Source organism: Peromyscus eremicus, chromosome 20, assembly GCF_949786415.1.
Source record: "Peromyscus eremicus chromosome 20, PerEre_H2_v1, whole genome shotgun sequence".
NCBI classification, from domain to species: domain Eukaryota; kingdom Metazoa; phylum Chordata; class Mammalia; order Rodentia; family Cricetidae; genus Peromyscus; species Peromyscus eremicus.
Window position 1 is genome coordinate 30,817,925 of NC_081436.1, and position 288,358 is coordinate 31,106,282.

General features: G+C 40.6%; 1 protein-coding gene across 1 annotated transcript; it reads left to right on the forward strand.

Moving 5' to 3' along the window:
- The first annotated feature begins 18,947 nt into the window (after positions 1-18,947).
- On the forward strand, positions 18,948-228,354 carry Fam135b (family with sequence similarity 135 member B). Its single transcript, XM_059246982.1, has 20 exons — positions 18,948-19,106; positions 54,128-54,223; positions 110,494-110,573; positions 139,578-139,717; positions 144,711-144,781; positions 149,583-149,756; positions 155,311-155,437; positions 182,813-182,966; positions 185,200-185,249; positions 194,037-194,192; positions 194,947-195,020; positions 201,062-201,216; positions 204,965-206,972; positions 209,545-209,711; positions 212,237-212,328; positions 215,331-215,428; positions 216,747-216,898; positions 220,464-220,574; positions 222,173-222,286; positions 227,970-228,354. Exons 2-20 carry the CDS (start codon positions 54,147-54,149, stop codon positions 228,173-228,175), a joined length of 4,206 nt encoding a protein of 1,401 aa, XP_059102965.1. The 5' UTR covers positions 18,948-19,106; positions 54,128-54,146; the 3' UTR covers positions 228,176-228,354.
- Positions 228,355-288,358: the final 60,004 nt, after the last annotated feature.

Sequence of the window (288,358 nt, forward strand, 5' to 3'; positions counted from 1 at the left end):
GTGCTCTGCCCCTCCTTTAGTATGAGACATCACCATTCACAAAAGCCAGGGATCCTTTGATTACTCCAGTATCCTTTGAAGTCCAGCAGGCTGCCTCCTGTGATGCGATGTGGGTTAGTGTGTGATGTACTTCCCACGTATAGAGAGAAGCTTGCTTGTGATTCAACAAAGACCATTGTCAGCTGTAACAGAATTTAAGGAGTTATTGTTACATACTCCTTGTTCATGGTAATCTGTCATTATTTTACCTTCCCCATCCCCATACTCTTGTCTTCCTTTTCTCACGTCCTATACCTGTTCCTCTTGACTTCCTACTATTATCATGCCTTCTTGAGCCTCCCTTGCTTTTGCGTCATTGTGTGTCCACACATATGTGTCTTTATGTATCTACATGCATGCTAGGGTTCACAAATGAAAGAAAACTTGATATTTATTCCAAGTCTCTGATTTATTTCTACTAACATGATGACCTCCAGTTCTACCTATTTTCCAGAGCATAATTTCATTCTTTTTTTTCATGGCTGCATAAAGATCTAATTTGTATACATTCTCTTTATCAGTTCACCTGTTGATGGACACCTAGGTCAATTCCAGGACTTGGCTCTGCAAATAGGGTGCAGTGAGCAGGTATGTGCAAATGTCTCTGTGGTAGGTTGGAGTATCATCCCTAGGGTATATCAGAAATGGAATAGCTGGGTCACACGATAATTGTAGTTTTAATTTGTTGAGAAACCTGCACACTGATTTCCATAGTGGCTGGATTGTTTTACATCCCTAACAGCAGTGTATAAGGTTTTTTCTTTTCTTTTTTTTTCTGCAACTTCAGCAGTATTTTTTTTTGCTTTTATATATTTTTATTTTTTCTTTGAAATTTTTATAAATGCATAAAATATATCTTGATTAAATCCATGCCTACTCATCCTCCAAAACCTCCTCCTCTCCCCTCAATACATCTCCTTCTCAGCTTCATGCCCATATACATGCAAAACCCATTGATTCAGATTAGTGCTGCACCTGCAGGTATTTGCACTGTTTTCTTGATAATCACTTCCTTGACAGGGGTGAGGTGGAATCTTACTGTAGTTTTTATTTTTCATTTCTGTGATGACTGGTGAAGTTGAAGAGTTTTCCCTATGTTTATGGCTATTTGTCCTCCATCTTTTGAAAACTGTTCATTCATTAGCCTGGTAAGTGGTTGTGTTTTCTAGGTCTGTGGTATTTATTTATTTATCTCGAGCATGGGATTTGGGAATCAGCATGTCAGGGCTTCTGTGTGATTAGCTATGTGACCCTCAGTCTTCAGTCACTGTTCGATGTGCTGTGATCTCCCCTCATACCAACCCATGCTGTTCATTGTGAGATGATAACGGATAATTTGTGCGAGAAGATCTGTAACATGGGAAAACAGTGTCTTTGTGCTGGGACCTTAGCAAAGATTTTTAAGTATCTGTGTACTGGAGCCTGTGCCTTGCAAAGTTCTCCCTGAATAAATGGAGGCTTCAGATGGGCAGGAAATAATGCAATTTCCGAGGAAGTTAATTGCTATCTGTGTTTCCTGGGGTCTAATGGCCCGGTGAGAGAGTCCTGAGCCATGCTAATGTGATGATCCAGGCATTTGTTCAGGTACCAATTATGAACAGAAGTCACATGTGTCACTGTCAACCTGTTTGGAGAGCAAACCACCTCTCCCCACTCAAAAAGTTGCCATGGCAATGGCAGGGCAAAGAATCATCTCAACAAAAGGCATGAAACAGGAGTGAACTGCAGCCACAGGAGCCTAGGGTTAACCACTGAGCACTGTATTAACAACTACAGGGGGTTTTAACACTGGTTTTGTGCCCAGCATCAGCCTAGGCTCAGGCTGGAGGGAAAGAAGCCATGAACCCTAGGCTCAAAAGATTGCCTTTTCACAAGGCTTGTCATAGCTGGCAGCAGGTTTCTTCATAGGAGAAATGATCAAACATTTGGGCCGCTCATGGCAATGAGTCTGAGTTGATGACAGCTGTTGGTAATGTTAGAAGAATCTTCTGGGTTCTTCTTGGGCCTTATGTCTTGCTTCTCCTTTTTCTCACCCATGTAGAACTGTCAGTATTACGTGTTGTATGTAACTGTCACCAAAAAAAATTGAATTGTTATTTATTTAATTTTAGTTTTTAGTTGTATGACTGGATTCTTTTTAATTAAAAAAAAAAAGTTCTCGGATGATCTCACCCATGTGTGAAAAGCATGCTGATTGCACTCACATCCACTTCCTTACCACCCCTGCCCATGGCCCTCTCTTAAGTTTAATACTCTCGGCACTATGCTATTTGCCTTAAATGCATATGGCTCTTCTGTCTCTACTCCAAGGACAAGACCTTACATTTCTTCTCTGTTGACTCTAGGCCACATCCTGAGCATCAAGTCTTCGGATATTTCTGTAGGTGTATTAACTTCTACATTTTTGTCCAGTTTTGATCCTTACCTTCAGCCCTTTGTGTGCAGTATCCCTTTGCTTCAGTATTTAGCATCATCTCATAATGACATATCTCGCCCTACCTGACTGTTTTCCCCATAACTTACCCCTGATCAATTTTCCCAGTGGATGACAATGGCCAAGCAATTCAGAAATATCTGCCATCCTCTTTCCTCATCTGAACCCTCAGGGAGTGTAATGGTTTGGCCCTCAGAGCAGCCTACATTCTGTAAGTCTTATCACTTCATTTGGTGCCACCCTGGTCCCAACCACCAGCACCCTCTACTTGCTTCCTTGTAATAGTCTTTTAATGAGCGTTCTTCATTCCATTTTGGCTCATCTACATTCTGTTATCTCTCCTGCAGTGAAAGGCATCTCTTAAAATGCAAATGAGATCATGTTGTGTCTCTGCTCAGAACCTTCCAGGGCCCATACTTGAACCTAATTAGGTTTCATTACCTGCCAAAACCCAGTACTCTACAAGGTCTAAATGATTTGGACTCTGCTGTCTCTTGCACCCCATTTCCTGCCCCTCTGTTACCTTCAGTCAGCTGGTTTTAGCCATGCCTGCTCTATGAGTAGTTCTTTTAAAAAAATGTCCTGCTAGGGCTTTTCTGTTTCTCTTATTTCTCCCTATAAACTTCTGTAGGTGACCAAAGGACCCACTCTTACTGATTCTATTCCCTACTTAAATACCCCATTCATTGTGTTCTTCCTGAATTTTCTCTAAAATTCCCTCTTCTCCCCACCTTGCTCCCAGCATCCTTTGTCCTGCTTGTTTCATTAAAACTGTCATAGTTGGGAGGAAGTACAGTGCAGTGTGTGTGTGTGTGTGTGTGTGTGTGTGTGTATGTGTGTGTGTGTGTTGCAGGTAGGATAACATGAGAGAAATATGGACAAGGTATAATGATACATATATATATATATATATATATATATACATCATACGCAAATATATATAATGCAAATGTCATAATGAAGTCTATTAGTGCATATATAAAAAAAGTCTTTAATATAGTCTGAAATGGTATTACCATGTTTCCCTGGACAGGAACCTATGAGGCCTGGAAGTGTGTCTGGTTCACTCCATGTTTAAAGATGGTGCTGCATACATAAAAAAGTCTTTAATATAGTCTGAAATGGTATTACCATGTTTCCCTGGACAGGAACCTATGAGGCCTGGAAATGTGTCTGTTTCACTCCATGTTTAAAGATGGTGCTGTTATATGGTAGAAGCCCCATACATGTTTCATAAATAAGCAAAGCTTCTGTTAGCTTGCATGCATGTTGCTGCTTTATGGGTGTTGATTGTTATACCCAACTCACAGACCAGAGTTCTAGTATATTCTTCATGACATATCTCACATGTTGCCTGCTTCAGCAACACTTCTTAACCTACTGGAGAGATAACCTGCCCTTCCTTGATCCCTTAACTTCAGTCACCATTCTCCCATGGTATATAATGCTATGCTTGACTTTCTCACATAGTTGTTCCTGGATTCCACAGGGAAGATATAAATGGTCTTATTTGTGTGTAATCTTGGTGTCTAGAACAGAATGTTATAAATGTTCAACATGTGCGTGAAAATAGAGTTTTAGTGACAGATATATGTTTCCTATGAAGAAGCAACTTTTTAATATCTTTATCAATAAATTAGAATTATGGGGAAAATCCCAAACAATCTATTTTGAAAACATATGAGGAGAGGAAATAAGAAATCAGGAGTTAAAAGACTGCAGTAAAATGTCTAAATTGTCAACTATACTATATAAACTAATTTTGTAACCCAGGCAATTATAATTGAAGTTGACTGTAGCAAAACCCAGTGATTTATTTGAGTCTATGTTCCCGCAGTTAGTACAATGCCTAGAAGATGTGTATTTGATGCTTACTTGATAATTTTTAATAATTATAATTAATTATCTTTTTTTGCTTTAAGTAGCTAGTTCATGTCCAGATAAATTTAACTTTTTAAAATATAGTATCTTTCTGTGATTAAAAAACTTTTTAAAACATTCTTTCTTCATTCCTTTTCACTTTGACATCTGAGGGATATCAAGGCTGTGTAGTGCCTTTTCATTTACTGGGAATTTATTATGAGTATGTTTTTTATTATGTGATTGAACATAGTTACATAGATTCTAAATCTAGATCAATGTAGTCTCATTTTACTATTGACAGCTTTCAAAGGGTAGATCCCAATTTCTTCTGATGTTGAGCATTTTTAATCATATCCTAGATTTTGTGAATACCATGTTTTGAGATTATTTTATTTTCCTCATCCAATTAGAGTTGTAGTTGATTGCTGTTGAGCACTGGTTATTTCTGGTCTTGTGGGAGTGGACAGTTAACTTAGTTGAAGTCAAATAAAAACTGCTGTACAATAGTTTTCTCTTATTTGTTTTTCTTTTGCACAAGCAATACAATTTCGTTGCATGAGTCATGAAGTCACTAAAATCTCGGGAACATCTGCTAGAGTAGGTGAGTATATTCTAGTGAATACACAGGCATGCTTGTGTAACCCATGGGCTTTAGGCATTGTGTCATCTTCACCCTCACATTCACCTAGCTCAATCCTAATTATCTTCAACACCCTCAGCATCTTTCCATCCCCATGCTATTAGGAGGCTCATCTCTCAGCTGTCCCAGGATTCTACCAAGTTCTGATCATTCACCCTTAACCATCTTCTTTGGAGTTTGCCTTCATATACATGATCTGGATTCAAGAGATGTGTTCAGTATCTGTACAAAGAACATGTTCTTTTGGAGTCTTTTCTGTGTTCCTCCTTCACTTTGAAGATGTTTCTTGGTCTTTGGGATTTTGTCTTTTTTAGTAATTGTTCCACGCCTCATGATAAGGCCACACAAAGATTAACTTACTGTATTACTTCCCTGACTCTGAAAAAGTCAGTTCTCCTTGAGAACCTGTCTGCTCTTTTCTACATTGCCTTGCCTTCAAAGAGGTGTCTTTGAGTTGAATCCTAGAAGGAGCTCACACAGTCATACTGGAAATTAATTTCAATAGAACAATGTGGGATGTCCTTGAGCCCTGGTAAGGGTGAGTCCTTCTACCCTGTGATCTGTAAATACATTTAAACAGTCTAGACTCAGTAATATGGTCATAAATACATGCAGCTATTGTAGCATGGTTTAGAAAGATTGTTTTTTAATAATGGCAACCAATCATTGTGAAGACCCTAATATTAATAACTGCCACGTCTGAGATATTATGTATCACTAACAAAATGAATACTTATCCGCCATGAGGTATAGATTAATAGGTACTTCTGTAGAGATAAGGACTGGAAACCAAGAAGGTTTAGGAATGAAATAATTACTTACTTATGTCTTGTGGTCTTCTCTAATGCCTGCTTTATTTTCAGAGTAGAAAGCAAGGGGACAGGTAGTGAAGGAGGGATCAGTATGATAAGATGGGAGAGCTGGCCAGTCTTACAGGGAGTGGGAAGAAGGGGTGTTGTGAAGCACATCAAGGTAGCACAGTCCACAGAAATGTTTGGACACAGTAGGGCTTTACTTTGTATACAAATTTGAAATATACAGAGAGTGTTTCTGGGGTAACATTTCTTTGCCTGACTAAGCTATAGTCAATTCTGGAACTTTCTCCTGGCCCTTGTATACAGTCCCTTATAAAATATAGATTATTAAAATCCCTCAAATTCCATTTTATGACCCTGGATACTTAATTTATTTATTCTTTTTTTAAAAGTCTTTAAAATTAAAATATAATTATATCATTTTCTCTTCTTCCTTTTACTCTATTCAAATAACCCTATGTACCTCCCCTTGCTCTCTCAAATTCATGACCTCTATTTCTTTGATTGTGTATGTATGTATGTATGTATGTATATCTCCACACCTGGGCTATCAATGCTCCCCCTAATAGCCATAGATTATCTAACAAAATCCCAACTCCAAGCATTATAAGCCACCTTTTGAGTTGTTGGTAAGGGTGGGCCAAGGGACACCTCAAACTTTATAGTCTATTGCTGTTACCGTTGGTTTACAGAAGAGAGATGGAAGGTGAGTCCATGTTACTGAAGACACCATGCACCTCAGACATAGGACCCGAGGAGCCCAAGCTGGAGATGTTCTGAAAACCTTACCCTTGATAAGGGTTTTTCATTCTGTCTTCTCTCGAGTGATTTCTGTTCACCCTCTTCAGGAAGAAACCTGTTGTGCCTATTTATCTAGGATATCCTATTCTTGATGGTCCTTCTCAGTAAATGTCTCCCTTCTTCCTGACTCTGCTCCTAGTCCACAGATCCCTGTTTGTTTGTGTCGTACTCAGAATGGCGTTTGATTTATATTGTAGTCCCTGTCTCCTGTCAACAATGGTTCAGAAAACATTTTTTAAAACTACTTTATTATCTCTTCCTGATATTTTCCTTCATGATAACTCTCAGAAATGTACCCAAATGTGATTTATAGATTTTGAAGCAACCATCATTTAGCTGGTATTTCAAGGGCCAAAAAAAATTTCTTTATCCCTACTTAATCTTTGCTGTTTTATTCCAATGTCTAACACTGCCCCCTGTTTTCACTGAAGCAGCAGTCAAACTCCCTGCAGTCCCTGAGAGACTCGTCCTTAAGTGGGCATCACGGTGTTTTCCCCTAATGAAAGGCAAGAAATTCCAGGAGCTCCACTCTGCTCAAGAGATCCTTGAGGAATAACTGTAAAAAAATGCTGTTGTAATAAAACTTCACATTCAAATTGCCTCTTATTCTTAGGGTGTCAAAGTGCTTTATCAACATGAATTGCTAGAAACCTTTTAGGTTAATTAAAATGAACAGGTTTCCTAGACACAGAAGGCAACTGCATTTATATTTGGGGGTGTTTCTCCAGGTGAGCAAATTGAAGCACAAACAAGTCCTTTGACTAATCAGAGACATTCTAAGAACCGGTGAATTCAGCGTTACCATGCAAACAAATTGCCAAATCCCATTGCTCTTCTGAATAATAATGATTATAATTTTGTGGTTCATAAGTACAGGCATTCATAGGCTTATTTGTGCTACCATTTATTCAATGGCTGCAGGCAGTTGTGTGTTGTGCTTGGCACCTGGCTCACAGCCGAGCATTGTTTCCTTACAAGGACACTGCAATGCAGGTTTTATATTTTCTTTATGCTGCAGTGGTGTAGGTTTTATCTTCACTTGACAGCCCAGGAAACCAAAGCTTAAGGAAGTTGAGTAGCTTGCCAGCTGTGTGACTCTAGCAAGTGCCAGAGCTGGGATGGCAATCTAAGTTTGAGAACTAGCCGTCCACATCATTCTCTACCAACTGCATTGCCTGTTCCTTCTCTATTTCTACACTCCCAGACAATGTAACACATCCCCACCAGAAATAGAAGGTGCGTTGCAGACCTAAGGATTTAGAATTGGAGTTATACAATGGCAGGAAGAGGAGCTGAAGCCAGGCTGCTGGTGGAAGTCGGAACATGGAGTGGAGGTGGGGGCTTGCAAATCAAGCCAAGGCATTTGGATTTTTCTCTTCGTATGTCATCCTGCTTATCAATATTCATGCAGCGCTCAGAGAACCAATTAGTAAGGGAAGGAAATTTTGCTCTCTAAGGATATAATGCAACTGTTACTACAGTAAAGACATTACCACATTTATTCTCACAGCAACCCTCTCAGGTAAATCCTCCTATTCATTTCACAGACCATGAAATTAAGACTTAGGAAGGTTAAGAGATTTGTGTAAGGTTGTGTAGCCCATAAAAATGCCATCATATCATTGAACTCCAATGGCTTGTCCTATCGTCTTCACAATCTTTGACAGCCATGTACTAGTCAGACTGGCCACATCAGGCTACACTGAATGCTTCCTCCTTTGCTTGACTGCTACCCATGGATTTCACATCACTTCCTGGTCCTTTAGCTAAGTCAAGTGTAGGATTCCTGTTCACTTTGAGCATGCCATTGGCAAGTTTGCATTTAAAGACTATTGTGATTTTCCAAATGGTCAGACCCCTAGCATACAAGAGCTTCTGGTATATACATACATAATATATATATATATATATATATATATATATATATATATATAATCATTGGGTGTAGCTTTGTTAGAGAAAGTTTTGCTCAGATTTAAGCCTAGACAGGGGTACTTCTTTAATTATGTAATTAATGTGGCATTAATAGAATTGTTGATGATGTTCTGATTATCTTATGGTGCCTAGGATCGATTTTGAAGTCTGAAGGATGTGTGCTATCATTGCATCCTGCAGGACTGTGCCCTGAGCACAGTGACTGTCCACTGGCAAAGTAAGCATGTGTGTTGATTCATACTGTCCATCTGGAAAGAATATGCTTTTACAAATATTCGTACAGAATTAACCACTTCTACATTGTGAGGGAGCCCTCATGTTGTAACAAAATTCACATTCAAGTTGTTTAGGGGTGTTTTCCAGGGAAATGAGAGACATGGGCATGAAAGTGTGACCTCTGCACCCATTCATGAGCCTTGTAGCTACCAACTTGTTTCCTAATCATTGCCTCTTTTTCCAAGTCCAGGTTCTCTTATTACTGATTTATCATGTGTGTTGCTTATTTCTATGCTTGCCCTCTGCCACAAAAGATAAATATTATCTATTGTGTTCCCTGAATGGCACCTTGCATGAAAGGGAAGGTGTCATGTCCTTACTGACACAGTATTATAAAGTGAATACATAGAAACCCCCATCACAACAGGGCACACAGGTTGTCACAGATGGTGGAGGGATGAGTCAGAGAATACAAGATTGTAGAAAACTGAAATATCTCTAATCAGCAAGGAAAGCAGAGCAAGATAGTTTTGAAATGCATGTTGAATCCCGAGCCCTAATCTTAAGCTCAGGGTTTCAAACTGTTTATTCAGTTCTATTGAGCAATCCGATTTGAAATCTCCACAAAAATTTTTAAGCAAAATGAGGGCATGATAAACAAAACAAAACAAAAACAAACACACCTGTAATTTAGAAACATCACATTAAGAGCAAGCCAGAGGCCTGTGTGTGCTCGGATTCATTTAGTTTGAAAAGCTTATTTGGGACATAATTTTTTAAGATATTTTGAGCATAAGTGATAGTATCATTGAAACATACATAGAAAGTTTTAAAACTCTGAAGTATTTATAGATATTGCTGCCACGTTTGAAAACATTGAGAAATATTATTACATATTGATAAAAAGTATAGTTTGGCATAATGAAATTATTCCCTGTAATACAATAGTAATAACAGGACACACAACAGTGTATCTGCGGGCAACACAACTGTCAGAGCTTTGGTTTCTTGGTCAGCAAGATGAAGAAAATGCTGTAAGCCTCAGTTGTGCTTGGGGGTCTCAGAGACAGGATATGTGGTGGGTTGTCTAGCGTAAAGCCTGGTACATAATTTAGCTTTACTGGGGAGACTGAAAGTGTCCCCTTACCAAGGGGAAAAGAATAGATTTGTACCATAAGATGTTTGTGACAGGTGCCAGGCAGGTAGTTCTTCTCTGCCCATGTCTGACTTGTGTCAATGTTTGAACAATGCTAGCATGGGTCCCTATGTCCTTGGACCATGACCTTCAGAGCAACCAGCTGTGTGTTTATCCTTTTCTCACATATATTCTAAAGGGTCAGAGGGAATTAGCTTTCAGCAATTAAAACAAGGGTCCTAAGATGACAATAGACAGCAAAGAACACGACTGGTTCATGTTCTTTAAGCCATCTGTAAATGAGATTTTAAAAAAAGAAGAAGAAAATACTCATTTGGAGTCAATCTGTCTGCTATCATTTTTTTTTTTTTTTTTTTTTTTTTACATTGTAACCAAGAAAGCCGAGCAGGGTTGATGGCAGCAAAGGATTTAGTGTGTAGCACACTTAAGTGGAATCCTAGCTTCATCTGACCACCGGCTATGACACTCTGGATCAATAAACTGCTACGTGAGTCTCAGGTTCCTGTTCTACAAAATAGGAATACTTGCATCTGCCTTGCCTTTGAAGCGAGGATGGAATACATAAAAAATACCACCTTAATTTTTTTGAACTTCACTAATTATTCTCACTCTCCCCAAAAAGGAAGGTTCAGAATTGAATAAATCAAAGCAGTTTCAGAGACAACAGTAGAGTCATATTTAGGCAGCAATTGATTTTTTTTCTTGGATAAGAAAAATTATACATCTGCTTCTAAAATATGAAGAGTGGTGGCTGTGATTCATGCACACATGATTCACGGAGAAATCTGGAGCTGAAACGCAGTGAAACTAATAATATTCCACCCCTGTGACTACAGCTTGCCTAAGCTTAGAATGTGTACCCGGAGTCAGGGCTGTCATCCCCAGGACAAGTGCTGTCTTGATTTAGCAACAGCGGTACAAGCAGAGAAGATTGATTTCCCCGTAGCACACTTCCCAAAGATGGGTGCATCTGCACCAGCTGCAGCAATCCTCTTTTTCACCCCTTAGAGAGTTTTCATCTGCAGAACCAGGATAGCAGGTTCTCACTAGTGTCTCCATCTCTATCATCATTTTCAACAAACCCATTCTTTCTCTTCTCACTAGTTTGAACCTACATTTTTGGGCAGAGGTCCACGATTTGGTTGATAATTGTCATCGACATGAGCATCAAGGAGACTCAGGCAGAGTCCTGACAGTGTCATCCTCTCACTACCTAATCTTTACTTGACCTGTCTCAACGTAAATTCTCTCACCAACAAAATAGTTTACAACTACTTCATCCTATTGTATAAGGATTATATATACACACACGTACAATACACAGTACATGAAATAAAATTGCCATCCATACTTGCTCTTTAATTGCTCTTTATTGTTGGAAAATGACACCTAATTTTGTTGGCACCTGCTAGGCACTCGATGTGTTTATCATTTATCTTTTGTTACAAGTGCATGGTGACTGTTCTCCTCCTTCATGTTTCACCTTTCTCTCTGACATCATCTTTTGCCCGTTAGAATCTTCTCAGAAATGATTACTGCATAGGTAAATGCTACAATATCACTCTTGTTCATGCATCTTTCTGTTGGATAACTGAAGGGTTGCAGAACTATCAAGGCTTTCTAGGAAATCATCACCTTGAATGAACTGAAGAACTGTAGCTATAGCCTCCTGCTAACCACGCTGACTTCAGTGGGCACCCTGCATTATTGCCCTGTGCACACACTGTGCTAGACATTGTCATGGTATATGTGAGTGTGACCTCTGCTGTCACTGAACTCACAGAGTTCACATCCCAATCCACCTACAACTATATCCTTGCCAGAATTAGAAAAGTGCAAAGACAGGTTGGGAAATAGAAGTTTCATGAATCAGGAAAGGTATATATTTGGAGGATATCTTATCCTGGAAAGAACCAGGACACCAGCCAAGGTGGTGGTGGCTATTTTTCTTCTTTCAGTGAGTTTACACAGAAGGGCTCTGTGAGTGTGCAGGTGAGTAACTGAGTGAATCTTTGAGGTTCCATTTAGTTTTCAACGTCTAACAGTTGTATCAGCTGGAGGTGAACACAAATCTCTGTGTAACCCTGTGCTCTACATGAAATTACACCACACAATGTCTTCTACTCCTTCACTCCCAGTGCTTTCCAGATTTGGATAATTGGAATAGCATGGCCATTTCAATGACAGCCGCTCTTTGTGGGGCTTCTCTCAGAGTAGGGCAAATTGTCCCTTAAGGGATTCTGTCAGGTAGCTGCTATTATATCCTCTTTAGGAGAAGGAAGGGGGCTCAGAGAAGTACAGCATCCTGTATACAGACACATGGTTGACGACAAAGCAGATCTTTCAGAGCTATGAAACACAGTCAGTCCTCACCAATGTAATCTAGTAGTTGTTTCTAAAGATGTCTGTAATAATATTTCCAGGGTCTTCTCACATGGCCTCTACAAAGTGGCCTGATATCCCACTGAGAGGCAGAGCCTTTCTTTAGTCCTCGGAAGCTGTACCACCTCTGTCACATGGCTTGAAGAGCAGACCATGGCAAGAATGATGCTTTTATTTTTCAAAGGCTGGAGCTCCAGCATCTTCTCTTCTTCCTGGATTTTGTTTTCTCAGAGGCCAGTGTGATCTGGAACTCTGAGTACCCAGGTTTGGGGGGTGGCGTATTGGTAGAGATTTATTCAATCGCTCACATTCTAAATCTGACCTGGAGTTACCACATGAGTTCTTAAATTTTTTTAGCAATAGTTTTACCAATTCTTTCAGAATTTCATACAGCGAGTTATTAACTTCTTGCTTTCTTACAAACATGAGAAGAGTCAATCAGTTCCTATTTTCAGCCACCCAGGTTCAGGGTTAGTGTGTGCATCATTAGATACTTGGGGTGCATACTAAACATTCTAAATAACCATGCCATATTCGTCAGACCTTTGGAAGAACTGTAAGCCTAGGACCCTCCTGGGTATAGCTCATAGGAAATGATTAATAAGTACCAACACATGTTATCAGATGGAAAAGTACCCAGCATTCAGGAGCAGGCTATCAAGCAGGAAGGAGCACCAGCTTGGTGCAGAACCAGCTGTCTAGAAGAGCAGCAGGGGCAAGGAAGAAAGCAAAGGAATCAAGTGCCATGCACAAGTGAAAAATCCACACTATTATCAGACCTTATGTTGAAGATTCCACCTCGGTTTGAACCTTGTGATTCTTGGGTCTTATCAAAATCACTGGGGAGGTTGTGAGGAGTCTTCTTTTTTTGTATCACCTGGGATTTATCTTCTCAGACTTGAGGTTCATCTTCTCAGTTTCCTCTCCACTAGGGTGGTTTGGCAGGGTTTCTGAAAGAGACCTTTAGCAGATGGCAAAACCACAAACACCACTCCTTCAAACACACACAAACAAAAACGACTCTAGGACATAAAGCTCCTAAGGACAGATCTCTTTTGCCAACACTGCTTATTTGATCTCTGCTCTGGCCTGGATAATAACACCCTCCTCTCTGCTCCTCCTTGCAAGCTGCTGCTGTAACCAGGCTTAATACAAAACATAATCGTCAAATTGGATTTGCAGGCAGTCATTAGCATAAGCCGCAGCTTGTGTAATTGTCATCAGAGAACCAGAGTGCTGTGAGCAAAGCGGCAAGGCAGTGCTTGGAGGTCCTCAGCTTCCCCGTTTCTTCTGTCATCAGCAAATGGTTGTTTCCGTTCTTGAGGTACCAGGGTGCAGCAAGAACAGAGACTGTCATGTCATGCAGACATCTCTGGTATTTTCCTCTAGTAGAAATGGCTCCAAACTTCTAGTCCACAAGAGTGGCAGAAATGCGATGGGAATGAAAGCCACTTTAAGGGAGCTCTGTTGGCCATCTGTAATATGCACCCTGGTATTCTTCTAAAGCAGAAGAGAAAGGTGTTGATAAAGCATGGTCCCGTCCTTGTGTCGCACATAGACTAGACTAATATAAACACACAGAGCAGTGAGTTCTAGCACAGAGCACAGATGATGCCAGGCTAATTATCTTTTCCTGAGCATGAGTCAGACTACCATGACCTCAATAACTAGTTCTAATGCCCAGTATACTTCTTAAAGTCCCAGTGTTCTTCATTCATAGCGTTTACCACAGCTAGAGACTGCATTTTCAAGTGATGCATGTTCTTCTCCACACTGTAATCTGTAGAAGAGCAAAAAACATGGCTTGTTAATCACCACTGAGTCAAGTCCTGGAGCTTTTCCTTCTGCCTCTTGCATCGTATGTCCTTGGTTGAATGAAATAGTCCATACAAGGCCCAAAGAAAGCTTCCTAGAGAACAGGATACTTGAATTGTGTTTTGAAAGATGGACAGATAGATGTATCAAAAATAGCAAGAATAAAAACAAGTTTGAAAATAATAACACCTTAAAAGAAAAGTAATGCCCTCACTTGCCATTTGTGGATTTGGTATACTTCCCACTCAAGTTCATGCATCTGGACCTTTAAGGGGGTAAATTTTGTAGAGTAAAGAGCCTGGCATAAAAGTACTAAGGATCTGTGGATTTTAAGCTCAGTTCCCATCACTATTTGCTATGTCTTTGAGTACACTGCTTGACTTCTATGGATGCATTGGATAGCAGCTACAGATGTTACTCTGAGTTATTTGCCTATTTAATGATTCCTATGTTAGCATACACAGGGTCTACCCAGATTTATATAGACCTCTCTGCTTTGGTTCCCTACACCCTATCATAAATGGATGCTATATCTGTGTGTATTCTACTGCAGGCCAATGATTTTCAATGCCTGGTTTTGAACCCCAAGCCATCCAATTCCCAACTGTGTGGGTAGACTTAAGCCACAGTCAACTATTTCCTTGTCCTGATTTGAAAATAGGATATTACTATCAAACTTCCATGGCTCGTGCCAATTTGTTTCCTCACTTGGATATCCCAAAATTAAAAGTGCATCCAAATTGTTTCAGAAATTATGAGATCTCAAGTTCATATAAAATATTTATACCAGAGCTTGCCACGTCATTGATCCCTACTTGATGGAAGTCTCTTATGGTAGTGCTGTTACAGCTGTTAGGGAAATAGACAAAGCATAATAGGATTTAAAGAGAGGATTCTGAGGAGTTTGCATTGTTACAGGCTTTGAAAAAATAGGTGTTTCGGACAGGTTGCTAGGGAAGGAATATCAAGCATATGGAACAATCTGGATTGAGAGACGTAGCAACACATGGAGTGCTTCAGGTAGGTTTAGCTGGTTCTAGTAGGGACAAAATGGACACCATGAGTGCAGTGATGTATCAGTGGAAATGTAGGAAATGATCAGAGCAGAATGCACCATCTATTCTGATACCATGATTTCTAGGTCTAGATTATCATCATTGTGTTATGGGATACATACATACAAGTCTGGATTTAGCAGATATTGCCACATTGAACAGTAGGATGATCACATCTTAAAGTGAAAGCGTTGATCCAACTTACTATTTGCTCATTCACTTACACTCACTCACTACTTATTCATTCATTAATTCACTCAGTTACTCATTCATGCACTAACTCTTTTACTCATTCACTCACTCAGTCATTTGCTGTCACACACTTATCCACTCACTCACACACTGACTTACTGGTTGTAGAATATTAAAGATGTGTTACATTCTTTTATGCTGTGGAATATTTGTTTAATGATACAAAGATGTGTTGTATTCTTTTATGTTGCATTTGTTTAACTCTGTGAAACTATGTTACTTTGCCTGTCTAAAATACCTGATTGGTCTAATAAAGAGCTGAACAGCAGGTAGGCAGGAGAGGAGTAGGCGGGGCTACCAGGCAGAGAGAATAAATAGAAGGAAGAAGGTGAAAAAAGGAGAAGAGGAGGAGGACATCAGGGGCCAGCCATCCACCTACACAGACAGACTTCTTACATGGAGTAAGAAGTAAAGAAAGGCATATGGAATAGAGAAAGATAAAAGCCCAGAGGCAAAAGGTAGATGGGATAATTTAAGTTAAGAAAAGCTGACTAGAAACTAAGCCAACCTAAGGCCAGGTATTTATAAATAATAACAAGTCTCTGTATTTATTTGGGAGTTGGATGGTGGGCCCCTCAAAGAGCCAAAGAACAGAGAGTAAAAACAAAACAGAACAACTACACATACTAACTCCTTTACTCCTTCACTCACTGTGAATGACTTCCTCACTCACTGATTTCCTCACTCACTCATTCACTCACTAACTCACTCACTGTCACACACTAAATCACTCTCTCACTCACTGTCTCTCATTCACAAATTCACCCACTCTCACTCATTCATCAACATGGTGCAGATCAATATTGTTAAATTAATAACAATTCATTGTTATTTTCATAACCCTTTTGTCCAAGTGAACCTCACAATTGTCACTTCACAAATTGAGACTTAAAATACTGTTTACAATTTTAAATTGTATTATATTAAGTTAAATGCAAGTATACAATGTATTTTGAGTTTATGCTTTCTCCACTGATCTTTGCCTCATCGTTCCCTCTCCCATTAGTTCCTTTTGAACACCTAGATGGTTTTGTTCTTATGTTTTCATCTATCTCTCTACATATACACACACACACACACATATGTATGTATGTATGTATGTATGTATGTATGTATGTATCTATAGAGTCCAGAACCCCCAAAAGGGAGAGAAAACGAGACCTTTTTTTTCTTTTTGAGACTTAATGATATTGACTCAATCATATATTTACATAATATGATCATGTCCATTTGCACATATTTTCCTTCAAATGACAATATTGTTTTTCTTTGGGGCTGGGAAATATTCTGCTGTGTATATTAACCACCTTTTTTGTATCCATTACTCCATCGGTGGACACCTAGGTTGGTTCCATAACTTATCTATTGTGACTAGTATTGCCACAACAATGATGTAAAAGCATCTCTGCTATGTGTTGACTTGGAGTTGTTTAGGCCACTTGTGTGTCATCAGTTAAGAACTGTCTAATTCTATTAGTCCATTTATTGACTGTGGGGTTTTTTTGGTGTATAGTTTTGGAGTGGTTTGTATATGCTAGATATTAATTCTCTGTTAGGTAAATACCAGGGGTGGTATATCAAGGTCATAGGGCAGACTGATTTTTTTAAATGTTTTATTATTTTGAATAGACTAGTTTATATTTCCACCAGCAGTGTAGAAAGTGGCTTTTTTGTAAACATTCTTACCAATGTTTATTATTGTTTTCTTGATGGCTGCCATTCTGACTGATGTGAAATGGTAGCTCAATGTAGTTTTTACTTGCCTTTCTCGGATGTAGAGGGTTTTCATATTCATTGGTCACTTGTGTGTCATCAATTAAGAACTGTCTACTCATTTCATTAACTCATTTATTGACTGTGGTTTTTATTTTATTTTTTGGTGTATAGTTTTTAGAGTGATTTGTGTATGGTAGATATTAATCTTCTGTCAAATGTGCAGCTAGCAAAAATTTTTAGGCTGTCTCTTCACTTTTTTTTCCTTTGCTGTGAAGAAGACTTTTAGTTTCATGAAATCTCTGTAGTCAATTGTTGGCTCTGTTTTCTGAGCAGCTGGAGTCCCATTCAGAAAGTACCTGAAGCATTTTCCCCCTATCGGTTTTTAGAGTTTCAGAGCTTGTATGACTGGAATTTAAATGCTCCCATTCAAATACAATTTGTTTCAAGATAAAAGAAGAATTTTGAAGAAATCAAATTGAAGGACATACCTCAGCTGACACATCATTAATGCTGTGGAAGAAATTAATGTTTTATTATAATAATTATTATAAAACACACATTTATGAGCTGGATATAGTGACTCATGCCTGTAATTCCAGCATTTAGAAGCTTGAGGAAGGAAGATTGTCACAATTTTGATGCCAGTCTGAGCTATATATCAAGGATAGCCTGGGCTACGGAGTGATAGTTTGTCTCAAAATAAAACAAAACAAGAAAATGTATATATATGTATATGATCTTGAAAAAGTTTCCCAAGCACAAAGACTTGTTTATCCAAGCCTTAGATCTAGATTCAGAAGACCATCCACATCCCAGGATCCCACCATGCTTCTTTCCATTCACCTTCATATATTAACAGTTACTCTCTTGGTACCCAATAGCATAGATTACTTTGACCTGGTTTTGAATAGATCCATGCAAATGTGACCAAGAAACATAGCTTCTTTCGTTACTGACTTTTAACTTTACATAAACATTATATTGCAATTGGTGCATATTGCTATGTAGAGACAGTCTAGAATAGTGCTATATATTCTACCATATCATGTCCAAAGCACGAATATGGTCCAAAGCACAATTCATCTGTACATTTTGATGAGATCTATGTAACTTCCAGCAGTGGAACGTTACAGGAAAGGATGGTGGCATTCGTATGCATGTCTTTCAGTCCATGTGTGCATGCACTTCTGTTGAGTACTATGAAGGGCTCAACTGTGGCACAGGGTTTGTGTATTCTGATTTTTACTAGACAATGCTTTTCCAACTTGGCTGTATTAGTTTTGACTGGAAATGCATAAATGTGGTGGTAGCTTCATATCTGCACCCCCACTTGGGGTTGTCTGTATTTTCTCTTGGCATCTTCATCATTGAGGCATCACATGTTATGATTTTAATTTGCATTTACCAGATGACAAATAGGGTTGAGCATTTTTCTTCATAACAATTGTTAGTTGTCACATAACATGGTGAGTTATCTGAGGCTTAGATTTTTCCCTACTATGCTTGTCTGTTCTAATACTCTCATGTTATTATGACTTTGATGGTGCATGTGAAACCTTTTACCTTTGCCTGGCTTTAGGTCCTAGCACAGGACCTGACAAAGCAGCTGCTAGAACTGTTTCAGGGACCACCACTGAGGAAGAAAGAAATAAAGCTCCGGGAAGAGAGGTGGGGCCCTCTGTAACTATATCTGTTTTCTGTCTACTTTGGAGGTTGCCTTAGGCTAAGCTCACACTTCAGTCCTTATAGTGCATAAACAGTTCCAAATGGAATGTTTGATGCGGCCAATGAGTGAGGGTTTTGTGAACAATGGGCATTCTAATAAAGCCTCTCTGGGGAACACCACCAAGGGCTAGACCTGTACTTTCTCTGGATGTCTTTATGGATACCTGAAGATGCTCTGCCCCTCCTTGCTCCCTACCCACTTCGTGATGATGAGACACCCTGCTCAGATGCTAACCTTGCCAGTGGCACTTAATATTTCCAAGTAAGTGCTGGTGACTGAAATGCTATACCCAAAATAAGTGTTTGGGGATCAAGTCCCGACTCTCATTGATCCTGTTTGAATCTTGGTCAGATTACTTGTAGTGTGAGACCCTCCCATCTGTACTGATAGAGATATGCCATCCACCTTCAAGGCCATCATAAGGCTTGAGTGTGTCCACACAGATAAAATTCTCTGGGGGTGCTCCCAGATACTGTGAGAGCAGCCACTCAGTGCTGGCTCTTGAATTCAGTATCGACTTTTGAAAGATGGAGTTTCAAAATTAGTAAGAGAATAATGATTACAATATTATTAGCCCAATATGACTTTGAGATGCCTTGTGACAGCCACATTTTGATGAGGACAGTGAAGTAGAAGATGGTATCTGAACACTGCAGAGGTTTGATTGTATCTATGCACTGAAAACCACCTAAGAAACTCATGACGTTCACTCTGATGCCTGTCTTACAGGGTATCACAGGTTCCAATTGCAGAAAACACTTTGGAAATGGAATGCTAAATACCCTTTCCCATGTTTCTTATTTTACTTATCATTGTACTTATTTAGTTACTAAGTATCCAATAAGTCAAAGCAGTGAAGTCAAGGGGAGGATTTTGTGGTTAGACATACATAAATATGAATCTTGGTACTATATTGATTCCTACCTGAGAATGTCAGGACAAGTTATTTAGTCAAATAGAGCCATGATTTTCTAATATAGACATGGAAAATATTTCATAAATATTTCTAAATAGTGCATATAAATTGTTTAGTATAATTTTTTAAATGTAGGGAATCATTTCATAAAGATAGATCTTACAAAAAATAACCATTTTGTGTATATCAATGAGGTAGAAATGAAAATGAAATTGAAGATAAATATGTCTGTATGTCTGTCTTCCTAAATACAAAGTGTGATTGCTGAGAGTAGAAATCATGTTTGGTTGGCAGTACAATATCTCCAGTGCCTAAGGAAATGCCTGCCACAGTTGGTGCCTCATAATTTATTTACAAATGAGTAAACAAACGAGACTTATATATGAAACATATAACCTACTTTGTGAAGAGAAAGGGGAGAGACAGGCAAAAACAATAACCAAAGAAGACAAAAAGGGAGACATCCAGGCATACCGTCATATGAGTGCATGGAGTAACAAGGACCAACTATGGTCTGACTATATTACAGGTATCATGTGCGAGGAAGTCACTTGTACTCAGAAGGTGACTGCATGAATACCTTGTTATGAAAATTAAATGTTCAGGCACCCTAGGGAACTTGCCCAGGATCACACAGCCATCATGCATCAGGTCTGTTGGATCTACGTTCAAAGGTTCTCATCTCTCCACTGTCCTGTTCTTCTTGTCTTAGTTATTTACTCTAGAATTATGAAGGGTGATAACGGGACTGTGTTATGGCTATTCTGCATCTTACAAGCTGAGTTGAAGTTGATGAGGAATAGCAGAGAGAGCTTTGCAGCCTGGGAAAAAGGTTGAAGCTTCTATATAGCTGCGTCAGGAGAAGGAAGAGGCTGGGAAATACAGTGAAGCCAGATGGAGGGACCTTGAATGTCATCACTGGAAACTGGACTTCAGTTTCTGAAAACTGGGAAGCCAGTGGAAATGTCTGATGAGAGAAAAGATGCAGTAATATTTCCAAAGAGGTGTCCACTAAGACATTTGTGATCGGAGCAAATGAAGTTAATATTTCCATTGCTTTCATCCTGGGACTTTGGAGGAGTAATAGACTTCCTTGGGGCAGGAGGGGAGGAGATGTCACAGACCCTGAAATAGCACTTCATGCTATTCAATTATCTCTTATTCCTTTTTCTTCAACCACTTAAATCTCTTAAGATATAAAAAGCAATGCCCAGTTCTTCTTAGGAGGACTCCCGGGAGGGGGAGGAAGGATGGTATGTACACAGGAGGCTTCACACAGGCTGTGAGGTGCAGTTCTGTGTTCAGGGCTGTCACCTCTCTCCCCGGGGTCTCAGTTTCAAAACTATAAATTGAAAGAGCTGACCTGGAAGGTTCCTTCTTCAGCAAAGTTTCTATAATTAAATCTTTCATCATTGTCACCAGCAGCAGCTAAACTTGGATCTGGAGGAGCACCTTGGGACAACCAGGGTCAGCTCCACATCTGGGGAGTCGAGCTTACTCATTGCATACCTGTAGTAGCTTGGGTAATGAGGCTGTTTTCTGTGCTCATGGCGGCATAGTTCAGTAATCCAGAATTAGGAAAATGTAGCTCTTTACTTGTTCTTTACTTGTATGGAAACCTCACTTCTACTCTACCGTCTAGATAAGAGATGAAAACAGTACAACCAGTTTCTCCTTGTCCTTTTTTTTTTGTGCATGTGTGTGAGTTTTTAGTTAAGGAACACATGAGTAAAGATGAGGACCAAGAAAGAGTGCAGTCCTGTCCCTGACCATGTACAACTTCAGAAGCACACTTAAATTCCATCACTGTTTGCAATGACCGTTAAAGGTTGAATCCAGGGCCTCATGTGTGTTAGATAAGAGTTCTTCCATCACTGAGCTACACTCTGCTCCACTTCACACCTTCTCATGGAGTCATTGGTGTCTCAGTCCTTATCCTGTGGTTTCTGTTTCCAGCTCCCTGCTGCCTTTAAGATCTTTTGATAGGACATCAGTTGGTGCTGGTGGGAATAGTAATGGGGTTCCCATATTTGGGGTGTGTATATGTGTGTGCATGCACATGCATGCGCACAGACATTTGTGTATGTGTGTGTGTGTGTGCAGGTATGTATGTGTGTACATGTTTCTATTTGTATGCATGTGTGTGCATGTATGTATGTGTGTACATGTGTCTATGTGTATGTTATGTGTGTATGCATGTGTGCATGCATTGAGGTTTATCGGTGCCTTGCATTATCAAATATCCCAGACACCCTCCAGTCTTTCGAAGTCATTGATTTTTAGACTTTTCTAAAACTGCAGAACATTGAGTGTCTCATGTTCTTGCTCATGAAAGTAGAATCAGCTCTGTGAATGGGGATGTTGGCAGGAGAAAGGTTGAGGGGAGTGGCACATACTTCCCAGCTGGTTTTCCCAGATTTGCTCTGTGTGAGTTACCTTGTCACTCTGATGAGCTCTTTGAAGCTTCATGAGGTGGGCTGGATGGTTTGCTGAACTGCACCAATGACACGAAACTCGGGCTGAGCATGGACCTAACAGAATGAGCATGTGGTTTTTTTCTGACCACTTCCCCTTCCAACACAGAAGTGAATGGATGTCAGACTCAGATTAAAATTGTTAGCACTAGGTTCATGAGACAATTAGGTTTACCATTCTTCTTCCTTTATTGGATTCACTCATTCATTCAGGGAGAGTCGTTCAGCTCTTTGGAAGAAGTGTGAACACAGTGAGACCTGCCCAGGTGAGTTCAGTGTTGTTAAGAAAAATGAGTAAATTAAAGGCTCTCATGTGTGCAGGGGCCTTCATAACACACACAACAGCAGTGGAGGGGTCAGAGGGAAGATTTCCTCTATTATTGGATACCATATCCCTTAAGTCATACTATTAAGTATACATGATCATTAACCAGATGATGGGAAGCTTTTCAAAGCAAAGGCAAATACTTAAAAGTACAAAACAGGGAGACAGGGAGACTCTGAGGTGAGAAGGAATGGTGTAACATTAAATCCACGTAAAGGAAAGACAGAAGAAATTATAAATGTGGGAGAGGGGAGAGACAGAGAGAAAGAGATGGAAATTTCCCTTAACATGATTCAAAACTTGTTAAATGAGCAACTGATTTGTGTCTTCCATTCTGCTATGTTCCCAGGTGGAAAGTGAGAGGCTATAAAAATAAATAAATATAGATAGATATAGATATAAACAGAGAGAGAGACAGAGACAGAGACAGAGAGACAGAGAAAGACAGAGACAGAGAAAGAGACAGAGAGAGACACACAGAGAGATGTTATAAATGTTCAAACTAAAAAAGAAGATACTGCAACAGTTACCCAGCCCAAGAGAGCAGGAACTTGATAGTTGCCACTGACTGAGTGCCTCTGATGTATCTGTTGGACCTGTACTTCCAAGCTCATAGACTATCTAAGAGACAGAGTCTGAGATGGAGCCTTATATGAACACAATCCTGGATGTTGTGTTCCTAAGAAGCAAGAGTCAGGATCAGGGAGCAGAGATCCAAAGAAGAAAGAGTTCATGCAGGCATCATCCAGGTGGGGGCCATCTCAATGGCTCTTGGCCACACATCCCTGCAGGTGGACCAGTACCTGGTGAGAGGAATAAGATGAATCTCAGGACATCACTTCCAGCTGCCATGGAAGAGGAAAGTTTATATTCATCCTTTCTCCTTGTGGCCAAAGATTTGCTCCATAATAACTTGACTCCTTTGGATGTCCATGGGGAGAGGAAAGCAGATTGGAGGACAGGGCTGTGGGCTGGGACAGAGGCAAGATGGGACTGGGATCCACATGCATGGGGTGCCTGGGGCCCAATAGTTTCTCACTGTGAACGCTAGAATCAGAACCAGGTGAGGGTGCAGGGCTATAGAACTGTGCCCCAGACATACTCAGTATGCTAAGTGCTAGTTATCTCTGTGCCTGAGCAAACTACCAATAGTGTCAGCAGCTTCAGAGCAAGACCACCCGTGACTGAGAAGTTTTGGTATTGGTGTGGTTAAATCAGATGATCTGGTCCAATCTGCCATTAAGGGGTGTTTTGACTGGGATCTTGTTGAGGAAGATCCACATCCAGGTCTCTCCAATTGTTAGCAGGATTCAGTTAAAGCAGGCCATTACCCCAAATCCTCCCTTGTTTTCTTTCTATACCACAGCTTACAAAATGACACCTGATTGTTTTTCCTTTTAATATCAGAACCAACAAAAGACAGCAAGCAAGGTAGAAGCAGAATGCTTGTATGCTCTCTTATCTCAGGAGAGGATTACACACAGACTCCTCTACTGGGTTAGGGTCAGTGGGGCCATCTCAGAGTCAGCTTACCACAGCACCCTGCATCATTCTGTAACTATCAAAGTTCTAGGGCAGGGCCTTCTTAGGCTACTAAGATCACCTCTTGTCTTTTCAACTCCCTCCCTTTTTTTTTCTTTTTTCTTGAGTTCTTCTGGATAGCATCTGAGCCCCACATACAGAGAAGTAAGTACCTGATACTTCCTCCATCCGCCATGCACATGGAGATAGCTATGTGTAGTACTCAGGAGCTTCTGGCCATAATCCTTGTGCTGCAGAGACTTCCATGGTCACCACCAGCACAAAATACCATACAGCACCACTAGGCTGGGAAGGGCAGGCTTGAAGGTCAGTGGGGGCTGTGGAGAAGGCTTCTGGGTTTATGTCGACTTTGCACTGAGTTTTTCACTGAGAGTGGAATCTGAGTGCTCGAGAGCAGAAGCCTGGGACATCAGACTTCAAATGTGGGGTTCCAGCAGTGCCCTTTCCTGCCCCAGGGCTTGGGATAAATGACGAGTCTCCTTGTACCTTGCTTTCCTCATCTTTGATAAGGAACATCTTTCTTTGTGGAGGGGAGTTGAGGAGGGTAGGGCTAAGCACAAGGTCTGATGCATGGTGGGTGCCATGGCCAGGTTCTCTATCACTATTACTTGAAGATAGGCATTTCATCTTCCAGGAAAAACAGGAAATTCCTTATCAGTAAGTACCATGACATTTTAAGACCTAGCAGAGCAGCATAAATCCTAGGAACAAAGGCTCAAGTCTGTCTGGATGTTCCAGGTACCCCAGGCAGCAGGTGTCTTAGATCCCAGTGATTTAGCTGTGGAGCCTTAGCTGTTCCTTCTCATGTCGCTCCTTTTCTATTTTCTGTGCATAAGAGCTCTATTTCCCGAGAAAAGGACTGTACTCCTCACACTTTCCCAGAGACAGAGACACAGGATACAAATGCTAACTGTTAGTGACTGGTTATCCTGGATACATTGTGCAGGTCTGTGGGGAGCATGTTTCCCAAGTCCACCCAGCACAAGTTCCCAGAATGCTGGCTTGTCTTGAGAAGACCCATCACTTAAGCCCCACGATTCTCAGAAATGATGGGACAAGCTTGCCACTGTGGCTCTGCCCTGAGACATATTATTCACGCGTAGCATCTCTGACTTGTCAGTTACATTCATCACCTGACTCCAAAGAAAGGAAATACAGTGGCATAGCATCTCTACAGGAAAACACTGCACTAAACAGCAGGGCCATCCTTTGTTGTTCCAGGCCTGGGCTGCAGGAGTGCGGATGGGTTAAAGGCTGTTTCCACTGCTATTGTCAGGGAGTAAAAATGTAGATTGGACACACACCTGAGACTGGCGTTTGGCTCAGAGCCTGGGCCAGTCAACAGATAGGTTCCTCTCTCCAGTTTGTAGGTGTCTCTGGGGAGATCAATAGAATGCTGTGTGCCTACTATGTGGATTCATATGATACATATAGTTACACTTCTACTGTCTTTAACATAGGATTGTGATGGAGGCAGCTAAGACTCAGAACATTTTAATGATTTTCTCAGAGTGACAGAGCTGTCAGATCAGCCTTTCTTAGAGTATAGCAGGGACTATGGGGCAAGTGATGTCCTACATAATAATACTTCCATGATCAGAGAAGGCCATGCTGAATCCTGTTCTAGGTCTGCTTGTAGTGTCATCTAGGGAAATGACATGCCAAGAGTTCTGAGAAGCTCTGCAATCCCAAAATTGATTCAATCTAATATGTCCCAAGTCTAGTTGAGCATAACAACCCTTTTTATTTTTACAATGATAAATTATATTTTAGCACATCTAACACATCAGATTTACATTATAAATAAGTGCTGTTCAGTCAGGGGGTCCTTGGGGCTGTGCTTGGACCCCATCGTATGGATTTCCAAGTTGTTCATTAACATGTTGTTTGTGGAATCTGTCAGAGGCCTCAAAGTAGTTGTTGGTTCCTTTCCTGTAAAGTCACCATCTGTAGAAAATAAGCTGGAATTAGAAAGGTGGTCTTCATGCTAATACTTCTCATGCATGGTGGGTGTTTGGAATAAAACACAAGACCATGAGGACTGTGGTTGTTAAACATCAGGGGAGTAAGTCACTTCCCCTGAGACAGGAATGAGCCTGTGTGTAGCCCAAAGAGAAAGATCCTGGCTAGCCTTTGAAGGCAGGGAGCTCCCTGACGTGGACAGCTTTTCGCAAGGACTAGATAGCAGGCACGAAGACGCTAAAGGGGATCCCACAGCTTACAAGGCTGCTCCCTCTACATGGTGCTGCCGGGAGTGGGTGTCTGACCTACTTGTTCTTCACTCATCTCCCCTCCTCCTCCCATTCTTCCCTTCCTCCCACGTGCTTCCAGTGGAGGTGGGTGGAGGGTGAGATTGGGATAAACTAGGCAGGTCCTGGGGCATGGCTCATGGGAATGGCACCCAGTCTCTGTTTCTAAGCTGACCCCGAGTGCTTTACCCTTCTGCAGTCATCACAGAACAGTCTGCAGGGCACTGAGCCCAGGAGGGTTCCAGGTCGGGGCAGAAGTATCTGTCCTGTACATCCTTGCCTTGGACACATACTTTCCGCACCCAGCTTGCCTTAGTCCATTTAGTGTGGCTATGACTGAATACACAGACCACATAAGTGATAAACAAAAGGGATCTCTTCAGTTCACACAGTTCGAGAGCCTGTGCAAGCCAGGTGCTGCGTTTTTCAAGAGTCTTCCTGATATGTTATAATATGGCAGAGAATTTCACATGGTGAAACAGGAAGAGTCTACAAACGTGGGTCTCTCGTCTTCCAAACCCTCTCATCCCATTTTAGTCTTCACTTCCACTAGTGTATCAGGTCCGAATTACGTCTAAAGGCCCCACCTCCAGAGGCCACCATAAGCAATGTTGGGGATTATGTTTCCAGCACATGAACTTTGGGTGACACATGGAAGCTGTGACATCATCTGAGCCGTGGCTTCCCTGAGGTGCTAGGAGCAATCCTAGCCAAGTTCTGCTTGTTTCTGGTACAAAGTCCAGCACTGAGAGCCGGCTCCCTCAGCACCCACTTGACCTGTGCCGGGTTGTTATACAGTGCTACACATGCTGCAGGCGCTCTAGAGAACAGATAGGAGCGGAAACTAAGTGATGGAAAGACGGCTTTGCTCAGAGCAGCACTAATGGAAGCGCTCATGCTTTGGGGAAGCAATGGAGAGTGTACTTGTGAATGAATGATTCACTTAAAGGAGAAATTAAAAGTGTGTGTTTACCCAGATGATTTCAAGTGACGGTGATGGATGTTGACACCTCTTTATAACCTTGCCAAGAGTACCTCTTTGCTTCCAAGGGAGACCAAAGACTCCTTCTGAGATGATGGGCTCTCCTTTTGTTTCCATGTGATGTGCTCCGGAGCTGGGGTTGGTTTAATCTGACATGACTATTTTGGTCAGAAGTTTTGACATGAATGTAAGTGTGCACCAGGAACCTGCGTCAATCACTTGAAAATTATTTGTCATCCCAGGGAGTTATTAAGTGCTGGTGATAGCTGATTCTTTTGTCCAAGAGGCATTTACTGTAGACTCAGTGTGCTGGCATTGTTCTAGACAGTTCTGTTACAGAAGGAAAACCATTTTGTTTAGTTTTTTTTTAGGCATCAGTATTTTCCCCCAAAGGAGCTGTTGCAGAGACCCCCTGCCTCTCATCTATGAAGTCCACAGAAAGGATGTGGCAATGGAATGCTGAGGTTCCATGCTCCTAATGAAGTATACCCCAGGGCAGCATTTCTCAAACTGTGGGTCACAACCCCTTTGTCAAACCTTTAGAGCCCCAAATATTTGATTCATAACAGTAGCAAAATTACATTTATGAAGTAGCAACAAAAAGAATTTTATGGTTGGGGAATCACCACAACATATGAAAGGGTGAGAGCCTTAGGAAGGTAAGAACCACTTAGGGCCTAAGGGAAGCCCCTGATCTGTGGCCTGGGGCTTAAGGAGCAACCTAGGAACCTTGTGTTCTGCAGAGAGTTATTGGGTAGGGATGGGAGCTTAGTCCTACTTTATATGGATTGGATTTGAACACCACTCCGTCTCCCTAATAACTAAATCCCCTGTCAGAGCTTTCATTGTGGTGTTTGTCAAAGAAGATCACCAATAATGTACTTGGTATAGCACAGAGTATAAGAGGATCATGTGGTGTGTTAGTCAAGCCCAAGTGCTTCTGAAATAGAATGGGGATGGGATGAACAATTCTGCTGGGAACCTAGACCTTGACTGACACTATGCCAGGGAAATAAGCTCCAATTTAAAGCTGCTATACAACAAGAACCCCTGTTATAAATACGTTAGTTGGGAGAATGGGGTTGATATTCACAAGCAAGTTACCACTATGGAACAAGTTTTCATTTAGACTCCTGGGTATCTGTATTTAAGTTCAACTGGCAACTTTCTTCTAGTTAATCTTTGAGCAACAACCTGTCAGAGAATGTACCAATTGCATGTTAGGGGAAAGGGAGGCTTGGATTGGAGATATATAAATCTGGGTTTTAAGCAAAGGCATTCTTCATTACCTTCTCTTATTATCTGCCAGCTCCCTTATTAATGGATTCTACACACGTCTTTCTATCATAGGTTTAAAACCATGGCTTCAACGTGCTGTCTTAAAAGAAATGAATGCCTCTCACTTTGTGGAATATATTTTACACATTCTCTGCTCGCTATCAATCCCTTTCCTTACCCACACGAGCTTCTGGCTACATTTTCTCCATATTAGATATGTCCAAGTTAGAATTTATTGATAATTTTACACAACCTGAACTCACTTGGGATGAGGGAACCTCAATAGATGATTTGTGTTAATCAGATTGGCCTATAGCCATATCTGTGAGAGACTGTCTTGACTGATGACTGATGTGGAAAGGTCTACTGCACTGAGGGGTCATCATCCCTGGGCAGATATGCCTAGATTTTATAAGAAAGTTATCTGAGCAAGCCAGTGGGCTTACAAGCATCCTTCTCCCATGGTACCTGCTACAGGTCTTTGTTCTGAGTCCTTTGCCTCACATAGATCAATGATAGAATGTGACCTAGAAGTGTAAGATGCAATAAATTCTTTCCTCCCCTAGTTTGCTTTTGATCATGGTGTTTATCACAGCAACAGAATGGAAGAAAGTAGGACAAAATCTGTGTTCCACTCAGGTTGAGTTGAAGTTGTATAAGCTAAACCTCTTTCCCTGGGGTTACTGAGTATGGATGGTCTTTGTTCATATCTGTGTCTCACTCTTATGAGCACAGTGCACCTGCCCTCAGTTTTCTGGGCCTGCAGAGAGATGAAGGGAGGTAATTTTTTGACTTATAAATTGAGCAGATTTGTACGAAATCATCCATAGAAACCCTGCTATTTTTAACAGCATCCTTTTGACTACAGACACACTTAAATCTCCTTGAAAATCCATTCAGTAATCACTTTCTCCTCTGGGTTTTTTTCTCGAATGGGGTCAGAAGGAGACCTGCCACGTGTTAGATACCATGCTGGGAGCTCATACAGTGGACCACGATACACTGGGCTCTGATGAGTGCGGGGTTGTACAACATCCCTTTTCACAAAGGCATGAAACAAATTGTCCCAGGGTCAGTGGGCCATGAATAGAAAAGCCAGCATACAGAACCATTGCCTCCTCTGAATTTGCATTATTGGGGTGTAAGACCGAAAAGGCAGCTGAAGTTCACATTCAGGTGAGCTCTCAGTGCCCTGTGCAAGTATCACTTTTTCAGGTGGTAAGGATAGATCTAGTGTTCCCATGGCACAGTTACCACTGTGGCTAAACAGAAGAGCCCACATGGGGGAAAAGAATCTTTTCTTCTAGGCACAGCAGGCTATGAAGGGCAAGAAGTTGTGGAATCTTATTTTCTGAGGTTGGAAGACTGAAGCATGGCTGGTCTGCATAGGAAAAGTATTGCAGGGACATGAACTTTCAACTTTGAACGCCTGTAGTTCTGTCAATGGGAAAGAACTTTGATCTGTGGAGTCTGAGCCAGGTTATAGAAAACAATGGCAGGGCAGTCTTGAATTCAGAACCAAGATGTAACATGAAATGATGGTAACTAGTTCTTTGAGGAATTAACAGCAGAATACTAATTTTACTGAGCTTTGAGATATGAGTCCTTGTTAGTTTTATTTTTTCCTTCTGTTGTGATAAAACACCCAGGCAAAAGCAACTTAATGGAAAGAATTTGCCTGGTTCATTTCCATCATGGTGGGAAGGCAAAAGCCTCAAGAGCTTGAACCAGTTCATCCAATCACATCTACAGTCCAAAGGTAGGAACGGATAAATTCAGGCTGATGCTTAGCTCCCTTAGTTCATGCATACAGTGCAAGATCCTACTCAGAAAAAGGGGCCACTCACAATGGGTGGGTCTTCCCACCTCAAAGAACAGATCAAGACAATACCCCACAGGCATGCCCTTGATATTCCAGGTTCTGCCAACTATCACAGTGTATGACAGGAAGCAACACAAACATGATGATGCACATTGCATTTTAAGGGGAGATGAATTCACAAAATTATATTAACCATGTTTAAATGCACAATGTATTGATATTTAGCATAGCTGCAAGGTTTTGCCATTCTGCCCTCTAGCTCCCGATCATTTTCATCATTTCATATGGAAACTCATACCCATGAAGTGATGCCTTTGTTTGCTTTCCTATCGCTGTGATAAAACACTGACCAAAAGCAACTTGGCGAGGAAAGGGTTCATTTGTCTTACATATCCCAGGTCACAGTCACTGAAGGAAGCCAAGGCAGGAACTCAAGCAGGGCAAGAACTGTGTCCAAGTCTAATTCCAAGGCCAGGAAGCAGAATAAAGTAAACCCTTTCCTTGCATAGATAGGTAAACTGAGGCACATATACAGAAAACATGACATAGCTTCACTCCAAGAAATCCCAAGGATTAGGATTATATCTCCAATATCTCTTTTGAAAGACATAAACAAATAATTGTTTGAATTTGTTGAACATGAATGTCCTGGTTTCCTTTCTTGTCAGTGTGATAAAAATGTCTTGACAAAAGCAGTTTGATGTAGGAATTTTTATTTTACTTGGCTCACAGCTCCAGCTTACAGTCTTTCTTTTCAGGGAAGTCAAGGCAGGAACAAAAGTAACTGATCACATGCATCATCAAGAGCAGAAAGTGGATACATGCATGCATGCTCACACTTCTTGGCTTTTTCTCTCCTCTTTATACAATTCAGAAACTAAACACAGAGAATGATTCCACCTGCTTTTAGGCTGGTTTTTCCACATCAATCAACACAATCAAGACAATCCCCCACAGACATGGCATGTCTCAATGCCAGCCTGATCCAGACAGTCCCTCATTGATACTCTCTTCCCAGGTAGTTCTAGTCTATGTCAGGGTGACCAGGCTACCATTTACAAAGGGCTATAACCTATGATTGTGTTAGACATTTTATTCATTGTTGTAATCATCACAGACATGAACAGAGCAACTTTTAGTTTCATTTTGATTTCAGGTAATCAAAATAAAGGGCTGTGATGTTATCAAATCTCCCTGACATATCTGTTAAGCAATAGCAAACTGCTTAAAAGCTAGACTTTAGGAGTATGGAACCTTTTCTCCTTGGTGTCCCCATGGTGTAGGTAGAGCTTTTTCCTTATGTAAGGATTCAGAGCCAAGCATTTCATTTGGCTCATATGTGTTCAAGAAACAGTTGTACATGAGACAGACTCATAGGGATGTCCACCTGGGACCTGAAATGAAACTTGGGTGTGGTAGGCTTTCTTTTTGGTCACCATCCAGCTCCCAAATCATGACATGGAGACATCTTATGAGTTATGAATGCCCGGCCTTATCTTATGCTTGTCATGCTAGCTCTTATAACTTAACTTGTTTCTCTTCATCTATGTTTTGCCTTGGGGCTTTTTACCTTTCTTTCCTTCTGTATATCTTGTTTTCACTGCTTCTCCTGTCTGTCTGTCTGTCTGGCAGTTGCCTGGCTTCTGGCCCCTGGCATGTCCCTTTTTTTCCCCCTCATTTTCTCCTCCTTCTTCTCTTGAGCATAAATTTCTCTTCCTACTTATTTTCTCTGCTCTCCAGCCCTGCCTATCCCTCTCCTGCCTAGTTATTGGCTGTCCAACTTTTTATTAGCCCAATCAGGTGTCTTAGGCAACAGGGTGAAACAAATGCAACACACCTTTACAGTATTAACAAGGCAGCATAAACAAATGTAACACACCTTCGCATACTTAAAGTAATATTGCACAACACTTGGGTCTGAACCCTGTATCTCTGAGAGTTTGGATGAAGGTATCAAGACTGCCCAGGTGGTCAGTAGCAGAGCATAGATGTAAGCCGGGTATTCCTGACCCCCACTTTCCCCCTTTTCCAGAGTTCTTTTGGCTTTCTGACATTCCATGTTGGCTCAAAGATGAACACATTTGCAATGCAAAATAGAAGACCTTTGGGCTACCCTGGCAGGTGCATCTCTGAGCTGTGTTTCTTCTATTTTGAGGCTGGCACATCTGTGAGGTATTTCTCAGAGATGCACATGCTGTGAAAGGGGCTAGGGAGCAGAGATAATGGCAGGGCTGTGTAGGCAAATTTATTGTGTAAGTGGTGACATTAAATATAATTAATGTAACTGCCATCTCATTAGGTAAATCACTCTTGGGTTCAGGACATATTTTTCATATAGGCTAAAGCTACAAGGAGGAAGGGGAAGCATTAACTTGGTATACTGGCAACATGCCACTGGGCCAGTCAGGGGTTAGCTTTAAAAGGGCAGTGTAAAGGGATAGAAGCAGAGGTCAAGACGCAGGAAGCAAGTGGCCTAATAGTATCTATAAAATAATTGGCCTTGGTTGGCTATGTGTTCATTCCCTTTCCTTTTAATGTTTCAATATATGTCCTGATATGATTGCTTCCTTGTGTGTGCAGCGTGAGAGCCTTGGCTCCCAGCACTGCTGCTTTCTTGGACAGATCGGAGTTGAGGTCTATCTCCTGTGGTCAGTAGCAGTGGATTCTGGGACATCATGGCCAGTGTGAACCTGTATCTCTCACTGTCCTTTATTCTTCCCAGAACTCTGATATACCCATCTAAACCCAAACAGTTGCTATAGTTCACAAATGAGGATTTATATGCTTCATGAATCATTGGTTACTTGTCCAAGGTCACAAAGTTAGAAGTGGAGAGGATTTATACTTGGATCTATTTCTAAAATGTTATTTATTCACGACAAATCCCTCAGAGGAGAAACTGGGCCTTATGATATACAGGAGAACTTCAGGGAGGGAGAGGAAAGTGGGCGTCTGTTTGGGAGTGCTCACCTCATAGTTCAAAAGGAGCTTCAGTGGTATTGGGTGCATGCAATTTATTCAGTGACTGCTCTAAATTGCCTCCTCCTTTCTTCCCTTTTGATTATTTTGTTCCTTCTTACTTTAGTGTGAATTACTCTAATTAGCTAATATCTTCACAGGTAGCAAAGTGCCACTTACACTTATGGTCTATAGAGTTCTTTGATGCAGGCCTGGAGAAGAAAGTAGGGAGAGGGATCTTAACTTCATGGGAGGGACTCCTGGGCTAGGGGCCAGGAGATTGATGAGCAGTTTTGCAAAGGCAATCATTATTCAAATGAGATAGTTACGTTCCAAGGCTTATTTGAATATGTGACATTCAACATGCAAGGTGTTTTCTTTGTGTTACTACGTTCTATTCAATTAAAGATTTAATGTTAGATTCCAGTGATGTCCTTCAGTCCTGCCTCTCCTGGATAGGTGTTAGTGTGAAGGCATGGAGTGAAAGTGCTAACTTGGAACTGTCTCCTGGCTCAGTGGGGAGCCAAGGTCATAGTCAGGCTGTTCTGGGTCTGTGTTTTGTGAGACTTTTCCTGGGAAACTTGGAGCAAATGTCTATTTACCCCAGATAGGGATCCAAGAAAAGTAGTAACTCTACCAATACTGAGCCTGGAGAAGCAATGAGTGGATTGGTGTTACTTACAGAAGCGTGGAAAACTCACAGGCAATTGCATCACTGAAAAACCCACCTCAGCACTGGTAATGACTCAGGAAAGCAGTATCCCCAAAGCTCCTTGCAGGCCAGTGAGTCTCTTCCAGGAACCTTGGCCGATCAGGGGATTACTCCTTGCCCTAGATGCTTTTCCATAACCTTGGGGAGGAGCCCATGAATCTTGTTAGTTTCTACTCCAGGCTTTGTGAGATTTGCTTGTGTCCTGGGTCTCCTTCCCTCCTCCCTTCATGAGAGAATGTTTCTTTCCAGATGAGGAGATCAAGACACAATCTAACTCCCTTTCTGATTTAGTGAGTGACCCTCAAGCAAACTGCTCAACTTCTATAGATGAGTAAAATGGTATGATGGTAGTACCTACCACCTTCAAACACTTGGAGGGCAACAGAATAATATAAAAACCTTAGACTTAATCTATTCAGGTGACAGTGCCCAGTATACCTCAGATAGGTTCTTTACTTGCAGTGGTTGTTCCTCAACTGATGGTTGGCAGTCTGGAAATGGTTCAAAAATTAATGCCTTACTAGCTCATCTGCTTAGTTTTAAGGAGCAGCTGGCCAAAGAATTCATCTTGAAGAAAAAGTAGGATCTTGTCTTGATAGAGATATTAGGTCTGAGCAGTGGATACTGTATGCAGAGCTGGGAAAGTAGGACTGTATCTGTGTTATGAAGTGGCTTCAGTGAGCTGGGACTAGCTGGATCTTTGTGAGCTGACAGGTGACCAGAAGATGAGAAATGGAGGGGATGGAGGAGAGATGGTGCTGGAGGAGGTTGAGGGAGACTTGTCCTGGAGGCTTCAAAGTCCTCATATGTAAAGTGGGAATCATGATATGTGTAGGCAATGATGCTCTTAGTAGTGGTGAGATAATCTGACATTTCACCAGTCCATGAGTGTCCAAGGCAAGAAATAAGGAGCCCATCATAGGAAGGATGAGACTTGTGTTTTAGAGCTGTAAGGAGAGAGGAGTAGGGTCACTCTTAGGCTTGTGAATGGTCTGCTGATGCCCCTAAACTCCTACCCTGCAAGTCTCCTTCTCAATCACTTGGAAGGTCAGGGAAAAAACCCATCATTGAGGTATGCTGCTTCCATATCTTCTTCTGTATTCTCTTTCATGATCTGTTTACACTGCAGAATAGTATAGAACCACACAGAAATGTTCAATGAATGACTGGCTACTCATTAGTGAGTGATAGGATATCGCTAGCTGTTATTTATACCATAAAACTTTCCATAAATATTTATTCTGCACCAACTCTCTGCTTTTAGAATAAAGTTATGATGAGTGGATAGATAAACTGCACCATACCCATCTACATTTGATTTTCAAAATATATATTGAGTATATTTTGCTTCAAATATGTCCCCAAGTTTGCATAATTAGATTGTTTTTGTTAGGTATTATAACCTTACTGGGGAACAAGTGAACTAAGGGTCAATCCAGCTGTATACCCCTGTGGCAATGAAAGGAATGGATGGCAACACACACAGGTGATAGGGGCAGTGAATATAATAACATACATGTTCATCCCGGCAGCTGCTTGCTGAGTCCTCCAAAGGTTAGTGTTGACTTGTCCAAGAAGAGAAGATACAAAATAGGACAGGAGGAAGGGCTTGTTTATGTTTTCTTTGTGTTAAGGGTGGAAATATATATGTGACAAAATTCATGTAGTTCAATAGTTTTGGGTGTTTTCATAATCATGGCAGTGACCACCACTTTCTAGTTCCAAGAAACTTCCAGAACCTCTGAAGGAGATCTCATATCCATAGACAGTCATTGCCCTTCATTGTTTCCCCAGTCTTTAGGTTCTGCTCTATTTCCTTCCTGTACAGATTTGCCTCAGTCTGCATCTTTCTTAGGAATGGAACCATAAAACATATTGTACAGTTGTGTATAGTTTCTTTCATTTAGCATCATGTTGTAAGGTTCATCCATATTTTAAAACTCCACTGCTTTCTGTAGCTAAATAATATTCTGCACATAAAGTCAAAAAAACTGTAATGGTTAGTTGTATGTCAACTTGACACAAGCTAGAATCATTCAGGAAGAGGGAACTTCATTTGAGAAAAATGCCCCCACCAGACAGGCCTGTGAGCAATACTATGTTGCATTTTCTTGATTTATGATTGATGTGGGAATGCCCAGCTCACAGTGGGCAGTAGCACCTCTGGGATGGTGGTCCTGGGCACTATAAGAAAGCAGACTGAGCAAACTATGGGGAGCAAGTCAATAAGTAGAACTCCTCATGGCCTCTGCATCAGTTCCTGCCTTAAGTCCCTGCTCTGACTTCCCTGAATGATGAGCTAATAAACTATAGGACAAAACAACCCTTTCTTCCCTAAGTTGCTTTTGATTGTGGTGTTTTATCACAGCACTAGAAATCCTAACTTAGACAACATGCAACCATGACTTCCTGACCAAGACCTGCATAAGATCATAAGCCAGACAAAGTCTAAGCATGGCAGAGGCAGGTACTAGTGAAATCCCACCCCAGCTGAGAGGCTTTTGGCACCTCATGGTTGCTGGGGAGGGAGAATCACATTCCTGCAGAGTTGTGCCTGAAAGGCTAGCCATGCTCTGGTAGATGACCCGAATACTGGCAGCATAAAGTGAACTAAATGGGTTTGAAAAAAAGAGACTACATGAAGTTGGGAAGGATAGTGGAGGAATTGGAAGGGAGGGAGATGGAGTAGATTAATCAAAACACATTATGCATGTAAGAAATTTGAAATTTTCAAACAATAAATAAATATGAGATTAAAGGAACAAAGGAAAACGATATTCTCTTGTGTATACGTGACGTGTCTATTCCAGCGATTCATCAGTTGATGAATCTTAGTTTTTTTCTTCCTTTGTCTATTGTGGATATTTTTGTGAACATTCACACATGAAGTTTTATTTGATCAACTGTTTCCATTTCTCTTCAGTAAATACTAGGCTTAGGATTGCGGGGTCACACGGCAATTCTTTGTTTAAGTCATTGAAGCTTTCAAACTGCTTTGCACATTGGTTGCATTGCTTTACATTTCCACAATCAATGGACAAGGGACCTTAGTGTCTCTACTTCCTTGTTAGAAATTATTATTTTTCAAATTTTCTAAAATGCATAGCTATACTGGTGGGTATAAAATCATGTTACTGTATCATTTTTATGTATGTATGTTGACAGGATATTTTTAAGAAGACTGTTACGTTCATATAAAAATATAGTGGAAGGGATAGAGATTTTTCCATTTCCTCTTTAACTCCACACTTGTATAATTTTCTTCATCATTAATAACTCCCCACATATTGATACAATGTGTTTAAATTATAGTTGTATATTGTTGTCATTATAATCTAAAATCCATGGCTTGCATTAGGGTTCATCTTCGATACTGTACGTTGAATGGATCTGGACAGATGAATAATGACACCCACCAACACTGATATCTTACTACCCTAAAAAATCTGTTACACTCTATCTGTTCATGGCTTGCTATCCCAAAACCCATGACAACCACTGAGGGTTTTTTTTTTTTTTGTTTGTTTGTTTTTCGAGACAGGGTTTCTCTGTGTAGCTTTGCATCTTTCCTGGAACTCACTTGGTAGCCCAGGCTGGCCTCGAACTCACAGAGATCCACCTGGCTCTGCCTCCCGAGTGCTGGGATTAAAGGCATGGGCCACCACCGCCCGGCAGAGTTTTTTTTTTTTTTACTTTCTACAATTTCACCTTTTACAGAATGTCATAGTTACAGTCACACAGTATATGCCCAGGTATGCCAGTGTCTTTCACTTAGTAAAAGACATGTAAGGTTTTTTCCAACGAACTTTCATGGGATGTGAGTCCATGTCTCTTTAGCTTTATATACCATCCCACTATCTGGATACATGAATGCTCATATAGCTTTTCACTGGCTGAAAGCTATCTTATTTGCCTCCAATTTTGCTTTAAATATCTGCATTAGGTTTTTTTTTTGCGAGGACAGTAGTTCTCAATTGTTGTGTATCTACCAAGGAACAATTGCTGGATCTTGTGGTAAGAGTATGTTGATTTCTGTATAAAACCACAGACCCTTTTCCAAAGTGACCTCATCATTTGCCAGGAATGGATGAGAGTTCCTCTTTCTCTCTCTCTCTACCTCCTCTCTAGCATTTGGTGATTTGGCGTTGTGGCTTTGGGCCACTGTGGTAGGTGCGCAGTGGTATGTCTTTGTCTTACTTTGCATTTCCTTGATGACACACAGTAAGGGATATGTTCTTCTCTGTGTGTCTTCTTTGCTGAGGTTTGTGTTCAGGTCTTTGGCCCTTTTTTAATTGGTGTATTTCACTTTGGTTTGAGTTGGCATCTCTCTAATGACTAAAGATGTTGGGCCTCTTTTCATGGACATGTTGGCCATCTGTGTTTCCTCTTTAGAGGACTTCAAATTTATTTAAAGTGTGATAGGAAGCCAACAGGATTTGGTGACTAGGAAATTCTATGATTTTATTTTCATATCAAAAGACCCTCTGACTTCCAGGTGGAGAATGAAAAAAATCAGGGACTACTTGTGAGTGTATTTTAGGAGCAGGGGTAGGAGGAAGTGTGCTGGGCTTTGGGAGATAGTGGTTCCCAACTTTGCCAATTTCTTTCTGGTACTGTTTCTGGGCACACATTGCCTCCCTGAGCCTCACCTACTACCTCTGAAGATAGCACCATCCTCTCAGGAGCAGATATAGTGGAAAGCTGAGTTGGGAGGACTAACTTGGGATGATTGTGCAGAAGGAGTCCTGAGAAGTGAATGCCTTCTCAGTAGCATCCAATCTTCAGTAGAAATCAGAAGTTTTGATTTATTATTTCTGTTGTGTTCTCTCTCTGCTGTGCTTCTGGCGGGTGATAAATGAACAGTTACAATAAAGTTGGGTAGATAGAAAGAGGTAGATTTACCAGAGATGAAGTGTATCTCCTGGCATTTACACAGGGCTGGGAGTAGGGGATACAGGTAGCAAAAACAAAAAGTGCTTGGGGGCTTAGGTCAAGTTCAGGTATGACGTTTCTGAAACAGAATTTAGCAAAGCTGATCTACTATTACATTTTTCTCTACCCATTTAGGCAACTCCATAGATCTATGCATCCGTGATGCTAATTACCATCATTTAGTTGGCCGCTTACCATTTTTAATCCCCATAGTTTAAATAACAGTATTGTTATTTAATTGTGTGTGTGTGTGTGTGTGTGTGTGTGTGTGTGTGTGTGTGTGTGTTAGGTTAAGTGGATGATGAGACTAGACTAAATCTTGAAGGACAATCTTCATTTCTTAAACCTCTTCACTTGTTCTTAGCCAGGATACAAGCACGTGATACTGTTAACCTCTTAAGGGAAGAGGAAATGACTGGGCTACTTCTGCAATCTTGAGACAGGATTCCTGAATATCTCCCTTATACCTTTGATCCATTCTACTGTGATGATCATCTAATATAGTACTTCCCTGTTTTGAGGTCTCCCTTACATCTTTTATACTGAGCTAAATTGCTTATACATCATGAGCTTTTAGTTAATATGAATATTTGCTGAATGACTGAGTAGATTCGTCATCACTTCATGCCCAGAAAAGAGGTCTATATAACCTCTCAGGGACATATATTGAAAAAGATTGTTTTTAAAAAGTAAAAGGCATAAGTTCATGATTAATTCACACCAAAAATAGGTTGATCATTGTCATTTTATAATGATTAATAGCTAAGTCAGTATGCAGTTTCCAACTTTAAGTTCATTCTGATTCACAGTTCAAGGAAACTCCCAAGATCTTTAAAGTTGGCATTTTTTTTTTCTACCTGCCTTTTTCTTTTCCTTTGAACCTTGCCCTTATCCGGAGGTCCCCTCCACACCTCTGACTCCTGTTTTCTGGTATGTTTATTATCTTCATTCTCCCCTGGCTAAAGAAACTGTGGCTCAGACCAAACGTTTGAGAGCCATGAATGAAGGCATGTATTAGCTGGGTTGTCTTAAGCAGCTGTGGCTGCCTGCCTCCCCTTACATATCCTCCCATAAAGGCATAAACATGTTCATGACGATCTGTTAGGTTGTAGTTTGAAGCTGGACTGAAATAATGTTTGAAGTATACAGTATCATGGGGATTGGCTGTTTCTTTGGCTAAAAACATGGCTCTTCTTAGCATCTGAGTTATCTGGGTTTGCTCCTTTGTTTTATTTTTATTTATTTATTATTTATTTATTTATTTATTTATTTATAACTCATCCCATTCTCTCCTTAGTGCACTCAACATTTATGATATACTATGTCTGTCCTTAGCCTTATGCCCTCCTCTGGGGACACAGTAGCTCAGGAACAAAGAGGGTTGCTCTTTTCCAGGACTGTAATTTTCTGGCAGGACATAGAAACCAAGCAAACAGTTAATTCTATAGAAAGATTGTGACTCCCCCAAACAACAAATCAAGGTGACAACATACTAGAGGACAAGAACTGGGAGCAGACAGAAATTTGGGGATATGGGCCTTAGATTAAGACCAGAGACACTTGAGAACCACCTTGGAGAAAGCCTCAGAGGCACAACCAAGGTTTGGTCCAAAGTATCGAGTACTATAATGCATACTTATAGAAATAAGTAATGTAACTCATGGAGAAAAAGGAATTGCAGATGGAATGTTAGGATCTTACCAATCCATTCCACAGCTGATGTGACGGTTTTCTGGGTAAGGACTGAGACTGTGTCTTCACTGCTCACTTCTGTGTAGTGCCTTGCCGTTCTGACCAGGCAGGAGACACTGATTCAGTAAACTGGAGTATTCAGGCTTCATGGACATTGCCTGAATCTCCTTCTTCCTTTTGGATGTACATATTTTTACAGATGGGGAAATTGAGTCCACAGTAGTAAGTGGCACACCAGAAAGTGCATTTTGGAGCTGGGATTTGAACCAAAGCTTGACTTGCTTTAAAGACTGTGAGTGGGGAGTCTAAGAAATAGAGTGGGTAATTAACATCTCTTTGCTCCAGGATTCTGAGTCTTCATCTGAAGAACCATTTATTCTGGGACTGAAAGAGTCTGTCGCCATCTCTGACATCAAGAAGACTGGGTGACAGTATAGTACAGTGGTTGGGATTAATGGAGATACCTTTTTGGTTTTTCTAATGAGTGAACTTTGTCCCACCTGTAATTTGGCCTGTTCCCTTTCACTATGGATGTGTCCAGGAGAAACTGATACCCATATTTACCCATGCTCCCTCTCTGTCTGCCTTCTTTCCTCTAGATATCTCTCCATGATCCTAGGGTAACTACTTGCCAAGATCATGGTGTAGATTGGATTTGGGAAGAAAATACTCACTCTAAAATGAAAATGAGATGGAGAGTTGGCTCAAGGGTTAAGTACTCTTGCTGCTCTTGTGAAAAATCTAGGTTCAATACCCAGTACCCACATAGTGGTTCTCAACCACCTCTAACTTCAGCTTCAGGAGACCTGACTCCCTCTTCTGACCTCTTTAGGCATCCAGCACACATGTGATATACAAGCATGCATAAAGACAAAATACCCTTACAAGTAAATTAAAATGAATATAAAATTTAAAGAGTAAAATGAAATCCCTCTATTTACTCTAAGAGGCCAATATTTCTAACCCTGATTGTGAAGATCATTACTTTTCCAAGTCACTATTTTTGTGTGTGTCTTTTGTCACAAACACAATGCTGACAATGATGGCTACCTCAAGTGTTTACTGTCTGTGTGATCCCAAACTGTTGACTTTAGATAGAAGTTATTTGGCTTTTCTCACAGTCCTGGCTGGAGAGGGTTATCGGCCACCATGCCCAGAGGAAAAAATTGAGAAGCAAATCCACCTGTGTATATTCAGTGGCTAGTAAAGAGCTGGGATTTGTGGTCATGGCAGTTTGGCAACCAACTGTCACTCCTTCTATACCAAGCCGCTATACAAATCAACAGTTGCTGTAGTTTTCCTTCCGAAAAGTAGAGGGAGTTGGGTTTATGTGTCTGTCCAAATTCCTCCAGCTTTGTTACCCCATGAGCCAACAATGGAAGCTTCAGGAGAGACCTGGACACTTAGACAAATGGAGTTTGTGTCCCTGAAGCAAGATGCCTGATGCACATTTGACACCAGCTCCAGTGAGTCCAGGGAAGACTGATTCTGTTTGGTCCCAGAAAATTACAGAATTCATTCCTGAGCATCCCCTCTAAATGGTTTCCATCCTTTGCTTCTGTTTCTTTGTGAGTGGAGCCTGCCTGGAAGTGTGTGAGCAGGCTGGAATGGAGGCCCGAGGATCTTGTGGGTGGTCAGCGTGGGAATGAAGTGATGCAGGCTGAGTCATGGAGCACTTACAAGGCTAATGACAGATGCTAAATGAAATGAGATCGCAAATCATTAAATCCAGGGCACAAGCAGAGCGCAACTGAAATGTCAGCTTCGCCTCATCAGTGAAGCCTGTGTCCTGCTTTCTTGTGATCAGACCCTCTACTTTTCATACTTCAGCAGTGGAAAGATCAGTGCGGCCCCTTTCCACAGTACACACATCAAGAGCCTCTACGTCCCTCTGTGGGACCCTCCCAGGCATATAGATTGTACTTGCCTTCTCTGCTGGGCATAGACATATGCACCGGACAAAATAAACTCATGGTTGAATTCTTTTGGACTCTCTTAAGGCCTATGTAGATGCAGGTTCAAAGTGAACAGTGATAATCTATATGTAATTGCCAAGAACAGTCAACTGGCTCATTTATTCACAAGTGCATTTTGTTTTGTTCTCCATCCCTTCTCTTGCCCATCCTAAGTACTACTCCAGACCTGTACTCTCCCATGATTCCTGGTAAATTTGGTAGTAGTCCTCTTTTTAACAGGTCTATGCTTCCATGTAGATGTGCCTTCACAGTATATGCTAGGATGAAGCTTGTGTTGGGGAGGGTGGTGCAGAGACATTCTGCGAAGGTGGAGAGGGCTTGCCAGGATAGGTAACCTATCAGAGAGAGAGGTGAAAGTTAGCCTTACCTTGCTGTCGATGATGGCTTGCCAAAAACACAGTGATATTCTGAGGAGATAAAGTGCTCAAGTGAAGAAGGTTGAAGAGGAATTTTTGCAGGTTGACTCTGAGGTTAGTAAAACAATGGAGGACTAAAACTGAAGTCCTTGGTTTTTATAATAAGGATTCATGTGTTTCGTGGAATAGATGCACACTGGTACCAGGGCTGGACCTGTGGCATAGGTGGGTCTGTCTGTGCAGCCTTACACACTATCATACTCTGAGGACCTAGATATTAAAGTTCCAGTCATGACTTTTCTCTCAGATGGCTGTGTGCCAACCTCTCAAGCTCCACAGCATATGAAGGGGCTGGCTCAGCTCTCCTTTTTCTGAGTTTTCTAAAACTTCTAAAGGTCTGAGTTCCTGGTGCAGCTCACTTCAGTTGCCTCACTTCCTGTTAGCAGTGGGGATTGGATGCTGTTGTGTTTCCTTTGTTTGATCTTTTTGAGTTCTTTGTGTGACCAAATGAAATCATGGATCTGAACACTTTGGCCGCCAAGAATGCTAAGGTTCTGGATTGGAAATCAAGAAGCAGGATTCCTGAGGAACTCTGAGCATACTGCTTGCATCCATGTATAAGGATGAGTAGATATGTGAGCCTAGGGTCCACTGAATTTCCTTAGTGTCTGAATAGTGAAGAGGAACTCAAAGGGTTAAATAAAGAAGCACCTATGTTAAGCCCGCTGACGTCTTCCTGTGATTCAACTTGAATTGGGTGCGCTGCAGTTATGCAAAGGAAATGCTTTGAAACATTTATAGCCATTAATGAATGCAGAACCTTAAAATTAGATGGTATGATATTCATAGACTCCCAAAGCTGTCAGGAAGCATAGAGGACGTCGACTTGAGGCTCGATCCTAAAGCAGGAATCCCCTCTTTAGCTTCTGGGGCAGACAGCAGCTGCTGATATTCTTCTGTAGACTGTAAATCTATGCCTTCAAGCAGGTGTGTCTGTCACCTTCTATTTCTGACATGGGTCATTTCTATCATTGCTTTCAGACACTCTCCATCAACCATAATGAATGTGGGTCTTGCTTAGCACCTCACTGCCCTGGGTTTCTTCAGGAAAGAAGGAAGAAACTTCTGTCTTCTCTAAGAGTCAGAGAGATGTGAAGTCGTCAGGCCCAGCTTCCCTGACTGTGACCTGGACACTTGGCATGCCTCTCTAGGTTCAGGGTCCTAGTCTCTGGGCCCAGCACACTACAAAGATCTTATTTGAGGATCTCATCTCTGCCCAGCACTCCTGGTGCTTCCGGCATCCATCCAATATATTCCTTTGGAAATTGAAGCTCATCTTCAATTATGCTCCAAAGTTATTACATAATGTATATTTAATTATTGTTAATTCTTCAAATATTATCACTATATACTATTTATTAAATAGCTATTATATACTATTGCTGAAAAATATGCATTAGTATTAATTTTCAAAAGCTAAAGTGTTGTCACATACGTATTATTCTTGTAGGATTTGGGATGAGGACAGCTGGGAGGTCCACAGCATGATGGAGGTAGCCTATGAGGTCAGAATGTGATCATTAGATTTGGCAAACTTGAAGCCACTGCAGTTTCTATGAAGACACGTTCTCTATGGGAAACTCACTCATGGGGAGCTTTGTGTATGTGTGCACCCACACACTTAGATGCCCCTGTGTGCATGTGTTTTAGTTTGCATCAGGAGCAATAAAGTTGTGCCTACTACAGTTCAAATGAAGAAGTGTCTCTCTCTGGGTCAAGATCTGTGGCTGTGACATCTCTGAACAGGGATTCCTTATCTTGGTTTCCTCAAAGCTTTGGCTTCAGTTTATGAATCACTAGCTTATGACCAAACTCTGAAATTGTATGGATCTCAGTGTTGAAATTTAAAGTGCTGTGTAAGATGAGGGGCCACAGGACCCTAGGAAACACAAACTTGGATCCTCCTATTTAAATTGGTTTAGGTATGAAAAATATATACAGTACATTTTGATTTCTGCCAAATAACACAAAGTCCTTAAGCATACAGGTCCTTAGTCCTTGACTGATTTGCTTAATGGATAAGCTTCTGAGTCCCAGGCTCTGACTTCTTTGGCACTTGCCACCAGTGAAGTCTTGAGGAAGTCTGCCAGATACAGGTAACTTATTGGTGGAAATAAATATGATTTCTCTCACACACAAAACTATTTTAGGTTTTTCTCCTCATACTGATTCAACATTTATTATTTGCCAAGCTACAAAACAGTTTGCAATGGGGGAAACCAAGTCATAAGGCAATGCCTCTACCCCTCAGATCTTAATTCCAAATCAGTCTCCTGCTGAGGGATTTGTCTTCTTCACTGTTAGGATAAGGCAAGCTGGTTTGCAGGTCACAGGCTTCAGTACTAAGATGCCCACTACATCTCTCTCTTCATGCCTATTTGATAGTACATGTCCCTAGATACTGCTATGCACTGTGAGATAATGCTTTTGTACACTGGTTTAATAAAATGCCTATTGACCAGTAGCCAGGCAGGAAGTATAGATAGGATAAGCAGACAAGGAAGAGGAAGGCTGAGTCAGGAGATACCAGCCCACCATCCAGGGAACAGCTTGTAATGACACACAGGTAAAGCCACAGAACATGTGGTGACATATAGATTAACAGAAATGAGCTGAATTTAAGTGTAAGAGCTAGTCAGTAGTAAGCCTGAGCTAATGACTGAGCAGTTTTAATTATTATATGCCTCTGCATGTTTAATTGGGTCTGAGCAGCTGCAGACCAGGCAGGACACAGGAAAACTTCCCACTACAGTGATGACTTGATTTATTCTCTGGTCTGTGTTTTCTAATGGCCTAAGGACCTCTGATCAGTCATTCTATATCTGTTTCTTCCTCCTTTCTAGAGCATCATCCCAGTGTGTTGAATAAAATCTGCCTCCTAACAGTTGGCCATTTACATTTGCTTATGACTGACCCTAAACAGCTGTCCTAACAGAGCAATGTAGGCCCATATTCCAAATGTGAACATGGAGGCTCAGAGATCTTAAAGGTCTCACCTATGGTTGGAAGTCACTGAGAGAGGTTGAGTTATCTTCTCTAGAGAATTAGGATCTATTAGAGGATTCTCCTCCTTAACGACGACGAACTTCTTATTGTCATTCATTTTTTTAATCTTTCTTTTATTTAAAAAATTTTCATACAGTATATTTTGATCATATTTCCCCCCTCACACAACTCTTCCCAGTACACCCACCCAACTTCATGTTCTTACTTTCTTCTAAAAAGAAACTTCAAACCCCAAACAAACAACAACAAAAGAAAACACACACACACACACACACACACACACACACATACACACACACACACACACAGACACATACTAACACACACAGACACAAAACACAACAAAAGGAAATACACACAGAGACACACAGAGACACACAGACACACACACACACACACACACACACACACACACACACACACACACCATTTTGTCCATTTTATGTTGGCCAACTCCTCCTGAGCCTGAGGTCTACCCTGGAGTGTGTTTGGTAAACCTATTCAGTGTCACTCCATGGAAGAAAACTGACTCCCCTCTGCCAGCTGCTATCAATTATAATAGCTTCTTGATTCAAGGTAGGACTTGTGTGTCTACTTCTCCTTCCTAATGATGTTTTGTCTGGTTGAAATTTGTGAAGGTTCTTTGTGTGCTGCTAGTCTCTGAATTCATATGTGCATCAACCCTATTGTGTCTGAAAGATGCTGCTTCCTTGCAGTCATCCACCATCTCTGGCTCTTACAATTTTTCCATCCCCTCTTCCACATAGACTCCTGAGCCTTGAGGGAAGGGGTGTGATAAAGATATCTTGCATAGGACTGAGTGATCTAAGGTCTGTTACTATCTGTATATTGTTGAGTTGTGTATCTTTGTGTACTTTATAATGCACTGCAAGAAGAAGCATCTCGGATGAGGTTTGAGCAATGCATTGATCTATGGGTATAGGTATATTTTGTTAGGAGTCATTTTATTGCTATGTTCTTTTACCAGAATAATAGTAATAGGTTTTCCCCTAGACTCATGATCTATCTAATCAAGTTCTTGGCTACTTTAGTAGTGTCAGGTATGGGTTCCATCTCATGGTGTAGGACTTAAATCCATTCAAAGAGTGGTTGGTTACTCATATTACATTTGTGCCACTGATGACCAGAGGTTATATTTTACTGGTAGGTCACTGTTGCAGCTCTAGTATCTAAATGAGATTGATGATTGTCTTTTATCCTCTAGTAGTGTATGTAGCAAAGTCATGGAAACAGTAGCTTTCACAATAACTTAAAAATATCTTTGGATAATTCTAACTGAGCAACGAAAGGCAAATGAATTAAAAACTTAGACCTTGAGGAAAAAAACTTATGAAAATGCCGGAAGATAGGAAGACCTCTCATACTCATAGATTGGTAGGATTAATGCTGTGAAATTGGATATCCTACCAAAAGCAATATATAGATTCAGTTAAATCCCCATCAAGATTCCAATATAATTCTTCAGCTAGATTGAAAGAATAAACTTAGACTTCATATGAACACACACACACACAAATACACACACACACACACACACACACACACACACACACACACACACACACAAATGAAGAGAACCATGATAGCTGAGTCAAGGCTAAATAATAAAATAACTGTTAGAAGTTACCACTTCTCCAGATTTCAAGTTGTATTTACAGAACTATAGTAATAGAAGCAATATGATACTGGCATAAAAACAGACACACTGATCAATAGGATAGAATTGAAGATCTGAACATAACTCCATGCACTTACAGACACCAGATATTTTTATAAGAAGGCAAAAGTATACACCGAAAAAAATTCAGTCTTCAACAAATGGTGCTGGTCATTTTCATTCTCAATGAGATCTTTTTCTGGGTATTGAGCAGATTCTTTCACAGTAGCCACGACATCTGGCAAGTTGTGATAGCACACTTCATTAGAATGACTGTGCCTGCTTGGAGTAATTCTCCTGGGGAGACAGAAGAGCATAGATTTCAGGGGTGGATGGCTGCAAATCATCTCTGTATGAACCAGAGACACAGGTTGCTGGTAACCATCTCTGCATGGAGTGCAGGTGCAGGTATCAGTGAACCATCTCTGCATGGAGTGAAGCAAAAGATTGGTCAGAACAATTTTTCCATGAAGTGCAGGTGGAGATGTCTAGGACCATCTCTGTATGAGGTACAGGGGCAGGTGTCAGGGAGATATCTTTGTCATTTATCTTATAGTTGAGTGACGTCAGCTTGTGCTGTCACAATGTTCTGAGTCCTAGTGTGTGGCTCTCTATTGCATTGCTGCACTGACCTTGAGTGACCATCCCTGTTCTCTCTCACTCTTCCATGCAGTATGAGAGGTGTTTGCCTATCTTTCTTTTTCTAGGTACTGTCTTTTTAGCACACTAATGCCATGTGCCCTTTTCATAGAGTAAATGTATGTAAAGGTCAAACATACTTTTTGTGTTAGTTTAAAATATCAAAGGCTGCACAACTTAAATATTACAATTTTGGAAGAAAACCATACTTGAATGGAAAGCATGCCCATTAAAGAAGTCTTCCCCAGGTAATATCTATTAAAGTGCTAGAATTATAATGCTTTAAAAATGTATGTATTGATTTTTAAATCAGATTTCCCAAGAAGGTAACTGAGAACATTTTAAAACATTGTTGGAAAATGTAAATCACTAATTATGTGTTTTACACATATTGTAAAAGTTTAAATAATCATGAACATTTAATTGTCATGGACTTCTGCATCCCAGGAGCCCCAGAACCTTGAAGCTAAAGCAATCTGGTTGTTTTGGAATGGATTGCATAAGAGACTTTTGAAATCCTGAAAACTACGTTGAAGAAAAATAAAAACAGTAATTTCTATAGCTAATTGAGTGCAATATGGTGGCAGTGGCTGAAACCCTTTTATGTATGACCCTCATTAGTCATGAGGACAACCCTTCTTGGCTGAGGACTCTTTCTTAGAACCCATACAAAGACGGGATCCTCAGAAACACTCACATTGTAGAAATGAAGAAGGGAGATTAAAGCTTAGACACAACACAGGAGTGAGGGTAGGAATCATCATGTCTTAAAAATAAGAAAATCATACCTATAAAATAGCTCTTATGTCACACTGAGGGCAAGGAGGAGCTACTGCATGGTTTTGGAAACTGATTTATGTTTTAGAAAGGTCCCCACTGTAGTGAGAGTGTGAGGGTATTCTAACAGGAGCATGGGCTGGGCCAGATGCTGTTACCCAGGAGGAAGAGATGATGCATGAAAAAGGGTGGTGACCACATTCCCAATGCAGCATGGTGGAGAGAAGGAGTTGGATTGGAGAAACTGAATTTAGTGAGAACTGAAAACCAAGTTTGATGGATAAAAGACTAATGTCCAGTTGCTTCCAAGATACCTAGGTAGACATTGACAATCTTGCCTAAATTAGGAATCCTTCAGATACTTCTGATCCAAGGATGGGATATTCTCTAGGCCCTATCTCTCATGGAAGGAGCTGCTGACCACAGTTGTGGAAGAAAGTGAATTCATTCTTCCACCGCCTCCCCATGTTGTTCAGTTTTCAAAACCTTTGACTATAGCCTCCTAGATAGTGATGACAAAAACCTAGAAGGAAATTTACAGGCACAAAAGAGATCAATGAAATCTAAAGACTAATATCAAAAGGAAGTGCAGATGAAGCACTCATAAGATGTAGTTACTCCTGGTGGTTTAAACTTTATGTTCTGAGGAGGCTTAGATGAACATGTTTCAACCTTCTCCCTCCTGTTAGGTAGATTATCTTGTTTATATGGAGAAGGGGGCTGAGGTTTACAAGTTGAATCAAATGGTAACATAAGTATATAAATCCTGGGCCACTTATCTACAAACCTCACACACACACACACACACACACACACGTGAACACTCCCATGTCTCACATACCCACTCAATCACAGAGACTCAGGTGCTGCCTGGATTGAATGCCTTTTACATAGCAGTGCGCTAATCTAGACTGTCTACATAACTCTAAAGGAAGGAGCTTGGGCCTGCAAAGAGAAGGTTTAATATTCTTTCTTTCAGGCACTTTCTTGTCTTTCTTTGGTTGTGCAAATAGGAAATTGATGCCTTCATCTGGTCTCTAGCTCCCCCCTTAGCTCCAGTTGGTATCAGGAGCGGATTCAGTGGCTGCAAACTTTACCATGCATGTTACTAGGTCTCTTCTGGTGTTGAGGAAATCTGGCTGTTTGACTCAAGAACCTGTATTTTACCTTTCAATTTCTAGATGGTTCTGTGGGATGGGCAGGGAGAAAAATATCAAGGAGAGATTTGCATTGGAGAGATCAGGTCTTCTGCCCTCTTCCTGAACAATGAAACCTCTCTGCAGCTCTGTGTTGCATATCCATGCCCCTCACTCTTCTCTTACCCTGCTGTGTAAGGTCAAACTGACCTCATGTAGGTGAAGACTGTCACTGATACTACCCAAGCCAGGACCAGGCAGTGAGTGAAATGGCAGGCATGAGGCCTTACATAGTGTGGAAGTATGTACCAAGACAAGTGTGCTGACTTCTAGTGATCTCAGATCGCAAAGACCTAATGATCCTCTGCTCTTTTTAAAGAGAGATTGGCATTGATTACCCTGGACAAAAGCTTAGCAAAGACTTCCTAACTCAAAGGTTAGTCCCTTAGACAGGCTCTGGGCCTCCTGTGAATATACCCTCCCTCTCCTTGAGCTCCCAGAGTCAAAAAACAATGGACACTATATCACCCTTTCTCAGTCTGTATTTTGAGCGAAGAATTTTCCTGTAAGCATTTTAATCATAGTGCTTGAGGATATAGCTTCCAGGAAATATGGTTTTAGAAATGAGCATGTAAGAATCAAATACAAAAGGATGTTTGCAGTCATGAATTATGGGAGGCATTGGTTATAGCAGGCATCACAGAGTTTGTGTGTTGTGTACAGGTGAGTGTGTGTATGCTGTCTAGGCATGTGTGGTGATTGTGTTTTATTATGGGTGTCTTTTATGTGTATGTGGAGTGTGAGTGGATGTGTTTTGGATGTGGTTATTAGTGTGTGTACTGGTTGTTGTGGGCATCTTATAAGTATCGTGGGTATTGTGTCATGTGTAGGCAAGTTTGTTTGCATACATTGTGTGTGTTTGTGTGATTGGTGAGTGTTGGATGTAGGTAAAGTGGGTTGTGTTGGCCGTGTGCCTTGTTACTGCTATGTGTATGCCATATGTATATTTTATGGTGTATCCAATAGTGTATTAAACCTTTAACATACTTTATCCCTACCAGCCACAAAGGATGCCTTACATGGCAAATGATCTCAATAGTCTGGATAAGTCATGTGGAAACTAAGGAACAGGAAGTTCAGCTATCATTCAATATTATGTGACTCATAATGGACTGGATTAACTCAGGTCTAGTCAACGCCAACCCTAGTGTCTGAGGTAGTGGTTTTCAAATGAGTGTGTATGTCAGAATTCCTGGAGGGTGGATGAACCTTTGAGTGAGTCCTCACCCAGTAGATCTAGGATAGGACTCAAAGTTGTTGCTTTCATCACTGAAGCTGAGGATCATGCTGAAAAGCTACCAGTTTAAGATCCTCATTAATTTTCAGATAGAAAGACCTGAGGAGAAGGTTGGAACTAAGGTAGATGGTTTTGGATTATTGAGCACAAATTTCATATTGCACAGTTAGACCCCTGAAAGACCAAAGTGGAAATTTAAGATGGATGTTTTAAAATTTGAGCTTAGCATCTTCATTTAGTGGCATTTGCTAGTTATAATTTATCACATGACATTAAGAAAAAGGCCCCCGTGTTTGTGTTTACAAATTCCAGAACTCTGACTTTATTAATATGTTCTTGATCATAGGATTGTAACCTGCACTTTCCACAGAAAAAAATCTTAGTATAGAATTCTCCAAGTATTAAATTTTTATACATATTTATTTCATACAGCTTATTGTCTCAGAAAACCTGCATATTAGTCCTGGAGCTAGAAAAGCAAGGTCTTTGGGATCCTGGGTCGTCACTGTTTCCAGAATGGTAGCAGTGTCTTGTGTGAATCTGAATGTGTAAAACCCTAGGCCTCATTTAACATGCACCAATCAATACTGGCATTGTCTCCCCCTCTCCTCCTTCTCCCTTTCCTTCTCCACCCACTCTCCACCCCTGCTACATATCTGGCTCCAGGGATCATAGATCCAGAGACACCGGGTAATTAAAAGCTGGCATCCACAATCAATGGGTCAGATGGCTGAGCCAACCCTGCAGGTTTGTGATCATCGAGATTGCACAGTGATAAAGAAATAGGAAGCGTGCAGTGCCCTTTTCAGTGTGATATGTGAATCACAGAGAGAGCTTTTTGACCTTTCCTGGACACATCTTAAGATTGGTGTTAAGAATGCAGGTTCTGACCCCAGCTGGTTCTATTGTGTTGGACAGGACCATAGCTCACTCTGCAGTGCCCAGCACAATGTGTAGGGTAGAAGTTCCAGGTTTTTGTATGAGAATTCAGACTTTCAGAGTTAATATAGATTGGTTACAAGAATGTGTGGCATTCTCCTGTGATATGCAGTCTTCTGCATTTTCAGAAATGTTTCCTGAAAGGGAGCCCTTGCCAGTACAGAGACACACAGTGAAAGCTTACTTAATTATGCATGGGGTACTGCTGTTTTGGGGAGCTGGCCTGGCATGACCCTGGACAGTTGGGCACTGAACCACAGAGAGAAAGAAAGAGAAAGAGAGAAAAAGAGAGAGGCCTTCATAGAAGACCCACATGTCCATCACCAGTGACAGCCATGAAAGCTTATGTGTCCTCTACTTTTATGTCTTCTGCTCTCAACCTTTCTCTCTTGCTGACAGGTCATATAAGATACCAATAACAGCTGGGTCACAGGTACATTGCAGTAATTACCTTCTATAATCTCCAGAATTCTACTGGGTAGGTGGCATCATCTCCATGACCCATCGTGGTAAACTGAACTTTTAAAAAATGAGGAGAGTTGCCAAAGGATGCAAAATTTTGTCCTGGGCTGCAAGAAAGAATTTCCTTCATCATTTTTCTTTATCTTAAGAAAAATAAGGATCTTTATCACAAATCATTGTTGTCAAAAAACAGGCTATAGAAAATATTGTATGTAACACTAAAATGTAACAGGTATTTTATTGATTTATTTTTTCCTTCTTTCAAATAGCTCACATCTAGTTGATTTTATGTACTCAAAAATCCAGTCTGCCTAGAGTCCTCTTCTTGATTTGTTTGCAATATCAGACGTGGACAGTTGTTATTTTGTTTCTTTCCAGGTGTCTTGCCCAATTTTTTTAAAATCAGCTTTTGCATCAATCTGTCAAACTGGGTTAGCATCTGGCTGTCACAGCACCCATGTGTTCTGCCACCGCTTCCGTCACCTCCATCTTCAGTATCTTCCGTATTGATGATGGAGTGACATTCAGTGATTATTACACATTATCAGTGCTGGCTAGCCTTTATTGGGAATTTGCTACATGCCAGGGTGTGCGCAAAATGAGCAGTGGGGCATGCTCACTTCATCTGCTCATCAGTTATCCAACCCCAATGCAGTTACCAGTCCACACCCACAGATGAAAGAACACGGAGGAGCAGGGGAGTTAAATGAGTTGCCTAAGGTTTCCTGTGAGATAGGAGGTGAATGCCTGGTAGTAATTAGGGGTATGTGGCCTCCACGTCATGGACAGATGAAAGGACATGGACCAGGACTCAGTTCCAGCCACAGCAGGTGCTAACCATATTGCATTCAGTAAGGCACTGTGTGTTTCTTTTTTTTTTTTTTTTCCCTGTAAGAAAAAACATTTGAATATACCATGAACTAGACACAGGTAGGTGCTCTACTGGTCCAGTAAGCCACATTTTCGTGTCCATCCAAGAATTGCTAAGTGTCTGGCTATTGATACCAGGCTGTCTATGTTTGACTGACTGAAGTCATCATAAGCAATTAATTTATTTCTTTGGTTTTTTTTTAGGTAATGAACCGAAAAGATCATGTCTGAAGTACAAGGAACAGTTGAGTTTTCTGTAGAGCTACACAAATTCTATAATGTGGATCTCTTTCAGAGAGGGTGAGTACACTTCAAACTCTCTCTCTCTCTCTCTCTCTCTCTCTCTCTCTCTCTCTCTCTCTCTCTCTGTGTGTGTGTGTGTGTGTGTGTGTGTGTGTCCATGTGTATGTGTGTGTGTGGTCAGGTGATAAGACATTTGGGATAAATGGAGAGCTTTCATTATTTTCCTGACCAATGGAAAATTCAAACTATGAGTTCATCTGAGAGTAAATTATTCATTGACTAAGAAGCCAATTTAGTTTTTCTCCCCCCTCATTTGCTTCTGCAACTCTTCTCATTTGTTGGTCTTTTCATAGCATTTTGAGTTATGGGAAGTGAGGTTTGATTGTGTAGTTCTGGTGAAAATGAATCTTATTCATAGTATTTGCTGGAGTCATCTCCCTAAACCACACAGTATAAAACTCATGACCAGACCTTTCAAAACCAGACACTGTGTTTTCAATCCTAATTAAAATACAATTGCTGCCATTATTTTGATAACTTAATCTGAATTTGGCATTTCAAATGCAGAATGTCCATGATTCCTTATGACAGACTTACACTCCAGAGTTACTGAATAATTAAAAAGTAAAACCCTTACATACATAAAGTGATGGATCACAGACCAGAGCTACCCATTCACAATGGTTGAAGCACTCTTCCCCACATTACTGGAAAGAAAACCAAGTCTCATAGAAGCTGGAGTTTTGTGTTCAAGTCCGCAGAACCAAAGGGTGTCCAGACACCTACCACTTTATTTTTACTGTGCAAGGACAGCAGCAGCAGCAACAACAAACCCACAGTGGCTTTGTACAACCACATTGAAATTATACCATGATTCTGGGGTTAATCAGTTTGGGCTTGACTTAGCTTTCGGGGGTAGTCTTTTACATGGTCCTAGGCCTGCCTAGTCTCAGAAAGACACTCTCAGGTCTGTGGCCATTGGATAGGAGGTTGTTGGTTCTTCTACCTGTGGCTCCCCATCATATGGCAAGCATCTAGAAGTGAGCATTGGAGTTGCACAAACTCCCTTTCCCCCGTTTTATACAAAAAGTATAAGTATCTCTGGTGTACAGGGTGATATTTATATATTTAAACATATATCATCAGATTACAACAACTGGCACCTCCTTTGCAGCAAGTATTTGCTACTTCTCAATATTGGGATCATTCCAAACCTTCTCTTCTAGTAACTTTGAAATGTGCAATTAATTGTTGTCAGGTAATTTTTCCAAATTATAAATATCATCCTAATATTAGAAGTAACTCCTTCTGTCCAGATGAATACTAGCATCCATCAGTTCTTTTCTTCTATGGCCTTTCTTAGGTTCTGGTAACCACTGGCCTTGTGCTGGCTACATTTACGTCAACTTGACACAAGCTAAAGTTGTGAGAAGAGGGAACTCAATTAAGAAAATGCCTCCACTCAGGTCAGAGGAGGTGGCCAGTTCAGTCTACATATTGCTATTTCTAGGAGTCTTAGCTGGGGTCATCCTTAGAGATTCCTGGAAGATTCCCTCGCACCAGGATTTTACCTGACCCCGAAATGCCTACCCCCACCTTTACAGTAGTCTCTTTCAGTAGTCTCCTCCTCTGTACCCTCCACCAACCTGATCTCTCATGTTCCCATCCACTCCCACCTTCAGTCTACTTACAAAATCTCTTCTAATTTCCCCTTCCTCAGGAGATCTGGGTGTCCTCCCCTCCATGAATTCTCCTTGGTATCTAGTCTCTCTGGGTCTGTGGATTATAGCATAGTTATCCTTTATTTTACAGCTAATATCTACTTATGTGTGAGTACATACCATGCTTGTCTTTATTGGTCTTGGTTACCATACTCAGGGTGATTATTTTTCTAGTTCCATCCATTTGCCTTCAAGTTTCCTGGTGTCCTTGTTTTTAAAAGCTCAGTAACACTCCATTGCATAGATGTACCACATTATCTTTATCTATTCCTTAGTTGAGGGACATCTAGATTGTTTCCATGTTCTGGCTATTACAAATAAAGCTGCTGTGTCTAACCCAGTTGTCCTAAGAGAGGCTTCAACCATCAACTGATGGAAACAGATGCAGTTCTACAGCCAAACACTAGGCGGAACTCAGAGAATCCTGCAAAAGGTCGGGGGGAGCAAGGATTATAGGAGCCAGAGGGGGCTAAGGGTACTACAAGAAAACCCACAGAATCAACTAACCTGAGCTGAGGATAAGGGCTCGAGGAGACACTCTGCATCTATGTTACAGTTTTGTAGCTTGGTCGTCTTACGGGACTCCTAACAGTGGGAGCAGGATCTGTCTCAGAGTTCTTTACTGGCTTTTTGGACCCTACTCCTCGTACTGGGTCACTTTGCCCAGCCTTAATACATGGGGAGGTGCTTAGTCTTACTGCAACTTGATATGCCACATTTTATCGATACTCATGGGAGACCTGCCCTTTCCTAAACAGAAATGGAAGAGTAGTGGATTGAAGGGTGGAAACAGGGGATTGTTGGGCGAGGGACTGGGAGGCGAGGAGGGAGGGGAAATTGCAGCTTGAATGTATACATAAATAAATTTATTTTTTAAAAAAGGAGACGCCTCCATAAGAGAGTGCTGTAGGCAAGCCTGTAGGGCATCTTCTTAATTAGAGATTGATGGAGAGAGATACCTCTGGGAAGATGGTCCCGGGTTCTATAAGAAAGCAAACTTTGCAAGCCATGAGGAGCAAATCAGTAAGGAGCACACCTCCGTGGCCTCTGTATCCGCTCCTGCCTCCAGATTCCTGCCATGCTTGAATTCCTGTCCTGAATTCCTTTTGTGATGAACTGTAATGTGGGAGAGTAATCCAAACAAATCCTTTCTTCTCTAAGTTGCTTTCGGTCATGGTGTTTCATCATATCATTAGTAACTAATATAATTCTGTTCTCTATTTCCATAAAATCATAATTTTCACTTCCATAAATAAGAAACAAAATGTACCATTTGTCTTTATGAGATTAATTTTACCCAATATAGTATCCTCCAAGCTCATCTGTGTCTATGGTTGAAAAATATATATGTGTGTGTATGTGTATATAAATATATATACATATATTATACTCATACATACAAACATATATATGTCAGTAATATATACTGTGATATATATTATATTTATTCAATCATCTCTTGATGGGCATATAGAATATCTAGATTAATTGAAAACAATGAATCATAACACTATCAGCTATATACTGATGGTTTTTCCTTTGTATATATACTCAAAGTGGGTTTCTAGATCATTCTATCATTTTATTTCTAGTTTTCTTGTAATCTCTATACAGCTTTCCATAATTATTGTACTATTCTATAATACTGTCAACATGTGTGATAGTCCCCTTTGTGAAAGTCCTTGCCAACATTTAAATGTTATTTTGATAATAGTTTTTCTAATTATGGTTAAATGAGATTTCCTTGTATTTTTAATGATCATTTACTTACTAATTAGTAACATTAAGCTGGTTTGTTTTTCAAATACTGTTGGTCATTTGGGTATCTTCTTTTGAGAAACATGTAATTAGGTCATTGGCTCAAACCTCTTGGTGCCCAGCCTTGGCATTTACATAACCTATTTTTTTGGTTTTTTTTTTTTTTTTTTTTTTTTTTCGAGACAGGGTTTCTCTGTGTAGCTTTGCGCCTTTCCTGGAACTCACTTGGTAGCCCAGGCTGGACTTGAACTCACAGAGATCCTCCTGGCTCTACCTCCCGAGTGCTGGGATTAAAGGCATGCGCCACCACCGCCCCTGCATAACCTATTTTTTTTTAATTTTTATTTTGCAATACAATTAAGTTCTACATATCAGCCACAGATTCCCTTGTTCTCCCCCCTCCCGCCCCCTCACCTTCCCCCCAGCCCGCCCCCCATTCCAATCTCCTCCAGGGCAAAACCTTCCCCACAGACTGAGATCAACCTGGTGGACTCAGTCCAGGTAGGTCCAGTCCCCTCCTCCCAGGCCGAGCCAAGGGACCCTGCATAGGCCCCAGGTATCAAACAGCCGACTCATGCAATGAGCACAGGACCCGGTGCCACTGAACCAATGGCTGAGGGGTCACCAACTGGATCAGGCCCTCTGAGTGGGTGAGACAGTTGATTGGCCTGATCTGTTTGGGAGGCATAACCTATTTTTAATGCCTCTGCTGGATAAAGGAAATCATAAGACCAGTATAGACTCAGGTCAGACACATAGACAAAAGCTGTCTTTGGGTGGAAGAACTTATGCACAGTTTTATAGTCAATCAGTGAAGTAAGAATGCAGTTTTAGAAATCAATTCCTTTGAGTACACCATGATCCTAACTTTTACAATTGTATGACTCCTGTATTTACATAATTTATTCCGTACTCTTTCCTTTCCTCTAACTTCTCCTATGGTACCCAACTTTTCTTCTTTGATATGTACATGTATTAAGGAATATTATATATATTCCTGTGTTGAATCATTATTCATTAGTGCTTGTATGAATATGTATATGTGTTTATGACTGGCTACTTGGGATTGGATAATCAGTTGTGGGTTCATCCTTGAGGAGTATTAATGCTCCCTCTCTCAACAGTTATGATTGCCTATTGCTCTAAATCTAGGAGTTGGGCCTTGTGATATTTCCCCCACTCACATTGGCATGTCAGCTGATGTCATTGTGCAGGTTTTGTTTACATGACTTTATTGTTGAGATTTTACAGATGCAACTTCCTTGTCATATAGGGAACACACTATCTCACAGGAGACATTGTTGATCTCTGCCTCTTACAATCTTTCCACCCCTTCTTCAGCAATGTTCCTTGAACGTTAGGCATTGGTCTATTGTAAATTATCAACTAAGGTTAGACATCTCATGCTTGGTTTTTCCCTGTATTTTGACCAGTAGTGGCTTTATGTAATGATCTGTGTCTGCTGCAAAAAGGATTCTTTGATGATGGTAAGAGCTACATTTATCTGTAGGTATAAATATTTAGAATGAAGTTAGAAGATATACTGGTTTAAGAAAGTGATAGCAGTAGGTTTCTTTTTTAGGATCCTTAACTTCACCAACCATGCTGGGTTTATAGTACAAGGTATGTGTCTTTTTTAGAGTGAGCCTTAAGTCCAATTAGACACATATCCCAAGATGTGTGTCACTACTGTACCTTGGAGGATATTTTTGTCATGCCAGTCATTGTTATGGCTCATAGGTTTTGCAGCTGGATAGGACCATTGATTGCCTTTGCAGCTGGCATAGCTCCTTCAAACCTCTTCTTGCTTAAAATGAAACATAGTAGGGCTGAATCCAGGCTCCACTCTTGCTTCTGTTGGGTTCATTGATGTTTCATTCATACTCTACTCTTCAAATTTTACATTTATGTGAAAAGGAAGCAGTTTTGCTAATGTCATCCTGGCATTAGACACTTTTCTATTTGTTACCAAGTATTCTTTACAGCTAGCTCTAGAAGTAAGTAGCACCATGTGAACTTTTCACACAGGCCTCTTTGGAGCTGTGAGTGGAAATATTATAGCCTTAGCACAGCCAAGTGGAATGGGGAACCTAAGATTCTCTAACTCACAATCATGCATTCTATTATATTTCTTAAGCCTGTTGTCTAAGATGTATACTTTCTTCCCAAAGTGTACAAGATAGATTATATTATTTATAGAGATTTTAGCCAAGGGTTGTAAATAAAAATGAACTACACTAATAATTGAGCTCTAGATTAAGTCTGAAGCCCTTACTTTGTTCCTGTGTCTAACAGTCCTCGGTCCTGTTCAACAGCTCAGGTGTCAATAACAATGAAAGATTCTCAGCACAGCCAGGCTAGTGATATGCTCATGGTGCAAGAAACCACAGTCATGACTATGTGGTTGGACATAGCCACAAACTGCATTCTAGTTTTAACTAAACTAACTCTCATGGAGTTCTAGAATTATGAACTATAGGATGATATTAGTAGTTGAATAATAGCAATACCAGGAAATGTCTGAACATTACTAATGCTACTTCTGGCAAAAGGTGGTTGATGTACACACTGAAATTTAAAATGACAGCCTAATCAGATCCAGCAATAAAGAGGCTGAGTTGGACTTATTTTAAAGATGATTTGATCTATAAACCCCTGAGGAATATTCATCACAGAGCTCATTCTAACTGTAAATTTACCTGGGGCTATTGACAGTTTTTTATGAAATAGTTACCATTACAAAGCCTTGTAGAACAATACATCCCAGGTATGAACAGACCTTTGTGAAGTTGTAAAGGGAGTTGAAAAATGAATATGAAAATCATAACTTCTTCAGGATATCTGGAATGTTCCTTTTATATTTGAATGTTTGGGAAATATTGTGTAGCCAAGCTCATCAAAAGAGGAAGGACTGTAGGAACCAGAAGAGGTTAAAAAAAACATAAGAAAACACACAGAATCAACTAGCCTGGACTCATAAGAACTCACAGAAACTGAACTGACAACCAGGGAGCCTGCATGGGACGGACCTAGGCCCTCTGCATATATGTTACAGTTGTGTAACATAGTCTTCTTGTGAGACTCCTAACAGTGAGAGCAGGAGCTGTCTCTAACTCTGATGCCTGCTTTGGGGACTCATTCCTCCTACTGAATTGCCTCATCCAGCCTTAATAGAAGAGAAGGAGCCTAGTCTCACTGCGACTTGATATACCTTGGCTGGCTGATATCTATGGGAGACCCACCTATATCTGAAGAGAAAGAGTGGAGGAGGAGCCGATGGGGGAAAGGGCAGAGGAATGGTGTGGAAGGAGGGAATTGGGAGGAGGGGAGGGAGGGGAAACTTTGGTTGGAAGTAAAATAAAAAAAGAAGCTAAATTATAACCAAAACCTGTAGAGCACATAATTTACATGCTGAATAAGAAGAAATAATGTTAGTAATATAATACCTATTTTAAATGATGGGTTATTGCAACCTCATCTTGTATTTGAACATGCTTTTTTATATTCTAGTTCATGCTCTATATAGTATAGTAATACTTATGTGAGATTATAGATATGCTTGATAAAGATATTCTTACTCATGAACATGCAAATCATTAAAACTTAGAGATCACTCATACACCAGAAGAGAAATTTTTAAATGAACTTTCAGTTCTGTTATTAAAAATATATCCTTTGACAAATTTTTACATATATATATATATATATATGTATATATATATATGATGTAATTTGCCTGCATATGTCACTCATTGCCCTCTCTCATCCCTTCACCAGTCTTGATGAACCCCTTCTTTCTCCTAACATATTCACTTGCTAATTTTGTGTCTTCTTTTTTTAATGACTTACAGTATTACTCAGGGTTAATTAGAGAAACAGAATTGATAGAATATATTTATCTCTATCATCTATATATCTCTATATCCATTTATCTATATGATCAATAATATCTATATATGATTTATCACAGTGGCTTACAGGGTCTGGTCCTACTATTCCAACAATGGCTGAGTCTCTACAGGAATTTCAAGAATCCAATAGTTGTTCAGTCCACCAGGCTGGATGTCTCAGCTGGTCTTCAGCAAAACAGAATCCTGAAGAAGCAGGATCTAATACCAGTGAGGGAATGAACTTGCTAGTGGGAGTGAGGGCATGTAGGCAAAATGAAAGAGCTTCCTTCTTCTCTGCCCTTCATATAGGCTGCTACCAGAAGGTGTGGCCCAGATTTAGGGTGAGTCTTTCTACCCCAAATGATCCAATTAAGAAAAATACCTCAGACATGCATGCCCAGCACCTTAAATTATAGTTAATTCTGGATGCAGTTAGACTGAAAACCAAGAATAGCCATTATAAACACTGAGTTTAATTAGAGTTGCTGGCATGAGCTGTATTTACAGAGGCATGAGCAATTAACCACTGTCTACACCACTGAAGAAAAAGACTCCCCCTCTCTTGGTACTGACAATCTTCAGTGAGAGGAAGGGACTCATGACTTACTCTCCCAACATCTATGATGAAATGTTGATAGCTCCATCTTGTACAAGTCTTGTGCAGGTAACCATAACTGCTGTAATTTCATTTTATGTTCAGAAGGCAAAATTTTACAACATTTCCACCTATTCTTTGTATTCCAAATTCTTTCTGTCCTTTCTTCCATAATGTTTACTCAGCCTTGGGTACGATGATATAGCTGTCCCATATAGGGTTGATCACTCCAAGTCACTTATTCTCACCTCTTTGAACTCTCACCAGTCTCTTTGTTAACTAGTATCTAGACTATGTGTAGAATAACTCTGTAGTGATGAACAATGTGGTCCCAAGAAGCCACGTCTTATGAAAATCCCAATGGCAAGTGTGGGATGCATCCCTAAGAGTTGTGGATCTTGGGGAAGGCAGAGGCTCCCAAACAATATAGTCTATTGATGTATTCTTAATTACTCACCAGAACTGAACAGAAAGCTTCCAGCACTTAATGCTAGCATATTTTGGTCTCCCGGAGTGCTAACATTTAGCCCCACTCTTCATATATAGATGAAGTCATGAGCGTATAATTAAAAGTATGAGAGTAGACAATAGTAAATATGTTTGTAGGTGGGTTTGGAAAAGTTTAAAGAAAAGGAATTACACCTTTAGAAAAATGAGCTTTAGAATCCATAATATTGGATCAACAATAAAACTCTAAAGTAGTGACCAGCAACCCCCTGGATTACTGCCTTCAGTGAGCTGCAGGCGGTCTGGGCATAATACCAATCAGAATTCTGCATCTGTTAGGAGAGTTTCTGATAGACATGATCCCTGAGGCTAATTAGTTGAGGATGTTTTTAGTGTGAATCCCAAAGGAGCCACACTTCTGGCAAAACTTCATGGAAGATGGATGGCTGCATCCCAAGCCTGGTGGGCAAGATGAGGCCCTAGGGTACCTTCCACACAAAAAAAATTAATGGATTTCTGCTGTCAGTAAGGATAATAGCAATGTTTGCTAAATGTGGTTGATTTGGAGAACAAGAATCAGTGATTAAATGATTCAATAAATACTGCACATGTGGTCACTAGGAGGGCCTGCCAGTCAGAGCTCCATCATTTAAACAACTTACAAAATCAAGTTAGAAAGCCTTTATCTTGGTTAACATATTTGGAAGCTTCAGTCCAAGATAAGTGAGCTCCAATGCCTTGGAACTGTAACAAAGTTGTAGATGACAGAAGAAGTATGTAATGGAGTAAAATCAGCCATTTCCAGGTGAAAAATAAAGAGGGATAGAGATAGAGACTATATATGATATATCATGTATATGATAGATATATAGAGACCAGATGTAGGGAGGATGGAGAGAGAGAATGAAAGGAAGGAATGGAGTGGGCAAAATGGAGGGTGGCCAGTAAATAGTCAGGTTCCAGTATCTCCCAAGGGTATTCTTCCAAGGATCCAAAGAAGGCCCAAGAGTCCTTATCAATGCCTCAACCATATCTCAATGGCAAAGAGCCAAGTCTTAACATGCAATTATTAAGTAGACATTCCTGATCCAAATCCTCTTCCAACTACCAAAGGTAAGGTGTGTGTGTGTGTGTGTGTGTGTGTGTGTGTGTGTGTGTGTGTGTGTAAGTATGAAAAAGTATTCACTCTACTACTAAAATATCAAAGTTTTAATTGTTCCATTACTGCTAAAAAGTCTTATTCCATAGTCTCTTTTGAGAGTCAAGGAAAACTTGAAATTCACAGGAAAACTGTCTACAGCTGTGCCAACTTGACAGTTTCCAACTGGTAAGATGGAGTTAAAGGATAAACACGGTAAACATTCCTATTTCAAAGTGGAAGAATAAGAAAATGAGGAACACAGGCTGTTATCCTTCTTGTTTCCTATCATTACTTGATAATGTTGTATGGCTAAAGACACTACATACTTTTGTTGCAAGGCACAGATGACTCAGTCTTGAACTGACTCAAAACTCTCCTCCTTGGTTACTTTTCATTATGCTGGAAGATGCTATTCATGTTGCTAAATAGAGAAAAGACACCAATAGTCTTCTTCAGAGATGGACTCTGCATGCTACAATACCAACCTGCCTGGTAAAATGTTCCAAATGGTGCAATAGTGTCCAAACTGTGTGAGGGTAACCACACTTCCTTGGTTGGATTTCAGGCCTGTTCCACAGGAGGAGATTCATACCTGGAACTGTAAAAATGGGTGAAAACCATTAGCTAGGGAAGTCACAGGCCCTGAGGGAGATATTATTGATGTCGTTTTTTATAAATTGTTGTGTTGTCAAACTGCCATCTAAATATTTATGCTTATTTCCATAGACCTGTGCTGCTCCCAACTTTCACCAGAGAAACTTCTTTTTGTAGTAGGTAGTGGTTAATGCAGGCACTCATTGCTGTTCAAGGTGCAAAGAATAAGCAACAGTGACTGTTCAGGTAGATATAAGACATCTATATCAGCTCTTCTTTCCTAAGACTTGGGGAACGTCAAGGAAGAGGGTGAGGGAGAAGGTAAGAGTTGGAAGATGGTAGAGAGAGCAGCAATTCAGGTTGTTGCCTGAGAATGGTCCCTGCTAACAGAGTTACTTGCTTCTAGCACATTCGTGTTTGAGGAGGGCTTTTCCAGTTCCAGAAAGAAGGATGTCTTTTGATGATGTTTGCTTTGAGCAAACACTTAACTTACATTTATCCGAAGTCCATATTGACTGAGGCAAATTCTCAAAGGAGAACGTGTCTTCACCATAGTCGACAAATATCACAAGGTGTCACACCCACTTGCGGCGCTAAGACTCCTGCTAACAAAAGGCAGACGTAGTCTACTGGGGATCTTGAATTTGGAAATCAGAACTGGATTTGAAGCCCTGCTCTGGCACCTAGGAGCTTAGAGGACTTTGGGGGTGTTTCTTTTGTTAAACAAACAAAACAAGGCAAAGGAAAAGACATGAAGCAGGAGGAGAACAGGTTTGGCCAGAGTGAAAGACACATGAGATAGGAGAGGAAGGAGGCTGTGAAAATGATCAGAGTATATTTTATAAATGTATGAATTGTCAAAGGAAAAAACACATAAAATATCCAAGGAAGGTCGGACTGGAGAGATGGCTCAGTGGTTAAAAACAATGGCCGCTCTTCCAGAAGACTCAATTTTGATTCCTAGCACCCATATGGTGGTTAACAACTATCTGTAATTCCAAATTCAGGGGAACCAGTGCCCTCCTCTGGCCCCAGTGAGCACCAGACATACATGTGGTTAACAGACATTCCTGTAGACAAGACATTCCTACATAAAGAAAACAAATGAACAAACACAAACATATGGAGTCTTTAAGACGGGAGGGAGAGTTAAAACAGGAGGGGAATAAGAGACGGTGATAGAACACATGTTACATTAAAGCAGAAAGAGGACCATCTGTAGAGAGGAAGGTCACATCAAGCAGAAACAGGGAAGTGGTGGGGGAGAGAAGTGGAGGCTGGATAAGAACAAAGAAGTATATTGACATGAGGATATGTGAAAATTTAATAATAAAACATGTAACTTTGTATGCTAGCTAAACAATATATATTGTATGTTATATTATATTATATGAAACCAATATCTCATAGCCTATAATAGCTAGCCTTCTCACCATGGCAAGCTGAAAATTACAGCAAAAAGAAAAAAGAATACACGCACTGAGCCAGCATGGTAGCCCATGTGTATACAATGTGGTTTATTCTCTTGTTTCTAGTCTGTCTGTAGTACCATTCAGGAAGGGACAAACCACAGGGTTATTGTGACATTCCGCTTTCCTGTTGAGAATCTTCTGTTCCTTTCACTTTTACTCCCTCACGTAGCTCTCAAATCTTGTGTAATTTTATCTTAAACTTCTTCTTAATTCTCAGAACATCTTTGTTTCTCTGATGCCTATATCCACCTTAAAAGTTCTACCCTAGGCAAGTTCTAGCTCAAATATATTTCTCAACCAATTTTTAATAACTGGTAATGGTTGTCATTTTCTTTTGATGCTAGTGTTTTAACCAATAATATATAATTTTTTTCATATTTTTGTTCTTTGAAAATTTCATGTATGTATACAATGTATCTTGATCATATGGACTCCAACTTCATCTCCCTTTCATTACTCTTCCAACCTCCACAGGGCCTTGCCATCTCATCACCCTTCGACCTTCATGTTCTTTTTTTCCTTCTCTCTGTCTCTGTCTCTGTCTCTGTCTCTCTCTCTCTCTAAATTTGGATATTTTTCCAACTAAATCATCAAGGGATAGTGACTCTCCCACAGAAACCATCAACTACCTATAGGAGTAGGGAATCAGGATATCCCCTGTTCCCAAATGCAGGAATTTTAACAGGCTTCATCTTGGGAGATCTTGTGCAGGTACCATAGCTGCTGTGAGTTCGTGAATGTGATAGTCATGTCACACCCAGAATAGACCATTTCCCAGCACTTCCCATAATGTATCAGCTCTTATATGCTATTCTTCCTTCTTTCTAGATGTTCCCTGAGCATTGTTGGAAGAGATGATTGACACAGATATTCCTATAGTTGAGAATTCACAGTTGTTTCTTCTCAGAACTTTGAACAGCAATGCCTCTCTGCATCAACCACTACCTACTAGAATAAAAAGCACTTTTGACCAAGGTTAGGAGAAGAACAAATCTATGGGTATAAATATAAATATAAATATTTATAAGGCAGTTTGACAACATGACCATTTAGGAAAAAGAAAAACGAAAAACAGTATCAGTAGATTCTCCCAGGGCCCATGCATTCCATAGATATGAGTTTTGGCCCCATTTGCAGGATTAGGCTTGAATGTGGAAGAGGCCTCAAGCCTTCAAACCATTTTGGTAGGTTGATACTACTATATTTAGCCATGGTTTCATAACCTATTATTATCCCTATATTCCTACTACTTAGCTGACTCATAAGATGTCTTTGGGGTACCTACATTCAGACAGTCATTGTTATATTTATTATGACATTATGTGTGGAAACACTACATGAAAAGATTGTGCCATGATTTTAAGATGTTTACCACGTAAAGAGACAGGCAAACACATACATGAAAATAAGCCTAGAGACCTGAAAAGTTGTCATCAAAACAGACATGAAGGGTACCAGGAATAGATGCAGGAATCCAATCTGTTGGCAGAGAGAAGCCATCATGAAATAAAATTGTATCAGACTGTCACTTGAAGGATGAGCAGGGTAGGTATCTCAGGGGACCTAATGAAGCAGGAGCAGAGGAGTTCTGATTTCAGGAAGACGAGCCTGCCCAAGACTAATGATTACAATTCATGAAGAAGGAAAGCAGGACATGGGTATTATGGAGGTGAAAGGACTTGCTTATGCACGAATTTTTATTTATTTATTTTTGACTCAGGCTATAGGATAGTGGGGAATGTTAGGGATGTTATGGGTAGCTTGTTTTCCTTTTGGTAACTGTAATTTTTTTTTTTTTTTTTTTTTTTTTTTTGGTTTTTGAGACAGGGTTTCTCTGTGTAGCTTTGCGCCTTTCCTGGAACTCACTTGGTAGCCCAGGCTGGCCTCGAACTCACAAAGATCCACCTGCCTCTGCCTCCCGAGTGCTGGGATTAAAGGCGTGTGCCACCACCGCCTGGCTGGTAACTGTAAAATTTTAAAAAGTGATATTCTGGTCTTGCCATCTTTAAGTATACCGGTCCCCAGTAATGCCTGGTGCACACAGGGAGTGAAGTACCGGCTTACATTTGATGAGTTTGAACTTTGTGTTGCTGTTTTTTTTTTTTCACCCTTTCAATTACAGATGGTATTATGTGGATCTTAATTAAATGGTGTTAGTACAGACAAGATGATTCCTAATTCCTCTCATACTGTTTAAACCACTGGTACTCAAAATGTGGTGCATGGGCTGCAATGCCACTGTTCCCTGAGCTCTTCTTTAAAAATGCAATTCATAGACTCTGTCTTAGACTTCCTAAGCCAGAGTCATAGGAAACCACAACCTAGCCTGGTCTCCAAGTATTTCTTTTTGGAATGGGCAGGGATATTGTTGCAAACCTATCTATGAAACCCTGGAAATACACTAGAATTGCCTGGAAAGCTGAAACTGGCCCCTCACCAGGGCAACTAAGCCCAACATTTCCACTGATCATTCATGTCAGGGTCCAGCCTTGGCTTGGGTTCAGGTCCTGAGATGGGGAAGGGGCGTCAGCGTGAAAAAGTGAATTGTCAGACCACCAGATGAGTTTCACACAAGTGGCTGGCCCCAAATAGCTCCAGTGATCTTTATTTATACGTCAAAAACAAGCATGTTTTTCCATACTAAAAGCAATTTTTCCCTTAACCTCTGACAAAACAAATAATGTCAGATATGTTTTTTTTTTCCAATTTTTACATCAAAACATCTTTAAAACAAAAGGAACACATCATTTTGTTAGCTTGGCCAAATATTGAGCCAGGTACATCCTGTCTTTGCAAAACTAAAAGGTGATAAACATAGGCACACATTTTCAAGAACAATAATATACTTCAAAACATATTTACAGAAATAGAATGATCAGCTTCCCATCCTGTCAGCACTGAATCAGAATAGCTCCTGGGTCTGAAGTGACAGCTGCATCCCTAGACCAGAAACCTGAGAAGCATCACCTCCCAAAGAATTTTAGGGGAAGATATTTGAGAAAAAAAATGGAGTTTCCTGGAGTGATCACATCTGTCCCATGTATGATTGACAAAATGACACTAAAATGACCAAGACAATCATTATTATGAGAGAGAAGAGAACATGTAGACCTTGCGATCCCGGCAGTATTCTGTGCTGTCCCAAAGTCCACTGGTCCTTGCCAAGTGAGATTGTCCCGTGGGCTTTTGCCTCATCTGGAGACCCGTTGGACAAGCACTCAGATACTGGTGTGAAACTCGACTGTACGGCACCCAACACATTCACGGTTTTTAAAGTTCTCAGGGCGAATCCTCAGATGACTGATTTGATTGGGATGTAATGAAGAGTCTGCTTGCCTTTCTTGCTATTCCCTCTGACCTGAAGATCCTGATGTTTCATCTCGCCAATGTCTTTGCATATCCTTCTGCTGTAGAAACTGCAGAGAGGCCTCAGCTTGCTTTCAGAATGGTGCTGGGCACAAGAAGGCAGCAGGAAAGGTCTCATTTCATAGAGAACAAAAGTGTTCTCTTGAGGAAATAATTTATATAGATAATAATAGAGGAATGTTTAATTACAAGACCTATCCTGTTCATATCTGTCAACCATCTATATACATTTCTAATCCACTTGTACCTGTAAGAGAGCAAAAACATTCACTTTTTTTTTTTTAATGTTTCAAGATGCTTGTTTTCAAAACAGATCACAACACTAAGCTTTTGGACATTCTGTTGTTGTATGAGTTCCAAATGCTTGCTCAGCATCTCAGGGGAATACTTAAGCATCCTGTTCAAAAGGTGAATAAAACTGCATATAACACAAATATTCAAAGTTTCCATGGAAACGTAAGCATGACCACTATCTCCTGGCTCTCTGAGAACATTGCTACATTTGTGCCAACTTCACTCTAGCAAAGATATTTTCAAAACTAGCAATAATTAAGCTAAATGCCTCCATACCAGAGCCCTCCATACCTCTTGAATGCAAGATAAACTTACAGGTAACAGTTACAAGAAAGGCAAACACTCATTTCTAATATTGACAACTGAGATGGGGCTATCATTCATTATTTAAAAGAAATTCAAACTTGCTTCTAAGTCTTAATTCTCAAAGGGTTTTAAAGCCCAACTGGTTTTCCTCCTGAGTGATGTTTTTTTCTCATTTGATGTTCAGATCCATCCCTTGTCTTCTCTTGACCCCTTCTCCTTCATCTCATTTTGAAGATGTCTCTTCAGAGGTTTCAGATGAATAGCTTTCACACAAAGGATGTATAATCAGTACTGTCAGGTCTGGTGTAGACGTTCAATTGCTCATAGCCCTGTCGGGATGGAAATCCCCTTTGAACAAATATACCTGCCACTTCTCTGCCCGAACTAAAATGCTGAGTTTATAGATCCAGTGATCCCTGGAAGAAAATGCCATCTTGTGTTTCTGCCTGATGTTTCCCACCGCTGCCTAATGCCCAGTGACAGCCAGTTCCCCTGTGAAATTAGCTAACTGGCCCTGATGTGCCTTAATAGACTCTGAAATACAATTATCTTTGCTTGCCAGAGATCAACTAATTGATTTGTCTGGTTTTGTCAGAAACAATCTTGTTTTAACTTCTTTTATTAATCTATATCGAGATTCTTTTCATTCTGTCCCATGCTTTTGAGAGGGTATGAGGATTGTACAGGGTTGGGAAAAATATTGAATACCCAAGTTTTCAGGAAAAATGGTAGAGCTAGGAGGAGCATGGAGGCGAACTGGAGTAAGTTCACAGGCCTTTGCACAGTAACATGCTGCACAAGCTTATTACTCTCTGCCCGTGGTCAGATACTCTGTGGAAGGGATGGATTTGATATTTCATTTCAGTCTGCTCTGTGATTTTCAGTTTAAGAAAAACAATGTATTTCCCCCATTTGGTTTACACCAGTTTGATTTAGGGTGTGTATTACTTGTTGCTAGGCACAAAGAGTATAGGTAAGTTTCATGATCTTTGAACTTTATTTTTGTTCAAATCACATAATTATTATTTTATAGTTTGATCGCCCTTCATGAAATGTCATTATTATCCCCATGAGGACTGACCTGATTTCAGTCTCTTGAGTCCTTATGCACATGGGCTTTGTGAATTATTTTTATAGCAAATCCACATGGATAATAATAATGTTCCAGGCCTGTTTTCCTCTTATTTGCCTTTTAATCTGTGACTTTGTGAGCCTGCTGCTTTGAGCCTTTTATCCTCTTAACCCCTGGTGAGGACACACTCAGCAGGTGTGGAAAGCAAAGACTTTTCCAGGGGACAAGTGTTGAACTGCAGGGCTAGAAGAATACAACTGGAGAGCTCAGAGCCACCCAGAGGGCCCAATTACCTCCTGGTGGGATCAAAGCAGAGCAGAATGCCGCAGGGCAATAGGGACCTTCCTAGTTCTCTCTCTAAAGAAAGGCCCTTGGTGAGCCTCACCCACGGTGTCTCTTTTAAACATTTTATTTTTATGTATTAATTGTGTATGTATGGCGTATGTGGGTATGTGCATGTGCCACAGCACATATTGGGAGGACAGAGGACAACTTGTAAGAATGAGTCTCTGTCATTGGGCGATCCCTGTGTCTTTCTTGGGGTCCTGATTTCCAGGTAGCCTCCCTGGTGATGTGAGTAGCAGTCCATCCTTGTTCCACATCTAGTATCCTGTTATGAGTGAGTACATACCATGTTTGTCTTTCTGAGTCTGGGATACCTCACTCAGGATGATTTTTTCTAGGTCCATCCATTTGTCTGCAAACCTCATGATGTCATTGTTTTTCTCTGCTGAGTAGTATTCCATTGTGTATATGTACCACATTTTGTTTATCCATTCTTCAGTTGAAGGGCATCTAGGTTGTTTCCATGTTCTGGCTATTACAAACAATGCTGATATGAACATAGCTGAACAAGTGCTCTTGCGGTGTGGTTGAGCATTCCTTGGGTATATGCCCAAGAGTGGTATAGCTGGATCTTGGGGGAGATGGATTCCCAATTTTCTAAGAAATCGCCATATTGATTTCCAAAGTGTGGGGGTAGTGAAGGGCGAGGGTCGAGGGAAAGAGAGCTTGGGTGAGTGGGAGATTCCAGCTGGATCAACAACAGAGAGGGAGAACAAGGAATAGGAGACCATGGTAAATGAAGACCACATGAGAATAGGAAGAAACAAAGTGCTAGAGAGGCCCACAGAAATCCACAAAGATACCCCCACAACAGACTGCTGGAAATGGTCGAGACACAGTCCGAATTGACCTACTCTGGTGATGGGATGGCCAAACACCCTAATTGTCGTGCTAGAAACCTCATCCAACTACTGAGGGATCTGGATGCAGAGATCATGACTAGGCCCCAGGTGGATCTCTGGGAGTCCAATTAGCGAGAATGAGGAGGGTTTATATGAGAGAGAATTGTTGAGACCAAGGTCGGATAAAGCACAGAGACAAATAGTCAAACAAACGGAAACACATGAAATATGAACCAATGGCTGAGGGGTCACCAACTGGATCAGGCCCTCTGAGTGGGTGAGACAGTTGATTGGCCTGATCTGTTTGGGAGGCATCCAGGCAGTGGCACTGGGTCCTGTGCTCATTGCATGAGTCGGCTGTTTGAAACCTGGGGCCTATGCAGGGTCGCTTGGCTCGGCCTGGGAGGAGGGGACTGGACCTACCTGGACTGAGTCCACCAGGTTGATCTCAGTCTGTGGGGAAGGCTTTGCCCTGGAGGAGATTGGAATGGGAGGCGGGCTGGGGGGAAGGTGAGGGGGGCGGGAGGGGGGAGAACAAGGGAATCTGTGCCTGTATGTAGAACTTAATTGTATTGCAAAATAAAAATTTAAAAAAAAAAAAAAAGAATGAGTCTCTCCTACTTTGTGGAGACAAGTCCTCTGTATTGTTTCTACGATGCTCTGCTGTGTATTCCAGGTTAGCTGGCCCATGAGTTTCCTGGTGATTCTCCTGTCTCTGCTCCCATCTCCAGTGCTCGATTACAGATGTGCACCACAGCATCTGGCTATTTACATGGGCCAAACTCAGGTTATCAGGTCATCAGGCTTGTGTGGCAAGTGCTTTTACCTGCTGAGCCATCTTGCCAGCACTCAACTAGGACTCTTAAGTAGAGTTAAAGGCATGTGGCCCTGAAGACAGTGAAGCTCACAAGAAAACATGTAATAAATGATAGTGTTGACTCCAGCTCCTCTATGCTCTACTAGCTGGGACCCATGCTCAAGCTTCTCTGGTTTGATTTTGTCTTTGCCCATCTTTATTAGATGCCAATGAATATTTATAAAGTTTACAGCAAAACGAAGGCCCTGGTTTTGCATAGCTAGCCAAGAGAGTCTTACCCACCAGTTGTTCCCATTGAATTTTGAACCAAGCATCTTCATCAGTGGAGTGTCAAGGGTGGAAACCCTGCTGGCCTGCTCAGGCTCTGAGTTTGGTTTTGTTCCAGCATGTAAAGCAGATGTTTCATACCCACAACTTTTCCTCAGAAAAAGACATTCTTGCCAGTGGAAAGCCCAACAACTTGATGTGAGTTCTCTTTTGTAGGAGAAATAGCATTTTCTGTTTTTTAATAGTCTTTGTCCTAAGGATTCTGGTCATAATGATGAGAAAGACCCAGCTGTGAATGGAAGTTTTTACAAGGTCCTATGGGAGAGAAAGAGAGATGAGAAAGACAGATATAAAATGGAAGTTTAAGCATGGATAAAATGTTGAAGGTGGATGGAGGTACCCAGTCACCCACAAGGAACTAGGACATGTTACTTGAATGAAAGATGCCGCTAGTCAGGCAAAAATGGAAGGGGACCTCAAGCCTTGAGAACACATTGTAAAAAGGGGTAGACATGGAAAGGGCCCAGGATCTTCTGAGCAATACTACCCTGCACAAGATTGTATACATGGCATACAAGATGGCATACAAGTGGGATTTTTGATAGAATTGAAGGGATAGGACTGGCCAGGTTGCGGGAGGATTGACTGTGATAGGCATGTGTGTCCTGCTTTGAGCTAGAAATTCATCTATGTAAGAGAGCTGCTTGATAGTGTGGATTACATAAATATCATGTTGAAGACAAAAACGATGACAGTTGGGGTGTGGACATGAGGAGGTAGGGACGACTCAGAGGGACAAGCTGAGGAATGCTGGGATAGTGGAATGAGAGAACTCGGGTTTTTCATTGTGCTGAGGGGGAAGAGTGAAGTCAGAACAGTTCTCTCCTGGGTGAATTGGACAATAAAGCTGAGGAGAAGGACCAGGTGGCAGCAGGAGCTGGTGTGAGTCCAGATGTCTTGTGGCAAAATAGCATTTGGGTGCCTGCTGGAATCTGGATGGAGATGCCTCAGTTTGTGGGCATTGCTGAGCCTAAGCAAATCATGCAGTGACTGTGGATCTAGTAAAGGCTTTACAAGCCAAGATCAGGTACCTGTACCTTCACTGCACCCACTCCTGAGATGTCATCAACAGACATTAGGCATTATGATTTTCATCTAAGAGCTAACATCACCTGTTTTCTCATGAGAGTCACAGCATGAATTCACAGATACGTGCCTCTAAAGCAAATCCTATTTATATTGTTGTTGATGAAGTTGGTGGTAAAGTCATACTCCAAAGAGAAAATTCATGACTTAACTGCATTTGAATTTGGGAACATTTGCAAATAGTCTAGACTAGACCTGTTGGGGTGGTGCAAAGAGAAACAGGATGAAGGAGTCATAGCAACCAAAGGATGCGGCAACAGAAAGAGTGAACATCTCTTGGCTCAGATGTTACAGAGTAAGAAAGAGATGGAGGACCAAAGATTTCTTGAATTTGTCTCAGGAAGTCAAGGCTAGCCTTTGTCAGAATACTTTGTTCAGAGTGAGAAACCAGATAATTCAAACTGTGCATACAGATGTGAACTGGTTCTGTGAAGGACGATCTCACCATGGACTGAGGAGGGCTGACATGCAAACTGGTTCTTACTACCTGTTAGGATCAGGACAAAGGTAGAGTTTATGGGAATAGTGTTTCATCTCATGGTGTCACTTCAGTGATGCTGAAATGGGAAGAGCTGCAGAGGATTCCTGGGGGAAGTGGACAAGCACACAAAGGAGCATGCACTCCACCTTCTGTTGGTGTTGTTGGGTATTTAAGATGGAATATATGGTTTGAGTGGATCCTCAAAGGTCCATATGTTAAAGGCATTATGTGTGTTAATTCTTTTTTGTAAACTTGATACTCAACTCCCTTCAATGGATGGAATCTCGATTGAAGAATTGTTTCATCATGTTGGTCTGTGGGTAAGTATGTGGGACTTATTTTTAAAATTGATAGCTGATGTAGAAAAACTTCACTCACTGTAGGTAGTACCATAATCCCTAGGTAGGTAGTCGTGGGCTGTATAAGAAAAGCAATTGAATGTGACCCTGGGAGCAATCCAGTAAGAAGTCTTCCTGTGTGGGGATTTCTGCTGCAAGCTCTTGCAGGGTTCCTGATTTGGCTTTCTCCCCTTGATAATGGACTGTAATCTGTAAGCCAAATAAACCTTTTCCTCCTGAAGCTACTTTTGGTCACAGTGTTTATTACAGCAACAGAGAGCAAATTAGAACAGGAGTCAACCGCAGTTGGTACTGCTGGTACTGCTGGATTTAGAGGAAGCTTTGAGAGGTAGAGTTTTAGGTCTTTGGTGGTGCACTCACTCACAAAGAGGATTTGGAGACTTAAGCCTGGCATGGCTTTTCTCTTTTGCTCCATGGATTCTGAGGTGAGCAATCTTCTGTCCCATGCAGTTCCCACCACTGCCATCTTGAACCCAGGCAATGGAGTCACTGAAACTCAGAATGGAGCCTCTGGAACTGTGATCCAAATATCTCTTTTCTCTTTTAAGTTGGTTGTCTCAATTTTTTATTAGAGTGAGAGAAAGCTGACTTGTCACAGTGTGCTTTAAGTAGGGGGTGGTGTGGTCATCCTTGGCCTAGAGTATAGTTGTCTGGAGACTGGAGAAGGGACTTTGATAGGTTGAGTCAGTGTCCATCTAGAGCATAGCAGTCACTCTTTGTTATGTTTAAATTTCTTTGTTGAGTGTGGTTACTTATGTAAGCTGGACTGGAATGATGATGAATACATCTACTGAAGAGTGTGAGAAAGAGGCCTCTTACAAGCTTCAGTTCCCACCAAGGAATGCCTTCTGAAAAGTTGTTTATGTTTGTAAGAAGCTTACTTTCTTCTGATTTCTCTTTCTATAACTTGGTGAGCAACAGGATCACCATAGGAAGCAATCTTGGAACAAAAACAGTGTGCTTAATTTATAGTTGAGAAAGCTTCTGGTACTCTCTTAATTCAGAGCAGTGGGGTTAAAATAAAAAACTAAAACAGATTGAGCAATGAAAATGAGGTATATTTGACGATAACCAAATAGGATTACCTTCTGTCTCTTCCCACTTTAATTGACATGAACCTTTAGATTTGGGACTTAAATGTTTGGAGACTACAGAAGAGGAAGAGGAAGAAGGAGAAGGAACAGGGAAAGAGTGTTTGAAAGGTTGGATGAAACCTGATTCATACATGCCTGGTTCCATGAACCATTTTTATTTACTGAATGCAGGGAACTATCTTGCTGATTTAAGACTGTATTGCTCTTGACACTTAAAGCAATGAAATGATATCTACTATTAAGTATTTCCAATATATATCCCATCCTTCAGCCAATCAATTTGCAAAGCTTCTTTATCCACACCCACAGATAGGCTCAGTTAACTATCATGAGGTTAAAGGCCATCTATGCGCCAGTGACTTCCCAGGTTTCATCATTAACTGAGCCTTCAAGTGGAAGAATTCTCTCAGGACCTCAGATTTCCTGATTGCTAATTGTGTCCTTTTCTCTTACAAACATGTCCCAAATTGGAATTCAGTTCCTCAAATGCAAGCTACAATTTCCTCTCTCCTCTCTTGGGCATTTCCTTGTAGCAGCATTTGCCATGGCATGTGTTCTCACTCTTCTCCCCGCCCCCTCTCTTCCTCTCTCTCTCTCCCTCTCCCAATTCCCACTCTCTGATTGTGTGTATGTGTGTGTGTGTGTGTGTGTGTGTGTGTGTGTGTGTGTGTGTGATTGTGTGTGTGTGTGTGCATGTGTGTGTGTGCACCTACTAACAGTTCTGAAGACCACATCAACAGGAGTGGTACCACCCTAATGTCCTCAGCTTTCCCATCAGCTTGATCTGTTTGTAAAAGGTGCACTGTATTAGATTTGCTTAGAGGGTTAGGGTGGTGGACACAATGTGTTTCTCTTGTCCAGATGCCTTCATATACTGAACACTGAAGACAAGAATGTTGACAGAGATGAATCAGTACTTTGTGTAACATACTCTAGTTTGTAGCTTTGAAATGAAAACATATCAAGTGAAGACAGAAAGGTTTGATCAGTGACTGGGACTTAGGCTATGGCATCACATTTTGTGTCCAGGACCTGTGCTAAGACTCTGAAGAATGCTAAATACTTGGACAAGTGACTATGCTTTTCCTCAGTCACAGCATAAAGGCAATGATAGATCTACCTAAGGGAGGATGTTTCTGAACAAGGGAGAAGTGTGTACACATTGTTATGTGGCTGTTATGTGCCCTCATCCTCCACTTGGCTTTTCTGCAGTGGGCGTGAGGGAACACCACCACCTGGTAGATTTGAGTGTCAGCTCTGTGTCCAATTACTATGAAGCCTGTGCTTTCTCACACATTTGAATTTAAGCCTCTGCTTGACTCATATGAGCATGCTCACAAACCTGCCTCCAGTGAGAGATTATCTGTCCATATCTACATATAATCCATCCCTCCATCTATCTGTCCATATGTCTATGTTTATGGCTTAAATGTGGAATGTACCTCATGCAATCATGTTTAGAGTGCCCTGAATCCAGCTTACAACACTATTTTGAAGGATGTGGAGCCTGGGTGGAAGTATGTCTCTATAGGCCAGTCTTTGAATGGATTTCATTTAGCTCTCTGCTTCCTGTCTGCTGCCATATGAACAAGCAGCTGTCTCCTTATACTTCCTCTGCCATGGGTTCCTCTATTGTTTCCTTCACTGCAAGGACCCCAAAACTGACACTGTGGACACAAGCAAATCCTTTATCCCTTAGATTCTCTTTTAGGTATTTTGTCACAACAGTGTAAAAGGTAACACATCCATATATATATACCCACCCATCCTGCCTCTCATCATGCTTCCATAAATAGCTCTGTAAAATGATGTGGAATTGGAAAGTAAAGAGGGAAGGAGGAAAGAAAAGGAAGTATCCAGACTGGGCGTATCCTCTGCTGTATCTTAGGGGTTGGCCAGCATTTTATCTACATCATATTGCCACAGGCTAGCTTTCCATCTTACACATGAGCAATCAGCATTCAACATACTTGAAATGAAGCTTTGCAGTCTACTCTATTAAGGGCTCAGGGCTCCATTCCATGTCAATCTCTCTTGAGGGATATGCCATTTTTCTTCTAATGCTTATCCATAAAGACCTCCAAACTTGGTTAGGCAGTCCCAAGTGAGGGAGTGTGGATATACTCCCTTTGCTTTTGTGGCAGCTATTTTGCAGACCTGTGAGTCCAGAGCAGGTTTGAGAAATGTCCATTTGGCCATATTGTGTTGGAGCCAAGTGATGGACTACTACTCTTCTCCAGAGTTCTGCAATTCTTCCACATATCAATGTCAGGCACCCAGGGAATGGGTTGATAAGTCTGAAAATTAAATCTGGCTGCTTGAGCCATGGTTGTGCTCTATGAGGAATGTTAAAGATGAAACAGAGCTATGAGTGCCCTCTTGTCATCAGCAAAGGCCTCCTGGGAGAGAAAGGCAGATGGGCTTTGATTCCTAGCACTAGGACATGACCTATAATGGGGTTGTCTTCTGTGTGCAGGGTTACTCTAAGCAAATATGAGTGTCCTCAATCTGGAGAAGATGGGGTTCTGATGGCTGCCATCCAGAAAAGCTACCTTTTCAGCAGGAAGATAGTGGTGGGAGACAGGGATCAGGTCAAAGTGTCCTATCATGATTGTTTTAAAGTTCATTTTTCTTTTATCAGGTTGACTCTTATAGAAAAGTCTAGTCTGTAATAGGTCTCAAGATGTTGTTATTAATTGAGGGAAAACCATGGAGGCTGACTCCCAGGCCATGGTGACTTTATTGGATATATTCTAACCAAGAGATAATAGCAGTAAAAATAGAGCAATAGTACTGCTTAAAGCCTATTGAGTGTTGCATACCATGCCTAATGATCTTCTAGAATTTTCTGCCTATTAAAGATGTATAGTGGTAGATCATCTTATATCAATTAACATAATCAAAACAACCCCCCCCCCCAAAGACAGGCCTCCCAATGTAAACAGTCTCTTGCTGAGATTCTTCCCAGGTGATTCCAGCTTGTATTAAGTTGACAAAGCTTGTCCTCTCGTGTAGAGAATGAGCCAGTTATGGAAACATGGACCACTGATCTCACAGGAGTTGGTGATCTGTGTTCTAAGGGTGGGTTGTGTCTTCTTTTATCTTCCCTCTAGGGAACATCTGTGCCACCAGTCTTGGCAGAGGAGTTCAAGGCTCATCAGACCTGTTCTGAAAGGTCCTCTTCCAGCATGAGTAGCCAGCTCCTCGTAGAACATGAGTCCCGGGGAAGAAAATTCATTAAACTTACTTTTCTCAGGAGACCACTACGTTTGAAGTGTCTGTTAGGACATAAAAGGCAGTTAATCACAGAAAAATGACAGCAGACTCCTAATTTAAACTGAGTACTCAGAAAAGGATTATTTGAGGCTGTAACATTGAAGAGGAGTCCTGAAGATTAATTAAAAGGTGGTCACGTGCAGGTGAGAGGAAAGAGGGCAAAGCAGATAGTACAGAAAGGAGGCTGCATGGCAGGAATAGCTGATATCAAAGAAGGAAGTAAAGCTATTGCCACTGCTACAAAGATGGGATGCTGCCAGATGAGGAACAGCCTCAGTGCTGCTATGGGATTATGGACCATTTTGCACTCAGCAGGCTGCCATGGAGAATCACTTTTGAAGTCATTCCTCCTATTTTACCCCTTGCCTTAATCATTTGTATTCTGTGCATTTTTTAAAATGTATAAATCCATTGAATAGCTCCTTCACTTGTTACTTTAATTACTTTCTAGTGTAATTGATGCATGTTGGAGCTTATCTAGAGGACATATGCAAGCTACTACACATGGTAGCAATGTAGTGAATAACATACCTGGAGAAATGGGGCCCTTGATGGTCTGGGATGTAAGAAGTGCCCTTGGATTTGTTGATTATTCCCAATCCTTCCTCCAAGTATAACTAACCTAATTGTCTGCCTCATTGTAGTAAAAGTTGAATTTTTTTTCCTGAGTGTTATGGTCTTCTGTTCTTCCACACTCACAGAAATCCTGATCTTAGAGCTCTACAGTTCTGTGTCCTCAGTACTATTTAAGTATCAGCACCCCATGGGATGACTCGCAGGGTCTTGCTTCAAGCTCAGTTAAACCTTCCTAACTCTGGTTGGAAAGGTGGCTGCCTCCAAGCTTCTAGACCAGTTTAGTATCAATATTCACTGCAGTTACCTTGTCTCTGCAATTCACATTTCTTCTTCCTGGAAGAAGTGTTAGGTGGTGATGTTTCTGACTAATCTTGGATACACTCTCTGGCTTTGGGGTAAAGAGAGAAGAGTAGTGGAGAGGAGGAGAAGAATCCAAGCAACAAGGCAGTCTACATTGCTGATGGTGAGGGCTGTGCATCTTGTTTCTTACATTTGATGATTCACTTTATCAGGTCTGAATAATTGTCCCCTAGCCAGTTAATGTGTGCATGATTAATTAGGCATGAAGCATTTGATTTCCATGAAGAAGTAAAAGATGTTGAGGAGACTCTGGACATTAAGCCATAAGAATCAGCATGTGCATACTGATAGAGTCTCCTGTCTTCAGCATCATATGAATTGTAAGGTACAACACCAAGGATGCCCTCCTGGCTCATCGACTGCTAACAAATATCCTAAAGGGGACATTTTAATATCATCACAGGGTCCCTTTGGTGCACCATGACATAAAACTGCAAATCCAGGGCACTTGAAAAACAAGTAGAGCAGGGCTTCACCAACCAATGAACAGCTACCTCTTGACAACTCTACATTCTAGGGCATGTCCAGTAGTGTATATGGTCCACCTGGCAATAAGACATTTATTCTGTTGAACAAAAAAATGTATATCCACTTAAATGAATTAGAAAAGTGAAGAACCAAAACAAACAAATAAAACCCAAAACAAAACAACCCAAACCAACAACAGCAAAAAAAAAAAACCACTAAATGTTCAAAAAGCATTACTAAACTTTTAGAAAACGTATGGTTGTTTACTGCATGAGTGGGGTTTATAAATGCCACTGTGAGCATGTAAAGCATAATTAGATTAAATTGTGCATATTGAGCTGTTTCTTCTGGTTGTTTACTAGTTCCTGGATGGATAGCTATTTTAAGGACTTTTGTAGACACTTTGGTAGTACAAAGTGTGCATGACATGCAAACTAAATGTACTGCCAGAACAAGGGTCTCTAGACTCTCCCTGCTACGATGGGTAATAAAAGAATGATGGATGTTAGAATCAAGGTGAACAGTCCAATTCTGACCACTGGACTTTCTTTACAGCTGAGTCATCTACTCACTCCACAACCAAGGGGAGTGGGACAATCTGCAAATATCAGTTAATAAAGCAAGTTCTTCCCAAATAGACACCACATGTTGGCTTAGGATAAGAAGATATTAATTTCTTAATATTATATCAGTCTTTTCACAATCTATGCTCTAAGGAGTTAGTTGGGTGTTAGGTATTGAGTTGAACTTTAGGACAGAAATATAAGGAACAAACATAGTTCATACCATGTCTGGACAGAGAAAGCTGTATAGAAAGTAGGGGGAATGATGTGATAACATTGGCTCCTAACAGTGGTGAGCACCAGATATTTAAACATCAGAAGTCAAACAATCTACACTCATTTGGAAGTTAGGGAAGAGATGCTTTCTAAAGAGTTCAAGACAGGAGCCTCGCGGGTGAGTGGCAGGAAGAGAGGTGAAAATGCAGGACAAGATGCCTTAGCACAAAGCTGCATTGCATCCCAGAAGCAGAGCACACAACTACCAGGTAGGGTGTAGGTTTTCATGCCAATGTCAAAAGAAAGACTGGCCCTACCCAAGAAAGACCTGGAAAGAGGCACAGTCCTCATGCAGAGCTCTATGAAATTATCTTTGTTCATGGAATGGGTTTAGAGGGAAATCCAGCATTGACATCCATGGCTGTTCCTGTATTGTTTTATATCATGATATTCTAAGTAAGTGGGTTTTTTTCCACCAACTATTTTAATTTTTGGTGAATGGCTGTTACTCTAAAATATAAAATCAGCCTAACTTCCTCTCTGTATGCCATTGTTTTCCCAATATCAGTTTCAAGCTGTGGTAGGGCAGCTTCTGCTTAGCTCCCATCCATATGGCACAGGATGCCCATCCCTATCTAATTAAAGGTCATCACACCATGCCATCTTCATAAAAAGACATCTCTAGTCAGCTTAAGAGCACTGCTGTCAACTTTGGGTATTGCTCAACAACATTTACTAGTGTTCAAAGGCTCTTGGGTCCCTGCACTGATACATTCTTTTCTCCTCCTTACCTTTACTATACTTTACACATCCACTTCTTTGACAGGTCCACCTCACCAATCATAGTTAGTGATATCATCTCCGTTGTCACCTGAATACAACAAGGATTAGAGAGGGCAAGTGTGCTCTCTGCAACCAGGTCTAGTTCGGATTTTTAGATCTACCATATCAACAGGTTGCCTTGTTTCACCTTCAATTTTATATTTGCCTTTTGTAGAATAGGATACATCCACTTAATGATACCCCTTGGAGTACTGCATCATGTAACTTATGTGATAGTGTCCATCAAGGTAATGATAAGATTATATCAAGTGTGAACATTTTTTCCCCTCAGAGACAAAATCCTCATTGGGCTTCTGAAAGTAGCAGCAATTTTGCACCTATGCACCAGAGGAAATTGTGGGCCTTACAAACTTGTCCATTGAATAGCAAGTGCACATCCAACACCATCCAGTCTCTTTCACAATACTTACATGTTCTTCTCTTCAACACAGATAACCAGTCTTGGACTAAGGCTACAGTGTATTATGGACTTCCAGGAATGAAATCTTTTAATTATTATTTTTTATTTTTTCAACAAAGCATGGCATATGAAGTTGAGGCAGCCCCGCCTCCCCCCTGCATCAAGGCCGAGCAAGGCATCCTACCATAGGGAATAGGTTCCAAAAAGCCAGCTGATGCACCAGGGACAGGTCCTGGTCCCACATTCAGGGGCCCCACAAACAGACCAGGTTACATAACTGTTACCAATATGCAAAGGGTCTAGGTTGGTCCCATGCAGGCCCTTTAGTGTTGGTCTAGAGTCTGTGAGCTCCCATGAGCTCTGATCAGCTGTCTCTGTGTGTTTCCTCATCATGACCTTGACTTCCCCTTGTTCATATAATGCCCCTCCCTCTCTTCAACTGGTCTCCTAGAGCTCTGCCCAGTGCTTGACTGTGGATCCATCTGCATCTGCTTTTGTCAGTTACTGGATGAAGGTTCTATGATGACAATTAGGGTAGTCACCAATCTGATTACAGGAGAAGGCCAGTTCAGATACCCTCTCCACTATTGCTAGGAATCTTAGCTGGGATCACCCTTGTGAATTCCTGGAAGTTTTCCTGGCACCAGATTTCTCCCTAACTCCATAATGGCTCCTTCCATCAAGATATCTCTTTCATTGCTCTCCCTCTCTTTCCTTTCCTCAACTGGACCATTCTGATCACTCATGTTCCCATCCCCCACTCCCTCCCTTATATTCCCAGCCCAAGTTTACCCTGGAGATCTCATCTATTTCCTGTTCACAGGATGATCCATGCATTCCTCTTAGGGTCCTCTTTGTTTCCTAGCTTCTCTGGGGCTGAGGATTGTAGCCTAGTTATCCTTTGCTTTACATCTAATATCCACTATGAGTGAGTACATACCATGTTTGTTGTTCTGGGTCTAGGTTGCCACACTCAGGATGATTTTTTTTTTCTAGTTCCATAGCCTTGGACTCAGAGACAGCATTCCAAGTACAAACCTACGCATGGGCACAGCTCTTCACAGGGCTTCCAAAAGCAGGAGAACAATCTTATGTGCTTCTTGAAAGAGGATTTTGGTGGTGCTGAGTTTGTGGAGTTATGTGGTCAGTCTCTTCCCTTTGGAATCTACTCAGAGAATCCCAGAGATACTAATTGACTTGCTTAAGGTCACAGGTGAATTGGTGGCAAGGGTGACCCCAGGAGGGTCCTCTGACTATAGCATAATATAGCTATCTTTTCTACAAGGACTGTCTCCTAATACCATACCAGGGACGCCTACAGATGCTGATGCTCTTCTTTAAGTTCTTAAAGGATCCTTGCCTACATTCTGTTGTATTGCTTTTATTCTAGCTTCAATTAGCCTTTTGTAGAAGTGGAAATGAAACAACAACAAAAAAATGAAAAATGAAAAACAACAAACAAACAGCCAAGCGGCTCATGCTACTACAGGTCTCCCATAGCAAAGATTTCATTACATGTGTTCTTTATTTTTCTTCGGCCTGAGGTTGTTGTTGCCTGACTGTGTGTCCTTCATTTGGGAAGACCATTCTGCCATGGAAGGTATGCTGCTCAAAGTCTGAAACACTTTGGTTTTAAATCCAGGTCTACCACTTCTTTGTTGTGTGACCCTGGGGAAGTGTTTTGACTTCACTGTGCCTCTTTCCTCATTGATAATTGATACAGACACCACTGCATAAATTATCTGGGATAATGAGAGCCAGAGTTTGCGGATGACAGATGTGAAACAGTATCTTCTGGATATGGCAGAATCTTTGAACTCATGATCTCACAGTTGATGTAAGTTGCCCGCATAAGACTTTCACGAGATCAAGTTAGTCAACATCCCTGCATGGGATGGGCAGGACTCATAGGCCCTACCTTAGCTGAGGAACTATTGACCCCTGATGACTAATGAGAGTGGTCCAATCATTTTTTTTCTTTGGTTCATGGCCCCAGGTAGGTTTCCTGTGCTTCTGTGGATGCTCCCAAACCCACGTGCACATAGGAAGCACTAATTGGATTCTATGGCTGACCACACCCCACACACACACACACATACACACCCCCCCACACACACACACAGAGAGAGAGAGAGAGAGAGAGAGAGAGAGAGAGAGAGAGAGAGAGAGAGAGAGAGAGAGATCAGTGAGAGAGTCTTGGTGGAATTGAAGAGGGGGAAATAGTAAACATAAACATAATCAATATACATTATATACAAGAAGAATGACATACTTGAAGAATAAATAAAAACATGTCTTAAAAAATAAATGAAGCTATTCTCTGTCACCCTGAAGACTGGAGAACTATTTTATTTATTGAAAAGTGTAAACTTGAGTCTCATATATTATTGATCAAAAACCCTCCAGATTCTCAATACCTTGTATGTGTGAGTCAGATGAGAAATGTGTGCCAGAGTGAATCTTGTTATAATAATGTGTTCACAATTGGAGATATTCATGCCAGGGACTGGATACTCTGGGGACTCTATGAAGTCTGGTAGTGTTTCCTGTCACCTATTGTGTGTTGCATGGGCTGAGCTAATGAGAGAAAAACGACTGCTTCCTTTTGACACACTTGTCTAGAACTTGAGAGAGTGCAGTTTCCAAGTCCTGCTCAGGAATCATGGAAAGAGAGGCCATAAGATAGTGAGGACAGAAGTGTTCCATTACATCTTGGCTGGATTAATCATCAGAGTAGAACCCAGGAAAGTCATATAAGCTTTGTGGGTCTCTGAGTTTCCTAAATTAGCAATGCTGGCCATGTTCAGGTGGCCTTAGAACATAAAAATAATGAGTCCTCATGGCTCAAGTGCTGTCATGTTACAATATTCTTCTCATGGACTACCAGGAGCCCAAATGGATAGGGTCTTCTCAGCTTTTATAGGACTTGGTGTTTGCTGTTCTAACAAATCAAGATTAGAGAGGGTATAGAGGTGGGTTATAATCACCAGAGACTGATCTCGTATCCCTGCAGCCAGAACCTTGAACTTATGACGTCTTTACTTCAGGTTACAATGAAAACTAACTAATGATAGGGATTGGCTACTTGTGCCTGGTGTAAAGCTGACAGACAGGGCTTCACTGTCAGGGAAATGTAGAGAGGGAGGGAGGGAGGAGAGAGAGAGAGATAGAGAGAGAGAGAGAGAGAGAGAGAGAGAGAGAGAGAGAGAGAGAGAGGAGAGAGAGAGGGAGGAGGGAGGGAGGGAGGGAGAGAGAGAGAGAGAGAGAGAGAGAGAGAGAGAGAGAGAGAGAGAGAGAGAGGAGAGAGAGAGGGAGGAGGGAGGGAGGGAGGGAGAGAGAGAGAGAGAGAGAGAGAGAGAGAGAGAGAGAGAGAGAGAGAGAGAGAGGAGAGAGAGAGAGAGAGAAGAAATACGTTCCCTTCTAAACATTTTGTAAACCCAGATTCAAGCTGACATTTTTATATTTGGTCCATCTTAGCTTTATGCAGTGGTGTCTGTCTCATGATTTTCAGTGTGTCTGTAGGGAATCAATCTGTTAAAACTCCTGACTGAGGTCTTTTCACACCAAGCCCAGGGCTTTTCCTGCATGGTCATAATGATCTTATTAGTCTAAGTGTGACTGAAGTGCCGTTGCTTTGCTGGGTGTTGCGCTGTGCTCTCACCTCTGTTGCCTTGTTAACCTCACAGTGAAACTGTGAGGTCCCTGCAACTCCCTGCAGCTGAGTGGCCCCAGAATTGCTTCCCTACCCTGCCCATCACTTCAACCAGTGTGCCGTTCTGCAGGATCATTAGCCTCATGGTGCATGGTGGTGTTTGGGTTCAAAGATCCTTCCTCCTTGTAATGAAAGAGTATACCTGTCAGTCACGTGCAGCTAAAGTCATTTTGTTATTCTGTGTGAACAACTTTCTGGAAATAAAAATTTGATGAAGTAATGGAAATTTTTATACATACTAGGATATCCATTGAAATGGACAGAATGGTTTCAGGCCATTCTGACTGATTTCATATTCACAGGAAATTAAGAGACTTGGGGAGGGGGAGCATGGGGGAAGATAGGCATGTGACAGTGGCACTTTCTCCTTAGAGGAGGAAAATTCTGGTGGAACTGAACAATGGCAAGGACATTCATTCATTTCTTTGTTACCTATTCACTCTCCCACCCATCAAGCAATCCATACAATTACCAAACAACCCTCCACCTATCCATCCATTCACCTACCCATGCTACAATTTATCTACCCATCCTCTACTCCATCCAAGATCTATCTAGCTATTAGTTTACATAGGTTTCAGTTGTAGCACATGTGTGAACTATGACTAGGTAATTAGCAAGTAATTTTGTCAGAATGTGTGCGTAAGCATGTATATATACATGTGTATATGTGTTTGTGAGTGTATGTAAGTATGTGATATATGAGTGTGTGTTTATGTGATTGTGTGTGTGGTACATGTTTATGTGAGTGTGTGTGTGTATGAGAGAGAGAGAGAGAGAGAGAGAGAGAGAGAGAGAGAGAGAAGAGAGAGAGAGAGAGAGAAAGAGAGAGAGAGAGAAGGGGAGGTTTAGGTCACCTTGCATTTTCAAAGTCCATTAGTCATATCTGTCCTTTCCATGTATACTATCACATACTTCTTGGAACATACACCAGGCAGGTAGGTATTATTGTCCATCTGTAATAAATGAGAAAACTGGTAGTCTTACAAGTTAAATGACATCCCTAGTTTGACACACCTGGTAGATGATGCAGCCAAAATCCAAAGGCCGTACCTTCCTGTCATCATGACTCTCTTTATTAGGATAATAATGATAACTGTCAATACAGCTAACAATTATCCAATTCTTAGTATATTCTGGAATATACTAAATCTTCTCAATAGCAGCCCCAGTCAAGCTTGCGATTTTGATTTGTTTATCTGCACGCACATTACATGAAGGAAATTATAGCTCATACCAGCTGAGCAGTTTTTCATCAGGTCATCTAGTAAAGCTGTTCGATTTCTGTTAGTGTCATTAATCTCTATGTTTATATCCATGGTGGAAGGTGTCTTTTGTCGTAGGTTTATATAGCAGTGCTACAGTAACTTTTGAGAAGGGAATAACTGCTTGCCCTTCCCCATTCCCCATCCTGTTCTCCATGCCCAGCTTGTCTGCATCTCCCCATACTGTTTCTTCACTTTAAAGGTGAGCCAAAATGGCATGTGAACTCTGTGCATACATCTGTGACATTAGTCCGGAGTAAGTCGGGTGAATTCATGCCTAAGGCTTTATAACATGGACACAATTTCATTACAGAGCATTCATTGCTGAAGCAGATCTCAATGTCTGTGGGCCAAAGTCTGCATTTTAGCACCAATGCCCTCTGGAGACTGTAGAAATAGTGAACACACTTGGATCCTTCTCCCTTAAGAGAGCATTCAGTAAGCAGCTGATGAAAACTGTTGACATTGAAAAGAACTCTTGCTCCAGCCTCCCTGCTCTTTCCATTGGTCTTGAGGTTTAAGGTAATGTTGCTACTTCATGAGATGAGATATGAGGTCTGTCTTTATCTCCCATGACTTTCTAATGACTTTCAACCTTATAACCTCTTCTACATTGGGCCAATCACACCTTTTTCTGAAGATATCATCACACTCTGTGTTAGCCTGGCCCTCTTCTCACCTTGACGGGAGCCTGGGATCCTTCTTATGCCACCAGTGCAGTCTATCTCTGTTTTGTGTTGAGCTTCATAAGGCAGAGTCACTTTATCACACACCCCATTGTTCTCATCTACTGCTCTATTGCTGTGTTCTCAGCATTGGTCACTTTATAGCTGAGCATGACTGCGTTCAATACCGTTCAATACAGAACTTGGAATGGCCTCTCCCATTACTCCATCATGACTTTGTAGTGTTTGGATTCTTCATGCAGTTTGAAGTCATTACTCTGTTCTGATGTCATTCAGCCAGGTTTCAAGATGCACAGATTGAGTACAACATTAAGAATCTCTTCGTAATTGAAGTTCCCAGTTGTGTGCTTGCATCCTGGTTCTTCTTGTGGAGTGCTGGTCTGTAAGGAAGATGCTTTCTGTTTTGGACCCCTGTTCCTTTCAAGCATAATGGCCTAACACTGAATACCATGTGGATATCATTCAGGTAGAATGTGAACCACATTCATTAAAACATCTGGAATGGTCCCTGTCACAGGCTGATTCTGAAGTATCTCTTCTTGTTGATATTTATGGAGTATCTGAAAGGTCAGCAACAATAAGCTCACCATGTTAGAGTTCCTATTGCTGCAACAAAACACCACGATCAAAAATCAAGTTGGGGAGGAACGGGTTTATTTGGCTGACACTTTCCCACTGAACATTGCTGTTCCACACCAAAGGAATTCAGGACAGGAATTCAAACAGGGCAGGATCCTGGAGGCAGGCGCTGATGCAGAGGCCATGGATGAGTGCTGCTTTCTGGCTTGCTCAGCCTGCTTTCTTATAAAACTCAGGACTACCAGCTCAGGGATGGCACCACCCACAATGGCCTGGTCTCTGCCCCATTGATCATGAATTGAAAAAAATGCCTTACAGCTGGATCTCATGGCAGCATTTCCTCAACTGAGGCTCCTCCTTCTCTGATGACTCTAGCTTGTGTCAAATTGACACAAAACCTACAAGTACACTCACTGATCTGTAAAATGACACATGTTTTGTTGTTATTTAATAGTCTGTGTGTATTCTAAAATTAAATCAAATCCAAATACAATGGGGTGAGGAAGTGAATGGTGGGACAAGAATAGTAGCTCTGAGTTCTAACACAGGCCCTGCAAATCTTTAAGGCATTCCTTCTCCTTTTTGTGCTTATCCCAGAAGCAACACATGAGTGTGTCTTGTGTTGTATAGGAATAAGTATAATTATAGTTTCTGCAGGAATTGGTACAGAAAGTGTCTCACACACAGTGCCAGGTGTTCAGTCTGTATTAGTTCATCTGTTGCTTAGAACAATTGATTTTTAATGTGAGAAAACCAATGCTCTGAGACACAACATGAATCACCCAAGGTCGTGTAGCATTAGTCACTGACAAATGCAATGTTCAACACGGGTCTGCGTGGGTCAATGTTGGAACCTTGGGTTCCATCAGGTGCTTTCATTTCATTCTTTGGAACCCTGTTGAAATATATGTGAGCTGTGTTTACGCCACAACCCCCATTGCACTTCCTGCTTGAAAATGGTTATGCATTCCAGATTTGTCAATTAAAAAATTGCTCTCTGCAGAGACCTCCATCACAGTATGAGATTGCAAGGCAGATTTTCTGGTCTTGAGGTTTTAAATTACCCGTGTCATCTCAAGCTGTGCAAGTTGCTTGAAGGTCTGCTTCTACCCAGGCTCATTTTGCTTTCATGATGAAATTTTTATTGAGGATTTCACACATGCATACAGTGTGTTTTGACAAATCAGCCCCCCTGCTCCCTCCTCTCCAATTCCTAACCTATCCCCCTTTTCATTTTTCTCTCCCAACTTCCTGTGATTTTTTTCATTTCTTTTAAAAACTGCTCTTGTAATTACTTGAAAATTTCATGTGCTTTATTTTGATCATATTCTCCCCCAATTTCTTACATATTAACCTCCATCCCCTGCCCACCATTCTGTATCTTCAGTTTTAAAACTCTAATTTTATTGAAACACTCAGTCCATTTAGTGATGCCTATGTGTGCAGTTGCGTGAAATCATCTACTGGAGCGTGGGTAGTCTCTTGGGGGCCACATCATGAGAGAAAACTGACTCTCCTGCTTTCCTTATTCATCAGTTGATACTAGTTCCTCAGACAAGTGCTAGAGTTCACAAGCGCCTCTTCCACCCAGGCTGGTGTTTTGGTTGGTTTGATTATGGGCAAGCCTTGTGCATGCGTTTGCAGGTGCCGTGAGCCATGCATTCATATGTGCCCCTGACTGCCATGTCCAGCAAATCCTGTTACAGTTCAGACGTTTACTCCCTCCTTTAAAATCTTCCAGCCTTCTCTTCCTCGAGGGTCCCCGAACCTGTCTCATTTCATCAACAGCACATGCCCAGAGGAATTCAGAAGTTTTCCTCTGAGGAGAAGCAAGCAGAATCTTTTGAGCAAGCATCATGTACCAGCATATTGGAGGGGAGAAGCGCTTACCTGAAAATATTGCCTCTCTGAAAGTGGATGGGGAGCAGCCACTTTCCCAGAGCAACATCAACAAATGCCCACTCACACAATTTAGAACTCCCATCTGCCTGACTCATTAGGTAGGAACAACAGGTCCCCCAGGCATTGGGAACAGAAACAGCAGAGGGAAGGGTGGGGTAGAAGGCTCTTTTCAATCTCCCAGCACTCATTTATATATGTTCACCCCAACGTTTTTTAAAGGGGGGAAGCTACTTAAAAATGCAACGATGCTCACCTAATAATCATCCTCTTCAGCCCTCTTTCCTTTTTATTTCCTAAATAGGTTTTAATTGAAATAGAATTACATCATTTTCTCCCTTTCTTTCCCCCCTCCGGTCCCTCCCAGGTACCTCCTTCTAACTGCTCCCCTGCCCCCCCCACTCTCAAGTTGATAGTTTCCTTTTCTTTATTACTGTTACATATGTGTGTGGTGTGTGTGCACAAACACATATATATGCACATATATATGCATACATATATAAACACACCACACACATATACACACACACCACACCACACACACACACACACACACACACACACACACACACACACACATGTGTTCCTGGTTGATGCAAGTTCCATGCAGGACCTACTTCTACAAACATACACATTTGTTTCAGCACGTAGTGGATTTGACGTGCAAGGCTAACAGTACTGATAATAATATCCACCATTTACTAAAACTCAGTTTTAATTTATTTCAACTTCTGTATCAGCTCTAAAAGTAATTGGTGATTATTTGCAAAAAAAAAAAAATCAGATAATCTCAAGTTGCCAGGAAAACTGAACAAAACACATGACCACTATCATTTGCAGTGGTTGTTTTAACTTTACATGAGTGAGAAAGGAGGTAAATGGTGAGTTTGCTTCAAGTATATCAACAAAAAGACACACATTGGGGATGGCCATTCTTTCTTCTACCTTATAGGAGAATTATCTCAAGAACCTAATGTGTATCACCGTATTTGATGATATTTTTTTCTGAGCAATAAAATATTTTTCCTAAAGGCCCAACAATGATTTTCTTAGACTTATTCTAGTTATTTACTCCATGTGAGTTTTGGATTTATTTTGACTAGAAGGATGTAGTGCTAGCCCTGATGAGGGAGGAGGAGCAGTGTTGTGCAGATAAATGTTCATAAATTGTTTCTTTAACAAAAAATAAAAGAAAAAGAATGTATAATGTATCCGTTTCCATGCTGTGTACCTCCTCCAACCACAGTCGATTTCAACATATCAACTTGAAGTCAAAGAGCGTGACATTGTGCACAATCAATACACTGCTGCCTGGTGAGGGGAAAGCCACTTAAAAATGCAATGACTGTGTTAATGGGCTCCTATAGACATCCAATTTAAAAACAACTGGATTGAACAAATGTTTATTTATTGCCAACAACTCAGATCTCCTGTTACTAGCTGTAAAGGTGGGCATGGAACTTAAATTTGTTGGTTGTTTTATTTCTTCCATTTTTTGTTAGTGGTGTGTGTGTGTGTGTGTGTGTGTGTGTGTGTGTGTGTGTGTGTGTTGTGCATATATGTATTATATGTATCTGTGTGCACACACTTGTTCATATATGTGCGGTAGTCAGAGGAGAAGAGAAAAGCAAGTGTTCTGCTCTATCATTCTGTGTCTTACTCTCTTAAAACTGCAGCTCACAGCCTGTGAATCAGGTTGGCTGGCCCTCCAGTCCTAGTCATCCTTTCTCTGTCCCGTGGAATTAAGGTTACAGATGTACTTGACTACAGCCAGATTTTATGTGGATTCTGGGACTCAAACTTGGGTCCTCAATATTTGCTCATTGAGCACTCTTACCCAATGAGTATTTTCCTCCCCAGCCCTTCTGTTCTTTATTCTTAAATGTGTTTTAAACTGAAATATAATTATATCACTTTGTCTCTTCCTTTTCCTCCTTCCAGCTCCTCCCAGGCATCTTCCCTTCCACTGCTCCCATGAACCTCTACTCAGTTGACAGTTTCCTTTTCTTCGTTAGTGTTACATATGTGCGTGCTCAAATATATAAGCACAACCTACAGAGTCTGTGTTTTGTTGTTTGTGTGTATTTGGTTTCAGAGCCTACCATTTTGCACTGGACAGCCCATAAAGAGGCTCATCCCTAGGAGAGGCTTATTCCCCCTTTTCTAGCCATCATTAGATGCCTGCAGTCTAGGGATGAGAGCCCATGAAATCTCCTCCTTCTATGTTAGTATTCCCAGTGATATTGCCATTTGTTCCAATATTGTTTATGCAGCCATTTCTAGAAGACACCATTTCAAAGCTTATTCCTAGTATTCTGGCTCTTACAATCTTTCTGCCCACCCTCTCGTCTACAATGTTCTATGAGCCATAGGTGCAGGAGTTGTGATGTAGATGTATTTATTGGAGTGGGCTTCCATGATTTGTTGATCTCAGCATTATATCCACTTGTGGTTCTCTGTGATGGTCCCCATTTGCTATAAAGACAAGTGTCTTTCATGCGGGGTAGTATCTATACTTACCTATGGGTATAAGAATAAGATTTAGAATATATAAGGAATTATGCTGGTCTAGTGGGGTGGTGGTAGTAGGTTCATTTTCCTACTATTTTTCTTTTATTAAAAATGATTTTTCACACTATATATTCTGATTACAGTTTCCCCTCCCCCAACTCCTCCAAGATCCTCACCATCTCCTGTGCCATCTGAATCCATACCCTTTTCTGTCTCTCATTAGAAAACAAACATGTATCTAAACAACAATAATAAAGTAAAATAGGTTCTTTTCTCATTAGTCCTGGAAAGCTGACTAGGTTGCCAACACCAGGCATGATTTTCTTCCTGTTGAGTGGGCCTTCAGTCCAATTAGACAGCTGTTGGCTGTCACCAACAAGTGAGTGCCACTTATTGTACCTTTATGTATGTCTTTCCATGCTGGTCATGGTCGTGATTCATAGATGTCATTTCTGGGTGGGATTGTTTAATTGCTTCCATCTCCTAGCAGCTTCCTTAGTATTTTCCAGTATTATGGAAGCCAGAAACGCAGGAAGGGGCTTTCAGGTCAGATCCAGCTAGAATCATCTGAGTCTAGTGTCCTAAATTGTGGTGTCTTAAGCAATAGGGGCCCACCCCCAGTCCCTAAGAGACAACTAAGGGTTACACCAATAGTCTATCTTGTTCTGGGTGTCACTTAAGCTATCCTGATGAACCATTCGAAAGGAGGTTCCTTGTGCCAGTTGCTGGGATGCTAGTGAGAAGCTCAGTCAACCCAAGTAGCTTAAATTCCATTAAGATCCACCACACACCACACACAAACACACCACACACACCACAGAGTGTATAATTTTAGGTAAATATAAAATAATATAATTTTGAAGCTTTATCAAACCATCTTGGTTTTTTTGTGCCTTGTTCCCCCTTTTCCATCTTTATTGACCTCCCCACTTCCTAGTTGAAGCCTTTTTCCTGCATTTTTTTTCCTTTGATTATCACTTCATACCACTTTTCTCCTCATAGCCTCTCAAAACCAACACCTCCCTTCTCGCACCTATGATACCTTATACTTTCTAGTTATGTTACATACTCACACATGAAAATTTGGAGTTAGTGACCTGCAGGGAGAGACACAGAACTAAGAAAGGGAATATACCAAAATAATAATAAAAAAATAAGAACCACTGCATTGAAGTTAGACTTTGTTTGAATCCTCACTCTATCACGATCCTGGGTAAACTGTCTAGATATATTGCATTTAAATTTTTTAGGATGTGAAATGAAGGAATAATCAAACCTTAGAGTCAGTGCAAGCATTAAATAAATTGGTACATGTGAATTGTGGGTAATGAAACTACTACAGAGGATGCAATCTAGTAATTGCAGCTAACCCTCTAAGCAACAAATCATGTGAGAAGAGGGGATACCGCAATGCAAATATTGAGAGGCAAATGAGACTAGAAAGCCCAGGAATGTGGAGAATTTCCAGTTTGGATGAATTTGTGGTGCACATGACGTTGTGTAGAGACCCTGTACCCTTTCCAATCCATTTAGCTTATTCAACATTAGTGTGTTTATGTGTGTATGGTGTATAATCAATTCTGATGAGAAGTTGACTATCATTCTTATTTTCCTTTTTTGTAGTATATAAAAGACTTTCCTGCTCTGAGGTTTTTATTTTTATTTATTTTATTTATGTCTATTTATTTGTTTTGTCTATTTGTGTACTTCCTCATTCATTGGAAGCTTTTGTTTATCAGTATAGAGTGTGAATGAGAAATGTCCCCTACAGACTCAAATATTTGAACACTTGGTCTCTAGTTTGTGGAAAGATTTGGGAACCTTGTGGAACTTCTAGGGGTGGAGCATTGCTGGAGGAAGAACATCACTGGAGGCAGGCTTTGGGAGCCCATAGCCCCTCCTCCATTCCATTTTCCTTTCTCTGCTGCCTGCTTATGGTTCCAGATGTAAACTACCAGCTTCCTGATCTTGCCATATGCTGCCAAGTCTTCCCTGCCATTATAGACTCTCCCTCCAGAACCACAAACCCCAATAATCTCTTCCTTCTGTAGTTTGCCCAGCAAACTTCCTTCTGTAGTTATGACAGCAGAAGTGATTGTTGTAATCAGTTATGTGCTTTATTATTACTCTCATTCTCTGTTTCTTCTGTTTGAGGTGCATAATGTTCTAGAATCCATGAGGTCATGGATGTCATCCTATTTGAATGTTTGGCTGCAATTCATTAAAATATTTTTGCCCTGTCAGCTCTTCTTTTCTTTTGTTTAATTGAAACTATTTTTTTTATACAATACAGTCTTATCACAGTTTCCCCTCCATCTTCTTCTCCTGGGTCCTCCCCACCTCCCCACTCTTCTAACTTCACATCTTCTTTCTCCTCTTAAGAAAAGTAACAAGAAAATAAACAATAATAAAACAAAGCAAGCAAACAAAGAAAAAGCACAAGAAATGCACACACACACACACACACACAAAAAAAAAAACCCATAAAACACAAAATCAGAAACCATAATATAAAAGCAAAAGACCAGTAAAGTTAGAGATGTTAAAGACACCCAGACAAAATAGTATGAGACAAAACATTTCCGGAAATACCTGTGAGTTTGTTTTGTGTTGGTCATCTACTGCTGGGCTTAGGGCCTCCCTTAAGTGTGGCTTGTACGCTCAGTGAAACTACATTAGAGAAACTAATTTTTTCTCTTTCTTGCAGATGACAGTTGGAGATAGCTTTTTGGTTATGGATGGGAGCTCAGATCCACTTCCCCGTCTCAGCACTGGAATTCCAGTTATATATGTATTGGCATGTTTCATGTTACCCGTCATCCCACTCCTCCACCTTGTCTCTCCACTCTTTCTCTTTTTCTTCCTCTCAACCTTTCTCTTACTTCTTTCTTCCTTCATTTTACTAACTTTCATCACAAAAATCTATTTACAAAGATTTTTCCACACTTTGTGATGTGTTGATATTAATTTATATTAAATTTTCAGTCTCTGTATCTTTTATTTTTGATAGTTTACCTGAAACCTTTGAATATCATTTTTTTAGTCATACCATTTAAGACCAGCTTCATCTTCTTCCATTTATATATATATATATCCTATTTAGAATTGCTCTTTATTTTGTGGAGGGGGGTTGGGGTTTAAACCCAGGGTCTCTAGAACAGAATACTTTGTGAGAAATAGCAGAATGCCCTGCTCTACCCAGAGGAAATAACTCACATTCTGAGTTCTCTATCAGTTTTCCAGTTATTCTTAAGGACGCTTCTCAGTTGTGTGAGATGAAGGGATAGAGGTTGCTATGATTCTCATACAAACTTGCTCACATAGGGATAGTCTTTGTAGGATATATTTAATAGGCTGTGACAGTGATATCCTTATAGGATCCTTGCCACGTGCAATCTCGTGAATTTATGATTTTAAAACCACATTCACAATATTGCATTATTTCAAATTAAAGAACTGAGTCTCTGTAAATTTGGAGTCATTAAAAACTTGAAACTATTGTCCCTCTTACTGAAATATCTATCACTCCCTTTTGTAGTTCATGTTGAGCAGACCCAGCTGTGAGACAGATATACTTACGTTTTCCAGCCACCTTGTGGACAGTAAGTTGACACAATGTATTGGGTTCTCATCAATGAGGCACCCACAAAAACATGATCACACAAGAATTTTGGCATCTGTATGAACAGACAGAACCGGAAGGGCAGTGGTTCTGTCTGTTGTCATAGGACAAGTGTATAGCCAGGTTCCTAAGTACATTCATTGAAGCATCTCTCTTCACTGTTATTATCATCATAACGAAAAATAAAAATGCCTCTTTATGCCTAAAATTTGACAGCCACCAGAAGCACTTAGTATTATAATCACTAACCCTGAGGACTAAAGGTACTTACTATCCTGGCTGTCCCTTTTACAGATGAGAAAGTCAAGCCGAATATTAGAGGTTTTACTCAAGGTCATAAAGACAGTGGCAAGGTTAACATCAGAGTTCACGCATCTGCCACAACTCTGTGCTATTGCAAGTCTACACAAAAGACATCTTCAGCCACATTGTCAGTCAGAGCATAGCAAAGATTCTCTACCATGACTCTATCATCTGTATTATTAAGATATGAGTACCAAAGGCACCCCTGATTCTTATCTTACCCAGAACATCAATCCTTCTCTCAGCTTTATCCCAGGTGTGCAACTGGAGGCAAGATTTAGATCACAGATGTGGGACGTGTCTGTTTCACACATGTGTTAGGAACCAACAACAGAGACACCATATCAGTGGTAAAATGTGGGGTCAGACACACATCACCTAACTATTTAGGTCTTGGAATGTGCTGTGATTCTGTGGGGCTTGTACATGTGAGCATCTTTAACCATGAGCCAAAGGTTGCTTAGATAAAAAGCTACATGCTGAAGCCTGTTTGACTTTTGGCATTATTAGTTCCAATATCAGCTTTTGACATTTTCATCACAGTGATTTCATTTCAGATCATATCATAGGGTCAGAGGGTCATTTCGTAATATACCAAAATGAAAGTGATTATTGCAAAATGCTGTACATCTCTGCATTCACATCATATTTTATTGCTTCTGGATTTATGAAAAATAATGTGTGTATTCTGGGTCACTCACAGGAATGTAGATTGGGTTGTATAGCTCTGTTGTTTACCAGAGGACTCTGTGTCATTGGGACTTTTTCTATCTATTCATTCTTTCAGCCACTTGTCCACCTATCTTCCCAGGCAGCCATTTGTCCATTCATCCATTCTTCCTTTCATCTGTACATCCACCTTTCCATTCAACTGTGTCTATACATTGATATAACATTTGTTGATATTTAACCATGCTAGATTTTGGAGATTTAGAGAAGGATAGAATGTAGTTTGTCTTCTTCAGCAACTGGTATTGATAGAGCTCTAAGGCAAACAGAGGAGCAACAGATACCATTCCTTTTCTCAAACTACTTCCAAGAAAGCAGAAGATACATGGTGTAGAGATGTCATTAGAAAATTAGTGATCATAAAAAGTGGATGTGTCAGCTTCCCAGTAATGAAAGACTGATGAAAAAGGTAAGACAAACTGATCAAACCTAACACATCTTACTTTGTTTACCCTAAAGTAAAATCCAACTTACTCAAATGGTCTAGAATGCTAATACCTAAAACTTTCATTAACTACTAGGTTGTTCACTTTCTGTTGCTGTATGTGATAAATATTTACGTTCAATCAACTTTGTCTTAGTCACTGTTCTATTACTGTGAAGAGACAGCATGACCAAGGCAACTCTTCTGAAAGTAAGCATTTAATTGAGGACTTGCTTACAATTTCAGAGGCTTAGTTCATTGTTGTCATGTCAAGGAGCATAGTGGCATGCATCATGCTAGGGCAATTGCTGAGACCTACATCCTGCTTCTCAGGCTAAGAGACAGACTCTGGGTCTAGCATTAGCTTTTCAAACTGCCAGTGACCTATTTCCTACAAGGTCATACCTATTCCAATAAGGCCACACCTCCTAATCTTTCTCAATTAGTGTAACTCCATGGTGACTAAGCATGTAAATATATGAGCCTATAGGCCATTCTTATTCAAACTACCACAATGTTATAAAGAGAAAAAGATTCATTATGGTATTAAAAGGTTTAGTCTTTAGAATCTTGGCCCTGATAGCACAGTCCATCATGACTGATGTGTGTGCCTGAAGAGATTTATTTATGTCATACTGTCTGGAAGGCAAAGAGAGAAATGAAGGGACTGGGGTCTCAATATTCCTCGCAATCCCATGTACTAAATGATCTAACTTTTCCTCCATTAGGGCCCCACCTATTAAAAACTTCCCCAACTCCTAGTAGCACTGCAGGGTGATACCCAGGCATTCAACACATGGGCCTTTGGGGGGCATTACGGATCCAAACTAGAACACATGTCTGTGTGTCTATGGACAGATCACACAGTTCCCCTAAGCCACAGCTGGCATATGGTGTTTCATTATTCTTACTGGTTTTGTTATGATGAAGAAATCTGAAAACTTGTATGTACCATTTGGCTATCATTGCTGTAACACATCTCCAGTTGTTGAAGCGATATGTGGTTTATATGAAGACTCTGGAGGCTGGAGATCTGGAATGTTTCTCACTAGAGCTAACACATGATGCCAGGAGTGCTGCCTGCATCCTTCTTTGGAGTTTCTATGAGAATCTCTTACATCTTCCCAGAGTCTAGAAACTCCAGCATCCCTGGGAAGAAGATCCTTTCATGTTTCAAAGCAACCAATGCAAAGGGGAGCCCTTCTCTCATCCTGTCACTGTCCCTCTCCTCTTCTACTTATTGGATTGACTATACCCCAGTTATCCAAAATAATCTCCAGGCTCCAATGCCATCTTATTCCCAGCTTGGTTTTCATCTGAAACCTTAACTCTTTTTGACTGACATATTTACAGATTCTGAAGATTAGGATCAGGAAAGAGAAAGGGCACAACTGAGCACTACTCCTACTGATGGGAATTGGTAGAAAATTACTGTTAATAGTATTGTTTCTAAAAGGAGCTCGGCAAATTAGGTTTATTAAACATCACTATAACATCTGGTTTTGCACCTTATGCGATCTTCACACCTCTCTTCTTGCTGAATTGATCCTCCTACACCATTGTTCTCCAAGGGGATGACTTAAGTGTGCCCTCCTTCACAACATATTTAAATCATACCCTTTAGAAAACATGTCTCTGAGATCATTTGATGGTTTACAGATTAAAAACAATGTTGATCTTAAAAGTTTGCATACATTATTTGCTGTATGAACATGCATGGATTTCTTTATGTCTAGATGTTAATTTTTCTCATACTTAGGGCAGAAATAATGGTAAATTTATCAAATATATCTTGAAGAAATCAAAGGTCACCAACTGTGTTGTGTATGAATGTGTCATTTATGGGCCTATTATTTGACAGAAACTTCAAATGAAACAAAAGAGAATGGCTAAAAACAAGTTTAAACATTCTGTTTCATCAGGACAGAAACAAACAGGCAAACCTAATTAAAACTTACTTTCATCAACCAACACCTACAAAGCACGTGACATTAAAGATGATGGTTGATTCCTTAACAGGAAATGCATTAAGATCAAGTGCTTCTAAGGAACTATAACTCAGAGAGAGATTTGGAACTATGTTATGAAAGAAGTCCAATTTAGACAATGAATGGCACTGCCGTTAGATGAAGAAAAGATAAAACTAAGTTCTTCCTTGAGTAGAGATTCCTTGTTGCCCTTCCCAAGTCCCACAGATTTTTCAAGGGGCCAGCTCTTTCCAACAGCTCGATTTTGTCCATACTTAGCACTTGAGATGGTGTCATTTTTCATAGAGGACTAACATATTTGTGGAAATTCAAACAGGGCTGCATACATGCAAGTTCTTAGTACTAGTCAGTCCTAGAATGGCTGTGCTTAATAAATGTTGAGCTCAGCCTGCTGCTCCAAATACAGTGTGATAGCAGGTTGATGCATAGCCACTGGTGATGACTGAGGTGCCGTGTGCTCAGACAAGAGGTCATTAGAATATGGTTATGGTGCTAATGGGATTGGTGCCAACTCCCTTGCTGATAGAGTTGCTGAAATGCATGAGTAAAGGCAGCACCGTACATTTGTATTGGGGAGAGGCTGCAATGACTGGCCTTGAGGGAGTGAGCCTGCAAACATATTCTACCTCGTTGACAGTGCTTTATTGCTAGTGCTGGGGCTGGGGCTGATGCTGCCATGTTTTTGTTATTGATGCTGCTCCTGTCACTGTAACTGATTTATTTATAAACCAATATCTAACATTTTCAAGATGGCTTATGGAGAAACCAAATGTCCTACTCTGACAAACAGAAGTGATGTTCCTGCATTGTGTTGAGTACTTGCAGTGACATCTCACATACCCTGCAAATGTGCCAGCCTTAACTTACCAACATAGCACAACCTAGAATCATCTGAGAAGAAAGTCTTAACAATTATGTAGATCAAGTGGCCTCTGGACTTCTCCGTGGAGAGTTTTCTTAATTGTTAATTAAGGTGGGAAGACCCCCCCCCTTGCACTATTTCATGGGCTGGGTCCTGAAAGGAATAAGAATGAAAAAAAAAAGCCAGCTGTACATAAGCCTGATCAACCAAATATGTTTGTAGTTTCTTTCAACTTTTCGTGGTGGGTGGGACCAGCTGCTTGAGTTCCTGCCCTGGCTTCCCCTCAGTGATGGACCATAACCTGGAATTGGAAGCCTAATAAATTCTGCCCTGATATTGTTTTTAGTCAGGCTCTTTGTTATAGGGATGGAAATGACATTGGGACAGTGGATGAGTCAAGCATCTTTCCTTGATTGTAATTTGTTATTGTTCTGACATTTACATTTTTTTTGATAGTTATTCTGGTCTAGGTTCTGCTGTATGATGAAATACCTGATTCTTGGACATTTTTAAGCAATGAAATTATTTCTTACAGCTTTTGAAGCTGTAAATTCCACCATCAAGGAGCCATGTCTAGACCCTGCTGAGTTTTGGAGTCCTGCAGGGCATCACATTGCAAGAGAATACATGAAGGAGGGAGAAGCAATCTGGATTTTTTTTTTTTAGCAGAACCATTCTTGACTTATCACCTTACAATCCATCAATCTATAAATAGGTCAGTTCATTCATGACAATTAAGCTCTCTTGCCCAAATCACCTCTTTTTATTTTTGTTGCTGTTGGTTTCTAAAGACAGGGTCTCATTGTATAGCTTAGGCTAACCTCAAAGTTAGCAATCCTCCAGTCTCACCCTTCCTAGTGCTGGGATGTACAGGCACCCACCACCACTTCTGGTTCCCTGATCACCTCTAAAATGTTCTACCCAATCTCATCTCTTCATAGATCACAATCAAGTTTCCATTTCAACATGACTTAGAATAGTGACATGGAGGTGTATTGCTTCTATGATCATTTCTGTCAAAAGTGGGGAAAAAAAAGCTAGCTTCTGAGGACCCAGAGTTTCCTAAAATTGTGTCACCTACCTGGCCCTGTGGGTCCTGACTTGACTCCAATTAGTGTGGCTTCCTGTGATTTCAAACACATTCAATCACTATGGTTGTCATAAGAGGGCAGATGCTTTTCTTTCACCCATTTTGTGTGTGTGTGTGTGTGTGTGTGTGTGTGTGTGTTCTGCATGTGTGTGTGTGTGTGTTCTGCATGTGTGTGAATGCACATTTGCATGTATATGGGCCCAGATATGCAGATTTGTTTGCATGTAGAGGGCCAAGATTAATATCAGGAGTCATCCTCAATTGTTTTTCTACCTTATTCATGAGAAGTGGTCTCTTGATCAATCTGAGTTTACCAATATGGCTAGTTGCGCTATCTAGCTTGCTCTCAGGAATCCCTTGGCTCAGCCTTCTGAGGCTTGAATCACACAGGCAGGCTGTGAGGTCCAGGTACATTGAAGTTGATTTCTGGAAATCTGAACTCTAGTCCTCAAGCATGCATGGTAAATGATTAACCAGTGGTCCATCTCCCCAGCCCAGAAAAGGGGCTTTTGAAATTATTTTCAATTTTGTAAAACATAACAAAACAAATAATTAGGGCAATTATTTTATAATTTTAAGAAATAATACAAAGATGTCCTGTAACTTTTCACCCATCTCTTATCAACAGTGGAATCCTGCAAAAAATGTATTTCATATTGATAGACCCAAGACCCAGGGTACTACCTTCTTGAGGGGGCACCCCAAGAACCCAGACTCCAGTCCAGTTGATGCAACAGCACAAGGTTTTTATTGAAGCGACTGTACAGATGGGCAAACTCTGCTCCTAAGAGCAAGAGCACATCTTACTGCAGCCCCATGGGGGCTTTTAAAGGAAAAACCCACAAAAGCCATAAGATTACAATTCCGATACAATTTCATTTCACAAGATCATGGTCTGATCACAGAGTGGATACAGTCATGTCTGCATGTACATTCTTCCTGAAACCTCAAGGGGGGTATCAGGGCGGGAGTTGAGTTTACACAAAGGTCACAGTGGTCCTTCCTGAAACACTTGCAACTATCCCAGTCACAGTTGAGCACATCTCTTAACAGAAATCTTTTTACATTGTTACATTGTTACAGGTTGAATAATGGCTGATTCAGGTGGCCCTTGGAACTAGTTTTCTTTTTAGTTCCTTATTTCCTGGGGCTTGGGGGTGTAAGCCTGAAGGGTTAGGGTCTTTCAATATCACAACCAGGAGGTTAACATGGGCAGTCAAAATACAGAATGTTTGAGTTATCACCAATATCCTTTATTTTATTTTTAACTTTTTTGATCCTGGAGAAGCATACTCATCCAATCTTTCATCTCATCTTCTTCCTACCCCTGGCAACAACTGATCTGTTTGCCCCTTCTGTTATTTGGTTATTTTTAAGAAGGCTTTGCCAGTGAAATCAACCTCTTGAAATGGGCTTCTTTGGCTCAGCCTAATTGTCTAGAGATCCATCCAGGTTGTTCTTGGCTTTGATTTCATTTTTGGAAATGTGTCTTTCCATACAGCTCAAGCTCTGGTTGAACTGTCTCTTCCTCTCTTGCTTCCATAACCAGGGAGATAGGATTATATAGTCACATGCACCCACCCTGCTGAGTGAATCAGGATGTACAAACTGCAAAACAATTGTTGGTCATTGAATACTTGTGTTTTTACTCTTTCGACCACTCTTCCTGCTTTACAATTTAACTTCACACCAACAGCACACAAGGATTCACCTTTCAAATTCTCATTTTACAGCTGGCTACCTGTTGCCTTTTCTGGAATAGACAGCCTGACAGGTGAGACACCATCTTACCATGGTCACAATTTGCATTTCCACAACAGGTAATCCCCAGCTTATTCGAACTTATTTCTTTGTTTTCTGTGGGAAGATGTTGCTTCATCTCCTTTGTCTACGTTTTGTTGATGCTTCTTAAATTTTTACATTTTCATTAAGTGGACACAATAATGGGTTTCACTATGACATCTTTATACATATGAATCACCGTTCTTTCCCCTCATTTAATTAGGGAGTTTTGTTGTTTTGTTATTGTTTTTGAGTTATATATGCTCTTTACATATTATGTTTATGGAACAATTGATTACCGGACCTCACAGGTATATGATTTTCAATTATTTTCCTCCAGGTATATGATTTTCAATTATTTTCCTCCATGTGAAGGATGCTATGCATTCTGTTTGTTTCTTCTGTGCAGTAACTTCTTTGGTGTGCTTCCTCTTGTTTGTGTATTGTCTATGCCTTTGATGGCAGAGTAAAAATTAATCATTGCCAATACTAAATTTGTTTTGATTGGGAGTTTTTTAGCTTCTAAGTATTGTGTTTAATTCTTTACTACACTTTCAGTTACTTTTGGGAATGATGTTAAGTGAGTTTCTGATTTCATGATTCCCTTCATGGAGATCCAGTTGCCGAACATTATTTACTCATAACTTTCTTCTTTTCTTCCATGAGTTCTTTATGTCTTTGTCAAGAATGAGCTGAACTCACTCTATATTCTTGTTCTTTCCTCTTGAACGTATTCTACTGGTCAATGACTGGTGGATGTCACTACCACTCAGTTCAGATTACTATAAGTTGTGATGCAAGTTGAAAACAGGACATCTGCTGCCTGCAGCTCTGCTCTTTCTCAGACCTATTATAACCCTTTAGTATGTGTGAATGTTTTACTTTTTTTTTATCTCAATGAAAAGGGATATTGAGTTATTTCCTGGGATTGTGTAGAATTTATATATTGTTTTGAGTAAGACTGAATGGAAACTTAATCATATTTCTAGGACTTAATGCTTTTTCATGAGGTGTCTGTTCCTTTTGCTGAAATGTTGGTTTATATATTTGTTCTATTTCTGATTATTTTTTCTGTTGAATTTTAATAGTGCTTTATCCTAGCTAATAATCTTTTGTCAGATAATCAAGGTGAGATGCTGGTGTAGCTACTTTCTATAAAGTTACCACAATTAGCAAATACTGAGTCACCCTTACTAAGTGTAGTGGTTCCCATGAGCCTCTCCTTACATTTCCTTCAACAGTTCAATACCTAATCTTGGGCCAGGCAGATAGCTCAGTCAGGAAAAGGCTTGCCTTGCAAGCATGAGGACCTGAGTTTGATCTCCAGAACTCATACTAAAAAGCCAAGTGTGGCAATGCTAACCCCAGCACTGGAGAGGTGGAAACTGGTTTCTAGGGATAAAGTGCAAGCCAGCTTAGTTTTATCCATGGGTTCCAGGCCAAGTGAGAAACCCTGTCTCAGAAATCATGTGAATGACATTTGAGGACTGATGCTCAAGTTTAACCTCTGCTCTTTACATACATACACATGTACAGATGCAGCCCCCTCTGCATATAAACGCCCTCCTCACACTTACACTATCTAACCTTGCTTCATGTGTGTCTCTGTTGAGGGGTACCTTACTTGTCATGTATTCAATTTATTAACATTAATTCCAATCATCTTCCCCCTTACTCATTCCTGATTGACTCTCTTACAGTCCATACACTTCCTCTTAGTAATATTACTGGGGACATGACTTTGGAGCACTGATCAGCCACAGAGCACCACTCTGGGATGGACAAATTTAATAGTAAAGAAATCAACCCAAAAGCACAATATTGCCAAATGCAAATGTGTTTGCAGTTTCATTCCCTCAATCTCCATTGCAGTCCGAATGTCATGTGCTTCTATTGATTGCAGCCAAATTCGTGTCTGTGAATAAGCACAAAGGAAATGTAAGCTTCGAATCTGACGTTAGCTAAATGTTAACAAGTATGTGAGCCTTCAACGATGGAATTCATAAACAATGAATGCAATCTACATGAGATTTGTAAATGTTTTCTCCTTCACCGCGGCTTCCATTGTGATCCTCAACTGCACCTGTCACGGAGGAAAAGTGTTTCATTTTAATGAAATCGGATTCACCCCTGTTCGCTTTTATAGGCCACGCTTTGGATTAAGAGTCTAAGAAGTCTTCTTAGTTCTGTATTTAGGGCATATTTAAAAGCTTTTCTATTCTTTCTTAATGCATTATAGGCTTGTATTATTATTTTAATTGAAAATAGTTTCTTTTTCATACAATATATTCTTATTATAATTCCCCATCCTCTACTCCTCTCAATTTCTCCTTTCCCTCCCTCCCCTCTGGATCCACTCCTTTTTTCTCATTAGAAAACAAACAGGCTTCTAAGAGAAAATAATAAAATACGATAGGATAAAACACAACTAAACAAATCAGAATAGGACAAAACAAATAAACAGAAGGAAAAGAGCCCAAGAAAAGGCACAAGAAAAACATATAGATTTAGATCGCAGAGACCCTGTAGCTGGAGAATTTTTCTCCAGCTCCCACCGCCAAGTCCCGCCAGTCCCGGAGCCCACTTATAAAATAAACACACAGACTCTTACATTATTTAAACTGCTTGGCCATTAGCTCAGGCCTATTATTGTCTAGCTCTCACTCTTATATTCAGTCCATTTCTATTAATCTTTACTTTGCCACGTGGCTTGTGGCTTACCGGTACTTTACATCTTCCTTGTCTTGGCAGTGGCTCCAGCTGGTCTTCCTTTCCTTCCTCCTTCCTCAATTCTCCTCTCTCCTTGTCCCGCCTATACTTCCTGCCTGGTCACTGGCCAATCAGTGCTTTATTTATATAGAGTGATATCCACAGCAAGACCCACTAGTTTGCACATTCAGGAATCCCATCAAAACACAAAACCAGAACACTGAAAACCATAATAAATATGCAAAACCTGTAGAGTAATAAATCAATAAATTACAAATAAGTAAAAGTAAAATTAATACTAACATTAAAAATAAAATTTAATATAAAGCCCTGATATGACATCATGAGACAAGGAACCTCTGAAGATTCCACTAAGATGAATTCTTTTACTGTTGGGCATGCAGTCTACCATTAACAGTAGTTTGCTTCCCTAGTGGGACTCCGTTGGATAAAACCAATTTTTCATTTGCAAGTGGTTAGCTAAATGGCTTCTGGGTTAGTGATGGGGCCATGTGTTCACTTCTCCTTTCCACTCTAGGACCCTATCTGGTGCAGACTCATCTTGCAGGCCCTGTACATGCTGCCTCAGTTTTTGTGATTTCCTTTGTGCAATGGTCCTGCATGTAGAGGATCTTGTTTTCTTGGTATCCTCCATCTCCTCTGATTCTTATACTGTTTCTACCTCCTACTTCTTCTTCAGGCTTCTCTGAGTACTGAGGGAAGGGATTTGATGGCGACACTCCATTTAGGGCTGAGTGTCCCTAGGTCTCTTACTCTATGTATATTGTCCAGCTGTGGGTCTCTGTATTTGTTCCCATCTGCTGCATGGGGAACCTTCTCTGATGATGGCTGGCACGGATCTATGAGTAAAGCAGAATGTCACTAGGAGTCATTTTATTGCTATATTCTCTTTGTAGAACAGTAGTATTTAGTTTTCCTCTAGGTCCCTGGGCTATCTAATCTCAGGTTCTTGGTCACCCATACAGTATCAAGTATGAGTTTCATCTTGTGGAGTGGGCCTTATAATAAATCACATATTGATTGGTTACTTCTGCAAACTTTATGCCATCATTGCACTACAGTGTCTTGCAGGTAGGACACCATTGTAGATAGAAGGGTTTGCATCGGGGTTGGTGTTTACATTTTTCCCTTTGGTACTATGCACTGTTCTTTCTAGTACTAAGAACATTAGCCAGTATGGGTGAACTCTCTAGGTAGGCACCACCTCCATGTTAAATGAGTTGTGTTGATTGTGTCTTCATGGGTCTCTATTTTTCAGTTAAGTGCAAGACCAGTTTGGGGACAGGGTTTTTTTTATGTAAAGTGAGACATTAAATTCGAGGTTTGTTTGTTGGTGATTATTGTTTTCTATGGGCGCTCAGTTGCTTCAAGAAAACATGTTGAGAAGATGCTCTTTCCTGCACTGCACAGGCGCTCTCTCTCTCTCTCTCTCTCTCTCTCTCTCTCTCTCTCTCTCTCTCTCTCTTTGTGTGTGTGTGTGTGTGTGTGTGTGTGTGTGTGTGTGTGTGTGTAAAACAATGATGACATGAATTTATGAAGGAGTTGGTTGGATCATATAGGGAATTTGAGGGGTATAGGTGATACAAATATATTATCCATGCATGAAATTCTCAAAACAAACAAAATAAAACACCTACAAATGTTGCTGGTATATTTATGCCCTTGATACTGTGGGGATGGAAGTGGAATTCTATGCTCCCTGTATGGTCTCCACTAAAACCTGAATCATTACCATCTGCTAAGGATGAAAGTGTGGATCCCAATGGAGATGGAAGTCTGCTCTCAGCTAAGGGTCAAGAAGGAGTTCTGTTACAACCTGGTAATTGTACCCTCTGCTCTGAGTGGTGGTGCTGCTGTTTTTATGTGTTACTGGCAGGAAGAATATAGCTGTTCTCCAAAAGGTTTCTGTTTTGCCATGTTCTTCCCTTTTTGTTTGGTGTGTGCCTGCATGTGTGTGCCTGCATGTGTTTGTATGTGTGTGTGTGTGTGTGTGTGTGTGTGTGTGTGTGTGTGTATTTTTGTTATGTGTATGTATGTATGTATATATACGTGTGTGTGTATATTTGTATATATGTGTTTGTATGTGTGTGTGTGTGTGTGTCCAGTCATTAGTGTTTCTGGTTTGTTGGCCAAGACACCCACCTAATATTCTGTTTAGGACACAGGAGGTAAAAGCATAAGCCGGGAAAGTCACCACCATGTCTTTCCTTCACCCCAAGTGCCTGGCCTGTCTGTCTCCCCATCCTTTGTCTCCTTGAGCTTATTTGTGCTGATAGAGTTTTTCTTGTGCTTGGGGAGAAGAACAGGGAAACAGATAGTGGCTGGGTTTTTTTCTTTATTTTATTTTGCCTTTCACCTCACTTAAGGTTCTTTTTTTGATATTTTTCTCATTTTACAGATACAAAATAAGCTGACAAAACTATACAAAAGATTCAAAGTCACTCAGCTCACACATATCATAGAAAGTTCATAAATTACATGACAGAGTCAGATTTGGCCAGCTTGACACTGTCACCCAGACTCCAGTCATGTAGCCAGGGCCTGTGCTCTGAGGGCCACACATCCTATGTTCATCATGCACACATCAAAGTAACACCCAAGACCTTCACCAGAAATATCCTGTCTTGTGAGTATTCATGGTCCCACTGACATAGTGGCACACAAGTCCCTAGCTAGGAACACAATGAGACACGGGGCACTGACCTGTTCATGGTCTATTTACTTCCATCTCACCTTATCTTATTTACATTTCACTTCACTATGGGTTTGGAATGTGTGGAAGGAGAGGACAATTATGCCAGAAATGGTCCCCAAGTGCATACAAATGAAGAAGGCATTAATAGCAATCACCAAAGGGGACACAGGGAGAGGTTACTAAGAGCATGGGAGCCTGTATAGGAGTCCCTAACGTGGACACCATGGAAAAAATACAGTAAGAAAAATACACTGGGGAAAGTGGTTAGCAATAGATTTAGAAATGGCAACATGGCTTCTAGATGCCTCAAGGAAGTGTGAAGAAGAGGGGTACATGCCATACTTTACAAGACAGCAAGTCAGTTCAGATCTGGATTTTCAGACTTACACTGTGCTATCTTCCTGTGACAGTTGATTTTTTTAGACTAAAGAAGATATATGTCTTCATAAGGCTGTCACATGACCCATCTGTTCCTTTTCTGTATTGGCATCACCTCCAATCTTGCTCAGTCTCATGTGATCTCAAGTTATGCACCTTCCTGCCTCCCACCATGTTCTGTCTCTTACCCTTTAATTGCTCCAATCAAATGTATTATTATTTTTTTTTTTTTGCTTACAGATGACTACATGGTATCCAGGACCTTCAACGGTTTCCTATAGCTTTCCATATTAAGTCTCGATCACTTTAGAAGACACACTAAGAAGTCATATTGTCATGGCTTGGTCTCTGCTCTTTTCTTAGGTATTACCAGATCCGAGTGACTTTGAAAGTGTCCTCAAGGATCCCCCACAGGCTGAGTGCTTCCATTGTCGGGCAGTCAGGTGAGTAGAAAGCAGGACTCCTGCCTCATGAGTAATCCATCATGTGTTCCTGTGTTTCATGGTCTAGCAGAACATAGGGTAGTTCTTACTGTCAACAGTTGGACCAGTGAGTTCAGGAAAGGCAGACACACTATTGGAAGTGGCCCTGTGTGAACATTGTTGTTAAGGAGGGTTGGCTGAATAAAAATCACTCTTAGGAGTGGCTGGTAGCTTGGAGAAACTGTCTGCAGCAGGTTGGTTGAAGTCACATCATGGATGAAATGGATGAGAAGCAGCATCCAGCCAATAGTTAAGGAGAAGACAGTTGTTATGGCTTCAGGGAACTGAGTAGGTGAGCAGTTGTACTGGTACTTTCTAGTCACAATAGAGAGCTAGAATGCCATCACCCATTGTAAAAAGACTGTCAAGGAAAATCCAGGGCCTGATTTTGATGCTGGAGATCTAAGAGAAAATCCAAGGCTTTGAGGAGCCAGTCTGATAGGACTCAGTGACAGGAAATACATGTGAGAGACTAAAGAGCAGAAGTACAGGGTGGTTTGGAAACAAATATGGGAGAGCCACACAGTCTAGTGAGTCTTAAGAGAAATGATTCAGCCTTCAGGGCAGAGGAAGAGAAAGGAAGGGGATGAACAGGAAAACCACAAAGCACCTGTTCCCTGTTAGAAGTAAGAGTAAGCCTGATTGTCAGAAACAAGATGTAGAAGAATGCTGGTCCCAGCCACACTTTATAAAAACCACTTGGAATGGGCAAAAGCATCATGGGGAGTCAAGCATGGGCAGTTAGTTGAGACGCTACAAGGGAGAAGTACAGATACAGAGTGAAGGCTTGTGATTATTCCTCTAACTCTAGACCTAGGAAGAGAAAGACTCAGCTGATCACCGGCCCCTTCTGCAAGTCTGAGCTAAGCAGGTGTTAGTTATCAGTTAAGTCACCATATCCCTAATATATTTCTCTTGTCCAACCCTCTCTGTTGGGAGTAAATAAGGCATCTGAGGGGAGGAAAGGAGGATTTATATTCTTTCACAATCTGTACTCCCCCAGTATAGACTCAGTATAATTTCCCTCTTTCCCATCCTGTTCCAGGTTCCTTCCTCCCCTGCCTTAGTCCATGGTATCCACTAAAAAGCAGGATACTTGGGCTCTGCTTTAGATAAACTGACTGTACGGTCCTAAGTAAACGATCAGCACTTTCTCTTCACTTGAAATAGGTAGATAAAAATTCACCTCTATGGTGTCTTTCTCTTTTTTGTGGAGATGATATATGACAAATATGTCTTATAGAGATCATAAATATGAATGTGTTGTGATGGGAACTGCCATAAAGTAAGGGTCCAAGAGTCTGCCCTGCGAGAGGTTGTAAGTCAACATGATGAGTCAAGGTCTCCTTCTTAGAGTCAAAGCAAAACTCTGGGGGAGAGGTGGCAATGAGAGCAGGCTAACTGATGAGAGCCATCTGCAGGCCAGTGTGTACTTGGACTCTTTCCTTTCTAAGATTCTCGGCAGCATGAACTCACCTCTTGTCATTGCTACACCTTCTCGGGAGTAGGCAGTCCCAGCTGTGAGGTCCAGAGGCTGCTGGGCATGCAGGAGCCTTTGGGGTCCATAGAGAAAGAATTTATTGCAACGGTGCTGCAAAGACAGAAAAACAGCAAGAAATGCAACTTCATGTTAAAGCCATTTTCCTTGCTGGTCTAGTTTGACAGAGTAAGGATTGTGATGCAGTGATCATGCCCTTGAGTTTTGCACTCAAATTCTATTTAGAACAGAAAGCCAGCACATGCCAGCAGTGACTTATGATCAGACAGTTTCATGGGTGAGAGATATATGCATATTTATTTCTCCTTCAAGGTGAATTGTCTAATTATATCGCATTCCTCTGTATATGCCTACATTTTCTACGAATCCTTCCAAAACTTGGTACTTAAAACAATGGCCTGTTCTGCTTGATTTTTCAAGTGGGCTGAAGTTGTCTAGCCTCAAGATGCATTAGTGCTACCTCAGGCCTTAGCTGGGGTAGAGCACTCAAGACTTCTTCACTCACAGGGCAGATGGATCCCTCAGCTCACTGCTTGAAGAATAGCTAAGCTTCTGCATCTAGCTGGAGTATCAAATTACTTTACATGGTAGTTCCATTGCCATGAGATAAAACAAAGATGTGTAACATGAATATTAAAAGGTCTTATTAATAAAAAACAAACAAACAAGCAAAAAAAAAAAAAAAACGAGAGCCAGGTATTGGGGTAAATTCTGAAAGATCAGAGAAGCAGAACAAGCCACAGCTAACCTCACCTTGCCAACTTCTCAGCCGATCCTGTTTTCTCAAACTGGAAGCCTCTGAATCCTCATCCAAATGGATCTCAGCTGAACTGCTGCTACAAGCCTCAAAGCTTAAAAAGCCTAAAAGCCTCTATCTAGTTCTATGCCTTATATACCTTTCTGATTTCTGCCATCACTTCCTGGGATTAAAGGCGTGTGTCTTTCCCAAGCAAGACATGAGATCTCAAGCGCTGGGATTAAAGATGTGTGCCACCATGCCTGACTGTTTCCAGTGTGGCCTTGAACTCACTGGATCTTGTCTCCGGAATGCTAGGATTAAAGGCGTGTGGTACCACTGCCTAATCTCTATGTTTAATGTAGTGGCCGTTCTGTTCTCTGACCCCCCCAGATAAGTTTATTGGGGTGCACAATATATCAACCACAAAGAAGATTCTACATTGCTTCTTGACTATGTGTGGAACTGGTACAGGATTGTTCTCCTGTATCTCCTTGGTCAAATCTGGGACAAGGCTGTCTATCATCACCTAGAAAAGGAATGTACCCCATTCCTTCCTGTAAAGCCCTTCCTTCAAGCCCTGTGTGGAGAGGATACTGACACCCATGATTACAGACAATCATCTCAATGTATTTTCTATCACTTCTAGGTATTTTGGCATAGAAAATAATAAATATAAATGTTTTGGAAGCAAAATATGAGGAAATTAAAAATCCAGGAATGTCAAGGGTGGGGTGGACAATGGCATCTTCAACTTCCATTAACTGAAGTGTCTTGTCAATATAGTTTATTTAATTTGTTCTTTTGTTCCAGTTGTCTTTAATGTAGACATAGACAAAGCTTACTGAGTCTAATGAGGAAGGGTTCAACAGGACAGAGTGCCATGTGCACTGAGATGACTATATTCCACTCCCTCTTCCCCACTTCCAAGTCATGTGAATTCAAAAGTTGACTCAGCAGTTATCTTTCTAGTGCCTCCTTTTTAAGTCGGGATCCCTGGGTGGTGCTTTCCTCCCAGGCTTGTGGTATAGACAAAATGAATTCTCCGAGGAAGATAGTTATTAAGTTTTTCCGCTCCAAGAAAGCTTAGGATAATTGTTCAGTAGGCTAAGTGTGGCTACGCTGCATCGTGTAGCCGGTTGCCTAACAACATTCTGCTTTGTGGAGAATCTTTGCCATGTCCTTGTGGATATAGGTGTTTGCATCAGATGGCCTCACAGTCATCTCATGAAACAAACGTGATGAGAGTCATCCAATAGAGGCAGAGTTTGCTGAACCCTGATGGAGCAAACAGCTAAGCAGGAACAGGGCAGCGAGGTGGAGGAAGAGATTCACAGTGGGGCCTGGAAGGTTAAGAAACTAATCTGAGATATGGTTTGGAAGGATGATCAGGCAGAGGCCACAGGATGACCCAATCATTAGAGCCTAAATGGGGTCTTGATTCTTCATGTCCATATAGATTAGATTTAGGGTATTATTGAGAACTGGGACAACAGGAGAACAAAAAGGCAGACCCCCTGGATTTGTGCCATGTGCTAAAGAGAAGTTTTATCTGAAAAGCACAGAAAGATGAAGGGAAGTACCTTGATCACATGAACCCAGTGATGTTCAAATTCACAGTGTTCTCAGCAATTAAACAATGGGTATGCTTTCTCTCTCCTCCCAGCATGTTGGTTCTTTACTAAATTTTACACAGACGCATATTTCCATGGTTCATATGGCTTAGATGCAGGTTCTGTAGGTACAGAACAATGTCACATGGAATTTTGCAAGATAGGCTTCCATGGTTAGATCCTGTATAATAAATTCCATGTGCATAACCTGTGTGTCCCTGCATTACCTGCCATAATACTTTTTAAAGGGTAATTTGGGGCAATTGTTCTCTGGAGACGTGTGATTTATTCTCATCTTGGTTAGCTGAACATGTCCTTGAGCGGATTGTGACAAGCTCTGAGCTCATGCTGGTTAGGAACAATCCTTCCCATGGGCATTCTAAAAGAACCCAGTGTCAGAGAAAGGACTGGTGCTTGATTAGGTGACAACTGTAATTGAATTAGATATTCTCACTGGCATGAGTGTAAGGTACAAAGAGGGACACCTATGTGTGAATTCAGGGACTCTGGAAAGTATGGAGTCCTGCTCCAGCCAGGTGCAGGTCCTGAGATGGGGAAGGGGCATCATTACGCAAAGAAGTCAAACCACCAGATGAGTGTTACACAAGTGGCAGCCCTGGATATCTTGAGCCATCTTCATTTATACTTCAAAAACAAACATGTTTTCCCCACACTCCAGTGCTAATCTCCAACAAAAATTAACATGTTTTTCCCAACTTTTAAATCAAAACAACTTTTAAACCAGAAACAACATTCAGCATTTTGCTAGCTTGGCTAAATACCAAGCCATGCACACCCTGTCCCTACAAAGCTAAAAGGTGATAGACATAGGCACACATTCTCAAGAACAATGATATAATCCAAAACTTACCGAAGAATATTTACAGAAATAGGGGATTTGCCATAAGTTGCTTTCATATAGATAGCTTGTATTTCTCTGACTCTTTGTTTGTCTTACAAGGGGGTCCTGCATGCCTAAGCCTCTCTATAAAGTGTGAAGTTTGATAAGGCACTCTTTTCCCATCATGCCACACTGTCCTTAAGGTTTTTTTTTTTCCAGAATTGGGAGGCATAGTTAATGTCCCCTATGTTGCTTTCTTATATGTGCCCATTAACTTTTATTGCCTCCAATCCTGTCAGCACTGAATCAGAAAAGTTCCCAGGTCTGGAGTAACAGCTGGTGTTTCCAGATAAGAACCTGAGAAGCATCAGTTCCCAAAGAATTTTAAGGGAAAATATTTGAGAAAAAAAATGGGGTTTCTGGGAGTGATTATATCTGTCCCATGTGTGACTGACAAAGTGAAACTAAAAACCACCAAGAGAATCACCATCGCTATGAGTGAGAAGAGAGCATGTAGGTCGTGCTGTCCCAGCAGTATTCTTTACTGTCCCAAGGTCCACTTCTCCTTGCCTAGTGAGAGACCATCTCCATGGGTTTTGCCTTGCAGAGACCCGTTGGACAAGCATTCATATGCTGATCTGAAACTAGGTCACAGGACAGTTTCGACCTGGCTTTAGGGTCTCAGTTATCTCCAGAATAGGAGATTAGAAATTACAGGTGGTTGTCTAGGGCATCCCTCAGCTGTTAAAAAACATGAAAGGGAATAAAGACTCATCATGCTATGTTTCTAATCTACTTTTGATGTAGTTAAAACTACGAAATCATTACATGAACGTATCTGGCTATTTGAGAGGTAGGTCTTATATACTGTAGTCAGACCCTGGATTCACCCATGTTAAAATCCCACTCACCTAACTCAAAGTCTTCAACCTCCAAGTCAGGTAGCTAAGGACTTGAGAGTTTTTTGATGGGGCTACTGTACAATCATTGATACATAATGAAAAAGGGCCAGATTGCAGTCTATTATCAAAGAAGAATCTTACCATGGGTTTAATGAGAGCTCATGCATAGAGCCAACACAAATGTTCCCACAGAAGAGGTGAATCAACTATGAGACAGTGGGGACTACAATGTGAGTGAAGAGAAGCAAAGGTTGGATGGGGGTATTTGTGACGTGGACATCCCTTATGGCAGTTGTATTGCCATAAACTCCTTAAGATGTTTGGCCATCCATCTCAGGGCCAGGCTGTGCAGTCTGTCTTATCCTTTCTATGTGCCTTGCCCATAGCTAGCTAGCTAAGTACAATGGCAATGGAATATTCCCTGGAATGGAAACAATGGGAAATCTCACCAGTTTACTTGCCACTCTAAATGAATATAAGCGTCACTGTTCTTATTAGGTAAGACATGGCATGCACATATTCATAATTGATTTTAGGTAGCATTTGTATATGTATAAATGCCTATTGCAATAGTCACAATCTCTGGAGGAAAAGAACAATAGAATAAATATGTATTACAAAGGGGGGTTATTAGATTGGCTTGCATGATGCATGTTGGGTAGTTCCACAATGGCTGTCTGTACATTAGAGAGGCTGAAAACTACTAGAATTTGGTAGCTACCCATCCACCAAGTTGAATGATGCCTCAGCAATTCTAGTATGTATGGTGCTGAAGGCCAAGAAGATTCCAGGTGAGCCATGGGTCTTGAGTTTCTTAGTTAGGCAGAAAAACTGGTATCCAGTATAAGTGGCAGATGGCAACAGTGGGACAGCCACACAGTAGACGAACTCAACATCAGGGAGTAAAGGCAGTAGGCAAAAGCAACTTGGCTTTCCTCTCAGAACTCTTTATATCTGGGCTGACACCAAGTTTGATCTTCCCCCTCTCAATTAATCCTTCCAGGAAATGCCTCACAGCCTCAACCAGAGATGCTTTATTTACTTGATCCCAGATCTAATTAAACTATCAACCAAGATTAAACATCACATCTATACATATAAATTTGCACATATGTGTACATACGCGTGTGTATATGTATTTGTGCATGTGTGTGATGTGTGAGTGTGTGTGTGTGTGTGTGTGTGTGTGTGTAGAAAGGGCTGATCACAAATTATCTTTCTTGTTCCTAAAATACTATTTGAATCTACAAAATAAAAAAATACTTGTCTGTGTCCAACAACAACCTGCTCAGATCTTAGAAACAAGGAAACCTGAACAATAAGAACAGGGAAGAATGGAGATTAATTGAAATGTGAGTATTAAGGTATTCCAGGAAAGGAACCTAGATATGAGATATTTTAAACATCTAATTATGCTATTTAAAAGCCTCTCTCTCTCTCTCTCTCTTTTCTTAGTTCAGGGTCTCAATCAACATGCCCATGACAATGGAAGGATGCTAAGGACACTTTAACTTTGAGTATTTACCTCTATAAAATTGTTCTGTTTAATAAATCCTATTGTTTCTTCCTCCTCTTGAGATGATAAAGAAAAACAAAAAGTCATTTCCCTTGGAGACTGATCAATTAGGGCAGACATGGTAGAAGGGTAACTATCCAAGTGTATTGGGGCTGTGGAAAATGATTAGGTTAAGAACAGGCATCTGTTAGTGTCTGCTCATCAAAGCCAAGGGGAAGACAGCAGAGTAAATTGTGGAAATGTATAAAATTCACCGTGATTAGTTTTTGTAATGTTTTGAGTGGTAATTTCCATTTCCACTAAGTGGAAGCACTTAAGAGCTTCACCGTGCAGGGGTGGGGAGAGACATTCATTTCTCAAATGAATCAATCTAATTTCTTTTCATGGTCCATTAAAGTGCACCTAAACAGCAAATATGCCTGTTTTCGTGGAGAATGCTAAGCAGGTAAAGCACTCCCTCTCTCAGGCTCTGATCCAGCTAGGGTCTAAGGACGGCCAGTTCCGGGCTGACAGGTGGCTGCCTGCCTTAAGCCCTGGTAATTCAGAGAGGCATGACAATCCATTACCATACCATCCACTCATCTCTAGCCAAGTCACACAGGCAGCTTGAGGACGGTATTGAGCTGGGCTTCCTTACCTCTGCCCCTAAGCGCTGTGACAGCCATCTCTGCCAGCTTCCTAGGGACTCAGCTTCCTTTTGGTCAAGTTAGCATCTCACTGTGCTCTGTTCTTGAGATGGCATCTCAAAGCTGCGCAGGGTCAGGGCCTGTTTCAGGAGTTTTCATTATATCATCTGTCACTCCACCTGCTTTGATTGACAGCTGCCCCTGCTCCTGGTGCCATTTTGAACACCTGTCCATTCCCTTCCAGTGTTCCGTTTTGCTTCATTCATTCATATGGGCAGAAGTACTGCCTGTGGTCTCCCATAACCTGGCCACACAAGAGTGAACATACCTATAAGCATGAATGGCTCTCACCTCAGGGTCCTCCACACAATCTGTAAAAGCAGTCTTGGTCCCTCCCACATGCAATTATTCCTACTTCTGCACCACATCTACCTGACTGTGGCTTGTTTTCTATCACTAGACGCCACATCTTCACTTTGGAGGACTGACTACCCACAGGCCACAGAATTTGTTCTGAGAACGGATCTTGCCAGGAAATTTGAATTTCATTACCTCGTTTCCCAAATACAGGTTCTGCCATGGGCCAGTAGCTATTAATGGAGAATCTTGGAGGTTTAGCTCCCCTGCTTCTGAAAAAGAAAGATAGAAATATGACATGAAACACTTGTCGGATGCCTGTAGAATAAATATGTCAGGCTTGCTTTTCTCTCTTGCAACCCAGCTTCCCCCTGCCTCTGTGACCTCACTGAGGGCAAACCCTAAATAAATTGCTAATGCATGCAATCGTTGTCAACCTCTTTACCAACAGTGTCTGGAAATGTCTAGGCTCAGAGAGCTGGGAGTTACCAGACCATGCTCAGCTGACTCAATCTAACCCTGTGCCATGGCTTTGGTATAGCTCTCTATATGTAAAATCATCATTAGGGAAGAGCCAGGAGAGCCAAAGAGCAATTAAGTTGTTATACGTAGTTGATAGATTTCTTAGGAGTCCAAATATTCTGCTTATACTAAGATATCATATCTGTATACCACCTGCCTACCTCATCAAAAAGGGACAATCTATCTCCACCACAGTTGGTGTCAACTCCCTTGAGGTGCCTGCTGTACTTGAAATTTCTAGTTCCTCAAAACTGGGTGTTTATGAGGCACTGTTAATAAATACATAATGCAGTGAGGCTTGGACATCTCCTGTGAATGGGAAATAAAGTGATCAGTGTTAGAGATGGGGCTCAGGAGGAGACAAAGAGGGTCTCAGGTATCAACAAAAGGTCCACCTGGGAAATTCCCCACTTCTGGAGTTTATCTTCTGTGAGGCACATCTGGATCTGGTGCCCAGAGTCAGCAGTGAAAACTCCCTTTGTTTGAAAACTGAGGAGTGCCACTCAATGGGTCTCCAAGACATCAAATACCCCTGCTCTGTCCATGTACTTACTGTTGGAGCCTTTAAATCTCCTAGTGTAAGACTGGATCCTCACCCATGGTGTATCACCTGTACTTGTCTGGGAAAAGTCTGTACATGCTATACCACATTTAGCAAAGGAACCTACAAAGAAATAGAGGGAATTGGACAGGTTTCTTGGAGCCTGGGTCCAGAGATTTAGCACAACGCTTCAGAGACTTGCCTCAGTGACAGGGGAGAACAATCAAGGGCAGAAGCTCTAGAAGTAAGTGCCTGGTCTGTCCAACTGACCTAAGTGACCTTGAACTTGTCATTATCCTCCCTGGACCTCATTTTACATCTCCATACAATATTATCAACAATGCTCTCTGTAAGTGCAATAGTACACATAGCATTGATTCCTGAGTCCTCAATTAGTGCTGGGTACTGGTGACTTTATTTTACAAGTCTGAATTGGTGAGAATAAAAAAATAGCTCCAGGGACCCAAGTATTGAACAGATTGGATTTTGTGTTTTTGGAGGGCCTCCTGTGAATCATGCACTGTGTCCTTGAGCCCTCTCAACCCCCATGTGCCCAGCTGTGGGTGCCATTGACAGTGCAAAACATTCCATTTTGGAAGATTCCAGCAGGGCATCCCCTGCGATGCTAAATGGTGGTTAATGAAAGTGTGTGCCTGTCCAAAGAATCATCTGGGTCTTTATAGACATAAATCTATGCTCAGTGACCAGGCAAGTTACATTACCCTTCCATTTCTATTTCCTCAAAGATCAGGCAATAAGGGCACTCTTGTTTTTTATAGAATGCCATTGATTCATTGTCTTATGTGTGCCCCTTAAAAATTAGGAACATATTACTTCAGGAAATCAAATAGAGCCAACTCTCCCCCACAGAGATGTAACAGTGTGAATGGGAAGCACTTTAAAAGAGAGCAGGGTTGCCCTAGAGAGTGCAATTGGGAGACTAGAGTTCCCACAGTCTGTCTTTCATTCTTTCTGCACATTGTCCCTCCTGTTGACGACCGTCAAAGAAATGACATGGCTTTGTGTCAAAGCTCAGGAATGGAAACTAGCGAAACACACCTCTTGCACTTTCTTGTAGCCACATGACATTCAGAAGTCATTCAGAACTTCCAAAATTATGGGTTTTTTCCTTGGCTCAGCTAACTGGAAACATCTTAGAAACAGTAGGGAAGGGTATGTCTTTGAAGCTCTTGCTTTTACTTGGGATACTTTTTTTTTTTCAAGACAGGGTTTCTCTGTGTAGTTTTGTGCCTTTCCTGAAACTCACTTGGTAGTCCAGGCTGGCCTCGAACTCACAGAGATCCACCTGGCTCTGCCTCCCGAGTGCTGGGATTAAAGGCGTGAGCCACCACCGCCCGGCTTTACTTGGGATACTTTTAAAGTAAGAGTATGCGTTTGGTTTTCTTTGTGTTTAGTTTTGGTATAATGCACTCACTTTAGCCTGATATTATATTTTTTTTGAAGATTTTGATCATTTCAACCCAAGACACATATGTTCTTGGGGATATTTTGAAATCTACATGCCTAAAGCATTCAGCCTATGCAGTCAGCTCCCTTTTGATGTGGTGCTATATTCTTACTGGGCTGCTGGAAGTGGATGAGTTTTCAGCCATTGATTCTTACCTGGTTAGAGGTGAAGAAAGTTTCACAAAGAAACCCCTTTGGTATTAGGGCAGGGAGTGTCAGTTATGTTGGACCTTCATTAAATATATGATTCTTCTCCTGTTTCTCCTCTCCTCCTTATCTTCCTTGTCCTCCCCACTTGTCTCCTTCTTCCTTTCTTTTTTCTTCCTGTCCTCACTTTCCTTTGCCCTCTTCCTTTTCCTGTTCTCCTCCTCTTCTTCCTCCTCATTCCTTCCCATTATTCCTTCCCAGTAGCTAATGTGTCCATAGTACTTTCTCTGCCCCCAGACACTACTCTACATTCTTTGCACTTATCATGCAATGATTAGCAATAGGAATTTTTGTGTGAAATGAATCATTAGGTGAGTTTGTCCTTATGGGAACATCCATGCACGGTGTCTTATCATCTCAGGGCACTATCATCACATATGGAATCTACCCTTGACTTAAATGTCTTTAGATCATGTGTAAAAGCATATGGGGTTGATACTATTGCCATCTTCATTGTACAGTAAAAATACTGATAAACTCACAGTAAATTGGGAGTCAGTATTCTAACCTAGGAGCTCTGAATCCAACCGCAGCACAGATGTTGCTTCTTGTCTACCCTAGACCAGTCGGGAGCACCTTATCAGGCTCTAGATGCCTCTGCACCATCTGCTTTTACTCTGCCTCAGAGTCATGTCTATTCCTCTTCAGTGGGTTCACTCCCAGGTCAGCGCTTCTGAACTTGGATATCCCTATACCTGTAACTTGATTCCCTTCCCAACATTTGTTTCGTGTTCCACCAGTTAATGCAGATTCAGTTCAAATGTGCCTTCCTCTGAGAGGCATTCTTGCATGGGATTCTTTCTTTTTTTTTTTTTAATTGACTCCTGCTTACCTGTTGTCACGCAATTTCTTATTCTGCTCTTCAGACCATTGTAGCTAATTTTAGTATATATCCATTTATTTACTTGATGTCTGCATTTCCTCTTGAATTTAATAATAATGCTACATTTAGTAGTAAATCATGACCATTTTAAATGTGGAGGAAACAGCCTTAGTATTTATATTGAGTAAATATAAATCTTTTCACCATGATAGTTCCGGAAAATGGCATGCTACATCATGAATGAAAAGCTGTGAGATCATGACTCTTATCATAGATAAGACAAAAGTTCTTGTACTGCAAATATCAATTCAAGCTACCAATTTAAATCAAAGAAAGCTAGCCCTGCCCAAGGTCACATAAAGAAATCAGTTGGCTTTTGTTGATTTGCTTCTGAATAGAGTAATGCTTGGTGATTGTCCATTAGTCATGGGCACAGCATCCAAAGATGTTTTTACTGTGTGCACAAACTTCTTGGCTTTGTGCTTGGTGGGCTATTGAGTCATACCGTCATCCAGGAAATGTCAAGTCTCTCCTGTTACTGATGTCATCAACTTACATAAATGTCCTGGTCTTATTGGTTGATTTGAACCTTATGAGTAGGCTGAAAGATTTTGGTTCTTAAGCTACAGACAAAGGATAGGGGCTGGGTAGAAGAAATACACATGTACTCCAACAAGCAGAATAGGTCAAGGTAACCCTGTGTTACAGCTATGGACAAAGCATTCCTCAGAAGATCCACTTATTTACTTTCAGAGATGAGTAGAGTCTGACTCAAAAGCTTAGACAGCAAAGGGAACAGATACAATACAATGCAGAGATGCGAAGCATCTGACCTCATTTGAATCACCCGTCAGATAGCTGCAGGTGCTAATTGACTTGATGATTTTAGCAAAAGTCTGCAAAAAAGCCTAAGCAACTGCTGTCATATATGCCAGAATTGTTGTCAAGGCTGAGACGATGTTTATAATGTATACCTTAACTTTGTGACCTCAAAATGGAGATTCTTAAGTCAACTAAAAACACGTGAGCCCATGGGACTTATTAATGTTTTTCTTTAACAGTGTTCAGCTTTGTTTCTCGTTGCCATTTACACAGTCCTCTCAAAGAAGTTAGTGTTGTTTAGTCATGAGAAGCTCTATAAACATTCTGTCCTTGTTGCCTGATGTGGTGTTTTTTTTGACAAAGTTGATGGGAGAATACAACGATGGGTACATGCTTTCCTAGGTAACAGGGTAAGAGGCCAATTTCATTTGCCTTTTGTCCTGCTGTAGTGATCTATATCAATGTAGTAAGGAAGGTAGGTATATGCATATCTTGTTTATTCCTCATATTAACCCTGCAGCAGTCCAAGGACCTGCAGCACATGTGAGATGCAAGAGCCAGCCAGCTTGTGAATTTGCTGTCTGGCCACCTGACAAACCTAGCACTATACCTCACCTTGAGCTTCTCACCTCCCCGCTGTCCATACAGAGAAGAATTTCAGGTCTTACCCATGGGTCCTTTCTCCTCTCTCTTGGATCACTTGCCTCCCAGTATGCCCAAAGGAAGGCTCTTATGTAAAGCTTTCCTGTGCTCATCCTGCTAGATAACCAACATCCCCATCCTTGAACAGACATCACACTGACATGAGAAAATCCTTGATAGATTTCTGGAGGACCTTCTAGAGCACTGTATACATGGTGATATTCTAATTGCACTTTTTAAATGTGCAATAATGCAAGAAATGGGGTGATTTTAGTAAGGATTTGTACATGGCTGAATTTTGCAAAGTGTGTGTCTGGATTCAAACCCTAGTTCAGTGTCTTTGGAATGACAACCAATTTGGCGGATGTTTGGTTCATTTCTTTCTTCTAATCACCTCATAATTTTAGCTATTTCAGCTGTTCCTTGTATATATTGTGAAATGAGGACAAACGTAATTTTATTCTGTATATGAATATTGTGCTTCTCCAGCACGATTTACTGAAGAAGCTGTTTTTTTTTTTTCTCTCTTTGCCTACTTTTCACATCTTTGTAGAAAGTCAACTGATAGATAAGCATACTGATTTATTTTTGGGCTTCCATCTTTGTTGTAGTATTTGCCAGGCTATTTAGATGCCTATACCTTTGTGTGTATGTTGAAGTCAGGTACTGTACTGGTGCTAACATTCTTTGGTAAAATTTTCCTTGGATGTACAAAATTGCTTGTAGTTATATGTGAATTTTAAGACATTTAAAGTGAAAAATGGAATTTGCAATTGAGATAAGCATCACACTTAGTTTTTGCATTGCTCTGTGCAGTATTGTATGTGTATTTTAATAATTATTAATTCCTCCAACTCATGGACATGGAATATCTTTCCTTTTATGCTCATCATCTCCAATTCCATTCCTCCACATCTTATAGAAGATAGACCATTTACCCCCTTGGTTAAATTCATTGTCTAATACTTTATTGATTTGGTAGGAATTGTTCCTGGCATTATAAACTCCATGTATTTTCAACATGTCAATATTTTTCTGAGACACGATTCATTTATGGAGTTTGATTTTTGTAAACTGAAGTTTTGCTTTGTTAGTTTTAACAATATATGGTTTACGTTTTTAGAGACTGTCTATATAAAATCACAACATCTACCAAAGGAGAGTATTTTAGCCTATTTCTTTCTGATTATTTACATTAAAATTTTCTTGTAAAGAACTTGCAAATTAAAAAATGACCACACACTGAAACTAACCAGACCTAAAGTCTATACATCTCAATGAGCTTCTATACATTACAGTAACCATTCTGGAGCTGTGGAGCTTCACATATGATTTTGTATTTTCAGTATCAAAAAAATTTTTATGCAGCCATCTACTGCAGAAAACCAATTTTTGAATGTCTTTTATTTTTCCTTTTCCTATTTGCTGTGGCTTTCAGAACTATGTTCAATTGAAGTGGTAAGACTGGGCACTCTTGTTTTGTTCCTAGCATGAGAGGAATTGCTTTTGGTTTCTTACTACTTAGTATAACATTAACAGTGGGCTTATGACATACAGACTCTGCTAGGTTAGATTGTATTATTTCTATATTCCATTTGTATAGGCTGTTGTGAAACACCTACATGAATATTGGGAACTGAACTCAGGTCCTATGGGAGAGCAGCAAGTGCTCTTAATCCCTGAGTCATCGTTCTAGCCTCTAAAGGTGATAGAAGATGTTTTGTAAAAATTTGATAAACCAACTCTTGCTGTCCTTTAGAGAAATCATCTGACTAACTTCCAGAGTACCTGGGTTTGGGCAGATCTAAAGAGTCATGCCATGTGGCTGTGGATGGCTCAGCTTCCCAGCTGAGATGTAACTTAACTAATGTTAAAATAACAAGTGGAACATGATAGTAGGTCCCCAAAGATAGTCTATTGTAGAAGATGTGGGCTTGAGCACATGTGTGTGTGAACAATATAGAAGGAAGGGTTAACTTTAGAATGTTCAAGGGACTAGAAAAATTAGGTTTCTGCTTCACCCTAAGAAAGGAGGAGTGGATGGGGGGATTGGTGGGGGGAGATTAGGAGGAAAGGAAGGAGGGAGGGGAAAATGTGATTGGGCTGGGAAATTAATTTAATTAATTATAAAGAGAACTTTCTGAAAGTCATAGCAGAGCTACATCCCTTTGCCAATTCATTAATTCTGCCAGGTAAGCTATCTTTAACAGAATACTCCTTCAGAATATAATAAAATAAAGATTAGTGCTATCTTAGATTTCTACTCAAATCTGAGGGAAGAAATCATAGCTAACTTGTTGGCATATGTTCTGTGTATATCTTTAATCTCACTTATAGAGAGGGTGCAGCCTACACTTTGGGGGCCCTTCCACTAAAGAAACCAATTTGCACAAGTTGTACATGCAGTCAGCTTGTGCAAGCTATAGGAACTGATGACGGACAGAAAGGTTTCTCATTTCCACTCTTGCTCCTTTTTCTTTAGGAAATTATGTGATTTTTCCCCCTTACCTATTTCCAAACATATTTTTGACAGTCATTCTTTGACATATTATGTAGAAAATATCTTATAGTTTATCTTTTAACTTTTCAAGGTAATTTTTGTCATCTGCATTTTAAACTTCTAAGTTTAATATGCTAGAGTTTTGTCTACAGGCTAAGACTGGGTTTCTGATCCCCATAATTATCCTTTTAAACAACATGATGCTGGAAACTCATAGCATTTCCTTTGATGGTTGGAGGAGTTGAGGTTTGGAGATGTAGGGATGTCCTGATTTGTGCTCAGACTTGTTTGCTTATCATAGGGATAGTTTTGAGACATAGTTTCGTGCAGTTACTCTGGTGCAGCCTGGAGGCTCTCCATGAGTGCCACCACCCCAAAAGCAACTCACTGACTCAATCTGCCCTGTGTTGCCACCTTTCCATTGGACATATTTTCCTACACAAGTATTTTCTATAGGAGTCATGAGCAGCATTTGAAATAGCACCAGGCCAACTCTGTTGTCCACATGCTCACTTCCTTGCATCAGAAAATTCCAAATATTTGCACGTAGCTTGCTGAATGTATTTGGTCTCACTGCCCAGGAGACTTTAACCTGCTGAGGACTGAAATATGCACTGGTCACCAGCCAGTGGGAGCTGAAAGCAAGCTCTCTGAGTAGACCATCTTCACTTGGACTAACAGAGGACACCTATCTCCTCCATCAGAGGTGGTATGAATAGAACCTACATACCTACACAGCAAAGGTCTTTCAAATATGAGTATGTATCTTTTTTTGCAAAATCCATTTTTCTCTTTCCATCTGATACTATACTACTCTCCTAACCTAACTGAGGGGGTCAAGAACCATGGTTGCCAACAATATGTTAATGAGATCTCTCTGTCTCTCTCTCTGTCTCTCTCTCTTTCTCTATCTCTCTGTCTCTCTATCTGTGTCTCTCTGTGTCTCTGTGTCTCTGTCTCTGTCTCTGTCTCTCTCTCTCTCTCTCTCTCTCTCTCTCTCTCTCTCTCGTGTGTGTGTGTGTGTGTGTGTGTGTGTGTGTGTGTGTGTGTGTGTGTGTATTTAGAGGGCAGGTGCCAATGCCAGGTGTCTTCCTCAATCACTCAGAACTTTATTTTTGGAGACAAACTCTCTCAGCTTGCTGATTCAGCTAGGCTAGGCTGGCTTGCAAATCTCAGAGATCCTCCTTTCTCTAGCTTTCCTGCACTGGGGTGACAGCTGTGCATCACTGTTCCTAGCTCTTTTATATGGTTGCTGAGGTTTGGACTCAGGTCCTCATGTTGGCTTAGCAACCAGTTTACCAGTGGAGCCAGACCTCAGCTCTATTTTTGTGTTTTTCTTTGCTTGTAGGTTTGTAGATATTCTGGCCTCTGTCAAGTTTCAATTGAGACAGCACAGGGAAATACTCATTTTTCTTTCTAGATGGTAAATTTCTCTATCCTAAGTGTGCTGTATTTTTGTTAAGTTTTAATTTTGTAACACTAACAGCCTTTTAAGTGAGCAAATGCTCACTATTTTCTTTGTAGAAAGTATTTGTTTTGTATAGACTCAGGCCTGTGGGATCAGAAATTATCCTCCTCGTTGCCAGAACTTAGTGCCTGGGAAATCAGCATCACTCCATTCTTAGATTTAAGGAAAGGCATGGAGTCTGAACAACTAAAATCTGCTAATGTTTTAGGATAATCTCTAGACTCCATTTAGATACCTCTTCCCTTTTACTTAAGCCGTGTAGGAAACCTCAGCACATGTGTTCCAGTATTGATGGCGCTGGCTTGAAACAATTCAGGTTGCCATTGCTAAAGTTCAGGGTGCAATAAGTCATGAGCCTTGGAAATGAATGCTCTCGTTTACTACCCTTAAAGTAAATGTGTTGTGTTTCAGTCTTCTGAGATACTTACCAATGACTAACTCACACGCTCATTCAGTGATTATTAGTAATAGCACTAATAAATTTCTGTTGATCGAACAACTGTATGTACCAAGCAATATACTAGGTATTTTATAAATATTATTTTACACATAGCCATCTTGGAGAAAAGCTCATGTTCTACTTTTTCCAAAGAAGCTTGGAATCTGGAGTCTGAGATATATTTCATGTATGAAGTCCCTTATATTATAGTCATGTCAAATTTAATTTCCCTTGTTCTATATTCCAACGTATATGTACAATTTGGAGAATGCATAACAGAAACACCTTTCCTCACAAAATTTGCATTCTGGTCAGAAGAGTCGTCAATCAACACAAGCCAAGGGGTATTGTATGGTAATGAGAAAAATGCACAACTGTTAGGGAAAATCTGCCAACTTACAGATTGATGACTAATGAAGCAGCAGAGGAAGGCTAACCAGAGATGGGTGTGTGTGTGTGTGTGTGTGTGTGTGTGTGTGTGTAGGAGGACCAGTGAAGCATTTGTTCAATATCAAGGTTAGAGAGTATCTCAAGGAAAGACTGCACAACCAGTTCAGTATGGGCTGGAACATTCCTTGACCATTTGGAAACCTGTAGGGCACTAAGCACTTGGACAGAAACATATTAAGCACTTGGACAGAAACGTATTTAGGTGGTGAAGGGGGCAGAAGTTAGTCTTTGGAGGCACTGCAGAATTTGTGTAATACTGAAAAGAAAAGCCAGTGGGGACATCCTTGTAGTCAGCTACTATTTCCTAAATGAGGAGGTGGGGGAGGGTGAGCAATTTGGCTTTACTTTGTATTTTATTTCTGATGAGAAAGTATAGAGAGAGTACATTTAAAGATCATTGAAAAAGACCCGGCCTAGGTAGGGGAAATTCTTATGTAAAATAAGGCAGGAAAAATACCCAGGACCTTTTAGTCATTAGGAGTGTACACTTTCTCAGTCTCAAGACCAGGTGTGATGAGTAAAGAAAATATATATGTCAGCTCAGTAGTGTGTAGGGCTGACATGCTCTGGGGATGCCCTGGGACATTTAAGGCAAGTGCATGAGTTATGCTGAACTGTCGTAACACAAGACCTCACAGAGACAGCATAAGGGGCAAAGTCTTTATTTAGGTTCATGGTTCCAGAGGCTTTTAGTGCATCATGTCACAAGAGACATAGAAGAGCAGCAAGGAGCACAGTGGTGGAGGATGTCACATTATTATAGACCAGGAAACAGAGAACCAGGGACAGGAAGTAACCAAGTATAAAACAAACTCCAGGATTCTATACCCAGCAACCTGCCTCCTCTAGATTGGCTCTACATAATCAACTAACACAGGCAGCTGAGAATTAAGCTTTCCAATGACTAACCTGTGATGAATACTTCAAACTATATTAGCAAGGGTGGGCAACGCCCTGACCCTTGCCTACAAAAGCTTATAAAGGGCCGAGTGGAGCAGTGGCCATGGTGTCCAACAACATCAACTGTGTTTAAGTCATCGCAACTTTAATATATGACAGAAACACTGTAAGTGGGGAATGATTTTCTCTGGATCATGGTGTCAGGGGGTTCATCATGATGGATAAGGCATGTCAGGAAGCTTTGTTGCTTGAAATAGGTTAAAGAAATAGGAAGACACCAAAACCTGCACTGATTCCTCAAATTCCTGTCATCGAAGTGGGAGCACAGTGAGTGTGTGTTGTCATACACTCAGGTGTTCCAAAGACTGTGACAGCTTCTTGGGGCTAAGGCAGGAAGTCCTGGAGTTCAGATGAGGAATGGTCCCAGAGAGCACAGAATGGGTAGTAAAAACTCTTCCACCCCATGCCCACTATGACCAATAGAAAATGGTTTGGCTTAGCCAAGGGCAGGGCTGAGTAAAGTGACCTCAGAATCTAGATCACACACTATGTCAGGTTCTTGAGATGTGTAGACTGACAAGAAAGCCTGAGGGCATCAATAAATCAGAGAGATGATATCTGACCCTAGAGTAACTCCAAAGTCTACATTCAGAGCAACCACCTAGTGAATCTGTGGCATTTGGTACCTTTGTGCAAGCATTGAGAATAAATTCTGTAGACCCCTCTAAAGGTCAAGGGGCTCAGAGCACCTTGTAATTTAGAAAGACAACATGAAAAGTTGAGAAGATGAAGCCACACGTACAGGCCTGGAGCAGCGAGGCTAAACAGCCTTGGCTTGAAAATACCTTGTTTATTTTAATGAGGGGCAATATTCAGTAATGGCAGCAGGTAGGAACACATGTAATAATTGATGCCCAGCACTTTCTGCATCTCTTTTGACTGTGGCTAAATGCATTGGTCTCGTCCCCAGGCCTTCAAGTTCCCCAAAGCTCATAAGGGATTTATGCCCAGCTGACTGATAATCTATAGGACCCTGCCATGCCTGGCATGCATTATGTTTAACTTATATTTATACTTTATGTAATGCTGTTTCTTTTAATCATCCTTTCTGCACTCTGCACTGTACATCAAAGCTAGGTATGTGCACTAATTCTCAAGTGTGAGGGGCAGCAGAGGAAATCTGAAGCGCTCGGGGGGAGTCCAGGTGAAGGCACTGATGGGCAACTCATCCAAGGCTTAGGTTGGGCAGGACTATGCTCTGCCACTCTAGGAAACCTGCTGGGTGCTGATATTTTTCTGGGCAAATTCAAGCTTGCTCAGACTCTAGAGCTGAGGCTGTACTGCCTGCCTCTGTAGAAGACAAAAGCAAAATAGACACCCGATCCTGATCCTGCCCGTTCAGCAGTGGCTGAGGGGACTCCAGCTATTTGTGTAACAACCCATGATTCTGTGCTGTATTCTGTGACCTAGGCCAAAGTCACCATGAGGTAGAGAGCCGCGCTGTGTTCCCGAGAACACTCACCGTCAGGCAGGGACACTGCGGCACCTACAAATGTTTGATTAGCTGCGGTTGCAGCTAAACTTAGTTCTCCTTGGCAAGCATATGGCTGTGGCAGATGGTCCGGGAAGGCCCAAATCACATAAGCAGGCTCTTTGTTTCACATTTTGCTGAGTTTCCTGATGATTTATTAAGGGGAATGTGTCTACATGTGTGTTTGCCTGTGTGTGTGTGAGTGTGTGTGTGTGTGTGTGTGTGTGTGTGTGTGTGTGTGCGTGCCTGCGCGTGTATTCAGGATTAGAATGCGGAATTGTAGTTATGTCCTTCTCAGAGAGTCCCATGCTATGGTTTTAGGTTTAGTTCATGTCTATGCTATTGTGTGCAATTGACCATGTATTGATGTGGACTGTAGGTCAGTATGACAACTTAGCCGGAAACAGAGACTGCATCAGCAAGCTAGCTGCTCCATTTGACATCTAGCTCAGGAGGATATGATAAAACACAATGGGAGGGGCTGTCTTGGACATAATAACCTTATGCTTTATCTTTGGCATAAAGGTCAAGAGCATAAAACATCATACTCATTTAGAAAGAGGTGGGGCTACAATTGCTGCCTCATAAATAAAAATGTATTAACTCTTGGAGCCAGCTCAGATTCCCCAGAGAAGAGAGTATAGTTTATGAAGTAGAAATAAATGGGTCAAAGAAATATAGTTTGGCACACTGAGGCAAGAGATTGTTGAAGAAGTCAAGGAGGCCTGGAGAAGTCAAGAGTGACAGGTAAGAGGTGGCATGAACTTAGATACTTCCATTTGAGAATGATGGACGGTGTGAACTGACTGTGGTGGTGGAGAGATCAAATACTGCTAGTGCTGCTTTTGCCTGTGAAGGGATGAGGGATGAGAGATTTAAAAGTTTTCTCTATAGTCCTTCAGGTGTAATCACAGAGCTTTTCCATGTACCAGCCAAGCAATGCCCACTGTGCATCTAGTCTTCTTCATTTTCAATGTAAAACACAACTGAAGATCTCTACCCTCTACCCCCTTTCTCCCATGAGACTTCTATTGATAAAATCCTGTAGTTGATCTTGTTATAGCCACATCTGTTGCCATTTTTCATCTAATAGTATGTCTGTTCACCACTTTGGCTCCTCATCATTTGTTACACCCCACATCAAGCACTTTCAAAGATCCACCCTGAGATGGTGGTGCTTTCCCAGTCCCAGCTCACAGCTGAGAAAACTGAGGTTCAGACTAGAAGATGCTTTGTGTATGAGTACACACTATATAGATTCCAATGCTAAGAGCAAACCCACATTTTTCAACTCAAATCTGCCTTTTGTTCTTAAAAAAAGAAAAACAAAAAAAAACATAGGTATAAGACTGTTCACTGGACTCGACTCGGTTACTGAAATGCAAATTGAAGTACTTGAGATTGCTCAGCAGTGGGGACTGATCTGGAGGAAGGCCCAGCTGGTGGGCTGTTGGAGGACTACAGTGTGCTGCAGGCTTCATGCTAGGCTTTTGCCTTTGTGAGTATAGAGCAGCTCAAATTATTGACCAATAAAGAGTTATCAAGTGCTGGACTGACTGGGCTCAATCTAATAGGCAGGTCATTGTGGCTTATAATTAAGTAATTAAACCCACTCAGTGTTGATAGGAGAACACTCCCTAGCAAATTGCAGCAACAGCTCTTGCTTATTGCCAGACATTTAAATGGTGTTTTAATTTGGCTCTTGAGTTTAGTTGCCCTCTTGTAAGTATGAATTTGTGCCAGATATAGAACCTGCTTTCTAACTTGAGTTTTTTTGCAGAGTAAGTTACGAGTGAGATATCCTCAACATTAGAACTGTGATACTGACAAGAATCCCACTAATATGGGATGGCTTTGCCAAGTTGTCCTCCTCCAGCCTTGTTCTCATTAGTATCTGATGGAGTTGTTGACTAAGCATGTGTAGAGTTGAGTGACTCTAGTACCCAGAGCCTACTCATCCATGATTCTAGAACTTTGATAAAACAAAATTGGTGGAAAAGATCAACAGAAGTGAAATGTGAGAGAAAGAAGTTAGGAATCATCATATAGAGTATTGGAGAGTATCCCCTTCCATTACATTCTCACCATCAAGAAAATAAAATCTAACATATTACCAATATGGTTAGGTAGCTGAATAGTAAATGATCAGGTAAATGTCAAGAAATAGAAGAATTTGAAACAACAACAACAAAAGAACACAATCTGGAGCATGTTGGCTTTTGTTCAGTTTGACATTGAGTATATAGCAAACTATATGTTCACAAGATTCCTCATGAATAAAATGAAAGCTCATATAATCAAGGTGACACATAAGTGATACATGTAAAGCATGCAAAAAATCTGGAATATGGATGGCCAATCCAAAGCTAGCTCCTAGCAATGTTCTAGAACCTGCAAACATCCAGTCATATAAACAGGAAGACTATCATGGGAGTGCCCACCCATCAAACTGAGCTAATGGAAGTCATTGTCTTCCATGATGCAACCAGTGATGAGTCACTCGTGTGCCGTGGACAGGTTCACACCCATGTCCATACAGGTAAGCCCTGTTTGTCACCAAGCAAAACCTATAAGACATAAGAGTGGGATGGAGACTTGGTGGGAGGAGGGAGAGGAGTTGATAACAGCGGTAGTAGGATAAAAGAGGGATGAATGTGGCCAGAAAGTGTCATTTATGAAACTCTCAAATTATAAATTATAAAAAAGGAAATGATTGCTCAGAGCGCTGTGTATATTAAGCAAGTACTGTGCCATCATAAAAGAAAGAAAAAGGAAGGAAGACAGACTTTGTGGAAAAAAATTAAATTTGTCTCCTATTTATAACATATTATAGAAATGGTTTTGTAAACTTATAGTTAATCTACTTTCCAACTCAATTAGTGTACATAAAATATCACCTTAACAGTTTTCAATTGCCCTTTGTGAGATGTTGCAAATAATGCAACATCACAGACAATGAGGCATTCTTTAGGGGGAAAAGGTTGACTGGGTTGAATCAAAGATCTCATTCCTTAATCAAAACAGACACACAACACAAGGAACCCTACAATGTTGTTCATTGCGGAATCCCAGTTTTCTGCTTAGATCTGGTGTATATGGGTCAGTAGTATCTGTTTAAAGCATGCATGAATGGATCTAGTTTATTAAAAGTCATGAAATATATTAATCTGGGTTCTGTGAGAGTCATAAACTTATACCCATACCTATAAATGCAAAATTAATCACTATCCATCCAATCTACAGTGGAGTACTTTAAATAGAAAACAACAAAAAATACCCAATAGTCATTGGAATTGCAGTAAAAATGATGTTTTATTGATGTGTCACCAATGAGATGTGCTTCACAGATTGAAAACACCTACAGAATTACATTGCTTCAGTATTGCAGATGAATGCTTGTTATGAACTCCTTGTTAGCAGAAATGCTTTTCCCCATCTCCAATTGTCCAGAAAGCCCTGGGTTTATGCTGGCTCCCTTTCCGGATTCTGGATCTGATCAGCTCCTCACTGCTATGCATTAGGTTGGCAGCTAAATCTACGGAAGTGAGGATCCTTAGAGCTCATGAAGATCCTCATGACTTAGTGATGAGCTCCTTGCTGGTCCAAGCATCTGTTTAGATCTCTGGAGACGCTGCTGTAAGCTCCTAGTTTATAACTCTGTAGATAGACTGTGCTTTGAATGTTTGTCATCTCCAAAACTGGCAATAAACCTTAGTTATCATAATGGTGTTGTGAAGTAGGACGTAGAAGGTAAGAGCTAAGACTATACCTGAGGGTCTGATAGTTACCACCACAAAAGGGCAAGTTATTGTCACTTTTGTCATGGGAATAATACAGCAAGGAGGTCTTTGCCAGAGAGAGACCCCTTGACTCTCCAGAACTCTGGAGCCAACAAATTCCTACTCACTAGTAACTTCCCAGTATGTGGTAATACGTAATCATAGCACCAAACACATTGAAACACCTTCACATATTCAGCTGTGGATCAACAGAGTTCAACCTTCCTGTCACACTGAAACAAGTCATAGTGCAGGAAAACCAGTCTTACCCAGGAGGGCCTGAACCTCACAGTGTTGAGAGTTCTCATTTTGGCCTTCGCTTTCTTCACTTACCTTTATTTTTGAGGACCAAGTAGCCCCTCTGTTCCAAAGAGTATGTAGATATCTCTTTGGATAGGGAAATTTGTCTTTTCTGATGCCCCCCCCACACACACACAAATTTCACACACATAGAAAGAAAAATAAGGAAAAAAACAACCAACCAACCAAAAAAACAAACAAAAAACAACAAAACCTCCTTGTTCCTCAGGAGTTCCTGTTTCCCACCCAGGTTAATGCTACTTTAATGAGTGAATGGACAACCATAACATTTACACCAATCAAATGTATGTCCCAATCCCACCAGCCAGCACCATGTGAATCGCATTTTGAATTTATTTTTCAACATGACTTTGCTTCTTCCTTGAATTGTTGGAAGAAAAGTAATCATTTGGTTTCACAGCAGCTTTCTATCTTTCCTAGAAGCAGGCAGAAAATGAACAGTGTACAGTCATCTTTAAGCTTGCCTTCATCCTACTTGGAAATCTGAGTTTTGAGAATTTTACCGTTAAAAACTTTCTTCTTTATTCACCATTTCCTGGAAACTAGGAAGGACAGTCTCTTGCGTTATTTGAGCTCAGATTTATATATCTGCCCAAGGCCAGGCATCCAGAAAAGTAGTGGGAATGAATATAGAAAAAACTAAATAAGACCCTCAGTAAGAGAAGTCTTTCTTCTGAAATCTAGGTGGTCCTGGGGGGACTCACACTCAGATTGGGCTTTTCCAATGTGCTTTTTAATGGTGGTGGGGAGCACTCTCTCACAGGGTGTGGGTTGAGTTAAAAAAAAAACAAACAAACTCAGAGGTGGATTCACAATATTTTATCTGGTCCATGTCAGTGATCAGTGAGGGTGCTGTTGGCATTGGGTAATGTAGGAAGATTGGCAGTTCCAGCTTGTCACCTATGCTCACAGAGTCTGTGGTGTGTGTGTGTGTGTGTGTGTGTGTGTGTGTATGTGTGTGTGTGTGTATCTGTGTGTGTGTGTATCTGTGTGTCTGTGTGTGTCTGTGTGTCTGTGTGTGTGTGTCTGTGTCTGTCTCAGCAGAGTAAGAGGTCTATAGATATGATAAGTATTCATCTGACTCATTTTAGGGGGAAAGAGAAATATCAAGATATAAAATTTTGTTCTCTTGCTCTTTGCCCTGAATCCAGAGGCAGCTGTTGAGACGTATTTTGTGTACAGTGGGAACCTCTGTACTTTTCTCTGCCTTGTTCACTTTCCCCTCGGCCACCTTCTTTGCCCCACTCTCTTTTTCCTCTTCCAATCCTTCCTTTCTCCTTTCATCTTAATTAAAGCTCATACCCTCCTCATACACGATGCTATTCCTGACATGGAGAAGCAGATATATTTGAGAAGACTTGAGTGTATATCCTCTCATAGACCTCTCAGAGTAGGCTCCATGTGTGATGAAGTATCAGTTTTCATTAATACATCCAAAGGATAAGAGAGGACCACTCTTCAACATGTGCATTAGTTTTTTCTCTTTGTTCATTTGGGGATATCATGGATTGAACCCTTACACAGACCAGGTAACTTTTCTACACCTCTGACAATTCTCTAGTCCTTTTTGAATTTTTGCTTCAAGAAAGCATTGAACCAAGTTACCCAGACTGGTCTTGAACTTATTCTATAGTTCATGGAGGCACACAACTGTCCTGCTTTTGCCTCCTGAGCAGCTGGAATTATAGGCCTCTTTCACCGGGTCTGGCCACTGTGCACTATGAAGGATACAGACCATATATTTTCCCTCATTTCCGGGTTCTTTGTGCCTGTTCATGAGAGGAAGAAGAGGCACAGATGACGTGAATTGGTCCCTCTAGTCTAAAGGGGAAACCTGCACAAAGAGAGCACAGCATCCAGGGTAAACTATTTTAGTAAGTAGCTTTGCTGAGAAGAAAATGTGTTCCCTTTAGGATGTCAAGAAGAGGGAGAAAGGTTGGGATATCCACACGTGGACTGCCTTCACTGAAGGAGAGGGAATCCCCATAGGGCTACACAGGCAGGCAAAATCTCAGTGATGTTCACCACCAGAGAGAGTGTCTTGTGATTAGTGTACATTTCCTTATGAATAAAAATACAATCCCTTGTTTGGTGATGATGGCAAATGACACAGAGTCCCATACAACCTGCTAAGTGCCCTGTCTTGGGATGAGCAGGGTATTGTGGGGATTTGGGCTGTTCAGTGATGGCAAATGGTACCCTGTGAGATTTAAATCAGAGGACATTTGTCGTTAGGGACCTACCTAATTTCATGGCATTCACCAGAAACTACCGAGAAAGCCAGTTCTCAGCACAGCTGAAATGCCATTACCTTGTATACTGCAGCCCCTGTACTTGCTAGGTCATAGGATTCTGGTCTGTTGGATTTTCTTTATATCCATGATACTTCCACTTGATCAGTGTGGATATGCCCATTTTATTTTTCACAAGAAAAGCTGCTGTTATAAGAGATGATGTCACCTCCCCAAAAAGGAAACAGATTGTGCTTCTTTGCCAGCTGTCCCTCCTGGCAGCAGACAGTTCATGCCGCTCTGACCTTCAGAGTATTTACTCCATCCATCCTCTTCCACATTGTTGGTCTGACTTATAGATCAACCAGACTCTGACAAGGGAAGGAAGAAGAAAAGGGGGCAGTGCGGGCAATAAAAACAGAGCAATCTGTACACAGAGGAGATTCTATTTAAAAGCCATGTCAACTTGAATCCAACAGGTCTCCATGGAGCTGGATTAGGACTGTGATTTTATTTTCTCGTGATTATGTACAAATTAGAGTGGACAGGTCTTAGTAGCCCTGCAGGCAACATGGGGTCTAGCATGATTTCTGCTTCCTAGCTACAGAAGTGTGTGCTCGGATGCTACTGTGCATTGAAATGGTATACCAATGCTCTTGGTTCTTATTTTCTAGGGACTCAGATACCACGAGTGGTTTTTATTTGCCATGTGATCATATTTCTTTCTTTCTGTAAGCTCTTTTTTTTTTCAATCAAGCTTGTATTGGTTGATATCCTTTGCTATGATAAAACATCACCATCAAGACAACTTACAGAAGAATGAATATATTTTGGCTTACAGTCTCAGCAGGTTAGATTCTATCATAATGATGGGGACAGCATGGCAGCAGCAAGCATCAGGCATGGTAGCTGGAACAGGAATCTAAGAGCTCATACCATTAACCACAACTTCAAAGTAAAGAGAGAGAGAAAAAACTGAATGTAGGTGAGGGTTTTTACTTGCAAAGACTGATTCCAGTGACATATTTTCTCCAGCTGGGCCATGCATTCTAAGCCCCCACCCCCCAACACAGTGCCACTAACTGGGTCACATGTCCAAAAGCCAGAGCCTTTGGGTAACAATTCTCATCCAATCTCAAGGTTCTTGGTGGTCCATTTTTACAACTGTTGGATAGCCAGGCTGAGAGACACTTGTCATCATTCTTACCAGGCCATTTACAACCTTGTCACCTCCCAAGGACCACTATCTTCAAGTGGTATCACATAAAGTTTATGGTTTAACTTGTGAATTTGGGGTAAACACAAACATCCAATTGCCAACAAAGAATTACTAAAGCACTGTCCTCTAGTTTTAGGGCATTAGTCTATAGCATACTTATCCTAGAATTTTTCTTGGGGATTAAGAAAAACACATTTAACGTGCTTTGGAAGCTACTAAGTATGTATTATAGATATTATTATGAATAAGTAATCATTGCCTTGCATAAACTTTAACATTATTTATCTTTAAATAATTACATGCTTTTTCACTCTAAAATGTGTGTGGTAATATTTATAGGCATGTACCTATTTCATACACATGAAGACCCTGGGAAATGGATGCAGTTAGATCTCTTAATGTTATTGTCTACTTGAATGAAATTTGGCATTGAAATGTTGTTTAGTGGTTATGAAATAGAACACACTGAAGCTCCAACATAACATGGTTCATTAGAGTGCTTCTCAGCAGTACAATTAGAATGTGATATTTGCCTAAAATTCTAGACAGAACATTCCTCAGACCACACATGATATAGCAGCATTTACAGGGGGCATGGATGCTATGAGCACTAGGAAGTCTTTGTAGAAAGAAGGCTGCCTTCTCTAGTTTATTCATCATACTCTTTGTTTCCTGGATGGTGGTGAAAAGACTCATAGTATTGACATGTGATCAGGTGAGAATTTTGCAGGTACTAACTTCCAGATAGGAATACTGCTCACAGCAAGAATGATTTTGCTAAAGTCGTGTGGCTTATAAGACATTGAACAAGGTTCTCTTGAGAGACAGTTTACTCCAGTGAACAAAACCATTACCATGGTAGGTGCTCATTCATTTGTGATCTTAAGCTTTGGAAACTGTAATTCAGGTTGAAATCACAATATTCCCCAAGACCAGAAAGACACCTAATGGGACTGTATTTTCAGGATTGTTCCAAAGTTCATGGCCTCCTACTGATTTTTTTCCTGTTTGCAGAGAGCAGCAGCCTGCATTCAGCCTGTGTCCATGAGAGTGCCGTGCATAGTCGAATATTCCAGATCTTATACAGGAATGAAGAAGTTCCCATAAATGATGCCATGCTCTTCCGGACTCATTTGCTCTTAGATGGTGAGAGGGTAAGTCTTGCTCTCCTGCCAGACACAGAGGTTGTCTTTCCTGACTAACCATTCCCTCTTGTTGTTGGATTCAGGGTGAGTGAAGGAGAAACTACTAATTGATTGTGAGATCTGGTAAGAATTTATGGTTCAGATATTCACCTGCTTTGGATGTATTTTTCTTCTTCATTCTCATGCCTGCTCATTCCATGAAACCGTGGTCACAGACAGTCACTCCTCACTTGCTCAAGTGTACCTCTCTACTCAGGCTTACTGTCCACGAATGTATGATTTAATTATCTGTTCTTTTTAAGCTCTGGGTTAGGTCATTGGAGAAGACATAGAAGTGAAGAAGGTTTCAAGGCTCCTTGTCTTCAAGGGCCTGGTAGCTCAGTTAGTGAGCAACAAGCACATTATAGAAGATTCAGTCTCTGCCGTGAGGCCATGGATGAAAACCAGAACCAATTACGAAGAGAACTAACTAGAAGCCAAGGAATCTGATGGGATGTTTTAAAATAAATACAGACAAGGAGCAGCTGTGGAGGCCCTGTGGATATTTTATTCATATATGCTGTAGTGACATAGAAGATTTAGGCAGACTTAAAAATATATAGACTAGTAAGAGGGAGGAACAGTAGAATGAGCCAGAGAAGATAACAAACACAGAGGATGTCAATGGTCAAGCCACATGACAGCCAAAGGTAGCCTAGAGAGCAGAGTTCAGTTATACCCAGGAGATGGAGGACTCCATGTAGATAAGGCAGTCTGTAGAAATGGACTATAAGAGTGGGCCATGCCCCTCTGGGTCCTACAATTCTTCCTCCTCACTTCAGCAGAATTCCCCAAGCTTGGGTAATGTTTGGCTGTGGGTCTCTAAATATGTTTCCATCAGTTGCTGAATGAAGGCTCTCGGATAACAATTGGAGCAGTCACCAATCTGATCACAGGGGATGGCCAGTTCAGGTTATGTATCTACTATTGCTAGGAGTCTTAGCTGGGTTCATCCTTGTAGATTTATGGGAATTTCCCTTGCATCAGATTTCTACCTGACCCTGAAATGCCCTCCTTCCAGTCATCTCTTTCAGTACTCTCTCCTTCCATCAAACCCCCAACCCGATACTCAAGTTCCCAACCCACCTGCCCCCAGTCCACTTGAGATTCTTCTATTTCCCCTTCCCAGGAGATCCATGCATCTCCTCTTGGGAGCTCCTTGTTCCCTAGTCTCTCTGGGTCTACAGATTCTGGCATGGTTATCCTTCACTTTACAGCTAATATCCACTTATGAGTACATGTCATGTTTGTCTTTCTCAGTCTGGGTTACCTCATTCTGGATGATTTTTACCTAGTTCATTCATTTGCCTTCAAATTTCCTGATGTCATTTTTTTAACAGCTGAGTAATACTCCATTGTGTAAATGTACTGCATTTTTTTGATCCATTCTTCGGTTGGGGGGGCATCTAGGTAGTTTCCAGGTCCCAGCTATTATGAATAAAGTTGCTATGAACATAGTTGAACAAGGACATCACAAGAAAACCCACAGAAACAACTAACCTGTCTTATAGGAATTCACAGAATCTAATTCAACAACCAGTGAGCCTGGATGTGAACAGCCTAGACCCTCTACATATCTGTAATAGTTGTGTAGCTTGGTTTTTGTGGAACTCCTAACAATGGGAGTAGGGGCTGTCCCTAATGCTTTGGCTGGCTCTTGGGAACCTATTCCTCATACTGGGTTGCCTTGTCCAGCTTTAATACAAGGGGAGATGCATAGTCTTACTGCAACTTGGTATGCCATGCTTTGTTGATACCCATGGGAGGCCTGCCCCTTTCTGAACAGAAACAAGAGGAGTAGATTGGGGGCAGGGCAGAGAGAAGGGAGGGAATGGAAGGAGAGGGGGAAGGGGAAATTTCAGATGGGATGTAAAATAAATGAATGAATGAATAAATAAATAATAAATAAATAGATAGATAGATAGATAGATGATAGATAAATAAATAAATAAATAAATAAATAAATAAATAAATAAATAGATTGTGCCATGCTCTTGGAGACGCCGGTGATAGTCCAACATAGTTGAGAGAAGCAAAGCTTCTTTTGAATAGTGATAGGAACTGGGTCTAGTTGTACTAACCATCCACTGATCTTATCACCAGTAACATCTCATATTTGTCAGATTAATTCCATTGGGCTTTTAGCTGAGTGCTTTGTAGTATCTCATTGAGTCATTGCAGTATGGTGAGGGGCTTTCTCAACCCCTTTTGATGTATAAGGAGACAGAGATTTAGAGCTGTGACTTGTCTCCATCACACCACAAAGGTGTGGTGAGGCTGTGGTTTAAATACGGAATTTAAGATGTGTTTTATTTTTCAAAGAGCATATAGGACCATAATGTAGATGTGGTGGGAGAAGGAGGATCCTCCGGTTGTTCAAGCTCAGTAGTAAAGTAGAAATAACAACAACCATAACGAATTGCATTATTTGAAATTGGTCAACCCTTTCTGTACACGTTCTTTAGTTCACTCTAATGTTATAGATTAAGTAGAAGTATTTTACTCTCATGTTATGAATGGAAAACAACTGGATTCAGGATTTGCATTCATTCATTCTGACTTTAAAAGCTGCCTCCTTAGCCTTCAGGCTACAGGGAACCTGGAGGAAAAGAGAAGAATCACTGTGATAAACATATGTTTAGGTGTCTTGCAAGTATAATAAGTAGGTTCCTATAAACATGTGTATGTAGGTATCTTGCAACTATAATATGTAGGCTTCTATAAACATATATGTGTAGGTATCTTGCAAGTAAGGTTTAGCAAGGAAATAGGGAAAGTCATAAACAGAATCAGTCTAGTCTCGATTCCCAGAGAATTGCAGCCACTAAATCTAATGCTCACAGGAAGTTCTCAGTATCCAGGCAAATGCTTGCTCAGAAAGTGGTTAATGGGTTTACTTTTTCCATCTTATTTCCAGGCAACTGGTAGTGAGAGCCCATGCTCCTTTGGTTCTATACAAAGCTAGATTTTTGGTTATGAAAAATAAACATAAGAGAAGTTATTTATAGCACTTGAATTCAGCAAAATGTTAGCTTTCTAAGTATTCTTTAAAAAATAACATTTTTTAATACCACAAATTTTCAAAGATAAATTCTATCCGTATGTCTCTGCTTGAATTATGCTTAATTAAGAAGTTATTTCCAAAGAAGCCTTTGGGTAGATGATGTCTGTCCCTGTGGGATGACAGTATTTTTGTAAAGAAACAAAAGACAAAATAGGTGAGTTTGGGAGAACAGTTTTATTCCTCAAAGATACATTGACACTGCCTCTGCACAGGACACTATTCCTGCAAATTGGAGTCCACAACGAATAAGGACTAACGTATTCCTTAACAAGGAAATTAGCAGGGACATATGGCAAAAAATTAGCCAGGGTGTTTTGCCTCAAGCAAGAGAGCACTGCCATTGTGGTAAACCAGTGGTATTTGCAGGATTTGCCTGATCCAAACAGAGCTAACAAATGTCAGCCCTGCCTTGCCAGATCCAAGGGATGTTTTGCCTTTTTTTTTCCCCAGAAGCTATAAACCCACAATACAAATATGAATGTGAAATTACCTGAATTTCTTGCATTTGCAACTTGTTCAAAATATTTTTAAAATTACTATGGGGACTAAACAAAACCTGCCTGGAGGTGAGATTTGCTTTATGGGAGCAAAAAAAAAAATGTAGGAGCTCAGAACAAGCTATGGTAATCAGAAGTGCTAAATGTGAAGAGGGAAAAGGGGTGGCTCACTCTGAGTGGCAGAGGAGGGTTTCAGCCAGCCAGGGAGCAGACAGGGGTCTAAGCCCTGCGGTACAGGGACGTGCTGACACTGAATGAATCCACAGAGTCCAAATAATAAAGTCTGCTGCATAGCACACAATTCCCCTATACATTTGAGAAAGGAGACCCAGGGACACCATTTTGGGGGCATATGTGAAAAGAACTGTCTTATTGCCTTTTTTAAAATGCAAAGGTCAGCACAAACATGGATGAAACCCAAACACTGAAGGAAGCAGAGTTTGAGACTTAGCATAGAATCTCAAGATAAAATTGAAGGAGCTTGAGTCACTTCGGAAATTAATCACGTAAGCTCCCTGATTGCCAGCTTCCTCCTCTTAACATGTGGATGGTGATGTGAGTCACATGGGGATATTTGCGTGTAAGTGGTAACTTCATGCATCTCTGAACAAGTTTTGTTCCATTGATAGTTCACTCCACCATCCTTCCCAGGGTAGAGGCTATTTAGTCTTTTACATGTGCCTGGAATCCATGTCAAATTCATTTGAAAATGAGACTTAAAATGCTTAAATGCTTAAAATTTATTTCCAGTTTCTGTGATAAAAATAAGCTGACAAGAGCAACTTAAGGGAGAAAGGGTTGATCCCAGCTCACATTTCAAACACAGCCCATCATGGCAGGAAAAGTCAAGGTTGCAGAAACTTGCAGCAGCTGGTTATGGTGCATCCACAAACTGGAAGCGGAGAGCAATCAGTACATGCAAATGCTCAGCCTGCTCCTCCATTCATGTAGTTCAGGATACCTAGCCAGAGAAAGTCCTGTCTAACACTTAAGATGGGTCTTCCCACATCATTTAACCTAACTAGGACTATCATTCATCTGCATGCTCAGAAGCTAAACAACCCCCCATAGATATGCTTGGAGACTTATCTCTGAAGTGATTTTATATTTCATCAACTTGACAATGGAGATTAAGCATTACAAAGATGCTTGTTTAATAATGATTAAAGATATCCTTTTACCAAGCTGGCTGTACGAATCTTTTGTTTCCATTTTCCATCTACTATCCCTATTCTAATAGACTGCTTATCCAGAACTTGATGCCTCATGCATAGATATTCTTGCTACACATCAGTGGCACGTTATTGTGAGATTCTGTCTCTCTGCTTTGAGAAACAGTCAGCTAAATGTCCCAGTTGGATTACTAATTGACTTCTGAACTCTCTTGGTCTTTGTCTTTCAGGTAGAAGATGCACTGAGCGAGGTCGAGTTTCAGCTCAAGGTGGATCTGCACTTTACGGATAGTGAGCAGCAGTGAGTGTCAATGGACATCCTTGGTCTGTGTAGAGTTGTTATTTCCTCTACCCTTTCCTCACTCTTAGGGCTTCCTCAAAGCTAGAATCCTCTTAATTTCTCTGGAATGGCTAGTTACTAGTAATCTGTAATGTCCCTCAGTAGTCCCAATTTACCAGGAACATGGAATAGACATTCTATTAGTCAAGGTTTCCTAAGGAACAGGATGGATAACATGATACACACACACACACACACACACACACACACACACACACACACACACACACAAGATGTATTAGATTGGCTTATATGGTATGGTCCAGACAGTCCAACAATAGCTGATTCACGCTAGAGTGGCCAAGAATCTGGTAGTGGCTCCATGAAGCTGAATGTCTCTGCAGCCCCAGTCTGGTGCTGAAGGCCTGGGGGGACTCCTGGAGAGATGCTGCTTTTCAGTGTACATTAGAATCCCGAAGCAGTTGGAAGAAGTTGGTGTGATTACCAGTGAAAGAATGATGCAGGAACAGAAGAGGTAGCCTTGCCAGCGAGAGAATGAGCAAGTAGGCAAAAAGCAAAGTTTCCTTCTTCTGTGTCCGTTTATGGAGCTGCCTCCAGAAGGTGCTGCCCAGATTTAAGGTGGACCTTCCTACTTCAGATCAACTCGTCAAGAACATCGCTCACAGGAGTGCCCAGCAGCTTGGGTTTTAGCTGATTCTAGATGCTGTCAAGTTGAAGGACATGATTTGCCATCACAGCATGTCTGCCAGAGCCTGGAAAAGCTCACTCATGGGAGCCAGGCTGCTTGGGTTCTGCAAACAGACAATTGCTGGCTTCTTGCCTTATTAATGGCTATCTTCTACTTAAAACATTTTTCCCTGTATGGTACTGATTTGGGGTTTTAGAGTAATGCCTCCATGTGCTAGACAATCAAAACTTCCTTCAAATCATTCTTCCTGGTCTTCCATGTGCTCATACTGAACATCTGCTCTTGTTCTTCAACTCTCTGTGAACTGAAATCTATGTATGTAAAACTTGCTGAGGAAATAAGCAGGGAGCTGTTCTCTTCCTTTTCTTAATAGCTTCCTTCAAGTTAGTTCCATGGCCTCTTTCTCTACCCTGGCCTGGGCTATTTGCCTCTTAAGCCTTTCTATATTCTCTCAGGAATTAGATAATCAATCTTTCTCTGAGGTATTAAAAAGTGTGACATCAAAACTTTGAAGCTCTCATTTCATTTAAGGTTTCTCTCCATTCATTTAGGCCTTTTTAGTATAGGATGTTCTCAACATCCAAAAGGGGATGGCAGAGGGCTTTGTACTTCTTCCTTAGCTTGCTTTGCCCCTACCTCTGTGGCTTGTAGATCAGGCACAATGAGGAAGGAGATACAGTAAGGGCCAGGAAATCACATTTGAATGCTGGCAAGCGGTGTCCTTTCTAGGGTAAATGCTCAGTCATCATCAGGGTTCTTGTGAGTTACTTGATGGTATGACCATTAAGCACACCTCCACCCCAACTCTGCCCCATCCTTGAAGTCCCCCAATAAAGTCAAGCCTCTTGTGGTCAGGCATGACTTCTAGGATCCTCTCCAGAGAATCCACATGTGGTCCATGGGAGCTGTGTAAAGTTATTTATGTGGGAGCTATTCTGCACAGTTGCTTTGCTGTCCAAGCTAGTCAAACCCAGCTATTATCCAGAGAGACACTGCAGGATGCATCAGGCACCAGAACTTTACACCCACAGCTCTAAGGTGTACAAGGCAATTACCCTTCAGAACTCTTGCTTTGGTTTGAGAGGACAAAGAGATGACATTCCTTTCCTCTACATCCTATTAGAAGGATGCTAGCATACACTGACTATTCTCTGTAGCAGTCAGTGCTCACATCTTGTCTCTTTAAATTCTTCAACAACTGCTTCTCCTTTGCTTTTGGAGAACAGGAACTGGGGGACAGGGACTAAAAATGGCAGAATAGGGGCTAATAGTGGCAGAATTGGGAACTCCTCCACCCCTTCCTGGGAGTTCAGACTCCCTCTCTTTAGGACTTACTTGAGGGTTCTCACAATAAGAGAAACTGAGTCATTGTGACTCTGAAACAAAGAACCTCTGCTAAGATGTCAAGAGATCTGGCACTGTTGAGTCATTGAGAAGAAACATGCATTAACTGTAGCTGATAAAACTTGGTCCCTGGGCTGCCAGGAATATCCATTTTCCTGACATGTCTGGGCCCAACAGTGCACATTTCTTCCTTGAGAATTACTTGTCTCTTTCTTGCTAAGAATCTTTAGGATGGTGTTTCCTCTGTGATGGTGGATACTAAAGGAAGTCCACCTCCCCTCAGCATCAAAGCCTCTGATTCCATTGTTCTTACAACTCCCCATACGATCTGAGATCTCTGTCATCACCTCTCTAGCAACCACTCAGTCTGAGGCCCCTCTACCTCATGGTTTCCATCCATTGCTCCACAATGCACATGTCTAGTTGGATGTAGAACCATCCATGCCATCAATCATGAACTTAAGCACAGAAATTATTGTCTGACAAGGTCTTCCAGAAGTTTGAAAGACATATCACAGTGAATGTTGCAAATTAGTTTTTTTCTTGCCAGTAGAAGAGCAGTTAATGGATAGCCTGATACAGGAAACGAGTTATACAAACACATGTGAAATATAGTAGCTTAGGTCCAGCACTCTTCAACTAAGACACATGGGACAAATCTCTGTATTTTTCATAATTTCAGTACCTTATAACATGGACATCAGGTTTTGAAGCATTCTTAAGTTGGGTAGATGTTTTTATTTATTTATTTTTTCACTGTTCTTAACAGCATAGAGAAAACAAGCAGAAAGGAACAAAATGGGAGGCTGTTGTTTAATCAGAGTTAGACAGGCTAGTGAAATTCCTCTCGTATATTAGTGGGACAATGATGTCCCCAGGCTTTGGCCATGTCAATAGACATTGGAAATAGCGGTGATGCTGGCATCTAGTGGGTAGGAACAAGGGGTACTGCTAAATAGTACAACACATAGAAGAGCTCTATTTCCCACCAAAGCTTTATTCAGTTCTCAAAGTCATCCCACGTGCTCGAGACTGCCATTCTGTCCACACTGTCTGGTTTAGAATGGTCCATGAGTACCTGCTTGCACAGGGCTGAGGCACTCATCCCCACATAGCCCTATGAGTCTCTGCACAACTCAGCATGTAGGAAATTCTTTAATACTTAGAGGGGCAATTTATCTTCCTATGGGTGCTCTCAGTTGGCCTTATTTTATTCCTTGCAAGTGTGCAAAATAATTCTGTCTGGAGGGCTGTTCTTTCTGTGAGATATTAACATTTGTTGTTGTTGAATCATTTTGTTTGCTGAGTTCCTTTATAAGAACCTCAGACATTCTGCTGTCGCATCCACAAATGTTCACCTGCATCTTCTCTACACTGAGATTCCCGAGGAAGTGGGCTGCTTTTCCATAAATGGGTACTGTCCAATACAGAACACAGATCAGTGATTCCCTCACCTCCTTACTTCTTCTAAAGGAGGCTTGGGTTATGCTTAACTTCTTGTTCTCACTGTCAGGAGCCCATGTCTAAATGAGCTCAAAGCAATACTGTGCATTAACAGCACAGAGAAGAGTTAGAAACTCCTGGTCTGGCATGGCCGTCTTTTCTAATGATTGTAAACAAGTTAAATAATTCACATTAGTTTCACTTGTTCTTTTATGAGTGGAATAAAATTAGCAAGCACATTATATGCTTGTCTTACAGGGGAAAGCAGAATGTACAGTCCACAGTTAAGTTTCAGATCATTGTTGTCCAAATTAAAGTGAGCATGAAGGCCGACAGCCTGCTGACACCCATGGCTTGGGTTCTCTACCTTTCTTTATCTGGTTTCTTCCTGGTTAAAACAAAGAGTGTGCTACACGTAGTCACAATGGGCACCAGGGGTTCAATAGCTGGTGTACATTTCCCCACAAATGGCAAAGATCATAGGGAAAGACTGACCCCAAGTTGAGCTGTGGGAGCCTTCGCTGTCTCCCCTCTCTGTAATCTATTTGCTTATCCACGGAGGAAGAAGAGATGCTCTTTGTTGTACTCCTGGAAGTGGCTTTCTTCAAGCTCTGGCTCCCTGCAACCTGCACAGCCACAGAAACTGGTTTTCCTCACTTATATCTCAAGAACAATTAATCTCTCTTTTTGAAACAAAAAGTACTTCTGGGTTTGTCTGTCGGTAGCCTGTCTCTTAGGGTTGGGTATGCATTGATTACAAAGTACTAGAGCAAAGGTAAGGGGCAACTTCTTAAACCTGGTCATACTGTTAGAGCAGTGTGTTCTGGGTACCATTTAGACTTTGTCCATTCAGCCAGTCAATTGTCATTTTCATAACCATGGGCTTGATCACATTTTTCCATCTTATCTGTACCAGTGAGATGCCAGAGATGTAAAGATGAGTTAGTCACAGCTCCTTCCCTTGGGGGCTAGGAGATCCAACACAATTCACAACCTCACCGAATCTGTGCAGCATTTTATGAGTAGTGCTCATCCTATGGGGGTGAGAAAAGGGGGGAAGAGATTTGCAGTCACGATAGGAGCCTTGGAAAGATGTGGTCATCTTCACCATCTCTGAGGTTTGGATTTGCCTGCAGTAACAGAAGAACTGAGGCCCAGAGCTGCTTTGGAACCTTCATTCTTCGTTTTCCAACTGTGGGAAAAATTCTTTCAGCCAGGCAGAATATTGCAGGATTGAGTGAGATGATGAGGCCTTAAGTGGAGCTACTTGAGTGACATCAGAGCCAACCAACCATGCTCATACGAGCTCACTCACTTGCCTTCCAGGCTGAGAGATGTGACTGGGACACCGATGATCAGCAGCCGCACACTTGGCCTGCACTTTCACCCCCAGAGGGGTCTGCACCACCAAGTCCCTGTCATGTTCGACTACTTCCACCTGTCAGTGATCTCAGTGACCATCCACGCTGCCCTGGTGGCTCTGCAGCAACCTTTGATCAGGTATGGAGTTCGAGGTAGCCCTAACATGCATCCCATGCGACACTGAGAGACATAGTTTGCCATAAGTAATCAGCACAAACCGGAGAAGCTTGTCCATGGTTGCTGGCTTAAGCTTGGGTCTTCATGTGACCCACAGAAGAGGTGGGAGAAAGCTTGGGAGAGCCCCTGGATCACAGAGGACATTGGGGGATTTCAGGGGTACAAGACTTGTAAACTGTAGCTCACACCTCAGGGTCTGGGATTCTTCCCTTGGCCTTACTTGTCTCTAGCTGTCCCTTGAGAAGCTCCTCATGTTTCTGAGCTACATAATCTCTGTGTGTAAAATAGGAACACCAACATCTATAAAAAGCTTTAAAAAATTTAAATTCATTTGATATTTTTGGGTATCTACAAGGTTCGCAGCGCTTTATTATTTAATATTCAATTTAAGCTTAGATAATTTATACTCTGACACTTTCATATGTGTATATAATGCATTCTGATTATTCTTCCTCCCAACTTTTTTTTCTCTCCATCTCACTCCTGTCAACCTCCTTTCTTCCCTACAAGTTCCTTTAACACATTCATGTCTTTTGTTATTTTGTGACCAACTGAGATTAGCGAGGGCCAGTCCTGTGAAGTTTTTGTGAATCCCAGTGGAGGACAGGGCTACTATACAACAAAAGTTCAGATCTATTCCTTCTCCCAGTCACTGTTTGCTGAAATGCTGGGCTGCTTGTAAGATAGTTTGCCATTGCCCTGCATTGACTCGCCTACAGATGCACCCAAGGTGCAGAGGAGAACTTGGGTTTCATTACTTCTACAAGGGAAGGGATAGAGCTCATGAGAGCTATTGTAGTGGGCTGTGCATGGCTATCCATCATGGTCCCAGGATGGCTGAATATGCTGAATATGTACATTTCGATAATTTTAAAACAGGGAGAACAAACAGTTGCACATATGTGCAATGACACATTTGGGGTAAATTCTTGTAACATAGGGGAAGGAAAATTGTCCAATTTCTATACTCTAGACAGTTTCTAAGAGTTCCCATGTGTGTGAGAAAAAGCAGAGTCCTCACTCCTTACAATGTCCATAGCCTAAAAGGCCCATTGTTGGTTAGGGTCTGGGAATCGAAAATGAGATGTGACTTTATCCTTGACCCTATTTTATTCATATGAGGATGGCTTTTCTGGGTGCTGCTGGCCAACTGGGTCATTTCAGATTCTAAATGAGACTGATAGAGAAATCAGCTATGTATTGAGTTAGTAGGATGAAAAGCATTGCCCAGTAAGAGAGTAGGTGTGGCTGTTGGCTAAGATGAAGTGAAACAGAGAAGGCAGAACTGGATTTCATGGTGGAAGTTTGGGGACGTGTTATGGTTTAGCCTGCATAGGAGTTAAATCAGAGTGTGCCAAAGGTGAGACAGAGCAGGTATGCCCTGAGATCTGTGGAGACTGTTCAACTAGATGCCAGGCAACCCAGATGGGAAAGGAAGAGACACTTCCAGGGGTTCTGGGTCCCAAAGAGTAAGCTATGCCCATGCAGCTAGAGTAAGGCACATCTGCCTGCTTAGTTCCTTCACTTACTTTCTGGGAGATCTTTGAATAGTTTATCATACATTTCTGGATATCTGTTTCACCATATAGAGACATAAATTTACATATAAACAAATAATTTTTGTGACAATAAACCAACAGATATCATGGCTGTATATAATTAAAAAAAATGTAGAGTGTCCCACATGATGAATATGTATGTAATAAAGGCTCTTGAAGCAATTCTAGAAACACAGAAATTAGCAATTCTGAGATGAATGTATTGTACCCCTGGCTATAAGAGACTTAGGGTCTGGAAGCAAGTTTCCAAACTGAGTGGCAAGGCCTGGGTAAGGTAGCAGTTAGAAGAATGGGTTTCAGGCCTGGGTGGCCCCAAGTGCCAAATCTGAGATTCTACTTTCTAACTCTGTTCACTTGAGCATGTAGGATTCAGTTTCAGTCAGCAGTAGGAGAATGTTGGAAGAACTCAATGACAGCACATGGGAAGCTCTTGGGTATGGATGTGTCCAGGAGATTAATTTTTGTAAAGCACCCACCATATTCTGGGCCACCCATTTAGCACTGACAAATGACAGGGAACTTTCTGCACAGGGATATGCACCTCTCCTTGTGACTCAGAGGAAAGCTTTACAGAAGACATTGTTCTATCCAGGGGACAGGAGAGTGTGACAGTGAAAATTGAATTTGGGAAGGTAATTGGAGTCAGATTTTGACAGTGTAATTAATGATGTGTCCAGGGGTTGGACACAAATTAGTTGAGTATACAGAGACAGTGAAGGCTTGTGCCTCAGAACAATCCTCAAGACTTATCCCTCTCATGCTCCCCCAAGCAGGAGGGTCAGTAGGGCAGGCAGGAGGACAAGTGAGATGCCCAAAGGGTTCCTAGCACCGGACATCACCTTTTGCCCCTAGTGCTGCTAGGAGCTCTGACGGTATCTTACTGTGGGTCTGGAGCCAGGATGTCTTAGCAGCAAGATTAACCGTTTGATAGGAGCAGACTCTGCAAGTTTGTCGGCAGCAGCCTTCCAGATGGGAGCACACACAGCTGCTGGAGAGCGAAACTTCACAGATGGGGTAAAAATAGAACCGCCTTCCACTCTCTGGGTGTTGCAAGAAGAATTTCTGTCTTGACACATGGTACCTGGGAACAAAGGGAACCCTTTAAGCTTGTGGGAAATACCTGTCAAATGGGGCAAGCACCAGCTTTTCCAGAAAAGCACTCTCACAGCCTCAGTTAGGTCCAACAAGGATGCAGCAGGTGTGGAACCAGAATTTAACCTCAGAAGACCCTTAACCTTCACTGAGAAAGACCAAAGAAAATCCAGTCTTTAATCTTCAAATAGGTAAAACCGAGTGTCTCCTAGGGGCTCCCTCCAGTAGAAATACCAACTAAAAGGCATAATCAAAAAAACAAGTATTTCAGGCCATTGTTGGCAGATATCCCAGAGAAGGTGTCATGATTCTTTATATACATGCACCTTCTGGCTGAATGGTAAACTTGCTTTAACTCTGAGTTCAGTACATATCCCAAGGGAGATGTGGCAGAGCACATCTGTAATCCCAGCATTCAGGAAGTGAGGGTAGGAGGCCAGGAACTTGGCCAAGCTGGCATATATAAAATCCTGTCTCAAAAAACAAACAAACAAACAAAAAAACAAAAAAACAAAGCAAATTCAGATAGTGTTAGTATGATATAATACAACTGTCCCTCACTAAGGTAGGCATCCTCAAGTAGCAAAATACCCAGAAACTCAAAGCATTCATATGAAATTATATGTTTTCCTATAACCAATGTGTTACCAACTCCTACATGCTTTATGTTATCCCCAAATTACTTATGATAACACTGCAATTAAAACTGGAGGATTTTTTATTAAATTAAGTAAGATTGATGTTCCATGAGCCAATACACATGTAGGTGTGTAGTTTGTGACTGAGTGACTTTGATACAGTTATATTATCAAGAATAATTACTAGCTTTTATTCAATATCATTATTTACTATACCTTACACTTAAAACTAACTGTTGCTAATATCAGGAGTCTCTATGATGCCCCGTGGCTCAAGTGCATTATTAATCCTCTGTCAGGAGATGAAGTGGGAAGTTCGAATCTAGCCCAGGTCCTAATATGTAGGTGGTGCCACTAGCTCACTAGCTGGTTTAAGTTTTGTATAATTGTGGTTGTCTACTGTGGCATACTACTTTGGAGTACTCAGCCCTTTCACCCAGCTTACTTCAGAAACTTTTCCTCTATGCTTATTGGCCACTGTTTATCTCCCATCACATTCCAACACTGACTTATTCATTTGAGTCCCTTTCTAGACCAATGTGTACTTAAGGTGAGGCTGACACATTTACCACCTTGCCACTCTAACATCTCATGTACTGTCTGGCATGTGGCACGAGAATAGTAATATTTGAATACATGGATTAACTAGAAATGTAACCTTAACTTTATTTACTGCCAATATTGCTGCCAGAAACATGAGTTCCTTGTCTGAAATCTGCCCCAGCTGTCTCAAGCAACGAGAGCAAAGATGATGACATCTGAGGACATTTATGGTGGAGACCTTTTTTTTTATTTGCCATGACAGACTATTCGTCTCTTTGGAAGATTAAAACATACCTATATAATGGTAATTGTAGAATAAAAATATACATCTAAATAAGCTATTAGATTTTTAACTTCTTTGGAACTTCATATGTGAGTACTATATTTATATTATTTTCACCCTTTCCAACTTCTCTTGTGTCCCCTCCAGTCCCTTTCATATTCATGACCTTTTCTTCTTTAATTATTTTCATTACATTTATACACCTGGTGGGTCCATTTAGTATTGCATATATATACATATATATATATATACATATATATGAATATATGTATGATCTATATGTATATGTACATACATGTGTGTGTAAGCATATATATATATATATATATGCTTAGGGATGACCATTTGGTATTGGATAACCTATCAGGTAGCTTGTCCCTGCAGAAGAATGATTTTTCCCCCTCTTAGCTGTCATTAGTTGCCTGTAGCTCTTCACCTAGGGTCAGGGCTTTGTGAAATTTCATCCGTGCACAGTGGCATGGTGACTGGTATGCTTATTGTGCAAGCCTTCCTTAGGCAGCTGCGTTTTTGAGATTTCATGAGTGCAGCTTCCCTGTTATATATAGAAGACACGATCTCACATACCATCCTGAATATATAAAATCTCATCTGAGTCAGTTTTAATAGATATCCGAAAGAAAGGGAAACTCAGTGTAAGCAGTTTTCTTTTCTTATTTGTTATTGGAGGGGAAAAAAAAAGGTTGAGGTAGAGGGAATGACCATATACCCAAACATGATAAGGCCACATGATCTCATCACATTGCCAAATCTCCTTTGAGATTGATCATCGCCAGCACATCTGTCAGATGATCTTTATAATGAATCAGAACTGGACAAAAACTCATGTATTTCTCTTGAAGAGATTACATCATTCCCAGGTAGCATAGATAATAGGGAATGCTTTATTGATTACAGTAATCTAGGACATATTGCAGGATTCTTGCATGGATTATGGAGATGAATGCTGTTTAACATCTTCCGTAGGAAGGCAAGTAGAAGCAGGGAGGGGCTGAGGCTGGAAGGAGCTCATGCCAGGGAATGATCCCATGAGGGCAGAAGTAGCTCTCAACAGCATGATTAACTTGGGGGTGGTCCTTCTACTTTGGTCAGGAGCTCTTTCTATCTGTCTCCCAGGATGATGAGTCACTAGAACATTGCCTCAACAACCTCTCAGCTGATGGACATACAGGCGTTAGGGTACCTCTCTGTACAACTATTGATGGGTACTATCCAAGAATACCCAACTATTAGACAGCATTGGGATCACAACATCCAAACCCTCCTGCTGGAACACACCTAAACCTATATACCACAAGCATCTAAGTTGTGGTCCCCCAGGGGGCTGATTTAACACATGATAGCTTACTCACCTCCTTTTTTTCCCTTCCAATTATTTCTAGTTTCACTCGCCCAGGAAGAGGCTCCTGGTTAGGGAAAGGTGGCCCAGACACAGGACCAGAACAGCCTATTATTTCTCTGGAGAACTTGGTCTTTGGAGCTGGATACTGCAAGCCGACTTCCTCAGAGGTAATGTGTGCATGGGAGCCATGACCCCAAGACCTGCAATTCTCACCTTGAAAGAGTGTGTCCTATGAGGTTCCTTCTTCTTTTGAATGTTTCTTTAGGGCAGTGTTTGTACATTTCTTTCATGGTCAATTCAAATTTCACTTCTCAACAATCATCTCTCAGATGCATTCTAAGTGTCAAACCCTGTAGTAGACATAGTGAATATTCTTCTCCTATGGTTCTTATCTTTTGGAGATAAGAACTCTGTAGAAGCTAGGTGATGGTACTATATTGTAAGGATGTTTCCTTCACACTATGTGGTGATATTGAATGTCTGTTGGCTTTGAGTCATGCCTGCTTTTAAAATCCAGATCCAATTCTTTAATCTCTCTGTGTTTCTCTCTCTCCACCTCTAGAGTGACATCACTAAGAACCACTAATCCCATGTGCAATTATGTGTACCCAATGTTGTTACAAATGTAAAGTTCTTTGCCTAGTACCTGGTGGTTAGGGTCTGCTTAATAAATAAATATATCTACCTTTCCACTCCCTTTCCTTTTTCCCAAGAAATACCTGCCACGACTCTTCTCTCATCACTGTCTGTATTGCTCTTTAACACACGAGACATTTGATTAGTGTATTGTTCAGACGTAAGCAGCCAGTATTACTCAGGGTTGCCCAGAGGCATAGAACCAATAACAATGATTCCTTCATTGTTGTAACGAATTGACTCAAATGATTCTGGAGACTGAGAAGGATGAAAATCTGCCTCACCAAGCTGGAGAGCAAGGAGAGTTGATGGCAGAACTCTAGGCCAACTTCTTTTTCCAGAAGCTGAATAACATTATCACTTATGAAAAACAACTGTTTGCTTTGTTATAGTCGGAAATGCAATGGATTGAACCAGTTCTGTCACAGTGGGGAAGGAGATCTCTTTCCCTCAGGTAGGCTTTTTGTTCAGTTCGAACAATTCTCAGAGACAACCATCCTGACAGCCATAACAATGTTTAACCAAACATCTACACACCCCATGACCCAGACAAGTAGACACAATAAATTTATCATGGTTAAGCCAGTGGCAGGCATGTGAAGGACTGTGCCTAGCCAGCCCTGTCACCTTCTGCAACAGAATGTTCTTGGGCCAAACTATTCTGGCTATGAAGTAAAATGCCCTGCTTTTCTGGATTGTCCCTAGTTGGAGATCTAGTCAGGGGATCTGGCTGCAAATGTGAGCCTAGTCACATCTCTATCCAGGTTAAGCTGCCGTGTCACATGTTTTCATGATCCTTAGGTCTCTGAAGGGGGACAGCCACGATTCCCCTGGAAGGATGGGGAACTGAACCCATGGTAGGGCTTGTTCTCATGCATGGAGCTGGCATTAGAGAATGACAAGAACAGAATGAATGCGCACCCTCAATACCTCTGACACTCACCAAGCTTCCTGGAAACTAATGTGCTTACCTCCTACACAGGAGCCTCAAATGAGTGAGGGAAAGAAAAGAGTCCCCCAGCATAACATAGGCATTTCTCTTACCTCCCTATGCATCACCAAATTCATGTTTCAGCATGGAGTGTGGTCTGGATAGAAGGCTTTCCACCCCCAATGCCCACAACAGACCCCTCATCCCTCAGTAGATGTGTGGTATGTCCCCAAGTCATCTGCCAGTTTCCTTGCTACTGAGACATTGACAACTGACAGTCACACAGGAACAATCATTCAATCCAGTTTCCAATCACAATTCAACTCTCCTTGTGCCAAGCTTGTCCTCTCTCATAGCACTATATGGTAGCTTAAAGAGTCTCCCTAATGGACTCACCACCTAAAAACCTTCAGCTCAGATACTTCCCAAGGGAATATGGCCAGAGACATTGATAATTGTTAGCATTCACAGCCTAATTCAAAACATTTACAGCAGGTCTTTCACATGCTGAGGTCTTTAGCTGATGCCATTCAAGTGTATGAAAGGGTCATGATGCTCCATCTACTTGGTGCTGTGGTGGTCAGTGCTATTTGCATCAGCCAAAACCATTTGTGCCAGCACTGCTGAAATGGTGTTGTCTGATTTCTCAAATGCCTGAAGGATCTCTGGCTCTCCTATGCAGGAGCTCTGCATAGCTCAGAGTAAGGGCCATCTCATTTAGCTTCTTCCCCTAGGACCTACCAAGACACCTGCCCTACAAAATCCATGCTCAAGCAATATATGTTGAATGGAAGGTTGAAACAATTGTGTGCATCATGCTGGTTCAGAGTTGAACAGCTAGAGACTCAGGAGAGAGGTCACTCATTGTAGCAGACAGAAAGTAAGGGAGGGAGCCATAGTGTGATAGGCTATGTTGGGAGATTGCAAACACCCCAGAACCAGCACTGGGCAGGGCAGTGAACACTGTAGAACATTCCAGCCCACTGAACTTTTACTCAAGACCTAACATACTGCCTGAGACTGTTATAATGTGTCACCGGCTGTGACAAATACTTACAATTTGTGGAAACTTGGTGCTTAACAGAAACTCAGTTTGTGCAGCTGTGAAATGGGGACTGTCTTTAGGAAGATTCCAGAGATGTGTATGTGTAAGTACCATACAGAACTGGGCTTGGCAGACAGATGAGACAGTATAGTGGGGGTTTGTTTGTTTGTTTGTTTTTCCATTTTTTCTTGGCTGCCTCTGGGGCTCTGTGTCAAAATTAAATGTGCCTGTCTTTCATATGTTCAGAGAGAAAGGCTGACTTGTGAGTCTTGGAACTGGGCTTGTTCTGGAAAGTTGGCTCAGTGAGTTGTTTTCATGGTTCTGTTCTTCTCTTGTGTGTTTTCCATTTGGGTCCTATCCAATTATGTGGAGTCATTGCTGTGTGCCCACCCTGCACCTTCCCACCAGGCAAGGCTGCCAAGCACAGAATCCAATCTTAGTTCCACATTCCCTTGGGAGCTTTGCATGCAAATCTCAAGAAGCCCAGGGCATTAGCAGATAGTATTAGAATCTGCACGGGCTGCTGCATCAGCTGGAGGCATCAGGGAACAGGTGCTCCTCTCAGTAAGCCTTTCCTGGCAGAGGCCTGGAAAAAACCAGAGATTCGTGGCAAAGTGATCTTGTTGGAACAAATAACATCCAAGGAAGGTAAGGAACCATGATGTAGTGGGACCTGCCCCGTGTCTCAGATCCCTGTGTTCTCTGGCTTGATTCCTTCTTGACATTTGACCTTTGCATTTAGAGCTGTGGCCTGAGGTTTTGTGTGTCTTCCTATTAAAAATCATGTAGAACTAGAGAAGATATTCAATTTTTTTGAGATGACATTCATCTTGCGGTGGTTGCTAGAACAGCCTCAGTGGCTTCTAAAGAGATGAAATGGTGAAACCCTGTAATGGTCTGGAGTAGAATTTGGCACAAAATTCCCTGGGAAAACCCTCTACTGATGTGATATTTTCTTTTTGTCTGTATGATTAAATCAATGTCAGGCCAACTCCTCTGACTATAGATTTGTAGGTGGGATATTGAAAAGTTCTGCTCTTGGCTCCAGTATTAAACCCCTATGTGACATTGACCTGACACTTGCTCTCTCTAGATCAATTTCCCAACATGTAGAAAGAAAACTGAACTTTCTATGAGAAGTCTTTTAGGACTTCTGTGCTGTGTCTATTGGTGTATCCCTGTCACCGCCTCAAACAGCTGCATCAGTTGAGATATATTTGAATCAATAGAGGAAGAAATCTGATGTTGGCTTCGGGACTCCACATGTGCACACAAGTGTGCAAATACACACGTACCTCCCCCCCCACACACACACAATCACTGTAACCACCACTACCACCATCACCAACAACAAGCCTTCCCTTTAACTATGAGAAGTGTGGTGTGGGTCATTTTAGTTCACACCTACAGCCATCTGCTCTCCCTTAAGATGTCATTTCCCAGCTGACCCCTGACACCAGGTGAATGGAATGCCAGATGATATATGTATGTCTTTCATTGATTGAGTTCCCCTGTGCGGGTCCTGCTTCTCTTTATATACCTGTGTGTACCTGCTGTGGGATGTTCTGTACGGTAAATGTGTTAATAAATAAAACACTGATTGGCCAGTAGCCAGACAGGAAGTATAGGAGGGACTAACAGAGAGGAGAATTGAGGGAACAGGAAGGGAAGGGAGAGACTGCTGCAGCCGCCGCCAGGACAAGAAAGATGTAAGGTACCAGTAAGTCATGAGCCACGTGGCAAAGTATAGATTAATAGAAATGGGCTGAATATAAGAGTAAGAGCTAGACAATGATAGACCTGAGCTAATGGCCAAGCAGTTTAAATAATATAAGCACCTGTATGTTTATTTTATAAGTGGGCTAAGGAACTTCCAGGGATTGGCAGGACTCGGAGAGAAAACTCCAGCTGCATGTACCTGTGTGTGTTTCCCGAGAGTGCATTTGTTGAGCTGCTGCCTTGTGGTTTTCATCTGCATTTCACTGATGATGACTCGTGCTAAAATATTTTCATATACTCATTGGCCCCCTCCTCCATCCTCTTTGGAGAAATGTCCATTTAAACAATTTGCCTGTTTGTAAATTTGCTTATGTTTAATTATTTAGTTTTGGTTTTTTGTTTAGTTACAGGAGTTCCTTATACAGTTTGGGTATTAGCTCTTTATCAAATCACAGTTGAAATTGTTTCCTCTGTTTCCTCCATTGTGTCTGCACTGCATGACTTCCCTTTGCAGAAAGGAGCCTTGTTTAGCCCAGCCCCATTTGTCTCTTCCCTCTGGCTGCCATGCTGCATCACCAATATAAATGTCCTCAAGTTTCCCTTTACATTTTCTACAAGGCTCTTATAGTTTCTGGTCTGACACTACATTCTTCAATACACTGGAGATGATTATAGTGTATGGAGTAAGAAATGAGTTCAGCATGGATCAGATCTTTTATGTATGGATATCATGTGGTTTTCAAACACTATTTGTGTGAACGACTATCCTTGCCCCATTGTGTGGCCTTGGCACTATTCAGTGACAAAGAGAATTTATTGCTGAGATTTCTGTTATTTTTAAAGGTGTATTATGGCAATCTGAGTTCTGTGAAAAAATGGAACCTACTTACTATATCGAATAATTTGGGGTGGGCTTGCTGCTCTGTTCACTTGGTGTCTATGCAGTGTCTATGACTGTAACTCACTGGGTTAGTCCCTATAATTCCACTCTCCATTCTGATATCAAAGGCTGTGTGTGATACTTCCTGCTTTATCCTCCTCTCACGGTAGAACTGGCTGCTCAGGGTCCTTAGTGTCTTTTAGGATCATGTTCTAGGACTTAAGTCAATCGCAGGAAAAAACACTATGTGATATAGCTACAGCCCAGCACATGGAGAGGAATGGGTCAGGGGAGGTCACTAGGGACTGTGGAGAAGGAGAAGAGGTTTTGATCTTATGTGATGAGAGAGGGTCCCCAAGAGCTGTTGCACAGAGCTGTCCTTCACTCTATCCTGCTCTGTGTGTTTACAGTTTTGTTAAAAAGGTGGATCTCATATTAAGCATTCTCACTTGAATTGTAAAATTTAAAAAAAAAAAATGTCATGATCAGAAAGACCAGAAAAAAAAAAAAACACTGAAACATAGTTATTTTTAAAAAGGTTTTGTAGTTAAAAAGCTAATGGGTTTTGATTATTTTAAGAATGAGAATGGTGACCATTGCCGTGTTTCCCCTATGGATGTAAAACGGCTGACGTTTTTCTCATTTAAACTACTGTCTGGTTAACAAAATCATGCAGAAAAAGTAACAGGTTGTTGTATGGCATATGGGCTAAGTTGGGCAGTTAACTAGTTCAGTGTAATTCCATGGGTCATTTCTAAAGGAGCACATGCAGCTGTGATAACAGGCTTTGCATCCAAACTGTAAGGTATTTATTGCGTGTCATACTTATTTACATGTTATACTCCTGTTACTGGATGCTAACCTGATTTCACATGACTGCCCCAGGATGCCTTGTTCCTAACTAGCTCCTATCACAGGTCACAGGGTGGAAATTGCACCTTTGACAGACTATCCAGTGTGGCCCATGATCTCATTGGTACCCAGCATGTCTCCCAGTACATGCAGATACTTAACAAAAAGGTGCTGAATAAATTCGAGGCAAAAGATCAGCAAGGCTACAGGCAAGAGCAACAGACTTGGAGTGAGCACCAGGGTGGGGCTAATGTAGCATTTCCCCTGTGGGGTCCCTGTAAGTGTTTACTCCTGTCCTGCCTCTGTGTCTCTATTGGGAGAATGGAATCTGCTTGCATGTGAGGTTGTCTGCAACTTGTGATGGCAAAGCATTTTCCATTTCTTCCTACCTTCTGCCTTATGCTTTCTCGGTGATTACCCCAAGGCAGTGTGATGGCAAACACCATCCACCCACCTACATGTTCACAGAAGTCGTCTGTTTGCTAAGCGCAGTTATTTACATCACCTGCCTGGAGCAACTATCAATCTAATGACTGAAGAATACCAGCTGGAGCATGAACCCAGTAGAACTGTGTGGGGCTCTAACATTCTCTGCATTTAGAATCACCTCTGCCCTGCTCGTCTCCAGGGTGTGCAGCTCAGGCCATGCTATCACATTCTCCATTCAAGACTGACTGGTCAGCAATGGGTGTCTCCTCAATAAGTAACCATGTCAATGCTCTATCCTCATTGGATGGATGAGCCTGCATTTTAGCCCTATAGTCACAAGGTGTGTCTTCACCTGGATAACACACATGTTTAATGCTTCATTTGGAAATTCCGAGGAGGCCGGTGTGGCCAGTCAAAGGGCTGGGAATGCCATGAGTGGCCCTATTGTAGGCCTGTATTTGAGCCTGCTGATGTGTCCTTCACAGCATAGAATTAGATCAGGGACACCTGGCTGGAAATAGAAGAGTTCATTCATAAAAATCAAATACCCTGGAGAATGGGGTAGGGTAGTGAGCTAAGGGAAAAGCAGACATTTATAAGAACTGAGCCTGGAATGGCATGGTGCTTTCCATGGTATTTACATAGCACCCAACTTTGTATAGTTTGGGTTTGGGGCTTTTATTGAACATGCTCTGTTTGTTGTCTGAAGCCCAGGTGGGGAGGGGCTTCCAGGCTTTCTCTGCCTACTGGTTTCTTTTATATTTTATCCTTCATATAGCTTTCCCAGCCTCTAATCTCCTGTCACAGCCTGATGGTCTGGGGCCATGTGAACCAGGTTAGCAGAGAGAGGTCATAAACAGACTATAACCTGATGGTCTGGGGCCGCGTGAACCAGGTTAGCACAGAGAGGTCATAAACAGACTATAATCTGGGACTCAAAAGATACTCTTTATCATCATCCTTGCGTGTGGAGTACTGACTGGTGGTACCTACAGTTCAGGGCAAAGAGGCAAGGATGGATGCTGTTACAGCGAGCCCAGAAAGAGTGGAGTGGTGGCCAGAGGCAAAGGGGAAAAAAAAAAAGGTTATTAAAGCAGAGGAGAGACAGACACAGATGTCAGAGGTATGGTGACAGTAGAAAGGAGAGAAGCTGCGGCAAAGTAGACTTGATAATCTTCTCTCATAAATTGCAAGGGCTTGACCATGAGCTAGCTCCCTACTGAGGGGAATTAGCAATATTGATTTACATGTGAATGGCTGAAACTATTCCTTTTGTATTTCCTTAATCCACGTTTTAGTCTCTCTCTCTCTCTTTCTCTCTCTCTCCCTCCCTCCCTCTCTTTCTCTCTCTGAGTATACATGTGCATGTGTGTTGCTCGCAAGTACCTGTGAATGTTACTTGTACACTTACATATATTATATATGTATTTTAAGTAATTATAAAATAATATCTCCCTGTGGCTTTCAGTCATCTTTTGTGTTCTTTTATCCCTTTCCCTCTGTGTGGCCCTGCCTCTCAGCTCCGCAGACAAAGCACACCTTCCCCATTTTTCTTTTTTTGGTGTAGTAGCCCTCGTGCCCTACTACCCCTTTTCCTAGGGCTCCTCCCCACCTCCCATGGTCCCTTGTTACTTTACTGGTATCTGTGGTTACTCCATCTTGACTACTCCAATCTAAAGCTCCATCACTAGGATCCATAAATAAGGGAGAACATATGGCATTTGTTTTCTGGGTCTGGATTACTTCACTCAATATGAGCCTTTTAAATTTCATCCAATTATCCAACAAATTTCATTTTTCTTTGCAGTTCAAGAATATTCTGTTATGTATAGGTACAACTTTTCATTCCCCATTAATCAGCTGGGGGACATTTAGGTTGTTTTCATTTCTTAGTTATTGTGAATAAAGCAGCCATGAATATGGCTGACTAGATATCTGTAGAGTAAGATGTTGAGACTTTTTAAGCATATACTAAGGAGGAGTAAAGCTGGATCATAGGATATACATACTTTTAACTTTTTAAAAAATTGTTTTTAATTGATATAGAATAACAACTTTTTTCATATCCCCTTTCCTCCCTCCAGGCCTTCAGGTCCCCTTTCTCTATCCATTCTTACATGGCCCCTCTACTATCAAGTTGATGGCCTTTTTCTTTGATCATTGTTATTGTGTGTGTATGTGCACAAATATTTAAATACAACCTGCTGGGTTCATTTTATTGTTTGTATGTATATGGTTTCAGAGCTACCTATTCTGCACTGTACATCCTGGACAGGAGCTCATCCCTGGAAGGGGCTAATTTTCTTCGTTCCAGGGGTCATTAGTTGCCTGTAGAGTTCTTGTCAAGGCGTGGGACTGTGGGAGAAAATTTCTTTTTCACACTAGCATGTCTGTTGACACTATCCTTGTTCTAGTCTTGTTGGTGTAGCCATTTCTAGAAGAGACTTTCATAGATGACTTCCTGATATTATGCCTCTTACAATCTTTCCACCGCCTATTCTGCAATGTTCCCTGAGTCGTAGACACAGGAGCTATAATGTAAGTGTATCCACTGGGGCTGGGCTCCCCGACAGTTTGTTGATCTCTGAATTGTGTTCAATTGTCTTCTGTGATGGTCTCCATTTTATTTAAAGAGAAGGGTCTTTGATGAAGGGTGGTAGTTCATTTACTTGTGGGTATAAGAATATGATTTAGAAGCTGGGCGGTGGTGGCGCGCATGCCTTTAATCCCAGCACTTGGGAGGCAGAACCAGGTGGATCTCTGTGAGTTTCAGGCCAGCCTGGTCTACAGAGTGAGATCCAGGACAGGAACCAAAACTACACAGAGAAAGCCTGTCTCGAAAAAACAAAAAAACAAAAAACAAACAACAACAACAAAAAGAATATGATTTAGAATGTTGTAAGGAATTATGTATGCAAACCACTTGAGCTGACAATATTCCTCACAAGAAGCACAAACAAACAAAAATCACAGTACCAAGCATAAGAAACCTCCTTTTGGATGGTTGGTCAGAATTGCCCAAGTGACTTCCCAAACAATAAGGACCTTGATGTGGTCCTTGGTTGTCTCTCAGGGATTGAGGGTGGGCTCTTATTGTTAATAGCTGGCTCTCACACAAAAGCGTCTTTCCTGTCATTTAGCTTCCATGGTTCCAGAAAATATTATCTGAGATGCCAAGGGAGGGAAGCAATTAAACCATCCTATCCAGCTGCAACACCTATGAATCACGACAATGACCAGCATGGAATAAATACAAAAGGTGAAGTAAGTGGTCCTCACATGTTTGTGGGGGTCAACAGCTGTCTAACTGGACATAAGGTCCACTGAACAGTCATGCCTAGTACTGGGAACCTAGCCAGATTCTCAAGGAGAGTGAGGTCATATATCTTAGAAGAGAATCTCACACTCTCACATCACTTCCAGTTTTTTGAAGAGTTTTCCACACTGATTTTGAGGGTGGATGCACCAGCTTCTATCCCACCAAGAGTGAATGAGGGTCCCCCCTTTCCCCACATCCTTCCTACCATTTGTTGTCAGTTGTTTTCTTGATCTTTGTTTCTTAAACTGCACTTCCTTGATATGTTTTCAGCCCCATCCCAGCATTTACAGTTTATGATATTTACAATAATCATTGCCCACACCGAGTGATAACTGAGTTCATAAGGGTTCTGGGCACTGGTACCAACTGCTGTTCTGTTAAATGACTAAAGGCAGGAAGTCAACTCTGTGATAAAAGCTGTGAGGGTCAGGTTCTGAGCTGAACAACTCTAGCAAAACTGGAGTTGTGATATATAGTCTCCGAGTGTCAGCCATTCCCCTCACCAGTATCCTCTTTTCTCCCTGAAAAATCAGCAGGGCCAGAGAAACGTTGAAGACCCATGCTTTCTATCTCCATTGCTATGAATAATTGACTATATTTGATAGTTTCTATCACCTTGAAATATCGCTTTTCAGAGACTGAAATAATAAAAGATCCATCTAGGAACAGGGATGGGATATTACCTTCTGTTTCCATGGAAACCAAATTGCTAGTGCTCTCTCTGTGATTTTTATTGGCAGTTGCTGAGAACCACACTTGCTGGGTTAGCCTGGCCAGTAAGTACATGATATTTATCACTGCCTGCAAATGTATGGAAATCATCCCAACTTACATTTACTCTTGGATTTTTAGAAGTGACCTTTCCCCCATAGTTTGTTTCAGTTTAACTTTCTCAAAGGGTGTATGGCCTATGCCAGGTAAGCAGTTTCTTATGCTGAGTTGTCTGGTCTGATGTGTGTGTGTGTGTGTGTGTGTGTGTGTGTGTGTGTGTGTGTGTATTCTTCTGGGTCCTGTAGCATCCATGGAAATCTGTCTACACATGAGAAAACCAATGCATTGAGAAGTAGGTACCTTTTTACATAAGGGCTGTTGACTTGAGCTCAAATGCTCACTAACCTCCACAGAATTCTGTAGTACTCACTCCATTTGCATATGTACACAATTGACCTGTGATCACTTTCATGATCATCCTCATGGTTAAGACACTTATGGTGACTGACATACAGTAAATATTGCATAAATCGTAACAATTTTCTCCTGTTTTTCCTTCTGCTGTTTTTAATTTTCTTTAGCTACAATTAGAAGCACTAGAAAGAAAAATATTGCTATGTTTTCATATGCATAAATGATATTCAGTTAACTCAAGAACTACACTTATATGGATTCAGTTTTATTTTCCCCCAAAGTCTCTTTTCTTGTGTGTATTTAGAAGTAATTAAATTATCATATCCCCAAGAACACTAATTCTTTTATTAAAATCTACTGATTATGCTTAATATGGGGGTTAGATATGTCTTCATTACTGGTCTCACTATTTGAAATGGAGAGGTAATAGTTGGTATAGTATTTTAATTACTTACATTTAAAAACCTACCAAGGATGAACCCCCAAGCTCTGTGAATGTCTACCATGGGTGTTTCATAGCAGCTTCAAACTTCTTGTGTCCCATCATGTCTCTCTTGCTTTCACACTTTATGACAAAAGGGACTATGGATTTTCAAAATACTGACATATCCTCAGCATTGTCCATGTGGGAGAAAACTCACATTAATAACCCCAGGAGAAAGAGGAACAGGGAAAGTTTCTCATATTCATGGGAAATGTAAGAATTGAAATATGGCTCTGCTAGCTCTTAGGCCAAGGGCTCTTTGAACTAATGTTTTATTGTCTAGATATAATCGTGTGAAAGCATGTAGGTAATTCTAGCCATAAATCACATTTCCCACTTTAATTAGTGTTTATGTAAACAGATATTGTAGACAAAATTTTCAGACTTTGGACCTCAGTGGGCATGCTTTTCAGAATCTTGGTGATAACCAAAATGGTGACAGATGGCATATTTAGCCCTCACAACAACTGTGTGGTTAGAACTGTTCCACATGCATCAGCAAACTGCATTTGTGCAGTTTGTTCTTGGTCACACAGCTGTGGTAAGCTGTGATAAGTTGGTAGATACCACAGCCTGTGCCATTTCTGTGCCTAGAATATCAGCTGTCCCTGTGTTTGCTTCTCAACCACGAGATAATTCCTCATTATTAGTATTTCTTTTTCTCCTTGATGGGACTCTGGGATCCAGAAAAAGTACTATTTGTTCAGAAAGGCTTTGTCTGCATCCCTTTCCTTTATACCCAGTGCAGAGATCATCTCCCTGCACATATTGTTCACTTTAATGCAAATTGAAGACCTCTCTCTCTAAATTCATCATTGTCTACATGCACATTTATTCATCAATACATACCAGGTATACAAATGGCACTGGTTCTCTGACAATCCCTAGCCCTAAATTTATGAGATACATCAACTCTTATTTAAATTTCTCCTCTCCTCCAACTAACGAAATAATAAATCTTGTTAGTAATATCTTTATATAGAGATTTTTGTTGTGGCCATTTTTTATTTACCCTGTGGAAAGCATGTTTTATTGATGTACATTACTTATAGAATTATATTATGATATTTTCATGTATTTGTATAGTGTACATTTATCATAATCACACCCCCATCATCTTTTGGTTCCCACTCTGGATAGTCTCCTTTCACTTGAGATAGTCACCATGAGATCCTGTTTCTAGTTTGTTTTAATTAAACTGACTTTTTAAATTATTTTTATTATTAATTTTCAGTTAATGTCTTAGTCACTGTTCTATTGCTATGAAAAAACACCGTGACCAAGGCAAATCTTATAAACAAAAGCATTTAATTGGGGAACTGCCTACAGTTTCAGAGGTCAGTTCATTATCTTCATGGCAGGGGGCATGATGGCAATCATGGTGATGGAATAGTAGCTGAGAGCTACATCCTGATCTACAAGGAGAGAGAGAGAGAGAATATCTAGGCCTAGCATGTGCTTTTGAAAACCACAAATCCCGCCCCAATGACACACTTCCTCTAACAAGGCCATGCCTTCTAATCCTTCTCAAATAGCACCACTCTGTGATGAGTAGATATTCAAATGTACGAGCATATGGGGGCCATTCTTATTCAAACCACCACAGTTAGCATACAAAATAATGTTTCACTATGATATTTGAGCATCTATGCACAATTATGCTTTGCTTATAAACAACCCCATGTGAACCATCTAGTTTAATCAACATCAAGAACCTCACAACCACCTGCCCACATAGAACCTCCTACTTCTAGTGTAGGCAAGAAGTGTGACCCTCTTGGATCCAGGCATGTAGATCATTCCCAACGCAGACAGTCTCCTTGTCTACTGGCACACATATTGGAGTATGTCAGCTGTGCCATTCAGTTTCACAGTCGACTCCAGCATTTATCAGTAGAGAGTGGCCTCATTCCTCACCGTTCACAATTACCACTGCCTCCCTGAATTGCCTATCAGGGTAGCTTCGAGAATTATGTTCCATACTGATCTCATTCTCTTTCCCAAGAGAACTTTCACACAAATCAATGTTTGCTCCAGGCTGAGAGAAAGTGTTCTTTGGGCTCCGGGAAATTAGTCTAAACTTCACTCCGCATGGCTTTTAGTACCCGAGTCATTTGTAGAAAGGAGGCTAGGTGAGAGAGTCGGGAGTCCAGGTAGCTTACCAAAGGGCATCAGTTGAACTTGCTGCAAATTAACTTTGATGCTTCCAGCAAGGACAACACATGACTTGGTTTCTGAAGTGTTCTTCTGGTCCCAAAGTGTTTGCATCCTCTTGCTTCATTTAATGGCCATAGGACTTCCTTCACACATTGGGAACCTGGCAGCATGACAGTGGGATTACTTGCTGAGGATTTTCTATGCACTAGAGAATGGACCCTGGACTTAAGACAAGTCTAGTTCTATGTTTGCCCTGTGGTCCGAAGAGTGAATTCATAAAATATTTTTCTCAAGTGGCTATGGTAGTAGATTTATAGTTATAAAAAGATATGGCTGCATGGATAACATTTGGGTTAGACTTATTGACACTGAAGAATAGTATTTGCTAAAATGTAGTATTGAGTCTTTACTGTCCTCCAACCTCTAACCATGTTAAGCATCTTTAGACATATTCTGATTTATCCTGCTCTAGCACTCTTCCAGCGAGCTATTAGTATTTCTGTTTTACAGATAGGAGAAAAATGTCATTGAAGAATAGCTGTCTCAAGACCTATTACATGAGGATTTGGAATGGAGCTGCTAGAATAGAGATCTGTGGGGACATTTTCTTGTGTCCTGAAATTTTCCCTAAGTGGTTTGTTAACTGCTTCACCGGAAACCTCAGAACCATCCCCAATCCATTTTCTGTCACCTCAGATGGACTGATTCCTATTGTTTTCATCTCTCTTACTTGCCTTCCTCCACTGCCTGAGCATCATCATAATTGCCTCCGATTGGCTAACACAGCAGTTTCCCAGCTCATCTCTTTCCTTCTGCTTCTGTACTTGCACCCCACTCCATCCCCACCTTGGCTAATTTGAGGTGGCGAATCTTGTGTTTTTCATCAGACCAAACCATGAAAAACCTATGTCCTGTCCTACGGCTCTAAGCCTAACCTCAATCCATCTTCAATGTATCCCAAACATGCTTCATCCTACTACATTGATTTGGATCTTCACTTTGGCAGAGGCTTCGCTTTACATCATATGTATTCACACTTACCTATGTGATTGGAATTTTGTTATGCTTGTCAGTACTGTTCTCACACAGCACTTTTCTTGCCTTCCCTAGCATGGTATGAGTGTCTCTATCTGAGCTAAAGTAACATTTGTGCATCAGATTATTACAGAATTTATCAAATTATATTGAAATCTACCTATGTGCTGCTTCATAAACTAGACTAAAATGGCCAGAATGCATAAATCATAGGCAAATCATTTTTCTATTCCTATTTCCACTTAGTAATTTGACAGAACAATATTGGGTAAATTGTTCTTGCGTGCACAAATGATACATACAGTCTAATTCTGAAATATGGCTGTTTTAGGTAGAATGACTCATGAATTAAAGAAGGATTAGTAAGTGCAGCATTTGAGGTAGGGAAGCATCAGAGCCGTTCTGAGATGAGATAAGTTCTCAAGTACTGAAGTCTCTATGGAAAAACACTGGGATGATACCTAGCCACCTAGAATCTGATGAGCTAAGGCAAAACATCAGAGTATTGGTGCTCAGTTAGGAAAAGACAACTGATTCTAGGACAGAACATGCTCATTTGGGGAATACTAAGTCAAGATTTAGATTTTTGTTCCTGTGGTAGAAGGACCTCTAAACAAAGCCACTGAAGTCTACAGGAAAGTCACTTCAAAGCAGGGTGAGATCAGACCTAAATCTGTGATCTCAAGGGCAGCAGAAGGTGCAGAGGGTCCATCACTCCTTCCTATCTACAAGGAGTTACAGCCCACTCAAGGTAGCTGCCTTTTCTCTATTCCTAAGATAGCTCATTTGTTGACCTTCCATGATTAATCATCTTTCATTGTATTTGCCTAGAGTCCTTTTCTCTTGCTTAAATTGATCTTTTCCCCACTTAAATACACACATGGAAATTTGTAAGGGGGATGAAATCCCTTCATTTCTGATCCTTAGTGAGCTAAAATCCAATTCTAAGAGCTGTCAGATGCAAAAGTCAAGACCTAAAGCAATAAAAGACATCAAATTAGGTTGATGCTGTAGGTCATTGTGAAGGAGGAGATGGAGTTGGAGGAAGAGTAAGAGGCTAAAGAGGAGGAAGAATAAAAAAGGGTGAAGACGAGGAGGAAGAATAGAAAGAGGACAAGGAAGAGGGGGGAGAGAGAAGAGTGTGTAAGGGCAGGAGAGGAGGACGGGTCAGAAGAGGAGCAAGGGGGAGAGGAATTGGACATATTGAAAGTGACAGGTAAGACAGCTGTCATCCTCTCCTGTTCCACCTTCTGCCTATTTCCTATAACTTAAAAGTACTATCTTAGTGTGAATAAATATGAGACTATGTGCAACTAAGATTATTATAAAGATAGTAATTAAAAGAATACAATGTATTATAATGACAGCCATCATTATTATTATTTGGTTCATTTGGTGTATATCTTGTTAGATTTAGTATGTACATATGAGGTATCTGACAGACTGTGTAATGTATCAGTGGTCTGGCATGTGGATGGTATGTGATTCTCTAGAGTCAGCATTTCCGTAAGAAGAATTTACCAGGGACAAATCACCTCTCTTGCCATTGCCCTTGATCTTAGCTTTAGTAATTTCCAAGGCTTTCATGTTAATTCAGGTGGAGGCCTGGCTCATTACACTGAACACACAGGCCTTGCATCTCTAACACATCCTTTATGGTGAAAAAAATATATATCCAGTATATATTCAGATTGAATCAGAGAGTTATAGTATTTCCCTTTAAATCAGAACCTTCCTTTTAGCAAGAATGTAAATAAAAAGACGTTCATCAAAATGATGTTTGTGGTCTTAGGATGATCTGACAACTAAATTACTTGTTTGAGTTGAAGTCATTCTCAATTAGATTAAATATTAAGAATCCCATTTCCAACAGCAATAAAATCACTGGCTGTCGTGGCATTTAGGGAATTGCTTTTAACGAACAAATGAAAGAAAAAATACAGAGAATCAAAGAGAGGAAGCTGGAAATGTTTCCATAGGTAGATTCAGCTCTGTCAACTGTAGATTGTTAATTATTGCCTACACTGCAATGCTGTACTGACATCAGTCTCCTTAATTAAAGCATTTACTGTTCTCAAGGCCACTATTGATACTCCCATTTATAAAGTGGTCTGTACGTATCATTTGTGGTCCTATGTATTAGGGTCTGTGTATCAGATGAGGGCTCTATCTACAATAATGAAGAGATCTAGGTAGAAAGCAGCAACATCTGCAAGACTCTGGGGAAATGAGTTCCAATTCCCCCTTACTTCCTCCTGCTGTGCCCCAGTCCAGAGCAGGAAAGGGGACATTGTTTGTGAAGTGTGTTTGCAGTCCAATGGCCAGCATCATCACTCTACCTGTTGGATCCTTGTGTTATACTCTCTTTGTGTTGGCTTTTCCTGAGGACGTCCCTCTGACCATAGCTCTGAGTTGGGCTGCCTGGGCTACCTATGGCTCTCCCCAAGACAAATAGCTATTCTTTGGTGCATATTCTTTGTGAGACTCTCCAGGGGACCTGTCATGTGATCCTTGTTTGCCTGCTCCTCATCATATCAGCAGTGCTCTTTTGTTGTGGAGACTGGATGGCATAGCTACACTGCCTGTGGATATACAGTGACATGCCATGTAGGAAGGTACTCATTGTCATCATCGAGGACCAACAAAGATTCAAACAATGCCAACTAACCAAAATCAGTAACCTCAATGAAGAAAGGCTGCAATACAGTATACAGAGAGCAAAACAATGGTCATATGATCTTATACCACATGCATACACAGAAACTTAAACTATGTGGTAATATTTAGATGAAATATGGCCATCAACATGACTCAGCATTACTTAAAATTTGTTCAGATTATTTTCAGTCTATTAATTTTGATTAAAAAAAGCTTTTTTGGGAATTTTTTACTCCTGCGTTGTCTGTGAGATCTAGCATGCTGTTTCCACATCCAACAAGAGGTTAATAATGATACAGATCTTGTAGAGTTTATTCAAAAGCCCTAAGCAAAGTATAATTTATTTTGTGTTAATAATATTTATTATTTTGGTTTCTATGATTGCTATCATTATGTGACTATGATCCAGACAAGCTTTGAGCTGGCTTTTGGTAGAAGTTATTTAGAATGAGGGCAGAGGATCTGTGGTCTCTTCTGTGGCTTAATGATCTCTCAAGGCGCTTTTTTTCCTACAGAAATCCAGAGGTGGCCAGTGTTAGTGCAGAGGTCTTCCTCAGTGAAGATGGGTTGGTACTGGGTGGAAATGTGGTCTCTGGTATTAGGCATGCCACATTCATATAACAGCTACGTCCATACTGGGGACCAGTTTGGAGACAGATGAGCTACTTCTGCTTTTCTATACCACAGTCAAATAAACTCCCCATATTCTATGTGTCTTAAGTTAGGAGACCCATGAGAACCTACCTGAGAGTGTGTGCCTCTGGTATCAGAACATACATTATGTTCTTAATGCTGTTCAGCTCTGATCTACTTTCCAGATCTCCTACAAATTGGGTGACATGTACAAAGACCATTAAGAATGTCATGGAGAGAAATAAAGAACACATTCACACAATAAGCCTCAGACCTCACCATTAGACACTAACTGTAAATGTTAATTGTTGATGATGATGATATAAAATCACAAAAGTGTACAAATGTTGACTCATTAAGTCACTGGACTGGCCCTCAGTAATTGTCCAGCATAAAGACACATAATGGCCACAGTGTCTCTAGTCATGGGCACTAGAGAAGACTATAAAGACTCACAATTCTGCAGTGATATCTGGGAGTATGATCTTGGAAAGAGCTTCAGGGGCTTGGAGTGGACTTTGTTGGGCTCTTAATAAGGTATATAACTAATCCTGCTTATCTGAGATCTGTTTCTTCTTGCTGCTGCAATTTTCAGTAACTCTGTCCACACTGCCTTGTCTCTCAGTTCAGAAGCTACCAGTCAACTTCAGAACTGTGATTCCGGTGAGCATAGACTATTACTTTGTGGAAAAGCACTTGGCCTTAAGCCAGGCATGGTTTGGAAGTCCAACCTTGTATCTTAGTAATGGTGAGACTGGAGGCCTTTTACTCAATGTCTCCAGACCTATTATACGTCTGTAAATATATTGCATGATGACAGCTACCTTAAGCATTGAAAGGACCAGCAGTGGTGACCAGTGGGAAGCCAGAATCACAGAGGAGAAAAATTGGAGAATTTAACTAATATCTTTGGTTAAGAGAACACATGGATATTAAAATCTGTATGTTGCTGCAGAGGTGTAATGGTGGTGGACACTATGGACTCCCTTGAAGAATGCCTTCATTTGCAAGACAGGGAATTGCCCAGTTTCTTTTCCCAAATTCATCATTTGTTTAATAAATAATGTAGAGAAGCTAGGATTATTTTGCTGATGCTATTTCCATGTAGGAAACAGATTAGAACAGAGAACCGGTGTTCCCAGCAACAACATGTTCCTTCCTCCAACTTCTTCCTCTGGTGGTAACTGGACTCAAGCAGATCAGCAGGTAGTGAGCACATAAGAATCAGTAGAGAGCTGAAGACAGCTCCCATAGTCCACTGAGAACTCACTCTTTTAAAGTCTGCTTCAACCAACTACACAGAGTCATAAGGTACAAGAGTGTATAATCCCTATATAGTAGGAGAAGGACACAGAATCAACTTTATTACTGCTATGGCCACAGCCATATAAACCCATTCATATGATGATCTATCTGTGAAACCTAAGGTCTCCTGTAAGTAGAAGAAATATATTTTAATTTGGAGTAATACATACAGAGGTTTTTTTTTTTTTTTTTCTTCATTGGTAGTCATTCATGCCTATTAAGGATATTCAGTCATATGATTGAGGAACTACTTAGTAAGATTATCTTAATTTCTTTTCTGTTGCTGAAAAAAAGTTGGGAGAGAAATAGATTCTTTTAGCTCACAGTTCAAGGCACAGTCTGTCATAGTGAGGAAGTCAAGGTCACAATAGCTTAAAGTAACTGTTAAATAATCCAGTCAAGAAGCAGAGAACAATGATGCACTCTAGTACACAGCTCCCTTTCTTCATTTTATACAACCCAGGACTCTACAGAATGTATGTTATTGTCCGTATTTCAGATGGCTCTTTCCCCATCTGTTATTATGATCAAGATATAATCCCACACAGGCATGCCCAGAGGCCCTTCTCCCAGGGGATTCTGGAGTCTGTCAAGCTGCCAATTAGCACCAACCATTGGAGAGAACTCAGCAATGTGTGTCTGGCAGAGACGACATTGGAATCTGGAAAGGAAAAGTGATTTTTCCCAAACAACAGCTAGTTAACAAGAAGATGAAGCTATCAATAGGGAGATTTCTTCTCTTTGCCACTAATGGAACAGGTTTCCTCTTTAAAGCTGAACCCTGACCTGGTGAGAAAGTCAACTCAATTACTTCTTGTGTCTGTGAACAAACTACTGGAAGAGGAATTACAAAGTCAAGCTCTAAGTAGGTAGACTTTCAGTGCTAGCTCACTCCTGAGTTCTTGACCTGCTGCTTGCCTGGCCCAACAGCCAGCAAAAATTACTTCCCACCCTACAGATGGGGTGTAAATAAGGAGACATATTTTATTTCTTTGTTATGTGTGAGGTCCACCCTTCAATGTTGGAAAAAGTGGAAAGCTAGGAGATGAGCCACATTTTATTCACTCCAGGCAAAAGCCATATGATAGACAACAAATCAGGCAGCTACATGCAGGTGCCTAGGCACAGGCTAGCACACACAGACTGAACAATGGTGAGCATAGACATACATGCAGATCAGCATACATGCCTCATGCCTCATGGAGGTAGACACACAAGGTAAAGACACACACACACACACACACACACACACACACACACACACACAGGTGGGCTGGTTAAAGACCAAAGGCACTCAACTTTGACCTAAAGGACATATTTATGCAAAATTCACCCAAAAGTAGCATTCTGCCAAAAATAGTTTTGCAACAGATTACATCACTGATTACTTTGGAGTTTCTCAGACTTCCAGTGTCAATCATTTTATGCAGACTCATAGCCCTATAATGTTCAGAATTAGCCATGTTGGACCATGCTGGATATCCAGATCAGCGACATGTCCAGTATAGCCCTCTGTTCCCAACACCATGAGAACTGAGTCACTACTGTAGATAAAGCCATTAAATAATACAGAATATTTCATAAAGGACCAATAATAAGTAACTCTTTAATGATGTTTTGTACATTGTTGTTGTTGGTTTCTACTAGTACAAATGTAATAACAATATAAAAGTCAGTGAATTACCAGAAGGAGGAGCATAAGGCCCTAAAAGTCTTATCAGCCACACAGCTGCTGTGTGAGAGATGGTCACAAAGCAACTACCAGGAGGGTTTTGTGCTGGTAAAACTTAATTTTTGGTGACACAACTCAAGATTAAGGACATAAGGAAGGACTTATTTTGACTCATGGTTTCAGAGGTGTCTGTTGTCATCTGAGTCTTTATTTTCCTGAGCTGTATAAGCCAGAACTTCACAATGAAGGAGCGTGGAAGATCATAGTTGCTCAGTTTGTGACAGAAGAAAACAGAGTTAGCAAAGGTCTAGGGTGAGACACAGCCTTCAACACACGACTCTAGTACTGTTGCTTCCATCCAGGCCCTAAATCCCATGGTTATACCACCTCTCAGTTGTCCATCAATTTTTGAATCCATCAATGAATGGAGCACTGATTAGATCAAGGCCCTCCTGATTTGAAAAAGATTGGAAAAAGCACAGGGACAAATAGCCAAACTAGTGGAAACACATGAACTATGAACCAATAGCTGAGGAGTCCCCATGGAACTGGATCAGGCCCTCTGGATAAGTGAGACAGGGGATTAGCTTGAACTATTTAGGAGGCTCCCAGGCAGTGGGACTGGGACCTGTCCTTGGTGCATGAGCTGGCTTTTTTGAACCTAGGGCCTATACTGGGATACTTTGCTCAGCCTTGTTGAAGGGAGGAGGGGACTGGACCTGCCTCGACTGAATCTATCAGGCTGAGCTGAATCCCCAGGGGAGTCCTTCCCTTGGAGGAGGTGGGAATGGGGTGTGGATTGGGACTAGGGTAGGGATGGGGTGGGAGGAGGGAGGACAGGGGAATCCATGGCTCATATGTAAAATTACATTATAAAATAAAAAAAAAGAAAACCCTTGGGATATGGCCTTACAGAACACTCAGAAGTGTGATTTCTTAATCTCCTGGGTGTCCTTGATCCTGTCAATCTGATGATCAAGGTCAACTATCATAACATTCTAGATTAAAGTCTGATTGAACACACAGTTCTGTTTTAAATAAATATATAGAATACTAACACCATTCCATGTATGTATTTTCACATAATGGTAGCAACAAAGTCGCTGATATATCTTGACAAAAGAGCTTACTTTCTTAGGAATGCCTATTTCAAAAATTACTAATATTTAATATAAGCCTAGTCAATATTTTAAAAAGAGAACAATAATAATGATACATAAAACACTGTTAAAGGATCACTTACCACAGTGTATATGCAATTCGTGTTAAGCCTGCACAGCATTATCATGCCAGTGTAAAATTCTAGTTCACATCCACAAATTGTTAAAATCCCACAGTTCTGAAGGAGGACAAGGTTAGGGTCTTAACTTAAGATTAGGTTAAAACTTAAGAGACAGGTGTATGCTCACCAGGTCCATGGTATCTTGAGCTACCATGTCCCATACAGGATGCCCTGGTCACTCCTGCATCTCTATGTATTGGCTACTCTATGTATTCAGTGGCTACCAATGTGCTAGACGATTCTAGTTCAGAGACAAACAGTGCAGTGCTTCTACTCGGGAGGTGTCTAGGCAATGTAGAGAAAGGTCAAGGTAATTAGCCAACAAAGAGGTATATGAGGGACTACAGAAGGCTTGTACTGCATATTACCTTGAATGCCACACCAAAGAATTTGAAACTTGACTTGTAAATGGTGGGTGATGGAAAAAAAAAAAAAAACAGCATATGTGGTCTATGACTGCAGACCAAAGGGGAGCACAGAGCAGGGAGACCTTCTTTTAGTAATTTGAGGGAGCAATGAAGACAACTAAAACTAGCTCATAGAGCAGACAATGCCAGAGGTAAAATCTAAGAGTTTATGGCAGATTCTTGAAGTCGTAAAAAAGCTTGCAACCTAGAACTTTCTGCCTTTCTTGTGTGTTGGACAAAGTGAGATCCAGTAGTGAAGACCAGAGGGAAAGATGTGAAGGTTACATATGGGAGACATAATCAGCTGGTTTCAGATGCCTCTGTGAGTCTGGCAAGAAGCCCAATTGGAAGTGTGCAATTCAGAGGTCTAGAGCCCAGTACTATACTTAGATGGAGCAGTATACATTTGAGAGGTGTGTATACACAGGTAGGATCCAGAGCTCACAAAATTTTATGTTTGACTTTTCTATAGTCTGGTAGGTAATAAATGCCATACAAAGTAAAACTTGAACATCTGATCAGTTAACTATATACCACATATTGCTGCTATACTCACTCCCAACATTGGGAAATTTGTGCTTCTGATATTAATGGACAAACTCTACCACATGGTTAATGAGATACTAATCCATAAGCAGAGAGATATTTGCACATATCTGCAAGTTAATAATGGAGACCTGTTGAGTTGGTCTTAGTTATTCGGTTTTAGTGGGTTGATTGTTAGGCTGCATTGTCTGTGGGCATGTTCATGAGTCCATCAGGGACTGAGTCCCTGAGTGTGTGCAAGTGCCTTTTCAACAGGTACTGACTCAACATTTTTCCTGAATGCCCTCATTTGCTCTTTAGTTGCAGTTCTGGGATGCCTGTATTGTGTGTGGCCCCTCTTTGTAGATGATGTTCCTGCAGTACTAAGATTGAGAGCACTCTATCCAAGGTGACAGTAGCAAAGAATCAAACCAAAAACTCAGACAGCAACGTTGTTTTCTCTGTTGTCTTTTCCAAGGTCTCCATTTTACTTCTGTCCTCTTGTGTGGATATTTCCTACTTACCCAGGATTTAAGTTATCCATAGAAAGGAAGTGACAGCTGTCTTTTGTTGTGTATCTACCTGTGGACAGAGTCCAGTCTAGGGGATGTGAGTTCATGTATTGACTGGAAATGTGCATGCCTATTTAATTCCTCTTTCACTATTTATAGATTTCACTCCAGATTTAGAAAAGTTGGCTTCTAAGTGTTTTCCCTTATACTTTGAATACTTCATGAAACTCTGATGGAGGGATACTGGCCTTTCTATATACACATGGGCTCTGCAGGCCTACAGGGCTGGTTGTGTAATTTTTTTGTACATTATGTTGTCCAATTCAAAAAGTTACACCTTGTTAAGTTAATGGACAATGGGATTTATTTGGGGATTATTTTTTAAATAATACTTTCCAGCCAGTTTTCAGTATAGCTGCTTAGATTAGTGTTTAGTCTCCTTACCCATCTCCATAATGATAATGAATCTGCCTTATGAATACTCACCAATTTTTTTATCTTTCTTAAAACATCCATATGACATTGAGGCCTATTTTAAAATTCAAACTTACAAAACAGAGACTGTCACCTTCTTCCTCGTTCTTCAGCTCCCAAAGTCCCTTCCACTCCTTCTTCTGAAATGTTCTGTTACATAGATATTACATTTACACTCAAGATGTCAATTCAGTAGTTATGACTACCTCTGTGGTATTTGCAATAACCAAAACAAAACAAAAACAAAAACCTACCATCACCACCACCACCACTAACAATAACAACAATAAAGTAAAAGAGAGGATGATGTGAGGAAGGGTAGGAGGAAGATTAAATGGATTTGTGGGGGGCGGGTAAGAGAGGAGTAGAGAGAGTAGCAGAGTGGGCATATGAATGTGATCATGGCACATTGCATTTAAGAAGTATCACATTATTAAGAATTAAAAATATAAAATGGAAGGCAAACTTAGCCGATTTCCAGAATTCTTTACCCTCTTCATTAGTTTCTGGGTTGCTTTTCAAAATGCTTGGTCACAGAAAATGAAGACAATGGGGGACTTCTGTGTTAAGGCCTCTGTCAGAGCAGGTAGACCTCTGCTGAGCATCTGTTCTCCGACAGGTGCAATTCTTGGCACTCCCCTCCCCCCTCTCTCTGAGTATGCACCCAAACAGAGATCCTTTGCTTTAATATAGGCTCAAAAAGCTATTACTGCCACTGGAAAGCAGAGTGACTTCATCTGGGGCCTTTAATTCTTTGAGCCCCAGTCTTTTGATCTATGGAATGGAAATATGGAAATAGGTGTTCTTGTGACTTTGGCTTTGGTCTGATCCAAAAGAACTCTAAGTCACATTGCTATAAAAGAAAAACTAGAAATATTCAGATCATTCTCCACCTTATGGGCATGTCTACACATGTTGTAAAATATACGTACATGCAGTAAGTGCACATACCTGTGTATATATGCATATATGCATTTGGATATTTTCTAGAAAGATCTATAATAATTTTACTGGACACTGGAGAATTGCATGTTATGTTTGATGATACTAAATTTTATTTTTCCTTTTTCCAAATCTGTATTCAACTTTAAAAAGAGGAATGAGAGTACCTATCTTTCACATAGAATTTGTTAGAGATCAAACACAATGGAGCTGTCTTTGGGGCTCATTAGACAGGATTTCCTATTGCTCTATGGTCCTGGGAAGTCTAACATACTCCTTACTGTACACAAGCTCTGCTGGTCTTTCTACAACTATGCTGGCTACTTTGTGTTCAATCTGAATATAATATGAGAGATAACAAACATAAACAAATAGGTGATCCTGAGAGCTGGGCAAAGGGACACATTCTACTGGGCTGAATTTTCTGAGTAAATTTCTTGATTCCAAATCACTTTTTTTCATTATTCTTTAACAAAATCTTTTTTATTATACTGATATTACTTAACATATAAGAATCATAATTAAGGGTATGCAGCATTTATTCTTGGCAAGCAATAGCTGGAAAGCTTTCTTTCCTGTAGAGCTAATATTAATGATAATCTACTTAGCTTTCTGTCAGCTCTTTCCATGATGAGAGGTAACTTTTTACAAGTATATACCAGAGTTAAACCAGTACAGTGAGGACAAAGGTTCACCTAAGGAAAACAGAGATGACTTACGGCAGAATATAGACTCTTGGGGAGGGACTGCTCATCCTGAGCCAGTCAATTTTATCTTGGTGTTTTAACATAGTCTAAGCTAGTTTGCACTGAGTAATTAAGACATCCTTCTGTTTGATTCTTTATTTCTATTATAGTTTTAGACAATGCATTTCATTGTCCATATGGCATTCTTAACACTCTTTATAAAATGTCGATCAAATTATTTTAAGTCCTTGTTGCCATCCTTTTACAATTTAAGTTATTAGAAAAAAAACTTACTATTCTTGGAATTGTTTAATTATGTTACCTCCTTAAATTCCAATTTCATCTCTATCATTTCTACTCTGCACTGCAACATGCATATAAACTACTCTCACGACTTGTTGCTATCCATGTGTAATTTTTCTCTTAAGTTCAAATTAGAAAGACCAGCCAGCCTCATAATAAAAGGCAAGGTCATAGAACTCAGGAAATAAAGGCACTGGAAAGTGAATACTGTAGCAGAGGTATTTGTAGTAGTCATGGAGATATAGTGTTCAGGTTCTGCCTCCATCCTGAGCCAACCCTTTCATGCTGGGGATGTGGGGTGGGGGGCAACTACTAATGGCTGCTCTAGAAAGAGCTCCTTACTCAGGGTCTCATATCTTTCCCTGAGGTGGCTCATACTCAAGAGCGTTGATTTGTCATAGCCTTGCTAGACCAATTCAGCTCGCTTAGTTAGCAACAAGAAGAGATACTAAGTGGGATAGGAGGCTGCCATACTCACCACCCATGCAGATGCACGCACTGAAGCAAAGAGGGTTGATGCCACCCCCTCCCAGCTGAATCTTCCTCCAGAATGGGCAAGGCAGCAGCAGGGTACCATGAAGAGCCAATGCTTGCTTCCACTATGGCCAAGAAGGAGAAGATGAGTGAGCTGGGGGGGGGGGTATGTAATGCCACCAAATATTCTTACCACTCAGTATCTTCAGTTTTCGACTGTCCACATCCCACTCCGTGATTCCTTTCTCTGCTCTTAGAAAAAAAAATGTTCTTTGATTCACTCTGGAATATCTTTCTCTCGGGTTGGAAAGAGAAACAAATTGTGTTATTAAAGATAAACAAAACTGTCTTGTTCATACTTTTCCCTCACATTGAGCTGACTGTGGACTTAGGCATTTTCTCGTTGTTGCACAAACCAAATTGTCTTTCTACCAATTCTATAGCCTCAAACAGATTCCACTGTGAAGAGCCTTCTTCTACCTGCACAGACTCAGAGCTCTTGTTCAGCACATCAGCACTAAGGACTCGACTTCATGTTTCCTTATAATTTAATTACAGTTTTATTCTTCCTTTGTAGCACCATCTGCTGCTTTCCTATCTGTTCTAATCATCTTCCTAATCCTCCCGCCACCCATGTAAAGGATTCCACTTCTGTCCCCCAACCTCTTCTACAGTGTATCCTCTGGGAATCAGGGAAAGTGACTTCTAAAAGGGCAGCAGTCAGTGGTCACAAACATTCTTAGTGGGGGCATTGTCAGCCTTACCTGATTCTTCGTCATCATCGTCTACCATTGCTTTTAATATTATAACTATTAATATCTTACTTGAACATGATATAGTAGAGGTATGGCATGCCTGTGGTTTTTCCTACTTGGCATGGATACATAAGAGACTCAGACTCAGCCATCTTTCTTTCTGAAGTCTTCATATTATCTAAGAACCAGACCTGCTGTCCCAAAGCCCAAAATAGTCTGTGAATGTTGGGTGGAGGAGAGGGCCTCTGTGAAGCCAGGGTGAGGTAGAGATTCCTCAGCTCTGTTTCTTTTTGTCTCTTCAGGGAAGCTTCTATGTCCCCTCAGAGAACTGCATACAACATGCACACAAGTGGCATCGGGACCTCTGTCTTCTGCTCCTCCATGCCTATCGGGGCCTCCGACTTTACTTCCTGGTCATAATGAGAGACATTCCTGAGCTGCCCACCATGGAGCTGGGTAAGGGGATAGGAACAGAAAGTCTCAAGCCAGGTGCTGGCATGTCCATCTGGAGCACAGATGGACAAAAGGTGGTATCCTTTTACAAAGGTCATGGTGAAAACATGTTTGGCCCTTCAAGTCTTTCTGGGCCTTACCTCATTGTATTAAGAGAAACTCTTTGGAAAGACAAATGTAGTGAGAAAACATATGAATGCCCCAAGACACCCACTCATTCATTTATGTATCAAATATTTCTTGAACAGCTACCACACATCCTGTTCAATAACATTAAGTTGTTTTTGTTAGAAATAATCTTGGTATTATACAAAGGGACATACAAAGCAAAAATATCTCATAAAGGTGATTATTAAAAAAAAACAAAAAAAAAACAAAAAAAAACAGGTTGTTCCAGAACCCAAGCTGGGCCAGCAACATACCAGGGCCACCTCAGTTCTTGTCTGTCATTGCTGAAATAGGTGATGACTGAATCTCACCTCATTGGTAGAAGCTCAACTACATAATCTAAAGTGATTGTCTAATCAAGTAAAGGGGAAGAAGGGCATGGGAAGGGGAAGGTTTTTGAGTCCTTTAGTCCTTTACAGACTACCAACTACCATTGAATAACATACATACACACACACACACACACACACAAACACACACACACACATACACACATACTTTCTAACATTTTCTAGAATAATAATCAAGGTTAAAGCCTTTTATAATTAAGATGCAATTATAGAATTGCAATTTATAAACATGTATAACAGCCCCTTACAAAACTATAGAAATATAGCTATAGAAAACAATCATGCACACATGTACATTGACACATATGACCATTCATATCCATTATATTTGTGTTTATTTAACTATCCCCTGGTCTATCCTGTGAAGGGTTCTGGAAACCTGCAGTAGCATGCCGTATTTGGTTATGGTGACAAAGAGATTGTTTTCCCAAACTGAACATCATGGAGATGAGTGAGCCTCAAATCCCTCTTGAGTGATAAATAAGAGAAGTCAAACACAGGACGAAATATGACTACTGAAAGTCATATGGCACAGCCATGTGTAGCCGTGCCAGAAGCCCGGAGTTCTTGCCCTGACTGCCTGTGGTAGGGTGCTTCAGTCCTGTCACCCTCCTTTACAGACCGCTATGTACTGTGGTTCTGCTCAAAGTCCTTCAGATCAGAGGCTCAACCCAGAGCCTAGGATTCAACAATAATGCACATTTCAGTGTCAAAATCCCACTGAGTGCTTGCTTCTTTGTTTCTTCCTCTGGATACCAACTTTTTTCAGAACCGTATCATTTGGCCTGTGTATTAAAAGTTGGTTGCGCTGGGCGGTGGTGGCGCACGCCTTTAATCCCAGCACTCGGGAGGCAGAGCCAGGCGGATTTCTGTGAGTTTGAGGCCAGCCTGGTCTCCAAAGCGAGTTCCAGGAAAGGTGCAAAGCTACACAGAGAAACCCTGTCTCGGAAAAAAAAAAAAAAAAAGTTGGTTGCATGACAATGATATATTTGCAAGTTTCTTTTTACCATCAGATTGTGGGGTTGGTGAGAGCTGGCTCCCCCTCAGATTCCTTAGGCATTAGGGGGCTAGGAGAGAATTCAAACACTGTCAAAACTCTAACCATTAAATCACAAAAAGCTGGAGGCCACTGGTTCAGGCTAACAAGCTGGCACACAAGCTGGCTGTGCTGTGGGTGGCTTGGATGGTTATGATGCTCATTAGTGTCATGGTCCCTGGAGCCTGAAGTCTATTCAGATCTGCCACTCCACTTCCTTGAGCTTCTGACTTTTTAGCTCCAAGATGGAGAACAAATTCATATTCTCTATTACAAAATACACATTTGTGGGAGTTTCTCTCTCTCTCTCTCTCTCTCTCTCTCTCTCTCTCTCTCTCTCTCTCTCTCTCTCTCTCTCTGTATGCATACATGCATCTGGAAAAGCATAAATAAATACAGACTCATTTAGGGCACACAAAGTACTAGATACACTAAGGGGTCAATTGTACCTTATAATTCCACCCAGTAGTCCACAATGGATCTCCTCTTGTACTCAATCCATGGTGTCAAATGAGGTTGATTCTCTCCAACGTCTGACTAGCAGAGTCCTGTGGAATTGCCTTTGTCTCTCTTTCTCCGACTTTACAATTTAGAGCATGCAATTTAGGCCTTTCCTTTCCTTAGCAAGTACAGCATTTAAAAGGGGTCTGTTTAATTGTGTGTTCCTTGTTCTTCCTTCCAGAGGCCCTTGCTGTTGAAGAAACACTCTCTCAGCTGTGCTCAGAGTTACAGGTAATTACCGTGCTGACCCTGAGTCTGAACAGATGGAAGTACTCACAGTACTGGACCGAGCTAGTTTTGCCTGCCACACAGCATGCCAGTCACTAAAGCCCCAATTTTTTCCCAGTGAGAAAAAGTGATTTCACAGGTAACAAAATATGGGGATAGGTCTGGCCTCCAATCTGCCTCCCTGGGGAAAGACCTGGAAGGTTTCTGTGGCATAAACAAAGAAGGTGTCCAAGGTCATGTTGGACAAGATGACTGACAATGAGGAAAACTAATCATATTTTGAACATGTGCAAGGAACTCCGTGGTTGTTCATAGGCAGAAGGTTCAGAAATGGCAGTCTTAGCATTGTATGTAGGTGGAGTTTGCAGATGTCCAAAGGTTATGCATCCAACACTGTGCACATTCAAGTGAAGGGGTTGATGGCTTCAACCTGTTTAAGAAAGACAAAGCTACCTCTGGGTCCCTAAAAACATAATCATCCCAAATGGACCATAGGTCAGGGCACTGTTTGAAATGAAGCTAGTGATAAACATGTTTACCTCCATGACTTCTGTAACCAGTGAAGCAAGTGAACACTAAACTACAACCTGGCAATTAAGAGGACTTATTCACATTTTCTCTGGGCTTCAAAACAAAGGACATTTTATTCTTGGTTTTTAGGCTTTAGTCAGGGAAGGAAAATGACTCCAGAAACTTGCAACAGTAAAAAAAAAAAAAAAAAAAAAAAAAAAAGTAGTAATTTCATATTGGGGACTTGGTTTCAACTTTATAAAGCAAACAATGGTTGTGCCCTTGGAGAGTGGGGGCAGTATGGATGCGCATCTGTTTGAGTCACCTGCTGTGATTTATTATCCCTTGGGCACTCTGTAGAGTGGGACAACCACACTTCATTATTGTAGGCTAGGACCACTGTACTTTCAATCGGAGAGGAATTTAATGTTGGAAGGAAGCTGATTGACTTCGTGAGTTACAGAGCTATTCATTGCCAGAAGTTGGCCTCAGAATAGACCTTTGTACCACAGTGTTGACGAGTTGTTTAATCTTTATGAATTTTGGTTTTCCTATCCATGAAGCAGAAACAAGGGCTGAGGAGAAGGCTCAGAGGATAACAGCCCTTTGCCACCCAAGCATGAAGACCACACTTCAGATCTCCAGAACTCATAAGAAAGAATGGGAAGGCCAGACCTGGTGGCTGCCTGTAATACAGTATCCCAGGGGCAAGCAGACTAGCTAGACAAGTCAGAATTGTCATTCTCAGGGTTCAGCAAGAGACTCTGTCTCAATAAATAAAGTGATAGCCACCGAGAAAGATACCCAATGTCAACTTTGGGTCTCTATAAGCACAAACATGCATGGGCACCTGTGCATATATGCACCTACCTATATACACATGCAAAGATGTAGACACCACAGACCAAGGCAAAGATGAAATGCATCTGGTTTTTCTTGGACTCTCTTTCTTATAGCGAAAAGCATGGCACATGCCTGCCGGTTACCGGCTGCTTTGTGATATGTACTACATGAAACTCCCCCATTGAATCAATACAACAGTCTGTAAAATAAGAAATCTTATTATGTTTCGTGGAGGAGGGATTGGGGACCAGCTCACAGAGCTGAGTTCTTTTACCAGGGACATGGGGCTAGCAGAGCCACCAGTCCCCATGAGACACTCCCCAGCTCAAGGCTACCATAAGAGACAAACTGATGACATGAAATAGAAGCAGAGTTTTGACCTTTGCACATGGGTCATGGTGCAGGACACAGAATGCAGATAATGCTAACATCAGGATTTCTGTCACAATCACGTGTCACTCTGGCTGGGCATTTCTCCTTCAGCAAGTAGTTTCTAGCACTGTATGGGTTCTTGGAAGGCAGTGTAGTCAAACAGTCAACCCTTCCTCTCTTTCTCTTTGACATTTTCATGAATGTCTCCTTAGGAACTATGGCACCTGTTGAAGAGGTGAAATTTGATTCATTTCAGCCAGAGTTTTAAAGTTTCCATTACTTGTGAGCCCCTGGGTCAGCTCTGGGGACTTACGGTGATTCCCATCCCCTGGATCACAAGGTTAGTGAAGGAGTCTATATTCACTCTTGGGCTTTCGCTGATGAATAATCCATGAACGGAATCGTATCTGGACAGAGATACCATGCATGGTGTCAGAACCCCAGGTAGTGTGTCAGTAATTCTTTTCAGGATGAAGCAAGATCGTAGTGGGCTCTAACAAAGAAGTTAAATATGAAATCAAGGATTGAGAGAATCCCAAAGCCTTGTGCTTTTGCACTAGGGCAGTGATAGAGATCAGAACTGGGAGGGTCCCTGGTCCAGGTCTACAGGAGGGAGCAGAAGTCTCACCTCTGCAAGGAGGAGGTTGACTGAAACACCAAGGAGCGAGCCAAAACTAATGATCAAGAAGCCTGAATGTCCCACTCACCATGGTGCCAGGATGAATTGTTCAAGTCACTAGGAGTCATGAAGTAGGAGGATGGCACATCCTTTGGGGCATGTACAGAAGAACGAACTTCCAACGTCTATGCATGAGGGATTGTCTCATCTCCATCAATTCTTTAATACTAACTTCATGCCCAACCATGTAGTTTAATTCGAACAGTGTCTGCCTAGAGTCCGAAACAGGTCCCATAGGTTAAAGGCCCAGTCTTGCAACATTGCAATTTCTGGGACTCTTCTACTTTGACCAATCAGCTACAAAATGGAGGTTGCAATCCTAACCTTTTCAAGTTAGACAATTTCTTTTAATGGCTTAGAGAACTCGGGGTACACTTTTCTAATCATTGCCAGTCCACTATAAAGGATATTGCAAAGGGCACAAGTTAACAGCTAGATGAAGGATGCCTAGGTCAAAGTCTGAAAAGGAGGTCAAGAGTGGAGCTTCTGTTTCTTGAGTTGACTATACCAACTTCAGGCAGGTGGGTGCATTCACCAGCCTGGGAACTCTCCCATCCCTGACTTTAAAGATTTCTATACATTAGAAGCAGATCTAGGGCCCCAAGAAAATTATCACATAGTCCCAACTTATTCCGTAAGGCAAAACATTTCATTTCTATCGAAGGGTGAATATCCTGGACACATCAAGCAGGTGCATATCCACACTCAGTGAGGTCCTACTGGGTTTTTATTCCTAATGCAAAGGTCATCTTTGTCACTGAATTGGCACATCTTGATCTCATACTCTTCCATGGCTATGTAAGTCAAACCTGAGTGGTGACAGGCAAAGAGCCATCCCAAGAAGACGATGAAACCCTGGACAAGTATTTTGGTCTCAGGAAGTGCTGGCCCTGGAGGAGTCTGAATTTCTGCCAAATGGCTTCTTTAAAATTTTTATTTAATGAACTTTGTTTTGTATAATCCTTTGGTAGAAATGACAGTACTAATTTTACATGTATGGAGGCTCCAGTATAGAGACATGATTAGGTCCTTGACATTGATGATTCATTCAATCCCCAAACACTTCTTTCCTTGAAATCTGGGGACAGTTCTCACCTCCTAACCATGAATTGTTTTTTGTATGTTTGTTTTTCTGGCAGCAGCCTCTACCCTATGGCTGGTTAGCGGTTAGTTAAAGCCATTTCATGAGTTTGTTAGACAGAATTTAGTAACAAAAGCCGCACACACTCCCATTTCTATGGAGTTTTCAGGGAGTTCATGCGTTCCTTGCCAGGAACTGAAGACTGAAGTGCACCTTGTGATCTCCAGGAGGAAACTTGAGGTGGAAAGTGTGAGTAGGCTTTTATCATAGTTACAACAGCAAGGTGCCCAGAGCAACCTCTCAGCATCCAGGGACAGGACAGGAAGTGCTCATACACATTCATAATGGCCAGTGGATACTAAGAAGTGGGGTTTGCTTAACGTCTCTGAGCTACTTGCAGCCATTGGATGAGATTACCAAACTTGACAAGGGTGCAATGGCAACCTCCACTTGATAGTAGTGGCCCTGGTCCCCGGGACACCTTCATCTTTGACAATTTGGTCACCTCTGGGGACTACAGTGATTAGGGTGAGAGATTTGAAGGACAGAGCTGTCAATAACTTCATCAGACAGATTTCCTAAGGGACCTACTGCTCACCTCCACCCCTTGCAGCAGAGTCCCAGACTGTGGCAAGGTTTTTGTGATTTTGCTTTTTTTTAGTTCTCTGACAGTCTCATATGTGCATATAATTAAATTTATTCATTTTATCCTCTCCTTTCCTCTTTCATGTCCCTCTCGTTCTCTGGCTGAAATTCTTCTTCCCAAGTTCCTGTTCTGCTTTCATGTCTTGTGTGTGTATGTGTGTTTGTGTGTATGTGTGTGTGCGCACAAACAAGTGTGTGTGTCCCACTGAATCCTGTAGTTCTTTTGCTGCTACAGGATTTATTTTGTAACCACATTCTGTTGGTTACAACAGAAACCTAAGAAGCGATGGAGTGCAAGGTATTAAGCGGGGAGGGGTTGGGCCTTATTCTGCTCCTTAATTTGTTTAATGGATTGACTGGCCTGAAGGTTAAGTGGTAGAAATATTGCTGGGTATTCAGTAACCTGCCCAAATCAGAGCTGGGATTTGGTTAGAGATGAAACATCGCCACCTGCTGGCAAATGGTGAGCAGCAGTGAATGTATTTCTCTCAAGCCTTGCTAAGGTTCATAGTGAAGAGCTGGATGTTTTCAGGTGATGAAGATATTGGAAAACCCAGACGTCTCTAGCAGCAGAATGGTCCTGAAGCATCTTTATTTGGTGTGAGAAACTTACAAAAGTTTAAAAGACACCTGTTTTGTGCTGGCCACTGGCCCCTCAGATATTCCCTCTGTACAACCAAGGAAGAGACCACCCAGCGCTTGCTGCCTAGTGAGAAATTGCTGAGACAGGTCAGGCTCTGCCCACATGGCCAGAGTGAGAGTCAGGGAAAATAAGCAAAGGGCAGCAGAGCAGGGAGGAGGGGAGGTCCTGGCTTTGGCAGGGAAGTTAAGATGCCAATAGGAACAGGGATGTTAGACACCTGGGAGGGAAGGGCACTCCTCTCAGTAGAGGTAATAATAGTGTGAAGCCCAGGTCACACATGAGCATGAGCATGCATCCCAGCTTCACTGTGGTATGGAGAACATGGAACCCAGATATAAATGGTAGACTGGAAATCTGGGTGGGGGCCCATGCTGGGAAGATGCTGAGGGTCTTCCCAGAACAAACTAATCAAACAGGGTAACATGCCCTTTACCAAGGCACTAAAGGGTCTTCTGACACTTGCTAAGCAGCTCTGAGAAGTAAGCCTGGCTGTTAGTTTTTTCTTTTCTTTCTTTCTTTCTTTCTTTCTTTCTTTCTTTCTTTCTTTCTTTCTTTCTTTTTTCTTCAGTAAAGCAACATAAGATTTTTCTAAGATATAAAAGGTTGTCTGCTATTTATCCCCACAAACTTTTGGGAATTACACAATTATCCAGTAGTTGTTCCTGGAGCTGCCCCTTTCTATTGGAAATTATCCAAAGAAAGGACATAGCAAGAATGTGAGACGTGGGTTTTGCTTTGTCTGTGTCGGTTAGACCTGTTGCGGAGGTGGGTCCTAGCTGTTTTTCCTGTTACTTTAATAAATTGCCCCGTCAAGAGCAACTTACAGGAGAAAGTGTTTATTTTGGTCTGCATCTCCAGGAGGTTGGTCATTACTGTAGGAAGTCACAAGAGTAGGGCCTCAAGATCAAGAAACAGAGGGCAATGAATGCTGGTTATGAGTTCACCATCTCCTTTTATACAGTCCAGAATCCTAGCCCAGGGAATGGTGCCGCCCACAGTAGGTGGGGTGTCTTTACAACTCAATTTACATAATCAAGAGGCTAATATCCAAGGTGATGTTACCAAGTTGACAAGTGAAGTTAACCATCACAGAGGGTTTGGAAGGACCTTGCTTTAAGCCAGGAGGCAACCTTAGAAGGAGTAACAGATAAAGGGGGCAGAAAAGTGAATGTGGTTAGAGCCCAGATGATCAAGGCTTTGGGAGTTGTCAAGGTAAGTAGGTGAGTCTTGCTCCAGAGAACTCACCTGTGATAGCAGAGGACTAAGACTGCTAGCTAGCTTGTTAGCAGGTAAGAACCCTCCCTCACCTGCTGCAGAAAGCTGCCCACACCTGTTATGTGTAATTACACAATTCCAGGTGTTGGTGATGCTAGGAAAGTCTTCCTGTGGCTTAATTAGAAACCTCTGTAACCTCGTATGAAGCTGCTTTTAATCAACTAGGGAGAAAATAATTCTCCCAAAGACTCATTTAATGAATATCTTTCTTTTTTCCCTCTTCACCTCTGGTAGTTGAGCTCAGAATTCATCCTGCATCTGTCAGTGCCACTGTGGTGGAGAGGGATGCTTGGAGGGCAGAATCAGAAGCCAAGCAAGTCAGGGATACATGATTGAGGCATAGAGCATCTCTCAAGGATGCTCATCCACCTATTACTGCAATAAAGTGTTGTTGAGTTCAGAATGTCCATTAGCTACTGTACTAGACGTAGGGATGCTGAGAGGTTAAATTCCCAATGCAGACAAATTGAGACAGTGGCAGCAAAGCAAGCATCACTCGTTAGAGGGACCATGGGGAAGGTCTGTAGGGTCAAGGACACCTGTTCAAGAAGAAGAAGAGACTGGTGAGCCTTAGACTGGTAGCATAAAGTAGTGTCATCATAAGTAAGGGGAAATAGAATTGACTCCCTAGTCATTCCCTGGTTGATGATAGACTATGCCAAAGTTATGAAGAGGTAAAGAAAGGAAATCAGAAGATGAGACGAGAGGAAAAGGCATTTCAAAGAGAGGATGCTGCTTGAACAATGGTCTGGTATTACAAATAGAAAGACCTACGCATGCTGCTATAGGTATGTCAGCATGACTGGCTCAATGATTGTATATCAAGTAAGAGGCATGGTCATCTTGGGTAAGACAGGGATTATTTCCAGGGGAAAAATAGTGCTGAGTGTTGATGCAGTAGATTGGCTGTCATTAGTGAAGATTCTGGTAGAAAAATCCAAATATGAGCTGTTTAGACTGAATTCAAAAGCCCCACTTTCCAGTCTGGAATTTTTCCAGTGATGCTACTTGTCCCTGAGGTCTATTCCCCTGCACCCTTCCTTCTCTGTCTCTGACCACTCATGATGCTGTATGGGACTGAGTCGTCAATAGTTATCAAATGGTAAATGCATCTCTTAGAAGAGGCTGTGTTTAACTGGAGCCTTGCATCTGGAAGCTAGTCATAATAATAAAGAAAAGGTCTCTGAGTATTAAGAGCCTCACTGTCCAGCAAACATCTCTGTTGCTGCTCTCTTACTCTTAGATATCCCTGCTCTGCCTTCATCCAGAATCAAACCTCCTCCATCCAATAACAATAACAGAACTGTGTCTGGAAGCAGTTGTTTGCTTTGTGCCTTCAGAGAGGAAACTGGGGCACAGGACAAAGGAGGGAAAGAGATTGGATTTGCACGGCTGTGCCTTTGTGAAAGCCCTACACCATTCTCTCTGGTATACATTCCTATCTCTGCCATTACAAAGACAGAGGCCTACTCTTACTCATCACGTGTCCTTCTTCTGCCAAACATGTTAGCAAGACAAGGAAGATGCTCAGTAATTGCTGTGTCTTGTTGAAACCTGGAGCTCAGTGGGCAGGCTTCTTGTCACTCTTCCAAGGAGCATTTGATCTTTTCACCTTCCCGTAATGCAAATTTCTCCCTTAGAATATGGTCCTCCCCATTCTAAACCAGTTGCCTGTCCAACATGTTCTCATCAAGAGTCTTCTCCAAAGGTTTCAGGCCCCACTGTAGTCTGACTGACTTACATTGTAATTAAGGCATGCTAGAGTCCTCCTTAAGAAGTGGCTTGGTTAAGCGATGGTTAAGAAGATAATGATGGGTTATGGCCACAGAGAGGCTGCCTAGTGACCTGGCTAGTTAAGTACTATGGGATTATAAAGAGTATCTTTTCTCCTAAGATATTTTTAAATAGCTACTGAGGTGGGGCATGTGGTTTCACGGTTAGAGAGTCCTTCAGTTAAATCCTAGCTGGGTGAAAATTGGATGTTCTATTAAATCACGGCCATTTTACTTCCTGTGAAAGGATGGTTCTAATAGTCTACCTAAAAGATGATTGCATAAATTGAATGTGAAGCATGTATGAAATGATCAGTCTTAGTGAGTGGGAGCCATTGTGATTATAAATCACTGAGTTCAGAGTTTAATGAAATATAGAGTAGATTCTAGTACAAGAATCTCTTCTCTGGGTGTGTGAGTCCAAGGGAGGATGCTACGGCTGATCCCCCTTTGGAGCAGTAGTGCAAAGGCCATGCTGAAGTAATCCCAGACTAGGATGCTAATATTTGGGAAAGCTGGGTTCTGAGGTGATGGGTTTAGAAGTTTAGGGTAGAGAGTTGAAAATGGGTAGCAACTATTTATAAAAGGATAAAGGACATACTAGACAAGATATTCCTGGAAATCTAGAAATAACTCGCACTTAAAGCATGCATGGAGAGGGAAGACATAGACTTGGGATAGACACAGGCGAAACTTACATGAAACCATGGGCTCTGAATATTAATGTATAGACAGGAACTGCCGAATAGTTTATTCCTCTCATTGCTGTCTCTCTTAGCTCCCATATTCAAAGGGACAAGATAATACAATTCTATATTATATAGCATAAGACATGTATTATAATACCGCATTGTTTATGGCATGTGAGGGAAAGGATAGAAGAGCAGAGCATTTGGTAAAGATCCCAAGAGGAAGGCTGTAGCAACACAATAGAGCTACGTCTTTGAATGATACCATTTTACCCCTGCAGATGCTGAACAACCCGGAGAAGATAGCTGAACAGATCAGCAAGGATCTTGCCTGGCTGGCCTCCCATATGATGGCTTTGTGGACCCAATTCCTGGAGACAGTGACTCTACACTCTGAAGTGACCACTTATCTCACCCAGGAACACCATGCTTTGAGGGTAAATCATAAAATGCTATAAACTCTCTGACTGCGTCCATTTATTCTTAAAGAGAAATTTTTCAAGAGTTGGTTTGTTGAGGGGAGCATGATTTGCCATTGTGCCAATCTATGGATTTCAACAATGGTCTCACTCAACTGTGAATGATCATTGTGACATCAAAAATTCACTTAGTTATTCCACCCTATTCTGTCATTCATAAAACATCTTTCTTATCTATGTCTGAAGATATCTGAGCTTATAAAATTAACTATTAAAAGTGTCTCAATGTACTTAGGAAGAAGTACTTTCAAATGTAATGTGTTGCCCTCATCCTGACTGTACATGTATAGGTATTAATATATATGGAGTAATGTGAATCTTCTCACTTGGGCAAGAGAAATAAGTGTCTGAGGATCAGAGTCCACAAAGCACATAGGAAATGCTCCTGGCTTTTGCAATTCTCCAAGTTGTGCATTTATTTATAATGCCTGTTTGGAAAAATCTCATATTCTTGTAGAAAGAATAAAACTTGAGGATAAAAATGAAAGCAGAACAGGAGTGAGTTTATAAGCATATACTACACTGCTTGGGCTAAGAGCTATAAAGACGTGGGAAGCTTTGGAGGGTGGAAAACCTCTTGTGACAGACCTCTGTATGCAGGCACAGCCTTCTTTCCACGAAAACACAACACTTAATCTCCAGACTCTCAAGTTGAGAAAATGGAGGTCATATCCACTTGAGGAATTAAGCTGTTTACATTGTCCTCCCTCAGGTCCGAAGGTTTTCTGAAGCTTTCTTTTATATGGAGCACCAAAAACTTGCAGTCTTGACCTTTCAGGAAAACCTGTAAGTAATAAATTGCACACCCACTTCACCCTGTTAAAGTGGCCACCCAGGGCATTTAGCTCTCTTTCTTTGTTCCCGTTTCCCTTTCCTTTCATCTCCTGCTGTGAAACAGACACTCTGCTGGCTTCTGCACACTCTGTCTACAGTCCTGTGCCAGCAAAGAAAGTACACACTGGGGAGGCGGGAGCTGCAGGTGCCAGGGAAGGTCGATAGCCAAAGGTGTCTTTTGTTGCATGCCATTATGGTTCTATAGAGAAAAATCAAGACTTCCTAGGTCTCTGCAGACATCTGTGCTGAGTCCTCTGCAAAATGAATAGAAGCAGGTGGTGTGGCCACATGCTGTGTCAGACAAGCTCAGTGATGCAGTAGTTAAAACATTTATTTAGCATAATAATTAAGCCCAAGATCTCTAATCAGGAGGATTGATGCTTTTTTAAGATTGCCTTCTTCCAAAAAGAATTGAAAAGTATCAAGAAAGTTTGAGTGGTGATAAGAGATGAGGTTTCTTAGATTCTCTAGGGAAGATGGGTGGAGACCTCACCAAAATCTTTTGGCCACTAATATTTTATTTTGAATAATCTGTTCAAAACATAATGGTAAGGGGAAGCCTGGTTAAGAGGCCACAGTGCATCTATAAAAGAAGCTGGTGGAATTTTCATGTTGCCTAAGACAGACCTGGAATTCTTTCATCTTTGTATACATAACCCTGTTTCCTCCACAGGTTTTATTCTGTAAGCAAACTATGGCGACATTTAGTGTTTGCTTTTAGGTTATGAAAATGAGTGGGATAGAAAGGAAAATGCATATGCTTATGAAAATAGCTTGTTTGGACACCATTAGAGTCTTCAACAAGTACAGCAATGCATACATTCATTCTCAGGGAGTGTGAACACATGTGGAAGTGAAAGTCACAAAGGTCATTGCTCTCTATATTAATATTAATATGTCTCATCACTGGAATTACAATACCAAAGAACATCTACTTAAAGAAGTGTATCCCACAGTTTGAAGGGTCATCCTGGCAGGAAGTCATGGCTGGTCATATGGTATCTAAGTCAAGCAGAGCAAGAAATGTACTCAGCTCACTTCCTCTTTTGATCCATAGTATTCAGTCTGGGACCTCAGCCTATTGATGGTACCACATTCAGAGTGGATCTCTCCTCCTCAGTTACACTTTGGAAAAGTGCTCACAGACATGCCCAGAGGTGTGTCTCCAAGGTGATTCTCAATCAAGTTGACAATGAAAATGAAGCATCACACTCTCCAGGCACAGTTTGGTTGGAATGCCAGCCCTCTAGATGCCTATGCAAAATACTCATAACACAGGGTATCTGGTGATGTGCAATGAGTGATTCCTTGAGAAATGTTTGCTTTTTTTTCTGTTGTCAATGTATTCTCAACTGGAGCTAGTTGTGATGATTGGTTTTTGTCAATTTTATCAAATCTAGAATCACCTGGGAAGAGAATACTAATAACAGATTGTCTGGATTGGGTTGGCCTGAGGGAATGTCTATGGGGATTGTTTTGATCAGAATAATGGAGGTGGGATGACCTGCCGACTGTAGGTAACACCATTTCCCGGGCAGGAAATCCCTGGATTGTAGAAGAGTAGAGAAAGCAAGCTGAGTGCAGCATGCATCTGTCATTCCCTGATCGTGACTTTGACTGACCAGCTGTTTTCATCTGCTGCTGTGACTTCCCTGAGATGATGGACTAGAAACTAGACATGTGATCCAAATCGATTCTTTTTTCCTTAAGCAGCTTTTCGTAGGGTATTTTATCACAGTGGCAAGAAAGGAATCCTGTGCACCACTCTTAGTTTCCTTCCCCATAAAATGGTCCAAAGTAAAAGATGAAAAGACAAAGTGGGAACATCCACATGAGGTAGACAGAGCACAGCTGAAGATCCTCCTCTGTAAACGGTGACGTTAATGTAGATGGTGATTGATGAGTGAACATTAATTGTCCCAGTGGACAGTAGATGTGGGAAATAATGCTGTCTTGTAGGTTTCTCATTCTATCTGACAAATAGGCAATTAATAAATTAACTCATTCAGGTAGTTACCAATGTAAAAACAATAAGCAAGAAGATAAGGGCATAGGAAGAGAGAAGAGATGTGGTTGATATTCTCATAAATAGTTAACCACTAATTCTTAGACTCCCCAAACTGTGTCATGTTCTATATAGCATTTGTTGATTTTTGTCATGGGAATTCCCCACAGTAGTGTTTCAAGTCATTCATGAGTTATTAGGAAGTATGAAGCTAGAAAGAGGCATATGCAGTTTGCTCCTGTAAGCCAGCCTCAACTGTCCTTTATGGAAAATTGTGTGTGGTCCAAGGACTACTTTTGACAAAGTGATGGGAGACAAAAAATAAATTGAGGAAGTGACAATTGACCTCAATTTGGGATTATTGTGACTCAGACTATAAAAGGTGTTCATTCAACAGGGAGCATTTCCAATAATGTTCTGAATTTGAGAATGGGATGGAGGGAAGTAGAAAGTTAAGAGGGAAGGGCAGAAAGGACTAAATCATGTGGTATCTTGTACACCACAAAATAACTCAGATTCATGATCATTTCAGTTCATGTATTATTAGCCTGAAAATGAAGTTGGACCTTAGCATTTCAAATTCCATTCAAATGTTTTAACTTATAGATTCTACTAAAACTGGCATGCATTCCTCAACCTCTCTTAGCTAGTTTCTTAGATATAAAAGGAGATTCCTTCTTTCAGTAAGTATGTATATATTGTTGTCTGTGTTCCAGATACTATTTCAGTTGTGGGCTATTTAGAGGTGAACCAAACAGACAAAATCTCTCTGTACAAATAGACATGTTGACCAAATGGTGATGAGAAGTGTCTATTAACTTAAGAGGAGTAGATACTGAATGTGTCTATCCTGGTCTCCCTGCAACTTCACATAGGAGTGGAGGTCAGGTTGAAGTTTTCAAGGTGATTATGTCTTATACAGCAAATAGATTGGACAACATTTTAAGTATTCAATTGACCATCAATATCCACACAAGCATCAAGTAGGCAGCAAGTTACCAGAGAGATTCTGCTCAATAGGAAATACATTTTTGTCAAAATAAACCATGTCACCAAGAACACAGAAAGAGATTTCATTTCGGAATGAGAAAATCATGGGAAAGGTGGATACGTGCTGTCAACAGAATGAGTCTTGGGATAAGATATTGAACAGGGACTGTGTGGGGCTAAGCAGGTATGCCCAGACACATGCATGTTTATTATAGCTAGGCAGACAAGTTGTGATTCAGGGATAATTACCTGCTTACATGGGAGGCAGAACTACATTCCAGCATCAGGATTGATGATGGAATGCTAGCATACAGAGGCATGGGTGAGCTTATTTGTCAAGATCCATCATAGTTTGGCCTGGAAGAGATTTTATGTCATAGATGAATTTTCACCACCTTTCAGTAGGCTGTGAAATCAATGGATGGATTTGGGACAGATCTTTATCTGTGACATGGTCTGGGATGGCACAGGACAAGATATAGTGTATGATTTGAGGGAGGTGTGTTTGCTCATATTTGTCAGTGTACATGGGTCTGAGGATGTGTGTTTATCATGAAAATAACTGGCCAGCCATCAGGAGTAATTTATGAAACATGTTAACATTAGATTTAGCCTGGGCTTAGGGCAAGGCTGGTTGTGGCTGGCCCTCTTCTGTTTGTTCCATGTCTCTGTGATGCCCTTCATACAATAAGGAGGAATACATGGCTGTGGAAAAAGAAAATGATGTAGAGATTCATAATGCTATACCATCCTCTATAATCGGGAAGTTGAGATAATACTTCAATTTTCACTGTTCCTGTACTGACAATTATAACAGCTTAACTTAAATAAAATTTAATTTTAATCAAAATATTATTTTATCACCTTCTGTCTTCTTATTTCGCCCCTCCAACTACTCCTATTTTTCCCCTTATTCCCTCTCAAATTAGTAGTCTCCTTTTCCTTATACATATATATGTATGTATTCAATATATACATATACGTGTAAGTATACATACACACACACACACACAAATATATCAGTAGGGCTGATCACCTCAAATGGGCTAACCAATTAAAAAGCTCATTTCTGGGGGATACTAACTCTCCCCTCTCTTTGCAATCATTAGTTACATGTAGCATCTATGACACTGTGTAACATTTAATAGGTCATTCCTCTGTGTCTGTAGAGATGTCTCAGTTAGGAACATTGTTTCCATGCATACCTGAAGACCTGAGTTCAAATCCTCAGCCCCCATGTAAGAAGCAAGGTGTCATGGCAAGCACTTGCAATGCCAGCATTGCAGAAGAAGAGACAGTAGGAGATCCTTGGGGTTTGTTGACCAGTCAGTTTAGGTGAATCAGTGAGCTTCAGGTTCAGGCTGGCAAGCTCCACTATAATCTATACGGAAGCCAGAGAACCAGAGAGGCTAGGGATATGGCTCAGTCACATCTAAAAATCTTGGTACCAGGGGACCAGGGGACCAGGTGGGACCAGTTTTATGACTGACAGTCTGAAAACCTGAATGTTGGGGTGCTGCTACGAGCCCCATGGTCCGAAAGTTGGAGAACCTGGAATTATGATGTCAAATGAGAAGAGAAAACAAAGGTATTCTGGTTCCGGAAAAACAAATGTGCATCCTGCCCATCCACACTCCATCTAGAGGCTCAGCCTGTCAGATAGTGCCTGTCCTCACTGAAGGTGGATCTGGCAGATCTGTCACCAGCTCACAAGCCAATGTCTTCTGGCTACACCTTTACATACTCAGGGGACCCAAGGAGGGGTAGAATGCGGAACTGACTGAGACAAAACCATATTTAATATCTATACAGATATAATATCCAAATGATTAGATATTCAAAGAGGTATAAAGTTGTAACAACTTCCAGAGCTTTGAATAAGAGGAAAAAAATCTCCCACGTATATGAGGGAAACTTAAAAATAGAAAGTGTAAGATAAACATATTTAATCTGTAAAGTCAATATGTATTGTCATAATTAATATCTGTGTGCATATTATATGAAATCTGTATATGCCGTAAGTCATACATGTGTATGTGTTGAACTCTTGGGACTTCTGTTGATGGTGATGATGTGATGCTTACAGAGTTTGTTCTGGACCTGTGTAGGGTTACACAGTTAGTATTTTATAGAGGTAGATAGTCCAAATGACTGAGAAGTGGGATGAGTGTCCAGAGTTCTGCCTGCTACATGAAGAGCCTCAGACAGGCAGACAGACACATGCTCAGGCTTCTCCCAAATCTCTAGTCCCTTAAAGGAAGCTCTCCTCTTCCCTTAATGGAAAGTGATTGAGTTTTTATATATAAAACTATAAAACATTATTTAGCTTTTCTTTCATGAGATAACATGAATTTACTCTCTTCTGAGGAGGAATTAAAGGCATATGCACCTCCAACTTTTAAACGGTAAAGTAGTAATTACTTCAGATTCTGGAATCAGGTTCTTAATGGTAGAAGGATGTTTAGGTCTGGAAGAATAAATACAAGCTTTGAAAGTTCCTCTACAGAGAAACAAAAAGTATGCTGCTTGAATTATAGTAGCTTTCACACTAATAAAAGCTGTCAGTATCAACATAATAACAAAAAGCCACTTAAGGTGGCTCAGCTGTACTAAAATATAACTCAGACTAAGTACTCTAAAAAGTTAAAGATGCTGGAGTAATAGATGAGTAAATTTAACTTTCTCTTCCAAAGCACACATTTTAGATCTGCAGCCATTTCTTAGCTAGCCTTTCAATAGCATGATGCTAATTACCTTCCACTGTCAGGTATAATCCAGTACCACAATCATTTGTACCAACACTAGTTCTTGGAGCAGTTCCTCAGCAAAGCAGATTACCATTTTGAGGGCGATCTTAGATGGATAGGAGGACAGGCAGATGGTCATTACCAGCATCTGCTAAAAGCACCATTGTTAAAGCTTTCTTGGGGTTAGAATGGTAAGACTATTGAAAACTTCCAATCCTATTTGGTTGATTACCTTTCTGTGTGCTCCACAGGATACAGACCCACAGCCAGCTATCTCTGGACATCCGGAACTCGGAGTACCTCACCAGCATGCCCCCACTGCCCGCAGAGTGCCTGGATATTGACGGTGACTGGAACACCCTTCCTGTTATCTTTGAGGACAGATATGTGGACTGCCCTGTCTCAGGTTTGTCTTTCTCTGTTGTTTTGAAAAGACGCGAGAATTAGGCTTTCCATGGAAGTACTGGTACATTAACAGATTGTGCCCCTGAAGCTCTGGTGGTCACTGTTCACAAGAGTATCAGCAAATTGTGGTAGTATTTTCTCTTTAAAGGTGAAGGAAGAGTTAGTGTTAATGCCTACCTGGCCCCTTCTGGATCAAAATGTCCCTGGTACCTGTGTTTTCACCTATTGAATTACCTATAGAATGAGACGTGCATAGACTCAGACATACACACTCTCTTTCCCACACACACAGACACATACACAGACACACACACACACATACACACCCTAGAGTGATCAAAGACTTGTGAAGATCTTTCGTTCTCTCAAGTGTACAGTTTTAACTATAGTCATTTCTTATTAACTTTAATGACATTGTGTTAGTGCCTATTTTGTGGTGGTGGTGACTGAAGTTGTTTTGTTGGTTGGTTGATGGTTACTATGTCATTCTAGGTGGCTACTCACTAATTCAATGACCTGTTTAATGCCAGAAGGCAGGTCAAAGACTTGAGCAAGTGGGCTGTGTAACCGGGAGAACTTATGAATGAAAACCTCAGGGAGAGAAAGAACAAGGCTATTTCTATTATTTGTACAACAGTGTTCAGCATGGTTCTACTGTTTGTCAGTGAACCCAGAGATCAACTGCAAAATGACCAGACATGAAGAAATGAATGTCACCTTTCTGTTCTCCCCTGTAATTTGACCATAGAAACCCAATAACCATGACCAGAAAATGTCAAGCCCTATGTTGGTGGTTTAACCAAATTATTTATTTATTTAATTCTTTAAATAATTTATACAGCTTCAGAGAGGGAAACTGAGGTATAGATAGACCATGTATCAATAAGCAACCAAAGTCAACTCCTTAACTCCAGAGTCCAGGCTCTGCTCTGGTATCTTCCTCAGGTGTTTTAAGCCAGGCTACTTTGCTTGTCATTTTATACAGTGGACCAAAATGGCTACATTTCAGAAATTCTGCATCTGCAGGTTTACAGCCTGGAAGCTAGGTGACTTGTAGGGACATAGCAAGGTTGCAAACATGCATTTGGTTTCCAGTTGTATTCTGACATCTAGTGTCAAGTAAGTATATGACAAGTCAAATATGTCCTGAATTATACTAAACCTCCACCCCAACTGGTAAGTTTTAAAGCGGTGTGTGTGTGTGTGTGTGTGTGTGTGTGTGTGTGTGTGTGTGTGTGTTTATATGCTTGTGTTTTCATTAATGCATACCTCTTACATAATTTCCAGCAAAAGTGAACAGATGAAGAAATTAAGCACTGCTTATAATAACCTCTGATATTTACACATCAGAATTAGGTGTAGATTGTTTCTCAGTATTTTTAATTGCAGATATTGATAAATATTTCAGTGAGCATAAATTTCCGTTCTTCGTGCATGTGATTCTGTCACACACACATAATTTTCAACAAGACAACTTGTTGTAGCGTTGAGTGCTTCCAAATATTTGGAAAATCCCATCAAGGCAAAAGGTCATTTACTCTTATAACAAATGTCCACTTTCTTTCTTGCCAACCCAGCGCCTAGTCATGCTAGTATAGTCTAGGGTGGAACTAAACATCATTGTGGTAATTATATTCAAGCCAATATAAGCAATCAGTGAACACAATATTCTTTGTTTTGCTAGATTCCTGTTCTTGGCTTAGATACTTTCAGGAACACAGTTCATCAAATATGTACTAGACAGGAGGTCAGCCTGCAGGCTACAGGGATAAAACACAAGCTGTTGCCTTTAGGGTGACAGAAGTTTGGAAGTGGATCATCACATGGTCGTAGGACATACAACACTACATGTATGTGGGAGGGATGCTGGGGGATTTTCAAAAGAGTATAGTGGTATATACTGGTCTTGCTGCAGGCAGAGGAAAGCAAATGCTTCCTAAGTATCCCCAGGTTCATTGGATATACCAAGGTAAAGGGAGAATTCATTTCTTCCTCAGTCTAATTACAAATTGCTCTGAAAGTTATTGGATGATCATAGGTCACTGTATGACCTACATGTGCATACTCTTGGACATGCACCCAATAAACTCTAAATCCTACCACAAAGATATATGTTCATTGCTGCACTATTTACAATATCCAGGGAATGGAACCAGTCTTGATGTCTATCAGCAGGGATTTATACAATTTAAAGAAAACACAGACACACATCCTCGTGTTTATATGGCATATGTGGGAGATGTCAGGAGTCACATCTCAGATCTTTGGTTATGATAGGTGCACATGGAGAATGTTTGTTACTGGTCAGTTGTGGGGAACAGGAGAAGAAGAAAAAGAGGATTCAAAGTTTTAAGAGAGAGAAAATAGTTAAAGAAAAATAAGATAAGGTGTCATACTTTGGTTCTCTGCATCAGCCTCTGAAGATGGGTGTGATTATGGAAGCTTTCCAAAGCTTCACTGTGGTGTTACGATCTAACACATAGGACAGATAACCTGATTGCAGAGTTTGTTCTGCAGAAAGCAGAACTCTTCACCCCATGCATAACATCATTTCATATAATGATTTATGAGTGAGTGGAAGGCTTGTGGGTTCCTATGGATCTGCCCACCCCACAGCTGAGGAAGGTCAAAAAGCTTCCTGAAGACTGTGGTTGCCTAGGGTGCTCACAAATAGCAATGCTGGAGTTCATGATCGGATCTTCCAGGCTCCAAAGTTATCTTTACTCTATAAACACTATGCTTATGATTGACCTCATCACATCTGCAGGTAGAAAATGCTAAGTGTACTCAAATAAATGAGAGGTAAATGGTATGATGAGAGAAAATAAATGCCTTTTTTTCTAGCCCTTTTTCTCTTTTATTAGTTTCCATAATACGGCAGGCACTAACATCTCTCAAGCAAAACTTTACTTCTGCAGGTAAACTGGCAGCCTGCAATTCTGGCCACTGGCTACAAATTCTTGGTTCATGTAATTCACCCATATTTCATGATGTTCTGGGATGACTCACAGAACTCCGGAAGGAGCTGTGTTCATGATTAAAGTTTTATTGTTACAAAGAAAGGACAGCCATATCTCCCAAAATGAAAACAGGAGGAGAGAGAGGAAGGGAGGGAGAGAAATGGAAAAAGAGGAAGAGAGAGAGAGGGAGAGAGAGAGAGAGGGGGGGAGGGAGGGAGGGAGAGAAATAGAAAAAGAGGAAGAGAGAGAGAGAGGGTAAGAGAGAGGGAGGGAGAGAGAGAAACAGAGAGAGAGGATCTACAGGTTGAAGCTTAGTCAGATGTTTTGGTATTCTCAAGACTTTTTCTTCTCCTGGGGCATCCATCCTTGTTGTCAATCTATAAATTTGAAGAGCTCATCTAAGCCACAGGATTGATGTTTTCTTATGTGGATAAAAGTATGTGAGCCACTGGCCTCACATATATGTAATCTTTTCACACAGGTCTGATGGGTATTTCTTTTCCCTTGTCCCAACCTACTAATCACATGTTTTGTCATGTTCATATCTTCATTTATCTAATCAACATAAACTATTTGGAAGTTTAACATGAGTCACCTGGTTATCATAAACTATCTGTATACCCCTGAATAAGAAACTTTTTCTGTAACTTAAGAACTTTAAAAAATCTGAAGGTCATCCCCTTCAAAAAGTAGTGATACAGGACTGCTGAATTGTTTTCACACAATTAGGCATTTAAATAATTTATAATATTGATTTGTAAACTACAATACAATTTTCTTCTTTTATAGAGCATAATTTGAGTGTTTATCCTAATTTTGATGTCCCACTGACAAGTCCTGCAATAATGGATCTAAAAGGGAAAGAAAAGAATATTATAAATCAAAAATCATCGTTGAAGAAGAACCTTCCATTATCTACTACAAAAGCACCCCAGTTGGGCTCCGATGAGGATGTTATTAGGTGTCCAGAGATGGAAGAGAATGTCTCCACACAGAATCCTGTGGATGTGTGCTCAGAATCTCAGGTGTATTTGACCATTGGTGAATTCCAAAGCAAAGCACTCAAGCCTGAAGATGCATGCTGGACTGGTCCAAGGCCTGATGCTGTGAGAGATTCAGATGTGGATATACGTAGGAGGAGTCCAGGCCCTGATGATGGGAAGGCCCCAGCATTGACCTACATTGATGTGAAATCTAGCAATAAGAACCACCCTAGAGCTGAGCCCATGCAGGGCTTTAGTGTACAGCATGAGCAAGGGAGCTCTCAGGACAGCTATGATCCTGTTAAGACTCTGCCAAGCAAAGCTGTAGCAGGAATAAGTCAGAATAATGCCACCTCTTTAAACCAAAAAGCTGCCGTTGAATTCAAGACTCTAGGAAGGGGAGCAGACCAGGAAGGAAAGCCCATGCTGCTGAGCCTGAAGCTCACCCCTGCTGAACCTTGTGACCCATTGAATACTGCTCCGATGGAACCTTGGGACACCACATCTTCCCTGCAGGACCATTCCGAAGAGCAGGAAGATCTGTCAGTGCTCTCTGGCATCATCAAGAGGTCAGCCTCCATCATATCTGACTCAGGCATTGAAAGTGAACCAAGTTCTGTTGCCTGGTCTGAGGCTCGAAGCAGGGCCCTGGAGCTACCTAGTGATCGTGAAGTTTTACATCAGGTGATTCGAAGGCATGCCCACCACAGGAACTCTTTAGAGGGTGGTCATACAGAAAGCAACACTAGTCTGCCCAGTGGCATCCAGGCTTCTCTTACCTCTATCAGCTCTTTGCCTTTTGAAGATGAGGAGCGGGAGTTGGCACTTACTATGCTAACCAAGTCTGTCTCTGCACCCCAGATCAGCAGCCCTGAGGATACCACTGAAGGTGCAGACACCATGAAGAGCACAGGAGGATTTGCTGAAGACCTGGACAGTTCTAGCAAGGACACCAGTTCACCTGGACACAGTTCTCATTCTTATGGTGGCTCCAGGGTCCAGGATGTCAGGGCAGGACACTCCCTTGCAGACATAGCTTTAGATTCTGAGAGAGCCCAGGGACTTGGGTACATAGACATCCCCAAAGGTAAAGAGAACCAGCCCTGTCCTCAAGGACCCTGCTATATGGATGACATGGCTGAGAACATACCAAGTGTTGAAACCAAAGGTCTTAACTTAAAAGTACCATGTACTATAGTGCTTGAAAATTCTAGGACCAGATCTTTTCATAGAGCAGCAGACGAAACCACAAAAGGCAAACATAAAGAATGGAGTGGGGGTAAACACATAGTCCCCAACAACAGCATCTTAGACATCAGGGCTGTGTCTCACCACAGGGTGCCTGAAATCAGTAGTGCAACAGCTGTTGAAGCTGTCAACTTGAATTCTACAGGTGTACAAAATGGTTCATCAAGTGTCAATGACACCATGACATTGAATAGAAGACATACTGCCTCTCTGGAGGTCAAACATGAAGCAGGCACTGTGTGCCCCACTGTGACTCACACGATTGCCTCCCAAGTGTCACGAAACCATGAGCTGAAGACAGGAACTTCCATCTCTGGGTCCCACTTGAACTCCGCCGAGGCCTTTACTCTGGACAGCTTAAAGGCAGTGGAGGTCGTTAACTTGTCTGTGTCTTGCACTGCCACATGTCTCCCTTTCTCATCTGTACCCAAGGAGACCCCTGCTAGGGCTGGACACTCTTCTAAACAAAGCCTAGCCCCCATTACTCATCAACCTTTGGGCTCCTTTGGAGTTGTTTCTACCTATTCCAGCAAGTTGGAAGAAGAAGTCAGTGAAAGAATGTTCAGGTAAGTTTGTGGGATGGCTCACAGCTCACGGGTTCTTAGTCATTTAGGTTTTCCCAAAGTTTTCTCAGTTTCATACATACTATTTAAACATGGAGGTATTTATTATTTTTGTTCACTTAAATAAAGCAATAATGTACACATCATGCAATTCAGAATGTCTAAGTAATATAAAGAAGAATTACAAATAAGTCCATCAACCAACATAACAACATGACATAATTTTTATACAGAAATCTTCTATATAGATATTTGTCCCCTAAATATATTCATTTTTAATAAAAATAGGATCATTGTGATGCTTCTTAATTATTTTTTCCATTTAAAAATATTAGAAATACCTTTCTATATAAGTCCATTTTCATTCAGTATCTCAATGTTTCCATAGTAGTCTATTGTATGGATGTACCATGACTTATTAACCAAATTCTTAATGGATAGATATGGAAATTTTGTTCCATTTTTATTGTGATATACCACTCTCTTATGACACTAGTGTAACTTCACCTTTTCATATTTTGAAAAAGGAGATTTTAGGACCTTTGAGGAAACAGGACTCTACCATATTTGTCTTCTAAGTTCCCTTTAAGATTGTGGGTGTCTCAAGGCCACTACTCTATTTTTTTTCAGTCCTAGAATATATAGCTTGATCATTGGCTTGTGCTAAATTCATTTTGTACCCTCAGTTATAAGCTATATATTTTATTGGGCACATAATAGAAGTATTTTGTCAGAGTGCCTTATACTCATTCTTCTCTTGCCAACTGCTAATAGTTATTGATTTTCACATAAAGAAAAAGTCCAGGCAGATAAACATTGAACATTCTGTGTAATAAATAGTATTAAATGCCTGTCCTATGACACTGGTCACCAAATCAAGAAGTCCAGCTAGACACTGTCCAAAGCTAGGTCAGAGTCGTCTCTGCTCTAACTGCAGGAATAAAAAGTAAGGCCAGTGTTGGGCAAGTGTGATGCTTCCTGCGTGCTCAGTGGAGCCAAAGGTTTTATCTGGAAGCAATGATTGTATGGAGAGTGAAAAGGGGCAGAAGAAACACTTTAGAGGAGAGAATGTCTTCACTGAAGGGAAGTAGATGAGGATGCTGATGCTAATACTAAAACATCACTAGTTTGAAAATCCACAATTGTACATTAGCTAAGATCCAAAAGTTTACCTGTTTTGTACTGCTCTAGATCAAAACTAGGGCCTTGCCCTTATTGGACAAGAAATCTAAATTTAAATTGTATTTTCATGCTATTGAAATCTAAAATATTTTTAGATAAGGCTGGTGAGACAACACGTGTGGAGAATTTTGCACCATGAAACTGTTTTCTGTTCAACTTTAGTAAAACTATTACATGAAAATACCTTACTTTCAGGTAATGTGCTTAGGCCATATAGAAAACAAAACTTAATTCTGTGTATAGACATGGTCCAATCCTCAGGTTATCGCAGTATATATATATATATATAAAATCTTAAAACAGCAACAACAACCCCAACTGAAACCTAAAAATCTTCTAATCCCAAGCATTTCAGATAACTGGCTATTATCAGAAGCGTTAAAACCAAGATTGTAACCATCATAATCTCATTTGTGAATCAATGTTGTTAACCACCATATTGTCAAGTAACCACACAAACAACATCTTAGCTGGGTTTAAAAGTCATTTCTGACATCCTGAATATACCAAGGCCCGAAGAAACAGAGCCAAGCCAAGCCAAGTACTTTATGATACTAACTAGAAAATAAAACCAAGACAAAACAGAGAAAAAAATAAAAGCCAAAACTTTCATTGCTGTTGGTAATGGTGGAAAATAGTTCTTAAAAAGCAGATGGAGCCGGGCGGTGGTGGCGCACGCCTTTAATCCCAGCACTTGGGAGGCAGAGCCAGGCGGATCTCTGTGAGTTCGAGGCCAGCCTGGGCTACCAAGTGAGTTCCAGGAAAGGCGCAAAGCTACACAGAGAAACCCTGTCTCAAAAAAACCAAAAAAAAAAAAAAAAAAAGCAGATGGAGGCCGGGAGGTGGTGGCGCACGCCTTTAATCCCAGCACTCAGGAGGCAGAGCCAGGCGGATCTCTGTGAGTTCGAGGCCAGCCTGGGCTACCAAGTGAGTTCCAGGAAAGGCGCAAAGCTACACAGAGAAACCCTGTCTCGAAAAAACCAAAAAAAAAAAAAAAAAAAAAAAAAAAAAAGCAGATGGAGGCTAAACCATGCTGGGCTTGTATGAGAGGAAAGGAACTTCCCCTCTCGGGAGATAATTTTAAAAATGTCCATGTCCTGTAACTGCAGAGCCTTATAAGTCTCATTACCTAGCCTCCTGTTCAATACAAGTCTAAAATAGAAATTTTTAAAATAAAAACTCTTTCTTCAGTTTACTTGGGGATGTTTTCCTTCTCTCTTATTAAGAACAAAGCTTTGCTCGCCGGCGTTTCCCTTAAGGTTTCATTCAGCATTTGATGTTCGGGAGACAATTTGTTTGTGAATACACAGCACTCCTACCTATCAGCCCAACTCATTCCCTGCTCAACATGGAATACACAGCATGGCTTGTGATTAATTGGTATATTCTCCAGTTTTTATCAGGCCAAAGAAAAGTTTAAAAAAGAACTGAAGATTGAAGGATTTCTGTACAGTGACTTATCCGTACTAGCTTCTGATATACCGTATTTCCCACCAGAGGAAGAGGAGGAAAACTTGGAAGATGGGATTCACTTGGTGGTCTGTGTCCATGGCCTGGATGGTAAGTTCTAAGGAAGTTTCCTTCTCAGATTACTATCCCACATTCACTTTATGTGTATGAAGTAAATTAATTTAGATCAGGTATTCACTCTAAAAAGCAACCAAACAGCAACCAGGAAAAGGAAATGGAGTGGCCCAGGATATTTACATACATCATACATATACACACATGCATACACACACACACACACACACACACACACACACACACACACACATAATTAATTAGTTAATTCAGTGACATGAATTTTACCAATCAATGGAAGGAAGGAAGGAAGGAAGGAAGGAAGTGTATAATCAATGGAATGAGTGTTCTGAATAGAAGAGAGACTGGAGTAAATGAATGAAGAAGTGAATGTACTGTTAGAATGAATACCTCAATGAAATGCTGGAATTTATGGAATTTATGAATCAATAGGATGGTTCTAGAAGAAGAGATGGAGGAAAAGGAATAAAGGATGCATTTTAATGAGCCTGGGTTAGTGATCACAACTATTTCGTTGTCTATTTTGTTCATCTCTCACTTACCAGAACCTTTTGCATACTAGACACCACCGTGTTCTAGGATTTATAAAGATAAGAATGACCTTGACATTCATCAGCTCATTGTCATTAAAGGGTGATTCCTACCTCTCATTTTGAAAATTCTAAAATTCTTTGCAAAATGAGAAGTCTGGGAGCCCAAAGACATGGCTCAGTGGTTAAGAGCACTTGCTGCTCTTCCGGAGGACCTGGGTTTGGTTCTCAGCACCTATGATGAATGGGTCACAACAGCCTGTAACTCTAGCACCAAGGTATCAAATGCCTTTTTCCAGTCTCTGAGACTACCTGGATACCTGTGTCAATCACTCACCTAGCTAGACACATAAATAAAAATAATAAAAATAAATCTTTCAAGTAAGAGCTCCAGTTATGCAATAGGGTTTACATCTGTTACCTTGTGCATATTGAAACAGAACTGTGTAACAGAGGTAGAGATGATTTGCTAGTATTGTACTGATTCGGAGAGCTGAGCTGCCCATGACAGCATCCCCTGGGCCACAGGTCAAAAGAAAAACAAGTGATCACAAAGACAGCTTTCATAATATTACTTCTGTAGTTCAAGGTGCATGTGTATAACCTCTTCACAGTGTTATAGAATCTGTTTATTCAAATCTGCCAACTGGCATATTTATATTAAGAACAAGTACATTAAGATGTTATGAGTATTTACACAGGCTCTCTATTGTGCCTAAAAGCTCAAAGCATATTTTGTTGTAAATGTTCTCAGTCTAGCACATTATTAACTAAAACTGTTTTAGAAAGCTTTAGGTTCCAGAAACTTTTTACTCCTAGTGTCTTGAGGAGAGAAGGATATATTATTCCCAAACTCTTTGTGTTAAATATAAATAGTATCAACTTTTTAAAAGACCACTCCTAAAATATCATTAGGGAAATTTAGGCTATAACATGAGTGAATTCAATTTATTTATTTACATAAACAGAGTGATGAAATTTAACTTCCCAAGAGGAAATATGTGTCTCTAATAATAAAACATGACCTTCCAATGACCTTGAGCTTACAGGTTTGATCATATGCTATAATAGCCTACAGGATGGTAGTCATCTGGGAATATCCACATCAGGTTTGTCTCAAATCTTGAATTCTTCCAAATATAATGTGTGTTTTTTTAATACACCTTTAAATCATTGAGGAAATTTATAAAGAATGATATAAAATCAGTTGTAATTTCACTTACAGTACAGAAGTTCTCCAAAACCATAACCTGTGGGGTTTATTTACATGGAAAAACATACTACCAAAATATCTAAACAGGTTGCATGTCTTTTTCAACTCTACAGGGACCCAGAAGAGGAACAAACCATATATTAATGTAGATATAGTAGAATGCCCATGACCAGAATAAAATATATGCCTAATTTATTCTGTTATAACAAATCCACTTTCCGTGTGACTTTTTATGCCAACAATATATTCCATGTGCTGTTAGTGTTTCTCATACTAGCGACTTCCTGGAATTATAAACCTTTCATTCCTTGGCCCTATCAAGTACCCTATCAGGTACTCTTGGACATTTGCAAGCTTATTAATTCATTATCCATTGGCTTGGGGATAATTCTTCTATTTATACAACTGAACTGTAGTTGATAATTTAATCTCTTCCTAGTTATCTATAATTGATAGGCAAGTGATTTAAGAGGTGACTGCGTACCATGCCATCTCAGCCACTAGGGAGCCCTTCTAAAAAGCTATTGAGAGAATGGTGTTCTGGGAAAGAAAGAGAACTAGTGTGACAGGTCAAGGAATAATTCCATTAAAGAATGGCTATTTAAAAGAGCCCCTTCTCTGTGCGTGTGCATGGGCTCGGGTAGCAAAAGAGGAAGACGGGGAGTTACTTCAGTTATTTCTGTTACCTGCTTTAAAATAAAGAGAAAATCCAATTGTAATGTGTGAAATGGTGAGAAAGAAATCCCATGTGACTTATTATGATTAATTATAGGCCTGGGGTTATCTGTCATTTTCAGGGAACAGTGCAGACCTACGGCTGGTGAAGACTTTCATAGAACTGGGGCTCCCCGGGGGGAAATTGGACTTCCTAATGTCTGAAAAGAATCAGGTATGCTGTCAGAGATGTTGGGTTGAGAAAACATTGGATTTGAAGGAGTCTCCTAAAGGCACCAAGATGATGTGTATACACATGAAGTGAAGGGGGCATCTTCAAGGAGAATATCCAAGTGTCTGGGTAGTTTGGAGAGAAAAATAAACTTACCGTATCGCTTTGGGAGTCTAAGGGAAAAAACATGAAATGATGATAGGAGTTAGTATGTATCAGATGACTGGAGCCTTTTGGCTTAATTGGACATTGGGAGCATGATGTCTTAGGTTACCAACTATGTGGGCATCCATGTAGTCACACTAGGGACAGAACATTGTCACCTACAGCTGTGCAACTTATAAAGTCAGGTCACTTTTGTTTTGCAATCAGACATGGTACCCTGAGGCTGTGACTGTTAATCTATGAGCAAGAGATAGGGATTATCAGAGAGTGAGGTAAATGACTCATACGCATCCTTTGGAGGAATAGAGTTGTTAATAAGCAAGAGGTCTCATGATTAGTGAAGGTGGTAGTTATACAGAGAACCATCTGACATCAGAGCTGAGAAGTCAGGCTAGTGAGATGAGTCGGAGTAAAGATGTTCACTGCCAAGCCTAAATAGCCTGAGTTTAATCCCTGAGGCCGACATACTAGAAAGTAAGAACCAACTCTCCCAAGTTGTCCCTTGACCTCCACATACACATAAATTAATAAATGATCGAAAGCTGAAAAGATCCTGCTTATACCTCAACTGCTAGTGCTTAATTTCTTTGCCTGTTTTAGACACTATGTTCCAGGGCACATTACAGGCAGTAAAAGGTACTATGTGAGGGAGGAAGAGTTAGGAGAACCATCATCCAACGGCCCACAATTTTCATGGTACCTATCCCAGTTTCCTATTACACCTTCCAAGCAGCTCTATTACTTACCAATAGCACTGATGGTTTACAGCACAGAGCATACAGCCTAGGGCTTTTGCAGAGAATCCTCCTTCTGACCCAAAGAACTATCGTACAAAATTCCACACTTTTTATGTCCTGAGAGATGTGTTTCATTTGTGGCCATGTCCTGAGGGAGATGATCTCAGGGCATTCAGAGAAGGCTGTAGAATAATGACTGATCGATGTTCCTTGACCTTGTGTGGGCTTTGCCCTAGTGAAGTTTTCTCTTCAGGGACAATGGATGTGGTTAATAGCAGAGGTTGAGCCTTCATTGTGTGTCCCTCCATGTATTCTGGGATATGTTCTAGGACATCTGGGTTCCACATGGATTCCACAAGCTTGTTTGAGCCAGATCTCTGTGCAAGTCACTAAACTGGAGGGATCTGTCTCCAAACTGATTAAGTTCTACTGTGTTATTTCACTACTTAAATATTGTAAGTCTTGTAAAGAGTTCAGAATGCAACAGTTGTTTCAAAGTACTCTGACCGTGGAGTTCCCAGTATTATTTTTGTACCTTATTGTGGTTTTGAGAGCATTTTTCATCATAGTGAGTGAAGTCTTCATTATCACAATCATTATAAAATAACAAATATACAAACCAGTAATGTCAGAAGGAGCAAAGAGGCTCTTGGAGACTAGAAGGTCATAATAATAGCAGCACCACTCTTAGGTGTGTTAACAATATTTTAGAGAGTCTTTAAGATATGAGAAGAAACACATTGCATTCTCCACTTTTAAAGGCCAAGGAGATGCAGATTCAGGCTGCAGAAGCCACAGAACCAAGACACAGCCGCAGGGGAAGCAGAGTTACAGATAAGATTGTATTTCATGAAGCCTAGCAAAAAACCACTGTGCTTTGTCTCTTTCATGCTGCAGGCTTCATGGAGAGATGGGTGACCATGGACTTCAGGTCACTCACCTCTTTGCTTCTCCTTTCTCAGGTGTACTTGCTTCTTCACCACTGAAATGAATATTTGTGAGAGTTTTTGGCTGGAAGTTCAGGCATCCCAAGATGCTGTTGCTCCAGCACTGTTTATGAAGGATGTTTTTGCTTGTAGATATTAACCCTAAATACATGTCTGTGTTGCTCCCAATCATATTCCTAAAATTTCGTTATATAAATCAATTTATTATGTCTTCAGGCACTTAGACATGCATGGGATTTCCCCTTATTCTTTTTGTGCTCCTTTATCATTTGGTCATCCTTCATAAGACATGAATGGTTTTCAAATCTTTCAAAGCTGATGTCTGTGCATGAACTTATGGCCTAACCTGAAGGCGATGCTGGGTAAAAAGCAATGACTTTAGAGTTTGCCTGGTTTTCTTTTTATTGCTGTGATAAGCACCATGACCAAATGTAATCTGAGGAGGAAAGGGTTTATTTCACTTACAATTCCCCATCACAGTCCATCATTGAGGGGAGAATGGGTAAGAACTCAAGGCAGGAAGCAGGAGACTTGGAAGAACAGTGCTTACTGGCTTGCTCCTCATAGCTTGCTTTGCCTGCTTTCTTATTATGTCCTTATTATATACACTCAGGGATAGCACAGCCCACAGTTAGCTGGGCCCTCCCACATCAATTGTCAGTTAAAAAAATGCACTATAGGCTTGCCAACAGGTCAGTCTGCTGAAGCATTTTTCTCAATGAGATTCACTCCTCTGAGATCTTTCTATCTTGTGTCAAGATGACAAAAACCAACCAATGTAAGAGTCAAGCATGTCTTGGTGTGAATCTGGCTCACACAAAGTGAGCAAGTGGTCTCCTCTCACAGGGCCTGCTTCTTCCACTGTGAAGTCATGCCAACAGACACAGTGAGTTCATGTTGAGACAGCAGGTACCACATTCCAAGAACATATATATACTCAGATCTTCCACCTTATTCCCCTAACTGAAGATCCTTTAGCAGATGCACAGTTTCTTCATTAGAGCCCCAGTGGATCTTTGTCTTGAAGTTGCATCTCAAACTAGAACTCTGACAAGATGCTTATACCCCTTTCCATGTCATGCTATTTAAGGAAAGAGAATTTCTAGTATAGAGGCCATAACTTCTCTCAACAACTTTCCCCTTTCTTTTTTTCCAGATGGACACATTTGCAGATTTTGATACCATGACAGATCGATTGTTGGATGAGATCATTCAACATATCCAGTTGTACAACCTCTCCATATCCCGAATTAGGTAAAAGGAAACCACAGGTAGCTAATGCTGAGGGAAGATGGGTGACATGTTTTTGAGTGTTTATCATTTAATAATTTTTAGATAATTTTGTAAGCCACTATGATAACTGACTTTTGGGCTCTTAATGAATCTGATTACTTTCAGGTAGGAGTAAATGAGTGAGTGAGTAGCAAGTCTAGCTTCTCACCCATATATCTTTCATAATATGGATGATATGAATAAATATTTTGCTGCTGAGCATTAAGAGTCTTAAAATTAGTACAATAATCTCTATGTTTGAATTAATGTTGGAATTCTCAAAAGTTTGGGATCTGCCATGTACTGAGTGTGTAACTCTTTGCACACTTTTCAAATCCTTAAGCCTCCACTTTGTTATGTCTTAACTGGACTATCAGGAAGTGGATGTGCTAGAACCCTGAAGGAATCTCCTGTCTAATGAGAGGGTTTCAGCCAGTGCCAGTTGTATCCTCAAAATATGACAAAAATTTGGTCTAAATATTTCAATAACTCAGACTAAAGGAAGCAGCTTGTCTGCTTTAATGTATACATACATCAACATAAGACTAAGATCATGGTGTCAGTTATTCTTTTTAGTCTCCAGGGATATGAGATCATGTGTTTATCCCACAAATAAGGATTTGTGTGATAATGACAGGACACAGTTCAGGCAATCCAATTGTGTAGGCTAACATCTGTAGCACTATTTTGCTGGTTTTATGTATGTTGTGAGAACAGGTAAGATGGCACACCTGTCATATTATAGGGTTTGATAAATGATTAATTGAAATCTGAATGGCATATTGGATTGATGGGTTGGAGGAAGCAGGAAGTTTGGACAGAGCATGGAGGAGAATAGCCAATCAGTGTAAGTGAGAGCAGACAACTCAGCAGGTGTGGAGAGAAATGAGGGGATGAGTGGAGTCAGAGCAGTTGTCAGAGCTGAGATGATGAATGGCCTCCTGGGAAAAGCTAAGACTGGGATTTTATCTTGTAAATGACCAAGAGAGCACAGTGCTTAGATACATGGATTTCAGAAAGGACTCCATGCTGTCCCCAGATGGGCTGAGAGGAGGCCTGGGGACCAGACCCTCAGGGGGATTGCTCTAATAATGGAGATACTACAATTCTCCTGTATTCAATGTATTTGCCTAGAGCTTCCATTCACAAAAACTGGATGAAAATGAATCTGTGGCAGTCATGTGTTAGGTCCTCTGTACCTGGGAAAAGATGCTAAAACCTTGGTGCTTCTCACTCTAACGCATCCCTGAGCAGCAGTTCCCTGCCATCACTCACATGTATCATTCCTGTCTCTAAACAGCTTCATTGGCCATTCCCTTGGTAACATTATCATCAGATCGGTCCTCACGAGGCCCCGGTTCCGGTATTACCTCAACAAACTCCACACATTCCTGTCACTGTCTGGACCTCACTTGGGGACTCTGTACAACAACAGCACCCTGGTTAGTACAGGTAAGACTTTGTCACCCTCATTATCCTTCAGAGTTCATCAGAGGTGTCAGGAAGTTGGAACTGGAGACAGAAGTTACTGATGGAATCTTAGGGCTTTCCCTAATGTGGGATGGTGGGTGGAGATTTTGTATTACAGTGTGGGTACATATACACAATGGAGTTTTAGTCAACCATAAAGGAAAATGAAATTAGTAGAAATAATAGAGAAAATTGAAAAATAGCACACTAAGCTAATATCCAGACAAATACTGTATGTTTGCTCTCATATGTGGAGCCTGTCTTCTAATTGTTAAATTTGACTAAGGCCTCTCACCCTACAATATCCATTTACTTTCTGTGAAATGGAGATTATGTGTACCTAATGCGTGTTTGCATATGTGTATACATGTTTACAGTATATATATATATATATACTGTATATAATATATATAATGTGTATAATCATATCACATATGTTATGTATGTGTTTAAACATTCATGAAATATGTATGTGCATTCATATTTATATTTCAGTATCTATTGCTGATTGGTTCTGGGACCCTCACAGATACCAAAAGCTGAAAATTCTTAAGTATCTCCTGTAAATTCTCATAGTTTTTAAATGTAACCTAGACAATCCTTCCTCATACTTTATATCATCTCCAGACTGATTTTACTTCCTAATAAAATGCAAATGCTATGCAAAAAATGATATACAGTATTGTCTATGGATAATGTCCAGAAAAATGTCCAGGAGACAAAACTATTGCAAAAAAACTTTTAACCCTTGGTGTGTTGACTCTGCAGATGTGGAACTCACCTGCACCAAGATCTGACATGTGTGGGTGTGCACATGCATGCATGCATTCATGGTTGTGTAAGTGGGTGAATGTACATTGAGGATTCAAAAGGAAAATTATGAAGCAGACTTGCTATCATCTATTCTAGATCATAAATAACTGAATTCTGTACTGCCTGCTTGCCTTTTGTTTTGAGGCCCTCACACCTTCAACAGTATTGTAAGAGACTTTGGGGGTATAGAGGGGAAAGAAGCAAGGCCTGGGCTGGGGGTGTATCTCATATTACAGTGCTAGCCTAGTATTCCCAAGACCCTGGGTTTGATCCCCAGGACCCCATAAAAGGATGACGAGGAAAGAAAACAAGGAAAGGAAAGGAAGAGGAGGAGGAGGGAGGAAAAGAGGAAGCAGAGGAAGGGGTAGGAATTGGGAAGGAGGAGGAGAGAGGCTTGATGTAACATGAGCAGGATTTCTAAGGCAGCAGGTTCTAGGAAGGTTTTCTAGTGTATGTAATGGCCTGGAAGGCTGGTTTAATCAGCAAATTGAAGGAAATCCTCAGGGATAGAACCACAGCACTCCACAGGGCAAGATGGATGGAGTGCCTGCCCACAGCCAGATAATGAAGGCTCTTACATGATGCAGCAAGATGCTAGACACATGTGCAGATCACATAGACATTGCTAATGGTTTTAGCAACTCGTTTTACATTCAGAAACACACACAAGATATTTGTCCATATACAGTAATGATTAGTGTTAGTTAAATCATATTTCTTAACAATGGAATGTTTTCATTAATTGTTGGAGAATTTTATACATGTATACAGTGTATTTTGACCATATTCACCTTCTACTCCTCGAGATCCAACCCCTCACATCCTATAGAATGGGAGACAAATACTTCTTAGCTATATATCTGGCAAGAGGATTGGTGTCTAGAATATACAAAGACCTAAAAACACTAAACCCCAAGAAAACAAGCAACCCAATTTAAAAACCAAAATAGCTTTCAAAGTGAGCAAAGGGAACTTAAAAAGTGAAACAGGGCTATGTATTTCCTGATTGGCTAGAACCTTTATGCGGCATTGTGGTCACCTCTAATGAGCTCTCTCTCCATGCTAATCCTTCAGTTTTCCCCATATTTCCCAATAACTCTGCAACTTTCTTCAAGGTGTGACTCAGACGCATGATTATTCGCTCCAGTTTCTTAAGGATGGTCCTTGTGCTCATGGCTTATTTGGTACTTTTATACATAACAAATATAGCATCTTTTCTTTGGAACAAACCCAAAGCCATCTTTGGACAAAGATAAATTAATTTAGCTACTTTCTCCCTCACAATTGTAAACTTGAAATATAAAAAGTTTTAAAAAGATATATTACCAAACTCATCCAACCTAGAATACCTAAAGTAATTAATTCCATATGGATTATATTACGTTTTTTTCTACATATGTGGACATTTACATATCAACCACTGTGATATATGTTTCTCTCTCTACAAATATATATATATTTCATGTATTTATAGTATTAATTCCTTTGTTGTTGATACATAATATACACTTTTAAGCATCTGCATAAGCACTGAATTGGATCTGTAAGAAATATATATTCTAGTTTTCCAGTCTGTAGACTTTTATTGGGTGTTCTTTCCTTTGGCTTCCTCTACTGAAAGAGAACAAATAAATGTCAGAGTATGCCTGGCTTCATGGACTTAGAAGCCTATTGCTGTGTAATTTTGTAGGACAATTTATACTCCTGATACCAACTCTAAGAATGTAAATATGGGGACTGGGGACATGAGTCATTGGATAAGAACACTGGCTGCACAAGTGTGAGGACTTGGGTTCAAATCTCTAGAATACTCATAAAATCTTGGTGTGTCCATGCATCCATGCATAGCTGTAACCCCAATGCTGTGGGGAGAGCAGACAGAGATGGGAAGGTTTCTGGGGCTTGCTGCTGCCAGCCTTCTTCCATGTTCAAAGAAAGACTCTGTCTCAGGGGAATAAAATAGGATGTGATAAATCAGGCACCTGATATCAGACACGTGATGGTCTCCTCCGATCTCTGTGTGCACACTGAAATATAATACACACACACCAAAATAAAAATATAGATATACAAGATATACAAACTTAATTATTTGATAAAAGTCACATTGCTATTGTAGCATGAATCTTAAAAGGCCTTATTAATAAAAACAAACCCGGAGCCCGGTATTGGGGTGAACGCTGAAAGATCAGAGAAACAGAACAAGCCACAGCCAACCTCACCTTGCCAACTTCTCAGCTGATCCTGTTTCCTCAAACTGGAAGCCTCTGAGTCCTCACCTGAATGGATCTTAGCTGAACTGCTGCTAAAAGCTTAATAGGACTCTAGTTCCTTGCCCTCACGCCTTATATACCTTTCTGCTTCCTGCCATCACTTCCTGGGATAAAAGGCATATGTCACCATGCCTGGCTGTTTCCAGTGTGGCTTTGAACTCACAGAGATCCAAATGGATCTCTGCCTCCTGAATGCTAGGATTAAAGGCGTGTACTACCACTGCCTAACCTCTATGTTTAATATAGTGCCTATTCTGTTCTCTGACCCCCAGATAAGTTTATTGGGGTGCACAATATATTAACCACACTCTATTTTAAGTTAACTCAAACTATCTTTTCTCTTTTTTTAATATATTTTATGTATCAGTGTTCTATCTGCATATATTCATGCACCGAAAATATCTTCTTTGGCTTTGTTTAACTTTTCTTTTTTAATCTTCATTTTCCTTTTCTCTTCCTAGGCTTGTGGCTCATGCAGAAACTGAAGAAATCTGGCTCCCTTTTGCAGCTGACCTTCAGGGATAACGCTGATTTGCGCAAATGTTTCCTTTACCAACTTAGCCAAAAAACAGGTGTGTGGCTTGCTAGGCATCTGAGGTTGAGACCTTGAGACAATTCACTTTGATACTGTGTTCATTTGCTCCTGTGAGGTATGCTGAGACTGCCCAGCAGCATCTCTTCAACTTGCTGAGAGGCCAAAAGCTACCCAGCATGTCAGCCGGTCTCAGTCTGTCCCCTGTATAGCAGAGGAGCCATGGTGTGTGTAGGTTCAATATAGTACACAGAAGCTTTGGCTTCTACTTCCGGTCAATCATGTAGTGCACTATATTGGCAGGTCCAGGACTGTGTTCCACCCTCACCTTGTATGTATAGATCCTCTTCACCTGGTGTAGACCCATCCTGAAAAAGAGTGAGCACAACATTGTCTGTGTTCCCACATGAGCTTCCTTTTATATTTTCCATCACCCTGTGGTGATGATGTAAAAGAGCAGTGTGAAAACCCAGCCCAGATCATAGAGACTATGGCAGAGGAAAATGTCAATAATGGACCAGTCATCTATGTCCGGGAAGGGAGCACTTGTTGATACCCTGTATTCAATTCAAGCTCACGCTATTCCTTTTGTACTTGTGTCTCCCCTGCCCCCAGAGGATTATTCAGTTACCTACTGTGGGGAGAAAGAGGGGTAGGATTGGGCATACAAAGATGCTGATTGCAATGAGTTCAGCACAGAAGTCAAAGCTTGTTTCAGCCATGGAGTGGTCAAGAACTGGAGTGCTGTTACAGTTCTGTACTGAAGTAGATTATGGGGTTACCTTTGTCCATCCTGTGCCCATATCAGCCAGCCATTGCCCTGGATGCTGCTCCAGTGTGTGATGCTCAGCTGTGATCTTGGATATGGATGTGAGGGCCTACAGAGAGGGTCAGCAAGGGCCGTCAAACACCATCTTGTTTGGCTATAGGTAGGAGAAGAAGAAGAGCTCCATCTTCAGGTGAGGGTTGAGTACAGTGTGCTGTGCACTGTTCCCAGATGTCCATGATGAATACTGAAGGTTGCATCATTGTGCTGTGCTGACTTTTGGGTTGGAAGATATTCCATGCTCCCTGTGAGGAACAATGCAGGAAGGCAATGCTGGAGCTGGGTGAGGCTGGAGAAGGCAAGCTTGGTGGAGGCGAGGCTGGAGGAGGCGAGGCAAAAGGCTTTCCTACTTCGGGTGACAGAGCAGGAGAGGCTTAGGATTAAAGAACCAGGAAGAATGAGAAAGAGAAAACCATTTTCCCTATGGGCTCCCTAATTTTCTACCTCACAGAGACATGTTTTGTTCTCGTAGCTAGATACCTTTTTTGCATTTTTCTCAGTGCTCACAGTGAGTCTCCATGGCTTCTATACTCCTGGGGCCAAGGACTTTATCTTATGTCCAAAAACACACACAAAAAGCCTTAACATACCGAGTTCCTTGCTCAGCTTCTCACAGGTGCCTGCTCTGCCTCCTCCCGAGCCATATGTGGTGACACTGAGAACATCAGCTCTGTGCAGGGGTAGGTACATCACAGTGTCTGGTGTCTCCTCACTGCCGCTCTCTGAGGAAGACTTCAAAATGTGTACAACCCAGAGCGGGTGTCAGAGTAAAGGACCTCGATAGAAAGCATTCACCTGCCTTCTTGTTACAGGGCTGCAGTATTTTAAAAACGTTGTTCTGGTTGCTTCTCCCCAAGACCGTTACGTGCCATTTCATTCAGCCAGGATCGAAATGTGTAAAACGGCCCTCAAAGACAGACACACAGGTAAGCTACATTTCCTTTTGACGGGGACTTTCTAATTTTCAAAGTGAAAGTAAATTTATGAAATCTTGAGTATATTTGTTAATAACAGCTGGGCTCAGGCTCCAGGTAGCCTGCACAGCTGTGCTGAGTCTAGAATGGAGTCGTGGGCTAACCACACTGTCTGGGTGAGCACACATTCCTGTTAACAGTCTGGGTATTTCCTTCATGTGATGTGAGCAGCCATTTGCTTGTCAGTTGCCTGGAAAACTGGTGAGCTCCGTATGTGTGTTGTCCATGGAAAAGAGAAGGATGGATACAGACATGGGAGATGGACTCTGCCCTCGAAGGACTTTATTGTCTAGTTAGAGCACCAGAGAAGCAAAGGTGTTGAGAGCAAAGTACAATGGATAAAGAGAGGAAATATTGTGTAATACATTCAAATTTTACTGATGGCAAATGAGACAAGGAGTGGAGACCACTGGGGTTCCGTAGAGAAGTTAACAGATTAGAGTGTCCGGAGTTTCTTAGGCAACCAGATGGGCTAACATTCCTTGTTTCCTTTGGTTGATTAGTTTATATCTATAAATATATTTTACTGTTTCAAAAGTAAGTGCTCTTCGTTATATTCTGACTTTTTTATATTCTGTTTTTTTTTTTTAAGAGTCTGTCAAAGGTCCCCAAACTAGGTACTCATATGCAAACATTCAAAAGTTCTGTTGAAATCAAGGAAAACCTAACAGAAACTTGGGTGGAAAATCACCTTAATTATTTAAATACAAAAAATAGCACTGTGGTTTTTATAGTCTAGTATGTGTTCTGAAAAGCAACCCAAGGCATGTCACAAAAATTACTAATTTTTTTCATTTGTTTGCTTGTTTGTTTGTTTTTGATAAAGTCTCAGTATGTGGCCCTGGCTGGCCTGAACTCATTGCATAGACAGGGCTGGCTTTAAATTCACAGAGATCCTCCTGCTTCTGCCGCCACACAGGGTCAGAAAATTACTCTTCAAAATAGAAAACTATTAAAAATAAATCTTTTCCAAAAAGGATTGGAGAGATAGTTCAGTGATTAATAGCATGCACTGCTCTTGCAGAGGACCTGTGTTCTATTCTAGTACCCACATCAGATAGCTCCCAGCCACCTGTAATTCTAGCTCTAGGGAATCCAATGCCCTTTTCTGCCATCTCAAAGCACCTACATACACATGTTATACACAGATGCACTCACACACACATGAGAGTGTGAACACACACACACACACACACACACACATTCAGACACACACACAGAGAAGCACACATACACAGACATACACAGTCACACACACAGACACAGACAAATATACACATATACACAGAGAGACACAGACACACATACACAGACACATACACACAGAAAGAGATCTGAAAAAATACTTCATTCATAGAGTATTTGGAGAAATCAAACCTATTTTATCCAATAACATTATTTCTTCCGCTACTCCCCTTTACCCCCTCATCTTTCTCTTCTAATCTCTTTGTATGAATGTGTCAACTTAAAAGTGGTAGATTTGTAAGCCATAAGGGCTTGGATGATGGCTCATTAGATCAAGTGCTTATTGTACAAGCTTGAGTACCTGAGTTTGGATCCTAAGCATTAAAAGGCTAGGCATGACTTTGTATGTCTGTAATCCCAGTGCTGAGAGAAGAATGGTCCTGGGGCTCACTGGTCATTTACCTTAGCCAACTGGTGAGCCTCAGGTTAGGTGGGAGATCCTGCCTAAAACAATAAAGCAGAGAGTGATAGAGTAAGACACTTGCTGATGGGTGACCTTTTGCTCCAATCACCCATGTTCACGTATACTTAACAATGTACAAACACACACACACACACACACACACACACACACACACACACACGCACACAGCTACAATTTTTAATCATGATTTGTTTAGCATAATGTTATACTCAATTCCCTGTACTTAAATTATCATACGGACACACATAATTTTTAAAATTCTGCTTATTTTATGGATATATTATAACTTAAATAAAAATTTACAATTTACTGAACCTATATGGTCCTTCTTGTTTAGAAACATAAAACCTTATTGCAGTAGAAGTCTTTCTGTGTTTGTGCATGCTACTCAAGCAAAAACAGTAATTAATTTAAGCCAAACTATCTTTTGAAATAATTACTCCACCTATCCTGTTGTACCAGGGTGCCCTAGAAGCAGTCTTTCTTCTGTTTCTGAGATACTAATTTAAAGACATTTATTAGTAATTTTCAACCCAAACTTCATTTGATGCTTTTTGATGACTGATTTTTAGATTCATTATTGCCCAGAGCATACTGTTCTACTCTAAGGCACTTGTAAAAGAGTCAGTGATCTGGTTTTAAGTTCAGACTTGATCAGAACACATCACTGCCAGAAGACCATGCCACTGTTAAGGCTGCCACACCTTTTCCTTCTGTGGTCCTTCACTAACCTTCTTTGCTTAATGTCTTATCTCCTTGACCTCAAGTAGTTTTGGTGATGTTTGAGCTTTGTAAATGCTTAATACAGAGCCCCTCAAATTTATGCCCTGTTTGCTAAATATAACCCACAGTCACACCCATTTGCTTACACTGCAAGTTTCAGTTCCAGATTCGAGCCATGTGTTGGTGACACTCCTGTATGATGTCTTGTGAGCCTTGGCATGTGCTAACAAGTTATGGCTGGCCTGTGTTAGAATGGAAGTGCCAGGCACTGTGGTCTTCCTGTGTCAGGGACAGTTCTATGCCCTTTGCACATTGCATTTCCTCTTAACTGTGAAAGAAGTAATTCCACTTTCGTAGAGGAAAAGAGAATGGCATAGGTTGGGTACTCAGTAAGGTCTGCAGAGGATGGTGTCCCCTGGAATTGTAATGACTCATGCTGTAAGCATCTGAGATTTTTGTTAAGTACTAGCCCAAAGTTATTGCTAAGATAACACTTTTTATACCACTCTGTTCCATTTTGGAGACACTTGCTTGCTGCTCCTCTTTAAAGAATATTCATCTACGATTTAAATCCTTCCAGTGATAGGGAGAGATACAGCCCCCTCTTTTCCTATAGCCATGCTTATGTTACACTTTTAAATGAATTGTCAATGACATTTATCTTAATTCATAGATTTATCTATGTGGGAAGATCTTATTCATTTCATTACTTTTGTTTTCATTAAGTATTGCTGAAAATCCTACTTTCTAAAAATTCTGCGATAAATCTCCTAACCTCCCCTGTCTCTTTGCCACTTGTAGCTGGAGAGTTTCTCTCCAGGTCCTGCCAACCCCCAGCAGTCCCATAGCTCACTTATAAAATAAACACACAGACGCTTATATTATTTAAACTGTTTGGCCTAATGGCTCAGGCTTCTTGCTATCTAGTTCTTCTATCTTAAATTAACCTATTTCTATTAATCTATATCTTGCCACATGGCTCATGGCTTACCGGTACTTTACATCCTGCTCCTCATCAGCGGCTGGCAGCATGTCTCTGCCTCAGCCTTCCACTTCCCAGAATTCTCTTCCCTCTTTGTCCTGCCTATACTTCCTGCCTGGCTACTGGCCAATCGGCATTTTATTTATCAATCAATCATCCACAGCAGTCACTTCTTCATTTCGTCACCAAATAGTCATGCAGACAATTTGTTCCTACCCTGAAAGTCAACCAACATGAAAGCAGTGCTTTATTTGAGAAAAATAATTAAGGATGTACTATGTATATTTAAAAATATACCAGGGACCACCTCTGGGTTAAAGGCAACAATGTGTCTCAGCAGAAAATGATCGCTGGAGGAATCACTACATTTTGAGTAACTTTGCCTATTTTATAATGGGCCCTGTTGCATATATGATATAAACAGATTATAATATTGATAGAACATTACTCTGCTTCTATTTCCATTATGTCACAACATGCAGGTGTTATCCTTGTTGTTAAAGGCATCTGTAAAAGGACTCTTCTGACCAGATCAGCAAGCATGGTTTACCTACTAACCTATCAGCCATTCCTTTAAAAAGGTGTTTTATTTTTGCTCATACATATATACAGTGTATCTTGCTCATATCCACCCCCATTCCCTCCCTCCAACTCCTCCCCCCAGCACTCCCCAACACATTTCCCATCCAATTTCATGTCTTTTTTTTCTTTTTTTTTTTTAAATAACCCACAAAGTTCAATTACCGTTGCTCATATACACATGGATATGTGGTGTCCAGCTAGGGTCACCTACTGAGAACCATCAGGTGCCAATAGTGTCTCATATGGGTGGGACCTCTGGAGCCCCTTTCTCCCTCCATGCTAGAATTTTTAACTGGCTTGATATTGTGCAGGTCACAGCAGCTTCTGTGAGTTCATAAATGCAACAGCTATACCACATCTAGAGTCTATCCTTTCCCACCTCTTACCCATCATCTGGTTCTTTTATACTGACTTTTGATTGACGTCAATTTTCTCTCTAATAGCAATACTGTGTGCATATGATTTTATGACATGTATTGGCTGCTATTCTAAAGCAGTCATGTAGACTCTTTGGAAGCAGAATTCCTTTTATTCCAACCACAAGCCATTTTTCCCCCAAATTGGTAAGATTAGGACAAATATTTCCACAAAGAAATCCAAGATTATTTCAGTTGGCATTTTAGCTTCCTCAGCCTCAGAACTATCAAGACTTTAAAAGAGGAGAATAAGAGGCTAAAAGCAGTGTTCTCAGCATGTGATGCAGTTCAGTACCCTCCCAGCAGGGAAACAGCCCGATTGGTGTGCACCTATGATTAGTTGAGGGGAGGGGGAAGCAGTGTGAGGTTGTTCATGTGCAATGGAGTAATGTCTGGAGTTGACTGGAGCATTCAATAGAGTTGCCGCTCTCTGTGAAAATTCAGAGTACCATACTGGCTTGATGACACAAGTCTCAGTTGGAATGGACACCTGGAGGCTTATGTAATAGCTTGTGGTTTCTACCTTCTGATCTGAGTCAGAAGCCCACCTTGGCCCTCAGTATCATTCCAGCAGGTGTCCCAATGGAGCATAAAATTTGCCATGAAGATGCTGCAGGAATAAAGCAGATGGATGAGATGTAGACTGCAGACTCTGATGTGTGCACACTGTTCATTGCTCAATGATTTCTGTTACTGCATGTCTCTATGCCCTACTATCCAAAGCCAATCTGAGACTGAGTCACTTTTTAGAAACACAGTCAACTGAGTCTTTTAATTATAAAAATAAAGCAACCTAACAGCAACAATTCTGCATTACCCCCTCCCTTTCCGACAGAACCAGGGGCTAGTGAATTGCTGTTTGACCTTTAAATTTGACATTAGGAAGTGTTATCTTTCATGACTGATTTACATATGGGTCCAGCCCCCTTGGTGTTGTGAAGCAGAAACTGAATCTCCGAGAACTTGTACTTGAGTCTTCTTTCTCTTGCTCCTGTGCTGAGAGATAGCACTCCTCTACGAATCTCTCTCACTTGGCCTCAGGCTTCTGACACCAGGCCACTATGTCATCTGAAGAAAAGCATGATAACCCTACCAATTGCAATCTCTAGGGAGAAATTGGATTCCATTCCTCATTTATTTGCACCCAGTAGCATAAGGTTTGAACTTAGTCCATTATGTGCTCTGCCAACACACATGCAAAGCTGTTCTTTAGACTGTACTGTGGAATTCTACTCATTTCCTTTCTTTCTTCCCTCCTTCCAGGGCCAGTGTATGCAGAAATGATCAACAACCTCCTGGGCCCCCTGGTGGAAGCTAAGGGCTGCACTTTGATCAGACATAACGTGTTCCATGCTCTGCCCAACACTGCCAACACTCTGATTGGCCGTGCAGCTCATATAGCTGTGCTGGACTCGGAACTCTTTCTTGAGAAGTTTTTCTTGGTGGCAGGACTCAACTATTTCAAGTAGTGGCCTCCAGGGAGCAGCCTGGGTGACTGGCCAGAGCTGTTTAAGATCAGTTCAGTTCTTAGCTACGTCATGCTTTTCCATACCTCTGAATTCCAGAGTGGAATAGAAGGAGATGGAGAGTGTGGAGGGATGAAGCTGGGGTGGGACTGGACACTAGAGAAATTTGTAATTGAGACATTGCGGAACAGTGTAAAAGACAACAATGTTTTCTTTAATTTGTCAAGCTACCTAGAGTCTCATTCAAGATGTTTCTAGGGACAATCTGAGAAAATAAGAAACAGAACACTTGCCATTGATGAGCCCAGCTTTATAACCACCCTGGCTCATGGGAATTGATCCAACTTAACTAGATTTCCCCAGTCTGTTACTAGGTCATAGCTTTATCATGTGTTGATTCAATTAAGTGCACACAAACATTTCAGAACTCAGGTTAACTTCTGTGTGGAAGTGGGGTATCTTCCTGTAAATAGATCCCTTAATAGATCCAACATACCACTTGTTCAAAAACTTGTTCTATACATGCTCTTATCCTCTCCATGTTTTCTAAAGGACAAGGGAAAGTGTGACAAGTCCACATGCTATTTTCTAGCAGCAGTAGGTAGGGTGACTTAAGGAAGAGGGAGATAAAGATGATACTGCTGGTAAATAAAGGTTTGGTGTAAACAGAAACAGCTATAGGGAGCATATTGAACCAATTGTTCCACCTACTTCCTTAAACTTTTTCTATGCATAGCCTGGTCCACAAATTGTTTTTGTGAATGCCCAAAGTCCTGTCTGAAGTAGGGAAGACCGAGAGAGACTCTACCTGGCAGAAGGAGGTAGTGGGATGAATGTATTTATGTGTGAAACTCCTGCTGACGCACTTCCAAAGAAATGCTGTTTTAGCCTTGACAGCAAGAGCAACATTTCAAAACCATTAACATGGCCAGCTGTTTCTCTTCTCCCTAGAAGGAAAAAGACATTCCAAGGGAGGCATGCTGGGTAAAGAACCTCAGGGGAGCTCTAAGAAGGGTGCTGTTATCTTTCAATAGTGATGTCTTCTTGCCTTAGGAAAATAAAGGGCTAGGAAAGACCACATTTGTAAAAACTAATAGATAGCAGAGGCAAAAGTGAGATCAGACTGGAGAACAAAAGCCAGATTGAAGACCCAACTTCAATTGTTATTGGTAAGTGACTGATGCAGAAGTTTTGATAATAACCAGGATATTTAAAACTGTCCCCATCTAAGTGCATTATATAGGATAAAGTCAGAAGGATGAACATTTAGCTGTACAGAAAAATGCATGAACCAGGGCAGCATGGATGATCACACTGAAGACAAAGCCCCCCCCCCATTTTTTGTAGAAGGACCCTGAACAGTATAGAAATCTGCCTGCTCTGGGCGCCTGAACTGGGTTTCCAGGTCACTGATCCCATGGGAAGAAAGCTATGGGAGTCTGGATGCATGCAGTGAATAAATTCAGACCATGGGAAATGAGTTCAGACCATTAGTTTGCAGGAGAGTAAACATGTGGGTGGTCTGGGAGGGGAGCTGAAGGCTTTGCAAAGGTAGACCTCCCTACAGTGGGTTCAGGACTTCTCTATGGGTCTTTTCTGAATTTCTTAATAACCTGGTTTTAATGCATGCAGTTCTCATTGGGCATTTTCCTGAGTTCCCGAGTCAGGGCTTGACATGGACTCTGCTCAGTGGCACTGACATGTTGGCTTCATTTCTTGGAGAACACATTTTTTTTCCTAGTCACGCAACCCAGGATCTTCTGACTCAGACAAGTGCTGTTGCTTAATGCAGCATGGTTAATCTGTAGCAAGTTCTCCTTTCTGGATATGTACAGAGCCCTGCCCGTCTGGTCTGATATGCTCATTTTCTGTTTTGTTTCCAATCCTCATCAGCAGCATTTGTCAACCCTGGTCATTTGAAAGACGATGTAGTACTTATTGAGCCAGGATGAGTCTGATGATCATCGTCTTTACCAATAATCAGATGCCATTTTTAACTTCAATATGATGTCTGGACTAGTGAGAACTAATGGCAATAACCGTTCAGCTGCATGGAACACCTCTTTTAGGTTTCCTGCTGTCTTTGTAAACCCTAACTGGCATCTGAGAATCCACCATCATCATGTAGAAAGTGTACTCATGTATTATAAATAAGAATGTCAAGTATTAAGTGTCATGCCTCATTTGAAAAGGCTTTTTTATGTCTCTTTCTATTAAAGTATATATATAATATATATCAATATACATAATATATATGTATAATGTAAACATGGACATTATATTATTGGTTATAAAAATGATAAACAAAATGCCTGCCAAGGTAACGAGCCAGTATGTTTCCATCCTCAGTTCTATTTTTGGGTTTTGTTTGTGTGATTTGTAGTTTCCCCAAACTAGTTAGAAATAAACATTACTAACCTTGAGATTATTTGGAATTTGTTGTTCATGAGCCAAATAAACTCAAAGGAGGAGATAGAAACCCAAAGCCAGTCTGGAGTCAATGACCTCAGTGGCAGGCTGAAATCAGGTGTAGTGCTGAGAACGTGGGAAAGGAGAGAAGGAAAAACACATCCTATAGATTTCTACAATTCCATGAGTTTCTGAGCTTCTGTCTGTGCCAGACAGGACCCCAGAGACATGAAGTAGAGAACTCAAGAAGGACCCACCTGTTGTTATGATCTTATCAAGGAAGAGCTGGGCTGGAGCTGTGGTAGAGCAGGGTGTTGTAGAATTCTGATTGGCATTGTCTGCGGAAGAATAAGCAGATAGCCTTGAAAGTGAAACTATAAGGTGGAGCCCATTCTTCCACACACCCACCTGTCATTGCTTTCTTTCATGAAGTCATTGCTCAACTAAATACATCTGTATGAGGGCCTCTCTGTGCTAAGATCATTGGTAACTCTAGCAGCTCATGGCTTAGCAAAATCAAGTGGTAACTAAAATTGATGGGCCTCACAGATGCTGTAGGGCTATTATGGGAGCCCAGAGGCAGTACTCCAGCCTGCACCAGAAAGGTTAGACTCTCGGGAATTCCTCCCTGGGGAAACTTTATGTTGAGGCCTTGATATGAAGGCTGAATCAAGAGTTGGTCTGGTGAAGGTTTGTTTGAAGTAATCTCTACCAAAGGGAACCGAGTAAGAAAAGAAATTGAGGGATGGGGAGAGATGTGTGTAAAAGGAGAGCAGGAGAGGAGACAATGGTACATTAAAGGGCAGATGGGGAATATTTGAGCAATCTCCACAAAAGGAGATGTGAGAATTCTATACTCTCATCCATTCTTGTCTCATGTCAGAAAGAAATTGCCACTGTGATGTCTGATGGGAAGGGGCTCTATATGGAAACGAGATGCCCAGGTGGCAATCCTGCCCCAGTCTGTTATAATACCCCTCTTCTATGCTGGTTTTAGGAATCCTTGACACCTGCCCCCAGCCTTGTGAGAAGGCCGTGGGCATGCTCTTCCCACCACTCATTTCTGAACTGTCCTTTGGAGGTATATAGCAGACATATCTTCTGCACTTCTTATTGAGAAACCTGAGAAGATGATATCAGCTAGGGTAAGACAAAACACAGAATAGCTGCTTGGAAATAGATTCTCTCTTGATTAATTCTTTTTTTTTTTTTTTTTTTTTTTTTGGTTTTTCGAGACAGGGTTTCTCTGTGTAGCTTTGCGCCTTTCCTGGAACTCACTTGGTAGCCCAGGCTGGCCTCGAACTCACAGAGATCCGCCTGGCTCTGCCTCCCGAGTGCTGGGATTAAAGGCGTGCGCCACCACCGCCCGGCTTCTTGATTAATTCTTTAAGAATTTCTTACATGTATACAATGGAATATGAAAATATGACCATATACACCTCCTCTTCCCAATTCTTCCTTCATACTTCTCTCAAATCATCTCCCAGCCCTCTCAATCCTAACCTCATGTCTTTCAAAACTAACTAAAAGTACAGTTAGTAATACTGCCTGTATGTGCCTGGATGGGTGGCCATTCACTGGAGCATAGAACACCTATGAGTAGCCACTCCTTCAAAGGAGAAGATTTCTCCCTTCCCCCAGAAGCTATCAACTGCCGATAGCTCTTTGAGAAGGAGTGAGGCCCATAGATCGGCTTCCCTGTCCATGTGGGAGTTTTGCCTACCTTTATCTTGTGTAGGTCTTGTGGAGATGACCGGAGTTGGTGTGAATACAGAAACATGATAACCATGTCATATCTAGAAGAGGGCATTTCACAGTATTCTTTCCTATCCCCCACCTATTTATTCTTATTTCTCTGCTCTTCTGCAATGCCCCTTGAGCCTGGTCAGGGTGGAGTACTGGTATAGATGTCCCATTTTGGTTTAGCACTCGGCCTCTTCTTCTCAGCACTCTGACCAGTTATGCATCTCTGCAATGACTGCCGTCCACTATAAAAAGAAGCTCCCTGACTTGTAGCTAGAGTTTTCCTGCCTGGCCCACAGTCAGGACAAATCTCTCTCACCTGCCAGTCCCACAGCCGCTCAGACCCGACCAAATAAATGCAGAGACTTATATTGGTTACAAACTGTATGGCCGTACCAGGCTTCTTGCTAACTGTTCTTATATCTTAAATTAATCCATTTCTATAAATCTGTACCTTGCCACATGGCTCGTGGCTTACCGACATCTTCACATGCTGTTTGTCATCGTGGTGGCTGGCAGTGTCTCTCTGACTCGGCCTTCCACTTCCCAGCTTTATTCTCCTCCTTGTTCCGCCTACACTTCCTGCCTGGCCACTGGCCAATCAGTGATTTATTTATTGACCAATCAGCAACACACTTGACATACAGACCATCCCACAGCACTGACTGGGGTTGAGAGCAGCCTCTGCCTATGGGTATAAACGTAAATTTAGCAAAATAATAAGAGTAGATTCTATCCTAGCACTTATGACCTCTCAGGCCATGGGCTTTTGACCAGCATTGCAGTACTAGACCCTATGAAAAAGACCTGAAATCCAGTCAGAAAGCTGTTAGTCATTCAGTATTGTATATATTACGTACACATGATATTGGGGGTGAAGTCAAGTATTTGTTTATTCTGGAGTTGAGGTTTGAACATTGGCCCTTCATTCAAATTCTTTTTTTTTTTTTTCTTTTTGGCTATGGTTCTGTTAATCCAGAGTAGTTACTTAATTGGAAATTTAAAAAAAAAAATCAAAACCCAATCACTCCCAAGTCATACATAACCTTGTGAGATTCCAATATCCTGTGAAAAACACCTACCTAACCGATAAATTAGATAATGCAGGAAAATGTTTTCATCAACAAAGGTGGTATCACAGACTGTTGTCAGTGAGAGCAGCTGGAGGATAGGTGAAGTGTTCCATTATTAGCAGATCATCTGCGTTGCTCCATCTCTCTGTCTCCAGGTTGTTTTTTCTTCTTTCTAGCTACAATATAGTTCCTGAAACTCTGATGTCTGTATTTTCTACTATTCTCATCCAAGGCTAGCAGACATGTATTCATCCACAAAGCAAGTCCCTTTAGGAAAGGGCTTGATCCACCACTCAACTGTCCATGGAGAAGATATTCCTCTGAAGAATAAATCCAAGTCACCATATCTTGCCATTACCTTTGTGTTCTTAAGGTCCTACACATTCATTAACTCTGGAGATTCCCATCACGTTCGTAATCATAATTCTTCCATATTTACAGATCATTCCCTGAGCATCTGATCCTATACAGATCATCGTGTGTAACCTATTTGTGAAAACTTGAGGCTCAAACTGTTGCTTGCCACAGAATGGGGATGGGATGTGTGTGTGTGTGTGTGTGTGTGTGTGTGTGTGTGTGTGTGTGTGGAAGGACAGCTCAGCACTCTCGTATGTCGATACCATGTGTTACTGAATTCACGGGCAGTAGTATCATGAGATAATAACTTAGAATAGATTTTCGTATCATGAGAAGAGCCTACCTTCTCACTTAGGAAACAGATTTTGAAATTGATTATTTAAAAGCAGTTCAGATATGGAAGAGACAGGAGAAAGGAAGCTGGAATAGAGAATTTGCTAGATCAAGAATTTGGAAATCTGGGGGAAATCTGAAAATACTTTGTAACAAAAAGGTTACTGGGGGCAATTTTGTAGGAATAAATTAAGAAACATTCTATGTGACTTAAAAGTGATTTACAGAATGCCTTGAGGGACAGTCTCTTGTCTGAAACTTTAGGTTTAGGCTTTTATCAGTTGAAATACTGACTCCCAAGTGTTTTTACTCGGCCTATTTGGAAGTTAATTCAGTGTGTGATTGATTAGATTATCATTTTTCTACTCAGGGCATATCATCAGCCATTATCAAGAATTGAGAAAAGTTTGTAACTTTGACACACATCTAGGAAAAGAGTTATATTTAACTGTGTTTGGAAGCTGAAATCTGTAAATGTCACTCTTATTTCTTTATACTACACCCAACTGCAGAGATATTTTTTAATGTCTTTTCGCTGAAGGATAAATTATTGCACATGGAAAAATAATTTTTCTCATCTTTCATATCCCAAGGAAATTTAATAATAAGGTGCATCTAACATTGTATGCTTATATGTTTATATGTATACACATGCATATATGCAAAGGAAAATATTTGCATTATTTTGCATCTAAAAATCATAGCTCATGTAGTCACAATCATTTTCTATATTTTGCTAAAAAGTCTATGACTTTACTTTTACCCATTTTCCCCATAATTCACTCTTGAATATATTTCTTACATCATTTATTTGGTATTTCCTTGGCTCCATGCTAAATCTAGGTGGTTATAGAAAGTGTTGGGTTAGAATGTTTCCTTTAATCTGGTAGAAGGAAAAGATGGCTCCTAAAGTACCCCAGGATAGAATGAACTAAGAGTGTGGGGGAAACAGTAAGAATATGATCCTGTGACTCTAACATTGAACCACACTCCTGATATTGGGCTTTTAGTGCCCTTTGTGGGTCCAGATACAGACGATTAATCCCCAGGACATGTCAAAGTGATGTCAACTCTACCTCTCAGGTAGGATTACAATGTTTCCTTCAGCACAGTCACCATTCCTTCATCAGTGCCAACGCAGGAGGTTATGAGAGATGAATGGTGTCAAAATAGTATAAAAATCTAGTCTGCCAAGGAGCTCTTCCTGTCCAGTGGCATACCACTTGGCTGTAATGCATAGTCTTTGGATTTTCTAAAGACTCTAAGGAACGCTTCTACTTTTTTTCCATTTAGCAGATAAACTATAGCTGTGCAAGCAAATAAGAGGCACATAATGGCTTCCACACGCATGGCATGCTTAAGCAGGGAACTGCCTTGGACCACTGTCCAGTGATAGCATAGGATAAGGCTATGAGATTACTTATTTTAACTTTTATTTATTTTTGCAAATATTATATACTTTTAGATGATGAAGAAAGGTAAGGTATTTTGTCATGGTCTCAAAGAAAGGACTTGTATGTATAGCCTGATGCCACTGTGATTTCTAATTCATATTTACTCTGCTGAAAAAAATATATATAAAATAATCAGTTTCCTAAACATCCTTGCGAATTGTCTGTGACACAAAATCCTTAGTCATAACAAAGTCATTCGTGCCAATAAGTTCCACTATTTTTCTACATTTGCTTCCTGGTTGGCATTTTGTGTAACATGTGATGTGTATAAATGATAAACAAATAACAAAAATAAAAACCCTTTGATTCTTTTACCAGAACTTGTGTGTATGGGATACATTAACATTATAATTACTCTTTGGGAGTATAGTCACACTTTGTGTGAGTCAACGTTCCAGTGCTATAACAAAGTGCCTAAAACAATCAACCTTAATGAGGAAAAGCTTTACTATGGTGCATAGTTTCAGAGGTGTGGGTCCACGGTCCCCTTGCCTGAATATTGAGACTGTGGTGACACTGTGAGATGGAACAAAGCTGTTCACCTTGTGATAGAAGAGAAAAGGGCAACTGAGGTCCTGATATTCCCTTTAAGGACATACCCTGGTGACCTAGATAAATTTCTTCCACTAGTTCTCATCTCCAGAAAACTTTATAACCTCTCAAATGATCCCAAAGAAAAGGGTGACCATGCCTTTAATAGATGTACATCATTTTAGAGCTAAAGAATTTCTTTCCATAGTTTGTCAGAGGGCATGTGCAGCATGGGTGCTATTGGGGGTGCATACTATATGGAAGACTTAGGGTGTTCTGATGTAGCCGAAAGCCCTTTAGCTGAATGCCAGTAGAATCCGGTTGGGGAACAGGATATGGCATCCAGTGACTGAAGATTCTGGTAGTTATGTCTCTGTTCAATGAACTCAATATGCAGAGATTTTCACATTCAGAGAGACTTATAAGACTCTCTGGATCAGTGCCCCTGGTCCCTGGATGGTGACTCTGTGGAGTGTGCCTATGTGGTAGGAGCAAGTCCATCTTGTTTCCTACTCTGCTGAAAGCCATCAGGGTATCTCCATTTCCAGGGGAAATTACTAGTGACAATAGCCAGCTTATACTGTCTGTGACTCTTGCCCTGGCATCACGAGCTCAGCTCAGAGGACCACAAATGGACAACTGAGATAGAGACAGAGGTTTTATGACCTGCACCAGTAGGTCATTCTTATTGATGGCCTCCTAATGGGGACATGCATGGGGATGAGAAAGACAGACAGAGAAGATAAACATCTGGAGTTGGGAGATCTTGAGTAAACTTTGTCTTATGTCAAGCAAGTATATTAAGAGGCACAGCATCTTTGTACATAATTTGTAGGGGGGAAATCAGCCAAGGTCAATAGAGAGTTAAGTCAGACAATGTTGGCAAAGGCAACGTGGGATACCTCAGACACAACTGCCTTAGGACTGATAACCACAGCCAATGAGGAACACTCAAGTCCTCAGAAGGTGCGACCTCAACTCCTTTCAGGTACTGGCTCCAGTGTTTGAGTGGCCTTGCCAAGTCTGTTCCTGGACAAGTGCACAGTTCTAAAGCTCCAGTCTGGCTCCCCACAGCTCCACATGCCAGCTGGTGACTCTGGATAGGCCGATAGGCAAACACATGGAGCAGTGATGAATAAAGTAGACCAAGCTACCTTTGATATTCCTCTATCATAAACTGATCTGTAGTGTGAATCAGTATATAGTAGGAGAAGCAAATATAGAGTCACCTGGGCACATGCCAGAGACATACCAAGAGTCCCCAGTGAGAAGAGGATCTGCCTACCAGGCATCACTGCCCCCGCTCCCGAAACTGCCCCAGCTCTTAATACATCTCTCTGAGAGCATGAGAAAGATCACACTGGGGTTTCCATGAGATACTAAGGAATCTACATCAGCAGCATGTCAGGTTCAAAAATGCTAATTCAATGTGCAAATGAGACAGATAGACATAGGTTTAAACTGCACTTTGCAAGTACTATGGCATTTTCTAAGGGCCTTTTATGTATTTTGCTCCAGACAAAAATGTAAAACCACAACGGTAGACATTATTTCTCGTATTTGGATAGAACAAAGGTAAGATTCTAGAGAGCTGAATAAATGATTCACTGTTTCAAACCTCAGCCACAGTCAAGAGGTATCCAGCTCTAATCTCATCCAAACATCCCAAGAGTCTCTTGAACTCTGAAGTTATGCAAAACTCTGTGAAGGTCACATTGACTTATAATCCCAGGTAGCAAATGATACTCCTCTACATTCTTCTCTAGTGACTCAGGCTCTGTGAGATGATGGAGCCAGTGAGCCAATGAGCCAGAGGGCTTCCGTGTCTGACTCAGATCCAGTTCCTGGCGGTAGAACCAGAAAGCCATCCCTGGTTTCATGCCTGTCTCTAGTTGTGTTATCCACGTTCCTGGAGATGCAATGACTGATGATGTCTCCATGAACAGCACCTCCAGTGTACAGATGTGGACAGTGAGAACCATGGAAGCAATTTCACCATCCTCCCGAGACAGACTTGTTCCAGAAATCCTTTAGTCAATGTCAAAATAGGGTGTCTAGGTTTAGATGTAGGGGCAATTAGGAAAGACATCGTTCAGTGGACATCAATTTGTTGTCTGATGGATGGTCAGGTTTCTTCTTAATCCTACTGTTCAGTGATGTTATTCATGTCCTAAGGCTATCGGACTATCACCAAGGGGCTTGCTTGAGTTCATACAGGATGTCTCTCTGAAGTCTTCATCCATAATAAGCGATGTTTTGCTGCTTTTGAAACCTCAGTTTTTCCATCCCATATCCTCTCCTCCCTCACATACTTCCAGCTTCCTTCTGTGTTCCTACTGCTGATGCAGGATTCTCTGCAGGTGTTCCTGAGCCCACAGACATGCTACCCCCTGGAGCTTCTGAGTGTACATTCTCACTTCCTGGTGGTATGTCTCCACATAGTTTGAGAACTTGCTTTTTACCTTTTGCCTAGTATCATTGCAAAGTCAACCCCTCACCAAGGCTTTTCTTGGACACTTGATCTCAAATTTTATAGTTAATTACCCCCATTCTGGAAATTCTACAGTGCCCATCTCCCACATTTTCCCCTCAGCATTTACCACTGTACAGTTTATTACCCATTTCACTCATTCATCTTATTGATCCTCTCTCCTCACTGGAATGTCACCTTCATGAAGACATAGGGTCTATTTGGGGGACTACTTTGCCTTTGGCATTCCTGTGTTTGGGTGTTCAATAGGCCCCTAATGAAATTGGGGTCAGTAGATGGATGAGATTGTATGTAATGCATGTCTGGGGTTTAATGGAGTCTGGACAAGAAATCCCCAAACCTCCTCTGTCTCTGTCTCTGTCTCTCTGTCTCTCTGTCTCTGTCTCTCTGTCTCTCTCTGTCTCTCTCTCTGTCTCTCTCTCTCTGTCTCTCTGTCTCTCTCTCTCTCTCCCCTAAACTTGCAGAATTGCTGGGACATTTAACTAGTTTCTTTCAACAATAAGGATTCATTCCAATGATCTCTCATAAGCCCTCTCCCCCTCACAACAGAAAAACATACAGCTCAGCCTGGGACTATTAAGTAAGGTCCCTCAGGAGTTCTTTCTCTGGACTTTATATGCCTATGATCATGCAGGTATCAGAGGCAAGGTTATCCTTGGCCTGCAGAGGGCTCTCCAAGCCTGGAAACCAGCAAACCACTGGCTTGCAGGAACTCAGTGCCTTGCTTTCAAAAGATTTGATTGAAATCTGTGTAATAAAAGGATACAATGAAATTTAGTTTAAAAAACAAAAAGGGGCAGGGGGCAGTTAGATTTGTGAGGGGCAGTGACTGTTTGGGGTGCGCAGCTGTTACTAACATAATGAACACATTCTAATTCAGTCCACAGACTGACTCAGAAGCATTTTGTGAAAGCTATTGTGTGAGCTAGCAGGAACCCCTGTACCAATCATTGCTTTTCCTACTTGAGACTGCTTCTTGTGGCTACTAGCTGGAACAGTGTCCTATCAGGATGCTCTACATCTCTGTACCCCTGAAAAAATGGTATGATTGCTAATCTTGTTGGGATTGAAGAATGCTTGAGAGTAGAGTAAAGCACATTTCTAAGGAAGCCTGTGAGGACATTCCCATTAATTAATAAGACTTACCTTATATGAGACTAGCACCATCCTATAGTGTGGGAGTCCAGATAGAAGAAAGGAGGGACAAATGTAGGCACACAGTGTCTCCCTTCTTCCTCGCTGACCTTGCTCTGCCACACACTCCCCACCATGATGGACCGACATCTCCAAAGTTCTACTTTGTATCTTTTAGGTGTGCAGTTGTAATAATCTAAAGCTGACTAATACAGAAAGTATCGATTAGTTTCATTTCAAAGGAATCCTACCAGTAAGGGCAAAGGAAGACTTCTAGTAAGATTGATTGAGATTCATCCACTATTATATATTCATATAATAAATAGTTATTGAGTCCTTGCCATGCTTTGGGTATGATTCAAGCACTTTCCCAGGCATAATCAACTGCCCAAACAGGCAAGATCCCTGCTGCCATACATCGTTTATCCTCATGAGGGATTATATAATGGTGACAACTATGTTAGCTAAAAAAAGTGGTGGTTTTCATATTAATGCTCCTACTTTTTTTGGTTAACTTTTCAGGTAGAATTATTTATCTCATTATTTTCTGTTGTGTAGTCTATCTCTCTCATAGGCCATACCATACTGGTCCTGATAACATCAATGATGCTAGCTTCCTTTATTATGATATATCCTTTTTCTTTATTAAATGATTAGAACTGTCACATGGTGGCAGTGTTTGGACCTTAATGAAGAATGTAATGCACATTGATCACTGCAGCTTTCTACTTCCCTTGCATGTACAACAGCAGCAGTGTCTTTATGAACAAGATTCCAGAGCTATTCAGACAACCTCTGAACAGCTAGAGACCCTGGCCTGCATCATCCTTCCATTTTCTCAAACTGTACAGTTCCATTGCTCCTTGAACATGGATAGAGATAGAGAATAAAAATAAAGGGGAGTATTTAACATAGAAAAAAACTAGGAAGGGAAATAGTCCTCTGACTCTCCCTCATTTAAATTTTCACTTCTTCCCAACTGAGAATACTGAAGCAAATACTATTGCATGTAAACAATCAGAGGCGGCTCTGGATGTCTTATTTCCAGAATTTCCAATGAGGTAGGGCAGGCATTAGGGAGCATCTAGTATGATCATTAAACAAGAAAGTAACTCCCTTCCTTTGCTTCCATCCCTCCCCACCACCACAGAGAATTAGAAACCTTACAACAACATGCTCCTGAGCCTCCAGGGCAGCCCAAGCTGCCACCCTCTCTTTGTGCACGTTTCTAGAATCTTCATATTGTAAAGCTTTACCATTTTTGCCTCTTGAAAGATTTTATAAATGTGTGCTCTCCTGTTTAGATAGAGATAAACTCAGACTCACAGATCATACAAGGTTATAGAAGGTTCAATGGACTCAAGGAACACAGGTGCTTTGAAGATCAGCAATGATTCTCAGGGACAGGAGTGATGGAGGGTATATGCTGGCATGAAGCTTTGTAAGGTTGTAGACAAAGATCCAGAGGTTTCTTGGTGGAGGATGGTAAAAGGGTGAGAAGACGTGGAGAAAGGACCCTTACAAAGGTACAGATGTGTCAGAAGGTCATTTTGGAGGTTTACTTGGTATGACATGCGTTGGAAGAGGGGATATTTTGGGCTAAGTAGTGTCTAGAGGTAAACCGTGAAGAGCATCATAATTATTGTGTCCTCACTGGAAGAGGGGGATACCCTGCTACTATAGATTTACAGAGAGGCAGGTCATGCAGTGAGAAGACTGGATACTCAGTAGAGATCTAAGTAATACAACAAATAGTTGCAGAAAACAGAAGTGGGAGAGGCCATTCACCCAACAGTTGTGCTGATGGCTACAGACTGAATAAGCTTCCATCTTGGCCACATTTCAGGGCTAGTTCCTTTGTTCCTTATTATATGAAAACCTCAGATTGTCAAAGAGTGAGAGTTCCCTTTAATTTATATATTAATCACTTTATTTTACCGTTGATAAAAGCAAACCAAACAACAAACAAAAACAAAACAAACAAACAATAACAACAAAAGCAAAACAATCTCAAAAAGGGTACCTCAACTGTTCCCAGACACATTTCACTGTGAAACTCTACAGAAGTCAGGAGAACTTGCTTGGGCGAGGCCCCTGTAGCCAGCAATGCATAAGTTTGGTGCTCACTGACCACCTCAGCCTGAATTGCACATCTACTCCTCCATTACTGGGAAGTCCCATGGTAGGGAGGGGTCTCATAAATTTCTTCACCAGAATTTTCTTCCAGCTTGTTTATTTAAAAAAAAAATGAATAAAGCAAGAAGTGAGTAAACAAAATCCATGTCTGGCTGAAGATCTGAGTGGCTTTTCTTCATGTTGTAATCACCAGGCTCCTCTATACCTTTTGGATTTGAGAAACTATTTTGGAATCTCAGGATTACATACCCTTAAGTCTCAGGATTGCAGGCTGAGCATGAATGTTTGCTGTTGACTTCTTATCATCCTCGGGCCTGCTGTCATGCGTTTTTCAAAAGAAGAGATGAGAAGTCCTTGGTCAGTTCTCTCCTTTTCATGTCCTCCACCACCTCACCCTAAAACCACTCCTTTGTAGTCTTTTTCTCCCCCACCCCCAAAGGATACAATTAACAACGAGTCCAGATATTTGAAAATAGATGCTTGGCTCAGAATGTCACAGGGGGAAAATTCAATGCTTGCTTTTGTAAAAAGCTCATTTCATAGACATATTTTAAAGATGGAAATGCAATGTAGCATTTCTACTTAAGAATGAATCTTCAGTGCCCCCCCCATTGCTCTTTTGTAGTGAAGCTGCTGGCACTGTAATCTATTAATCCATGAATGAATCCAATTATGACACTAGCTGGTTAAGGCAAAACACTTACTGGTCTCAATCCTTACCTACCAACTTTGTAATACTTGTCAAAGATGTCTAAATTCATCATGGGTTTTCATGGGAGATTTAATCCAGATCTAGCCTGTTACAGTTTTGATGTGTCTTGAGAATTCTCCAAGATTTTAGATGTTGAATTTCAAATCTCATGTGAAACATGAAAAACATGGAAACTTAACCAAACTATGGTATTCAAGGGAGGTTGGGAGATGGTTGGGATTAGGTAGAATTATTAGGGTGACTGAGTCCAGATGTAAGAAGAGGCAGGAGGACAAGAAGATGTATATATCTTCCTCGTTTCTTATCCTGAAATGCTCTGTACTGCTTTGTGACTCTGCCAGCAACCACCAGATGAGCCTCTGGACTTTGGAACTTCAAAACATTGTGCAATAATAAAACTTTCCTTCATAAATTCTTCCCACTTCGGGTATTTTTTTTTTTTTTTTTTTTTTTTTTTTTTTTTTTTTGGGTTTTTCGAGACAGGGTTTCTCTGTGTAGCTTTGCGCCTTTCCTGGAACTCACTTGGTAGTCCAGGCTGGCCTCGAACTCACAGAGATCCGCCTGGCTCTGCCTCCCGAGTGCTGGGATTAAAGGCGTGCGCCACCACCGCCCGGCTCCACTTCGGGTATTTTAAAGGGCTTAAGAAAGGCCTTACACTTTGACCAAACATTTTCTTAACAATCTGTTATAGCAGATTTTTCAAGAAATAAAAAGTTTAAAATGATGTTACCCCAGCTCCAGTGGGCATGAAAGAACGCTTATTCTCAGGACTACATGTTTATAAAAGTCATCAGAGGAAAGGGAGGATCAGCTAAATGTGGATCAATATAAACCCACAGCATTGCTAGCAAGATCGCCACACTGACATCACCCAAGCACCAAGATGGGGAAGGAAAGGTACTATTGGCTTAAGAGGAGACACACAGCTACCACCCAGGAAGTGGCACAAATGCTGGACAGCTCAAGGGTGAGTCCATGGTGACCAGGTTGAAAGAATAAAAGCAAGGAAAAGATATCTTAGTTGGTACATGAGCATCCTACCCTGAAGGGAACATACACCACAAAAGTAATTCTGTTACTGTGCAAAATTAAACAATCAAAGAACTACCATCATCAACCTAGAGAGAAACAGCAGCACACAGAGTGGCTGAAATACCTTATTTAATAAAAATATATGTAATAAAAGGTTTCTAATAAAGTATAGAAAGAAGAGAGAAATGATGAGTCATGTCCAGGGAGAAGAAAGAGAGAATAATGAACTTGCTTTGAATGGACTTCGTATTAGCTAGTAGAGAGCTTACCTGACATTCTCGAGACCCTGGGTTTCATCCTCAGAAATGAATCGAAGCAGATGTGGTAGTGTTCACTTACAGTTTCAGAACATGGGAGGCAGAGAAAGGAGGATCAAAAATTCAAAGAAGTTCTTGGCTACACAGCAAGTTCCAAGTCAGTGTGGGATGAATGAGAACCCCACTCTTACCTCCAAGAGAGGACATAGGAAGACTAGGAGGGGTTCCTGGGCCATGCAGCTCTTATACTGCTGCTATGTGGAAAGTGATCCATTGAAAGGATGCCTGTAGATCTATTTAAGGAAGCATCCATCTAGGTGGGTGTTCTAGTTTCCTTTCTGTTACTGTGATAAAGCACTCTGACTGAAAATAACTTTGTGATTTACACTTCCAGGTCACTGACCATAATGGAGAGAAGTCATGGTAAGAACTTAAGCAGGATCTTGAAGCTGAAACTGTGGAGGAATTTGGTTGCTGACTCATTGACAGACTGTGCTAAACTAGCTTTTTTAAAAAAAATCTGTTGAGGTCCATATGCATAAGGAGCAGTGCCACCCAAAGTGAGCCGAGCCTCCTTACATCATTTAATAAAAATGATAACCCTCCCAAAGACATGTCCACAGGCCAATCTGATCTGGGCAATCTCCCAAATAAGAGTCTTTTTTTCTGGTGACTCTTGATCAATTTGACAGAGGTCACTGGGACAATAGGTATGTGAAATATTTCATTTTCTATCTACCAATACAAATTTTTAAGATGAACTATGCCATAGCAAAGCACTTTACATATTTAAGTCCAGAAGGTCATGATTTTATAAACCATTTGAACCATGGTGTGCAAATTCTATCAATCAGGTCTGAGCTAGCTAAGAATATTAGAATAAATGTTTCCACTAAATTTTCCAAGCACTATGATCCATCCTTGAGAGTCTGATATATATGTATGCTTTTGTCTAGGCCACTCCTAGAATAGATTCCTGGGCAAAGAGGGAAGCACTCTCAGAGTTGAGTGGGCCACTGTCCCTTATATCCAGAGAAGCATCTTTCTCTCTTCTCTGGTCCATGGAAGTATCTGGGGTCCTGACCTTGTACATCTCCTCTTTCAGAGTCATATGTGTGCAAATGCCTCTGCAACACCAGAAGCCCTTTTCTGTTATTTCTAAGCGAAATTAAGACATTTCTTTGCAGGCACTCTTTACTTGAAAAGTTTCACAAACCATGGTCGTGGAGATATATATATATATATGAGAAGGCTAATCTGATTTGCGAACTTAACAAAACTAGTTAAAAGGGAACCTCAGTGAAAGAACTGCCTCCCCCAGATTTGCCTGTGGGCATGTCTGTGAGACATTTTCCTGATCACTAAATGATATAGGAGGGCCTAGCCTACTGTGTATGATACAATGCTTGGGCTGGTTGGCCTGGGCTGCATAAGAAGGGTAACTGAATGTGAGCCTGGCAGCAAACCTGTAAGCAACATTGCTCCATGTTATCTTATCCAGGTTCCTGCCTCAACTTCTTAGTTATAGACTTATACCTGGAAGTCTAGGGTGAAAGAAACCCTTTCTGCCTCCAGCAGATATTTGTCATAATGTTTATCACAGATACAGAAAGCTAACCAGGACATTCAACAAGAAAGCCCAGCTGTTCTCAGCATGCTCGGCAGTAGGAGCATTGACCAGAAACCTGTTTGTATTAAATTGTATGAATTCCCTGACTTCATTTAATACCCACTTTGCTATTTACTCAGATCCTTTCATGTTGACCTCCAGCCCAACTGACCCTATGTGGAATGTGAACAGGAAATATGACCACTCCTCCACTCCTCCCCATGAGTGCCTTAAGTTTCTGTCTCAAGTCTTTTCCTCCCCCAAGGATGGAGATCTTCCCTGTGGAAAGTGAGGGACTTAGCAGCTGCTCCAACTCATACCTCAAATTTCTGGGCGTGCTCTAATCCTCTATTTCTCTAGCTCTCACAAATCTACACTAAATGGCGTTTCTGTTTTCACAAAGCCTGGCTTATGTCCACAGTAGCCATTAGTGGGCAGGTTACATACTTCACAAGGACTTATTCATGACGAGTTGAAACATGGGAACACGGGAGGCAGATGCTGAGTGATGGGTTCTGTTCATTAATTAATTCAATATGAGTGACTAAAGCACTGGTATCACCATGTTCTCACATTGTTTAGTCATGAGTTCAGTTATTCATGAACTTTTCATTCATTCATTCATCAGTTCATTCAAATTGGCCTTGCTAAGAATCTGTTCTGTGTTATAAGGGAATTTACATAATGCATGACCCTTGCCTTAAAGGGGCTTAGGGTATTATAAAGGAGTTGAATACAAGGGAAGATAAATTAGAGAATTGTGTGATACAAATAAAGTGGGGGATGTTTAAGGGAGGGAGTATCTCAGCAGAGAAGTGTTGCTACTGGCGGTCAGCCCTCTGTGTGGGGAAAGGAAGCCATCTCACAAGGTAAAGCTCCAGTGTTATGTGACAACAAGGTTTTGGTTAGATCCAGAGAAGGCAGTGGAACCTACTCAAGCACTATTCACTCTACAATTATCTACTGAGTACCCCAACATACAGCAGAGAACAAACCAAAAAGAATATCCCAATCTAATGGAATTTACATATTCATAATGCCTTGAACATTAGAAGCTAAAACTATGCTTGGAAAACAACACATAGAAAGGCAAAATAGTAGTGCAGCTGGCATAAAAGGCCAATCAAAGATCGAAAGGACAGCTTTTGGTTTGGGTATCCTTTTCTGTAATGGGCATCTTCAGTCTTAGCAAAGTGAGAAGATGTGGCAGGGTGACTCTTTCCTGCAAGAGAGCCCAGTGCATTGTGCTTGCCTGCAACAACCCTCCCCCAGGTACAACAACAAAAACATCTCCAGCCATTACCAAATGTATCCAGGGGACAAAATCAGCCTATAGAGAAGCACTACTGGGTTATAAGTGAGGAGTTTTGATGGGTCAAGCATCACCTAAATGCTTATGTGCCTGAAGTGATGTGAAACCAATGTTCCATCTGTTTGTATGGGATACTGGGAATTCCCAAGCTTCACTTCTGTTCTTGTGGGAGGATATAGACATATTCATTTGTTCACATTTTCTATGGGTGCACTGTCTTCAGGCTCAGTATTTCCTCTTCTTTTGAAAGCAAGATTATTTTTTGAGATTTCTGAGTACCATGGTCACAGAAAATGCAAGTTCTGGGCATCAGAAGGTCTTGTTCTTCATTGTATTTTGAATGGAATTCCACAGTTCAAGTAGAAAATGTAAGAAAAATAAAAAATAGAAACACTTTGTAGATACACTCATGGCACTTTGAGAGCCTACCTCCATCAAGATCCTTTCAAACGTCTATAAAAGCTACAACAACCACTTCTCACTGGGGCCTGTCTTGGCAGAGAAGCAATTGAAAGCATCAGTTAGAAGGACTAAAAGGTAAAAGTAAAAAGGATATGAGATTACTGCTGGCTTTCGGGATTCCCTTATGACTAGGATGGATAAGTCTCTACTCACTGTCATCTCCATCTCTATCTCCACTTCATCACTGTCTTTCTATCTTAATGCCCATCAGTATTTTCACGGTTCCATAGAATATCATGTAGCTTTTCACTGGAGCCAACTTCCTGTTGATCTCCTCTACAGCTTGGCAGATAAATGTAGTTGGAAATCAGGCAAACTCAGTATAGTAAAGATCCTTGCTGCTAGCAAAATTTCAAGAATACTGGTAGCAAGCTTTTTCTTTGGGCCATCATCCAGCTCCCAAATCATGACATGGAGACTTCTTATTAGTTATAAATACTCAGCCTAGCTTAGGCTTGTTTCTGGCTAGATTCTTTAACTTAAATTAACCTCTTTCTCTTTATCTAACTTTTGCTTTGTGGATTTTTACCTTTTTTCCTTCTATGTATTTTATTTTCATTGCTTCTTGTGTCTGGCTGGCAGGCAGCTGCCTAGCCTCTTGACCTGGGTGTGTCGATCTCTTTCTCTCTCATTCACTTCTCCTTCTTCTCTCATTCATTTTCTTCTCTTCTATTTATTCTCTCTGCCCAACATCCCTGCCTATCTCTTTCCTGCCTAGCTATTGGCTGTTCAGCTTTTTATTAGACCAATCAGGTGCTTTAGGTAGGCAAGGTGAAACAAATGCAGCACATCTTTACATTATTAAACACACATCCTTACATCAGTAAACAAATGCAGCACAAACAAATGTAACACATCTTTGCATAGATAAAATAACATCTCACAACAATACCAGCTTAGGAAGAGCTGTCTGCCAAAGAAAGACTATGTGCACAAATACTTACTGGGCATTTCACCTTGGAGGAATTCAGCATCTTCAATCAGTACATCCTTATCACCTTCCTTGATCTCCTCTCCTTCAGGTTCATTTGTTCTAATTTCACTGATCTCTGTAAGTAGTATACCACCCACCTAGCTCTTAGGTAAAAATTTGAGCATCATCAATGGCAACTCTTTTCTCTTACTTTCTATATCTATGGCATTCCTGAAGACTCCATTACTGCCTAATCATTATCTCTTGAATCAATATCCATATCACTAAATATTCATTGACTACAACTGGGTTCTTATGCCTAGACTACTATTAGTCGTGAATTAAGTCTTGATATTTAATGGGTAAGTAAATAAATAACAAATCCCATCTTTGTAGGACAAATTCATCATTAGTTATAACCTTAAGTTGAAGGCAACTTGAAAAAATATATGAATGGGATTTGTTGCTTGTAATTTATCAACTAGTTTTCATTCAACAGTTGTTGTCTTCTAAGGAGTGTTATTCTCTTCATTATCCAGAGGGGATCAATATTTGGCCTTTGGACACTATATTTGCAGAGTCCCTGGTACTTGCTTGGGGCCTTCATATAAAATGTGGTAGCATTTGTATATAACCTATCCATATCTACCAATATATTGACATCATTCCTAGATGACTTAGAATACTTAACTCAATACAAACACTCTACAACACTTATTCTTTATTACATTGGTTCCAAAGATAAGAAGAAGTTTGTATATTTTCAATTTTTAAAATATTTACACAGATATAGAATCTGCAGGTGTAGAGAGAAAACTTTACCCAAAGGATAACTACTGTATGCCCATTTGTTATTCTAACCTAAGCCACTTTCCCAGCATGCTTTGTGAACCTTCTGATGTGTACATCTGCGATATTTCTTTTTGAGCCAGGTGGATTCCTTTGGCATCTGTGGCATAACACTGATTGGAAAACACATTTTCACAGTAAAAGTGACTCCACAGATCCCATTCTCTCTGGTCACATAGGAAAAACAAGTATGAAATTCCACTCAGGTATGTGATAAAAGTGTCAGAATACCAAAATACTGTGATCATATCTGGCTGGCATTCTGATAGTGGTATATGGTCTCCTGAGTCCTATTGATTCCAAGAATCACTGACAAAAGGGAGAGACTAGTCCCAAAAAACTCATACTTCTAAGTGAGACATGAAGTGTATAGAGGTGGGAAGTTTTTGCAAGAGCAACATCAGTTTATTGTGGTGGTATTGTGTTCCCCAAAATATTGTGCACCCTAATAAACTTATCTGGGGTCAGAGACAGAACAGCCACAATATTAAACATAGAGGATAGGAAGTGGTAGCACATGCCTTTAATCCGAGCATTCCAGAGGCAGAAATCCAACTGTTCAAGAATACAGCCAAGCATGGTGACTCACGCCTTTAATTCCAGAAAGTGAGCCTTTAATCCCAGGGAATGTTGGTAGAAAGCAGAAAAGTATATAAGGCGTGAGGACCAGGAACTAGAAGCATTTGGCCTGGTTAAGCATTTGACTGGTTAAGCTTTCAGGCCTTCTAGCAGCAGTTCAGCTGAGACCCATTCTGGATGAGGACTCAGAAGCCTCCAGTCTGAGGAAACAAGACCAGCTGAGGATCCGGCGAAGTGAGGTTAGCTGTGGCTTGTTCTAAATCTCTGATCTTCCAGTGTTCACTCCAATACTTGGCTCTGGGTTCATTTTTATTAATAAGACTCTTTAAGATTCATGCTACAGTTTATCATGGCAGAGTTAGAGAATGACAGGTGTCCTTTCTGTTAAAACTTGACTGGCCTATGTATTTTATCATGTTTTGCCTACCCTGACTGTGGCTCAGGTCTTCATGTTCACTGTACCCTAAAGTATACCAAGATCTTAACTGTATTCCATCATCAACACAGAAAATCCCTCATTTGTAAGTAAAGACTTTCTCAGCAACATCTGGAGCCACTGCATCCTTGTTCCTATAAAATATCTTTAGCTAGATATTTAGCAGGATGCATAGTGCAGCCTGCTTGTCACAGAGCTCTGTGACAGGCCCTACAGTTGCCATAGCAAGGAATAATCTGAAATGGGGTCTGTCTTCTGATAAGTCACCCTTCGTGACTGAGAGTTGCACAAGTGAAGTGAGTCTGACGGTGGTGGTGGCCACTGATGTCTCAGATCAAACCTTGGATGATATTAGGGCAGGGTTTCCCAACCTCATCCCACATAAGATTGTGATTTAGGTGATTCTTTATTGTGGGTGACTGGCCTTCACATTTTATAATGATTATCAATGTCATGGTTCTCAACTGCGATGACATGATCCACCGAGTAATCTCCAGATAGTGATGCCTCTAGATAATATCTCAGGTCCTGGAGGAAATGTGTAAAAATATATCCAATAAAAATACAGATGAAAGGTTTAATTTGGCTCACAGTTTGAGGGTACTGCTTATCATAGCAGGGAAGGTACGGTGGCAGGAGCTTGAGGCCACTGTTCACATTTAGTCTATGGTTAGAAAAAAATAGAGAAATGAATGCTGATGTTAGCCCAATTTTTCTCTTATTCAGTCTGGGACCCCAACTCAGTGGGCATTATAACATGCATTCCAATGGATCTTACTACCTCACTAAGTAAAATCTAGAAACCCCTCCAAAGACATACCCACAAGTTTGTCTCCTGGTGATTCTAGATGCCATCAAATTGACGTCCTAACAATCGCAAGGAGGAATAGCCTGGGATTAACAGCCACTGTAGTCAGATGAGGATAATTATCACTGTGCTATCCAAACATTTTGGGACCTGATCCAGATAGCTGTGTTTCATTTCTCCAGTACACCTAGAAAGGGAATATACTTCTTGGATGCACTGTTTGCTGAGAAAGATTAGAGGCTGGAGGAAGAAATGCAAAGTCTATGACTGAATTTCATCCATTCCTCATAACTAGCAGGTAATAGCTTTTAGTTTCCATTTCTTCTCAAATTAAATCAGGGTAAGTCAAGGTTAATCAGTAGTGCTGAGGTAATTAATGGGAGTTCAAGGGGGCATCTCTTCTGTTTAGGAACAAGTGGATCTCACTTGAGTGGAGCACAGAGGGCATTCAATCATCTCAGTGTCTAAGCAGGTTATAAAAAAGTAAGGACCCATACACACATAGAGAGAGAAAGAGTAAATAATTTAAGATGCAATACCTAACATCACCTAGGACTTTGCTCACATATAAGCTGGGGAAAGGCATTTTGTGGAATGAGTCAGTGTTTCAAAGCACACTTGGGTATCTCCCTGTATCTGCAGAACAGATATTTAGACAGTGGAAAAGGTCTGTAGGGGAAAAGATGTCTCCTTTTTACAAGTCTTATTTTTCCAAATGCTTCTGTCGGATATGCAGGCTGCAACTATCTAATGAGGCACAGATTGAAAATGGCTCAGGACTCTTGTAGTGAAACCAACCTGATGGGACCCAGAGGCACTGGGATGAAATGTCTCTAATTGCAGTTTTTAGTTATTATCAATGTGATTCTCATGCTTCAGTAATAACCAAAGAGCTGTGCTCACTTTTCTCTACGTGTTCCAGGTCTTTTAGCAAACCAGGAAATTCAGAGCCACAAGTACACTTAGGATCAAGTGTAGCCCTGTTTTTCTTTAGAATGCTAGTGTTGCTCTTCAATACCTACCCAGATATAATTTTAGAGGGTGATTGATGTGTGCTAGGCTTTGGGTTACATTCTGTCAGGTTTAGTTCTGATAGTCACCAACAACAATACTTACCACATTCTGGATCATCAACATTCTCTAATATTAACTAAATAACATGTAATAAGCAATGTGGATTTAGTGTCAGTTACTGTGTTAAGGGGTATTTACCTTAAATATTATGTTTATTTTAATTCTTTTATATACTTATATGGCATGGACATTATTTTCAGATCTTATGTACAGAGAGAACACAAGGTGGGAGATGGTAACTGACCTGCCTACAATCACAACTGTAAAAGAAAAATCTAAAACCTCAAAACTGATTGAGCTTGTGGACTGATATGAAACAATCAGAAATCTCCTTTTTTTTTTATTTTCTATGCCTGTGATAAAAAACCCTGACTCAAGCAACTTTAATGGGAAAAATGTTTATTTGGCTTGCAATTCGGAGTTATAGTTATGGTGGGAATTTGAAGTAGCTAGTCATATTGCTTCCATAACTAAGGACACAGAGAATAAATGTACACAGGATGCTGTTCATCTAACTTTCTGTACTCTTCTATAGTCCAAGACTCAAAGTAAGGAAATGATGTCATCCGTGGTGTGTTGGATCTCCCACACTGATTAGTGTAATTAAGACAATCCTCCACAGACATGCCCACAGGTCAATCTTATCTACATCATCCTACATTGAGACTCCCTTCCTGGATGATTCCAGATTGTATCAAAGTGACAATTAGAACTAACCTTCTCTTGGCAGCAGTGGCACATGCCTTTAATCCCATGAGTCAGAAGCAACAACAAAAGAATAACAACAAAAAATAACCATCACAAAGCAGCATTGCATAATGTTGAAAATGTGAATAAAAAGCCCTCTGACGACAGGCTCAGTAAAGTTCTGTTTTACTGATGCAGCATTTGCAATCATGAATACACAGCAGCTAAGGTCACCTGCATAAGACCTACACATAAAAGAAAGAACCAATGTAGGATAGGGACTAGTGGGAAAGAGGTGGCTCACCAGGAATGGGAGTGGGATGAGAGAGGATGATGGGGGTCAATGTAATCACAAGTTTTATTTTGACATTTATACATTTACATTATTCATTTATATATACATATACATTATAAAGTTGTACATGTATAAAACTGTCCAAAGAGGAAAAAAATGCAATTTATTTATTGGTGTACAATCATTGTTAATAGTATGGGGCTTCATAAGGGTGTTCTTAACTATTAGTAAATAAACATTGTGCTTGGACCATTTTCTTTCTCATACCGTGACATGGGTGCTGAGAATTGAAAGAGGGTTCTCTGGATGCTCAGTATGTGCTCTTAACCATTGACCAGTATCCCCAGCCTGCTCTCACACTTTTTTTTTGGAGACAAAGTAGGTCCTGCTTTGTAACTCAGGCTAGCCATGAACTCCTGATCCTCCCAATTTCAGCCTCCAAACTATTGTAGCTCTGGTATCTGCCATCATACCCAGCAATTGTATTCCTGTTTAATAATTCTTTTTTCTTACCCCAATATTATTAAGATATTTCACTGCTTCTTTCCAAAATTATTCTTCCACTTTTATAGAGACCTTAAAACTTGTAGCAAATTAAATGACACAAATTAATTCCCCCCCATTGGAACATTCCCTGACAGCATAATTTATTGAAAAAAAATCTATCTTTTCCCAACTGTGCAAATTGTCATCTTCTCCATGAGACAAGTAATCACACATGTGTTAGTCTGTTTCTGAACCCTATTCTTTTCTGCAGTTTCCAGCTCCTACTGGAATCACAATTTCATAATTAATGTCGCTCTATAATAAGTCTTCCTATCCACTAATAAATCACTCAGCTTTGTTCTTGTCTGAACATGCCTCAGGTTCCATGCTCACTTTTCACTTCTGTGTACAGTTTAGAATCCACTTATTGATCCACATCAAAGACTAAGCAAAATAAGTTTGATAACCTGAACAGAGTTGCTGTGAATCTGACTCAACTTGGAAAAACCAGGTATGGTACACTGGTGATCTCTTCAAGCACACTGCTGGCCTTTGCTCCTCTTTCATTATGCTTTAGTAAATTTTTTTTCCTTCCTGTATTTTTTCAACGCCGAGGAGGTAGGTGTGTGTGTAGTGTGTGTGTGTGTGTGTGTGTGTGTGTGTGTGTTACCTTTCATTAGATTTACTGTTGAAAAAATTTAAATTCATTCATTCGTTTTACATCTCAGCCACAGTTTCCCCTCCCTTCTCTCCTCCCAGGCCCCTCCCCAGCACCACCCTCTGTCCCCACCCCCAATCCACTCTTCCTCCATTTCTGTTAAGGATAAAGCTAGCCTCCCATGGATATTAACAAAACTTGGTATATCAAGTTGTAGTAAGACTAAGCACCTCCCCATGTATTAAGGCTGGGTAAGGCAACCCAGTATAAGGAGTAGGGTCCTAAAAGCAAGTAAACGAGTCAGAGACAGCCCCTGTTCCCACGGTTAGGAGTCCCACAAGAGAACCAAGCTACACAACTGTAACATATATGCACAGTGCCTAGGTCAGTCCCATGCAGGCTCCCTGATTGTCAGTTCAATCTCTATGAGGCCCTATAAGCCCATTAGTTGATTCTGTGGGTTTTCTTGTGGTATCTTTGACACCTCTGGCTCCTGTAATCCTTTCTCCCTCTCTTCGGCAAGATTCCCCAAGCACTGCCTAATTTTTTTGATGTGGGTCTGCATCTATTTCTCCATCAGTTTTCTGGATGAAGACTCTCTGATGACAATTGGGCTAGGCAGGCAATCTATGAGTATAGCAGAATATCATTAGGGCATAAAGTGCATTTGCCCCTTTTTTCTATAGTTCATATTTGATGCTATCTTGGGTCTCTGGGTCATCCCAACCTGTGGATCCTTTGTGCTCCAAGCAGTGTCAGCAGTAGGATTGCTCTCCTAGCATGGATTTTAGGCTAAACCAGCCATTGGTTGGCCACTCCCTCAGTCTCTAGACCTCACTAACCCCAGCACATCCCATAAGCTGGACAGACTGTAGACTGAAGGTTAGTATGACTGGGTTGGGGTCCCCAATCCCTCTACTTGAAATCTTTCCTGGTCACAGGAGATGGCCAGTTCAGGCTACATATCTGCTATTGCTAGGAGTCTTAGCTGGGGTCATCCTTGTAGATTCCTGGGAGGTTCCTTTTGCACCAGGTTTCTACCTTACCTCCAAATGGTCCCCCTTTCCAGTAGTCTCTTTCAGTACTTTCCCTCTCCACCCCTTCAACCTGATTGCTCATGTTTTCCATCCCCCACCCACCTGTAGTTCACTCATGAAATCTCTTCTATTTCCCTTCTCAGGGAGATCCAGGCATTCCCCGCTCGGTCCTTCCTTGTTACCTTGCCTTTCTGGGTCTGTAGATTGTATAATTCTTTTATAATGACTGCAAAATCCTTTATTTTACAGCTAATTTAATTAGTATTTTACAGAGTATATACTATGCTTTTCTTTCTGGATCTGGGTTACCTTCACACAGGGTGGGTTTTTTTCTAGTTCAATCCACTTGCTGGCAAATTTCATGATGCCATTGTTTCTTACAGCTGAGAAACACTCCATTGTGTAAATGTACCATATTTTCTTTACCTATTCCTTGGTTGAGGGACATCTAGGTTGTTTCCATGTCCTGGTTATTACAAACAAAGCTGTTATGAACATAGTTGAGCAAGTGTTCTTGTGTTATGATACAGCATTCTTTGATTCTTTGGGTATATGCCCAAAGGTGTGGTATAGTTGGATCTTGTGGTAGACTGATTCCCAGTTTTCTGCAAAACCGCCATATTTGTTTCCAAAGTGGCTGTGCAAGTTTGCACTCCCACCAGCAATGGAGGAGTGTTCCTCTTGCTCCACATCCTCTCACCATGAGCTGTCACCTGTGCTTTTGGTCCTAGCCATTCTGACAGGTGTAAGATAAAATCTCAGAGTCATTTTGAGAAAACATGGAAGCAAACCAATTTTCTCTAAAACCAGAAGGGAGATAAGGGTGATTATACTCTCTGCTTTCATTCAACATAATGTTTGAAATCCTAGCTAGAGTACTAAGACAAATGTAGTAACAAAGTAGTAATGATGCATAACTAGTATTCATAACAAATTAACAAGAAAGTGAAGAAAATCATCACAAAAATAAACAAAAAAGGAAAAAGGCTGGTAATACATTTAGTCAATTATATCAAGCACTTTAACAATGAAAATTATAAAGAACTAAATAAAGAAATTTAAGAGGACATTAACAGTTATTTTCAGCCTTCCTAATGCTGGGACCCTTAGTAGAGTTCCTCATGTTGTGGTGACCCCCCAACCATAAAAACTTTTTTTTGCTACTTCATAACTATAATTTTGCCATGTTATGAATTATAATAAATATCTGTATTTTCTGATGGTCTTAGATGACCCCTACAAAAGGGTCATTCAACTCCCAAAGAGGTCACAGCTTACAGGTTAGAACCACTATAGAGATGAAAAGATTTCTTATCAGTAAAAGCACAGAACTAATTTTTAAAATGGCCATATTACCATAAGTGACATACAGATTAAATGCAACCAAATTTCCATTATATTTACAGAAATAGAAAATAGTTCCAAAGTCATATAGAAACACAAAAGACTCCAATACAGCCAAAGCAATCATGGAAAAAACCAAGGATGCTGACAATAGTGCATCACCTAACTTCAAAGTGCAATATAAAGCCATACCAACAACAGCAGCATTGACCAGGAGAGAACAGACATACAGACCAATGAATGTGACAGAAGGTGCAGAAATTAGTCCACCCAGCTTCAGTCGTCTGATCTGCAACATACTTGCCAAAACTGTTGACTAAGCAAATGCATATTTAAAAGTATTGCTGTGAAAACTGGGTATCCACATGGATAGAGCTTACCTAAATCCATATCTACCAGGGTGTCCATAAATCAATTCTAAATGGCTGGAAGACATTTGATTATTTAAATGACTACAGGAAAACAGAAGGAGCACTCAGAACAGTGACATAAACACCATGTCAGGAGAGTGTAGTAGCTCAGAAAATAAAGACAAGAGTTGCCAATGAGATTTCATGAAGTTATAAAGCTTATATACAGCAAAAGAGAATATTAAGAAGGGGAATTTCAGGCATATCTCAGTGGTTAAGAGCAAGTACTTCTCTTCCTGGTGACCTGGGAATGTTTCCAGCTTTCACATCAGGTGGCTCACAACTTTCCATAATTCCAGCTCCAGGGGATCCAACACCCTTTCACAGATTCCAATACACATATGCACACATACCAATAAAAATTACAAATAAATCTTTTATAAAAAAGAAAATGTTAATGAAAGTCATCTTACAGAATGAGAGCAAATCTTTGCCAGTTATTGTTTTATTTTTGGTCCTATGAGCCCAGGTTAGTTGTTTTTTTGTTCTTTATTTATATGACAGGTGATTTATATCTAGAATATAACCAGAGCTGAATAAATAATAAATCAAATACAAAGAGCAAATAATCTTATCAGTGAAAAGGAAAAAATCAAGGGAACAGATACCTGTGAAGTGAGATGCAAATGGTAAATACATTTTTGAGTTTTAGTGTCTTTAACTATCAAAAATTACAAGTTAGGAAATAAGATTATGCTGAGCAAACATAATGTCCACAATGATAACATTGAGGGGTCCACCTCACCCTTGTCATCACTATTAATAAGAAAACAAGTAACTGTGAGTGTTGGATAGGATATGGAGGAAAAGGAACTTTATCCATTGATATTGAGAGTGGAAATTAGTACAGCCAGTATGGAAATGCTTAAAAATGTCAATAGAAATATCATATGACTCAGCTATACCACTTCTGTGTATGAAATCAAAAGAATAAAAATCAAAATATAATAGTGTTTTGCGAATGCCTGTGTCTATCATAACCCCATTGATAATATTCAAGACTCAGTTTAGGTGCCCACTAACAGACATGGAAATCAAGAAATGTGATATACACGTAAGGAATTGAATTTAGCTATAAAGAATGATACATTATGTCCTCTTAAGAAAGTAGTAGGACATAGATTATGATGACAAGTAAAATAATCCAGACTTAAAGATAAACAAGATATTCTTATCTAATACATGGAAAGTGTAAATAACAGACTTGAATACGAAAGGATGTCCTTAAGGATACTTAATGGGAGGAGCCTGAGAAAGAGGAGAATGAGGAGTCAGGCTTGATATGATCTTATCCTGTGTGTGCAAGTACGAAATGCCATAATGAGACACAGTGTTTTATACAACTACAATACATTAATAAGAGGAAAATTAAGTGAAATTATTTATTGAGGTAATTTTCTGGAATGTTGAGATATAATTGAACTCTGTTTATTGTTGTGCACTTAGGAGTCTTGCTAAATTCATTTATTAATTCTAAAGGCTTACTGGTTACATTAGTGTGTTTTCTCAGCTTGCAATGATCTCATTTATAAATTGTGATTACTTCTTTTCTAATCAAAAGGTTTTTGTTTCTTTTATTTCTGAGATTAACATTTACCCCTTCACCTTCCTCCATTTTGAACACTGCGGTCTTTGCATTAGTTTCAAACATTTTTGTGGGTGATATTCATTAATGGAATTCACTTCTGTCTTTTGGTTTTCATTTTACATTGCTATGTAAAAGTAGTGTTTACATTTTGGGTTGCTTTCCTACATCTATTTTCATGATCATATGATGAATTTTTTTAATTCTGGTTAGTCCAAAACTCATATTTGTTTCGCTGTAATTAACAATTCATGTTCACACCAAACCTGAATTTGTTGAGAAATATTTTATCCTCACTTTCATGTCACTTGCCTATCAACTTTATGTTTAAATTTCATTTATGAACTTTTTCACTTTTAATTTATTAGTCAGTATATTTCACATGTTGCTCATCTCTCTTTCAAGATCCCATTTTTCAGCCCTCCCTTCCTCTCATCTCTCTCTCCCTTTCTTCTTCTCCCTCCTCCTCTTCCTTATCCTCCCCTTCCTCCCTCCAATCTCTCTCTCTCTCTCTCTCTCTCTCTCTCTCTGATTAGCTTTTTCAATTTTTGTTACCAAACTTTTCCTTTGTCTCATCATACAAGCCAGATAATTTTTCTATTTTCTCTAGGAAGAAACCAAAGAACTCCTAATATTCATGTTACTCCCACACAAAAAAATAAATATGGATGAGTTTATTGGTAAAGCCATCTCTTCTAGAGTCACTGTTGTGTGCTTAGTCAAGATACTTAAAGTATGTAGTTCCTCAGTCTCCATTTCTATTTGTCATACTTCATAAAAATTTGTTTTATAAAACTGTCCACTAATCAGTATTTGGAAATTTTTAACTTGTGTAATATTGATTATTATTAATAAATAATATATAATATATTTAAAACATCTAAGAATACCATCTTCTTAGCTTCTAGAAACAGAATAAATTGTTAGATTATTAATTTTTAAAATGAATTCATTGGCACATATTTAAATGTAAACTCAGTTACTTTAATGAATGTTTTCTATTCTATAAACCTTTATTTCTTTCAGATTGGTTTATTTAAGCTATACTGCTCATTATGTATGTCACTTTGTTCCTGAAGTTGCTTACAGGTTGTCATGTCTCAGTGGCAGTGGAGAATCTTTTCTTTATCTTAGAACCCTGTGTTTTCTTTACACCCATCTGTCTTAGTTTGTGATTTATTTTACATTTTTTAAAGAACCATTAACTTTCCCTAGTTTTGTCTTTTCAATTTCATTGATTTTGACTTTGTCATATTTATTTTTCAATGTGAATCATTTTGTCTTTACATTTCCTTTCTTAAGGTAGACACTTAGAACATTAATTTGAAAACCCACTTGCTTTTTAATAGCAACATTCCTTTAAATGCTGTTTAGTAAATGCTGGCTCTCACATTTACTGTATCATATTTTAATTAAACTTTGATGTCATTTTTCACTTTGTACTTTATCCCATGGTTATTTACATTTTCTGTTTAATTTCCAAACATTTAAGAAATTTCCTTATAGGCATATTCCTGTTACCAGTCACTTTTAAAGCTCCATATTGCCAAAAATATATACTTTCCCACCAGAGTCTATTTTACCACATGATGCAGGACACAAGGTGTGCTCCTTGGACCTCTAGTAAGAGAGGGTGGTGGAAACATGTTATACTCTGTATTTCTTTTATTTGTTTCATTGATGAATTAAACGGAGGTGTTGAACTTGCAACCAGAATGGCAAGTCTGTTTTCTTCTGCCTCTAGAGCTGTCAGTTTGCTTTGGGTATTGTGAAGCTGTGTTGTTGACACAGTTTTTCTTGCAGATTATACACTTGATGGATTTGAAAGCTACTTCATTACTGCACTGGGTAAAATTCTTCATTCCCAAATCTTCTCTGTGTGCTATTGACACCGTACCAGCTTCCTTTAATAAGAAAGGATGTGAAGTCATGGGTTATGTTCTATGGGAAGTTACTAAGGTTCAGATGCAGATACTTTTGTTTTGGCAAAGTTTGTGTTAAAAAGCCACTTAGGCTGGGCAGTGGTGGTACACGCCTTTAATCCCAGCACTCCTAGAGGCAGAGCCCAGTGGATCTCTGTGAGTTCAAGGCCAGCCTGGTCTACAGAGTAAGATCTGGGACAGGCACCAAAAACTACATGGAGAAACCCTGTCTCAAAAAACCAAAAAAAAAAAAAAGCCACTTGGGCTTTCTTTAGATAATTTATTTTCAGGGTTGATCATTTATAAAGGATTACAGAACAGGATTTCTCAAAGGAAAACGGCTGAATGGACTGAAAATTACTGGCTATGATTTGCTCAATAAATTTCAATTTCATGGAAATAAAAACCCACTAAGCATGTTTTTTTTTTTTTTTTCCTTAACAACTAGATTGTTCTGGTGGGTGTGAAGGAGCCATGTTAGTAGGGCTTTGCAGCCTGTGGGAAGGTGTTTTTTTGCAGCCCCATGTTACACCAAGATGTCACTCATGTTCTCTCCTTTATTTTCATGTTCCTAACAAAACCTTTCAAGATTTTTTTTCATTCCTGTCCTCCATTATAAAATTGCAATGTTCCACCATTCTCATAGACACTTGTTTGCTAACATATCAACCAAATACGGGGCAGGGCATGCATTTGACTCCTTCTGTCTGTGTGATGCTTAATCTTCATTGTCAAGACAATCGGATTTAGAAACTAGAATACTATGGTGGTTTGAAAGAAAATGGCCCCCAAAGGGAGTGGCTCTATTAGGAGGTGTGACTTTTGTTGGAGGAGGTATGTCCTTGTTGGAGGAAGTGTATCACTGTGGAGGCAGGATTTGAGGTTTCATATATGCTCAAGATATCACCCAGTGTCTCAGACTACTTCCTGTGGCCTGCAAGTCAAGATGTATAATGTTTGGCTCCCTCTCCAGCATCATGTCTGCCTGCATGCCACCATGTTGCACCATGATGATAATGGAGTAAACCTCTGAAAATATGAGCCACCTCAATGAAAGATTTTTCTTTTGTAAGAGTTCCCATGGTCATGGTATCTCTCCACAGCAATAGCAATGCTATTGGTACATCATTCAGAATGTTTTCCCTCAGCCAAACCTTTCTTAAAAAGGAAATTTAGTGGCCGGGCGGTGGTGGCACATGCCTTCTAATCCCAGCACTCGGAGGCAGAGCCAGGCGGATCTCCATGAGTTCGAGGCCAGCCTGGACTACCAAGTGAGTTCCAGGAAAGGCGCAAAGCTACATAGAGAAACCCTGTCTCGAAAAAAACAAAAAAAAACAAAAAAAAAAAAAAAAAGGAAATTTATCTGAAGGTCTGAAGGGAGAAAAACCCACCTTAAATGTCGGTGACATCATTCCACATTCTGGGGTTCCGGACTGAAAAAAACACATGGAATAATGAGGATACAAGCTAAGTACTAGCACTCATCATTCTCTGCTTCCTGAATGTAAACAATGTACCCAGTTTCCTCAGGAATGTATTCTGTTTCTGTGGGAGCAGAGGCCATCCTTACTTCCATATATTCACAGCCATGATAAACTGTCCTCACAAGCCATGATTTAAATACACATTCCTTCCTGAAAGTTGGTGGATTTAGAGGTTTTGCTTTATTCTTGAGAATTCCACATGTGTAGTATATGATCATATTTAACCCCATCTTCCTCCTCTAATTCCCCAGGTCCCCTCAACATGTACCCCTTACTTTATGTCTTTCACATGTTTTTTTTTTGATAATTCACTAAATCTAGTGCTACCCATATGGGCATGTATGTGAAGCCATCCACTGGAACATGGAAAACTATCAGTGACCACATTTTCACACACACAAAAAAGTGATTCTGCCTTCCCCATCGACTATCAGCTTCCAAAATATCTGCTCAGTAAGGTGAGGCCTGGGGATTACTGACCCCAATGATTTTGGAATTTCTGCTCCCTTGTTCAGGTATTTCTTAGGTCATCATGGCCACTGTGAGTTCATGAATGGAATCACCAAGTCCTGTGCAGAAGACAGAGTTTTGTAGCTCTCCTTTCCATCTTCAGATTCTTACATTCTTTCTGCTTTCTCTGTGGTTCTGTTTCCAGGGCCTTGTAGTGAAGGTAGAGACTGACATGGGGAAGAGAGCTCTGTCTCTTGTCCTCAGCAGTTGACAAATAAAGCATTTTATATTAATTTCAGTCCACTGTAAGAAGAAGCTTCTTTGAGCAAGGTTGAGAGCATCCCAGGTCTGTGTGTACGAACATAAATATTTAAAGATACTTTGGCAGAAGGTCCACTGAGCCAAATAACAATAGCAGGTTTTATTCTGTTCTATGACTCATCCCACCCCAGTCATAGACATTTTACAGGATTATAGCCTGGAAAAAAAATCCTGGAAGCATCATATACTGCTTCTGTCAAAACTCCAACAAGTAGAACACAGATTCTAGAGTGCACCTAGAGTGAAGAGCTAGAGTATTGTTTAGGCACCTGTTATATCCCTCTGCACCACCAACAGCAGTTCAACCAGAAATGTATGCAAATGAGCATGGCATCAAGAACCCAGATGAGCAGAGTGTTCACTTGTCTTTGAAAATACGTTCTCCAAAAGAGTGCCTCTTTGTTCTCTAAGAGTCCTGGATGTCCCGAGGAAGGAAGGTGTGGACAAACCCTGGCTTTAGAGCATGTTTTAAAACAAGGTTAAAATTCTTTCTTCTGTATATGATTAAGGAGAATAATACAATTTGTTCAAGGAAAAGTCATAACATCCATTTAGCAGGGAGTTACTAGAGGAAAAATCACCAAGGAATGAAACTATGTAAGGAAGTGTTTTGAGGTTGTCTACCTAGGAAATCCTAAAGGATTTGAAAACATTTACCAAAGAAACTGAAATTTCTTTATAATGCATGTAATTTTCAGTTTTCTGGACAGCGCTCATGGGGAAGAATAGGGCCTCAAACAAATGATGCCCAAGGAAAACTCCTTTTGCTAGGGAAAGATGAGTAGCCAAGAAGCCAGTAGAGGCTCCACACTTGTTTCTCTTTCACTCTGCACTGAGCCTATAACTGCCCTCAACTGTTCTTTATGTCTCTGCTTAGAAGTTCAACATCCACCATTCAGTTAAAATGAGAAGATTCCTAATCTGTAGTAGACAAGAAAGTCACCCATATTAACTCTGCATCACTGCTTGAGGCTCTGATGTTCATAGCACCTCTGACGTTCTTGCTTCCCTCATTTTTATGTATATGTTCCCTATGGTACATGGGGAGTTGTTTCTATAGTTTATGGACACTAAGACCCTCTACTTAGTTAGTATGACTAACTACATCCTCTTCACATAACTTGGATCTCAGAACTGTCCTAGCATCAACTGTATTCCACAAAACCTCGGGCAACCTTGATTTGATATCAATATCTTTTTTTTTTTTTTTTTTTTTGGTTTTTTGAGATGGGGTTTCTCTGGGTAGTTTTGGTGCTTGTCCTGGATCTCACTCTGTAGACCAGGCTGGCCTCGAACTCACAGAGATCTGCCTGGCCCTGCCTCCCAAATGCTGAGATTAAAGGTGTGCACCACTGCTGCCCAGCAACACCTACATTCTTAAACTTATCTATATGCCCAAGTTTTAGAGTTAAAGTTTGAGAAAAAAAAAAAAAAACACTCATAGCTCAATGCCTAATTTCTTCTTTCACATTTGTACTTTCTTGCATCTTTTGAGTTTTTCCATTAGAGAAAACATTTTATTTTTTCCTTTGATTCAATAAAATCTGAGTTTTGTTACTGGTTGAGTTATTAGCATCAGCCATCTTGATGACTATGTAGAAAGTAATTTAATAATGTACAAATATGTCTTAAATCTCTAGGAAGGCAGCAGGAACAGACTGTTGTCTCAGATGTTTGGAGTGACTTTAAAGCTACAGGGAAGAATGGTCCATCCAAGGAGCTGTTGCTTTTACCAGGTTCAGGAAGTAGAAGAATAAGGAAACCCCATCTCATATTCAATACCATGAACTATGGTGGCATGACCATAATTTTTCCAAATAAATTGAATACTTATTGCCCTACCTATGCCCTCCTGAGTGAATTTCACGCCAAATGTTACATGAGTTTGGTAGGGTAAATGCTTTGAAGGCCCAATTCAGGCATGATATTCCAGTTTGGACAATGAGGATATAAGAACAGGAAGTGAGGAGTTTTACATAGACTATTTAGACACACAACCGATAAGGTGTGTTGGTAACTCTTAAAATATTCTTTTATCACCAGAACATCTGGAAAAATGTAGCTTTCAGTTTTCACTCTTTTACATACCAAGTAAACATGGAAAGGAACAGGGAGGGAGTCAATTTGTCACACTTGTGTATTCAGATGGGCACGTTAGCTTTTGAAAAATCTTCTGGCCTCTTTCAACCTTTGTCTCTGTCTACAGTCAGATCTGTGCTATGTACTGCCTGCCTTCAGAGTAGCTGGTTAGAACGAGATATCCAATGTCAAAGATCTTTGTAAATAATAACACATAGGACACTGCACTTGATGCAGACATTGACAATATATGATAAAACAAGGAGCTTATTTCCAAGATGGAAAATTTCACACTGCCTTAGAAAGGCAGAATCAAGGACACAGGCTAGGCTAATGTACATGTAGGAGCCACTGCCATTATATCATTGGACCTCATATTATTCACAAATCATATTGATGTTGGAGTTGAGAAGCAACTTCCCCAACCAAAGCATTGGATCCCCAGGGTGCTATAGACAGATGGGTGATCACAGGATGGGCATCATTGTTTTCCAAAAAAGATTTGGATACTATACTTGTTAAAAGCAGAAAGAACACTATCATGCAGGGAAAAAAATGAACCCTGAGCCTCCAGGTGCAAATGGGAATATCTGAATCCAAACTACAAAAGTACTTCTGCTCAGATGCTGTCTGTTGTTTTCTTGTGTTGCTCCATTAAAAGTGAGCTGGGATTTTGCGTGAAGTTTAAATAACAAGGAGAGAGGCCCCACTTGCAGCTATCCCGTATTCTAGTATTATGGTAATGAATGACTAAATAGATAGGGGAGGCACAATTCTCAATAAACACCAAATGAATCAGATAAGTGAAACTCGGGCTTTGCCAGCTGAGATTTTAGAAAGGCACAAATTCTGAATCTAGTGCTATTTTTTTCCCCATCCCCAAACGTCGACATGAATGTTGAAGTAACTTCTATAGCAAAAACGACCTCTTATTCTTTCGGTTGCTTTTCTTTAATTAGACATTTCAAAGAGACAGTATAGTCAAGTGAAAGCACAGAACACAGAGAAGGAGGTCTCCTTTATACTACCATTTATTTATTTGCTTATTTATTTATTTATTTATTTATTTATTTATTTATTTATTTATTTATTTATTTTAGTGATGTTAGGGCTCAAGCCTTGAACATACTAGGGAAGTGTCATGTAACATTGAACTTCTCCCTAGCCCTGTTCTAAGTTTTAATCTGTCATTTAGAGGTTATTAGTATGGTATTTCTGGAACTTTTGTTGAACTTTTAGATTCTAAGTCATCAAAATACTCAGCTAATAGTAAGCATTAGTAAGTGCTTCTCCTGTGCACACTGTTTCCCCTAAAATGATGAGAGTCATAATAGGAAGAAAAGTGTTCCCCTTTTCCGAAGCCATGTGAGTTCCACTGATATACTTGTGCAAAACACCACTATAATCTATGTTCAAACTCCAGATCTGTTTCATGTTCCCTTTGAAGCCTGTCCCTTCCCCAGATTTGCCCAATATAAGCTTAATCTATATTGGTTCTGAGCCACCTTTTTTCTGGTCACAGCTCAGAATGTATTGAAACATTGTAAAGTGTGAATAGGGTTCCAAATGCCTCAACTGCTCTGAACCCTAGATCTGTTGTTTGTGAAGGATCCCCAGTAGATACCCAAGTGTGAAGACATTCCTTGGATTTTAAATTATTGGCTAAGTATTGGGGTGATTTTGCTGTTACTATTGGCATCCCCATTTCTCAGTGGTAGGAGAGGTGAGTAGGGGGTAAGGCAATAAATGAGCCCTTGGCATTGAATCATAAAGATGGTGAAGAAAGGTTTCCCAATAGCAAGAAGGACCGTAGATGTTACAGTGAAGGTATGTTCACACAGACTTTTTCCTGATGTAACCTCACATCTACTAGTTGCTTTGGTACTTCAATGCAAAGTTGTAATTTTCCCCTAGGTTTTATACTTTCATTCACCCTCCTGGCCAAGTGTCTCTGAATGATGATCCTATGAGGAGCCTCAGAGAAGTCCAGACATGACTATTATGTGAGCTGTGATGCTTCGGGCATAGAGATGCTGCTGTCAGTGGGAAGCCTGTTGTGTCATTCCACTGGAGAGAAAATGAAACTGAAAAAGGAGACATTGCTGGTGCAATTTTTGAAAAATATAATCAGAGTATGAGATTTGGGGAGAAGTTCTAGGAGTTTGTACTTCATAATTATAATTAAAACTTGTGCCTAACGACCATCTTGGAGCCCACTCAACGTGATGTGGGAGCTCTGAGTGCCAGAGAACATCTGTTTCAAAACATCAACCTCCTCTTTCTTCTCAGGAGGTGTCAGGGATGAGACTGGCCCTTGTTGCACTCATTTCTATATGGAAAGGGCTCAGGCTGGCTGCCTCTCCCCTCCCCCCAGAGCTTCTCCAACACTTTACTGGGGCTATTAGATTTTGCATTTGCAATGTGTGAATGCACAACATAAAACACTAGGGGATCTTTCAAAGATTAGCACCTTGATCGAGATGTGGAGTTTTGTTTCTTTATTCTTTGTGATTACATGTTACAAGTTCCACATAATAAGATGTTAAGAGGATGGAAACAGAGAGAAGCAAGCCATGCATTCTCAGCCTCCTTGTAAACTAGGAGTTATCTGGGAAATGAACAAAAGCTGTCTGTTGTGAACAGTACATACTGGCTCTGTTGATTTACATCCCACCCTGCTTCTTGTGTGCATGCATGTCTGTGGGGGAACAGACACCCATGTATTCCTCACATGCCCATGTGGTACTCGGTATTCCTTTCCTAGCCATGACTGAGATCAGTCCAATGTGATGCTTCACATGAATTCAAAGCTGGACTCAGACAGAGGCATCTGCCTTTTTGACCCTGACCATGGTCTAGTTCTTACTGGCTACAGCTGGTTTCCTTGACTTGCCAACAGCTGTTTGATTCTGTCTTTTCCTGGTTCTTCACAGTGCAATGGTACCCAAAGATCTGGTTCTCTAGTGAGTACTGTGAGCCATTCCAGTTGATATGTTTCGACATCCCATCAATCCAGTTATTTGCTTTATATCCTGTCATTAAACTGCCAGGGGGATATTCTATTTTCTGAAAAACAACTCTGAAAAAAAGAACACTGCTCTAGAGCAGGACTGGTGGTATCTGTGATTTTGTTTTTGTGTCAAAAATCATTTTTTATAGGTTCTGCCCAAACTTTTCATTCACTTAGTGAGAGTGTGGATATAAGGTACTGTTCACACGTTGAAATTAATATGAATAAACCCAGAAGGCACTGATTCTGTTGCTGATAGGCCATTCCCAAGAGTTTGTTGAGGCAATTTCCAGTTGTAGAGTCCACCTCACCTTCACCTAAAGCCAGGAAGGAAATGGAAAAAGACCTTTTAAAACTACTTAATGAATCAAAGAGACATAGCCTAGGATTTTTCCATAGAAGGGAGGATGGGGCATGTGAAATGTTAAAGTGTCCTGTGGGTGCCTGGAGATTCTCCATGCCTGTGTGGGCACGGTCACAATTCCCCATATTCTCAGGATGTACAGTGATACTCCTTTAACGGACATGCTACCAACAACCTTGCACAAGATCCCTTGGTGTTAGCTTCATAAAAAAGCAGAGAGCTTTAGAAAATAGATGCCATGTTGAGAACCACATGAGTAGTCTATAGTCAAGAACCTTTGGTGGAAAGAATAGCAGGTTCTTTTCTTTAAAAACTCAGACTCATAAATTTTGGAGGCAAAAATGGCAGATCTCATTTCTGAGATCTGGGTTTTAGTTTAAAATACATAGATTAGAATCACAGGTTTGCAATTAATGGGACCTCTCTAAAGCATATTGTAGCTCACATTAGCAGCATACATCACTCAGCTCTGTAAGTATGTCTTTATGCAACTGTTACAAACACACACACACACACTGAGGGACTTCTTCATACAGGAGTTATGACTGTTACAGTTGTAAGATAAAAGATTTTAAACTAGACTGAAGCAGTTTCAAATACATCCTTAATATGTTTTTAATTATACATTTTACTAGAATTTTAAAATATTTTTGTTACATTTATTATTTATTTATATGTGCATGGTGTATGGTGTATGTGAGGAGGTCTGAGGACAACTTGTGGGAGTCAGGTCTCTTTTTTACATGCTTAGCCACCACACCAGCCCTTTGCAGGCAGTTGTAAGTTTCCCCTTGCCATGGCTGCTTCACTAGTTAGATGGTGTTGCATGGGAGCTCCTGGGAATGCATTTACCAATGTTTCTTCACCACAGGAAGAACTCCAAAGACAGACAAAACAACAGCTCCATTCAAGGCCAGTTCCACAGACTGGTGACTTCATTGGTGTTACCCACAGAGCTTGGATGACTTGAGCAGCTGCATCATGGAAAAGCCCACTCCAGCATTAGTGATAACTCACAAAACCCGAATCTCAAGCTCTCTGCACAAATTTTAGGCAGCTCCACCAGAAACTCCTCCTCGCTAAAATAGTTTTAAAACCAGAGAGGGGCCTTATGACATTTTGTAATATTCATATGAGCTTTGTGAGTCTTATGTCTTCCTTCCACGAAGGAGTATTTCCACTAGTAGGAAAGATGTATACAATGATTTGGCACAATAGTGACTTGTATTTCACAAACTGGAATTAGACAACACTCTTCAGGCATGTATCAGAGTTTGGGCTTCTTGGGAGGTCCCCAGAAGATCACATGATCTGTGGTTTCTGCTATTTGTTACGGAATTGGAATGTCCAGTGAATGACAGCAATTGCTAATTAATTTGAGTTCATGAATGCAGTAGCTATAATTCAAAAGGAATAGACTTAGTGCAGTGATTTGCCAGGTTCTGATCTACAGCCTTGGGCAAAATGGTGCTCATGGTGGTTTCAAAGAAAATGGCTCCCAAAGGGAGTGGCACTACTAGCAGGTATGACCTTGTTGGAGGAAGTGTGTCACTGTGGATTCCGGCTTTGAGGCCTTTTTTTTTTTTTTCTTAAGCTTTCCTCAGTGTGACAGTTAGTCGACTTCCTGTTGCCTGCAAGTTGTAGCACTCTTGCTTTAGCACCACATCTGCCTGCATACTGTCATGCTCCCCATCATAATCTAATGGACTGAACCTCTGAAACTATAAGCTGCCACCTCAATTAAATGTTTTCTGTGTAAGAGTTTCTGTGGTCATGGTGTCTCCTCACAACAACAGTAAATCCTAAGACAGTGTTCCTTACCACAACGGCCTCGGTAGTTTCTTTAGAAACACTAACATCTTTCTCCTGCAGAGACACCATCACTGATGTCTGCTACAGCAGCCAGGTCTCACTGGCCTTTATCCCTGCCTTACAGAGGGATGTGAAACCAATTCTTAGGCTATCCATGATTTTGTTTTCCATAAAATCCACCTGTACTTGACTTTAAACCAGTAAACAATTTGTATATGATAATATGACTAAGATAACGTAAATCTCAATTTCAATAAATACAGGTGTTATACATCTCAATTCACCATAGTTTTTTTCTTGAAATTTTCCTTTTAAAAAATAAATGTATGTATGGGTATTTTGCCTGCATTAACTAAAAGCTTATCTCTTTGTTTGAGCTTCTTTATGTGAACATTTTATTTGCAAATCTCTTTCTTCTCACTTGCCTCTTGCAAAAGCAGAATCTAAAACTTGAATCCTACTTAATGAAAACACTTAAAGTTTGTTGCTGCATCACACTTTGAAGTATTTGTATTGTTTGGTAATTTAATTTCTAAATATACAACATGAATTTATAATTAAATGTTTTAATTGTAAGGCTCTAATAAAAACTAGCAATATTAATATGGATTATACCAAGAGAGGATTTCCATGTTTCTTTGCTTTGCAAAAGATAGACATTATCTCACACTCAGAGGTTAAAAACAGCCTTTTTCGAACAGTATAATTACTAGGAATGGTCATCTGTACTTATATGGCAATTGTTTCAATGCAAAACATAAAATAAATATTTTCTGCATGGGGTGGTTGGCCTGCATGCTTGTTTGTACACTATGTGCATGGCAGATGTCATAAGCAAGTGTCCTATCTCCTGGAACTGGAGTTGTAGACAGTTATGAGCCACCTTGTAGGTGTGGGAATCAAATCCTGGTCTTCTGAAAGAATGATCAATACTCTTAACCGTTGAGCCATCTTTATAGCTTCTTCTACATGTTAAAATTTTAATTGATTTTTACATCTGATACATTCCCTGAGGGATGGTATTAGCCTATCTGCAAGGTCAGAAGGTATAGGGCTCTGGGACTTGGTCTGGGTCACTTAGTTGGTGAAAACAAAATCCACTATTTTCCCAAATATTTGTTAAGTAATCTTTTGTGTGTTCTTCTCCATACATTGGATTCTTACTCAGTGGCCCCTTTTCCTGTGCCCCCAGTAGCTTGAAAACTAGAGTTTACACACTCTGGCAGTTGGGACAGAATCAACATTTATTACTTTCTCAAATACTCTCTTTTCAATACTTTCATTCTTCTTGCTCTGTAGAGCTATCTGGTAAGACAAATCTCCTCTTTTAATTTTTCTCCTTTTATTGAAGGTAGATTTTTTTCTCATATAATATTTATGATTACAACTTCCCCTCCCCCTACACCTTCTAGTTCCTCCCCACCTCCCCTCCCATTTGGATACACACTTACTTTGTCTCTCATTAGAAAACAAACAGTCTTCTAAGGGATAGTAATAAAATGAAATAAAACAAAAACTAACACATTGGAGTAGGGTAACATAAACATATAAAAGGAAAAGTGCCAAAAAAACAAATATGGTCATAGAGAGTCACTTGTTTGCACACACAGAAATTCGACAAAAATACTAAAATGGAAGCCATAATATATACCCAAAGGGCATGTATAGTAAAAGAGAGAAAAAACATAAAAATAAAATAAAATCAAGATAGATTAAAAATAAAAATATGATATAATTAAAAAAAAAACACAAAACAAAAGCCATGACAGGACTTTATAAGAAAGGAACTGTCAAAGATACAATTGAGCTTGTTTTCTGTTGGCCGTCTACTGCTGGGCATACAGTCTACCCTTAAGAGTAGTTTGTTTCCCCAGTGAGACTCCCTTAGAAAACAACTAAAGTTGCATTTGCAAACGATTATTATTGGAGATGGCTTCTGGGTTAGGGTTGGGGCATGTGTCTGTTTCTCCTCTCAGCTCTACGACCCTGTCTGGTGCAGACCCATGTAGGTCCTGTGCATGCTGCCTCAGCTCTGTGAGTTCATATATATGCATTGATCCCGCTAATTCAGAGGGCTTTGTTTTCTTGGTGTCCTTCATCCCTTCTGACTCTTACATTCTTTCCACTTCCTCTTCCATAGGATTCCTCAAGCCAAGGGAAAAGAGACAAATATCTTCTTCACTGCCTGGTTTTATACACTTTTATATTGTGGAGGATTATTAGTCTTCTTCATGTAAACTGGCTTGTACTTGGAAGACACTTTGTTGCAATGACTTTAAGACATGTGAAAAGTACTGCCTTACTTCACTAGTCCTCATGGAAGAGTTAGTTAGTAGCTGTGAGATTATATATATATATATATATATATATATATATATATGTGTGTGTGTGTGTGTGTGTGTCTATATATAGACATATATATCTATATCTATATTCATATAGATATAGATATATATGTCTATGGTTGGATTTTCTCCTTCTCTGCCCACAATAACAATACAAAGTTATGCATGATTCTTCAATAAGGAATGGTGCCAATATCAGGGTGGCAATGAATAACCCTGGTATATAGCTCAATGGTCTACAGATAATGATCATTTTTTCTAATGTTTCTGGAATTAATCTTCCTTGGTTTTCTTCAGAGGTATGAGAGACCTTTCCAGGGGAGTTGGAAACTACTTCCTATGTGTAAAAGAGTTTAAAGCAGTGGTTCTCAACCTTTAGGTTGGAAGCTCCCCCTCCCCCACAGGAATGGCATATCAGATATCCTGAATATCATATATTTACAGTGTGATTCATAATAGTAGCAAAACTGCAGTTTTGAAATAGCAATGGAATAATTTTATAGTTGGGAGTCACCACAAAATGAAGAGCTATATTAAGGAGCTGCAGCACTGAAAAGGTTGAGAACCATTCGTTTAAAGGAAGTTAAGACTCTTCCTTTGATTAACTCGAATAGGCTGTGAGAGCAAATGTTAGGTATGAGTGAAAACTTGATAAAGGATAGATTTTTAAATTGCATCTTAATACAGACATAAACTCATGCTACATTCTTGACTACACCCATCTTTGCATCTTCCTAGCACAACCTAATGCCTGCTTCTCCACTGAATCTTCAGCACTGGCCATCTCCTTTTCTATCTGAAGAAATAGAAGGACTCATACAGAACTATTTAGTTATAATAAAAATGACACTATGGTTTCAGGGGTGGATAAATGGTGCACCTGTTCATCTTCTAAGCAGAGGAAACATAGAACGGTGGGGAAAACAGAGAGCGAAGGGAAGTATTAGGAGAAGTTGGTTCTCCTAATGAAGATGGTTCTCAAAATGGCTCATAACTATTCCCTTTCCAATATGCCTCCAACCTCTAAAGTATATAGAAATAGACACTGACCAGAAAAGGAAATAATGGGTTTAAGAGAGACGACTTCTTAGGATAATGAGGCCTGGAGCCTGTCACCCTCCAAATAGCTAATTTTATCTCCTTTGGGGAGACTTGAGGAAGAAATTTGAGAAGATGGTGGTACCTTCCTGTGTTGATCTCTCCCCCTGAAACCAGAACAGGAGACTCTAAACTTCCCTGCCCCTGCAGAACTGCACATGAAATCCTGCCTGCTCAGATAACTATATTTGTCAGGCTTAACCTCATAGAACATTATAATAATTAGGCACTACAATCATCTTACTCTCAATATCAGAGTTCAGTGTGTAATTATTAAGTATTATGTTAAGTGCAGATTTTTGTATATTTTCAAAATGAAATTTAGATAATTTACCTCTAGTCCCAACTTGCTTAAGATTTTTATCATGAGTAGTAGGATCTTACCAAATTCTTTTCTTAATTAATTATCCTAAGACATTTGGAATTTGGTAGAGTGTATTGAGTAGATCAATGGTTTATCTATTTATATCACAATTTTTATTTGTGTGTGTATATGTGTGTGGTCACAAACATGCCAAGGCACATGGATGGAGGCAAGAAGACTACTCTGAGTCCTTCTACCATTTGGGTTCTAGAGATAAAACTCTGATTATCAGGTTTGATGGCAGGAATCTTTATTCTCTGAGCCATATTAGAAATATCTGAGATAAATCTAAGCCTGAAATATCATGTATTTCCTTTTATATATGTATACATGTCCATTTGCATATGTGCATTTGTGTGCACACATGTGTGTTGGCCAGAGGTCAGTGTTAGGTGTTTTTCTTGATCACTCAACATCTTATATTTTTAAACAGGGTTTCTTGGTAAATTTGAAGCTCACATATTCCAACTTGTTTGGCTGATTTTCAAGCCCTAAGGAAGCTGGAGTATAAGACACCTCATACAGGATCCTGGTTTCCCATGGGAGAGGATGGTCAATGTCAGTTTTATCTGAAAAGAAATGGCCTTTCCAGACATTCATATTGTATAGACTCTTAAATATGCAGCTCTCTTTTCTCATTTTGAGTGAAAATACTGAAATTAGCATTTTTTCCCATGGAGCACAAGCATTGTTTAATGAATCCATCTGTTTGCTTGGTCTCTAAGCATTCCTTGCTTTTCAGTTTATATATTCCTCATTATGCAAACATTTCCTGGCCGTTATCAAAGCCTGGGCTCCTTTTGTATTCCCCTTCTAACATATCAGCCTTGATTCTGGTTTTATTTCCCCACAGGAAGGTTGTTATTGTTGTATCTTTTTCCTATTAATTACATAGGAGACTTGGCTTCAGGAAATTGAGGTCATCGTTTTGTTGTGAATGAGAGGGGAAGCAGACAGGGGACAGAATGGCAATGAAAGCAGGACTTTTGAAGTGGGAGAGGCCACACTGTGAGTCGTGTGTGTGTCTCTTTCTTTCTGTAAAGTACAAAATAGGGACAAGCTGTAGTCTCCCTTTTTGTCCTCATTCTCAAAAGCATTAAAATCTTGTTCCACAGTCTTGGTTTTTTAGAAAGCTGATGCTGGTGGCATGAGAAGTGCTTATCTGTGGCCTCCATCTTTTTCCTCCCACATAATCCTTTCATTCCTGGCTCTTTTCTCACCTTCTTCACCTTCTACTAAATAACCCCTTCCACTTTCACCTCAATTCTTTCTCATCTTTCCCCACGACTTTCTTAACCCTCCTTTTTCAACTTTCATGATTCTTTCTTTTTTCCCTATAAACCTTCCTTCTCTATTCTTCTTTTTCTAAACTTTTAAACTGTAGAACACTGTCAATTTATTAGTAATAAATCAGAATATTTTAATATAGACAAGCTGTCACATGTGGAAGTGTGTGTGTGTGTGTGTGTGTGTGTGTGTGTGTGTGTGTGTGTGATTTCAACATTGTCTGTGTAGAAAACTTACTGTGCTTTAGGAAGAGTTAATATCCATGCTTAAAAGAAAATTTGTTTATATATATAGTAACTATCACAGTTAATGATGGGATGGCCTTTTACTTTAACTATAATGTGAAGTAGTATAAACTATATATATGTAGTATAAACTATAAAGAAAGCTATAAAGTGAAGTATGGTTAATTACATAGAAACTTCGTTATTCTGATGTTTGATATTCTTTCTTGGGCCATTTTCATTCTATTTAGACACATTAGTCATTCTTTAAAGGTTTGGTTGTTGGAAAATTACTCTCTCAGTTTATCTTCATCCAAGAATGTCTTCATTTCCTTCTAGTCAATGGCTTATAGAGGTACCAGTTAACAGATCACCATTTAGTTTAGATTGGTTCTTTGTGATGGTCAACCTTTAATTTCAACTTCAAAAGATTGAGAGTCACTTAGGAGGCATACCTCTGAGTAGATCTGTGAGGCTTTTATGTATTAAGCTAACTGGGGTGAAAGACCCATGCTGAATATAGACAGCACCACCCCACACATCCTGGACTGAATGGAAAAAAGAAATCTAGCTATGCATAGGCATGGCTTGCTCTCTGCTTCTTGATAGCAGGTGCAATGTGAGCAGCTGCTGCATGCCTTTGTCACTATGACCTCCCTGCCATGGTGACCTACCTGTGAACTAGAAGACAAAATAAATGCTTCTGTCTTTTAAGTTGTTATTGTCAAGTGTTTTAACATCAAAACAGGAAACCACACCAATACTAGTGTTGCCTGACTTTGAATTCCTCCCTTTTTTATTCAGAAGTTGAATTATGATGTATATTGGCACAATTTTCTATGTGTTTATCTTATTTATACCCAGCTTTCTGAATCTGTAGGTTTATGTCTTTTGCCAAGTTTGTGAAGTGTGAAGACATTGTTTACGAGATGCTTCTTCTGTTCTATTCTTGTCTTTTTCCATGTGACACTTGAATGGCACACATGATAGGTGTTATAATTGTTCAATGGGTGCCTCAGACTATTCAATTGACTTATGCTTTATTTTCTCTACATGGTTAAGAGTGTGTAGAATCTATTGATCTGTGCCCAACTTTATCTTTTCATCTCCATCCACTATAAACTCCATTCCACAAATTTTTATCTTCTTACATTGTGGTGTTTTTTTTTTAATTCTATAATTTCTATTCTAAGTTTTGTAAAATTTTGTGTATCTATGGATATTTTAAATTTTCTAAAATTATTTCCAAAGATTTTTGGATTATCAGTATAGTTTTTTTTTCTAAGAGCTGCTTTGAAATATTTGTCAGATATTCTGACATCATATTTAACTCTATTTCTTCTGTTGATAAACTCTTCTCATTCTAGTTTGATTCTTAATATAAAGGTTATTTTTATTGTGATATTTGTATTTTGGTTATTACATTATGGGACTTTGTGGAAGCCATAGAACCACTTTGGTAGGTTTTTATTCCTTAGGTTAATGTGTAGCATGAAGACTAGGCACATGCTTAAATTCCCGTGGAGTGGTTACATTGAAAAATATTTGCCCTCTTTTGACTCCAGCATAGATGTTACAAAGTGAACTGTAGCCTAGCTCAATGTGGAAAAAAAGTGCCCTTCTAACCTAGCAACTAACTCAGTCTCAACAAATCATAGCAGTCCACCTTTAGCCAATCATTAATCAGGTCATGTCCTTCTAAGAGTGATGCTGATTCCAGCTGACCAGGTTGCTTCTATATGCCATTTCTTCCCCTATGACTATAATCATAACTTAGGTATGTGGTAGATGTAGAATGCTGTTCAGTTCTAGGTTTTCTTTATGATTCACATGAATTTTAATACATTTAACCATTTTCCATTTCTCTTTTATAAGGAATTACAAATACAACCTTGTCAAAACTGACCCTTGCTCATAGCTCACAGTAGAGTAGTATACATTGGCTCCTTCTTATTTTCCACATATATTTTTTGGTTCACATTTACTAGTACTCCTTCCTTGCCTCTATTAGAGCATGTAAACTAAGATGTCCATTGCATCTGTAGACAGTGGGTGAAGGGAAGCAAAAGACTAGCTCGCATGCTTATGAAAGATGGGCAAGGAGCACAGCTTCCCTCTGAATACAGGTGAGGCTATAGAAGTGATATGATGAGTAGCCTTTGCTCTAACTAAAGATGAATGGGTGTATAGGCCACTTCCTTCAATGCTCTCCATTGAAATTAGTGGTGTGTGTGTGTGTGTGTGTGTGTGTGTGTGTGTGTGTGTGTGTGTACACAGATCTCTGGTCAGTCTTGTCTCACACTGTCTCATTAGATATCACAGTTCCTAGTGGGGTCTCAAGTTGTAGTTCACTACTGTGTCACATTAACAACCCTGAGAGAGAACTAACATCAAAGTCTGCTTCTCCTGGGTGAGGAATGGAAAAACCAGTGTCTTAATTGCCTGTACCACCTCATCAAGGGAACCAAGTATATTCTGCTTCTAACAAGTAGAGGTTAAAGGTTAATTTCTGTGTTCAATATGACTAAAACTGTCTCATAGAACTTGAATATCGCCTGCTTCTAAGAGAAGAAAGTGAAAGATTCACTCCTACTTATTGTTCCCAATAGAAGAACAAGAATGTTTCAAATTGTTGATTTTTCTGCGTGTGTGTGTGTGTGTGTGTGTGTGTGTGTGTGTGTGTATGTGTGTGTATGTGTTGGGGAGAAGTGTTTGTTAGTGCTATCAATGGTATAAAGAGGGCACTACCAGTTCTTTAGGTTTAGCTAGATTCTTCTTATGTGTTCACTCTTCGACAATTTCATGCTTGCACATAGTACATGCTGGTCCTATTCATCCCTCCACCCTCTCTTATCTGCCTCCCATAGTCCCACCCTTCTTCCCACCAAGTCCTCATTCCACTTCCATGTCTTCATTTTTGTTTTGTTTTGTGACTCACTGGGTTTAACTAGGACCATGAGTATGAAGCTACTCATTAGAGGTTCTTTTGTCCCATGTATGTGTGTGTGTGTGGGGGGGGAGTAATTGGGAAGTCCCAGACATTATCTGAGCCTGCTGCTGATTCTACGTCAGCATTAACTACCATCGCCTGTCCAATATGCACAGTAGCACATACACAGAGACATCACTACAGCATCACTACTGTTCTGTTATTCAAGTTACAAGGGCCATGGCTTTCATGTATTCCAGCTCCTCTCCTCAACTTTCCTGTCTTCCTATGTGTATATCATGTCTAGGATATTCCTTGTAGGAGGCAAGATAGGGAAAGTGTGGGTTTGTGCTGACCTAGCCTGGAAGTGAAAGAGTATCTGAGGATTTTGATACTTGTGATTTTTAACATATGCTTGTTGCATTTATCATTATTAGGTTTAACAAGCAAGATTCCTTCTTGGTACACTTTAATTTTCAGAGGCTTTAATGATTTGTTTGGTAATTTTTGGTTTATTTGGTGCCTCTGTGGTTGCAAGTGGCTTTTTCTGGAGTTGCCTAAGGATTGGGAAGCCTTATGCTCAGATAAGGTAAACAGATGTGTCTTCATGAAAGAATTATTGAGCTTATAAGGACTACTTGGTATTTACTCTTACTGGCTCCCTTTAGGGAACCCTTAAAGGGATGCCAAACTTTTGACTTTATGGCACAATGTTGCTATCTACAATCATATTTCAAAACTACATGATCAAGCCAAAAAAGAATGCAAAAATAGATCTCAATGGTGTATGTGAGTGTATGGATTTGTTCTGGGCTCCATTACGAGTTATCTTGGGGTCAACATGTCCAGTTGGATGAACACATCTAGAAAATTCTCTGTGGTCTCATCACAAGATCATATGTGGGGGGGGGGGACTTCTGAAATGCTAATTTTCCTGGACCACACCTGTCATGGCAGGGATCACCTATTTCATAGAATGTGGAGAACTTCTGCAGCTCACTGGGTGATGCAATGGACCTTTGCAGATGAGGCTACACTGCTAACTCTGGGCAGGGAAGGGCGTCGGTGATCAAGGACAGAAATGCTTCGCTGGCCAAGCTACTCACTATGTGAGGTGTCTGAACCCCATTATACTCACTAGGATAGGTATAATAAAAAATAGGTATTCATAAGAATATTGGAAAATTGGTTGGAAGTTTCAAAAATATCCCAGTGTAGTGGCACATTCCTATGCTTTTGGTATTTTATAGGCTGAGGGAGGAGGATCAGGAATTCAAAGCTAGCTTTAGCTACCTTGCAAAAGTGAATATATCCTGGGGTACTTAAGACACTTTCGAAGAAAGAAACAACAAAACCAACAAGCAACAGCGAAACCAAATCAAACCAAACCAAACAGCTGGAAAATGTTGGGATTGTCATATGACCTTTTAATTAAACTTTGACCCAGACACTTAATTGAAATGGCAGGACAGGGCTACAAAAGCAGGTGTACATCATTATTTCCTGTGCAAAGTCAAACTGAGGATAAGTCAAAGGATTGTTGTATAAATAATGAATAACCAGAATGTACCTTCTTCATACATCAGAATACTATTCATCAAGAAAAGAAATAAAGCCCAGGCACATGATAACATGGGTACATCTTGGAATAAAAATAACAAAAGACTCCATATTCCTTTGCTTCCTTTGTACTCTGTGCTCAACATGGTCAAAACTATTGAGAACAGGCAGAGCCAAGCTGCCACATTTCAATCACAGGTGTGATGGAAAATGACAGTAGCCACAAAGGAGATCACTGTTTTGGATTTTTGTTGTTGTTGTTGTTATTTACACTCCAAATGACAAAATTGTTTGAAAATTACAATGTGACAATAATTGCATGGTGCCTTGTATAAACGAAAGATCATTGGATTGCATGCTTGAAGTTGGTCCTTTGTGGTCTGTGAAATAACCCTAGTAACAGTACTAAAACAGTAGAAAGATCTATTTGATTGTGGGTGGTTGTTTTTGGTAAGAAATTTTTCATTGCTGGAAAAAAGAGAGTTTTAGATATCTGGTTAATATGGCAGAGTTTTCTGTTTCCTTTTCAATAACTTCTGTTCCTGTTTCATGTATTAATAGTTCAGTTAGTTATGTTCATGTCCAGTACTGTTCAACTATAGTATGTCTTGATATTTTAATCATTTATGTAGTATGTCCCCATTGTCCCTAGAAATCATGTTTGTGCATTGAGGTACAATATATTTGATATTAATTTGTTCATTTATTTAGATAAATCTTCTTGTATTGTATATTTTCCCTATTTAAATTTTAACTACTACTACATTTGAATGAGTTTCTTAAAATACAATATAAATGGTCCAGTGTACGTGTGGTTCTACACTGTACCTCTTACCCCTTAATTTATTTGGTTATGATTTATAATGCAAACATTGATAATTTAGGATTCAGTCTGATAATTGGTTAATGTTTTAATTTTATTTCTTTTTTGTATCTGTTGCTTTATATTTTTTAACTATTCTTAAGTTTACTTTGCTTAGTTTTTTATTTCTCAATTTATTTTGTTTTAAAAATTCTTTTTGGAGTGTGTGAGGGTGGGGCATGCCATGGAGTTGTGTGGAAGTCAGAGGGCAACTCTGAGAAATGATGCTGTGGTTTATGTGGGTTTCGAGGCTTGAACTCAGGATTCCAGGCTCATATAGCAAGTGTTTTTATTCACTGAGCCATCTCACCACACTTTTTAATATTTTTTTCAGTTTTAGTTTATCCAAAGTGCTTTTGAAACATTGTGTTTTTGTTTTACTGATTGCTTTGGGGAGGACAGAGTACTCATGACACGGTACTTGGTTGGTATATTGGTGTTTTGCCATTTTAGGATCATTACTACCATTTAGTTTATACCATCTACTCAGCTTTATGTCACAATTTATGAAGCAGTGCCTTATTAATTTCCACTATTTTGAGGTGACTATTCATGTCAATGTCTATTAAATATTTTGCCAAACAATCCTGCATTACTAATTCAGTGGCCCGACTCTTCCTGATACTATGCTATTTTCAGATAATTAATCACATTAATCGCTATTTTTATGATATGAAAACTTGAGCTTGGAGGTGAAATATTTTACCCACCATGACACAATCATGTGCTGTTGTCAGTATTTCCCTCAGCATCTTTATGAATTTACTTCCCTCATATGTATACAAGTATTAAAACTTTATACACTCCAATCTGTAGGTGCAATTATTATGTGTTGATAATGAACTATTAAAGTCTAGATTATTACTTATTTCTTGTTTTCTCTTTCTGTATGAAAGCATTTGAGGATGCTGCCTGTCGACCTTCTCATCAATCTGGAACTCATTTCTCATCAGCAAGTCTCAACACCAACAACTTTAATGTTCTTTGAGGCTGAGTCCTTTGATTTAATTGCCATGCAACTCATTGGGTAATGGATCTCTCACGTTTAAAATAGTACAGTGGCATGGTATTAATCTATTTTGCTTCTTTAGTTTACTTCTTTGTGTTTTTCAGACAAGATCATGTTGTGAATCCCTGATTTTACTGCTTCAGCATCCTGAGTGTTGGCTTTAGAGTTGTGTGTCACCACATCTGGGAAATACAGATGTTTCAAAGGTTCTGGTCTCATGACTTCCAGGACTTGTAAACTCCAATGTGTTTTGTAGGCAGAGAAGTAAAGGTTCTGATGTCAGTGTGTCTGAGAAGAGCTACCAACTCCTTTTAGATACATAAAATGCCCTTTCACCCACTGTATCCAGGAACTGCTGTTTATCTATATGGATCCAGAATCTTCTAAGCAGAAGTCCCATTTACAGTGTGCATATGATCGTAACACATTTTGGGAAAACCTACCTTAAATGCTATAACCCAGAGATATGTTTTCCTGACTAGCTCATTACATCTATGGAGGAAGACACTAAAGGAAATGTTGGATGGTTATTTTATCTTTATTCACTTTAGGTGCATGAGTGCCACCAAGTGTATAATGGATGGTCATCCATTTGGCTCTTTCTGACTTATCATCTAAACATACTTCATTTTATTTTAGTGAATGAGAACACCCCCTGTACAGCCCCTGTATATAAGAATATTTTCTGGTGGTGGTGGTGGTGGTGGTGGTGGTGGTGGTGGTGGTGGTGGTGGCACACGCCTTTAATCCTAGCACTCAGGAGGCAGAGGCAGGCGAATCTCTGTGAGTTTGAGGCCAGCCTGGGCTACAGAGTGAGTTCCAGAAAAGGCTCCAGAGCTACACAGAGAAATCTTGTCTCAAAAAAAAAAAACAGAAAAAAGTGTATATGCCAATATGTGTGGGATGATAATGATAATTAACACACCCTAATTAACACTTGCTTAATAGTAACATATTAGCCACTTTTCTAGCTTCAGAACCAGAAGCTTTTGTCAGTTAAAAGCCTGAGACTAATTAGACACTTCTGCTTTTACAGAGGATGATGTAAAGCTCACTCAAGCCCCATCTATGATGGGCAGCTGTGCAGTCGTGGCCTGGAAGGACTCTAACATCTAAGATGGTTCTCAGCTCTTCAAACAGCTGAGCATTTGTTAAGGGCAAAAATATATCATTTCTCTCCCTGTGGTGGCCTCAGCATCATGCACTTACTTGAAAATGTGTTAAAAATGTACAGAAGTAGCTTTAAGATTTATGTCAGCTTTTTTTTTTTTCAGAAGGCTTTGGGCAGAACCTGTGGATAAGACAGAAAGACACATTATAGTTCTAAAGTCATTGCCACCATTTCTTTTTGTACTTTTGATGTATCCATTTCTCGTGGCAACATTTGAGTTATTCTGAAGCCAGTTAATGGCTTGTGTTTAGGAAGCACACATATCCGAAGTCTTACTCTGCTGTTTCTATGTTGTATCATGCTTTTCTGCACATCATGATACTGACTTTGAGTATTCTTCATTCGCTACACAGCTGTAGACAGAATGCCTATTGCTTCAAACCTTTTTGAGACACCTTATGACTCTGTCATTCCATGATCCCTCCCAATTGTGCAACATTGTACTCACCGCACTCAGATGTGGTGGTATTGTGTTCCCCAAAATATTGTGCATGCTAATAAACTTATCTGGGGTCAGAGAAGAGGACAACCACAATATTAAACATAGAGGATAGGCAGTGGTACCACATACCTTTAATCCTAGCATTCCAGAGGCAGAAATCCCTCTGGATCTCTGTGAGTTCAAGGCTACATTGGAAACAGCCAAGCATGGTGACTCACGCCTTTAATCCCTGGGAGTGATGGCAGAAAGATATATAAGGCGTGAGGACCAGAAACTAGAAGCTTTTAGCAGGTTAAGCTTTTAGGCTTTGAGCAGCACAGTTCAGCTGAGATTCATTCTGGATGAGGACTCAAAGGCTTCCAGTCTGAGGAAACAGGATGAGCTGAGAAATTGGCGAGATGAGGAAGCTGTGGCTTGTTCTGCTTCTCTGATCTTCCAGCGTTCACCACAATAACTGGCCCCAGGTTTGATTTTACTAATAAGACCTTTTAAGATTCCTACTATACTCAGAGCACAGAATTTTGACCTCTTTTCTCTCTAAGTCACATTTTTATACATTGTAACATGCCCATTTATGATTACATGTCAGTTCTGTCTCACACAATTAAGATAACGTGGGCCCACCCCACTCTGAAGATAGGAATGTGACTACTGATGGTGTAAGAGATTGTGTCCATTTCAATATCTTATGTAATGGGAACACAGAGAATGTTCTTCTGGCTGGTTTTCCACCTCTGTGCTTTGTTTGAACAATTCATAAGTATTAATGTATTTGGAGTTCTTTCGAAAACAGAAGTGATCTCACTCTAATCTCCTGCTGTAAGTCTCATGGTCTTCTGTCACTTTTACAACAGTGTTATTTTGCTGGGAAATGTCTGTCTATCTCTTCTGACTCCCACTCCTATATCCTTGGCTTCTTGGTCTAGTCCCTTCTTCTTTGTCATGTGAAGAACACAAAGACTCCCCCCAAAACAGAATATCATTGTCTGGAGTTGGCTTGGGATGCTCAGTTTATGAGTGTGGCCTGTTGGGGCACAGAACTCAGTAAATTGAAAGCTAGTATTCATTCTTGAATTCCTGTGTGGTTGGCATTCTTCTCTGGCCTGTGTGGTCTGAGTTCATCATTCTGCAGAAGATGCCTCTCCCTATCCTGCTCATCTATATCTACAGAGTCTAGTGGTACAGGCACCCTGTAGTCACCCTTTCTGTAACTGCCCTTTACTCATAGTCTTATGTTTTGTGTTGTACACCACTTGGAATTCTCACGGACTTATCCATGAGCTATGGATAACTCAACTTTAAATATCCTATCTGTTGGTTATGATTCTACTAAATAAAAATAGTTTCCTTCCTGTGGAACTAGGTGATTAGGGTTTTGGCATTTCTCAAACATGCACTAATGTATTTTAAATGCAAACTACAATTAAGATGGTAGTTACAGCGCTTGCAGTGGAGAGTTAGAATTTGGGATCCAGTATTCCTGGGGCTTGAGACCAGCTTCACCTACATAAGCACACTGTTTTCTGAGCCTTACATTGGTAAACACATAAAACGTTCATAGCAGCATGTGCTGCTAGTTAGTACTGTGACCTGCTACCTCCTCCAGGAAGCCTTCTCCAGATTATCTTCTGCACTTTTCTTATCTCAGGTATTTACAAAGTAAGTCTTGAGAGATAAATCTGCAGGCTCAGAAGCACTTCCTGATCTTTCTCTACATTTTGGACATGTGAAGCTCCCCAGTGTGATATTTTAGCGCTTGAACTCAAGAAGAGTAATTTGGAGTTGTATTGATCAGGGATTAACCTCTCTGCCTAACAGAGAAGTGTAATATGGTATCCAAAGTGGAGAGAAGGGAATCAAGTTCACAGATGCCCATAAGGTGGTGCTGTATGCCCACAATCACAGGGAACAGGATTCTGTGCAGGGGGATTGAGGTCTACAGCAAGGCAGTCCTGGGAGAAGTTGCTAGTGAGACAGTTTGGATTTACTCTGAGACCTAATTTTAGTTTTCATGCAGCCCTTCCTTTTGGGGTCGGAGAAACTAGTCTTTGGAATTTAGATGCATCAACCCTTTATGACATAACATTATTTTTTAAAAAAATCAAGTGTTCTTTACAGAATTTAGGAAATATTTATAAAAGCTATGAGAGGTTGATAAATATTTAAGTAAATATAAGTATTATGGCATCCTTTCTGTTTATGAAGTTTGATTTGGTTGTTTAATTAATTCATAAATACCCACAACCACTTTGTAAAATGTGTCTTTACTTTACTGGTTTTATGATGAGAAACTGAAGGATCTCTGAGATTTAGTTTCTGAATAGACCTGGATACAACATTCTTAAGGCTATCAGGTCTGGATGCAAATATTGTTTTTCAGGTTTTGAGCCTGTGTTTTTGTTCACTCCTACAGGACACTGGCTCAATTCCAGTGCCTGCTTTTCCTTGAACTGGTAATGCATCCTTGGATGAAATGCTCACCTGTACAGATCTATAGATGCTTCTTCCACCAAACTAAGCTCCATTAAAATGGGGATTTAGATGACAGAATCACACATCCTGAGTTGGCCATTCATAATCTGGTGGAATGTGCACATTGTTAGAATATAGCTTTTATGACACACAAATCATTGCTTTATTCTCTAAATATTCTCTTTGGTATGTACAGAAATGTCTTCACTTTTCTAGTGGGTCTGTTGGTTGTAGTGCAGGATCTTTACAGTCAGTAGCAGAGGGGAGCTCATGGTCTTTGTTTCCCACCAGTTGGTTCTATGACCTGAGACAAAGCACTCACCTTCTCATAGTCGAACTAGTTGATTTCTGAGATAACTTGGGCTATTGGGAAGATTTATTTCCTCAGACATGACTATAGTATTTTTTAATCTTTACGATAATATAGGTTCTCTTTTATGTACATCTCATGATAATGATGATTCTGAAAGTTTTATACCCCCTTTATAATAGATCACTATATAATGTCCACATAGATTTCATACAGTACTTCAGTGCACTGTGTGTATGTGTGTGTGTGTGTGTGTGTGTGTGTGTGAATATCACTACCTCATTAACAAGTTGAATTAATCCATGTTTATCCCCAGAGAAAATTACATAAATCTGATTAGGAGGGAAAATGCTACTGTGTGCCAACTGGTTTGATTTAGGACACGGAGGTAGAACAACCATCAAAAATGCCCACAGATATGGGAGTAAATGTGTGATGTCTTCCTTTATATGGTGCTTAAACAATGATTCACCCTCTACAAAGCTACGTGTACAAGGCCACACCCATGGCACAGAAGCTCAAGAGCCACAGTCGATGGCACTGAAACACAGGAGCTTATTTCTGCTGCTGCTCTCTACAGAAAGCACAAGCTTGCTCTCCTTAGGAATGGAGCACAGGAGCAAAGTTACTCAAATGATTAGACCTTTTCTCGGGTGGCTTATCCTTTTCAGTATTGCTGTCCTTGCAGGTCCTTAGGCCAACTGAAAATGAGTGTTGACAATTAATGTCTAGTTAAGTATGGGGTGAAACCTGAAGGTATTTGGACCACCTAGAATGACAGAGCATCACATGTTCAACTGTGTGAATACTTAAGTGCATAAAGTATAAATTGGTGAAGGGAAGGAGAGAGAGAATTATAATCTAATCTACTGGGGCCTGGACTGAGGACTCAATAGTTAAGAGAATTTGCTTCACTTCCAAAGGACCCAAGTTTGGTCCCCAGGATCAACCTGTAGTGACTCACAACCACCTGTAATGACAACTCACAGGGATCTGACAACCTCTTCTGGTGCACATGCACACACACACACACACACACACACTCACACACACACAAAATCACACTGTCACCCACACAGTCATATGCCATTAAAATCATCAATGTATTATCCTTGTGTTTATTTAACTACTAGTCATTTGTTGACTATCTGCATAAGATGTAGAATGTGTTGGAAAGTATGAGTGTGAAGATGAAAGGATATATTTTTTATTCTTAAGATGTTACAGTGTAGCATGGAAGAAATATTACTAAAGTCTACTGACTTTCTCTAAAACAGAATTTCAGTTACGCTGGTGATTTAAAAAGTGTGGTGAGGCACAGAGAGCCACGGTTATCTGCAAAGTCTGGAAAAAGGGTGATCAGGAGGCACACAGAGAATTCTGCCTCACCAGTAATCTGAATAACTTTAGGTTAATTCCAACCTATTTGAGGCACCTAGTTTTTTCAGCAGGAGTTAGACATAATGACTTGGAAGCATTCCCATCTTTAAAAAACAAGCATCCTAAGGATCTTAGCTGTGGCCAAGTGGCCCCTGAGTCCTCTTTCTAGAAGGTGACACAGTTTCAGGAGTAGATGGCATGCCCCAGATGAGTGTTTGCCCTGCTAGAATGGATGATCTCAATCCTTCTAAAGACTTAATGACTCATTTTCTCTTTTCAACATAGAGTCTCATAATAATTCATGTTGAATCTTATGACTGAGGAAAGAAGAAATAATACACCTCATCCTTTCTCTAGAAATGGAGCCTCTCATACAGGAAAGGAAAGGAAAGGAAAGGTGAGTTCCCAGTAAAATGGCCATCACAGAAACGGAAGACTCAGAACATGTGGTGTCTGTAAAATGATCATGGCAGACATATTTAGTCTAGAAAAATATGAACATTTAAATGAAACTCTAGTAAGAAAACATACACTAAAGGTTGATCATCCAATAGCTTTCAATAGAGCATTGTGGAAACAGGGTGACAGAAACTGTCCCTGGAGATGAAATTGTAGAAAAGGGTACATGAACTTTGCCTGCACAGATCTTGGTTTTGTAGGACAGAGAAGCAAAAGGCAGAAAAATAATAAGAGGCACAATGATGAGAACAAGTCAGGGAGACACATATTGCAGGGTCTATCAATAAGACAATATGAAAAGGACTTGTAAACCAAAGAAAGTAATGAGTATTTTACCAAAGGGAAAATGGTTTAAGTTTGGGATGAGTTTTGAGCTGGGCATGGTTGTGTACTTGCTTTAATCTCTGACTTGGAAAATGGAGGTAGGCGTCTGAACTACCCAAGACTCTGTCTCCAAAATACCTTTACAAAGTGAATTTGAAAGATGATTAAATCCTGACAACTTGTGAGATGGAGCTGTGGTTACAGAAATAGAGATCCAACCACACCCAAGTGCTGATCAAGAAGAAAAGCTTCAACTTTAGTCAGAAAGTCTGGAAACATCAGGGGTAGCTTTGAAATTTGGC

Excerpts from the sequence above, each read along its gene's own strand:
- Fam135b (XM_059246982.1), top strand. The coding sequence starts at position 54,147 with ATGTCTGAAGTACAAGGAACAGTTGAGTTTTCTGTAGAGCTACACAAA. Across the intron at positions 182,967-185,199 it reads GCTGCCCACCATGGAGCTGG|AGGCCCTTGCTGTTGAAGAA; the intron begins GTAAGGGGATAG and ends TCTTCCTTCCAG. Across the intron at positions 209,712-212,236 it reads CTGTGTCCATGGCCTGGATG|GGAACAGTGCAGACCTACGG; the intron begins GTAAGTTCTAAG and ends TGTCATTTTCAG.